The sequence below is a fragment of the Bubalus bubalis genome, chromosome 2, assembly GCF_019923935.1.
Source record: "Bubalus bubalis isolate 160015118507 breed Murrah chromosome 2, NDDB_SH_1, whole genome shotgun sequence".
Classification (NCBI taxonomy): Eukaryota; Metazoa; Chordata; class Mammalia; order Artiodactyla; family Bovidae; genus Bubalus; species Bubalus bubalis.
The window spans coordinates 10280155-10568512 of record NC_059158.1 but is presented as its reverse complement, the minus strand read 5'-3'; positions in this window follow the sequence as shown (position 1 = coordinate 10568512).

The following is a 288358-nucleotide window of genomic DNA, read 5'->3' as shown; positions in this document are numbered from 1 at the left end:
CCTGGTCTGTGATGGGGCGCGAGGAGGGAAATTGGCAAGCCTGGCTAGGCTGTGCCCTCCGGGGGTGGTTTCCTATTGAGGAGATGTATTGACTTTGCTTTGCTTTGTGGCTCACTGGGGCTTCTCTTGGGCTTCCCTGGTGGCTCAGACAGTAAAGTATCTGCCTGCAATGCAGGAGACCCAAGTTCGATCCCTGGGTTGGGAAGATCCCCCGGAGAGGGAAATGGGAACCCACTTCAGTATTCTTGCCTGGGAAATCCCACAGATGGAGGAGCCTGGCTGGTTACAGTCCATGGGGTCACAAAGTCGGATATGACTGAGCAACTTCAGTTTCAATTTCAGGGCTTCCCTGGTGGCTTAGATGGTAAAGAATCTGCCTACAATGCAGGTGACTCAGCTTTGATCCCTGGGTCAGGAAGATACCCTCAAGAAGGAAATGGCAAACTACTCCAGTATTCTTGCCTGGAAAATTCCATGAACAGAGGAGCCTGGTAGGCTAGAGTCCATGGGGTTGCAGAGTCAGGCACAACTGAGCAACTAACACACACCAGCTTCCAGGAGCACTGCCTGAGCTAGCATTTCCCTGAGAGAGCTCCCTCAGCTTTAGCTGGCTGTGTTTCCTAAGAGATTAACCTGGGTTAACCCCTGCTCTTCCCAAAGATTGGGGTGCGCCCCATGCAGATTTCAGTATCAAATGGCTGGATCATTAAAGGACTAATTTGAGGAGGCCAAATTCTATGTTAGGGGTTGTGACTCCCATTCTGCTGGAGGATCTAGCTCAGAGAACTCACTCACCCCTCTATCACTGGTGACCCCTGTAGCTGCTCACATGGGTAGATATCCAGGGTACTTCCAAAAGACATATTGAAGTCTGTTATGGGCTAGGGGTTTGTCTCCCCTGAAAATTCTTATGCTGAAGACTTAATGAAGCTGTTTACTTCAGATTGGGACTTGAATCCAGCCAAAACCCAGGATACCTGGTTCCGATACCTAATGAAGATCAGGTTTCTTGATGTCTCATTGCAGAAAGAATTTGGTGAGAGACAAAATGATAGGTAAGAAGTGGATTTATCCAGGTTCAGAGAGGAGCACACTCCACAGACAGAGTGTGGGCCATGTGGGCTGGATAGTTTTTATAGCCTGGGTAATTTCATACGCCAATGAGTGGGAGGATTATTCCATCTATTTGGGGGAAGGGGTGGAGATTTCCAGGAATTGGGCCACCACCCACTCCTTGGTCTTTTGACAGTGTCTTGGAACAGTCATGGCATCTCTGGGTGTGTCATTTAGCTTGCTGATTGAGGATCAAGGTCTAGTCTTATCTGCCATCTTGATCCCATTTGATTCTAATCGGTTTATGTTGTGTCCTTGGACTATGTCATTCTTTTAGAAGTCGTGCCCTGCCCTCTTCCCTCCTGTTTCACTAACTCTCTCAATGGGGTGGTGTTTGGAGATGAGGTCTTTCTTTGAGAGGTGGTTAGGATTAGGTGAGGCATGAAGGTGGGGCTTTTGTTACCAAACAGAAGTTCCAATGACTGATGCACAACAAGGCCAAATAAACCAAGATGTTGGAGTTTGGAGCAGGGAAAGGCTTATTGCAGGGCCAACCAAGGAGAACAGGTGGCTCGTGCTCAAAACCCTCAAACTCTCCAGTGGCTCTTGGGGAAAAGGTTTTGTAGGTAAAATTTGGAGTGAGGGCTGCAGGGTGTGTGACTCTGTTCTTGTTGGTTGGTAAGTAACAGGGCAGTGCTCCAGGAACCTTGCCCTTAGGCTGAAGTCACCATCCTTCACTTGGGTGGAGACCTCAGTTCCTTATGAAGAACTTATGAAGATATCATTATGTATATTTCTTAGGAGGAACCAGGACCCTGCCCCAAGGCTGCACTATTGTTTCTTGACTGTTCCTCCCTTGCTTCTGCATCTCCTCCCTTCCCTGATTAGCAGGTGTTTGAATCTGCCCTTTGGCACTTTGGGAAGGTCAAGGAGGCTGAGAGAAGCCTATTTCCTTACAAAGTAGAAAGAGGGAACACACAAAGAATGTGTATCTGGGAGGGCCACACAAGGTCCTGCTCCCTTTCAACCTTACTTGGAAACCAGATTATTGCAGATTAATTAGTTAGGATGAAGTCATGCTAAAGTGGGGGTGGGCTTCTGGTCCAATGTAACTGGTATCCCTATAAGAAAAGAAGAGATATGGAGACACACAGAGGGAAGATGACTCGAAGACCCTCAGGGAGAACACCACATGAAGAGAGAGGAAGGGATGGAATGATGCATTTCCAGCAAGGAAATGGCAACTCACTCCAGTATTTTTGCCTGGACAGAGGAGCCTGGCAGGCTACAGTCCATGGGGTGGCAAAGAGTCAGACACGACTGAGCAACTAGATAACAACATCAGTCACAAAACAACAACAGTCACAAAACAACAACAGTCACAGCAACAATCTACCAGCCAAGGGATGCTGAAGATCGCTGGCCACACCACAGAAGCTATGAGAAAGACCCAGAACCCATTCTCCCCTCCAGCATTCAGAGAGACTATGGCCCTGCCCACACGGTAACTTCAGACTTCTCCTCTGCAGAACTTTGAGAGAATGAATTTCTGCTGCTTTGGGACTACCCTGGTGGTCCAGTAGTTAAGACTCCACACTCCCAATGCAGGGGGTCCAGGTTCAACCCCTGGTCAGGGACCTTGAGCCCACATACTGCAACTAGAGATACTGCATGCCAATAAAAAATAGATAAGTAACAGTTTAAAATTTCTGTTTTTAAGCACCTGGTGTAGGGACTTTTTCACAGCAGCCCCAGGAAATTAATACTTTAGGGTCCAGGGGTGTTCAGATGCTCTTTCAAACTGACCACAAACACCTCGGTTGCCTTAGAAAGCCAGCCAAGCCCAGGAGGCCTCCGCTCTCTTTGTGCCTCTATTTTAGGAAGTCTGTACACATGGGCTCCTAGGTTCACTCATTGAGGACAGGCCTTCTGCTGCCAAGTTCTCACACAAAATGTTCCAAGACACAAAAGGGCTTAGAAACCCAGAGGCTGGAGCCAGGAGAAAAAAAGCAAAGCTGTCTTCCTGTTTAGCCAAAGGACAGGCGTCTCTGAATACCAAAAATCACACATCATTATTTATCCTCATGAATCATCAGGTGACACGATATTATCGGACACCCCACCCCATCATAGGTCAGTTCCATTCATTACCAGGGGGAAATGGGCAGGTTTAGTATAGGTTAGTAAAACCCCAATGCATCAGATGAGCTGGCACATTCTGGCACTGAAACTTCTTTGCTGTGCCTGTCAGGCACCCTCTGGTCTCAAGGGGTGGACAGCAGACAGCTGCCAGGGTCCCCCTTCTCCCTCATGCCTCCGCCCCCACAGTTGCAGATCACAGGGCTTTTCAACAGCTGCCTAACCACCAGCGCCCTGTTCCTGCTCCTGGGTGGGGATGGCGCATGGGGTGAGCTGGGCCGCAGACACCTGGCACTATCTCGTGTTAGATCATCTTCCAGAAGATGTGTAAACCTCCAGCAACCTCAAGACCAGAATCTACCTCTAGGACGCTCCTTCAGAATAGCACCCTGAGGTTTTGCCTTCCGGGAATTTCCACCCCCCCCCCCCCCGCCCCCCACCCCCACAATCCTTGCTTCCCTGGGAGGGGCTGATACCATTCGTTCTTGTTTGGTCAATAACTCGTGTCTGACTCTTTGAGACCCCATGGACTGCAGCACGCCAGGCCTCCCTGTCCTTCACCATCTCCCGGAGCTTGCTCAAACTCATGTCCATCAAGTCAGTGTTGTCATCCAACCATCTCATCCTCTGTCACCCTCTTCTTCTACCCTCAAACTTTCCCAGCATCAGGATCTTCTCCAAAGAGTCAGCTCTTCGAAGCAGGTGGCCAAAGCATTGGAGCTTCAGCTTCAGCATCGGTGCTTTCAATGAAAGCACTCAGGGTTGACTTCTGGTTTGATCTCCTTATTGTCCAAGGGAGTCTCAAGAGTCTTTTCCAGCACCACAATTCAAAAGCATCATTTCTTCAGCCTTCTATGGTCCAAGTCTCACATCCATACATGGCTACTGGAAAAAACATAGCTTTGACTAGACGGACTTTTGTCGGCAAAGTAATGTCTCTGCATTTTAATATTCTGTCTAGGTTTGTCCTAGCTTTTCTTCCAGGGAAGAAGTGTCTTTTAATTTCATGGGTACATTCATTGTCCGAAGTGATTTTGGAGCCCAAGAAAATAAAGTCTGTCACTGTTTCCACCATTAACCCAAGAAATAAAGCCTTCTTCACTTGTGTCAGTTAAGCTGCCCGATTGACTCAAAAGCTTTTCTGCCTCCAAATGTTGAAGAGCCAATATAGTTTAGGTGGAGAGGAGATACAGAAACTTGTGTGGGAATGATTAATTTTAAAGTTTGGGCTGCTGAAGGCAGAATGGTCCCAGCTCATGGCTCCTGGTTATTAAAAAAATGTTCTCAGGGCCTGTGGGTGCTAGTATAAATCAGTCCTTATGTTAAAAACAAAAAATAATTATTAATTAGTACAGATAGATTAGAATTTTATTTAGAACAAGAAGCCTGCATTGGTTTTTGCATTTAAAGTGTTGATTAGAGGCACAAGTAGGGTGGGAAGATTTAAGGGTAGGCTAATTAATTGGGCAAAATAATTCGTGAGGCCTGGAGGAGGGCATGGCAACCCACTCCAGTATTCTTGCCTGGAGCAACTGAGCACAGCACAGCAGCACCATGGGTGAGGCCTTGCGTTAGGCACTGAGGGAGATGAATGAGAAATGGCTCTTAGGACAAGGGGAAAATAAGGACTTTTGTGGGTATGTCACCTAAGCTGAAGCTCCAATGCTTTGGCGGCCTGATGTGAAGAGCTGACTTGTTGGAAAAGACCCTGATTCTGGGAAAGAGTGAAGACAAAAGAAGAGGGTGGCAGAGAATGAGATGGTTAGATAACATCATTGACTCAACAGACACGAGTGTGAATAAACTCTGGAAGATAATGGAGGACAGAGGAGTCTGGCATGTCCATAGGGTCGCAAAGAGCAACTTAGCGACTGAACAACAAATGGAGTGATGAACTTGGCTTTAGCTATCAGCCTTGGGACATTCTGGTTTCTCTTTCCATGCATTATTATTTCAATTAATCCCTACAATAACTCTACCACTTGGGTTCTATTTTGTATGGTTTGTAAGGATGAGCTGAGTCAACTTAGTGCGTAAGCCTTCTAGGGAGACTTCCTGTCAGGAGCATGACTAGGAAGCTGAAAATGCCACCCAGAGTTTCAGATGAGTTTTACTGGTGGAAATTAAGGCACCTTAATCTGTCAGTGCAGGGGACACAGGAGACTTGGGTTTGATCCCTGGGTCAGGAATACCCCCTAGAGAAGGAAATGGCAATCCACTTCAGTATTCCTGCTTGGAGAATCCCATGGACAGAGGAGCCTGGTGGGCTACAGTCCATGGGGTCGCAAAGAGTTAGACATGACTGAGCATGCATGCAGTATGGCATGATTTCCATCATAATCCTGTACTGTGATTGGTGACTGGTTGACCTGCAGTTTCCCCAGAGACATATAAGAAACAATGGAAAACAAGGGAAGGACCTCCCTGGTGGTTTCAGTAGTTGGGACTTCATGCATTCACTGTCCAGAGTGTGGGTTCAATCCCTGGTCCAGGAACTAAGATCACATCATCCATGTGGGGTGGCTGGCGGAATAAAAAAAAGAAACAATGGATGAGGCTGTGGAGGTATCCTGAGCGGGAGTGAACTTGTCGGGTCCTTCCTATAGCAGGTATGAGAAGAGAGAGTCGGCACTAGGGTGTGTGGGGCAAGTGGGGAGGTAGGAACCCATCTCATCTGTCAAGGACCAAGGCTGAGACAGGGAGGAAAGCTGACCTGCATTCTGCCATCAGCTTAGCGACCAGGGCTGGCCTTGTGGCTGTAACGTCAGTGAGCTAAGGGCACTTAAGGGCTCAGCTGATGGAGGTGGCCGTGCCCTGGGAACAGCACCTGTATGCCCGAGGCGTCTCTGCAGGGGCAGCGGGATCAGCCTTCCTGCTCTGTGTCCTTGGGTAGTTCGGAACACTGCACGGGCTGCCTCTATGCAGCCCATGGACTGGACTGGACTGACGGAGCTCTTCAGGAGGGTAGGGGAGAGTATTACGAAGTGGGAACCTTGGGAAGGCCCATAACACCCAAGGGGGCCAGGTTGGGCATGCTACCTGGGCTTTAGCTGCTGCTGCTGCTAAGTCACTTCAGTTGTGTCCAACTCTTCGCAACCCCATGGACTGCAGCCTACCAGGCTCCTCTGTCCATGGGATTTTCCAGGCAAGAGTACTGGAGTGGGTTGCCATTGCCTTCTCTGACCTGGGCTTTAGGCTGGTCCTGAAAACGGCATGTGAAGAAGGCCTAGCTCTCCATTCATCAATCACTCATTCTAATGCTAAGGGGTGGGAGCAGGGGCTGCTGAATGCTTACTAAAAAAACAAACCAGTTTCCTGGTTGCATAAAAAGAAACTTTGGCATGCTGTGTAAATACTTCAGTCTTTATAGGAATATGCAGTGTTGATGTAATGACCCAGTTTATATCACCCCAGGTTACAACACCCCAGGATAACCACAAACTTATTTTGAAGTGGGAAGTGGGCACTTGGTATCTTGAGCTACATAACTTGAAGTCACTTAGGAGGCTTTTTGTGAATGTAACAAAATGGATGCCCATGGCCTGGAATTGAATGTTACAATGCAGTGGAAAGGGCAGAAGAATAAGATCTTGGTGCTTAACTAGATTCTGCCACTAATGAGCTGTCTCAAAGGACCGTCCATTTAAGACCCAGCTAGGGGTTTAGTGGAGTGGTAAAAAACCTGCTTGCCAATGCAGGAGACATAAGAGACTCAAGTTTGATCCCTAGGTCAAGAAGATCCCTTGCAGGAGGGAATGGCTACTCACTTCAGTGTTCTTGCCTGGAGAATCCCATGGACAGAAGAGCCTAGTGGGCTACAGCCTATGAGTCACACAGAATTGGACATGACTGAGCATGCATGTGTGTTATGCCTCAGGAAGGGAATTGCTCTTAGAAATTCTCTTAGAGGAACTATTATGTAAACTCTGGGCAAATTCCCTTGTATTTTGTTGGGCCGATCTGGGTCATGTATCTTGAGTTGAGGAGGAGGGTAAAACCCTTGTGACTGGTTTAGATACATCAAGATCCACTTCCAAAGCTAGATGAGTAGTTATCTTTCCTCAAGTCACATTGGCTACATGATGAAGAACAAAATCAAGGCTCCACCAGCAAAGAGGAAGGGGGGACATGGATGTTGGGTGGGCCACCAACAATATCCACTACAATGAGGCTAACTAACTTGCCTGAGATTGATTTTGGGCAAATTAGCCTTGTTCTTAACCACTGTACCATGTTCGCTCCATCTCAAACATTCCACACGTCTAAATCAATTAGAAACATTTCAGCCAGCATAAGAAGAGACTGGAAATAAATGCTGTTCTAATCCCCAGACACATTTAACTTCTTCAGATAGCCATTTTGCTAAGTACAAGTGAATGCTGAAGAGTATTTTGGCATAAGATATTTGATTGTCAGTTTATGAGTGGGATATTTCAGTTTCAAAGTTCCAGATCTCTTTCTGAGTCCAAAACATGCAAGTGTACAGGATTTCCTTCCAAACAAGTCATAAAATGAAATAGTTTATCCATAATAAAAGCTGGGGAAATGAGACATTTATCTTCCCCTGAGCTCTTTATTATTTTTTTTTTTTTTACGACAAACTCTCCGATTTGACCTTAAATTGGGAAAGAGAATCAGAACCTATATATGAGTTTGGTAGTTACCACTTTCAACAACAGCACAAACTGACTATAATAATAAATGGAATATGCTGATCTGCATCTACTGAAAAACCCAGAGCTAAGCCAGCTTCCTTTAGCTCAGTCATGTCACCAAAGATCCTGTTTATTTCTTCATCTCCTATCTGTCTTCTGTGGCTATGCCCATCTCAAAGGGAGCTCGCCTCGGGATCACAGGATGGCTGCCCATAACTCGTGGATGACATGCTTCCCTCTTACCATCCGGGGACAACTGGTACCCCTGCAAGAGCTAGAAAACGTCATTCTCACAAATTCCCAGCTATGTCTCCTTGCAGCTCATTGGCCTGAATCAATTTGTGTGGCCAGGGGAAAGGAATGGGCTGATTCCTTTCCCCCACATCGTCTACCTTACCTCTAGAGTTGATCCCAGTGGCCAACCCAGACCCGGGGCCTCTAGGAAAGGGAAGGAGAAATGGTGCTGGGAATGTCACCCACAAAGGTCAACGGCACTAGCTTCCAGGAAAAAATATTTGCCTCCATTGATCAGCGATTCCTCACGGACTTCCCAGAAACAATGCGCACGATGGCAAAAGGAGGAGGCAGGCAGCGAGCAGAGAGAAAGAGAACAATCATCAAATTGTAGGCACAGTTTGTTGGAATTTAGCAAGAGTTCTCTGGCCAACCTAAAGTGTCCGTGGGTGAAAAGTTAAAAATCGTGTCTTGACAAGGCTTGCTGAGTCATCCACACCCCCAAACCTCCTCTCTCTTTCCCACTGGCCGGGCATTTTCTCTGTAGTCTGCCAGGCTCCTAAGTCCATGGAATTCTCCAGGCCAGAATACTGGAGTGGGTAGCTGTTCCCTTCTCCGGGGGATCTTCCCAACCCAGGGATCAAACCCAGGTCTCCTGCACTGCAGGCAGATTCTTTACCATCTGAGCCACCAGGGAAGCCCTCTGAAGGCCTCAGACTCAGTTTAATGCTTCCTGTGTTTATCTGAAGCTCTAGTCACTGGCTCGTCCCTCCCCACACAGTGAGGGGTGGCTCCTCCCTGAAACACTGTCTTTGGAAGACCCCCCCCGCCCCACTTGAGGAAACTTGGTCCTCAGCAGTGAGAGGCCTGGCCTACAGACAGAGACATGAATCCCTGAGGGTCCACTGCTGCTTTGTTCTTGAGTTCTTCATTCAGCTTCATTCATCCATTCATCCTGTTGCTGTTCAGTCACTAAGTCATGTCCGGCTCTTTGTGACCCCATGGACTGCAGCACGCCAGGGTTCCCTGTCCTTCACCATCTCCCGGACTTTGCTCAGACTCATGTTCATTGTCATGCTATCTAACCATCTTAGCCTCTGTCGCCCTCTTCCTCTTTGGCTTTCAATCTTTCCCACCATCAGTGTCTTTTGCAATGAGTCAGACACTCATCTTACAAGTACTTAATGAGTGCCTAACACCTACCAGTCATTATTCTATGACTGGGTTTACAGAATTAAATAAAACTCTTAATGTCTCTATCACATGAAGTTTTCCATGTGGAGTAGATTGAAATTAAAAAAAAATTATTTGACAAAATTAGAAAATGATAAACATGATGTAGAAAAATAAAGGTAAAGAATGTGCATGGGGGATAGTTACTTTGATCAGGGGATGAGACAGGTTCTCTCTGAGGAAGGACCAACACATAGTAACTAGTGGTGTTCAGGACCTGGGGAATCCTTTAATAATTAATTAGTTAATGGTTCACTCAGCCCAAAATTATGCATGTGCATGCTTAGTCACTTCTCCTCTGTCCATGGGATTCTCCAGGCAAGAATACAGGAGTGGATCATCATGCCCTTCTCCAGGGGATCTTCCTGACCCAGGGACTGAACCCACATCTCTTATGTCTCCTGCATTGGCAGATGGGTTCTTTACCATGAGACCACCTGGGATCTTAACTCTTTCCCCAGAATTAGGACTGTTCAGTTCAACCCAGATTGAATGCAAACTCTGGTCTCCAGCAGAGGGATTAAACAAGCCATTCTACCTTAAAACTGAAAGGGCAAAACTGCAGAGGAGAAGGTATATAAATACTAAGGTGCTTTGAAGTCTTTGTATATTTATAGTTCGCTTTATGACTGGAGAGGTGGTCCTTAAGGTTCATCTGACCGTTTGCCAATGAGCATTTCCCCCAAATGGGACCTTGTGGATTCTCATGCCCTCCCTGTGGGCTAGTTAGTGGAGTCCGTGTGGATCCAGGGAATGAATGCACCAGTTTGACCCAAGCATTCTTTGACCTACATGTTTATGGGGGGATTAAGTGTAGAATGAGTTGTCACTGAAAATATGTGCTTTGTGTATTTAGAAGATAAGTATTTTTTTATTGCTAATTAGTGTTGGACTCATACACATTTGTCATGTTGGGATGTCAGATTCATTTGTCCTTTCAAACCCACTGCCTTAATTAATCTTTCCCCAGCTACTCTGCGTTGCAGCCTGGCCATAACTCAGACTGTTAGGCTCTGTGGGAATGGGGTTTCTACTTAGAAACTGTTGAAATTTAAAGCAAAATCCAGAGTTTGAACCTTGTTGAAAAAACATCCTTTGGTAAATTCGAGAGCTAATCTCTGCACGATGAACCCACATGAGGAGACAGTGGGTGAGTATTGTACTGGTCAACCTTGCCTAAGTCTTGGCCCGGGTGTCATTTTTTCTGTGAAGCATTTCCTGAATCCACCCTCTCCCCCCAAGAACTGGACAATACTCCCTCCTTTGTGCCCAGGTAAGATTTTACACTCAGGTATCAGGGTGCCTCTGATTTTCAAAATTTTATTTTTGGCCATGCCATACAGCTTGTGGGATTTTTAAAATTTCTATTTTATTTATTGATTTTCGGCTGCACTGCGTCTTTATTGCCGTGCACAGGCGTTCTCTAGTTGCAGCAAGCGGAGGCTGCGCTCTGGTTGCGGTGCTTGGGCTTCTCATCACTGCGGCTTCTCTTGTTGCACAGCGTGGGCTCCAGGGTGTGTGGCCTTCAGTAGTCGTGGGATGTGGGCTCAGTTGCATGTGGGATCTTCCTGGACCAGGGACCAAACCTGTGTCCTCTGCATTGGCAGGCATATCTTTAACTACTGGACCACCAGGGAATTCCCTGATTTTATTTTGATTTTAATGCAAATGCTTATTCATCTATCTCCCTCATAATACCTTTCTCCCCCGGCTCAGACTCTTGAAAACAGGACTGGCACCCCATTCATATATGTGCCCTCGGCACTCGCTATCTTGCCTGGCAAGATGCTCTTTGTAAAATGGCACAGAAGACTAATTCTTTAAGCACAAGTTATTCTTTAAACAGATAAATCTCATCTGACTCATATAATTGTTGAGACAAGTAGAATTGGAACCCATTGTTTAGGAAAAACCTAATTGATGGTAAATTTAGTTTTGAGAAAATTCTGTCATTAATTGAGATTTTTTTTTTTCTTTCTGAAGAGTGAGAAAGACTGTCATTGTTCAATTTTAATAGAAGAACATCTTTGGGAACATTGATATTACCAGTACCCCCGATAATACATTTGAGAAGTATTGCCTTAACGAATAAGTATTCCAGTATAAATAATATTCTAATCTTAAAAATAATAATGAAAACAATGATGACATTTGTATATTGTTTCACGATATAGGAGCTATCCTGTCTAGTCCGTTGTTTGACCCTGAAGAGTCAGAGGCAATTATTGTAATTGTTATTGTTTTTAGTTGCTCAGTCATGTCCAACTCATTTGTGACCATATGGATTGTAGCCCGCCAGGCTCCTCTGTTCGTGGGATTTCCCAGGCAAAGACACTGGAGTGGGTTGCCATTTCCTTCTCCAGGGGATCTTCCTGACCCAGGGATTGAACCTACATCTCCTGCCTTGCGGGTGAATTCTTTACCACTGAGCCACTGGGGAAGCCCCATTATAACCATTTAAATGATGCAGCAGGTGGGAATGAGTTAAATTGTTCCAATTCACAAATCTGACAGGTAGAAGCATTGGGACATAGGCCCATGTGCCTATGCTAAATAATCCTTCGTGTGTGTGTGGGTTCATGCGTGCACTTGTATGTGAAGGGTGGCTCTGATGGATGGAAAAGCTGACTGTCAGAGTCTGGAGGGTCTTCTTAAGTGGCTGACCTTCAGAGAATTTCAGTCATTCTAATGAAGCCGTGAGCATATCTGCGGACCCAAGATATTTGGGGTTGTGACGTGAGGCTGGGGCAGGAATTGGAGGTTCCAAGTCTTTCCACATCAAGCAGTGTAATTCAATCTACATTGGTCACAACCACTTGTGTGCAGTCCATGGTGATAAGACAGATCTGGGGAAGGAAGAGGTAGGGGTAGGCTATGTGGGGCTCTTCTCTGCAGCTGACTTGGCTTGTTTTCCTTGCCCGAGGATGGCTATTTTCCCTGCCCCTGACAAAGATTTGTCAGTGACCCCAAGCAGGCCATCCCTCAAGCGAGCTCCAGCTAAGAATAAGTACATCCCCAGGGAACACAGTCATTAAAAACACCTGCAGCAGGATCGTAGCAACCACAGGCCCACAGTCTCACAACCATAATCCTTGGGGCCAAATGAGATTCAGGACACAGAATATTACCTAACACCCCTGGTGGAGATCCGGCAGCACTGTGTAAGCCAGCATCTTATTAACTCTGCAGCCAAAGGCATGGACCGCACTGGGGAACAGACAGGCTATTAATAGGCTCCCATCAGTTCAGGCCAGCCCTGGACACCCAGGGAGTTAGCTAACTCGTGGTTTGAGGAGGACCTTGAATGTCAGAATTGTGGGTACAGAATAACAGACCCTTCTCCTCTTTGTACCATCATCACCCCATTTTCTTTTTCATGTTCATCTCAAAGACAAAACATATTCTTTGGCTTGCTGGGGCTGACAATGGCCAACATTTGTTTTCTTAGAAAGATGCTGTATCATCAACCCTCTGGAGGCATCTCCATACATGAAGGCCAATTTTTCTAAGTCTGAAGAATTGCCCTCAGATGTTAATAATGAAAGCTGCTTTGTATGCAAGTTTGGCCAACGGGCAGGTTCTCCAAGAAGGGTTAGAATTTTGTAGAGTGGGGACTTAGGATTGTCCCTCATGTGGTGATTCCAGCAGGAACCTAGGAGGGAACCTAGGAGCCTCTGGGCAGGAGTGGTCACTCCACATGAGGGACAGAATGGGGACAGGAAGGCTGTAACATGGACTTCATTCGGGGAAGAAGGGATTTGGGCTGGGTTATCAAGGGTCAGGATTCTAAAATGAAGGATTCAGGTTGTATGTCTTAAATGATGTAGAGTCAAGAAAGGTGTGCAGCGGAGGCTGATGGATGAAAATGGGGCTTGATGATGAACAGCTTATTGTGTGTTGAACGTGTCAATCTCTTCCAGCGCCTGCAGCTCGCCTCCTGCAGTTTGCTTCCTGCTCAGTCCTTTGCCTGAAATGCCCTCCCTGGGCTCCTTCCCGCCTGGGCACACTCCCATTCATTTTTTAGGACACGGCTCAGATGTCACCTGCTCTGTGGAAGCCTTGCCCTCACCCTGGGGATGCTAACTCCTCCTTTCACTGTGACCCCACAAGCCTTTCTGGGCACCTGACGCCACTTCTCTTGTTGTCCTGCAGTTGCCCTTGAGTCCTTGTTCTCCCCCCAAGTTGAACCACAGGCTCCCCCAGGGAGGGCACCATGTCTCTTTTTCTTTTTTTGGACTGACATCTGGCTCAGTGCTTGACCCGGAGATTGAGACAGTCGTTAGTTGAATAAATGCTTTTCTATCTTTTATCATTTCTAAATACTCTTCTCTTTTTTCCTGTTTCTCTTTTTTAGATTTGTCACATCGATGTAATTGGAGTGATAAGTCCTAAGTTTGGGGACATAGGAGTTACCACCATCCTTCAGTGAAGAACTGCAGGATTATGTGAAAATAAGACTTATGAAAAGGTGGAGAAGGCTGTTGAATGTGTTAAGGTTGTCCCCCAAAAGATATGTCCATGTCCCAAACCCTGCTACCTTATTTGGCAAAAATCCCTCATGGTGGACTTCCCGGGGGTCCAGTGGGTAAGAATCCGCCTGCCAGTGCAGAGGACATGGGTTCGATCCAGGAAGATCCTCCACGCCTCGGAGCAAGTAAGCCTGTGTGCTGCAACCACTGAGGTCTTGTACCCTGGAGCCTGTGTTCTACAACAAGAGAAGCCTGCACACCACAGTTAGAGGGCAGCCTCTGCTTGCCGCCACTAGAGAAAGCCTGTGTGCAGCTGAAAATAAATAAATTTAATTAAAGGAAAAAAAAAAAAAACACAAACTCGTTGTCTGTGATCTTGTCCAGTACCAGTTCTTATGTTCACTTCCAGGTGGCTTCATTCTGCGTCCCTTCCTACACTGACATCCGAGGCGGGGCTGTCATATCTGGAGCTACTCACAGCTGTACATCACGTGAATGAGAAATGAACTTGAAGACTGATGCTTTCTGTTATCCAGAGCCTACAAGCAACTCACGAGGTTTCAGCGTGCCCCTCTCTCTGGCCCACCGCTACTCCGCTCACTTTTCTTTATACCATATTTTACATGATAATCTCTGGAGTGTTCAACACTATTTTTTTTTTTTTAAGCCTGAAGAAAAACACATTTTATTCTCCTCTTCACTGTTAAGTTATCAAAGCACTGAAGCATTTGATTCAAAGGCAAAACAAAAAGCAAACACAGGAGGCCAAATTATGCCCTCTGTGGAAAGGAGCTGTGTGAGTGTGGATTAAAGAAATGAGTTGAATCACAGGAAGAAAATGACATGGGTTTTTTAGAACAGACAGAAGAGAAAAGTAGGTCAAAATTTTCAACCTCTCAACTGTGTCATCATCCCTTTAAAGCTCTTACTGTCAGTGTTTGGTGAAGTCAGAGCAAAGCCATGGATACTGAAGTCACAATCTGGTAAAATAAGGAGCTTAGCGTTAAAGTTTGGGGAACCTTGGGTCTCCATGAAGATGCTCTAAGGGAGAGTCAATTACTTTTATTTCCACATTTCAAGGCTAAGGGATCACCAGGTAACACCTGCCATTTTGGTTTCCTTTATAATACATGGTGGGCTTCCCAGCAGGCGCCGTGCCTGCCAACACAAGACATAAGAGATGTGGGTTGGATCTCTGGGTCGGGAAGATCCCCTGGAGGAGGGCATGGCATCCCACTCCAGTCTTCTTGCCTGGAGAATCCCATGGACAGAGGAGTCTGGTAGAATACAGTAATGGGGTCACAAAGAGTTGGATACAATTGAGTGAGTAACACTTTCACTATAATATACAGTGGGAGGAAAAATTCAAATTTGATCAGAAGAAACTAGGGTTTAGAAAAGTATTTTAATGAGATTTTCTTTCTCTTTCTGAATCAAAGCTATTAGAACCCAGAACAAAGCCCTTTAAACAATTCTTTTTTTTTCCCTCCCACAAATATGGACAAAATGTCTACCATGTGTATCTTAGTTTCCTATGTGGGCTGTAACAAATCACCCAAAACTTATAAACAACAGAATTTATTAAATAATAGAAATTTATTCTCTTGCCTTTCTGGAGGGCATGTGTGTATGCTAAGTCACTTCAGTCATGGCCAAATGTTTGTGACCACATGGGCTGTAGCCCGCCAGGCTCCTCTGTCCATGGGATTCTCCAGGCAAGAATACTGGAGTGGGTTGCCATGCCCTCCTCCAGGGGAATCTTCCCGTCCCAGGGATCAAACCCACATCTCTTATGTCTCCTACTGGCAGGTGAGTCCTTTACCATTAACACTACCTGGGAGGGCAGAAGTCCAAAATCAAAGAGTTGGTGGGTCCGTGCTCCCTCTGAAACCTCTAGGGGAATGTCCTTGCTCTCCTCTTTGGGAGCTTCTCAGGGCTCCAGGGGTCCCTCGGTTGCAGCTGCCCGAGTCCAGTGTCTGTCTCCGTCTATACATGGCCTTTCCCCCTGCATCTGTGTTGTCTCCTCTCCTGTCTCTTATAAGGACATTTCTTATTGGATTTAGGGCCCACCCAGATAATCCAGGATGATCTCGTCTCACTATCCTTAACTTAAGTACACAGACCCTTTTCCCAAGTAAGCTCACAGTCACAGATCTCAGGATGTGGACATATAACCTACCACCACATATGAGACCCCATGTCTGGTTCTGCAGAGGGAAAGGCAGCTGTGCTTTATTGGGTCTTTTCCATCTCACAGTGAGAGCAAGGAGATATGAGTGTGAGTGCATGCTTCCTGTGAAGACAGATATAAACACGTGCTCATGCAGAAGGGGGATGACATTTCTGGATGGGCTACTCTCAAGAGAATTTATTGGAGGGATGTCACCTGATCAGGACCTTAGGCTGGATTTTTGTTTGTTTTTATTTCATTGTGTATTAGTCACTCAGTCATGTCTGACTCTTTGTGGCCCCATGGACTGTAGCTGCCAGGCTCCTCTGTCCATGGAATTCTCCGGTCAAGACTACTGGAGTGAGTAGCCTTTCTCTTCTCCAGGGGATTTTCCCCACCCAGGGATGGAAGCTGGGTCTCCAGCATTTCAGGCAATTCTTTACTGTCTGAGCCACCAGGGAAGCCCCATTTCATTAGAAATGTATCTTCAATGAAGAAATTTAGATGTTACACATAAGCAAAGAAGTAATATCAAGCTGCATACATTCCTGCTCATAGAGATAAGCTCTATAAAATCATTTCACATTTTTTTTGTTTCTGTAAACATATTTAGAATATATTTTCAAATCAATGAAATCAGAACATAACAGCCCCTTTTGTGACCCAATAATAATGCAAGAACATGCTTCTATGTTAAGACATTTCTGGTCCCCCTTCTAATTTTCAGTCCCAGTGTTCCACTGGATGGCTGTATGTAATAAATTACTTGACCAGTCTCTTATGTTATACATGTAAGTTCTTTTCAAACTTCTGCTGTTTCGAAGCATGCTGCCTTGAATATTCCATCATATTTTTGTGTGCTTGCCCCAAGCATTTTCCACACACAAAGTTACTAGAAGAGGAATTGCTGGCTGCAAAGGTATATTTTATGTGGCTTTATGATAGTTCTTTTCTTTTTGGCCATGCCTCGCAGCTTCTAAGATCTTAGTTTCCTGACCGGAGTTCGAACCTGGACTCTTGGCAGTGAGTGTGCTGAGTCCTAAGCACTGGACCATCAGGGAATTTCCAGACAGTTATTTTCAGAAAAGTAATCTCAACAGCCATAAGAGAGGGGAGCCAATCAAGGGGTTTTTTTGAGAGGCGTGACATCTATAAGGTCTATTTTAGCTTTTAAAATTCTGGGATTCCCAGATACTGAGCGACTGAACTGAACTGAGTGACTGAACTGAACTGAACTGAAGAGAACTGAAGGTGATGCCAGAAGGAAAAACAGACTTTAAAGAGAAGGTCATTGGATTTGGAAAACTCTAAGCCCTGAAGGCCTTGAAGGTCCACATGGACCTTGACATTGCCCTTGACATTGCCCTAGATAATTCTGGGAACAGGACCAGAGATGAGAACTATGACCAAGGTGTGAAAGTTCCTAATTAGAGATTCAGGAAGAATTAAAGAGGAGAGGTGGTAAATGCTTTCTGATGGCTTCTCCTGCCTCAGAAGTTCTGCTCCCTGCCTTGTCTCTGTGTTCTTTTGTGTCTGTTTCTGTTGTGTCCTCCCTCTATCTTGCATCCAATTCTCTAAACTGAAAAAAATCTTTGTACAAGTCAACCACAGGCTAGTAGAGACCTCAGTTGTATACTTGGTATATATGTTGGTAGCTTCATTGGCTGCTGACTAGCCTATCAACAGTTGCCTTTGTATCAGATGCTCACTTGGTCCAATCAGTGGTGGTCACCATGGAACCTGTTAATTTGCATGAAGAAACTCCAGGAAGGGCTGGGATGTGGCAGACACTTGGAAACTTAGTGGGAGAATTCCTGGTGTGTTCTACGAATTCCCCACCCAGGACCGGAGACTAGTTAGGAAGAACTAACATAAACCAGCCAAGTGGTACCATGGACCTGAAATAGGGTGAGGAGGTGGGAATACAGACGAGGGAGGTGATAATAAAGCTAGTGAACATTTATGGAGTGCTTTTGATGTGCCAGGGCCTGTTCTCAGCACTTGACATGTATAGTAAAACCAAGTGATAAATCAATATCCCATAAAAAGCAATTGGCTATTGGTAATTATCTCCTGTTCTCCGTCTGCCCCCAGTTTCCTATGGAAGTTGAATGAAATTTTATTCTTTTGGGGAGGGGAGCCCTTTATGGGCCGCAGTCCTGACGTTAACCTTGATCTTAGTCCCTCCCTTTTCCTGGATCTTCCCTTTCCCCTATTTCTGCTGATTTTGAAATTCAAATTTCCTTTCCTCTTGCCCACTTTTGATGGCCACCACTGTGTCACTTTCTCCTCTCACCCCATCCCACTACCTGAGGCACCATTTCTGTTTAGTTGTATACAGTACATATTTTATTAGCTTTACTTTTGTGCTTTTTGTGACCGCACAGACCCACTAAAAACACTATTTTTTGCTAACTTTGCCACAACAGGAACCTACGTTTTGCATCACTGAATTTTGGAGTCATGCTTGTCACTTGTGTGTAAAGGAGGGTTTATAGTGTATTAATTCATTTGATTCTTACAAAAGCATATAAGGTGGGAACTACCATTTCCTTCCCTACTCAGGGATCGAACCTGCATCTCTTGTCTCCTGCATTGGCAGGAGGGTTCTTTACCACTAGTGCTTCCTGGGAATATAGGCATACCTATATATGCCTATATTATTATTTACTATTATTTGTCTATTTTTTCTTTAAGTCATTTCGCATTTCTTTTTGATAATTTTTTGTTTTGGCTGCGCTGGGTCTTTGATGCTGTGCACCGCCGGGTTTAGGGAGTGGGGGCTCCGTGGTTCCGGCACACGGGCCTAGTGGCACGTTGCTCGTGGAATCTTTCCGAAGCAGGGATCGAACCTCTGTCATTGGCAGGCGAATTCTTAACCCCTGGATTACCATGGAAGTCCTCATTTCACATTTTAAAAGTGAACCTATTTAACAAAAAAGCAGTTCCTAATTGAAAATGGGCTAGACAACTTGGAGGGAATTGTTAATTTTGTTTTGTGTGACAGTGTGTATACTTTTATAGAAGAATATTGTTTTCTGGAATTGCATGCTGAAGTATTTGAAGAGGTGAAGTGCCTCAAAGTCTGTAATTTACTTTTACATTGTTCAGCAAACAAAAAAATATTTTAGATGAAGGAAATCTGGAAAATGTCAACAGCAGTAGAATCCCCATAGTGGGCATATGGATGTTCATTGTAGTATTTTTTCTTTATATTTATCTTTGAAAGATTTCAAAGTAAAATATAGAAATTAAAAATACACTTTTCTCACTTATATAAATAGAAAACTTCTTCAAAAAAGAAACTATTTATTTGCCTGCACCAGGTCTGGGAGGCATGTGGGATCTAGTTCCTTGACCAGGAATCAAACTTGGGCCCCCTGCATCAGGAGTGTGGAGTCTCAGCCACTGGACCACCAAAGAAGTCCCCGAAACTTCTATTGCTTACCATACTCAGAAGACAGCTCTGGAAATAAATATATTGAAAATAAAACAGAGTCTTTCAGTTCTAGCTAAGGTCCATTGCCTGATCAAAGGCTCTGTGCCTATTCTCTTTGCAAGTAAAGGGGATTAGTCAGTATTAGAGAGGTGTTAAAGAAATCAAGTCCCAACCTAAGAATTCTCCCTAAATGATTAAAAGAGATTTGAAAAGGGAATAACTCTTTCATTACATGTTTCAATGTTATTTAATGCCATGTCCTTGTACCTCTTAAATCACTGAAGCTATTCATGGCATAGTTTGGGAAATGCTGTCTAAATCACATCTCCCCACCCCCACTTCCCTTCCGCTAAACTTGCCCTGCCAAGTACTAATCTGAGATCAGTCCAACTATTCAACCTCATAATCTTTGGCAGTTTTGGCTCTAAAAGAAGCACACATATTAATCAGGGTTTGTTGTAGGCGGTGGAAGACATTCTAGAGATTTCCAGCAGGAGTGGATTTAATGCAAGGAGTTGGGTACTCATAAAACCATGTAGATGTGAAGGAGAGGAGATCGGGGCACCACTGGGCACCACCGGACTTTCAGATTTGCAATCACACTAGGGATTTGGTTGGAAGAAATCGCTGCCTTGTCTGCCACGTGCATCAGCGCCTCACACTCAGCTGGTGGCCAGACCGTGGAGACACCCGCATCTGCTGAGCTTGCTTATCCCCTGCGCTGCCCCCACCACACAGCTCCACACAGGGGCATCTCACTGGCAGAGCCTCAGCCACACCCAGAGGCTTGATTACACGGGAGTCTGAGAAATGGGCTGCTATTCTTCAGCCTCGTGCGGTGCGGGAGATGGAAGGAGGTGATAGGGAGGCTGAGTGCAAACGGCACATAACCCTGGGCCTCGACACTCAGATGCACCGTCTCCCACCTCCGGCTGGGTCCACAGTGCTGTTAGGCCATTTCCATCGTGGTTACGCTCCACTCACTGTTCTCTCAAAAGTCCTGCACTAGATTTTGTGTGCTGGGAGAATTTTTTGTTTTGTTTTAAAGCCAGTCTTTTTTTTTTTTTTTTTGCTATGATTTGTCATTCTTAGCATCTAATCCTGCATCCAAATTCAGCCATGAAAACTTGAGGATATTAAATAATAGATACAATCTAGGCCATCATTGCTTTATTCCCCAAAGCTAACGTACAGGATGGATATGTAAAGACAGATTGCTGAAGAAAATTGGCAAATCCATTCAGTAAAATACCCATGGAGGACTCCTAGTTTTCCCAATGGATGGGAAATAACAGATCTTTTTCTTATTGTTATTGAAGTATAGTTGATTTAAAATGTTGTTAATTTATGGCATACCAAATAAATATAGCTGTGTTGGCATGTAGCAAAGTGATTCATTCACACACACACACACACACACACACACATATATTCTTTATAAAAGTCTTTTCCATTATGGTTTATTACAAGATATTGAATACAGTTCCCTGTGCTGTTCAGTAGGACCTTGTTCTTTACTCTATATATGGCAGTTTGTATTTGCTAATCCCAAAGTCCTAATTTAGACAGCATATTAAAAAGCAGACATTACTTTGCCAACAAAGGTCCGTCTAGTCGAGGCTATGGTTTTTCCAGTAGTCGTGTATGGATGTGAGAGTTAGACTATAAAGAAAGCTGAGTGCCAAAGAATTGATGCTTTTAAACTGTGACTCTTGAGAGTCCCTTGGACTGCAAGGAGATCCAACCAGACCATCCTAAAGGAGATCAGTCCTGAGTGTTCATTGGAAGGACTGATGTTGAAGCTGAAACTCCAGTACTCCAATGGCCACCTGATGCAAAGAACTGACTCATTTGAAAAGACTCTGATGCTGGGAAAGATTGAGGGCAGGAGGAGAAGGGGACAACAAAGGATGAGATGGTTGGATGGCATCACCGACTCAATGGACATGAGTTTGAGTAAACTCTGGGAGTTGGTGATGGACAGGGAGGCCTGGTGTGCTACAGTCCATGGGGTGACTAAGAGTCGGACATGACTGAACAACTGAACTGAACTGAAAGTCCTAATTTATCCTTTTCCTACCCACTTCCCCCTTTGGTAACCATAAGTTTATTTTCTATGTCTGTGAGTCTATTTCTACAAGACTTACAGGTACAGACTTTGAACTTATACAAATAAGTTCATTTGTATCATATTTAATATTCCATATAAAGTGATTACATATATTTGTCTTTTTCTGCCTGACTTGCTTCACTTAGTATGATGATCCCTAAGTCCATCTCTGTTGCTGCTAATGGCATTATTTTATTCTTATTTATGGATGAATAATATTCCATTGTGTGTGTGTGTGTGTATGTATATATATACCACATCTTTATCCATTCATCTGTGGATAAACACATAGGTTGCTTCCATATCTTGGCTATTGTAAATAGTGCTGCTGTGAATATTGGCATGCATGTATCTTTTGAATTAGTTTTTTTTTTTTCTGGGGCTGCAGGATCACATAGCAACTCCATTTTTCATTTTGTGAGGAACCTCCGTTCCATTCTCCACAGTGGCTGTGCCAGTTTACATTCCCACCAGAAGTGTAGGAGGGCTCCCTTTCTCCACACCCTCTCCAAGAACAGAATGGTGACTTCTATACAGTCAACTGCACAAGGGCTTAAACTGGGGGCCAGTAGAGGAGCGGCAGAAGTGAAGACCATGGGGCTGAAAAGATGATTGTACAGAAGGTCCTTCCCCAGGGACAGTAGCTGTTTGCCCTACCAAGAGATTTAACACAGTGATTCTTTTCAACTCATCCTTTTAAATAATCTCAACTTGCCCATTCCTTTGCTTTGTTCTTTTTTCCTTTATGCTTTGCCGCGTACTACAAGGGGGTGGATTTCCTGAGGAAGTGAGTTAAGTCCCATCTCCTTCCCTTCCTTCCATTCCTGAATCTTGCCATCTGGCAGTGAAGGGAAGTCAAGTCGACAGTGTTTTAAGGGCCTTATCCACCCCTCATGTGCTCTATTTGAAGTTTTTTTTTTGTTGTTTGACTCATCAGGGGTAGGATATAAAATGTGGGTGAGTTATTACATTTTGTAAGAACACATTCTTTTCCCTTGACCTGTATTAACCCTTGATGATTGTATAGTAATATTACCTAGAATTCTCTCTTTGGTATCTCTTTATATAAGCTAACTAATCCTTGTACTTAAAATTAAGAACAATAAGAAGAAAAATTTCCCAGCAGTTCGATGATTCATCTCTTACTAAAGGTTTTACTCTGCAAATGACAATCTTACACAATCAAGTTCTGCCTGTAGTTCCTCTCATAGCAGTACTGTAGTCCCTCAGTCGTGTCTGACTCTTTGTGACCCCATGGACTGTAGCCTGCCGGGCTCCTCTGTCCATGGCATTCTCCAGTCAAGAATACTGGAGTGGGTAGCCATTCCCTTCTCCAGGGGATCTTCCCCACCTAGGGATCGAACCTGAATCTCCTGCATTGTAGGCAGATTCTTTATTATCTGAGCCACCAGTGAAGCCCCAGTTCCTCTCATGCTGAACTCCCCAAAAAAGAAAACAAAGTAATCGAGGTAAAGAACCTCATCCTTACTTATTATGGTTAATTGACAGAACTAAGGTTAAGGTTAAGAACTTAATAAGTTAAGCTATAGAACCAACAGATTGTACACCCTGGAATCCAGGGGATGAAAATGTTAGCCCAGGGAAGAAAATGTTAGCTTCTGGAACGAGGCTTACAGAATGGATGGAAGTGGCTGTAACTCATCCTCCTCTGCGATTTGGAGATAGCTTACTTATGAAATTAAAGTGCCAGGAAGCAACAACCCTAAAATGTAGCTAATGTCAGATAAGATGTAATCTAGGAAATTGTAATATGCCCATCACGAGGTAATGTCGTAATGGCAGTAGCTTTTGGTGGCTGATAAGAAATATTGAAAAAGGTGCCACCGTGAGGGAATGACAGCGTCTCGTTTCTGCAGCGGTGACCTAGGGTGCCGACACCCTGACTGCTGACTTTGGTGTTCTTTTCCGGCGGGTGTACGCCTGCATCATGGAGAAAGCTCAACCAGGCTATGGCGGTCAGAAACGGTTCCCGAAGACCACCGCACTCCTCTCATGCTGCACATGGACTCCCCCTGCAATTGAATCCTCTTAACCGGATTTCCCAATTAGGTTAATTTTTCTATTGGGAAAGAAGGGGTGCTGGGCACCCAGGAAGACAGAGGAAGGGCTGAGAAGAGTGTGGTCAGAATCGGGGGGCGGGGGCTCTGTCAGCTCTCCCAACTCATTTCTTCTCCTGCAAAATGAAGGTGATATTCTTTTCAGTAATTTTGGGCTTTTGTGAAATGTCCCCAGGTAATTGCATTCAGCAGCTCCTGCCTGCCCCAGCTCTGCACACCTGAGTGTTTTGGGTGCTTGGGCACTGTTGCTTCTCTGTTGAAATGAAAGCGCCTCCTCTGCTTTTGTTCACTCATTCTTTCCCTCTTCCCTCAGGCATTCATGTCACAGATGCTTGTTAAGTGAACCTGATGCAAGTCTGAGTTCCCGTGATGTGAATTGAACCCTCGGGGTCAACTCCTGGCAGGGCAACCTCAACCCTGTCACAGCATGAAGGCCTTTTGTCTCTGTGATGGGCCTAAGAGGGCACGAGGCTTCCTGGGTTGACTTGCTGCTGGAGGACTTTTCTGAGCATCTTGGCTCATCCTGTGTGGGTTCTGAGCCTAGGCTGCCTGCATTTGAATCCTTGACACTTCCCAGCAACCACTTAGGCCTCTCTATAAAGCTGGGATACTGACAGCATCTACCTCACAGGCCTGCATGAGGATGAAGCGAGACCGTGTGTGAAGAGTTTGGAGGCTTGCCTTGAAGGTGCTATGTAAGAGTTAGCTAAATATTATGACATTAGGTTGAACCACATAAAATTTCTGGGTTTTAAAAAATTTTAATTTAAATAATTTTTAATATTCATTTTATATAATTTAAAAGGTTATGCTTCATTTACAGTTAATAAAAATATTACCTATATTCCCTGTGCTGTGTAATATATCCTTGTAGCCTATCTTACACCCAAGAGTTTCCCAGCAAGAATACTGGAGTGGGTTGACATTTCCTCCTCTAGAGTATTTTCCCGAGCCAGGGATCAAACCTGAGTCTCCTGCATCTCCTGCATTGCAGGCAGATGCTTTACCACTAAGTGACCAGGGATGCCATTGTTTCCCATGACCTCTGGTGTAATTGCCTTCTCCCTTGGCCTGGGTCCTGGTAACTTTTAGGTACATGGCCCGGGGAACAAAAGGGCAGTTGGGTTTTACTTCATCCCAACTGATGTGTTGACATTCTCAGAGCATGCAGCGCTCAGAGAACTGACTTCAGGTATCGCGTCTTCTCTCCTTAGGACACAGTGGCTGCTCCTGTTACAGGGCTCTCTTCTTCAACTTGCAGAGAGGCAGGGAGAGCAAGAGAAGGGTCCCCCGCAACCCGCCTCCACCCCCTCAGGCCCTTCTCATGAATTTCCTCCTTGCAACCCCATGTCCACAAGCCAAAGAGCCAAGCATTTGTGAAGCTCCTGGTATGTGCCAGACTCTTTAGGGAGCTGAAAAGAAATGCCTTCTGTTCTCAGCGGGCTCATAGCCTAGCATGAATGAACTTTGGATGCTGAGAAGTTAAGAGAGTCAGTGTAAAACAAGGGGGGGAGAAAAGCAAAGTCAAGCAATCATTATCACCGACAACCTACACAGTAGCAACGTATGTATTAAATTCATTCTTTGTTGGTCATTTTCAACTTTAGTGCTTATGAAATGCATCTATAGATTTTAGCTTCAGAAGGTATTTAGATAAGCAATATTTTTATTTGAAAACACTTGGGAGCATGTTAGGGGTTGAACTGTGTTCCCCTTCATCCTCCACCCACTGTCCACAAAAGTTGTATCCTGAATCTCTAATGCCTGTGCCAAGTCATTTTGCTCATTTGGACAATTTTACACAATCGAGTTCTGCCTGTAATTCCTCTCATAGAAGTAGTAGTGGTGTGTTAGTCCCTCAGTTGTGTCTGACTCTTTGTGACCCCGCAGTTGTGTCTGACTCTTTGTGACCCCGTGGAAGACTACCAGGCTCCTCTGTCCCTGGGATTCTCCAGGCAAGAATACTGGAGTGGGTAGTCATTCCCTTCTCCAGGGGATCTTCCTGACCCAGGGATCGAACCTGAGTCTCTTGCATCTCCTGCATTGGCAGGTGGGTTCTTTACTGCCGAGTCACCTGGGAAGCCCCTCTAATGCCCAGTCTGACTGTATATGAAGGTAGGGCCAGTGGGGAAGTAATTAAAGTCAAACGGGGTCATAAGGATGGGGCACTAATCCAATAAGACTGGTGACCTTTTGGTCACCAGAGGAGGAGAGACCAGAAATTTCTCTTTCTCCGTGGGCATATAGAACAAATACCATGTGAGGAAATAGTGTGAAGGTGGCCGTCTGCAAACCAGAAAGAGCGTCGCACTGAAAACGAATTTGGCTGACACCTTGATTTTGGACTTCGAGGCTCTAGGACTGTGAGAAAATAAAATTCCGTGACTTAAGCCACCCTGTCTGTGGTCCTCTGTTCTGGCAGCTTGAGCAGGCTAGTACAGAGCAGTTTTTAATTTTTCCTTCAGTGTAGATTCAGAAAAAAATACGTCCCCAGCATGTCATTTTCTCCGCCCAAGTCTTTGAGCTTAGCCAAGTATCCGCTAATATCTGAAAAGCCACTCACTCAACCTAAATGTTCACAGAACAGATGCACCTCAAGACCTTTTATTCCTTCGTCAAAAATGCTAACCTTTCCTTCTGGTTCCCCCAGTCTCTAAGACATTTTCACAACAAATGTGTTTGGAAATAAAGATGTGATTCCTGCATCTTATGAGTATTTTCTGTGGTGTGTGATGCATGTTAATATAATGCATGAGCACAGATAGTATTTAACCCCTGCACTGTGGGGTCAGGGCTGGGCACGGGGAGTGCTAGGTGAATAACCCCCCGACAAGTGCTATAGGAACATCTGTACCCCAAGTCGGAGGCACGGTCCCATGGCAGGAATTGAGGGGGCTGACGTCGGCACCCCACCGTCACTCCCACATTGCCTGATTCTGACCAACTTCTCTTCATTTGGTTCTCGTATGTATTGATACATATTTATATAATACTATGTATATTCAATCAGTATTTGTTGAATTGAATTATGTAAATACACGCTCGCCCGTGGTATAAGAAGCTACTGCCAGGGTAGCAGCTCTCCAATCATGCGGTGGGTCTTATTTATACACCTCATAAAGGATGCTAAGCTGAGAGGGATCTGTAGAATCACAGCTTTCATTTATTGCTGGGGGAAAATATTTACAAGCAGGGATGTGGAATTTCATTTGTTTTGACACATCGTGGGAGGTGTTCTCAGGAAGGTGTTTGGAGAACGTGCCGTGTCATCCGCCGTTGATCTTATTTGGGATCCACCAGCACATGCTGGGAAAGCCACGGACTGTCTGGAAGGCCCCCTTTCTGCCTGGCCCCAGACTCTTTGTCCAACCAAACAGAAGAGGCCCGGTTCTGGTCCCTCCTCTCTCATTTTCCATCACCTGCTTTCCTTTATTGCTTCTTCTTGTCCTCATTCTTCTCCTCCATACCCTTTTCTACTTAAAAAAAAAAATTTTTTTTTATTTGACTGTGCTGGATCTTAGTTGGGGCATGTGAATACTTACTTGTAGCCTGTGGGATCGTTTCCCAACCAAGGATCGAACCTGGGCCCCCTGCATTGGACGCTCAAAGTCTTAGCCACTGGATCACCAGGGAAGTACTTCCTTCTCTTCTTAAAGTCTTTCCTTTTAAGGATTTTTTTTTTTTAATGTGGACTATTTTTTTTTTCTTTATTGAATTTGTTACAACATTGTTTTGGTTTTATGTTTTGGTTTTTTGGCCTCAAGGGATGTGGGATCTTGGTTCCCTGACCAGGGATTGAACCTGCACTCCCTGCATTGGAAGGTGAAGTCTTAGCCACTAGACCGTCAGGGAAGCCCCCTTAAAATCTTTATTTTCCTTTTGTAAAACACCACCAACAACAATTGATGAGTTGTTGCTCAAGTTCAAGGGTGAATATATAGTCATGTCAGTGAGAGACAAGATGTACTTAACAATAACTGGTTGGAAAACTGTTTAACCTAATACGTGGGAAAGACAAACAGAATTAAAGCAGGAGCGTACACAGCTCTGCAGGTGTGTGTTTCCCCTGAACTTTGGGGGAAGATTCTGTTTCTTTCTGCCAGCTTCATAGCCCGCATCCAGGTTGATGAGTAGAGGCAGCCTTGACAGATTCATTGTAGAAAGAGCTACTTAAGGGAGAGAAAAAGAGTAGCTCAAGGGACAAAGCCTGGGAGAGGAGGGCAGAGAGGATTTAAATAGGTTTTGCTGTATTGCCTTTTAGTGTTTACCTTTTAAAAAAAAGAAGCCTAACAACAGATTGCTTTTCAATTATTCAAATTGTTTTTCAATTATTTCGGGAGGTCAGATTGGTGTTTGTCCTGCTGAGGATTCTGTTCAGACACTTGGCATGACTGAAGCTGTGACAAGTGGGAAAGTTCTCTCCCCTCTCCTGCCGCCCCCCACCCCCAGGTCAGCTGTTCCCCCCAAGGTCAGCTGTTGTGCCTTATGCTGGGCAACACGAGTGTAAATGGATGTGGCAGGCTGCCTCTCCATCCACAAAGCAGCACGAGGTTGCTTGAAACCTTGGTGACTGGAGGGGGAGGTCATTGATGTTGCAATTGTCTGTTTCTGGTGCAGGGAGCCCAGGGGTCGCTGGTGGACTGATTCCCTTGATATTGGGCCTCTTGGTCCTGCCCAGGTAAAGCAAAGCGTACCTAGGCGTGGGGAGCTGGTGGCGTGCATACGACTCAACAGCTCTGCCGAGGAACGAAGAGGACTGTCTTCTTGGTGGGCCTGGCTGCATCTCTGAGGTTAAGTGTCTGTTTGAAACGAAACAAGACAGACTTCGCTGGTGGTCCAACGGTTAAGAATCCGCCTGCCAATGCCGGGGACATGAGTTCAACTCCTGGCCCCGGAAGATTCCCCATACCGTGGGGAAACTGAGCTTGAGCATCACAGCTACTGAGCCTGTACTGAGCCCGAGCTCTGCAACAAGGGAAGACACAGCAAGCAGAAGCCGAGCACCGCATCTGGAGAGCAGCCCAAGCTTCCTGCAAGTAGAGAAAGCCTACACACAGCAGTGAAGACCCAGAGCAGCCAAACGAAAGAAACAAAACAGAAGAACCGGCCCTCCACCCTTCTCCTGGGGCCTGGAGACAGCATGGTCTTGAAAAGTGGAACAGAGGCAGCCTTTGAAACTTAGTGGTAAGCTCAGATTCTAAGAGTTGGGCACAGGTCCCTTTGGCTACCTCCACGACTTCTGAAGGTCAAGTCACAAATGTGAAGGCCCCGAAGCACTGTGGCGAATGAGGGCAGGTCGTGCCCCATTTTGGGAAGGAGCGGAAGCAGCATGGCAGGGTAACAGGAGTCCTGTGAGAGTGCCTAAATGAGCCACCCTTTGAGTCAGTTGGCAGATTCATTGAACTTCTCCGCATTCCCTGGTGTTCCCAGATGCCTGGAAATAATTGGACCTTGGGTGGCCAGACAAGTTAAGCGGGCGGTAGACGGAAGTGTAGTCTCAACCCAATTGAAAATTATTACTGTGAGAATGATCGCAGAGTCATAATAACCCCATTTAATTAAGGCTTCCTATGTCTCTGTTGCTATGTGTTCTCCAGATTAACTCATTTAATCCTCACAACATGTTGGGAAATCTCCCGCCTGATTTATAGGCGAGGAAACTGAGGGTCAGGGTGGTTACATAACTTGCTCATGATCACACACACCGAAAATGTTGGCACCAGAAATCCAGTTCCATTGGTTTGGTTCTGAAGCCCACATTCTTAGCCATAATGGCAACTGCTGGCTCTGCTGTGACAAGACCGCCAGGAAATTAGTCATCACCAGGGCACAAATCGTATCTCAGCTGCATTTTGCTTTTGATCCTTGCACAGGTCCAGGCACATAGCAGGTGCTTAATAAATGGTTGTTGACTCAGTCCCTTTGTTCGAGGGGGTTGTATTTTTGTTGGAGGGAAAATACTATCATGCCTGAGAGAGAAAACAGTTTGGAACAAAATACCCAATGCCAAAAATCCATGGGAGAGTCATAAGGGAAGAAAACACATAATCATTTAACAGATTGGATTCCATTAGCTCCTTCTCTTCTAGTAAGGAAACCATCAAAAATCAAATTAAGATCAGAAGGTTGCTTGATGAACATAGAACCTAAGCAAGGGAAATTGGATTTCCTAGAGGGTGTATTTTCATCACATGGTGACTGCCCCAAGTGAAAAATTCGCCTTCAGCCAGGAGTGTGTTTGCCCAGCGGACTGGATGTTTGTGTTGGCCAGCTGTATTCTGTCCCGGTCAGTGCTGGAAAAACACCTCGTGTCTCACCCTCTGGTTCTTCCTAGACTCCGTGGTGACTCTGTTTGCACTAGTCATTATGACACCCCTTCCTCGCTTTCCACACTCTTCTCACATTGCAATTTCTCTGTCTACAGTTTATTTTACATGGAGTATAGGTGCCTGCTCTTCAGGAGAGTGGGTGACTTGTCTCCTGGTCACATTTTAGGGCTGCCTTCTCCAGTGAGTGGCTACTTTTTAACCTTAATCAAGGAACTGGTCTGTTCTGGGCTTGTATTGTTCATACTTTTTCCTAAAGCCCATATTTAAGCATTTCTTTCTTTCTTTCTGAAAAGCTCAAGGTGAATTCCATACAGATATCCAGTTATTTAAATAGATGTAATATAATATAGTTTATAATTATGATGTAGTTTGTTATAATATAATAATATAACTCAAATACATGCTTTAAATGAATTTTCTATTTTGAGATCGTTATATTTTCATATGTAGTTGTAAAAATTATACAGAGGAATTTCCTATGCTTTGACCTACTTTCCCCTGCACGGTAACACCTCATACAACCAAGATGTGGACACTGAAAGTCAAGATAGAGTCCATTTCCATCACAAAAATCCCTCAGGTTGCCCTTTTATAGCCACATCTGTTTCCTTCCTGCCCTGAACCCTTCTTTAACCACTAGCAAGCCCTCACCTTTTCTTCATTTCTAGAATGTTTTCATTTCAAGAATGTTATGTAAATGGAATCACATAGTTTGTAACCTTCGGGATTGGCTTTGGTCATTTTGCAGAACTCTCTGGTTATTCATCCAGGTTGTTGACTGTATTAATAGTTTGTTATTTTTATTGCTGAACCATAGCTATCGTATAGATGTACCACAATTTGTTTAGCCATTTGCTCATTGAAGGACACTTGGGTTATTTTCAGGTTTGGGCTATTGCAAATAAGGTTGTTATACACATGTTTTTGGAGTAGGAAGTGGCAAACCACTCCAGTATTCTTGCCTGGAAAATCCCATGGACAAAGAAGCCTGGCCATCGACAGTGCATGGGGTTGAAAAGAGTTGGATAGGAATGAGTAACTGAGCATACACATTTGTGTACAGGTTTTCGTGTGACCGTAAATCTTCATTTCTTTGGGATGAATGAGCAGGAGTGTAATGCTAGGTCATAGGATAAGTCTATGTTTAGTTTTTTAAGATACTGCCACACTGTCTTCTCGAGTGGCTGTACTAGTTTACACTCTCAACATCGTACGAGTGATCGAATTTCTCTGTATCCTGAGCAGAATTTAGTATTGTTACTATCTTTTATTTTAGCCATTTTGATGGGTGGGATATCTCATTGTGGATTTAATCTGTATTTCCCTAATGGCAAAGGGTTGGACATGACTTAGCCACAAAACAAGGCAGACTCGTGCTTTGTGGCTAATTTCTTACACTTTATAGCTAGTCTTTTAATTTATTTAAGAGGGTCTTTCACAGAGCAGAAGTTTTCTAATCTGCCTGCAATGCAGGAGACCCTGGTTTGATTCCTCAGGGGGAAGATCCCTTGGAGAAGGGATAGGCTACCCACTCCAGTATTCTCGGGCTTCCCTGGTGGCTCAGATGATAAAGAATCTGCCTGCAATGTGGGAGACCTAGATTTGATCCCTAGGTGGGGAAGATCCCCTGGAGGAGGGCTTTGGCAACCCACTCCAGTGTTCTTGCCTGGAGAATCCCATGGACAGAGGAGCCTGGTGGGCTACACTCCGTGGGGTCACAAAAAGTAGGACATGACTGAGCGACTAAACACAGCACAGAATCTTTATTATATTGAGCCTTTCAATTCATGAATATGTCTTTCCATTGATTTAGATATTTTTAAGTTTTATTTTAAAATTAGCATTGTTTAATCTTCAGCATACAAGTGCATGTAAAATAGATTTATACCGCTTTTTTGTGACTGTAAGTGGCATTATATTAAAAAATTTTGTTTTCACATGTGCGTTGCTAATTTATAGGAATACAATTGAGTTTTGTATACTTATTTGATAACCTGCAGCCTTGCTGAATTAATTTTTTCCTTTTTCTTTTAAATAGATTCCTTGGGATTTTCCGCACAGAAAATTATTATATATCATCTGCAAATAGGTATAGTTTTATTTCTAACTTTCTGATATGTATGCCTTTTATTTCCTTTTCTTGCCTTTTTGCACAGGCTAGAACTTCCAACACTGCATTAAATAAGAGTGATGAGAGCAGATATCCTTGCCTTGTTTTTGATTATAGGGAGAAAACATTCAGTCTTTTATCAATAAGCAAAATATCAATTGTAGGGGTTTTTTTGTGCGTGTGGTTACATTTAAAAATCAAGTTGAGAAGGTTTCCCTCTGTTCTTGCTTTTCTGTTATTCCTTATCACAAATGGATATTGAATTTTGTCAAATGCATGTTTTTGGATTGAAGGATCTAATCATTTTTAAATTAAATTTATTGACTTTCAAAATGAACAAGCTTTGTATCTCTGACATAATTCTTATATATTGTTGAATTCTACTTGCTAATATTTTGCTAAGGACTTTTTACATCTATATTCATGAGGGATATTTGTCTGTAGTTCTCCTTTTGTTATACTATCTTTGTCTAGTATTGGTATTAGAATTAATACTAGCTTCATAAAATGAACTGGGCAGTGTTCCCTCCTCTTCAATTTTTCTGGAAGAGATTGTGTAGAACTGATGCTAATTCTTCTTTAAACACTTGGTAGGTCTCCAGTGAAGCCATCTGGCCTGCCTCCCCTTCTCTCACTATATTTAAAAATGCACATTTCAAAGTATTAAGAAAAATACATACATACACATACATATATTTAGTGTACTGATAACATGGTTCATTAATTTTAAAGACCAAAAATCAAGCCTCTTGAATGAAACACACTTTGAAGTTCTATTTACAAAATGCAAATTTGCCATTCACAATTTTGGGATGAAATTTAGTGGCCAAAGCTTCATGCCTCCTTTGACACGTTCTCTGTTTGCTCAGCAACGGGGTAGAAACGCAGGAAATATCTGTGTGTGGCAAGTCTAGGACCCAAGTGTGAGCGTTAGCACCATTTCCTCCTGGCCTGACGCTTCTCTGTCTCAAGTCATCCTGCGTCTATTACACTGTCTGTGTGACCTTGGCGGATTATTTACTCCTCCTGGCCTCAGTTTGGTTCCCTCATTCTTAGAAAGGGGATGATAACGGAACAGCTACTTGCCTTAGAGGGTAGTTAGGGTTATGTGCTTGCATGCCCAGTTGCTTCAGTCATGTCTGCCTCTTTGCGACCTGACCATCGCCTGCCAGGCTCCTCCGTCCATGGAATTCTCCTGGCAAGAGTAGTGGAGTGGGTTGTCATTCCCGTTTCCAAGAGATCTTCATGACCCAAGGACTGAACCTGTGTCTCCTTTGTCTCCCGAACTGCAGGCAGATTCTGTACCGCTGAGCCACTGGGGTTAGGAGCAGAGTAAATTCTCCCATCCAGGTTCTAACCAGGCCCCACCCTGCTTAGCTTCAGGAGGTCAGGTACAGTCAGGATCGTAAGGCTGTAGAGTAAATTATCACTGATTCATAGTTGTTATTATTCTGCCAACATAAATGGAATGGTTTCCCTTAACTGATCCCACTTTAAACAGAGAAGAGTCACTCTGTTCCTCTTTTTAGAAGCTCCTCTGTCCATGGAGATGAGGGTTTGATCCCTGAGTCAGGAAGATCCCCTGGAGGAGGAAATGGCAACCTACTCGAGTATTCTTGCCTGGAGAATCCCATGAACAGAGGAGCCAGGCAGGCTACACACAGTCCACAGGGTCACAGAGAGTTGGACACGATTGAAGTGACTTAGCATGCACTGTCCATGGAATTCTCCAGCCAAGAATATTGGAGTGGGTAGCCATTCTTTTCTCCAGGGGATCTTCCCAACCCAGGGATCAAACCTGTGTCTCCTGCATTGCAAGCAGATTCTTTGCTGTCTGAGCCACTGGGGAAGCCCATATGTCCCCTAACTGCAAAATTGTCCCCGGTTTAGAACTGCTTGTGTATATGTGACCTCTCCCTTAAAAATTTTTTTGAAATTAATACATGCTTGTCAGGAAAGTTTGGAAAAGACTTGCAGTAAAGGTGAAAATGTGACTTTCAGCCAAAGTGAAGTGGCAGCGGCTTATGCCCCTGAGACAGTGGTAGAACTCCTCTCTGGAATAGGTGCCTTTTGGTTGGTAAAATACCTTGACCAGACACTTCAAGGGTGAAGTGCATGAGGGTTGGTCACTCAGGCCTGGTAGCTGGAGGCAGGAAGGAGTTTACCGGCCTGGGCAGGAGAACAAGGAGGAGTTCCTTTGGGTTGGGGGTGGGGGAAGCAGAGCGGAGGGAGGGGTGTGAAGGGGGCGGGTGGGTTGAGCTGTGGTGTGACAGGTGGTGGCCGTGCAGATGCGGCGGGGAGAGAAACTCACCAGGGTAGGGTGGCTGGAGGAAATTTAAGTGCTGTGATGAACTGGGCAGCCGGCTCTGTGTTTACACCGCCCTGTCCCCATTCCCCACACCTCCAGTTAAGGCTGTTACACCCAAAGCAGCTGGGGGAAAAAAGGGGGCCAGGAGAAGAGCTGAGGGTGGTGAGATGTCGGTGGGACTAAGGGTGAAGGGGGACAGGAAACAGGAGCTGCAGATCTTAGCAGCTGAGCCCTCTGGAATTCAAGAGACCCGGGGGAGGATCCCAGACTTCCTTCTGGACCTGGGAGAGGGGGCTTGAGTGGGATTTATGTAAATCTCAGAGGATGCAATTATTTAGGATGCTGTCTGTATAGGAAGAAAACCATTTGCTCTGTTTCCTTCCAGTATTTTTTTCTTTGAGTTTTTAAAATGAAGTTAATCTTGTTGTATATAGTATAGGGGAGGAAAAGAATTTTCCCTTTACCCTTCTAGGTTCTTGGCTAGATCCCCCTCTAAGAGAGAGATTAATGGGACAAAAACAAACAAGTATAATCACATGGACCCCCTCCTGAAGACCTGGGAGATACCCAGGAAAACTGAGTAACTGCCGGAAATGGCCCAAGTCACCACCCCAAATACCATCTCCAGCTAAAGACAAAAGAAGACGTTGGGTGGTGTGGGGAGACTGGTTCTGGGAGGTTCCCGGGGAAAATCAGAGTAAACAAGGGAAAGTTTGTTATGCAGATTTAGGTTGTAGTCTTCCCATTGATAAGAGTTTCTATAGACTTAGTCTCCTCCTCTTCCTGGTTCAGAGGGGAGGCTCCCTCACAAATGGAGATTTTCCTTATAAATGTAAGTTATATCTCTTAGGTGCCAAAGAGGCATGTTTGGAGTGGGGCATTCGGCCCTCCTTCTAGGATCATTTTTCTTGATGATCAGCCCCCATCAGCCCCCAGAGGAGGTGGAAATCCACCAAGGCCTCCACCTACTGCCACAGACAGTTGGACATGACTTAGCGATTGAACAACAATGCCAGGCAGAGAGCGAGTTTTTGGAAATTCAGCTGCCCCGTGCCTCTCAGGCTGTCCTGCTCCTGGAAGGTGGGGCTGTCCTGAATTATTCAAGCTATAGAGGAGGAAAAATAAATTTCCTTCTTCTCCTCTAGGTTCTGTGGTTGAGACCCCCTTTAATAAAAGAAAGGTTAACAGAGACCTCCCTGGAAGTCCAGTGAGTGGTTAGGACTCAGGACTTCCATGGCAGGGGGCCTGGATCAGATCCCTGGTTGGGAACTAAGATCCTGAAAGCCAGGTGGGACAGCCAAAAAAAAAAGAGAAAAACGAACAGAGGTTTAGAAGCAAGTATTACATTCGGAGAGACCCAGGAAAACTGCATAAAACTCCCCCAGATGGTACCACCTTAAGTACCATCTTCACCTAAAGACTAAAGATGTTGGTGGTCAGGGGACCAGCTAGGGGAGTTGAACCCAGTAAACAGGAGTAGGTTGTTATGCCGAATTAAGTTGGGGCCTTCCCCACTGATAAAAGTTTCTTGTGAATTACAGCCACTTTTCTCTTTCTGGTAGAAAGAGGGAGACACAGACAAAAAGAGGATTCCTTTGTAAATGGAAGTATCTCCCACAAAAGGGTGAAGTCTACTCTGCTTTCAGAGATGCTTAAAGAAGTGGCAGTCAGTTGGCAAGACACCAGGTGAGTATGGTGGATGAGGAAAAACTTTGTAGCCCAGTTCCTTCAGCTTTTGAAGCGTTGGTTGTGAGACACGCAGTCGGGCGTTGTCGTGGGGAAGAATTGGGCCCTTTCTGTTGACCAATGCTGAGCGCAGGTGTTGCAGTTTTTGGTGCATTTCATCTATCTGCTGAGCATACTTCTCAGATGTAATGGTTTCGCTGGGGTTCGCTATAGTGGGTCAGACTGGCAGCAGACCACAAAAAAGTGACCATGACTTTTTTTGGGGTGCAAATTTGGCTTTGGGAAGTGCTTTGGAGCTTCTTCTCAGTCCAGTCACTGAGATGGTTGTTGTGGGTTGTTGTATAAAATCCACTTTTAATTGCATGTCAAAATCCGATCAGAGATTCTCAGATTCAGAGATTCTCCTGTGTCTGTAGTTTCTCAAGAATAGTCAGCTCAAAATGTTTATGCCAAGAGGCATATTTTGGGGTGGCATACTCTACTCCCCTTCAAAGTCAGGACGAATCTTCCTCAACCTTCCCTACCACCCACTAACTCACATAGGTCAACACATGTGTCATACCCATTGTGAAAGTGTTAGTCGCTCAGTCATGTCTGACTCTTTGCAACGCTAGGGACTGTAGCCGTCTGGGCTCCTCTGTCCATGGAATTCTCCAGCCAAGAATATAGGAGTGGGTAGCCATTCTCTTTTCCAGGGCATCTTCCTGACCCAGGGATCAAACCTGAGTCTCCTGTGTTGCAGGCGAATTCTTTACTATCTGAGTCACCAGGGAAGCCATACTCATTAGCCAGTGGAAAAGACAGTCCTTTTAAGAAAAAAATGCAAAGCTAGTAAGGCTGAAGGTAGTGGAGACCCCAGGTATAACCCAGGGAGGAAGGCAGGCATGTGCCATCTAGGTCAGGATTCATTACCTTAATCCCCTCTCACTCTCTCCTCGTGGACACAGCTCTTGCCGTTGCTGACTGTTTTTGTACTTCAGAGGTATGCATGAGGGTTTTGATTTGCTAAGGAAGCCTGAAGACTGCTATGGACTGAATTTTGTCCTCCGTGACCCACAACCCAGATTCATAAGTTGAAGCCTGTAGGGAAAATATTTTTCTCTACCCTCAAGTTCTGAAAACTGGAGGCTTGTGAATTAAACTAACAAAAGACAGATTAACAGGGGAAAAAGATTATTCTTATGCACAGGGGAGTTAACAAAAGAGGTAGCTGGCTGGTTAAATGGTAAAAGCTAGAGGCTTATATACCTAACTTAGTAGGCAAAAGGGGTGGGGGAGAAAAGGCTTTTATGGCAGAATGAATAGTTTCTTTAGGAAAGACAAATGGGTTTTTAGGAGAACAAAGAACAGATAAGAAAGTTTGTGATCATGTTTGTCTATACAGGTCTGAGTGATAGTTCTGTCTCCTTCAGGGCAGTTAAACTCCCAGGGAGGAGGGATTTAGGGGTAGGTTTTATTTCTCTTCTGGGAGTCGATTCACCCTGGAGAGGGAATTATAGCAGTCTTATTTCCCAGAACTTGCTGCTTTTAGTCTGATAAGGGAAGGCTTCTTTCTGCATCTGTTGATTCCCAGTTACTTTCAGCTCAAAATAATCCTTATACCAAAGTGGTATATTTTGGAGTGCCATATTCTGAACCCTTTTAGGCTCTAACCCCAATGGGGCTGTATTTAGAGATAGGGTCTTTAAAGAGAAAATTAAAGTTAAATGAGGTCATATGGGTGGGGCCCTAATCCAATAGTATTATTGTCCTTCTAAAAAGGAGGCAGGGATATCAGAGACCTCCCCCTACCACATGCACTCAGTGGAGAGGTCCCGTGAACTGCAGCAAGATGGTGGCCACCTGCAATCCAAAGACAGAGTTCTCATCAGATACCAGTCCTGCCAACACCTCTGAAACTGTGAAAAAATAGACTCTGTTGTTTAAACCACCAGGTCTGTGGTGTTTTGTTATGGCAGCCCAAACAGACCAGGACCAAGACTAAAATATTGTCTTTAAGAGCCAGAGAGATAGGATTTCCCTGGTGGTACAATGTATAGGAATCCGCTTGCCAGTGCAGGGGACACGGGTTCAATCCCTTGTCTGGGAAGATCCCACATGCCTTGGAGCACCTAAGCCTGTGCACCAGAACTACTGAGCTGGAGCTTTAGGGCCTGTGAGCCACAACAACTGAGCCTGAGAACCTAGAGCCTGTGCTCTGCAACGAGAGAAGCCATCTCAGTGAGAAGCCTGTGCACCCCACCAAAGAGGAACCTGCTCTCACGGTAACTAAAGAAAGCCTGAGTAGCAACCAAAAATAAAAAAAGCCAAGGGCTTCCCAGGTGGCTCAGTGGTAAAGAATCCACCTGCCGATGCAGGAGTTGAGAGTTAAATCCCTGGGTCCAGGGGATCCCCTGGAGGAGGAAATGACAACCCACTCCAGTATTCTTGCCTGGAAAATCCCATGGACAAAGGAGCCTGGCAGGCTACAGTCCATGGGGTCGAGAAAGAGTTGGATGGGACTGAGCGACTAAAACAGCATATAAGAGCCAAGGAGATAAAGTTAAAAAAATGGTAGAATTGTAGATGGAAACCGAGCAGGAGCCTCCCAGGTACAAATCATTTCTGTCTTCCCTCCCCTCCTCTTGTTTGTAGGAATCAGTTTTAGGCCTCCTAGACCTGCCTAGATCTTCCCTGAACTCCAGAGGGTAGATTCAAACAGTTGCTCATCAAAGAAGGAAGGGAATGCATAAACAAAAGAGGAGCAATCAAGAAACTATAGTGAAGTGGTTAAGACAGGGTCTTGGCTCCTCCTCAAGGGATATACATAACAGCATCTTAGGGTTCTTCTGCAGGAAGTAATGGAGAAGGCAATGGCACCCCACTCCAGTACTCTTGCCTGGCAAATCCCATGGACGGAGGAGCCTGGTAGGCTGCAGTCCATGGGGTCGTTAAGAGTTGGACACGACTGAGCGACTTCACTTTCACTTTTCACTTTCATGCATTGGAGAAGGAAATGGCAACCCACTCCAGTGTTCTTGCCTGGAGAATCCCAGGGACGGGGGAGCCTGATGGGCTGCCGTCTATGGGGTCGCGCAGAGTCGGACATGACTGAAGTGACTTAGCAGCAGCAGCAGCAGGAAGTAAAGCCCCACTCAGGTGGAGGGTGGTGATTTCAGGCTGATCACTAGACCCTTACTCTCACAGCCAGGGGCTTCCCTAGTGGCTCAGACAGTAAAGAATCTGCCTGTAGTGCGGGAAACCTGGGTTCGGATGCTGGGTTGGGAAAATCCCCTGGAGAAGGGAATGGCAACCCACTCCAGTATTCTTGCCTGGAGAATCCCAGGGACGGAGGAGCCTGGCGGGCTGCAGTCCATGGGGTCGCAAAGAGTCGGACACGACTGAGCCGCTATCAGTCACTCACTCACCAAACCCTTGGAGCTCCACGCTGTTACCTCACCACCAACCAATGAGAAGAAAGTCACACAGTTTGCAGCCCTCACACCGAAAACCATTGGGAGTTTCAGGGGGTTTTGAACACGAGCCAATCGCTCTCCTTGCTTGGCCCTGCAAATAAGCCTTCCTCTGCTCCATACCACAACATTCTGGCTGTTGGCTTCACACTGCCCTAAACACAGGAACTTGCATTTGGTAACAGAACCTGGACCACAAAATAAGATGATGGGGAAAGGACGTGCTTTGTGGACGTCTAGGGCGTCTCTGTGGACGTCTGGTGAGGTATCTCGATATTTATTGGGAGTTGAAATAACTTCCAACAAATCATATATGTGTTTCTAAAAAGTAGGAGCTGCATTCTTTGATGTCCTACCCTCTGTTGGACTTTCTGCCAGACACCATGTCAACCTGGTTCAAGGTAACCAGCTGATGAGTCCAAACCTTGGACTCCAGCCTCGGAGCCTCCTGTTCATTCTTTTCACCGAGCTCTGATGGAGAAGTGAGCTGCCAGAGGACCCTAATCAGATGCATGCTCTCATCTGGAAGTGATTAAAGTCCTAAGGACAGATAGAAGCCATGTTGATAGCATTAATTGGTTCCTTATTTCTGAGTTGGGCCTGCTTCATTGTTTAAGATTCCACTCTAATTTGTTGGGATTTTCTCTTCGGCATTGTAAAAAGCAAACTTATTTTGCTGGATGAGAACAGACCCTTTTAAACCGGGCTTTGAAGTTTGCAGCTTTGTAACGTGTCAGCCTTCTGAAAGCTTCTGCTCTCTTGCCAGCTCGAACCGACCCACAGCCACAATTAGCATATCAAAGAGTCGGGGGGTGTCCTGAAGGGGGCTGCGGAGGTGGGGGGCTCCTGGGCCTTCGTTTGGGATGTAAGGAGATATAGGGCCTCGCTAACACGTGCCCTGCTGCCAGGGTGGTTACTCATTTCACCTTTAATTCCATTTCCTCTCCTCTTCTGGCTGTGCGCTTTTGACAATTACACACACACACAATCCTCCCTGAAGGACAAAAAGGAATCAGAAATGAAAAAAAAGAAAGAAAGAAAAGGAAAGGGAGGCATTTTAAGGGAGATAAACCCTATTCTCATCCCTTTCTAAAATCCAACGACTCCCACAGATAAATATGTTAAGTATTCAATAGTTATTTTAGTGCCTACGTTTTGGCTAATTGCTGGGTTTAAAAAATAAAAACCCTTCAGGAAGGAGGGGGAAGCACTTCAGACTACATTTTACCATTGCTCTGAGGTGCTAATCCAAAGTCACTGCAGCCTTTGCTGGTCAAGCTGAGCCGAGGATGGTCTGGCTACTCTTACCTAAGAAGGGATGCTAGAACTGCCTAGGAAATCGTCCCCAGGAGAGGACAGCCTCTGCAGTCTGAACAGAGAGGTTCCAAGCAGACATGCAGGTGTGGGTGATCTTGCAGACAGATGATGAGAGAGGAGAGAAAACTGATGGAAACTAAAGACTCCCAAGACAAGGGGTCATGGGAATAAAAGGCTATACAGAAATGACACAAGCTGATCAAAGCAAGATCCCTCTAGTGAGCAAAGTTTATCCTCTAATGAACTGATTTTGAAAGAAAATGATTTGGATTCTTTTCATATCAAAAATATACACAAATGAGTGAAATGGGTGAAAAATGTCATAAGGTAGAAACTTCCAGTTATAAGATAAATAAACCCCAGGGATGTAAGGTAGAGAGTGATGACTATAATGAATAAATCTGTAGTGTATATTTATAAGTTGCTAAGAGAAGAAATCTTAAAAATTCCCATTACAAGAAAAAAATTTTTGTAAGCATGTGTAGTGATGGATGTTAACATATTGTGGGGATCATTTTGTCATATATACACACATATCATGTTGTGTATCTGAAACATACGATACTAGATGTCCCTTGTATCTCTGTAAGAAAAGAAAAAAGAAACAGAGAGGGGGGGAAATGGATATACAAGGTAAATTTGTTTTTCTCAGAAACGGAATTACATGACTTAAAAAAAAAACCTAAGGAAGAGTATGAAGTGAAGTGAAGTCGCTCAGTCGTGTTCGACTCTTTGCGACCCCATGGACTGTAGCCTACCAGGTTCCTCCATCCATGGGATTTTCCAGGCAAGAATACTGGAGTGGGTTGCCATTTCCTTCCCCAGGAGATCTTCCTGACCCAGGGATTGAACCCGGGTCTCCTGCATTGTAGGCAGATGCTTTACCATCTGAGCCACCAGAGTATAGCAATATATTAATTGCTTCCCAAAGTTTCAACTTTGTTCCTTGAGTTTAAAAAAAAAACAATCATCAAGAAAATTTATCAAAATATTAATAATAGATATGCTTGGAGATTATAGATTTTTATACTTTTTCCACAGTAGGCTTGTATTAATTTTACACTAAAATGTAGCATATTAATAAATGTCATGACTACATTTGGAATTCAGGAATGACTGTCTTTCCATTGCAATGTCTTTCCATTTCATGCAGCCATGAAATTAAAAGACACTTGCTCATTGGAATAAAAGCTATGCTCAACCTAGACAGCATATTAAAAAGCAGAGACATTACTTTGCCGACAAAGGTCCTTTTAGTCAAAGCTATGGTTTTTCCAGTAGTCATGTGTGGATGTGAGAGCTGTACTATAAAGAAGGCTGAGTGCCGAAGAATTGATGCTTTTGAACTGTGGTGTTGGAGAAAACTCTTGAGAGTCCCCTGGGCTTTAAGAGATCCAACCAGTCAATCCTCAAGGAAATCAATTAGAAGGACTGATGCTGAAGCTGAAGTTCCAATACTTTGGCCATCTGATGGGAAGAACTGACTCATTTGATAAGACCCTGATGCTGGGAAATATTGAAGGCAGCAGGAGAAGGGGATGACAGAGGATGAGATGGTTGGATGGCATCACCAACTCGATGGACATGAGTTTGAGTAAGCTCCAGGAGTTGGTGATGGACAGGGTGATGGACTGCGTGCTGCAGTCCGTGGGGTGGCAAAGAGTCGGACACGACTGAGAAACTGAACTGAACGGACCGTCTTTCCATTAGTATACATGTTATAGACACAGCGGAATTTAAACTAGAAAACAGTTTTGGGGGGGCTTCCCTGGTGGCTCAGTGGTAAAGAATCTGCCTTCCAATGCAGGAGACACAGGTTCAGTCCCTGATCCTAGAGGAGGGCAACTAAGCCCGTGCACCACAACTATTGAGCTCATAGTCACAAGTAACTGAAGCCCGTGCTCCTAGAGACTGTGCTTCACAGCAAAAGATGCCACCACAATGAGAAGCCTTGCATGGAAGTTAGAGAGTAGCCCCCACCCTCTGCAATTAGAGACAGCCCTCGTAGCAACGAAGACCCAGCATGGCCAAAATAAATAAACAAATAAATAAAAAGTCTGGGTGGCATTTATTTCTCCCTCTCAATTTGAAAGGGAGGTTACTTAGAAGCAGGAAGGTTACATCCAAGGTCATGTAGCCAAGGTATCAGAGTCTAGAGCAAAGCTGTCCAGTCCCATAGCCACCAGACATGTGTTGGTGATGAGCACTTGATATCTGGTTAAACTGGGAGGTGTTGTAAGTGTAAAACAGAGATTGGATTTTATTTACTTATTTTTGGCTGTGCTGGGTCTTCCCTGCTGCACACAGGCTTCCTCTGGTTGTGGTGAGCAGGGGCTACTCTTCGTTCTGGTTCACGGGCTTCTCACTGTGGGGGCTTCTCTTGTTACGGAGCGCGAGCGCTAGGCACTTGGGCTTCAGTCGTTGCTGCTCACCCGCTCTAGTGTGCGGACTCAGTCATGGCATGGGCTTAGTTGCTCTGTGGCATGTGGAACCTCCTTGGACCGGGGACCAAACCCATGTCTCCTGCACTGGGAGGTGCATTCTTATCTACTCTGCCACCAGGGAAGTCCCAGCTGTTGGATTTGAGAGAATCTTTTTCCAGGTGTGAAAAAATGTAAAAGATCTCAATAATTATATTGATGACATGTGGAAATAATGAATTTTAGATATATTGGGCTAAAGTTAACTTAGTCTGCTTCTTCCTGTTCCTTTTAGTGTGGCTGTTAGAGAATTTAAAATGACATATATGGCTCCCTTAATGTTCCTGCTAGACAACACTTCATGGAATACAAGTCTTGATTCTCAATAAAGTTCTCTGTAAAGAGAGAACTCTGGATTGAGAATCAAGTATTATTATTGATTTGATAGTTCTGTGTTTAATTGGAGACATATAGTTTGTGTCTTCCATAGCTAACTGAGGATTGGCTATTGCATAATCACACACAGATATTTATGTCTGCAGTGTTTCCTTGGAGTTCCTTTTTTGCTGTCACACATCATTACCACTATGGGTCACGCTGTCCTTCTTGCCTCCTCCTCAAAAAGACCCACAAAGGAACGACACAAAAATTCCAGTTCTAAAATCAAACTTCAAGAATTGAGGGAAGTTAGTTGTAAATAAGGCTTTACAACTCTCCACGCAGTTTGCAAACATGCCCTAAATCTTTTGACAATCCTGTTGTCTTGCTTAACATTTCCTCTCCTCACTGCCAGTCCCCTACCTCACTGGCTGTTTATGCAAGAAGCGAATTAAAGCATGCTACCCCACAATATAGGGCCTCCCTTGTAGCTCAGTCGGTAAAGAAGCTGTCTGCAATGCAGGAGGCCTGGGTTTGATTTCTGGGTCAGGAAGATCCCCTGGAGAAGGAAATGGCAACCCACTCCAGTATTCTTGCTTGGGAAATCCCATGGACAGAGGAGCCTGGCAGGCTACAGTCCATGGGGTCACAAGAGCCACCAGCCCACAATATGCCACTTTGACATCAGGACTGTTTTGAGCTGAAGGCAATAAACAACTCTCTGCCCTCTCGCTTTCTGTCCAAAAGTGGGACATAAATTTCCTTTTGAAAAAGGTAACATAAATTTCATTTATAAAGATGTTTCCTTTTTCCATACATGGAGGAGGATAAGAACACTTGATCGAGATGACTCTCATCAACGGAGAAAGCACTAAACTGAGTCTACACAACAAACCTTCCTTGACAAGCCTTATCTTTAATTATTTTCCTCTATATATTTATCTTCCTACAATTTACAACCCCTAGAAATCCCTGCCACCCACTTTCCTTCGTCTAGCTATTTTCCCACAATTTATTGCCCTATGTTAAAGTGGTATATAAGCCACTAAGTCTATTTCTTGGGGGTTTTCACTTCTTTCCTGTCAGACCTCTCATACACATACAAAATAAACATTTTCTCCTGTTAATCTGTCTTCCGTCAGTTTAATTTTCAGGCCCTAGTAGTGGAACCTAAGAGGGTGGAGGAAAGTTTTTCTCCCCTGCACACGGTGCTAGGCATATGAAAGCTTTTTTTTTTTTTAATCAGTTTACAGTGTGATTGATTAAGTGTAACAAAATGTATTGGATTTTTTGGGAAAATAAATTCAGATGTTCCTCTAAACATATATATTTAACCCTTTAACCCTATCCTATAAATTATACTTCTGATAGTAGGTATTTTAACAATTGAGTTAGATATAACTGAAGGCAGGCAGGGATTTATAGACACAGCTTCAGAAAACAGATTGCTGTGCCAAACTGGCACCAGGAAGAAATATCCCACATCACGCCCAGAGATTCAAGAAGTTAGGAACTGTGATACTCTCTTGGCAAACATTATGTGCTGTATCTTCCTGGTGGTGGGGCAAGGGGACAAATGAAGATGACCTTGACTATTAGAGGGCTATACTCTAGTTAGGAAACAAGATCAAATCCCAGGCCATGTTGAGAGAGCAGTTCGACCCACTACTGAATGATGTGGGGATAGGCTTTAGGTACAAAAGCTGTTGGGGAAAGAGGAATGCAGAGTCAAGATCAGATGAAGTTGAAGGATTATAAGGAGGATCTTGGACTTGAGCTGGACTCTAAAAAGACAAGTTATTTGCATGAATGGAAAAGAGAAGCAGGGAAGGAATTCCAGGCAGTATCTGCAGAGGCACAGGAGTGGGAATTGACAGATTTTATGAGCCCCCCCAAAGAAGCTGAGAGAAAATTAGCGCTGTGAAAGCAAACAACTTGTCTTTCTTGTTTAATCCCATACTCCAGTGCCTAGAGCAGTGCTCGGTACGTTGGAGGTGTCTACTGTTAGCTGCATGAATGAAGAAATACTACTGCTACTTTTTAAAAACTATAAGCAGAACACAGAAGGAATTTGCCCTTCAATGCTGCTATGAATGTGAGTACAAATATCTCATTGAAATCCTGCTTTTGTTATATGTTCAGAAGTGGAATGGCTGGATTAGGTAGGCATTTTTATCCCCGATTTATGAATGAGGAAACTGAGGCCCAGAGAACTCCTGTAACTTACCCAAAGTCGCATAGGCAGGAGGCTGCCCAGCCTTTGTCCATTTCCACCCTGTTCTGAGGATCTGCCTTATCTGCATCATTCCCAGCTTTAACTTGGAAAATTGGGGATTAATTTCTGCACACTTAGGGCAGCAGCTGATCTTGTAGCTTACAGAACTGGAAATGCGGAAGACTTAGAGTCCTATTTCATCCCAGACTCAAGTTACGCAAGTCCCAGCTGGCTGAATTCTTTTCTGGACACCAGATTCCAACATCGTTCTGCCTTTATTGCAGTTTTGTGTTAATTAAATGCTAATAGAAGCCTAGGGTGGATTATTTTAGAATTAACTGGCGGAGGAACCTATTTCTAGTTCCTTAACCTTGGGCATGTCAATATTCAAAAACAATTTTAACCTGGGTTGTTTAACCATGAAGTTGTAATTCATGCCAACCATCACATCGCCAAATAGTTGTAAATCAATATTAATATTTTACATGGAATTTTCCTGAGTCTGGTTTCATAGTGGTCCTGAGTCTATGACGTGTGAAGAGAAAAGAAATGCTTTCTTTGTTTACTTTGTAACCTTGTTGTCGCCTGTTCTTCACCAGCTGACAGTGGAATTTGTGTGATATGGACTGGGGAGGGGACAGGCACTGCGCATGTGGACAGGAAGAGAGGCAGGAAGAGGAAGCCGAGGAAGAAGGGCAGGGAAGTAGAGGAGATCTGTAGGAGCATCATATGGCTAAATGGGATTTTAGGGACCATCTGAGCCCTTCATTTCTTCAGGAAGGTCAAGAGGCAGGGAAGCTGGAGTCCAGGCCTACCACACAGTGTGTGAGTGCTGGCATGCTGCTGAAATGTCAAGGTCCCTACGCTTGCATTCCAGACCTCTCTGAACTTCCACATACCTTTTGCACAGGCTCAAAAGTTAGCGACTGAACAACAACAGCAAAAGTTATTCTGGTGCCTGTGCAGGGAAAGAAAAGTGCACTCCAACTGGGTTGGGTTTACGAGGAAAGTTTGTAAGGTAATTGCAGGGTGGGAGGGAGGGGTGTAGGGGACCCAAAGAGAGAGTGCAGTATACCAGGTAGATAACCCATAGAGGGTCACTGTGACCCCTTGTGTGGAAGGAGCAAGGTTAGGAAGAGGTTATCGAAACCTGGCGGGAGAAGGCTCTAGGGAGAGGACCGTCTCATAGGAACTATGACCTTTGGTTGAGGGGCTCAGCCAGCTCGCTGTGGCCTGCTAGGATGACTGGCGTGTTCTGAATTGTGCTTCTTCCAAATTCATATGTTCAAGCCCAATCCCCCAATGTGACTATATTTGGGATAGGGTCTATAAGGAGCTAATTAAGGTTAAATGAAGTCACCAGAAAGGGCCCTGATCTGATGGAACTGATGTCCTTATAAGAAGATACAGCAGAGAGCTGGGTTTTTCTCTTTCTGCCAAGTGAGAACACAGCAAGGAAGGTGTCCTTCTTCAAGCCAGGAAGAGAGATGTCACCAGGAACTGAATTGGCTGGCACCTTGATCTTGGACTTCTAGCCTCTAGAACTATGAGAAATACATGTCTATTGGTTAAGCCGCTGGGCCTGGTGTTTTGTTATGGCAGCCTGAGCTGACTGAGACCCCGGGCTTCCTCCCTTCATCATCTGCTGGTGCTCCCCACTGGCCAAACCAACCAGAAGTCAGAGTTTGATGTTGTCCTTACAGGCCAGCCTTCTGGGTAGAAAAGGGTGGGTCCAGAGGGATAAAACACATACAAAAATCCATCTGTTTTGGATGCTTGGGGTCTGTTTAATGTCCTAGGGTCTCCTCCTTACAGCCACTGTGACTGTGCCCTCACTAATACACTTGATGCGGCTCAAACAGTCCTGTACTCCAAGGTGAAGTAGACCATCTCCCTTTAAATTCCAAGTTAGATTCTCCAAGGTCAGTTTTGTTCTGGCTCAGATTTTCAACTTAGATGTGAGACTTCCCTGGTGGCCAACTGGCTAAGACTCTGTGCTCCCAATGCCGGGGACCCGGGTTCAATCTCTGGTCAGGGAACTAGATCCCACATGCTGAACTAAGAGTTTGCATGCTCCAGTTGAAGACTGAAGACTCCCCGTGCAGCAACTAAGACCCAGCATAGCCAAATAACGACCCCCCCCCCCCGCAACCGCAAAATACTTAGACGCTAGTTTTATATCAACTCAAGAACATTCTTGCTACCAGGGAAACTTATTCACTAGAAAGAGCATTGACCTCAGGGGTTTGGCCCGTGGTTCTAACATTAGCTTGTCAGGTTATTAGTTCTAACATTAGCTCTGACACTTTCAGAATGCCTCCATGGCTGTTCGCTTCCTTAGTTATAGAATGGAGATTACGCTGATCGTTTATCTCCCAGGGTATTATGAGTAATACTTCATAAAAATAGTTGTAAAGCATCTGGCAAATGCAGGCCTTCTTCCTCTAATGCTGAGCTAATACAGTAGCTTTCTTGGCACCCTGAATCTCTAATGATTTGTAGATGGGCCTTTTTACTGAAGGGGCCTTGACTTTGGCATAATCTGCCTGAGCTGATGAGCGCTCTGTATCTTGATCTTGAGAACTCAGTGTAGGTTTATCCCTTCCCTTCCCTGTGTGCTGAACATCCTCTTGATGAAGAAACCATCCAACCGGGTGGGGGAGCGGGGAGCAAAGGCCCTCGACACTTCTATTCTTTTTCCAGAGAGGTGCTTATATTCATGCTCTGGTGGTCACTGGAGCCTAGAAATGTCAACAAGGAGATTTGCTTCTGAAACTTTTCTTGTGTGACCAACATTATGTTTGCAAAAAAAACACCAGCAAGCTGGAATCATACACTGGCATTAAAAAAAAAAGAGCCTCATGACAGTTCCTGTGTTAAGTCCATGTCACACACATATATTCATACTAGCTCATTGTGATGCCCGGCATCCCGCCTGGGAGACCATTACTTAAGCACACGACTCTTGACCCTTTTATTTCAGCACTTTCAGAAGTTTGCCAGAAAGTGCTTGCCTGTGCCAGGCAGTCCTTAACATTTCCCTCTGGGCAGCCTCAGCTCTTCCGTTCAGTCTCTTTTGACCATTAATCCTTCTTTTAGCCTAAGCAACTTGATAAGGGAGAGATCTGGAACACTTTCAAGACCAGACCTCTTTTCCTAAGGAGCATAAATCTGTTAAGAGTGTAGTAACAGTATGAGAACACAGTTCAAGCACATTTTTTTAAAGTTAAGTTAAAAAATGGGTGTCAGGACGATGAGAGAATCAGCCTTGTCACCTGAGTCGTTTTGCATGCAGAAAATTGGCTGGTATCAAAACCCACTTACTATGCTGGCATTCAAATGGAATGTTTGAATAAAATTACAAGGCAGTTATCTCTTAATGTGGTCACCACTGCTTACCAGCTTTCGACGTCCTTTGAGATGCTGGTGGAAAGAAGACAAAGAAGAAAAGGAGAAAGGAAGGGAAGTAATGATGTGAGATAGGAGACGGGAGGGAGAGGAAGGGGCTGGAATCCACACCTGCTCCATGCTATGCGTATTATATCATTTAACTCTCAAGAATATGAGGTCACTGAATTCTCACGACAGCCCTGTGTGGTAGGTTTTATCCCAAGTGTACAGAGGAGCAAGTGGCTATGTGGAGAAGCTAAGTAATGAAGTTGTTGCAGTTCAGTCGCTATGTCATGTCTGACTCTTTGTGACCCCATGGACTGCAGCATGCCAGGCTTCCCTACCCTTCACTGTCTCCCAGAGTTTGCTTAAACTCATATCCATTGTATCAGTGATGCCATCCAACTATCTCACCCTTTGTTGCCCCCTTCTCCTCCTGCCTTCAATCTTTTCCAGCATCAGGATCTTTTCCAATGAGCTGTTTCTTCACATCAGGTGGCCAAGGAATTGGAGCTTCAGCATCAGTCTTCCAATGAATATTCAAGGTTCATTTCCTTTAGGATTGACTGGTTCGATCTCTTTGCTGTCCACGGGACTCCCGAGTTTTCTCCAGCACCACAGTTCGAAAGCATCAATTCTTTGATGCTCAGCCTTCTTTATGGTCTAGCTCTCATATCCATACATGACTACCGGAGTAACAAAGTAACATTCAGTTAAAAAATGTGCTTGGAGAGAAAAATCTGAATCTGTATTGACTTGACTCCAGAGTCCACTCTTGCCACGAGACCATACTATTTTTGCCGGTGAGTGGAAAACGTGCCAGGGGAAGGAAAAGAATCCAGAGAGTAAGCCTGTTATCTGAGCCAGTTTAAACAGATGCAGACAGAAGAACATCACTTGGAATACAGTCAATTTAGACAGAGAAGAGAGTGAGAAGGTACCTTGCAACATCCCTGGAGTAAACCAGATGTAAGAATAAAGTAGCACAGCAAGAATGTTTGAGTTGGAGAAAGGAGTCAAGCGTGTAGAATATGTGACGTCAACTTGGAAAATGCAGGAGAGCCTTAGTGGAACACTTAGATCCACAAAGTAACAAGATTCATGCTTACTAAAAAAACAAACCTAACACTTTAATGGGATGAGGCTGTTGGGAGAGGGTGAGCCTATTTTACATTTGGGAAGATTGTGAATCATCAGGGCCAAAGGACAGAATTCTAAGTTGGCCCACCAGTATTCTGGCCCTTGGTGTATATACACCATCTCCTAGTTATTCGATCAAACACAAATCAAGGTGCTCCAGAAGAGGGATTTTGCGGGTCCAATCAGTTGACCTTAAGATAGGTTTTCAGGCTTACCAGTACAGGTTTTCTCTGGTTGGTTGTGAATGAGGAAGTCAGAGAGACTTGCTCTGGCTGGCTTGGAAGAAACAAACAAGCATGAGTAAAATGCCTATGAGGGCTGATGGGAACTACACGAAAAAAAAGAATTGTGGCCAGTACCTGACAATGGTCCCTGACTGCCAGCTGGGATGAAAATAGGGACTTCAGTTCTATATCCCCATGGGGATGATTTCTGCCTAAACCTGTAAGCTTGGAAGAAGATTGAACCCCAGATGAGAAGTTAGTCCTGGTTGACATCTTGATTTTAGCCCAATGAGACCCTGAGCAGAGAATCTGGTTACTCTGTACCCAGACTTCTGAATTACAGAAACTCTAACAAGTGGTTGTTGTTTTAAGCCACTCAGTTGTGGTGACTTGTTACATAGCAACAGAAAATAATACATGTATATTTCATTTCTCTGGTTTTCTCTACAATCTGTCTTCAGGTGTGGCGAGCATTTTTATTTCCTTTTGTTATTCAGGTAATTTATGCACAAATACATTGAATAACTAGCTCCAGTTTATTTAACTTATTAATCAGAGCTGAGAGTAGATTGGTTCTTTTGATGCTTATAGCAATATACTTTTGGCCCTGCCATAACCTGCATACCCTAAGTTGCTCATGCATGCTCTCCTGACCAGGACAATGCATTCCATCATGTTTGGTTCAATGGAGGAAGTGTGACTAAGGGGGAGAAGGTTGCGGGGAAAGAAGTCAGGAGAAGGGTATATGACAGGGGGCTGCCCATCATTAGAGATGGTCCGTTTTTGCCTTGTATCCGTTTCCCTTCCTTCTGTGGCATATTCATCTATAGCTGTCTTTATGGCTGCCCTGAACAATGACTATGTTTTCAGCTTCCTTTTAGCCAAGCGTGGTCACATGACCAAGTTCTGGCCCATAGTGTCTGGAGACGGGATGTGGGCAGCCCGGGGTAGCACTGTTAAAGAAGAATGTCACATCCTCCCCTTTGTCCTTTCACCTTCCCTCCAGCTGGACTTGAGATGTGAATGGACCAAATGGTCTGAACACAGCATCCTAAAGTTGGCGGCGCCATGAATCAGAGGAACCGATGCCATCGAGCTGGTAGCTGCCAGACAGCTTTGATTGCTCTCAAGCCTGGACTGTTCTGTGAGAAAGAACAAACTCCTACCTGCCTAAGCCACTCTCATTTCAGATTTGTTACATCAGCCATACCTAAGTCCTGGCTAATGCATATGCTTACTGGAGCATCTGGGAACAGTCTGTGCATTGTGCAATCGTGACGATGTGTGTGAGAGCTGTGCACATGGAGCTTGACCTGTTATTGTTCGTGATTTGGAGGAAACTTGCAGCTTTGCTCTTTTTCAGTTTCTCTGACTTACCCTCTGCGCTTCCTTTTTAAGAACCCAGCTCAGTGTTGTTCATTTGGTTCCCTCAGTGTCCTCTGGTATGTGGTCTTCGGACCCTTCGTGTGTGTCTCCACAATGGAACAGCTCCCTGGTTAGAGGTTTTTCCCCCATCGTGGCCCTTACCACCCGAGATTGAAGTGGCCCCATTCCTGGGGCCCCTCCCCGCAGGGCTCTGAACCCCCTCAGGGCAGAGCTGTCTCCCGCTGTACCAGAGAGCCTGTTCCATATTAAGCCCACAAAGCATATTTGTGAAGTGCTCATACATGTGAATGAAGGAAGGAATGGAGGAATGCATGAAAACATTGTAAAGTGGGGTGTTTATAATGATGGCCTCCTGTTATGGCTGAAAACTCACTTCTCTATGTGTTTGATGTTGGCCCATGTGGGACTTTGCAATATGGATGTCTGATGTAATAATGAGGTTTTATTTGGGAGGGACACCCTGCACAGTTAAACGCCCTTTATTCTTTATACAATCAGAGCTTTCAAATCAAGTCCTAGTCACATAACTTTCCATCCTACTTTTCTGTCGTTCTTCTTGTCCTTTGCCTTCTACCCTCAGGAAATCCCCTGTATCTGTAGCCCTTTATTTTCAAGAAGTAATCATGTAGTAAATCCCATCCCACTGAGTCAAATTTAGGTCATCTTTTATTTGGTCAAAATACAGTCTTACTGGCAAGTGGTATCACTATTATTCAGGAACACACATATTGTTTTACTTACAGCTATGTAGTATTTTATGTTCTCATATAAATGTTATGCCTGGATTATAGCTGAGGCAAACTGGACTCCATTTATTTGAAAAAATAATGGGAAATCAGGTTCATTCTATTCACCTTCCTGACAGTTTTCTATTTCTCAAAGGGGCCCTTCTTTGGACTGCAGGGGGGCTACTTTGCAGTCTCTCCACGGACTCTCAGAGACAGCTTACTTACTGGTCTGCAAGAGGCCCTCAGCTAGGGGAGGGGGAGAGGCCAAAAAATCTGCCACATGGAGCAAGAGCGGGAAAGTTGCTCAGCTCAGCTGGTTGGAAGAAGCATTAGTCGCTCAGTCGTGTCTGACTCTGCAACCCTATGGACTAGGCCGCCAGGCTTCTCTGTCCATGGGATTCTCCAGGCAAGAATACTGGAGTGGGTTGCCATTCCCTTCTCCAGGAGATCTTCCTGACCCAGGGATCGAACCTGGGTCTCCTGCATTTCAGACAGATTCTTTACCCTCTGAGGTAAAGAAGAGGAAGAGTGGACAACACTGTCCAGTTCGCTTGGGCTAGAGAAGGTAGATGATTAGAAAAGGGAGGTTGTTAGAAAAATGATGACCCTTCCTTTGGGCCAAGTGTTCAGAAAAGATGGAAGAATGCGATTCCGGTAGTGGACTTGTGTATCATCGTTACCACGGTCCCGTGGTCAAAGAAAGACCCCTTTGTTTAGGGTTTTGTGTGTCTGTATCGGCGTGTTATTACTTTGCCTACGCTCCCGTCACTAGCAAATGGTGAAGCCGGAATAGAAGTCTGGCTAAACATGTGCTTGCCTATTCCATGGCTATATTTATGCTTGTTACCTTGTACTTATCCATGTATATACATATGTATGTATACACATCGCTATTTTTGTGGCGATGCCTGCAGGAACATAGTTCTGGAACTTCTTTCGCAGAATTACACCAACAGGAATGGCATTCTGGAACCTTGTTTTTAGCAGAACTCAGTTGTCTGTATAATGAAACACATGCTACATACAGATGCAGTTGAATGTTCAAATCTGAAAATATGCTCATTTATTCGCACTTCCCTTCTCCTTCTGAAGAAGCAGGAGCCACGATTTTGTTAGATGTCGTTCTTGAAGGAGTGTGCCTTCTCCAGAGTCTGAAATAAGACCCGTTCCCCCCACAGGCAAGCCTGCAAGGGAGCTGCCAGCAGAGGAGGAGGAGCTTTGTCATTGGACAGCCACTCCCCTTTACTCCCTCCCCAGCTCCTGGCAACCATCTTTCTGCTTCTGTTTCTACCAGTATGAGGCTATTTTGGACACACATGAATGAAATCCTGTAGTTATTGTCCTTTTGTGGCTGGCACATTTCACTTAGCATCGTGCCCTCAAGATTCATCCACGTTGTAGCTTGTGACAGGAGTTCCATTTTTTTTTTTTTAAAGGCTGAATAATATTCCATTACGTGCATATAAGAGGAGGGCATGGCAACCCATTCCAGTATTCTTCCAGTGGTGACATGTATTCACTTCACCTGGACTAAAGTTCCCCCTTACTCCAGTATTCTTTCCTGGGGAATCCCAAGGACAGAGGGAGAATCCCACGGACAGAGGATGCCTCCTCCCAACCCACTGCCCTAGTGGGCTATAGTCCATGGGGTCACAAAGAGACAGACATGACGGAGCGACTAAACACACACACAGCACATATGCATGTAACACGTTTTCTTTATCCTCTCATTTTTCTGTAGACATTAGGGCTGCTTCTACCTTCTGGCTATCGTGAATAATGTGCAATGAATATAGGTGTACAAATATCTTTTCGAGAACCTTCTTGCAATTTTCCTGGACATATCCAGAAGTGGGGTTGCTGGATCATACGGTAATCCTGTTTTCAGATTTTCCAAGAATCTACACTGTTTTCCACAGTGGCTGCATTTTATGCATTTTACATTTCCACCAACGGTGCACAAGAATTCCAATTTCTCTGTATCTTTGATAATACTTATTATTATAATTTCTATTTTTGAAAGTGCCCTAACCAAAGGATAGGAGATAATATCTCATTGTGATTTTGATTTATAATTCTCTAATGATTAGTAATGTTGACCATCTTTTATATTCTTGCTATTCATTAGTATATCATCTTTGGAGAAAAGTCAGCTCAAGTCCTTTGCCCGTCTTTATATGGAGTTGATTTTGTTGTTGTTGTTATTGAGTTGTAAGAATTTTTATATATTCTGGTTATTAATCTGATATCAGATAAATGATCTGCAGTTATTTTTTCCCATTCCGTAGGTTACCTTTCCCCTTGCGGATTGTTTCCTACGCTGTGCAGAAATTTTAAAGTCTGATGTAGTCCTGTTTATTTTTGCTTTTGTTGCTTGTGCTTCTTGTGTCATATCCAAGAAATCATTGCCAAATCCAAAGTCATAAAGCTCGCCCCCTTGTTCTCTTACAAAACTTTTATAGTTTTAGTTTAGCATGTAAGTCTTTAATTCATTTTGAGTTAATTAAGCCCAAGTTCATTATCTTGCATGTGACTGTCAGGTTTTCCCAGCACCATTTGTTGAAGAAACTCTGCCTGTTATCACAAGGCTGTTTTCTCCCTGTGTGTTCCTTTCCACTTCTTATAAGGACACCAGTCATATTGGATTAAAGGCTCACCCTGCTCCAGTATGACCTCATCTTAACCTAACTAATTATATCTGCAGTGACCCGGTTTCCAAATAAGGTCACATTCTGAGGTTCTGGGGACTGGGACTTCAACATATGTGTTTTGGGAGCACACAGTTCAACCCATAATAGTTTGTGTCAGGGACTGAGCTAGAATTTCAGCATCTCATTACTCTTTACAGCAACCTTATGGGATTAATGATTATTAAATTCAAGGGACTTCTCTGCCATTCCAGCGGTTAAGACTCCACTCTCCCAAAGAAGGAGCCATGGGTTTGATCCCTGGTTGAGCATCTAAGATTCTGCATGCCACACAGGGTGACCAGAAAAAAAAGTTACCATCTTCATTAGGTGGATGAGAATGCTGAGCTTTAGAGGGGCTCAGCAACTTGCTCAGGTTTTCGAACTGGGGAGATGTCCTGCAACCACTTGACTTTGAAAGTAACTTTGAGTTTGACAAACAGAGGGGAACTTTACTTCTGGTGGCTCAGACGGTTAGGAGTCTGCCTTGCAATTCAGGAGACCCAAGTTCAATCCCTGGGTTGGGAAGATCCCCTGGAGAAGGCCATGGTAACCCATTCCAGTATTCTTGCCTAGAGAATTCCATGGACAGAGGAGCCTAGCAGGCTGCAGTCCATGGGATCACAAAGAGTTGGATAGGACTGAGTGACTAACACTTTCACTTTTACTTAAAAAAAAAAAAAAAAAATTCTTGGCATCTCTTGCATTTTAGTGTTTTAGTGATGGTTTTTGATTTAGAGATTTTTCAGAGGGTTAGTTCACCTCGGTCAGAAAGAAAGTTTCCCGTGGTTTGGAACAGGCCTGTCTGGTGAGATATTTTTCCAATTCCTTGCAGATATGAGTACAGTGTTGACCATTCAAGAGGATTTGAGTTTGGACCCAGCAGAACAGAAAGGTCGGGAATCTAGGACTTAGAGAAAAGCCAGGGAAGATTCAGGGGCATATAAGTTGTGATTTTCCTTTTGTACGGATGATGCATAGTAACATATACACAGAAATATATAAGACCTGAGATGAACACATGGCTATAGTCCTTTATGGAGGAGGGAGAAAGTGGCCAGGGAATCTGTCTGCTTCCAGCCCTGTCCTTTCCCAGTCCTTTCTGTCTCTAGCCTTCTAAAGACTGATCACATTGGGGAAATTGAGGCAATTCAGTGTTTCCCTCCACTTCTGTCTTAAAGTTGTTTTCAGAGGAAAAAAAAAAAAATATATATATATATATATAAGCCAATGAAGCCTGAGACTGCCTGTCTGACTCTGTTCAGAAGCATCTAGATCTTAGCAGAAGGCAAAGAGAACAGAACTGAGCTGGATCAGCTCTTCTCACCTCCTTTCTTAGAGTAACACATACCATTTTTTTTTCAATTCAAGTTTGTATGGGGGCTTCTCTGGTGGCTCAGTGGTAAAGAATCCTCCTGCCAATGCAGGAGACAAGATCCCTGGTCCCAGAAGATCCCACGTGCTGCAGGGCAACTAAGCCCGTGCACCACAACTTCTGGTCCTGTGCGCTAGAGGCGGGAGCCACAACTGCGGAAGCCTGCGTGCCCGAGAGCCTGTGCTTCTCAACAAGAGAAACAACTGCAACGAGAAGTCTGTGTGCTGCAACTAGAGAGTAGCCCCCAGTTTGCTGCAACTAGGGGCTCCCCTGGTGGCTCAGCTGGTAAAAAAATCTACCTGCAATGCAGGAGACCCCAGTTCAATTCCTGGGTCCGGAAGATCTGCTGGAGAAGGGATAGGCTATCCACTCCAGTATTCTTGGCTTCCCTGGTGGCTCAGTTGGTAAAGAATCTGCCCGAAATGTGGGAGAGCTGAGTTCGATCCCTGGGTTGGGAAGATCCCCTGGAGAAGGGAAAGGCTACCCACTCCATTACTCTGGCCTGGAGAATTCCATGGACTATATAGTCCATGGGGTTGCAAAGAGTCGGACACGACTGAACAACTTCCACTTCACTTGCTGCAACTAGAGAAAAGCCTGAGCAGCAAAGAAGATTCAGCATAGCCAAAGGGGTGGGGGGTGGGAATTATATGGAAATCAACAAAGTCAAGAAGATTGAATGGGAGGCCTCCTGGCTGGAGCAGGGTCAGGAGCCTGGAGCTGTTTGGTTTGCTCCTCCTTGGGGCAGCCTGTGAGGAGCCCCTAAGGGATCCTAAGGGCCCTGGGGAGCCCAGTGACAAACCATTGGCTCAGGTCACATTTGAAATTCCATGAGTGAAGAAAGATCTCTAAGACATATTAAGAGCAAAAAATGAGACAGAAGAGCATGGGTGGTTAAGGTCCCCAGTTCTTGCCGTGTTTCTGCTGCTTCACCTGTATGTAAACATCCAGAGAAAGAATTAGAGGAATCCACATACCTGAGAGAACAGGCACTTTTGCAGAGGAATTTGAGAGAAGAAATCAGGAGGGTTTTCAATTTAAACTGTTTGAAATTTTTTTTTTTTTTTGCAGTGTTCATGCATTTAAATGTTATTGAATAAATTGCAGTAAATAAATAAGCATAAAATAAGTAGAAAATAAAGTAAAATAAATGGTAAAGAAGATGCTAGAGAAGACTCTTGAGAGTCCCTTGGACTGCAAGGAGATCACATCAATCAATCCTAAAGGAATCAACCCTGAATATTCATTGGAAGGACTGATGCTGAAGCTGAAGCTCCAATACTTTGTCCACCTGATGTGAACAGCTGACTCACTGGAAAAGACCCTGATGCTGGGAAAGATTGAAGGCAGAAGGAAAAGAGGGTATCAGAGGATGAGATGGTTGGATGGTATCACCAACTCAATGGACATGAGTCTGAGTAAGCTCTGGGAGATGGTGAAGGACAGGGAAGTGTAGATGCTGCTGTCCATGGGGTGACAAAAAATTGGACTCAGCTGAGTGACTGAACAACAACAAAGAAGGAATTTTTTAAAAACCCCTCTGAAAGCCTGTACCATGTCTATAATGGGAAAATTTCAGTTATCAGCTCAGAGCATGTTGGGAGAGTATATTTGTTTGGATCAAATAAGAAGTTATTTCTTAAATATGTACATCCACATAGTGTACCGTTAGTAGCTTTGAGATGATCCATATAGTTCTTATTTATTTATGTGTATCGACATTGTGTGATTCTTTCAAGGATGAGCTGATATAAGGTTGAAGGTACCTTTAACAAAAACTCCCTTTCTCCCTCCTTCCTCTTCCCTTAATCAGTAAGAAGCCACATTTGACCACAGGGAGACCCTGGCCCAGTGTAGTGAAAGGCATTCACCTGTCTTCCTCAGTCACCTAGCCGGACAGGTCCAAGAATGGGGACCTGACGCTCAAGCCCAGAGGGAAACTGAGTGGACTATTTTTTAAAAGAAGAGTCTCTAGCCTGCCCTAGCTCTCACCACCTGCTGCCTAACACAAGGTTTCTGTTTCAAAGGAGGCATGGAGGTGTGCAGGGCAAATACCCTCACTTTCTGTGGGTTCCCAGCCTCTTCGTGTATTTGCAGTTAGAACCTGCCTTGGTCCAGGTTTGTTGCGATTCCAATAAGATCTTGGCTCTGCTAAGTTAGGACCAAGGTCTGGTCCCTTTCTCTATGGCATCTTATTAAACTACAGCCAAAGTGGAAAAGGGAACTTATATCTGCAAACTGGCAGCGATGTGGTGCGGAGCCTGCCCTGAGGAGCCAGAAAAAGCATTCGCTCACTCATTCACACTGTCGTTCACAGAGTTCGTGCTCTGCAGCAGCTGCAGTACAGTTACTAAGGAAGAAATGATGACTGGGACGCGGTCCACAAGCTTAGCCTGAAGGAGCCCACACTCGAAACACGCCGGTATTTCTGAGGAATCACAGACTACGAATTTAGAGTCAAAAAGAAATCTACAGATCCCACTTGTCCACTTCTTAGAAAGCTGGTCTTATTAGAGAGTAGACAGGCATAGATCTAGATCTGTTAAAAATGAATACATTAGTATGCATAGCTTGAGAAATTATAAATCAGCCTTAAAAAAATTCTTGTTTCTTTCTCCTAAATTCTAGTGGGAATGCATTTATTTTTCTCTTATTAAACAAATTAGTTGACAGGAGAACATTTATTTGAGTGTGTAGAAAACTGCAAAAAGTCAACAAACAACACCCCCCCTCCCAAAAAAAAACCTCCAGCAGGAATGTCCTCTCATTTCAACAGCACTGGTCCAGCTGAAAGCCCATTCTTGGGAGCACTGGAGAAACTGGATATTACGTAGTCATGTTGTATTTGTGCTAGCATTCCTGATGTGGTTGCTGCGCTCTAGCCTTGCGGCAGGAGGGCCTTGTTCTTGGAAGTGCTGAAGCTTTTATGAGTGAAGTGTCCTGACATCAGCAAGAAACTCTTAAATGACTCCGCTGAAAATAAATTTAAAGTAAATAGGAATAATTAAAATAATGTGGTGTGAAGAGTCAACTCATTAGAAAAAACCCTGATGCTGGGAAAGATTGAAGGCAGGAGGAGAAGGGGACGACAGAGGATGAAATTGTTGGATGGCATCACCGACTCAATGGACAGGAGTCTGACCAAAGCGAAGCCTGGGGTGCTGCAGTCCATGGGGTCTCAAAGAGTCAGACATGACCGAGTAACTGAACAACAACAAAATAATGTGTGTGTTATATATATATATAGAGAGAGAGAGAGAGAGAGAAAGGGTGTGTGTGTGTATATATATAAATATATATATATATAGAGAGAGAAGGAAGTAAATATGCAAACTGGTAACAATTGGTGAATCTGAATGAGGAACACGTGGGTGTTTGTTATACTTTTTGGAACTGTAGATTCAAAAGTTTTTACATTCAGACTCAAGAGTGAGTAGAATAAAACCTGAGGTCTCTGGAACTTTCTCCAAGTTTCTGTCACCACATAGACCTTTCACTGTGTGTCACCTCTAGAAAAAACTGGGGGCTTTCATAGATTCTGGATCCAGCACCTTTTCTTCATTCTGATGTGCTCTGCTGATCCTGTTCATTAAAACAGTTGATGCCTAGGTCACAGTGGGAACTCTGGGGGTACCAGTTGGTTGTGGTTTATTGTGAATCATTACACTTGTCATAACTAAGCACCATGGATTCTAGGATCACTTTGTAAAAAATTTAAAAAAGAAGGCAACTACCAAAGAAAAGAGTCTATCAATCATAAAATGCCATCAACTCTCAAGATGCATGGTAATATCAGAGATGCAAACATTTGAAAAAAATTCACTTTTTAATTTGCTGTGGCTTCGTGTATCACCCGAATTACAGGGAGAAGCAGGCCACAAAGCCTGGGTAAAGAGAAGCAGATCACTGAGCATCGCTGGAGCAGCCCTCAGGGAGCCCGGACACCCGGGGCAGGGCCTGCGAATACCGGTAAAACCTAAGCTCACAGAACGTGCTCCTAAGAAGGGCTACTGCTCATCAAGCTTTATTAGACCACTCCTGTTCCTGCTAGCGTACTAAAAGTCAGTCACTTTGCATACATGGCCTCATTTTATCTTCACAACAAACTTGTGGGGAATTTATTATTAGCCCTTCTTTGCAGACAGAGAAACCCCAGGGCTAGAGAGATGGAACGCCCTGTGCCCAGAGTCACACAGGAAGCAGGAGGTGGAGCTGTGCCTCACAAACAGGCAGACAGCTGATGAGAAAATCCACAGTCTCACCACCATTCTGCACTTGCTCTGCTCCAAATGCTGAAATGAAAAGCACCAAAGAAAAGGGCTGTCATAATGTAAAATTTAAAAAATAAGAACATGCATAGAATAAAGTCTGGAAATCTGGGTCATCTTGAAGCCTTCCCAGATCCTCCTCCATTAAAAATCCACCCTCTTCCTACCCCCACACTCCCAACTCTGATTCCTTTGCTTAAGTTTTCTCTATAGCACTTGCCACCATCCACACTGGTGTATATTTCTTTGTTTAGTGTCTGTAGCTCCCACTAGAGTATAATCCCCAGAAGGGCTCTGTCTTTCTTTTGATCTTTGCTGGGCTTTTAGCACCTACATCGATGTCTAACACATAGCAGAGAATCCATTGTTATTTGCTATATGAAAAAGTGAACGGGTTCTAGTCCTGCCTTTGTCATGCAGTAGATGGTCAGTCTGATTTCAAAGCTCTTGGCCTTACCCCTTCCTCTAAACTGCCTGAGACCCTCTTGTTTGTAGCAGCCCTTCTCCGCCTGAGTCTCTCTTATAGCTCTTTGCAGTGAAAGACTGCGGATCTTTGCCATGTCAGTTCTTCTCTCTGTTCTTATCGTGTCAAAATTAAAGCTAGTGTTCCCTTGTTGTTTGCTCTAGCATTTCCCTTCCCTGCTCTCCTTTTTGGAAGTGTTGTCCAGATGGATAACTCCCATGGGTTCCTTGGCTAAAGGGTGGACAAAGCAAAGGAGGAGAGGGGAGGCTCCAAGCTGACCACCGGGGAGGACGTCCCCAGGCTGTGTCTTCAATGGGCCCTTGATGCCAAGCAGGACTCTGCCTAAGTCTTCTGCCATGTCCCTGATCCCTTCCCAGGTTTTCTCCCAAGTTACTTATCTTTCATTCTCCAAATATGCCTGCCTCCTACTTCCCAGAGCAAGTAAGGGTCCCCCAAACCTAGCCACCCAATGGAATCTCTGCTCCCCGCGTACACCGCCCTGCCCCTCACTGTCCTGCCCCGCAGAGCAGGAGCCCCAAGCCCTTCCCGAGCAGGGTCTCTGCTGCTTTTCTGCCCCTTCCCCAAGGCTGTGGTCTGGCAGCTGTCCCCTCTTGTCCGTAGCGCCTATGTGTGTCTTTCTAGCATGTTCTTCCTATCAGAATTTAAACTTTAGCTTAGGTTTCTCCTATTTGAAAGGAAAAAATAAAAAGGAAAAAGCCTCAGTATCACCTTCCAGTAGCCTGCTGGGCTCCTCTGCCCATGAAATTTTCTAGGCAAGCGTACTGCAGTGGGTTGCCATGCCCTCCTCAAGGGGGTCTTCCCCACCCAGGCATCAAACCTGCGCCTCTTGCTTCTCCTGCATTAGCACTTGGGTTCTTTACCACTAGCACGACTTGGGAAGCATCACTTTCACATGCATATGTATTTGAAAGTGAAAGTCCCTTAGTCGTGTCCGACTCTGTGACCCTGTGGACTATACAGTCTATGGAATTCTTCCGGCCAGAGTACTGGAGTGGGTAGCCTTTCCCCTCTCCAGGGGATCTTCCCAACCCAGGGATTGAACCCAGGTCTCTCGCATTGCAGGCGGATTCTTTACCATCTGAGCCTCAAGGGAAGCCCACATATGTATACACACACACACATATACATTATATATATACACATTTTATGTGTGTGTACACACACACACACACGCATATATATACACATTATTTATATAATACACACACACACACATATATAGATATATATATTATTTCCACCAGTACACATATATTATCACATTATCACACAGGGTCTGAATATTCCGTTTTCTAAAGGGACTGCTCTCTGGGCTAGTAATAAATGGAGGCCCTTAAATTTCTTCCTTATGTCATGTTTCTTGACCTTGAATTTCTGAGACAGGGCTTTGAGGTTTATCGCCTTTGGGGAGGGAAGGGTTGGCCATTGGCCCTTCGCTTCTTTAGCAAGACAGTCGGTTTGTCAGAGAAGACCAACCTCACTGGTTTCCTGAGGCCTGCTCCCAGCCCAGTCTCATGCTGCTGACACAGGGAGCTCTCTAAAGAGCCAATGTGCTCACCTTGCTTAAAACTCTTCCGTGAATATCGTTGTCCTCAGGAGAAATCCTGAGTGTCCCGATGTCATTTCTAAGGCGCGTCTTGACTGGCTCCTCCCCTGCCTTACACTCTCAGCGCCGACTGCATCAACTGTCCCTTCCTGTGGGGGTGGGGAGAGGATTCCACCTCCTCTGCCACTTTACTGTCAAGCTTGGCCACACGACTCGATTTGGCCAATGAAATGTGAGCAGCAATGGCCCTTCCAGGCAGAAGTTTAATGGCCAGTGTACGGCTCGCTTTCCCTCCCCCAGGAGACCAGTAATGTTCCACGTAGAGGTTATTTCTACCATCTACCAGCTCCTGGAGTGAATGAGAAATAAGCTGCCACCCGCTAGTTCTCAGTGGACGAGTCACGTTAGGGAAAACTGGACCCTTGTTCTAAGCCCCCGAGATTTGGGGGTCACTGCGAGGTCACTTGTCCTCTGTTCTGGCTGATGTACCTTTGCAGCCTTATTTCTCACCATTGTCTCATTCCAGCATATACTCTAATCCAGGAGCTTGCAAGCGGTTTTTTAATCCACCCACAGTAAGCAATATATTTTACATCATAACTTGTTACTCACCTCATAGATATACATAGATACTCAGATAAATTAAACAGAAGCTCTACAAAAAGATCCTCTTTGTATGCAATTCACTCTGATACATGCTGTTCTAGTCCATTTAAGTAAAAATGCTGGTCAGGACCCCCTAAGTTGATTCTGTGACTGATTTATGAGTCATGGCTGTGTTTGGAAGACATGGCTCCACCTGCTTGGAAACCTTACTTGCCTTCACAGGCTCTTCAGGGCACCGTTAGGAAGACACCTCTTCCAGGAAAACTTCTACTACGTGGTCCAATAGTACCGAGTAGCTTACTATTTTGTACTTGGCTCTCTCTCTTTTTCAAAAATGCAGCTATACTTAATTTAGGGCTTCCCTGGTGGCTCAGATAGTAAAGAATCTGCCTGTAATGCAGAACCCCCAGGTTCAATCCCTGGGTTGGGAAGATCCCCTGGAGAAGGGAATGTCAACCCACTGCAGTATTCTTGCCTGGGAAAACCCATGGACAGAGGAGCCCAGTGGGTTATAGTCCATGGGGTCGCAAAGAGTCAGACATGGCTCAGGGACTAACACTAATTATGCTTTATTTATTTTGAGATGTACTGGGTCTTTGCAGCTGTGTGCAGACTTTCTCTAGTTGCCACACTTGGGTTTCTCATTGGGGTGGCTTTTCTTGTTTCCCATGGAGCACAGGCTCTAGGGCTTGACGGCTCAGTGGTTGCGGCCACAGGTCCATCTGCCCCGAGGCATATAGAATCTTCCCAGACCAAGGCTCGAACCTGAGTCCCTCACACTCTCAACCACTAGACCAGCAGGACAGCTCTGTACTCGGGTCCTTTTTTTTTTTTCCCTGTTTCTTTCTTTCTTTTTTTTTAAATTTAGTGCAAAACACATAATACAAAATTTATGATCTTAACCATTCTCAAATGTGCCATTCAGTGGTAAGCATATTCACATTATTGTGAAATAGAGCTCCTGAACTCTTTCTTCTTGCAAATCTGAAATTCTAGAGCCACTGAACAAAAGGTCCCCTTTCCTTCCTCCCCACAGCCCCTGACAACCACCATTCACTTCCTGTTTCTATGAATTTGACTACCTCAGATGCTCATACAAAATCTTTTCCTGACTTGCTTATTTCATTCAGCATAGTGTCCTGAAGGTTCATCCATGTTGTAGCACTTAACAGAATTCCCTTCTTTTTAAAGGCTGAGTAATATTTCCTTGTAAATAATATTGTTTGGTTATTGGTTCATTGATGAACGTTTGGGCTGCTTCTATCTCTTCGTTATCTTGAGTAGTGCTGTGATGAAAGTGAATACGTGTGCAAGGATCTTTGAGATCCTGCTTTCAATTCTTTGGGATATACATCCAGAAGTGGGATTGCTAAATCATAGGATAATTCTTTAATTTTTTGAGGAACCTCCATACTGTTTTCCATAGCAGTTATACCATTTTATATTTCCACCAACAGTGCACAACATTCTGATTTTTCTACATCCTTCCCAGCGCTTGTTATTTCTAGATTCTTTTTTGATAGTAGCATCCTATTCAGTGTGAAGGGTTTAACTCTTATGTGTGTTCTTCAAGTGCCCTATAAAGTCCCTGAGGACAGGAATAATTCTTACCATTGGTGGCAAATCCAGTATTAATATGGTGTTTGCTACACAGTGTGTGCATAGTAATTACATGTAGTGTGAAGGAAGGTGTTTGGGCTGATGCTAAAATATGTCTGCATGCTAAAAGATGTCTGCAAATTCTTTGTCATTGTTCCCTTCAAGTCATGGGGCCTGATTTCCCTCCTTTTCAGGGTGGGTCAGGCTTACAGCTCTCTCCTGGCAGATGGATGTGGTGGAAGTTTTGCAATGTGATTTCTGAGGCTGGGCCATAAAGCGGTCCGGCTTCTGTGTGGCTCTCTTTCTTGGGTCACTCACTCTGGGAGAAGCCAGTGGCCATGTGAGGACGTGCAACAGGCTGATGAAGCAGCCATGTGTAGAGGAGCTGAGACCCCTGTGAACAGCCCAGGTGAGGCCTCTGAGATGTGGGTCCTTAATCCTCCAGCTCCATTCAGGCCTTCAGATGACTGAAAAGTGAGAGTGTTAGTTGCTCAATTATGACCCCATGGACTGTAGCCCACCAGGCTCCTCTGTCCATGGAATTCTCCAGGCAGGAATACTGGAGTGGGCAGCCATTTCCTTCTCCAGGGGATCTTCTTGACCCAGGAATCAAACCCGCGTCTCATGCACTGCAAGCAGCTTTTTACCATGTATGCCACCAGCCCCACGAACTATCTTGAACCAGAACTGCCCAGCTCTCCAGTTTCTGACCCAGAGTGAGGCTGAGAGAAAACAAATATCTAGTGTTGTTTCAAGCTGCTCAGTTTTGGGGTGATTTGTTACACAGCGATGGATAACTAATACACTCTCAGATAGTCAACTTGATGCTTGTAGAAATGAAGTAAGGTGCTCTGGGTTACACGGCTAGTAAGTAGAAGAACTGAGTCTGAAACACACAGCTCTAAACTCCCAGACTGCATGACCTTAGACAGTGAAACACAGGGCTCGGGGGGACTGTGTTCTGGCCCCTTACTGTAAGGGTCCCTCTGGATCGGTACCATGCCACAGTCCCACAGCATCGATACTCTGGGATTCACATCTTGGGCTGGGTCTTGGGCCCCCTCTTCATTATTAACCTCCAAAGAGTACTTTGGCAAAAAGAGCAATTGGTCATTTTATCTAATTAAAAAAAAAACACAACAAAACTTCCTTGTTTTTGGCCTGATCTTGACCCTTATTTTGCTTTCTTGCTTCTCTGGAGTTTTCTTTACCCTAGTCAATCATCTGATAACAAAGCTCTCTTGCTCCTGGCTAGAACATGCCAATGGTTCTGTTAGAACAATTACGCTTCATTTCAGGGTGAGCTGATTTCATGACGACTTTCTGCAGCTGAGACGCATCACTCGCGTGGAATCAGAGCGCTTGGGCTACTCAGCTGAGGCCTGGAAGCCTCCCCAGTGAGCATTTCCTTTGTCTCCAGGCCCTGTGTTGGCTCTCCTTGCCCTCTCTGTCTCACTGAGGTTGGGTCACAGCGTTTATACCCCTTCTCCCTCCCTTCAAATTGCTTTCCTTCTTGCTCCTGGGCTTCTCTGCCAGGTTCCTATTTTAGGCTACATTGTGCTCCTGGGAAGTCAGCCTCTTCTCCTCCAAAGATGGATTTACTTATCCATCTAATGGGTATAAGGATACTTATCCAGCAAAGCTGTTCTGAAGGCTAAATGATAGGGCATAGTAACAGCCCCAGTATGGTGTCAGTATTCATAAATGAGAGCACTTAAAAAAAAAAATCTTTATTGAATTTGTTACAATATTACCTTTTTTTTTATGTTTCGGTTTTTCGGCTGCAAGACATGTGGAATCTTAACTCCCCCATCAGGAGTCAAACCTGCAGCCCCTGGAAGGTGAAATCTTAGCCACTGGACTGCCAGGGAAGTCCCTGAGTGAGGACCTTAATCAGGACAGCGTTGTTTCCCCATTCACTAGGAACTCTGTTGACAAGGGGATAGTTCTCTTAGCCCGTTATAGAGACCCTGCTCTATTTGTCATTTGGTCTCTGAATCTGCTGCTTCTTCCTTTTTGTCTCTGGCACTGTAGCAGCTGTTCATTTTCCATCTGCCATTTGGGATTCGCCTTCCTCTTCGGCTCCTTTCCGCAGCCACTCAGCACCAAACTACCCCCTCCCACCTTTCGGCTCTGTCTGTCCTCCTGTCTAGGTTTTCACTGCCCTCCCCAAGGGCACAGACCCCGCTGCCATCTGTCCTCACCTGGCCCAGCTGTTTTCAGGCCACCTAATCCTTTTACATTATTCCCTTCCCAGGTAGCCAACAAATGGCCATATTTTCCAAGGAACACTCACAGATGCCTCCTCCGTCGCTTAAAAATACTTGACATTGATGATTTAAAATGACTCTGGCTCCTTCAGGCCTCCTCCAAATCCTTCAACCCTAGTTCCCGTGGAGGGAAAGGGTCTCTCACCAGGTCACCAAGAAGAACTCTCCCCTGAAGGCTCACTGACTGCAGTCCTGTGTAATGACAGAATTCTCTAAGTTCTAATCTATCCAGGCTCTGCATTCGAGTGGTCAGAGGTGTCTGAAGTCCTCAGGGGCAGTCTGAAGGACCCATCTGACCCCTTCTGAAGTTTATCAGTTGTTGCTAATTACCTGGGAACATGGTATTTTTTTATCCAATTGATAGGAGGAGCTCATTGGAGGTTAGACGACCTGCTAACATTTCAGACTGACTTCAGGAATATATGCGGCTTCCCTGGTAGCTTAGTCAGTAAAGAATCCGCCTGCAATGCAAGAGACTGCCTGTGATGCAAAAGACCTGGGTTTGATCCCTAGGTTGGGAAGATCCCCTGCAGGAGGGCATGGCAACCCACTCCAGGATTACCTGGAGAATCCCATGGAGAGAGGAGCCTGGGTGGGCCACAGCACGTAGGGCCACAAGAGTCAGACATGACTTTTTCCTTTTTCAATACATTCTCCACAGGGTTAGAAGTTAAGGATGACATCATAGAGCACAAAATATATATCTATTCCCCCAACTCCCCTTCCCTAAATTCTAATCCAGAGACTTTCAAGCAAACCAGGAAGTTCCATAAGGAGCGGTGGAAATAAAAGAAACTGATGCCCTCTTTTGTTTTGTCAGGCGTTTGCTCCAAGTACTGCAGTAACCCAACGATCATAGGCTGCACCGGTGTTTTGAGGGGACCAGAGTGGATTAGAGGGGATAGGATGGGAAGCAGGGCACAAGATTGTCATTGTCACAGAAAGGCAGGCCACAGGCAGACCTCCTTCATCTCCTGCCTCTGCACTTAATGCGTTGCGTGATATTAGGCAAGTTATTTAATTGGACTAAGCGTTCGAGTCTGCCTCTGAAAGGGTAATGTTGACGCTTCCTTCACTGGGCTGTTTACGTGGAATGACGTCACACACAGCAGCACCTGGAACCGCGTGGGTGACCATGTGGGATGAGGGACCCCGGTGAGAGTGAGGGTAGGTAAGCGCTGCGAGGCAGGCGGAGTTCTCCTCTTGAGTTGCCTGGGCTTTTCTGGTCGTGGATGAACTGTGTCTGATCACTCTCGAACTGGGATTAACAGTGAATTTCAGGCAAGGTTATACGGTTCTGCAGGGCAAAGCTGAACAAAGCCCACTTTACTGCCTACTTTATAGCCTGTGACTTTTAATGGCTCCTGCAGTTGACAGTGCTTCTCCCTGAAGCCAAAGTGAACTTGTTATCCTGCAGTTTATTTTGCATTTAAATAGCACTTTGGTTTCCAAGGTGCTTAACAATCATTAATTCATTCCTTCTCCCGCTAGGTTCTGCTGTGTTCTGTCTTTATTTACTTATTTTTGCAGAGTGGGGAGCTGGCTAAAACCCGGAGATTTGCCCAAGGTCACACAGACCTGGTGGGGGAACTGCAATCCTGTTCTTTTTCACATCCTGGTACTGTGTTATGTTTGCAGTAGCCTGTTACTTCTCACTGCTCAGGGGACTCACTGCTCAGGCAAGATCAAAAGATGTTGGGGAGGGCTTCCCTGGTGGCTCAGTGGTGAAGACTCCGCCCGCCAGAGCAGGAGATGTGAGTTCGATTCCCGATTTGAGAAGATTCCACATGCTGTGGAGCAATGAAGCCCACGTGCCACAGTTATTTAGCTTGTGCTCTAGAGTCGGGGAACTGCAACTACTGAGCCCATGCTCCACGAGAAGCCACCGCACTAAATCAACACACCGCAACCACAGAGTAGCCCCTGGTTAACCCAACTAGAGAAAAGCCTGTGCAGCAACAAAGACCCAGCACAGCCAACAACAAACAAATAAATAAACAATGTTTGGGAAAGGATTCCCAAAGTAAGTGTCTACTAGAATGGCTCTTCCTCACTTGGGGAAATTTTAGGAGAAATTTTCATATACCAACCCTGAAACCTTAGGATTTTGAGCGTCCATATTGATCCTAAGGAAAGTTATCCCAGGTAGTTAAGGTCCTTTGTTTGAGATCACTAGGAGTTGGTTTGGCCATGGCTCAGATGTTGACCAGTTATTTGGGCAAAATAACTAGATCAGATTTCCCCTTTCTTTCATAGAATTGATTCATTTTATAAGAAAATCTCTATGTCTCTCTGAAGTCAGAAATGATCCACCCATTACTCCCCAAATGCCGGTCCATTCCAGCACCCACCCCTCCTCCTCCCTTCCTCCAGGTCTGCAGCCCTGCCAGCTCCCATTTCTTGGAAACTTGTACAAGTCTGCACGTGGACTTCCCACCCTTTTTCTCTGCCCTCTCTCACCTACCCGGTGTCAAGGTATTGGTTTTTTCTACTTAAAAAAATTTTTAATGTTCATATCTAAATCAAATTATTTGCTGGTAATGGTTCAGAGGCTAACCTGTAGATTTATCCACACGCCATTAATAGAGACCTTTAAATCTCTCTCTGTAGCTTCTGCTATTCAGTTCTGTCGAGTTGTGAAGTTTTTCCTTTGTTACCCTTTGCTCTTCTTACTCATTTTCCTTTTTCTCTCACCCTAAAAAGCTTAGTTTAGACTTGCTACTTTCCTTTGAATAGTGAGTCTTCAGTCAGTACCATATCTTAGTTTCTATTGCTGTCTGTTGCTGGGGGTGTGCGTGCGTGTGTGCCAAGTCATTTCAGTCGTGTCTGACTCTGTGCGACTCCATGGACTGTAGCCTGCCAGGCTCCTCTGTCCATGGGATTCTCCAGGCAAGAATGCTGGAGTGAGTTACCGTGCCCTCCTCCAGGGGATCTTCCTGACCCAGGGATCAAACCCACATCTCCAACGTCTACTTGCGTTGGCAGGTGAATTCTTTACCATTAGCGCCACCTGGGAGGGGGCCAGAAAGAATTTAAGTCAGTCCTTGTCCTCCAGGCAAACCTAAGAGCCTATAGACTTAACACCTGAATGAAGGACTCTAGCCCCTCCTTGCCTTAACCTCTCCCCTGTCACTGCCATATTCCCATGGTACCTTGCAGTATCTATTTTTCCATTGATGTTTCCATTTTCTGGAGATTATCCAGCTTTGGTTAGGGGAGTTGATCAATATCTTTCACCAAGAATGTCTGGGTCTTTTGGATTGTTTTGGTCTTATTTATTTTTCCCTCTGAAGAGTGGTTTCTTTTAAGCTACTCAAGAGGAAAGTCCAAGGACAAAGGTGACATTCAGAGAATCACAGGTGACTGGTTGGTAGCAAGATGGGTAGGAGAGATAAATGCAATTCTTGCTTTTTGCAAGAGCACAGGGACATAGTCCTGTCGTGCCTGAACAGGGATTAAATGCGAGGTTACTACCTCTAGAATACCCAGGATTGCTGTGAGATTTTAAAAGAATTTGGCCTTCAAACTTGAACATTCCCTGAGCTCTGTTTAAAAATAACTTCCAAGCGGACAAAATGAACATCAAGAAAGCAGTGGGGGGAAACAGTCAAATGAATGACTCATTATAATGATAAACATTTATCAAGAAGTTACTATGAACCCAGCACTGGGAACACGGAGATGAATAAAACAGAACTTCTGCCCTCAAGTTCTCAAGTAAGTGGATTATAGAACCTGATGAAAATTATGATAGAAATATGAATAAAGCACAGAGTAACTTGATCCAGAGACGGTGGACTATGTAATTAAAGTTCCTGGGGGGATAATAATTCTGAACTAAGTCTCAAAGAATAAATAGGAGGTCACCAGTTGGGCAAAGCAGGACATTGTTAGTACGGAGTTTCAAGTGGTCATTAGAGGACTCTAAGACTGGACTGCCCCTTGGGAGACAGTAGAGCTGCACTAAGAATTTTGGATTTGATTCCTTTAGGTGGAGGAGAATTAAGGAAAGGTTTTTAAGGGATTTGATCAAAACTGCCTTGCTTTAGTTTAGAAAGCAGCTCTATATAAAAAAATATAACTTTTCACAGTTTTTTTTCCAGTAACTCCTCATTCTGCTTTGTATGATGATGGTTCCATTGTTATTAGTATATTTGAGTTTTTCTGTGCACACACACACACGTATGGTTGTTGCTGTTTAGTCTCTAAGTCATGTCTGACTCTTTTGTGATCCCATGGGCTGTAGCATGCCAGGCTTCTCTCTCCCTTGGGATTTCTCAGGCCAGAATACTGGAATGGGTTGTCACTTCCTTTTCCAGGAAATCTTCCCAACCTGGGGATCAAACCAGGGTGTCCTACACTGGCAGGCAGATTCTTTATCGCAGAGCCATCAGGAAAGTAAACACCCAAAATACCTTTATTATTGATTGAAGGCAGGAGGAGAAGGAATGACAGAGGATGAGAAGGTTGGACGGCATCACCGATTCAATGGACATGAGTTTGAGTAAACTTGAGGAGAGAGTGTGGAGAAGGCAATGGCACCCCACTCCAGTACTCCTGGGATTTTCCAGGCCTGGAAAATCCCATGGACGGAAAAGCCTGGTAGGCTGCAGTCCATGGGGTTACTGAGGGTCGGACTCGACTGAGTGACTTCACTTTCACTTTTTACTTTCATGCATTGGAGAAGGAAATGGCAACCCACTCCAGTGTTCTTGCTTGGAGAATCCCAGGGACAGGGGAGCATGGTGGGCTGCCGTCTATGGGGTCACACAGAGTCGGACACGACTGAAGTGACTTAGCAGCAGCAGCATAATCTGAAGAATTAAACATGACTTTGAGCATGTTACAAAGGCAAAAAATCAGAGGAATAAAGTCACCTGGCCATCAACTGAGGAATACATAGAGACTAAAGTTATGAAGCAAATTCTTAACCTGGGGTTACTTAATGCTGGGTTAAATAGCATCCCTCCAAAATCCGTGTCTGCTCAAACCTCAGAATGTGACAGTATTTGGAAATAGGATCTTTCCAGATGTAATTTGTTCAGTTAAAATGAGGTCGTACTCTATGTTAATAGTAATAATGACTGGAAAATAATGTGTTGACCAGGATGTGGAGAAATTAAAACCATCGTGTATTGCTGGTAGGAAAGTAAAATGGTGCAGCTGCTGTGAAAAAATGGTGCAGTGGCTCCTCAGAAAGTTAAACATAGAATCACCATTTGTCCCAGCAATTTCACTCTTATACCCTAAAGAACTGAAAAAAAGAAACAGAAACTTGTACTCCAGTGTTCATAATAGAATCATTCACAACAGCTGAAAGGTAGAAACAACCCCAGTATACATCAACAGATGGAGGCACAACATGTCCTTATCCAAGGAACATGAGACCGTGGAACACTATTCTACAATAAAAAAGAATGTGTTTCTGATACACGTGGCAATATGGACGAATCTTGAAAGCATTACGCTCAGTGACATAAGCTAGACACAAGGGGATGAGTATTGCATGATTCCTGTTACAGGAGGGACCTAGAATAGGCAAAGGCGTTGAGACCGAAAGCGGAATAGAGCTTGCCAGGGGCTAGGAGGAGAGGGACATGAATTATTGCTTCATGAATACAGTTTCTGTTTGGGGTGATGCGAGGGTAGTGATGGTCAATGTAATTAACGCTGTTGAATTGTACACCTAAAAATGACTAAAATGGCAAGTTTTGTTATACATATATTTTACCACAATTAAAAAAAATAAAGTTACATTGCATGAGGGTGGGCCTTAAGTCCAGTCAGCGGTGTCAGAGAGACACATGGAGAGAACGCCAAGTGAAGGCAGAGACCGAGACTGGGGCGGCATGTCTACCTGCCAAGGGACACAACATCCCAGCTGTCCCTAGAAGCCAGGAGAGAGGCACAGGGCCAATCCTCCTCAGGCTTCCACAGGGGATCAACTATGCCAACGTCTTTTTAAAAAAAAAAAAAAAAACACGACATTTTATATTAACAATGTTGGGATAGTTTCAGGTGGACAGCAAAGGTACTCAGCCATGCATCTACAGGCATCCATTCTTCGCCAGACTCCGCATCCCATCCAGGCTGCCACATAACTGAGTGGAGCTCCCTGTGCTGTGCAGCAGGCCCTTGTTGGTTGTCCATTTTACATATACCAGTGTTTCCCTGTCCATCCCAAACTCCCCGCTATCCCTGGCCCTCGTCCTTCCCCTCTGTGTCAACATCTTGATTTCAGATTTCTTGCTTCCAGCACTGTGAGAGAATAAACCTTTGTTTTTAAAGCTGCCTAGTTTGTAATAACTGCCTAGTTTGTTATGGCAGCCACTGGAAATGAGTACAATGACCTAGGTTTAAATTCTGGCTCTGCCACATCTTATTTATGTGAACTTGGGTAACTAACAGCTGATCTGAGCCCGTTTCCTAATTGTAAGATGGAGATTACGATGTACCTTATTGAGTCCTTAGGAAGATCAAAATGAGATGCAAACATAAACTCTTAACATAGTGCCTGGTATGTAATAATCACTCAATAAATGTGAGTTATTAATGCCAGTTAGGATAATAATTAGCAACACAGAAAAATGAGAATTAACTCCCAGGAGAGGCTGGCTTGGCAAGCCCCAATGCCAACAGGATTGTTGGAAAATCAGGAGGATTTACTCCAAAGAAACTTAACTTGGCCATTCTCATTACAGAAAAACATGGGGGGAAATGGGTGTTATCTGGGCTGGCGTCATTGAAACGGATCTGGAAGTTGAATGATTTGTGTCTCAGGCTCTGAGAGGCTTAGGGAAATTGACAAGTGTGTTGTCTTCCTTCTAACAGCCCCTCTCCTCCTTGGTACGCCTCACTTTGCACCCACGCACATCGTCGCATTCAGAAGAGAGTTGTGTTCTAACATTACACATGTGCTCTCTCTGCTGAGCGGCACCTGATGCCTCGATGGCACAGGTGTGAGCTGGCCGTCCAGGTGCTCCATGCAAATTGGACCCTGCTGCCAAGTCCAGCAAAGCCAGGGTTGCTTGCTGTCAAACTAAAAAGGGAGGGATGTTTGATTTCCTTTGGTGATAAATGAGAAAAAAAATCAGTTTTTCAAAGAGCAGTCTAACACCCTTGATGTGTGTACTATAAAACAGCTAAACGCATAGGCGAATGGGAGGCTTTGGGAAGAGATGGGCGGGCAGGATGAGAATAGCTGTTGTCTGTGGCCTCCCGGTAGATTGTCTGTGACCTCCACCAGCACGTGGTCTCTGCCAGCACCTTCACTGTTAACCTTCATCAGCGTTAACACACCCACCTCTTACAGGCGCTGTGCTGGGCTGGTTCAGTGTACACGCTTCCTGTCACTTGTGACAACTGATAGAGTTGAATCCACAGGTCTGGCCAGGTCAAGTTTATATTCTTAGCTCTTGTTGTTTATGTTCTTGTTGTTATTTAGTCGTGAAGTCGTGTCCAACTCTTTTGCGACCGCGTGGACTGTAGCCTGCCAGGCTCCTCTGTCCATAGGATTTCCCAGGCACTAACACTGGAGTGGGTTGCCATTTCCTTCTGCAGAGAAGTTTCCTGACCCAGGGACTGAACCCATGTCTCGTGCATCTCCTATATTGGTGGGTAGACTCTTATCACTGAACCACCTGGGAAGACCATTCAACCCACTACAAAGTGTAAAAACCATTCCTAGCTCTTGACTGTACAAAAGTGGTTGGTAGAATTTGCTGACCTCTGATCTAGCTCGCTGTGTTTTTTTTTTTTTTTATTTTTTTTTTATTTTTATGTTTTTAGCCACACCTCAGGGCATATGAGATCTTAATTCCCCGATCAGGGATTGAACCTGTGCCCTCTGCATTGGAAGGTGGAATCAACCGCTGAATTGCCAGGAAAGTCCCTAGCTTACTGTTTTGAACATAGAAAATGATCTAAATCCTTGATGAAGGCGTGAAGATATCTCAAACAGCGTCAGTGACATAGTGGGGCCTTAACAAAGACATCTAAAACCTTAGACAGACTCCATCTGTACAAAATTACCTGAGCATTATACACAACTCCATAACCCTTTGCAACATTATCTGATCTGTTCCTGATGTCCATTCTATGAGATGGGTATTCCTATTCCCACTCGTAAGTTGAAATTTAACAAGTTTACATGATTTCTGTAAGATCGGTGGATGAGAGAGGACCTGAGCTGCAAGTGTGTTTGGGGAGGATGAAGCTGTCATCAAGCAGGTTCGGCGAGTCTTGACGGTGGGGAGGGGAAAGAGAGGGGTTGAGTCTTGACGGTGGGGAGGGGAAAGAGAGGGGTTGAGTCTTGACGGTGGGGAGGGGAAAGAGAGGGGTTGAGTCTTGATGGTGGGGAGGGGGAAGAGAGGGGTCGGGACTGGAGACTTCACCTTATAACTCATCAAGTTAAGAAAAACTCTGGGTGGTTATTGGACATGCAACAGATCACAAGACAGGGAAGGCACTGGCTGAGCTGGGGGAGGCTGTTGAAGGCTCAGGTGCATTGTGGGAGAAAGTCAGGGCTTGGAGCAGGGTGACTGGACAGATTGATCCTGTCTGGGAGTGAAAGAGGGAGGTTCAGTCACCCTCACCACCTGGGTAATGGCTTGAGGGGTTTCAATTTGAGTTATATGGTACAGAGAAGATTTTAATGACTGAAGGGGATTAGAATATGTCACCCCTTTCAAATACATCACCAGGAGCTGGAGGCAACTGAGAAACAACAGAGACAGGAAAAGCTGTTTGCCCTCCCCCATCATCCTAAAAGCAAGACATAAATTTCCTGTGAGAAAGGTGCCCTCCTTGTACCAGAAGGAGGAGAGCAACCGAGCACTGGAGAAGGCATGTCAAGGCTGAGGTGAAACTACATAAACAGACCTTACTAAAATAACCCTTATCTTCCATTAGTTCCCCCCATATTTTTCCTAGTCACCTTCCCACAATTTATCACCACCAGAAGCTGAAACCCCCTTTCCTATTTTTAGTCTGTTCTCCACAATTTATCATCCTTCATTAAAATGGGGTTTGTCACTTCTTTCTGTGAAGCTCCTGTGTGCATAAAAATATCAACATCAATAATAATGGCATGCCTTTTCTCATGTTTATCTGTCAGTTGTCAATTTAATTCACAGGCCCCAGACACTGAACTTAAGAAGGTAGAGGAAAAGTTTTTCCCCACCTTTACCTGACTTTTTCTTAATTTAAAAGGTCCAAATTAATCGCCTTGAACCCTTTTATCATCATCAGTCTATGGAGAACTCCATGTGTGAAATTTTTCTTAAAGAAGGACTGGATATTTGATGAACTCTTGTGACTAAAATGGAGCCTACTGACTCCATAGTGTTGGCTGGCAGGTAGAGACTGTAATTTTCAAAGGCTTTATCAATGGGAATCAAGTGGACAATAACCTAGGCTGGCTCTTGTACATTTTAGTATCTTCATTGTTTTTGAACATTCCAGTACTGACATAGATCTTGCTTTTCCAAAGCTTGGGCTGATAACAGCAACCAAGGGCACCGTGCCACAAGTTTGAGACTTTGCTGGGGGCTGGGGGTGGTTTCCTCAATCAGTTCTGAAGGCCAACTTGCTGGGCCTCCAACCCTGTTGGGAGAGGACTGTCTCTTGCTCATGGGAGCATCCCCAGGCCTTTGTCTGGTGCTTAGTAGACAGCAGGCTTGTGTTGCTTGTATTTGTATTGTTGCAACCAGGCAAGTGTGAATTTGACTCTCTTCTGCCCAGCAGTCCGCTCACACCTGTTGGTCTTTCTCCTGTGGAAGCAAAGACCCTCTGCTCCTCTGTTTCTCTCCGAGGTCCTCGGCGAAGATCCCACTCAGGCTCCCTTACAATTATTTCCTGCCCTTTCACTGACTCAGTGGGTAAAGAATCCGCCTGCAGTGCAGGAGACAAAGGAGACACAGGTTCAGTACCTGGGTCAGGAAGATCCCCGGAGAAGGAAATTGCAACCCACTCCTGGTTCTTGCTTGAAAAATTCCATGGACTAAAGAGCCTGGCGAGCTACAGTTCCAAAGGGTCGCAAAGAGCTGGACAGGACTAAGCGCGCGCGCGCGCGCGCACACACACACACACACACACACACACACACACACACACACACCTCTAAGTGAAACTTCCTCTCTCTGGGTGGGCCTGAGTTCAGCCTAGCAATCTGATTAAAATAAGTCACACTGAAAAGCTGCTGGGGGCATGTTTGCATTTTAAAAGGGAGTTTGATGGTCTCAAATACTCTTCGTGGTAGGCTGTGGGTAAGGGGGGTTGTGAGTTTGAGGGACTTCCTGGAGCATTTGTTCCAATCCAGGCTCCTGGGATTATAGAGAAATCTTCCAGCTGTACTCAAAGCACTGGCAGTGGCAGGAGCTCCTGAGAGTTTATTAACAATATAGAATCTCCATCCCACCTCAGGCCACAGGAGCAGAACCAGCTAAATCAGAACCTGAATTTCCATTGCAGTTTGAGAGGCAGTCTGCCTCCTCCCCAGGGGTATTGGAGGCCGGACTCCCACAGGTGAAAACAATAAATGTCTTGATTTCTCCTTGTGAGATCTCTGTGACACTTACCATAGAGTGAGATACTTTTCCTATCAATAGTTTTCCATTTTTATTATGCACTAGACTCCTCTGAGGGCACCAATTAAAAATGCAGAGGTAGGCTTTCCTGGAGGCTCAGTGGTAAAGAATCTGCCTACCAAGCCAGAGACTCGAGTTCGATCCCTGGGTCGGGAAGATCCTCTGGAGAAGGAAATGGCAACGCACTCCAGTATTCTTGCCTGGGAAATCCCATGCACAGAGGAGCCTGGTGGGCTTACAGTCCCTGGGGTTGCAAAGAATCAGACATGACTTAGCAACTGAACAACAACAAGAAAACTGAGAATCAGATTCAGTGGATTTGAGGGGTGGTTCAGGAATCTGCATTTTTTACAAGTTGCTCAGGTGGTTTCAAAAGAGGTGATCCTAGCTTCACATTTTGAGAACCCTAGTCCTTATTGCGTTCTAGCCTGGACCCATGTTTTATGGGAAGGGCTGCAGAGTATTCAGGATCAGATCCTGCTTGTTCTAAACAGGAAATGCTAGGGGACTTTCTTGGTGGTCCAGTGGTTAAGACTCAGTGCTCCCAATGCGGGGCCCAGGTTCAATTCCTGGTCAGGGAGCTGGACCCCACATGGCACAACTAAGAGCTGACATGCTGCGACTAAGACCCGAAACCACCATATAAATTTTTTTTTTTTTTAAAAAGAGAGGAAATTCTGGGCTCAAGGTAGAAATTGACTTGAAAATCTCAAACTTGAAAGCATAAAGTCCCTGTTACTTATAGACTGGATCTTCTGCCTATTTGTCTGTTGATGGCTCGTTTAAGGCAAGTAATTGGAAGTTATGTTTACCACCTGGGCACCTGTTTCACTCTTTGCAAGAGAAATAGGATTTTTTACTTCCTTCACCACCTTAGCTTCCTCCCTCCATTGCTTTCCTTCCTGCCCTCGGGACCTACCTGCGGGCGTCTCACAGTTTCTGGAGCCTGGGGAACAGCCACAGAGCGCAGCAGCTGAAAGATTTGCCCATGGTTGATACAGAAAGTGGTGGGATTGCATCACTTCCTTGGTCTCTTCAGGGTTATTACAGAAAGTGAAGTCATTGGCTGTAGGGAATTAATTGAATATGATAAGGCCAGAGCAGTTAAGAAAATACCTGTCCTGAGACTTTGTGGAAAAGAACACTATGCATTGCCTTTCCAGTTGGCTGTTCTTTCTCTAGAGTTTTCGGTCTGTGGGCTGCTGAGACAGCATATGGAAATGTGGACACGCACTAGACTATACCCGCATCCATAGGCACGCAGGGTACAGAGAGGTCAAAAGATTCCTACAACCTGTCAGCTCAGTGAATTTCACCAAAGAATCAACGTGTCAGGATTGTTCCCACCGCAGGTCTCATAGTGATAGTGTTAGTTGCTTAGTCGTGTCCAACTCTTTTCGACCCCATGGACTGTAGCCCTCCAGGCTCCTCCGTCCATGGGATTCTCCAGGCAAGGACGCTGGGATGGGTTGCCATTCCCTTCTCCAGGGGATCTTCCTGACCAGGGATCGAACCTGGGTCTCCTACAGTGCAGACTACATTCCAGAAGGTGTGTTTTATTAGGAACAGGGTGATGGCAACCATGTGGGATGTGGTGATTCTTTTACCTGATGAGAGGATCTCAGAGGATAAAGACCTGGGGAAGGACCTGTGCATTTGTAGCTCAGACTAATTAAGCAAATTCCCAGCCTTCTGTCAGGGCCCTGCGCTGGGCTCAAATGCGCTCATTCTGTGTTTCCTGACGTCCCCCTAGGATGTCTTTTTCCCAATGAGACAGGCAGTTACTCTCTTGTGAAGATGCCTGAAACATTCCCATTTTGAGATGGTCTCATACAGCAGAGGTTCTGTCTCCCTATCTCATTTGGTTGGACCCCTCTGCCTGGATTTTTCCTGTGAGCCCCAAATGGTTGCTTGGCCTCCCTCTCGATGGATTCATTGTTCGATTTAAGCCCATTGTGGCAGAAAATCTGATGTCATTTGCAGCTGCTACACTGAGATTCTAAGAAGCAGTCATTAACCCTTGCGGAGATCCATATGAAGGCACCGGGGCCTCTCCCATCCTCTGTGCGGCTAACAGTGGTGTGAGTCAGGTTTCCGTATCGTATTTGACGTTTGTTGGGCAAAGGAGTTTTTTGGTCTTTCATACATTCAATAAATGCACATTTGCCATTGTTGTTAACTCGTTAAGTCGTGTCCAACTCTTTTGGAACCCCACAGACTCCTGTGGCCTGTCAGACTCCTCTGTCCACAGGATGCTCTAGGCAAGAATACTGGAGTGGGTTGCCATTTCTTCCTCCAGGAGGTCTTCCCGACCTAGAGATCGAACTCAAGTCTCTTGCGTCTCCTGCATTGGCAGGTAGAATCTTTACCACTGAGCCACCTGGGAAGCCTCTCAAAAATACAAATTGATTAGATCCTTTCCAGGTGAAGGGCATTAGGCTATACAGCCTCAAATATGCCACTTTGGCATAAGGATTATTTTGAGCTGCCTGCAACTAAGAATCAGGAGAGGCAGGAAGAGTTCTCTTCCCTCTCCCTTTCTGCCTAAAAGCAGCATAAATTTTCCTTTGTGAAGGTGTCCCCTTCTCTCATGCTAGGAAGAGGAGAGCGACTTATCACTGGAGATGGAGAGCTGGTGCTGAGATGAAGTCTGTATACACAGACCTTACTAAAATAATCCTTATCTCTGACTGGTTCCCCGTTATACTTCCTAGTCACCTTCCCACAGTGTATCATCCCTTGAAGCCCAAACCCCTTTTCCTTTGTTAAAATGGTGTGTAAGCCCCCAAGCCTCCTCACTGCTTTGAGTTTCATTTCTATTTTCTGAACTTCGTGCACATAAAATATTAATAAAATTTGTATTCCTTCCCTCCTGTGAACCTGGCTTTTGTAAGTTAATTTGCAGGCCTCCAGGTTATGAACTTCAGATGGTAGAGAAAAAGTTTTTCCTTCCTGACACAGGCAGGTACATAAGCCTGCTTATCTCCTTTCTTTCTTTAATCTCTAGGTGCCTTAAGGATCCCACAGCCTTTAGGAAAACTTTTTTTTCTTGATTCGTAAGCACTGGAGGAGTGCTCCTTCCAGGAGGGTGTTGGGAACTTGCAATGTTGCTGCTCAAGCTTCTGAGAGCTTTTTTGCTTGGAAGACTTGTTCTCAGATTCTCAGATTCTCATTGTCATGACAGCCCTCAGAGGGTGGGAGAGGGAGGATTTGGGGGTGAATATTGATGCCAGGACGCGGTCCCTGTGGAAACAGGAGTCTCATGCTGTTGGACTAGTACCTGATGAGTCCTTAGGATCCATCTCAGATGTCAGGAGCAGGGCCCCGAATATTGATCTTCCACATTTAAGTTTTTGGATATCTTCGAGGGGTATTTATTTTGTATATGAAAGATAATTCCATAGTTTATTTCAGTTTTATGGATTAACATTTTATTTGCTAATGTTGCAAATTCAGAAATCTAGATCCTTTTTAAGTTTTTAAGAGGATTTTAGTTATCCTTTAACAGTCATTTTAAAATGGCCTTTGAATTATGTTTTTCTATGTCATAAGCTCAATTAATTGAATCTCATTTATGTATTTTAAACTGCATGTTTAAGTTTAGCATCACATTTCTTTATTAAGTACTTAAATTATCTGAAAAAACTTTTCAAACACTTAAGTAATTTTTGTTAGTCTAATAAATGTATATAGTGGAACTTGAATACCCTTAAATGTTCCAATATTATATAAACAGTAAGATTTCAACTTAAAACCACAAACCCGTTAGTTATTCAACTACACATCCTTAAACATGGTCACAAAGCTGCACTGCCACCCTAATTGGCCATGTTATCTTAAGCTTACAAAATTTTAAAAGATTGCTAAGCTGTTTTATGGGCTTCCCTGGTGGCTCAGACAGTAAAGAATCCTCCTGCAATGCAGGACCAGGGTTTGATCCCTGAGTCGGGAAGATACCCTGGAGAAGGGAATAGCTACCCACGCCAGTATTCTTGCCTGGAGAATTCCATGGAAAGAGGAGCCTGGCGGGCTACAGTCTACAGGATCACCAAGAGTCGGACAAGACTTAGAGACTAACAGGCTTTCAAGATGTTTTATGTGAACGTTTGTGTCCCCCAAAATCTACAAGGTGAAGCCCAACACGAATATGATAGTATTAGGTGGTGGGGCTTGGGGAGGTGATTGGGTCATGAGGCTGAAGCCCTGACCACTGGAATCAGTGTCCTTATAAAAGAGACCCACAGAGCTTGATAGCGCCTTCTACCTGTGGAGACCAGCTGTAAGACGGCTGCATGTGAACCTTAAGAAGCAGGTTCTCACCAGACACCGACTCTGCCGGCGCCTTGATCTGGGACATCCCAGCTCTCAGAACTGAGGAATAAATTTCTGTTGCTGATATGCCACTCTCTCTGTGGTAATCTTTTATAGTAAGCTGAATACAGTAAGACAAACACCAAAAATGCCTGGAACTTAATCCCTAACAGAAAAACATTAACAGTTTCTATACTAAATTCTAAATCTTTCTGAGAAGACTTAAAAGGTGCTAACCTGTTAAAGAAACAATTATGCATTTCAAGCCATTTTGGGGAAACATTCTCAGACCCTTGATTCATGGAATTCAGCTGGAACACCGACTACTTTCTTGTTTGTGATCCTGATGGAACACATGGAGGCCAATTTACAGTCCGTGGACCCCACCATGGTGTTCAGTAAATCAGATTTTGTATATCTTTAGCTCTTAGAATAACAGAAATGTCTTGTCCATCCAATTTCAAAGGACCTTTGAACTGAAAATAAACCTGGGTTCTTTTTTACAAAATGTTTCTCGTAGGAACATGCAATTCTTTCAAGTATTAAAATAATGTGACTTCTTTCTGCATATCTCTTGGCCTTGCCTCATTATTTGATAATTGCCTGATATTTGGACACAGCTTCCATTCTGCTGACATTTTAATTCTATGATTCAAAATGGAATATTTTCAGGCATATAAGAGCATGCTCCGATCTAGTACCTGGCACCTAGTACATGCTCAGCCAATCGTAATTATTATTTATTTGAGATTTACAGCCAGGATCTCCAAACTATTAAGAGGACTCAACGGTTGCACTAAGTCTTCAGCAAACACTGAAAACTAGACGAGATATAAAAAAAGAAGAGATAGCTCCTAAATGGTAGGTGTAAGAGTTGGGCATGAGGAAGGGAATGAATAAGAGGGAGAAAATAGGCAGAAAATAACCTACAACCATATAGCGATATTTATATTTAGTGAAATATTTTCAGCTTCAGCTTACACAAAAAAACCAGTGAAGCATCCAGTTGATACACGAATGTGTCACTGCAGGGAGATGGTGATTCACAGAGATTTTCTTCATAAAGAAATAGAGCCTAGCCTATTCAAAAGCACTTCCATTTAATGCAACACTGCATCGAACAGGGCTCTTTTCAAGGGGCTACTATTAAAGGCAAGATTATTATCTTCAGCATTTAGATGGCGTGCTGACTGGGGCCATAACACCAGGGCACTTAGACGCTCCCATTATCAATGTACAGTATGGTCTTTGGAAGTTTAAAAATAGCTTTCCCAACCTTTTATGGCTTCTCTTGCATGGACTGTGGCTGTGTGCTCTGGAGAAGGCTGGGCACCCTGCTGGGGAGGCTGCTGAGTTGGATCCTTGCTAGCATGTTGACCTTAAGGGGTTCACCCCCTGGATGGGTGACCCGCTCGTAACAATGTCCTTTGAGACCACAGGTAAAGCTAGAGTTTAGAGGAAAGCAATGTTTCAGGGACACAATTCTTGTTCTAACCATGACATTTGGGACATTTATTCTCTCTAGGTTAGATACCTGGTGAGGGACATTTTCTGAGTCAGAATTCTCTCTATTTTCAAAAAGAATTCTCTCTTATTTTCTCAGGTTTAATGAATATATCACGAACCCTTACTACGTTCAAGATTTTACTCTAGGTGTTGGGAAGATAAAGAGGAACAAGACTTTCTCTGCCCTCAGGTGGGCTGGGGATGGGAGAAATCCTTTCAACGGGATTTCTCAATTCCTCCTCTCTGACGGAGGTCTCAAACACAATGCTTCTGGGGACCAGGCCCATCTTGTGAATGAGTGGACAGGCCTGTGGGGGACCATGACACACGGAGATCAAGTTTTCTGTGTTTCCTGGGGGCAGCGACTCAGTTCCAGAGGCTGCTGAGCAGGAAGAACAGCCGTAGGGAGAATCTAGTTTCAGACTTATAGTTCTCTTTGGTCATGCCCTGGCCTCTGATAAAGTCTCAAATGTTATGGCTCATTATTAACTGACATTGGAGGGGATTAAGAGAAGGGTTTCTAACCAGGTTTGGGGGGAAGATAAGGCAACAGTAGCTGCTTGGAGAGTCAGTTTTGGGGCAGCAAGGGTACAGAGGTTGCCTGGGGCACTGATAGAGCCAGACGGTGGTTGGGCGGCAAGTGAAAACTAGGACAGACTTGTGGCACAAATGGGCAGTCCCTGGGGATTTCCAGAGAGATCTGGGGAAGGGAACTTGAGGAAAGCTTTGCTTTCCTGCAGGGAAGCACAGTGAGGCTCCTGCTGGGATGGTTTGGGTAGAAGAAGGAAGTATAGTCATTCTTCCATATCTTTGGCATATTCAGTTCTGTTCAGTTCAGTCGCTCAGTCGTGTCTGACTCTTTGCAACCCCATGTACTGCAGCATGCCAGGCCTCCCTGTCCATCACCAACTCCCGGAGTTCACCCAAACTCATGTCCATCAAGTTGGTGATGCCATCCAACCATCTCATCCTCTGTCGTCCCCTTCTCCTCCTGCCCCCAATCCCTCCCAGCATCAGGGTCTTTTCCAATGAGTCAACTCTTCGGATAAGGTGGCCAAAGTATTGGAGTTTCAGCTTTAGCATCAGACCTTCCAATGAACACCAGGACTGGTCTCCTTTAGAATGGACTGGTTGGATCTCCTTGCAGTCCAAGGGACTCTCAGGAGTCTTCTCCAACACCACAGTTCAAAAGCATCAATTCTTCAGCGCTCAGCTTTCTTCACAGTCCAACTCTCACATCCATACATGACCACTGGAAAAACCATAGCCTTGACTAGACGGACCTTTGTTGACAAAGTAATGTCTCTGCTTTTGAATATGCTATCTAGGTTGGTCATAACTTTCCGTCCAAGGAGTAAGTGTCTTTTAATTTCATGGCTGCAATCACCATCTGCTATGATTCTGGAGCCCCCAAAATAAAGTCTGACACTGTTTCCACTGTTTCCCCATCTATTTCCCATGAAGTGATGGGACCAGATGCCATGATCTTCGTTTTCTGAATGTTGAGCTTTAAGCCAACTTTTCCACTCTCCTCTTTCACTTTCATCAAGAGGCTTTTTAGTTCCTCTTCACTTTCTGCCATAAGGGTGGTGTCATCTGCATATCTGAGGTTATTGATATTTCTGCTGGCAATCTTGATTCCAGCTTGTGCTTCTTCCAGCCCAGCGTTTCTCATGATGTACTCTGCATAGAAGTTAAATAAGCAGGGTGACAATATACAGCCTTGACGAACTCCTTTTCCTATTTGGAACCAGTCTGTTCCATGTCCAGTTCTAACTGTTGCTTCCTGACCTGCATATAGGTTTCTCAAGAGGCAGATCAGGCGGTCTGATATTCCCATCTCTTTCAGAATTGTCCACAGTTTCTTGTGATCCACACAGTCAAAGGCTTTGGCATAGTCAATAAAGCAGAAATAGATGTTTTTCTGGAACTCTCTTGCTTTTTCGATGATCCAGCAGATGTTGGCAATTTGATCTCTGGTTCCTCTGCCTTTTCTAAAACCAGCTTGAACATCTGGAAGTTCACGGTTCAGGTATTGCTGAAGCCTGGCTTGGAGAATTTAGAGCATTACTTTACTAGTGTGTGAGATGAGTGCGATTGTGCGGTAGTCTGAGCATTCTTTGGCATTGCCTTTCTTTGGGATTGGAATGAAAACTGACCTTTTCCAGTCCTGTGGCCACTGCTGAGTTTTCCAAATTTGCTGGCATATTGAGTGCAGCATTTTCACAGCATCATCTTCCAGGATTTGAAAGAGCTCAACTGGAATTCCATCACCTCCACTAGCTTTGTTCATAGTGATGCTTTCTAAGGCCCACTTGACTTCACATTCCAGGATGTCTGGCTCTGGGTGAGTGATCACACCATCATGATTATCTTGGTCGTGAAGATCTTTTTTGTACTGATCTTTGGCATATTGGTGGATATCAAAAGCCCTGGATACTCAAGTCTCCTTATGAAATGGGGTAGTATTTGCATGTAATCTATGGACATCATTAAATCATCTTCAAGTCATCTCTAGGTTACTTATAGTACCCAATACAGCATCAATGTGTTGTAAAGAGATGCTGGTGCATGGCAAATTCGTTTTGCTTTTTGGAACTTTCTGAAATTTTTTTCTCTGTAAATAGTTTTGATCTGCGGTTGGTTGAATCCACAGATGTGGAACATGCAGATACCGAGGACTGACTTTGTGGTCACAGCTGTTTAGGTTTGAGTCATGGGTTCCATGTCTCTCCTGTGGTCACCACTTGGTCACTCAAATGGTCATACCATTCTCTTTGGCACTCTTCCCAACTGTTCTTCCCCTCTGTGAGATCTCTTTGTGGCTTGGGCACCCTAGTCATTCACCAGATACAGCTCCCAACAGTGGGAGTGTCAGTCACTCGGCTGGCTCTGAAACTTACCCACTGGCTGTGTGTGGACCCACATTCTGTGAGGTCTCTCATGAGAAAGAGCAGGGAGGGAGCCCGAGGGTATAGGCAAGTCTATAAAGAAACAGAGAAGTTAAAAAAGGAGAGGTTATAAAGTGGTTTCAGTGTTTCATGCATTTCTTTGTTGGTATTAAAATGTCTTTGTTATTGTTCAGTTGCTAAGTCATGTCTGACTCTTCGACCCCATGGAATGCAGTACACCAGGCTTCCCTGTCCTTCGCTATCTCCTGGAGTTTGCTCAGACTCATGTCCATTGAGTCAGTGATGCTATCTAATCCTCTCATCCTCTGCCCTCTTCTCCTTTTTAGGAAAGGTTAAATTCATTTCCACATCTTCATTTTTGGTCTGAGCGTGGGCACTCTCACCTTCAAAAGAGAGGGTTAAATCACATCAGATATTTTCAGTCTGTCCTCCTCTAGACGTGGGGTTATGAGGAGTTCCCTGGGGGCCTCAAAGGAGGAAGATGAGCAAGTTTTTAACCAAAGGAACTTCACTCTCCTGACTTTTATGAAAGGTTTCATTTTAACCAAGGGCTCTCCAGCTAAGAAAGTCTTACAAACCAGGCACCAGAGGCCTCTGGGCTCATAGCTAGACCACACGGCTTCTAGTGTACCATGAACGCACATGTCAGTTCAGCTCAGTTCAGTTCAGTTGCTCAGTCTGACTCTTTGCCACCCCACGGACTACAGCACGTCAGACTTCCCTGTCCATTACCAACTCCCAGAGCTTGCTCAAACTCAGGTTGGTGATGCCATCCAACCATCTCATCCTCTGTCGTCCCCTTCTCCTTCTGCCTTCAGTCTTTCCCGGCATCAGGGTCTTTTCCAAGGAGTCAGTTCTTCACATCAGGTGGGCCAAAGTATTGGAGTTTCAGCTTCAGCATCAGTCCTTCCAATGAATATTCAGGACTGATTTCCTTTAGGATGGACTGGTTGGATCTCCTTGCAGTCCAAGCGACTCTCAAGAGTCTTCTCCAACACCACAGTTTAAAAGCATCAATTCTTCGGTGCTCAGCTTTCTTTATAGTCCAACTCTCACATCCATACATGACTACTGGTAAAAGCATAGCTTTGACTAGACAGACCTTTGTTGGCAAGCTAATGTCTCTGCTTTTTAATATGCTATCTAGTAGGTCATAGCTTTTCTTTCAAGGAGCAAGCGTCTTTTAATTTCATGGCTGCAGTCACCATCTGCAGTAATTTTGGAGCCCCCCAAAATAAAGTCTCTCACTATTTCCGTTGTTTCTCCAACTATTTGCCATGAAGTGATGGGACCAGATACCATGATCTTAGTTTTCTGAATGTTGCGTTTTAAGCCAAATTTTTCACTCTCCTCTTTCACTTTCATCAAGAGGCTCTTCAGTTCTTTGCTTTCATAAGGGTGGTGTCATCTGTGTTTGTGTATGTTTTATAAATATATCACATATTTATATATGTGATATATTTATATGTGTTCACATTGCCGGGGTCCAGCCCCGGTGGATATAGGGAATTCGAAGCGGGGATGGCGTCCGCGAAGATCAGGAAACAATTGCTTAATTAAATGTTAATTAAGGATATAAAGAGTGGTTAAATAAGGATAGCTCAGTGAGGAAATTCAGTGGAGAAAAGAGGCTGAATAACTCAGCCAGAAGGTGAGAGAAAGAAGGACATGGGGAGACCAAGTTTCGGTGAACAAGGCCCGCACTTTATTTTCCAAAGTAGTTTTTATACCTTAAGTTATGCATAGAGGATAATGGGGGAAGGGGTAGAGTCATGCCGTAAGCCAGGCTTTCTTCCTGCAAACTTATCATATGCAAAAGTTTAGGTGATTTGCATCATCTTCTAGCCCAGAGGCCTGTTAACATTTTAAGACCCTTTCTTCAGAAAACTTATTTTTCTCTAAAGGTGATTAGTCAGGCGCCACCCTCCAAAAGCATTAAAGTTGCATTCCTACAGGGCAAAGGTGTGGTGGGCTATAACAAGAAAAAGAATTAACTCAAGGGTCCAAGGTTACAAACATTAAAGCTACTACTTACACCAATTATATTAATCAATACACTGCCAGGGACACAGCAGGTAAGGGATATGGAAACTTAGCAGCAAACATTGGCCCAACAAGTGAAAAACCCTTCACCAATACAATTTCTAATCAATCTTTTAACTGCTCAAAGGAATCTGTATTTAGACAGTTTAGAACATCTCATACCTCTCACAGTTGGGAGGCTCTGAACAATCACATGTGGCCGGAAAAACCTATTCAGGCAGGCTAGAGGACTTTCAAAGGAGTTTGTAGGTTGAAACACTATCACACCCAGGAACTTTATTAACTGGAGCTGTAAGTTAACTCTTTTTTCAGAGAGAGGTAGTGGGGGACAGCCCCCCGTAAAGTCAGAGGTGTAGGTGAGAGCACAAAGCAGAAAGTAGGCAGACTCTGGTTTTGTGGGTAGATGCTCGAGAATTTCCAGGGGGACTCCTGAGGCTCACCTTTGCGTATGCTGAGCCTCCTTCCTCGTGACCTTTGCCACGGGCGGAGTTCCTCATGCTGGCTCCTGGCACACATAATTATATATGTGAATGCATGTGTATGTTTTATAAATGCTATAATTACCAAATGAATAACAAAATTATTTTGTGTTATGGTCTATGAATTGATTTGTAAAGTGATATTTAACAAACATCAACAAACATTCAAAGATATAGCCCACAAGGTGGCTTCTCTTTTTTAGTATTACTTTTCTTCTTCTTTTCCGTGCTGTGGGTACTCACAACCACTCCAGGTTCAGTGATTCCCCAGGAGAATTCATAGGACAATGCATATAATGTAATCGTATTCAGGGATGTGATTTAATACCGTGACAGGACAGAAAGCAAACTCAGCAAAAGGAAAATGCACGGCGTGAAGTCTGGGGGACACAAGGCAAAAGCTTCTAAGAGTCCCATCCCACTGAAGTCATATAGGACATGCTTAATTCCTCCAGTCAAAAGCTATGACAACAAATGTGAGATGGTGTCCATCAGGAAAACTTGTTAGAGACCCAGTGTCCAGAGTTTTCACTGGCCCGTCATGTAGGCACCATTGACTGATACATGCCCAAATTCCAGACCCCCAGAAGGAAAGCATAAGCCACATTATCTGTATAACTGATGTAGGTATAATGAGACACCCTTCTCAGGGAATGGCAAGACTCTCCAGAAATCCGAGTTCCTAGATGCCAGCCAGGAGCCAACCCTGTAAGTGGGGTTTTTCTAAAGACAGCAGTAGCTTGCTTTGTTAACTGTTTTCTGTACATTCTCTCCCTTTTCTTTCTTATCTCCTCCTTCCTGATCTTCTGCCTCTTTTAAATGGTATATTGGGAGCTGCAAAGGATGGAAGGCACCCAGGGTTCTCTCCATCCCCGGGTGGCCCTGTTACTGGGTGCACACAGCCCTACTCCTCCTGCAGAGGGATGGCTGTGAACAAGAATGCAGCAGGAAGACTGTGTCAGAGGGTGATGCTGGGGTCCAGGGGGCAGGCAGTGGGCACACACCATGGGGGTGGTGAGGGAGTAGAGAGCGGACAATTTTGAGAGCCACCAGCAAAGAAGGATGGATGGATATATCTTACAGGATGGTTTTTGGCTGACTTTCCCCCAAATTCAGCATGCTTCTGGGCTGTCTTCTTTGGCCTTAGTGATCAGTGTTCACAAAAGGTCAGTTCTTCCCTCTTTCCCACATAATAGCACATACAAATAAATATTACTTTTCCATTATATTTTATTATCTATGTCACAGTTTAATCTCTTCATATAGATACTTTAATCTTGGTTATGAATTTGTGTGTACTTAGGAATTAGGAATTAGTGTCTTATTGGATGCAGAAGAGCTTGTTTCATTTATGAGAAAAAATTTAATTTTAATACAACCTTTATATTCAAAAGCTGACATAAAAGGACAGTAGAGAAAAGGTACTGCTTTCTTTCTATTCTTCATGCATTTTTTTGATCAGTTGAATTTTCCTGACTAGAAATTACAGATATATATATATATATATATATATATGTAATCATATACTTTGGAGGAGGGCATGGCAACCCACTCCAGTATTCTTGCCTGGAGAATCCCCATGGACGGAGGAGCCTGGCAGATTACAGTCCATAGGGTTGTAAGAGTCAGACATGACTGGTGACTTAGCACGCACATGTAATTATACATATATTTTGGAGCTCAAACTGGAGCCCACTCAAGGCACATAATGCAGAGAAGCCTCAGTCATAGAGTGGATGAGCTCCTTACTTTAAATTGGGTAACCATACTGAGGCCTTAGGTTCAGTTGGGGTGGGGCGGGGGGTGCTGATAAGATGTTGGAGAAGCCCAAGTGTGTGCCTATTAGTGGCCTTACTGGTTAGATAACAGTCTTCAACATGAGGCTCCTCAGACAGGGGGCAGCTAGGTGGAGAGCTGGCGACACCTGGTTTCTATTGCTACATCTCGTCTTGGTGGCTGCCTGCAGGAGGTGCTTTCCACAAAAGGCACAGCAAGGAGGAGGAAAGGGGAAATGAGAGGGGGAAACAGCATTCAATGTCTAAATCAACGGACCCAGTTTGACGAATTATTCAGAAATTAGGAGCCTAAAAATGAAAATTTCTTTTACATTTACCTCATCTTGATCCTTTAAGCTAATTGGTCAGTACAATCACTCCTACTTATTTGGGGGGGCTTTTATTTGCATTCAGTAATATTACTTTGAGAATTTGAGAAACTGATCAATATTCCTTTAGATTAGGGTTCTTAACCTTTTTTTAAAAAAATGTCATGGACCCTTTGTTAGGTGATTGAGATGTTTGCTCCACTTCTCAGAATAATAGCTTTAAGTGCATAGAATAAAAATACCAAATTACAAAGGAAACCAATTATATTAAAATACATTTATAGAAATATTTTTAAAAGCCAAATTTGCCACACAGTAATATATATGCTCTGCTATTAGTGCATCAAACAAGACCTAGTGGCAGATTAATAACCACCGTGGTTCCAAAATAGTAATGTGTAAGCAATATTTTGCAGTGCCTGAAAAAACTGTGTGTGATATGCGATTCTTATTGGTGAAAAGTCATAGTTACTGCTCATACTACTGTGGGTTATTGCTTACATTCAGAATAGAAGAAACAGCTAAATTGCAGTTAGAAGCAAGAGAAAATAATGAAAAATACACCCCCACCCCACCATTTTTAAATCCCTTGAATTCTGTCTATGGGCTCCTTGAGGGTTCAAGGACGGCAGGTTAAGATCCCTTGCTTTAGAAAATTGTAGATTTTAGGGACTCTGGTGGTCCAGTGGCTAAGATGCCAAGCTCCCAATGTAGGGGCCCCGGGGTTTGATCCCTGGTCAGGGAACTAGATTCCACATGCCACAATTAGGACCCAGTGCAGCCAAATAAATTAAATAAATAAATAAACATTTTTAAAAAAGTAGATGTAAAATCCATGTTTTGATTAAAACATCTGCTTCTTCTCCTGGTATTTCTCTCATTGAGATTCTAAGCAGAAGGTCTTAAATATACATTGTTCAGTTCAGTTCAGTTCAGTCCAGTCACTCAGTCGTGTCCGACTTTTTGTGAAACGGCAAAATTTCATTTTCTTTTTTTAATGGCTGAACGGTAGTTCATTGTATATATGCCACAGCTTCTTTATCCCTTGAGCCTTTGATGGACACTTAGGCTGTTTCCATACTTTGGCATTTGTAAGTCATTCTGCTCTGAATATTGGGATGCATGTATCTTTTCAAATTAATGTTTTTGGTTTTTTAGGATATATACCCAGGAGTGGAATTGCTAAGTCATATGGTAGTCCTGTTTTTGTTTTTTTTTTTGAGAAGGCTTCATACTGTTTTCCACAGTGGCTGTACCAATTTACATTCCCACCAACAGTGTACATGGATTCCCCTTTCTCCACATCCTTCTCAGGATGTGTAGAGTTTTTATTTTTTGGATTCTGTGATTTAATGTTTATTGGTAGTTTTGGACAATTATTTGCCATTATCTCTTCCACTATTGTTTCTACCTCATTATCCTCCTTTTCAGAACTCTAATCACACTGACCTTAACCATCTCACACTGGCAGTTAAATCTTTATAGAGGACATATGTCACATGTACTGGAGAAGGCGATGGCACCCCACTCCAGTACTCTTGCCTGGAAAATCCCATGGACAGAGGAGCCTGGTAGGCTCCGGAGTCGCTAAAAATTGGACACGACTGAGTGACTTCACTTTCATTTTTCACTTTCATGCATTGGAGAAGGAAATGGCAACCCATTCTAGTGTTCTTGACTGGAGAATTCCCGGGACGGGGGAGCCTGGTGGGCTGCTGTCTATGGGGTCCCGCAGAGTCAGACACGACTGGAGCGACTTGGCAGCAGCAGGCAGCCACATATACTTTGGCATTTCCAACATCTTATCAATCCTCCCCATTCCAATCCTCACCCCATCCAAACCTAAGTTGTTGTTACAAGTGCTAAGTTGTGTCTGACTCTTCTGCAACCCTATGGACTGGAACCCGGCAGGCTTCTTTGTGCATGGGATTTCCCAGGCAAGAATATGGGAGTGGGTTGCCATTCCCTTCTTCAGTGGATCTTCCAAACCCAGGCATCTAAACCAACTCTCCTGCTTGGCAGGCGGATTCTGGCTCAGTGGTAAAGAATCCACCACAGGTTTGATTTGTGATTCGGGAAGACCCCCCTGGAGAAGGAAATGGCAACCTACTCCAGTATTCTTGCCTGGAGAAGCCCATGGACAGAGGAGCCTGGCAGGCTACAGTCCATGAGGGTCACAAAGAGTCAGACATGACTGAGCCACTAAACAACATCTCATATACTCTGAGTTTCCATCCATTCTATGCCCTAAACTTGAGACTAGATGTTTTCTACTGACATATTCCTGCTCACTAGTCCTCTCTACAGTTATGTACAATCTGCTGTTACACTTATCTGTTAAGTTCCCAGTTTCTGTTGTAGGAAACTTCTTTTTTACAGTTCTTGGACACAATTCTTTTTAAAAATTATTAACGTATAGTTGATTTACAATTGTCTTTTCTTGACTAGATTACCACAGCTCGTTAAAAGTTTGTGTCCGGTCCTCACATAGATTATCAGGCTCCCCCATGCGCAAGCAGCAAGCCAAACTGCTGAGGCACCAAGGTTTGCAGCAAAGAAAGGGTTTATTCACAGGATAGCCAAGCAAGGAGATAAGAGAAGTCTCAGATACGCCTCTAGCAAGGAAAGGGGTTCCTAGTATTTTGGGGTAAAGAATAAAGAAACAGCTGGGTCTGAGGTAGGGCAACCGCTAGAAGCACGAGGAGAGACGATTGTGCGACCCGCGTTCTCCCCTGGCGCAATAAGCTACCGGCTGCCCCACCTTCCAATATAGAGGTGGTTAGTCGGATCAGAGGGTGGGGTCTTAGGCCCCTGACGTCAGAAGGTCACCTGGCAGACACTCGCGCATGCCCAGTTGGAGGGGCAGTGTTACTGCTCAGTTTCAACCAGCTCAGCTGGAACACGACCAGCAGATTCCAGACTCTAGGAAAACATCTCAGGCAAACATCTCACTAGTTTAGGCCATGTGCTACTCGGGAAATGTGCAAGCCTTAAAATGACCTTGATTAGTAAAGGCAGGTGAAATGGATATGAGTAATAATTTACCCACAGTTTCACTTGGTCATCTTTGATTGCCAAGTATTATGGATAAAATATTGTAGAGATTCTGATTGATATTCCCTTCTTCCAAAGAAGATTCACGCATACTTCTCCGAGGCAGCTAGAAGTGAGTCACGTTATTCCCATCAGTCAGCATCCAAAACGATCTCAGGCAGGGTGGGTTCTTTGCAAGGTGCCTCCTCCCTCTGGGACCTCACAGATCCCGCTGACAGCCTGGGGTTTTGTCGCCGTCTCTGTCTTGGTGGATCCTAAATGCGAATTTTTGTCTTCCAGCACCCTGGAGACTTGAAAGTGCCACTGAGCTTTCCAGCTGCTTTCGCTGGGTCTCTGAGCTTCTTGCCTTCATAGTTTAAGAATTATCAAACAACTGGAGGGCAAGACCCGGGAAAAGCCCAGGGCTCACTGCTCTGTGCCTCTCTTCTCTCTGGCAGTTTGGCTCCAACTCCGCTTTGTGTTTCCCTAGTCCTGAGGGATTGCCAAAAGCTGTGCCTTGATTCTCAGCCTCTAGCTCATAACTGCTTCGAAACCAGCAAGTGAGCGGTTGGTTCACTTCTACAGGCTTGTCGTCTCTCTGGATCCTGGCACTTCTGGAGAATTCGGCAACCTTCCAGGGTCTGCAGACAGATCATTATTTTTTGGATTTTTTAATCATTCACAGTCAGAGCTGAGAAATTTGCAATTTAGAAACCGCTTTCTCAGAAGTTCCCATTTTTTAATCTTCTTGAAAACCCCATGTGGGAGAAAGGCCACAGGTCACTATTCCTGTTCCACCGGGTGTTGACAAGCTGAGGAGGGTCTGGAGACTCTGAGGGAAGAACCTAAAGGCAGGGCTGACACCAGAGCCCACATTTCTCAGTTCCTAGTCTAATATATGCTTTCATGCCGTCCTGTCTTCGTGTGTTTTGCTAGGGCTGCCATAAGAAAATACTGCAAACTGGGAGGGAGGGAGCTTAAACAACAGATATGTGTTCCCCCTACAGTTTTGGAGGCTAGAAGTCCAAAATCATAATCTTGGCAGGGTTGGTTTCTTCTGAAGCCTCTCTCCTTGACTTGTAGATGCTGCTTATTTACTGGGTCCTCACATGTTCTTGGGGAGAAGGCAATGGCACCCCACTCCAGTACTCTTGCCTGGAAAATCCCATGGACGGAGGAGCCTGGTAGGCTGCAGTCCATGGGGTCGCTGAGGGTCGGACTCGACTGAGCGACTTCACTTTCACTTTTCACTTTCATGCATTGGAGGAGGAAATGGCAACCCACTCCGGTGTTCTTGCCTGGAGAATCCCAGGGACGGCAGGGCCTGGTGGGCTGCCATCTATGGGGTCGCACAGAGTCGGACACGACTGAAGCAACTTAGCAGCAGCAGCAGCAGCAGCACATGTTCTTGTGTGTGTCTGGGTCCCAATTCTCTCTTCTTGTGATGGTTGTTGTTTAGTCTCTGAGTCGTATCGGATGATTTTGTGACCCCCATGGCCTGTGGCCCACCAGGCTCCTCTGTCCATGGGATTTTCCAGGCAAGAATACTGGAGTCAGTTGCCATTTCTTCCTCCAGGGAATCCTCCCAACCCAAGGATCAAACCTGCATCTCCTGCATTGCAGGTGGATTCTTTACTGCTGAGCCACCACGGAATCCCCATGTCAGATTGGGGCCCACCTAATGGCCCCATTTTAACTTAATTTCTTCTATATAGGATCTATCTCCAAATAGAGACCCATTCTGAGGTGCTGGTGGTTAGGACTTCAGCACATGTAATTTTTTGGGTGGGGTGCAGGTGGGGGACGCATTTCAGCCCCTCAGTTCAGTTCAGTTGCTCAGTCATGTCCGACTCTTTGTGACCCCATGAATCGCAGCATACCAGGCCTCCCTGTCCATCCCCAACTCCTGGAGTTCACTCAGACTCATGTCCATCGAGTCAGTGATGCCATCTAGCCATCTCATCCTCTGTCATCCCCTTTTCCTCCTGCCCCCAATCCCTCCCAGCATCAGAGTCTTTTCCACTGAGTCAACTCTTCCCATGAGGTGGCCTAAGTACTGGAGTCTCAGCTTTAGCATCATTCCTTCCAAAGAAATCCCAGGGCTGATCTCCTTCAAAATGGACTGGTTGGATCTCCTTGCAGTCCAAGGGGCTCTCAAGAGTCTTCTCCAACACCACAGTTCAAAAGCATCAATTCTTCGGCGCTCAGCTTTCTTCACAGTCCAACTCTCACATCCATACATGACCACTGGAAAAACCATAGCCTTGACTAGATGGACCTTTGTTGGCAAAGTAATGTCTCTGCTTTTCAATATGCTATCTAGGTTGGTCATAACTTTCCTTCCAAGGAGTAAGCATCTTTTAATTTCATGGCTGCAGTCACCATCTGCAGTGATTTTGGAGCCCCCAAAAATAAAGTCTGACACTGTTTCCACTGTTTCCCCATCTATTTCCCATGAAGTGATGGGACCAGATGCCATGATCTTCGTTTTCTGAATGTTGAGCTTTAAGCCAACTTTTTCACTCTCCTCTTTCACTTTCATCAAGAGGCTCTTTAGTTCCTCTTCACTTTCTGCCATAAGGGTGGTGTCATCTGCATATCTGAGGTTATTGATATTTCTCCCGGCAATCTTGATTCCAGCTTGTGCTTCTTCCAGCCCAGCGTTTCTCATGATGTACTCTGCATAGAAGTTAAATAAGCAGGGTGACAATATACAGCCTTGACATACTCCTTTTCCTATTTGGAACCAGTCTGTTCCATGTCCAGTTCTAACTGTTGCTTCCTGACCTGCATATAGGTTTCTCAAGAGGCAGGTCAGGCGGTCTGGTATTCCCATCTCTTTCAGAATTGTCCACAGTTTCTTGTGATCCACACAGTCAAAGGCTTTGGCATAGTCAATAAAGCAGAAATAGATGTTTTTCTGGAACTCTCTTGCTTTTTCGATGATCCAGCGGATGTTGGCAATTTGATCTCTGGTTCCTCTGCCTTTTCTAAAACCAGCTTGAACATCAGCCTCTAGCACTGTATAAAAGACTGATGAATGTAATGCCCAGTTCTCTTTAAGTTTCTATAAATGACGTATGCTGGGGCCTTCTTTGTCTTAGCACAGAGTTCTCAAACTATGGCATCAGCTCCCCAGCTGGTTATAAAAGCAGATTCTTGCTCCTAGTAAACCCTCCAGGTCAAGAGTCCCCAGCCTCTGGGATCTAATGCCTCACGATCAGAGGTGGAACTGATATAGTAATAATAGAAACAAAGTGCACAATAAGTGTAATGCGCTTGAATCATCCCCAAGCCAACCCCAGTCAGTGGGAAAACTGTTCTGGTGAAACTGGTCCCTGGTGCCGAAAAGGTTGGGGACCGTTGCTTGCTCCTGGCAATTTGGATGCAGGCTCTGGTTTGAGACCCAGGATCTTAGCAGTTGCGGAAAGAATGGCTGTGATGCAGAGGTGGTTCAGCTACAAATTCTGGTCATGTTATCCCCAAGTCCTGAAAGGATGACTCTCCTGAGATGTCAGGTTATGATTGATGGCCTGATCTGTCAGATAGCATCGTTTAAATCAATGCTCGTCTGCCTTGCGGTATCATTCAGCATTCAAATATCACCTGCTCATTTGACGATTTATAAAGGAGGCAATTTTCAGGAGAAAGCGTTTTTATTTGAGGAATGAGAGCCTTTACTCGTCTGGGACTTGGTTTTATTATCTCTAAACTGAGAAATCTCACAATCTGTGCATCTACGCAAATGACTGAGGGCAAGTAGTACCCCAGTGGAGGCGAGTGATCTGCTTTTCTGGGATTCCCTGAGTGGTCAGACTAAACATCTCAAGCCGCAGCAGGCAGAGCGCTTCATATTATAGTGTCCAGAGATTTTCCAGCTGAGGTCCTGTAAATGAGGCTGGCCAAAGACAGATTAACAAGAGAAAAACAAACCGAGGTTTATTAACGTGCAGTGCGCATGTACACATGGGCGCATCCGGTGATGAATAACTCGAAGGGGAGGTTAGAACTTGGCTAAAACAGAGAAAAAGTGGTTTTGAGCTTCTAGGTGGGAGAGACAAGTTATGAGAAAGTGCCCAGGAGAAGTACAGTAAGCAAGGTTGCTTAGTGAGCTTTGTGGTGCCTCTGCAGTTGGTTTTCTCCATCATAAGACTTGTTCAGAGTCCTCTTTCTGGTATGGGAGAGAAGGGCGTCTTTACAAAAGGAAATTTCCTTTATAAATGTAAATTTCCTTTACCAAAGGAAGACTGTGCCCAGTTTTTAATGCTTTTCCCGAATCTGTTAGTTCTCAGGGGTCTTTAGCTGAAAATAACCCATATGCCAAAGAAATATTTGGGCATGTTTTGGGGTGGCATATTCTGGGACCTCTCTGCGTCCAGTCATTACTGCGTTCCCCCAGTCCTGGGTGAGGGCATGCAATGAGTGCTTGAGAAATGTGAGAGGATTTAGGTCAGAATCACCATATTGCCTCCCAAACCCCAACTTTCTCAAACCCAGGAAGCAGCCTCACCTTCGGGGTGCCCTCACTAAAACTCTGGGCTCAGTGGTGCTACGTCACCAGCAGTCGTCCTGCTGGGTTTCATATTTGCAGTGAGCAGCACCTTTTCTGTCTCATACGTTAGGTCTCTTGATCTCGTCATCAAAACTTCACGAAGTAGGCAAGGAATGTTTTGTTAGACTTGTTCTACTGCCTTGCAGAATCCTGGTGCTTAGTCATTCAGTTGTGTCTGACTCGTGATCCTTTGGACTTTAGCCCACCAGGCTCCTCCGTCCATGTGATTTTTCAGGCAAGAATACTGGAGTGGGAATCTTCCCGGCTCAGGGAACCAATCTGCATTTCCTGTTTGTCTCCTTCATTGCAGGTGGATTCTTTACCCACTCGGCCATCGGAGAAGCCTGCAGAATCCTCAGGAAAGTCAAAAATTTGCCCCAGTTCACAAGCTGGCCAGTGAAGGAATTAGGAAGCAAGCCCAGTTGGCTGGTGCCAAGCTTACTCCCTGCTATCCCCAGTTTTCGTTTTGGGACTGGGAATAAAGAGAAATAATACACACAAGAACCAGACTCCTGAAAAATGAGGCAGTCCCTTGGAGTTTCTGCTTTGAGTGATCATGGAGCCCTGAGCTGCTTCTCTTTCCTGATATAATGGGGTTTATTTATTTAGTTTGTTTTTTTGTTTTTTAATTTATTTTTATTGAAGGATAATTGCTTTACAGAATTTTGTTGTTTTCTGTCAAACCTGTAAATAAGTTCTTCAGTACCATTTTTCTAGATTCCATATATGTGCGTTAGAATATGATATTTATCTTTCTCTTTCTGACTCACTTCACTCTGTATAATAGGTTCTAGGTTCATCCACCTCATCAGAACTGACTCAAATGTGTTCCTTTTTATGGCTGAGTATTATTCCATTGTGTATAATGTACACAACTTTATCCATTCATCTGTGGATGGACATCTAGTTTGCTTCCATGTTCTTGCTGTTGTAAATAGTGCTGCAATGAACAATGGGATATATGTGTCTTTTTCAATTTTGGTTTCCTCAGGTTATATGCCTAGGAGTGGGATTGCTGGGTCATATGCTGGTTTTATTCCTAGTTTTTTAAGGAATCTGCATGCCGTCTTCCATAGTGGCTGTATCAATTTACATTCCCACCAACAGTGCAAGAGCGTTCACTTTTTTCCACACCTTCTCCAGCATTTATTGTTTGTAGACCTTTTATTTTTTTCTTTTTAGTTCTACCAGTTTATTGCTATCAACCCATCTCCCTTCACCCTCATGCATGCGTGCTCACTCATGTAACTCCATGGACTGCAGCCTGCCAGTCTCCTCTGTCCATGGACTTTTCCAGGCAAGAATACTGGAGTGGGTTGCCATTTCCTTCTCCATGTTTGTAGACTTATTGATGATGGCCATTCTGTCTGGTGTAAAGTGATATCTCACTGTGGTTTTGATTTGCATTTCTCTAATAATGATCAATGTTGAGCATCTTTTCTGTGTTTGTTAGTCATCTGTATGTCTTCTTTGGAGAAATATCTGTTTAGGTCTTTTTCCCATTTTTTGTTTGGGTTCTTTGTTTTTCTGGTATTGAGTTGTATGAGCTGCTTGTATATTTTGGAAATTAATCCTTTGTCAGTTGTTTCATTTGCTATAATTTTCTCCCATTCTGAGGGCTGTCTTTTCACCTTGCTTATAGTTTCCTTTGCTGTGCAAAAGCTTTTAGGTTTAATCAGGTCCCACTTGTTTACTTTTATTTTTATTTCTGTTACTCTAGGAGGTGGGTCATAGAGAATCTTGCTTTGATTTATGTCATCGAGTGTTCTGCCTATATTTTCCTCTAAGAGTAGTTTTATAGTTTCTGGTCTTACATTTAGGTCTTTAATCCATTTTGAGTTTATCTTTGTGTATGATGTTAGGAACTATTTTAATTTCATTCTTTTCCATGTAGCTGTCCAGTTTTCCCCGCACCATCTATTGAAGAGGCTGTCTTTGCCCCATTGTATATTCTTGCCTGCTTTGTCGAAAATAAGGTACCCATAGGTGCATGGGTTTATTTCTGGGCTTTCTATCTTGTTCCATTGGTCTATATTTCTGTTTTTGTGCCAGTACCTTACTGCCTCAATGACTGTAGCTTTGTAGTATAATATGAAGTCAGGACGGTTGATTCCTCCAGCTCTGTTCTTCTTTCTCAAGACTGCTTTGGCTATTCGGGGTCTTTTCTGTTTCCATATGAATTGTGAAATTCTTTTGTTCTAGTTCTGTGAAAAATGCCATCGGTAATTTGATAGGGATCTCATTGAATTTGTAGATTGTATTTGGTGGTATAGTCATTTTCACAATATTGATTTTTCCTACCCAGGAACATGGAATCTCTCTCCATCTGTTTATGTCATCTTTGATTTCTTTCATTAGTGTCTAATAATTTTCTGTGTACAGTTCTTTTGTTTCTTTAGGTAAGTTTATTCCTAGTATTTAATTCTTTTTATTGCAGTGATGAATGGGATTGATTCCTTAATTTCTCTTTCTGATTTTTCATGTTAGTATATAGAAATGCAAGTGATATCTGTGTATTGATTTTGTATCCTGCAACTTTGCTAAATTCACTGATTAGTTCTAGTAATTTTCTGATACTATCTTTAGGGTTTTCTATATGCAGTATCATGTCATCTGCAAACAGTGAGAGCTTTACTTCTTTTCCGATCTAGATTCCTTTTATTTCTTTTTCTTCTCTGAATGCTGTAGCTAGGAGTTCCAGAACTATGTTGAATAATAGTGGTGAGAGTAGACACCCTTGTCTTGTTCCTGATCTTAGGGGGAATGCTTTCAGTTTCTCACCGTTGAGAATAATGTTTGCTGTAGGCTTATCATATATGGCCTTTACTGTGTTGAGGTAGGTTCCTTCTATGCCCATTTTTTTGAAGAGTTTTAATCACAAATGGGTGCTGAATTTTGTCAGAGGCTTTTTCTGCATCTATTGAGATGATCATATGGTTTTTATCCTTCAATTTGTTAATATGGTGTATCACATTGATTTGCATATATTGAAGAATCCTTGCATTCCTGGAATAAACCCAACTTGATCATGGTGTATGAGCTTTTTGACGTGTTGCTGAATTCTGTTTGGTAAAATTTTGTTGAGGATTTTTGCATCTGTGTTCATCAGTGATACTGGCCTGTAGGTTTCTTTTTTTGTGTTGCCTTTTTCTGATTTTGGTATCAGGGTGACGGTGGCCTCATAGAATGAGCTTGAAAGTGTTCCCTCCTCTGCAATTTTTTGAAAGAGTTTTAGCAGGAAGGTTTATTTTTAAACAGGTTGAGTTGATTAAAGTGTCAGGTTGGGATGAAGTGGGTGAGAAGGCAGAATGAGACCCGTTTGGCTCCTATATTAATTTCTTCCTTGTAGCTGTGCAAAATCTAACTGGTCATGTTTCTGGGGAAATTTAGAAGGCTACTGGTTATTGTTATCAAGGGGAGTAGGGGCTTGGTCTGTGTGGAAGGAAATCAATAGGGGGCTGGGAAATGCTGCAGGCAAAGCTGACTCCGAACGGGAGATTCATCTAAGAAAGTCTTCAGCATTGTTACGTGGCTGCTTACAGGACAGTAATGTATTTGCATACTGTAATGATGTATCGCCTATGCATTACTGCTAATTATTTTAAAATGACCATAACTACTATTAACATGTGACAGTGCCTCATTAGAATGTGTAATTGTGTCTGTCAGTAATGATATTATTATGTGTCTTTTAACAGAATGTGGGACATTAATTCTCGTCCCTTAGACTCTTCAGTACCAATTCTCCAGGTAGAGTTCGAAGCCCCAAGCAGTCAATTCATCTGTTCTCTTATGTCTGAGTGGGGCTGTATTTAAACTGTTTTAGGAAGATGATTATCTTATTAAAGATATATACGGACACACACACACCCTCATAACTCCGAAAAGTCTATGGCCTTTCTTTGGCAATTTGCTATAGTATTTTACAACTGACTCCCAAGAAGGTTTCTGCCCAGGTCACACCTGAATTTTTTGATGGGCATGAATCTGTTCCCTTTCTTTCTCCCAGAGCACAGCTATTCTCAAACTGGAGAGTCGCCCTGTGGCACCTGGTTCTAGCTTCCTTTGGGCTGGTACCTCCCACAGGAGGGCCTTTAGAAACGCGTGGTGGGTGACTGTGATTTGTTGTTGTTATGATGTCTGGGCACTGTGGGCACTTCTTGGGCTGTGGCCGATGCTGCCAACACTGTGCGGTCCTGACGCAGTCGATGACTGCCCCACAGGCCAGGAACACTTCCCTTGCCGCTCTGTCTCTGGGCTGTGGGACCTCTGAGTCTTTTCAGTTCCCCAGAGCCATTGGGTTTCTTACCCAGAAGTGCTCTCAGCTTTGTGGGTACCCTTAGGAGACCAGGGTGGGGGTTCCCACTTTTGCAGAAATTGTTCCCGATTTTTGCCAGGCACACTCAGGGCTGTAATCTCAGGTTTATTTCCCAGTCCTTGAAATTACAAAGGATCACTTTCATAAACCCAAGCCAACTTCCTGTCCTCTGGTCCTATTGTCTTGTTAAGGGGTTTATAACTAGTGACAAGGTGGCATCACACAGGTTATATAAATATGAACGTGGTCAGGTAAAGAAAAACGAAGGCGCTTGCTCAGTGTAATCTCTTTCCTACTGTCGTGTCTGCTTCTTTATTATTATTATTATTAATTAAGTTTTGGCTGTGCTGGGTCTTTGTTGCTGTGCAGGCCTTTCTCTAGTTGCAGAGAGTGGGGGCTCCTCTCTAGGTACTTGGGCTTCTCATTGAGGAAGCTTCTCTTGTTGTGGAGCCCTGGGCTCTACAGCGTGGGTTCAGTAGTCGTCGTGCTCGGGCTTAGTTGCCCCTTAGCATGTGGGATCTTCCCAGACCAGGGATCAAACCTGTGTCTCCTGCATTGGCTGGTGGATTCTTAACCACTGGACCCCCAGGGAAGTCCTTCTGTCTGCTTCTGAGGATGTCTTCACTACCACTTGACTGGAAAAGGCTACAGCTGATTGGATCCAGGAAGCACCCCTGTCTGGGGCCTCCCCCTGTGACTCATATGGCCTGATTCAAACAAGTGAACTAAGCCATCGTCATCTCCTGGAAATTTGTACTGAGGTGTTCCCATTGGCTATGGGGCCTAGGACTGAATTCTAGAGACACAGGCCAGGCATTGGCTCTCTGGATTAGGATTCAGATGAACGAGCAGAAGAAACTTATTGCAAGAGACCAGAGCATAAATGCAGAGAGAGAGAAGAAGAAAGACACAGAGACCAGCTGGGGGACTGGAAGTGTGACTCTGTTCTCCAGTTCCAGTTTGCGCCCCTCTGAGGTCTGCTTGGACCTTAGTTGAATCATATGAGGGGCTGTGAGTCACTAGTGAATTCTCACCACACTCTTTCCTCCTTTCTTTGAAGAATCTCAGTTTGCAGCCTCAAACAGGTCAATTGGAGACATTGCTCCAAAAAGAGAAGGGGCTTTTTATTTAATTCTGAGGTCTTGCTTCTGAAAAGTGTTGCCTGTGTTCCCAAGGACGTTTTTTGGGGCTTTTTTTGTGTGTGTGGAAGAGGGCAGCCTGAGAGGATATAATCAGAGGAAGATTATTTTTAGTGTGTTCTAAGTTTCTAGTTTTATGTTTGCCTGGGGTTACCTCTGAGCATTCATATCTCCCACAATTTAAGACTTCCATTTGCTTCCCTGAAGCAACATCTCCTGTCATCAGTATTTTCTTTCCTTTAAAACAAACAAACAAAGAACCTCCACCCCCACCCCCACCCCCAAACACCAGTGTTACTCTCGAGGCTGGGGGAGCTATTTCTAAAAAGGATCTTGGTTCCTTGTCTCCTTGATGCCATCATAATATAAATGCAGAACAGACACCTATTTGGAGAAGAAAGGAAAAAAAATATGTTTGCGATGTGTTTCAACCCAGATGCACTTCAGATGCTGTTGTTGTTATTATTTTTCTCCATTGATGGTCTTGCCAGCCATCATGGTAGGAAGTTAGAACACCTGGTTTGCATTATCCTGACTTGCCTTTAAGGCTAGTGTGCAGGCAGTTGGGCAGGGGGTTGTGCGCATGCTCAGGAAAGCACTATCTGATCCTTCCTGGGGATTTTGTGATTTATGTTTCCCCTTTTTTCTTTCCTGTTGTAGTTCCTTGAAGTCGGCTTCTCTCTTCACAGCTGCTGTTGCTGCTGGCCCGGGCTGGTGTGGTCCTCCCGCGCCAAAGGGACTCACAAAGCCTGAGGCTTAGATCTTCCTAGGTATCCAGTGTCTGCTGTCTTCTCTTGGCCTTTCCTCCCTCCCCTGTGCCATTTCATTTACTCTCTTAAAAGTAATTAGTAATTTAGACGGGACAGGATGTGCATGTGTGCAGGTGGGGAGATTCCGGCTCTGATCTCTGTCCCTGCCTTCTGTGCTTTGATGTTCTTGTCTACGTGCAGAACTAGAGAAGCAGACTCCTGGACTCTGCAGTGACTTCTGGGGACCGATCAACCACTTTGGGGAATGAGTACATTCCTTTCGCTGCTGGTGATGCCAGTGGGGAGGGGCTTGAATGCTAAATTGAAATGATCGATTTAGTATCATTAGAAAACTGCTGTAGGTGACTTGCTCTGAAGGAGATGGAAAAGTTTAATGAGGACAAGAGTGGAGGGGAGGGATGTAAACGTTTTGAATGGGGTGTTATGGAGGCCAGTTCCTGTCTTCTACCATCCCTGTGGGTCAGCCTGCCAAGGTCACAGTTGAGGAGTGTGAGTGAGTGTGGTATCTGTTGACAAGCCTTTAGAGGCCTGGAGTCTTTTGGGGGATGATGAAGAAGACTGTGCCAAGGATGGGAAGGCCATTGGGTTTTTCTGCCAGTTCCCCAGCTGGATGAGCTTGGAAACTGTGTTTCATGACTTCACTTGTTGGTGATCATCCTCTGAGAGGCTGATGCAATCTAACCTCACTCCCACCGGGGTGGCGTAATGCCAGAGACAGCTGAGCTGCCACCTTACGATGGGGCTGTATTTATGACAATGACCCAGCGTCTCCCCGCCCCAGCCTGTCTCCTGGGGCAACAGATGTCTTCTCTTCCCCTCTGTTCTAGATTAAATGGCTCTCCATGCAGTCTCTGCATGCAGAGTTTAGAACCTCTTCAGGTTTCCTCAAAAGAGCGGCAAAGACTTGAGTGAATTCTCTATACGGGAGATGGAGGAGGAAACTTAAACCATACGCTCAACAGCAAACCACTAAAATTCCCATTAAATATTCTGTTCTTGCCAAAGTCCCTTGAATCCACCCACTACTCAAGCTCTTCGGCAGGTCTCCCCACCTCTCACCCAGGTATTTCTGTAATTTTCAAAGTCTTCACATTTTTTTCCCCTCTATTTTTTGGCAGCACCTCACGGCATGTGGGATCTTAGTTCCCTGATCAGGGATCGAACCTGTTCCCCGCCACAGTGGAAGTATGGTATCCTAACCACTGACCTGCCAGGGAAGTCCCTAATTCTTCAGATTTTTATCAAACAGAGCAATTCATTTATAGTCAAACTCATAGTCAAGTTTATGCACCCAAACCCATCGGCATGCTCACAAAATAAAGGACTTTAAGGTATTAAGATCCAACTTCTTCAGAAGGCAGATCAATGCTATTATTACTGCTTGGGACCGCATTCCTCAACCCATGTGCTTAATCAATGGATTTCTTCCTGATAAATATAGGACTGTCCCCAAGAGGAAGCCTTATTATAAATTTAGGACTGTCCCTAAGAGGAAGCCTTATTCCAGCTGCTAAAGAAGGAAGATTTCCTCCATCTCATTACACCAGAAACTGGAAAGCAAAACCTGTCATTAGAACATTGCTCAACCAGCATTCAGGGAATCAGAGTGAAGTCAGTGGACGGCTCCGGGGGAGATTTCAGTCTTAAGTGGAGGGCAGGCCTGGCACTTTCTCTGCTATGCGGGAGTGTGTCATTCTAATGATGGTGTGACTCTGGCCAGATTCACGGATGGGTAAACCCTAACCATCTCTTCCTTCCCAGCTCTCCTTCTGGGTTCCACTCAGACTTTGCCCTCTCTTGGATCAGTCACCACAACACTCTGTTACTTCAATACTTTCCTGATAGAGTCCTTTTCTGAATTTTATTGATTTCATCATGTGTGGTAGTTGTTTGCCTTTAACATTTTCTTTTGAACTTTTTATTTTATATTGGAGTATAGCCTATTAGCAACGTTATGATAGTTTCAGGTAGACAGCAAAGGGACTTAGCCATGTATATACATGTATCATTCTCCCCCAAACCCTGTTCCCATCCAGGCTGCCATATGGAGCAGAGTTCCATGTGCTACACAGTGGGTCCTTGTTAGTTGCCCATTTTAAATATAGCAGTGTGTACATGACCATCCCTAACTCCCTAACTATCCCTTCTGCCCAGCAAGTCTGGTTGCTTCTTGATGCCAAAGAGAGAGGCACCTTCATCTCAGATTAGGGTTTGCTATATCTCTCAAAGGATGAACTCCTTCAGAAAACATTCTTGGTGATCGCCGACCTGCTCATAGACTCACTATAGCTGTTAGAACGAGGAGGAACCTTTATACTATCCATCTTCCTTTGATGGAAGATGAAACTGAAGCTCAGAAGAATAAAACGACATGTCTAGGTTCACACAGTCGAGGTTGTAGCCAGGACTACGTTTTAATCTTCTGAAGTCTAGTCTCCGCGTTTCAGCTGTATCTCACTGTCTACCATCAGTCATTTGTAGTGGTCTTTTTTCTAGAGTTTCTGCAAATTATACCAGAAGCTCCTTGAAAACAGGAACTGTATCTTCTCTAGGCTGTGGTTAGTTTCCCAGGGGCCACCCAGCATATGTAGTTCATGTATTTCAACAGACATTTTTAGAGCACTCATTATATTTGAGTGTTATATTTTACATATATATGTGAGTATAGTGATATATATATTTAAATATATATTTATATACATATACACACACACATATATATTAATGCTGTGGATATAGAAGATGAAAAAGACATAATTTTTTTCTCATCCTTGATAGCTGCTGTAATAGAAATACTGAGAAAAGTATGTATAAATGGAAGGGAAAGAGAGAGAAATTCATCCAGGGGCTCTGGAAGCTTTGTGGACAAGATAGGATTGGGGCTGGGCCTTAAATAAGAATTTTCCTGGTAGGTGAGGGAGAGGCTTGTTAGCTGCAGCTTGAAGAGCACAAGGATATGATGAAGAATGGCTCACGGGCCACTGCAGCTGAAATGTGGATGCTGCAGGTGGGCGGCTGAAGGTTGAAAAGGAAGGTAGAGACCTTTGATCACTCTGATGCATTTCTCTATCATCCAAGAGAGAAGCTGGCTGTGAACAGGCACTCTGCAAACAGGCGTGTCTGTGACTGTGCCGTGGGTCTGCTGACTGCAAAGACGGTGGCATCCAGAGGCAGTATATTGTTAAAGATTTGGTGTAAGTCCTAGCTTTGCCACATACAAGCTGTATGAACTGGGAAGGTTTTTAACTTCTCTAGACCTTAAATGTTTTTTTTTTTTTTTTTTAAATTGGAGTATAGTTGCTTATGCTGCTGTCAGTTTCTGCTATATAACAAAATGGACCAGCTATCTGTATACATATATTCCTTCTTTTCAGAATTTCCTTCCCATTTAGGTCACCACAGAGCACTGAGTAGAGTTCCCTGTGCTAGACAGTAGGTTCTCATTAATTGTCTGTTTTATACATAGTAGGGGAGAGGCCAATGGCACCCCTCTCCAGTACTCTTGCCTAAAAAATCCCACGGACGGAGGAGCCTGGTAGGCTGCAGTCCATGGGGTCACGAAGAAGAAAGAGACTTCACTTTCACGCACTGGAGAAGGAAATGGCAACCCACTCCAGTATTGTTAGTGTGGGCAGCACCAGGCAGCCCAAAGGAGGATGCCCTGCAGATCCATCACCCAGCTTTCATCAGCCTCTCCATTCAGCTTTGTGCTCTGCTGGTCTTGTCTGCACTCTTTACTCTTTTGAATTGACAGGAACTCAATTTCTTTGTGAAAAATGGCCCTGGAGCTCCTTCAAGAGATGGCTGGTTCTAGGGCTGGAACAGAAAATATACAAGGTGAACCAGGAGCATCTTGTAGTGCCTGTTAAGTAAGGAAATGCTAGACAAAGCAAAACAAAACTCATAGGAAAACCCCAAGACCCACACAGTAATGGGAATGAGTTTAAGGAACAAGGGAGCCAATTGGGAAAGAGCTCCCAGTGGCCAAAGCTGGAACAATTTGCGCCACAAAATGCATAAAGTAGTGTTGGATTCTAACCTAAAGTATAACAGAAATATCTGAGTCCATACGGATGTGAATAAATGATTGAATCCGTAAATGGGGGGCAGGGGACAAATCTGTGCAGAAAAATTCCCAGTAATTCCTGTAAGTTCTGTGCCTTCAAGGAAGAGTATCTTAACTCCTCACTCTGTAAGTGCGCGTGGGATGTGGTTTCCTCCTTCCAAAGAGTATCCTTTGTCTGGAAAAGGGGAAGAAAAGAGTAACCTGACAATAGAGAAACTGACAACCACCACCTCAGACAGGTGATCAAGGTCAACATCAACAATGCTAAGTGATGCTGATTGTATGTATGTCCTATGACCTGATGAGATGAGAATGGCACTTCACCTCTGTGATCGTCTTCCACAAAACGCATTAACTTTAGTCATCTTGAGAAAAAATTGCCAACAGATTTCAACAAAAGGACGTCTTACAAAATACTTGACTGTCACTCTTCAAAACTATCAAGGTCATCACAGACAAGGCAAATGTGGGAAGCTGTCACAGCGAAGAGAAACCTAAGGAAACATGACAACGAAATGTGATGCAGTTTCTTGGATGGAATCCTGGCACAGAAAAAGGACACTTGGTAAAAACTGAGGAAATTTGAGTCAACTATGGACTTTAGTTAGCATTAAGGTATCAGTCTTGGGTCACCAACTGCAGCAAGGGTACCATACGAGTGCAAGATGTTAATACTAGGGGGAACTGTGTGAGTGTGCTACGTGCTAAGTCGCTTCCGTTGCGTCCGACTCTTTACGACGCTACTGACTTCAGCCTGCCAGGTTTTTTTGTCCGTGGGATTCTCCAAGCGAGAATACTGGAGTGGGTTGTCATGCCCTCCTCCAAGGGATCCTCCCAACCCAGGGATCGAACCCAAGTCTCTTGCATTTCCTGCATTGGCAGGCGGGTTCTTTACCATTAGCACCACCTGGGGAGCCCAGCTGTGTGAGCGTGGGGGACAAATGGAATTCTTTGTATCATTTGCTCAGTTTTTCTATAAATCAAAATAAAGTCTATTAGTTAAAAGAAAAGCCTCTGGAAATAATGCAATTGCTAGAGCTATCAACAAGGTGAAGAGCTCTAAGGAATATGGTTCTTAAGCAGACAGTAGAAGTTTCATGGGAGAAATTATATCTGGGTCATGAAGGTCTGGGAATATATATCCCTTTTGAATGTCAAACATTTTCTGTTTTCAGTAACAGTTCAGTAACTTTGACTTCAGTGGGTTGATATGTACAGTATCTTACCAATTTTCATCATAAATGGTGATTTTTTCTGCATATATCCTTTCTCTGATTTGTCATGTCAGGAAAAACATTTCCTCTACTCGTTTATGTTCAGTACTTGAAGGTCAGCAAATTAAATTGAGAAAAGACAGATTTTTATTCACATAAGAAGGCCTTTACAGAAAAATGTGACTCAAAATGGCAGTTATAATTTGGGACTTCAGTTCAATTCAGTTCAGTTCAGTCGCTCAGTCGTGTCCGACTCTTTGCGACCCCATGAATCGCAGCACACCAGGCCTCCCTGTCCATCCCCAACTCCTGGAGTTCACTCAGACTCATGTCCATCGAGTCAGTGATGCCATCCAGCCATCTCATCCTCTGTCGTGCCCTTTTCCTCCTACCCCCAATCCCTCCCAGCATCAGAGTCTTTTCCAATGAGTCAACTCTTTGCATGAGGTGGCCAAAGTACTGGAGTTTCAGCTTTAGCATCATTCCTTCCAAAGAAATCCCAGGACTGATCTCCTTCAGAATGGACTGGTTGGATCTCCTTGCAGTCCAAGGGACTCTCGTACATACCATCTTAATAGGGCTTCCCCGATAGCTCAGTTGGTAAAGAAGCCACCTGCAGTGCAGGAGACCCCGGTTCAATCCCTGGGTTGGGAAGATCTCATGGAGATGGGAAAGTCTACCCACTCCAGTATTCTGGCCTGGAAATTCCATGGACTGTATAGTCCATGGGGTTGCAAAGAGCTGGACACGACTGAGTGACTCTCACTTTACCATCTTAATAGGAGAAGGGGAGGGAGAGAGAAAGGCTTTTGTGAGAAAACAAGTGAATTTTAGGAAAGAGAAATGGGCCCTTACGAGAACAGATTGGAGATACGATACTTTCGTGATGATGTCTTTTTAGGTAATTTCTTTTCCCAGCGCTGGGCTTCTTGTCTCCAGTGATAGGAGTCAATTTTCACTGGTTTTGAAATTCTCAGCAAGAGCTTTTAAGACAGTTGAATTCTTTTGGGAGTGTCTACTTTTTAGGGAGATAAGGGGTATTAGGAGTGGGTGGGGTGGGACGGCACAAACTCCAAACCCTCTTCTCAGTGCTAGATTCTGGATTCCTTCGGTTGAACACGGGCTTTCTAAAGGTCACCAACACATCCTGTGTTTCCCGTGATGAGGGAAACACCTTTTAGAGTTTTGGCAGTGTCTCCAGAGGGAATGGCAAGGTTGAAATGGAGACAGGATTGGACATTTAGTTTTAGGCAAGTCTATGGTAAAGCGTCTGCCTACAATGCGGGAGACCTGGGTTCAATCCCTAGGTTGGGAAGATCTCCTGGAGAAGGAAATGTCAACCCACTCCAGTATTCTTGCCTGGAAAATCCCATGGATGGAGGAGCCTGATAGGCTACAGTCCATGGGGTTGCAAAGAGTCGGATCCGACTAAACGACTTCACTTTCTTTCACTTTGAGAGCAGAGGCTTGGCTAGGTTTGGGTAAGGATTATCATCCTACAGACCAGGACTGCTGGAAACAGCAAAGAGAGGGTTTTGAGGTGAGAGGTGCAAAACTTTAGGGCTCATACTGTCTGTTTTCCAGTGAAGAGTTAATGAGTTTTTCAGGAAGTCCTGACCAGAGTCTGCAGGAATAACGACACTATGCTGAAGGAGACGGTGGAAGGCAAGTCAATGAAGTGCGTTTGGTTGGGGTTAGTGGGTGTGTGTCCTCAACGTCCAAAGCCCGTGTGCATCGGGAAATGGTCCTGGGTCTCAAAAATTCACCGCAAGATAAAACAAATATGATTGAGTGGTAAAAACCCACCTGCCAATGCAGGAGACATAAGAAATGCAGGTTCGATCCCTGGTTCGGGAAGATCCCCTGGAGGAGGGCATGGCAACCCATTTCAGTATTGTTGCCTGGAGAATTCCACGGACCAGGGAACCTGGTGGGCTACAGTCCACGGGGTTGCAAAGAGTCAGACATAGTTTAAGTGACTTAGCATGTGCGCGCGCGCACACACACACACACACAAACGGGATTTGTGCTCACCATACATTTGCTTTCTTTTTAACTTAATTATCTATCATGTCTGCTCTTCCAAGCCCTGTATTCAGATCTATGTCATTCCTTTTTTTTTGTCATGTTTTTTAAAAAATTTTATTTTTAATTGGAGGATAATTGCTTTACAATATTGTGGTGGTTTCTGCCATACATCAACATGAATCAGTCACAGGTATGCAAATGTCCCCTCGCTCTTAAACTACCCTCTCACCTCCCTCCCCATTCCACCCTTCTAGGGTTGTCACAGAGCACCAGCTTTTGGTTCCCTGCATTCCGTTATTTCTTTTAATGGCAGAATTATTGCAAGACTTTGAGGCCCAACTGGCCCTGTGGCCTGTGACTGTCTTCTGATCACTTGCTTGGGGCAATAGGACAGATTCTTCCGTCGTAATCTCCACTTGTTGTTCATTCAGTCATTAAGTCATGTCCTACTCTTTGCAACCCGATGAACTGCAGCATGCCACTGGTGCCATCCACCCATCTTGTCCTCTGTCATCCCCTTCTCCTCCTGCCTTCAATCTTTCCCACCATCAGGGTCTTTTCCAATGAGTCAGCTCTTCACATCAGGTGGCCAAAGTATTGGAGCTTCAGCTACAGCATCAGTCCTTCCAATGAATATTGAGTGTTGATTTCCTTGCTGTCCAAGAGACTCCCAATTTCTTCTCTAGCACCACAGTACAAAAGCATCAATTCTTAGGCACTCAGCCTTCTTTATGGTCCAACTCTTACATCCATACATGACTACTGGAAAAACCATAGCTTAGACTATATGGATCTTTGTCAGCAAAGTGATGTCTCTGTGTTTTAATATGCTGTCTAGGTTTGTCATAGCTTTTATTCAAAGGACCAATTGTCTTTTAATTTCATAGCTGCAGTCACTATCTGCAGTGATTTTGGAGCCCAAGAAAATAAAATCTGTCTCTGTTCCCACTTTTCCTCCCATCTATTTGCCAAGAAATGGTGGGACTGCATGCCCTGATCTTAGCTTTTTGAATGTTGAGTTTTAAGCCAACTTTATCATTCTCCTTTTTCACCCTAATGAAGAGGTTCTTTAGTTCCTCTTCACTTTCTGCCATTAGAGTGCCATTAGATATCATCTGCATATCTGAGGTTGTTATTTCTCCCAGTAATCTTGATTCCAGCTTGTGAATCATCCAGCCCAGCATTTTGCATGATTTACTCTGCATATAAGTTAAATAAGCAGGGTGACAGTATACAGCCTTGATGTACTCCTTTCCCAGTGTTGAACCAGTCTGTTTTTCCATGTCCAGTTCTACCTGTTGCTTCTTGACTTGCATATAGGTTTCTCAGGAGACAGGTAAGGTCGTCTGGTATTCCCATCTCTTTAAGAATTTTCCACAGTTTGTTGTAATCTACACAGTCAAAGGCTTTAGCATAGTCAATGAAGCAGAAGTAGACGTTTTTCTGGTATTTCCTTGCTTTTTCTATGATCCAATGGATGTTGGCTATTTAATCTGTATGTCCTCTGCTTTTTCTAAATCCAGTTTGTACATCTGGAAGTTCTCAGTTCATGTACTATTGAAGCCTCACTTGAAGAATTTTGAGAATTACTTTACTAGCATGTGATATAAATGCAGTTGTACAGAAGTTTGAACATTCTTTGGCATTGCTTATCTTTGGGACTGGAATGAAAACTGACCTTTTCCAGTCCTGTGGCCACTGCTGAGTTTTCCAAATTTGTTGACATAATAAGTGCAGTACTTTCACAGCATCATCTTTTAGGGTTTGAAACAGCACAGCCGGAATTCCATCACCTCCACTAGCTTTGTTTGTAGGAATGCTTCCTAAGGCCCACTCTATTTTTAAGCAAAACAAATAATCCTCCCAGATGATAATGATGACTTTCCCATAGGAAGAAATTTCAGTTTATCCAGATCTTACAGATCTTAGATAGATCAAGGCTTGAGGGAGAGCTGCCCCCTCATTTTGGCGACAGGCCTTGGAAGCTGACTGGGACCCTTGTGCAGCCTTGGGAGCACAGGATGAGAAAGCTACAGGACATGGGTGCTGGAGGTCTCTTGGCCAGTACGACGCAGGCAACTCTCTAATTTAAAAGTAAATTGCTTGTCTGAAGAGTTGGTTGAGGAGTATAGCTTTGAAGACATATTCCCTCCGAAGGAGTGACTAAGTCAGCTATCTGCTGTACAAGGCAGTTTCTGAGCAATATTTTAAATTTAATTTTGTTTAATATATGTTCCCTTTTCCAGGGGAATCTTCTGAACCCAGGGATCGAACCCAGATTTCCTGCATTGCAGGCAGGTTCCTTACCATCTGAGCCATAAGGTCCCTTATTAATATCTGTAAGATATTATGATATACTTTGTATATAATCTACATACATTGCTCTCTGGTCACCCTGATATTTGCTTTAACCAGCCTGGGTGTCATTTTTTTCTCTCTATCCTGCCGAGGGGGCCTGGGATCTGCTGCCAGAATTTTCCAGAAAGTTCAGGACAGACTTACTATTCAGCCTCGGTCTCCATTGCCTTTCCTAAATTGCCTGGGAACACCAAGCCCTCCCCCAGCCCCAACACTCCTCTCCCTGTCTCTTAGCTCTTGGCAATCTTTCTCCCGCCCCTGTTTTTTTTTTTTTTTTTTTTTTTTTAAAGAGGGACGCAATATCTGCCTCCTAAGCAGGCTTTGCATGGCCTGTAGGAGCAGCTGACAAAGGGAACAAGTAATTTCTTAGCCTTTCAGCTCCACACTGCCTCTGGTTTTGTGAGTGGCTGGTGCACCTGTTGTGATAAGCAATGCTCGCTTCACAAGCAATTTGAAAAGAGGGCAAGCTCAGCACCCCACTCCCGCCCCCTTTCTTTTAAGTGGATGTTAATAATTTTCAGAAGGAGTGGGTGGGGGGTGCAAAAAGAGACAAGTTCTCGGGATTTATTCTTCGCCTGACACTCACTGTGAGGATGGGGAGCTGGTCGAGGCGGGGGCCGTCCTCGCGGCTTCATTAGGGATTGAGCTGCGCCGGGAGGACGAGTCTGGGGACGTTGGCTTCATTTGGGACTAGAAGCTTTCCTGTTCCTTGTTCTCTGTGGGCTGTTTTCGTTTATTTGTTCTGTGGTTCTCTAAGCTTCTTTGTTTGACCCTGGCTGGTGAGGAGCCTGGAGGACTGGTGAAAAGAAGTTTCTCCCAGCAAAACACGTTTTTGCCTAAGGAAAATAAAGGACTCCCGCTTTTCCTAGGCCAGGGGGGAGGGCACGCATGTGGCCCCTTCCATTTTTCTTTTCTTTTCTAAAGCCTATTAAACTCATGTTGGCAAAAAGTATTGGCCCGAAAGACTGGAGAGCAGAAGTTCTCCGTTTACAGCCCCGGACACGCGGCCCATTGGGCTGGCTGGTCGTGTGTGCCTCAAGAGGGTAGGCTCTTCCGATGTGCTGTCCGTCGAGTTCAAGTGGAGCCATTTTCTTCCTTCCCTGCCTGTGTTTAGCTGAGGTTGTATGTCTTGGAGGCCCCGTGAGCCTGCAGTTTCTCTCCGGTGCTGTGACCTGCAGGGCTCTCCCGCATGCAACATCCGGGGAAGTGTTTGTGAGAAGGCTGAAGGTGGCCAGTGTCTAGCCTTTCCTGTACCAACTGCCCTGTGTGGCTATTGCTTGTGTTGAGGAGGAAGAACCTTTTCCTCAACCCTGTCGTATTTGGGGTCGGGGATCTGCAAATTAAACTGACAAAAAAGACAGATTAGCAAGAGGGGAAATAAAACATTTAATTTTATAATATATATAATGATGTGTTAGTTGCTCAGTTGTGTCCAACTCTTTGCGACCCCATGGACTGTAGCCTTCCAGGCTCCTCTGTCCATGGAATTCTCCAGGCAAGAATACTGGAGTGGGTTACCATTCCCTTCTCTGGGGATCTTCCTGACCCAGGGATCAAACCCCAGTCTTCTGCATTGCAGGCAGATTCTTTACCATCTGAGCCACAAGGGCGCTTATGAGAACTCACAAAGAAATGAGACTCAAGGAGAAGGTTAGAACGGTCAATGCCGTCTGAATAGAGGATGGGGAGGGACAGAGGAGGACTTCAGGAGGATTTCTCAGAAGGGAGAGGGGAGAAAGGTCACTGAGGGAAAGCAAACGGCTTTCTGGAAAGGTAAACCAGCCCTCAGCAGAGTAGGTGGGGAGGTATTGTAGTTGGTGACAATGTCTGTCTAGGTGTGATACAGAATTCTCTGGAGGACAGAGGATTAGGTTTGCTCTGGGGAGGGGATTTATGACAACTGAATTCTTTGGGAGGCTCTGCTTTTAGGTAGATAAGGGATTTCAGGAACTCAAATGCCTTCAGCTCAAAGTAATTTTTTTTTTTTATGCTACAGTGGCTTATTCTAGACCCCTCACCTTACCAAGACCTCTCTGTAGTTTGGAAAGTCTTTGAGGATTCAGGCAGCACCAAACATAGCCCCTGGCTCCCATTAGGCCTGCCAGAAAGATCTGATAAATGAAAACTGAGTGTGTTACTCGGAGTAACAGCATTTAAACAGATACAAAGGGTCCTAAGCAATTCGTGTCTTGGTCACACAGCGCTTCAGCTGAGAGCTGCAGAGGGTGCTGGAGGGGTTTGGAGGCAGGTGAGGTGCAGTTTGGATGGAGAGGGTGACTCGCTGTGCAGGTCCTGAGTTATGGGTTGAGATGGGACGGCGGGTCAGGTTTGTCCCTGTTTGAGATGTTAGCAGCTTATCTGAGGCACACCTCACTTCGTGATTCTAAATGTGTTCCCTCTAACCTCGTGTTACCTCTGGGAGGCTGTAATTTGAGTCTTACCTCTGAGCTGCTATTGCCTCTGCCACTGGCCATGCCCAGAAGGTAAGATTTTGCCCTCATTCTGCCAACTCTTCCTCAAGGGTTTGTTCTGCTTAACTAACTGCCTGCCAGTGTCAACTTCTTGAGAATGCCTGCTTTCAGGTATTTTGAAAAATGAGATTTTCATGGGGGATTCTCCTTTCCTGCCTCAACTGATATATAATCAACTTTTTGTATTAATACTACCAAAGAGTTTGCAGCTACAGGGGGAGTTCCAGGGTTGAGAGTTGACTTTGTACTTATTTTAAAGAATTAATGTCATACCTAAATAAGACTTCCCTGGTGGTTCAGACAGTAAAGAATTCTGCCTGCATGCAGGAGACCAGCGTTTGATCCCTGGGTTTGGAAGATCCCCTGAAGAAGAAAATGGCAACCCACTCCAATATTCTTGCCTGGAGAATCCCATGGACAGAGGAGGCTGGTGAGCTCCAGTCCATGAGGTTGCAAAAGTCGGACATGACCGAGTGAGTGACTAAGCAACTAACACTCAAATAGTCCTTACATTTCATAAGAAAACAGACTTGATAGTGGTTATTGTGGGTAATGATGCATCTTCTTTTTCTGAGTGGTGGGGTTGGATTGAATTCTGCCTGCATGCAGGAGACCAGCGTTTGATCCCTGGGTTTGGAAGATCCTTTCCTCTGAGGACAGTTCTAGATCATTCTCCCTGATAGCACCGGGGGGACAAGGTGTTTCCTGGAGAGTAGGAGATGGCTGTAGGTGGTGCCCATGCTTGCTACTAGATAATGTATTGAATTGCATAGTGAGAAAACATTGTCTTTTCAAATCTGTTTAATACCCAGGGCTTCCCCCATGGTTCAGTGGTAAAGAATCTGCCTGCCAATGCAGGAGACACAGGAGATGTGGGTTCAATCCTTGGGTCAGGCAGATCCTCTGGAGCAGGACATGGCAAGCCACTCCAGTATTCTTGCCTAGAAAATCCCATGGACTAAGGAGCCTGGCGAGCTACAGTCCATGGGGTCGCCAAAGAGTCGGATACAACTGAAGTGACTTAGCATGATGAAGTACAAGAGTTTCAGTTTGGTCCTGAAAGGTATGGAAGACTTTCTACCTCCAATTCCCCTCCTTCTCAGTTTTATTCCTCTTTCTCATGATCACTGTCAGACAAAGAGCGGGTAAGCCTCAGGCTCCCAGCCTTCTGTATTTTTAGCCAGAATTCATAACATTGCATTCATTCTGTTTATTTTCATGATTCTCTTCTGTTCATGGCAAATGATATTAGTTTTCAATTCACTGTTGGTGTCAAAATTTTATTTAACATGAAAGTACTTGAAGATAAAATGCAATCTGGTTTTTAAGAAAGATACTACACAGCAGGCCATGCTTGGATGTGACATAAATTCTGGAAGTGGTGTGCGAGGGACCGTAGGTGGGAAACAGTTTCTCTTCTTTCCTGGTGGTCTCTGATCCCCTCCTGTTCATGAGCAGTTATTTTCTACTGTTCTCACTTTCTCCGCCACTGCCAGTCTCTGCTGCCAAGAGGTTTTCCTTCTTCAGAGGATGAATCCTGACTTCATGAGAAAGTCGCTCTTGCTTCCTTTTGCAGCCTGTCTCTGTTCTACCCGGAGGTTGCTGTGGAATGCCGGACGGGCACTGGGAATGTTGGTGGGGGCAGAGGCCCTTTCTCCTGTTTCTGAACATTTTTAGCATTTATTTGCCCCTCCCTCGGGCACTGGTCACCTGTGTGTCTTATCCTCTCTCCTGGGGAGCCCGGCCATGCAGATTCAGGCTTGTCCTACTCCTCTCTGCCTCTTGGACAGAGCCTGGGCCATGGTTAGCACCCAGGAGGTCCCCTCACAGTAGAGGCAAGCTGGTTGGTGTTCAGCCACTGACAGATTCACTTGGGATATTGGCAGCCTCTGGAATTATGGACAAGAAAGTCCCCGATGCTGGGAAAGATTGAGGGCAGAAGGAGAAGTGGGCCTCAGAGGATGAGGTGGCTGGATGGCATCACCGATGCAATGGACATGAGCTTGGGCAAACTTTGGGAGATGGTGAGGGGCAGGGAGGCCTGGCATGCTGGTCCATGGGGTCACGAAGAATTGAACATGACTGGGCGAGTCAACAATAGCAACAACAAGGGGTTGGACAATCCTAAAGGAAATCAACCCTGAATATTCACTGGGAGGACTGATGCTGCAGCTGAAGCTCCAATCCTTCAGCTACCTGATGCGAAGGGCTGACTCATTAGAAAAGACCCAGATGCTGGGAAAGATTGAAGGCAGGAGGAGAAGGGGATGACAGAGGATGAGATGGTTGGATGGCATCACAGACTCAGCGAACATGAGTTTGAGCAAGTTCCAGGAGATGGTGAAGGACAGGGAAGCCTGGTGTGTTGCAGTTCATGGGGTCATAAAGAGTCGGACACAACTTAGTGACCGAACAATAACAACAAGGGTTTAGACAGCCTGTGTCCCACGATCTCATTGCCAGCTTGAAAGCCAAGTGAAGTATGAGACTGGACACTTGATAGCAAGTTCCCGTGGGTGGGTGAAGTGGTTCCCTCTGTCCTCAGGCACGTGGACCAGCACCTCACATCACAGGCTCACTCTGAAGTGACACAGTTGTCCTGATTTGGGGTCAACTGACAGTATTCCCAGTGAACAGATGAGCACAGGCCAAAGCAGAGTTGAAGACTCACTGTGCTCCTTCTAAAATATTGAAGTTAGGCCATACAGGGCTTTTATGGCTTATTCATACTGGGTGGTAGTATCTGAGCAGTTTTTCTTTCAGCCAATATTTTTGTTGTTTAGTTACTAAGTTGTGTCCGACTCTTTGCGACCCCATGGACTGTAGCCCAGCAGGCTCCTCTGTCCATGGGATTCTCCAGGCCAGAATACTGGAGCTGGTTGCCTATTCCCTTCTCCAGGGGATCTTCCTTCATCTCCTGCATTGGCAGGCGTGTTCTTTACCACTAACGCCACCTGGGGAACCCTTCGGCCAGTATATTGCATGGTAAATGTTTCACCAAAAGAAAGACAAAAGTTATTCTTTGGTGCTAATCCCCAACCCTCTGGTGTACATTTTCATTAGATTTTTTGATGCACACTTGTAGCAGCTTTGGTGGATTGCTGATCATTCTGCTGCTCACCTGTGATGAATGTGCATATGCAAATATCACACTGTTGACTCTGAAGTGTTTTAGAGTAAATCACCAGGCAGGCAGTGTAATGTTTTTGGAATTGAAGAATGTCGGCAGAGGCAGATGTCTGAGTGTTAGGTGCTGCTCCACGTCCCTGACCCCCACAGGGAGACCCTCCGAGCAGCACCTTCCTGCTGGCTTGGTGTCCTCACAGGATTGCTGTGCTCACATGTGCCGGCCTATCACACGTGGGCTCTTCTCATTAACTTCCGGGGTTGTCTCCTTATCTGTAAAATGGGGCTAATAAACTCACTTAGATTGTGGGTTTTCGTCTCCTCTTGAGGAGCCCGTGAAAGCACGTGTGTTAAATTGCCGTGTAAGCTGTAAAAAAGCTATACACATGCCAGCTGCTTTTGTTGTTATTACCATGGAAGCCCAGACAGAAGCAGAGGCTGTTGGGAACTGGCTCTTCCCCGGGATGGATGACTGAATCTCGGGGACCTGCTACAATCACGGAGAGTATTTAGTCCTGTGTTTCCCTCAGCGGCATTGAGCAAGGACTGAGAAAGCAGTCAGAAACAGAATGTTTTCTGGTTCACGTGAAGATGTCTGTTCTGCTCTGAGTATTCCGTGTAGTTCCAAGGTTTCATAGCCAGAATTAGGAAGCACAGAGAAAAGATTATTTATTCACGCTGGCGTCGAGGATATGGTGGTTGGTTTGTCAAAAGGAAGGTTATAACTTCGTAATCTGTCTTAGTCTGAAATTTGCACTGATCCTGTTTGGCTTCCCCGGTTCCAATGGGCTGACCTCTTTCTTTGACAAATATTTCTGCCCATGACGCTGGGCTTAAGAAACCCTGCATTTGCCTGTCATGCATGAACTAGGGACTCTCCTAATGAATGAATTTCTCATAGGAAGCAGAAAAGGGAGTGGAGGGAAGAGAAATGGAACACGTTATATTTCTTTGCCGCAAATGCTTATTTTCTCCCTCCTCACCTTTTGACATGATCCTAATGGTCCCCTTACAATACATTCTGCCATCTCTCTTAGACCCATCTGCCAGCACCCTGTGTCATCTGGTGAATGGCAGGCAGGTTTTAAGTTCCGAAAAGCAGAGAACAGGCAAAGTACTGGAACAGGATCATATGTCTCCCATTTTTATTTTCAAAAATATCCCCCCACCCCCACCATTTTATGGTTAAGTGTTGAGTTGCAGCTGGACCCTGAGGCTGGGACAGCAGAAACAGAGCCTTGCTTTTGAGTGTCACGTGATGCTGGGTTGGGTTTTCCAAAAAGATGAAGGAATCTCTTTTATCAGGAATCTTCTGGAGCCAAATATTCCAACTGTGTTATTTTTGGAAGTTCCGATTTAGCCTTGTGTTGATGACTCTCCACATTCCTTCTGCTTCGTTGAGGGGGTGATTTTTGTGGTTGTACCTCAGGTTCAAGTTCATAAATAAATGTGACTGTGCTCCGGCCTCGTATTTGCAAGCAGAAAGATCTACAGAGAGCGGGGTTCTTGCACATGAAGAGCAAGTACAGCTCACGAACAGGGAAAAGGAGCTGTATTCCCTCAGCCCCTTTGGGTTGCAGTGCTTTGCCTACTGTGGGCAGCAGCAGCTGGGGCAGTGAGCGATACTGTGGCAGGGAGTCACCAAGAGTGACACACAGTCTCTTCCAGGAAACAACGTGAGCCCGCCACAGCTGGCCCCGGAGTTTTCTCTTCTGCTTGGCAGGGTTGGGCTGTGGTTTCAGCAGCCCGGGCTGCAGCAGCCTGTGGTACATTCTGCATGCTTCTGGGTGAAGCTGGTGGGAGGAAAGGGTCAATGACCCGTCCTTTGCAGAGAAACTTTGAGGGCTTGGGAATCGAGTCCAGTTTGTCACTTGCAGGTTTGGTCTGCAGATTGGGTATCATCAGAAAATGCTCATCCTTTCAGGCTACCAAGCAGAAGTGGAGGAAGGACTTTCTGAGAGGTGGCTGGTCCTGGGGACCAGAGGCTGCAGATCTGACCACCTGGGATTCAGGGTGCTGGCCTCTGCACTTTATGGCATATAGAGCTGTACTTTCAATGTACTTGCTTAACTGCACAGCTAAGGATCTGGATCTCCAGTGATACTGTGCGTGTGCATGCTCAGTCGCTCAGTCGTGTCTGACTCTTTGCAAACCCATGAATTGTAGCCCGCCAGGCTCCTCTGTTCATGGGATTTCCCAGGCAAGAATACTGGAGTGGGTTGCCATGCCCTTCACTGGGGGATCTTCCTGACCCAGGGATCAGACCCACATCTCCTGCATTGGTAGATGGATTCTTTGCCACTGAGCTACCTGGGAAACCCCCAGTGACATTTGGTGGCATAGTTTCTCAACCTTGGTAAGTGCTGTTGACGACTGGGCAGGATCATTCTTTTTCGGGTGGGGGTGGGGGGCTTCTTTATGTTTGAGAGGCTGCATAGCAGCTTCCCAGGCCTCTACCTCTCAGATGCCAGTAACGCTCCCCCACCACTGTCATTACAACCAAAACTGTCTCCATGCCTTGCCAGACATCCCCTGGCTAGGCAACATCACCCCATCGAGAAGCACTGCCTTTTGTAGGGAACAATAAACACTGCCCCTCCCCCACCCACCTTCAAATTTGTGTGTACTGTTCAGAGAGAGAGCAGGTGGGAAGTCAGACGATACATGTTTAATATTTGAATACCAGTCTGCTTTATTAGATTGAAGCTCACGGAATTGTCATTCTCTTTGGATATCAATATGGTTGAATAATGTCAGTTTCAGATGGTTCAACCTCATATTAGCCCCTGAAATCAGATTTGTGTGAAGCTCGGTCACCAGGGGCCCCAGGACAGGGTCATGGATCCATATTGTTTATTAAACACCCTGAAGTGTCCCCTGCAAGGAGCTGCATTATTGGTGGTGGGTGAAACACCACAGAGGAAGCTCACTAAGGCTCACTAGGCCCTGGACCGTTTCCTTGGCTGGTTGGTATCACAGAAGACTGCCCATCCGGTTCAGTTGAAGTTATCATTCCCTGGGCACCTCCTCTTACCCCTGGCACTGGCCTCTGCAAAGGGCGTTGGCTCCTTTGCCTTTTTTTCCTCGTACAATAGCCATCATGGCACCAACAGGATACGTTCCTCAAAAGAGGAGAAAGAAGAGGACACTTTATCTTTTTTTTTTTTCTTGCCTGTTCCCTCGTCCCTGCATCTCTATCATGTCTCCATAAACCCTTTTGCAGGTTGATGTTCTGTTCTCCCATTTTCATACAAAATTGTTTGCAAGTTGATCAGAAGTCTTGTTTAGGGCAGGAGAAGGGGATAAGGCAGTGGGAGCCTGGAAAGCTGCGATAACTGAGGTACAGGCCTCAGCTATCTTACAAGGAATATGATGATTCAAATAAATAGAGCAAATGCCAAGATGGAAATCCTGGGGATACACAGGATGAGGGGGACCTCAGGCAAACTCACTTCTGCAGCTTCATACATGAAGCAGGGGAGGCCCAGAGCACATGGTTCTGACTTACTCACATCACCCAGTTAGTTCTAACACCGGGCACTTAAGTCTTCTGTGATCTCAGCCCATTCGGCCATGCTAAATTAGCCCAGCATGATACAGCGTGACTAAGTGTTGCCGGGTTCCCTGATCCCTGGGCCAAGAGTTTTGGCTCCCATGTGGAGGAAAGGGCTAACTAGTATTTCTGCTTTTACTGTGCTTCCATAGCTCCTCGCTGGGTGCAGTGCATGCAGGAAGCCCTGATACATGCTTGTTCAAGGCCTACCTGGGCTGGTGACTCAGCGTTGGCCTGACTGCTCTAGCCAGGAACTCCTCAGGAGGCTGGGTTCATCAGCCAACCCATCAAGGTGGACCCGCTGCAGCTTTTCCTAGGAGGGCCATTGCTGGCTTAGACTCAGCACATCTCTGCATCCATCTGTGCAGCTTTTAAGCGGGAGGGAGGAAGAAAAATAAAGAAGAAAGATATGCGGAGGGCGGTTCCTCCTGACTCCTGTGAGTAGTTCCCTAGTACCCACTTGGGATCTGGCCCCTTCTCAGGACACTGAAACTCGGGAGAAGAGCATTTATGTACTTATGTCTACCCAGCTGCAGATTTAACCAGAAAGCTAAGGAGCCTGCCGGGCTGCAGTCCATGGGTCGCAGCGTCAGATACGACTTAGCGACTGAACAGGATTTACGCTTTGGAGCCCATCACTTGCATAAGCCTCTTTCAAGGCCCTTCACCTAATATGTATTTATAATTTTTTATACAGTTTGCATTTTAAAAATTGTACCAGCTTCAGGAGCTTCCCTGGTGGTCCAGTGGCTAAGACTCTAAGCTCCCAATGCAGGGGGCCCAGGTTTGATCCCTGATCAGGGAACTAGATCACATATGCTGCAATGAAGATTGGAGGTCAGGGTGCTGCAACTAAGACCCAGTGCAGTCAAATACATAAATATTAAAAAAAATAAAAATTGTACCAGCTTCAGGTCTTGCAAAAACATGGACCCGCCTCCATTCACCTCTGCAGCAGGAAACCACAGCCCTTAGTAGAACAGTATCTCTTAGGTTTCAATTAAACTTGGCCGGGAAAAAGGCACAAAGCTCAGGGGCACCTCAAGCTTTGTGGCTGGATTAAGAGGGAGCAGGAAATATGCACCCATAGGAGAAGTTCTACCTGGAACTTTCCTGCTGTCCACCACACTTGAACAAACATCATCAGTATCAGAGAGGGCAATGAGAGTCCACTGAAACTGGGTGTCCTTTTTTCTTGCTTTCATTCTTCTTTTTTCTTTTTTGGTATGTGTGTGTGTTATGTTTATTTTATTTATTTTTTGTTGAGGTATAGTTGATGGACAATATTATATAAGTTTCAGGTATACAATATAGTGATTCACAATTTTTAAAGATTATATTCCATTTATAGTTATTACAAAATATTGGCTATATTCCCTTTGTTATATAATACATCCCCATTTATTTTATGCATGATAGTTTATACGTCTTAATCCCTTACCCCTATCTTCCTCTCACCCCTCCCCTCTTCCCAATAGCAATCACTGGTTTGTTCTCTATATTTGTGAGTCTGTTTCTTTTTTCATTCACTAGCTTGTTGTATTTTTTGTATTCCACATGTAAGTGACATCATATAGTATTTGTCCTTCTGTCTGACTTATGTCACTTAGCATAATGCCCTCTTTGTCCCTCTGTGTTGTCGCGAATGGAAAATTTTCTTTCTATTTGATAGCTGAGTAATATTCCACTTGATAGAACTATGTATATCTCTGTCTGACTAACCTATCTGTATCTTTATCTATATCTATATCACATCTTCTTTATCCTTTCATCTGTTGGTGGACACTTGGGTTGCTTCTATCTCTTGGCAATGGTCAATAAGGCTGCTTTGAAGATTGGGGTGCAAGTATCTTTTCAAATTAGTGTTCTTGCTTTCTTTTTTCCTTCTTTAAAGGGTGACATCTGGGAAGGAGAGGGAGAAACCAGTGAGTGGCATGGCTGGGGGGATGTGGAGAAGGCCCAGGAAGAGTCTCCAGGCCATGGAGATACATAACAGGATAGTTCCCCAATAGAGGGACAAGTGAAGGAGCCACGAGGAAGAGCCAGAGAGTAGCTGGGACGGGGATGTTGTTACATGTGTCACAGGTGGAGATTTGGTGTTCCCCATCTGGTGCAGCTCATGGGGCTGCAGGCTCCTGTGTCTTCTCGGGGAATGAGAGCCCAGCTAGGATGTCTCAGGAGCAATTCTGAGCCCTTCCCCCTCCCCTCCTAGCTCTCCCCCTTCCCTCGTTTGCGTGTGTGTGTAATTAGAGCGCCCGGCTGCTGGCCACTTACAAGGGGAGGAAGTCCCTCCTCCCAGTGCCTTTGTGGTCATGTTAAGTGGATACTCTATTCTTCTGCGCTTCCTGCCTTGAAAGTCCTGACCAGGGTCACTTGCAGGGCTGTTAAACAGCTGCTGTGCCTCACCCGGGCAGCAAAAAAGGCCATTCCAGGCCCATCCATCAGCTTGGCCAGACAAGTGTTTTGGGACCTGCCTGGATGAAAGATGGGAAGTGAGCGGAGGCGTGGCCTGTGCTCGTCCAACCTGCAGACCTAATTTGTCCGAGGCCCCCAGGCCCGGGTGCTGGAGCCACAGAACCTGAGTGAGGAGGCTCGGACACCATGCTGTCCCTTAGGTCTGGTGGCCAGAGCTACTGTTTTCTTCTTCATGCAGTCATGAAATATTAATTGATTGCCTGCTTGGGACGGGACCAGAGACTGCATCACCAACCTTGTTGTCTTTGTTTCAGTGGCCAAGATTTGTGTTGATAGATGTCAGAAAGAACACTTCTTCTGGAGAAAAGGGACTTTTTTGGCTTACTTTACCTTTGGGATAGCAAGCATGCAGCTTCAGGCTTTGACTTTTTCAATTTTGTTGTTCAGTTGCTCAGTTGTATCCAACTCTTCGTGACCCCATGGACTGCAACACGCTAGGCTTCTATCCTTCACTGTCTCCTGGAGTTTGTTCAAACTTAGGTTCATTGAACTGATGATGCTATCCAACCATCTCATCCTCTGTTGCTCTCTTCTCCTGCCCTCAATCTTTCCCAGCATCAGGATCTTTTCCAATGAATCAGCTCTTTGCATCAGGTGGCCAAAGTATTGGAGCTTCAGCATCAGTCCTTCCAATGAATATTCAGGTTTTATTTCCTTTAGGATTGACTGATTTGATCTCCTTCTCTCCAAGGGACTCTCAAGAGTCCTCTCCACAGTTCTAAAGCATTTTCAATAGATGATGCCATCTATTCTTAGTTTTAAAAATCTTGGATTTCAGTTAGTCACTCTCTTCTTGAGAAACAAACGTTGAAAATTCAACGCTTTTGTCTCCTAGGGCTTTTAGCCATTGCTTCCTTCATGGGTGCTAGGAAACCTTGGGTATTTGGGACTGACCACCTCAGCTGTGGCATCTCTAGTGTCTGCTGTATTTCTGGTCTCTGCTGTTATGAAGAGGAGGAGAGGAGATGAGTTATGGGTAAAATAATGTTCTCCTCCCTTAAATCTCTGCTCTGAGAACTAGTTCAGTGGGAATCTGTGAGCTCTGGCCCTAGAACAACCTGTGAAGTTAATCCTTGAAGAGGGTACAAGGAACAGAGGGGTGGCATTGGCAGGGCAGAAACTGGGGGTGGTGAATGAATAATGTCTTCTACGTACATTTTGCAAATGTCTGTAGAGGCTATTGTGCTAGTATACATATTTATAGAGTTACATAACCTGTAATAGCCTTTTGTCATTGAATTTTCTCCATCAAAGGAAATTAAAATGCAATTACTAACACGTGGTAGTCCAAGACGTTATTTGGCCTAAAAGGCGTTCTTATGGTTGACAAGTTCACTCATCTTTAGGAAATAAAATATGAACATGCATTCTGTTTAAAAAAAAGTTTTTTTTTTTTTAATTAAAAAAAAAAATTCTGGGAGGTAAAACAGAAACCATGGAAGCTGGCTGTGCTATAAGAACTGCCTAATCTGTCTTTCACGTTCAGATCATTTGCCTTTCAACAGTGTACACAAGCTCTGAGCTCTGCACAGATCCTGTATTATCAGCACAACAGCCTTCAGAAGATCCCTGTGAGCGAGGCAGGACTCCGAAGGAAGAAAGACAGCAAGGGAAAGTTAATCTCCCAACAGCTACTGGAGTGGAGAAAGCCCCACGGATCCCTCAGCACATCTCAGCTGTTTGCCTTCTGGCCCAGTTGCCCTGGTCTGGCTGTTGGTTAAATATTTTCCTTGCTTTCCCTTTGGCATGATGGATTGTGGACATCTAAACACGGGCCCTTTCCCACCTGGGCCGGCCCTGCCATTTTCCTGGGGACATAAGGGGCTTGTTTGAAGGGCCTGACCTGGCATGGATGCCGGGCAAACAGAAGCAGGGGCAAAAGCTTGTCTATGTGCAGAGCGCTTGGGTTAAGTAGGTCTTTCATTGAAGTAGTCAACACCTTTTGTTGCTGCCAGACCTTTCAGGATGGATCCAGTGTTAGCCGTACTTTGAGGTGGGCTGGACAGGGGTGAATACTCTCAGAGCAACTTCCAAAAGGGACATGCGGAACACTGCTTCCTTTGGTTCCTTCCTTCAGGAAGTCTGCTAAGAAAAACAGAAGCTTGTTAGTCTCAATTTTGGCGATAAGTAGAATATATAGCCAGAGACAGTAAAAACCCTTTAGGAAGTTCCCACTTAACACATTTGCGTCTATGATTGTTCACATTTTTACATCCTGCCCTCAATTTTCTATTTCCTTTCTATGAAATTTTCATGAGTTGGTTCCTTTTGAAAAAAGAAATCTTAAATCACACATAATTATATTTACTCAGACTCCACTTACTGTACAAACTCTCTGGAATGGAGAGTGGACTTCTCTGCTTGGAAATCCCAAATTCAATCTGATGTTCTGAATGGGGTATGTCAGAAACAGAAGTCCACTCTCTGAGTCCAGGGTGTGGTTTCCTGGTTGTGAGGCTGTGCTTGTGTGCTGTTTGGGGGATGATTGGACTAAAAAGAGCACATCTAGTTACTGTTGCAGGAGATAAAGCTGAGATATGGTAACCCAAACTATAAGGGAGAATTCTTAGCCTATTTGTTCTCCTTAAACTCTCTTCCTAACACTGCTAATACACTACCAACAGACTAAATTCAAATGAAATACAACAAACTCCAAGTACTTTTTCCTCCAAAACACCTATCTTGATTCCATGCCTCTCCCTGTCTATTATTCACTTTATGGGAGCTTTGTTTTTCAGAATAAAGGTTGGAAGGGGTACAAGGAAGAATTTTGCATAAGTAAATTCTCAAGCCCCTTTTTAAAAATTGAGATATAATTGACATACAATATGTTTCAGGTGTGCAATGTTTTAATATTTGAATATACTATGAAATGATCATGAAAAGGTCTAGTTTATATCTGGCAAGCCCTCCAACTCTTGAACTTCCATTCAAACTCAAAAGATTTAAAGTGCTTTTGTTATTATATCTACTTTGCCATTGAATTTGCAATGAGAACCAATGAAGTCCTTGTATTGGATCTGGTAGCATCTCCTGTGTGGAAGCTTGGAAAGATATACATGGAGTCATCCTTAAGAAACTTACCCTCTAGTGATCCAGGCAAGATTTATGAATGAGTCAACTGGAAAGCAGTAGTTGGTGGACCTAATCTCTAGTGCTCTGCGTGTGAAAAGAACTCGATTGCTGTCAGATGAATAAAGTGCTAAACTGTGGAGTTCAGATGATAGTACGGTTGGACCTCAGGGAATGGGGAGATGTGGGTTGCCAACAGTTGGTGTACTCTTTGTGCAGGAGGTGGGAGCATGAGCCTGATCCTGAAGGAAAGAGGAAAGACGTTACATGGATTAGAAGGAGATACATTAAGTAGTTGGCGTAACTGGAAGTTAGACCCACAGCCTTGGTTGGACCAAAGGACCAGGAAGTGAAGAGACTAGGTTAGCTGTGGAAAATTGGAGATCAGTTCATAATGAGACTTGAATTAAGCCAAGCTGACAAAGCTGTGAGACCTCCCACTTTGTTCTTTTTTTTCAAGATTTTTTTTTGACTATTTGGAGTTCCTTGAGATTCTGTATATGTTTTAGGGTGAAGTTTTCTTTTTGTGCAAAAACATGTCGTTGGGATTTGATAGGGATTGCATTGAATCTATAGATTTCCTTTGAGTAGTATTGACACCTTAACAACATGAAGTCTTCGAATTCATGAACGCAGGATGTCTTCCTTTTCGTGTCTTCTTTAATTTCTTTCAGCGACGTTTTGTGATTTTCACTATACAAGTCATTCACCTCCTTGGTTGATTATTTTCCTAGGTATTTTATTCTTTTTGACGCTGTTGTAAATTGAATTGTTTTCATTTCTTTTTAAGAAATATTTCTTTGGCTGCATCAGGTCTTGGCTGTGGTGCTTGGACTTAGTTGCCCTGCGGCATGTGGGATCTTAGTTCCCCGCTGGGGACTGAACCTGCGTCCCCTGCATCGGAAGATGGATTCTTAACCGCTGGAACCACCAAGAAAGTCCCCAGAATTGTTTTCTTAATCAGAGCAGAGTTTTTGCCATCCACAATGTTTCCTATGCCTCCACTCACTTTTCCCAAAGGCCGGCTGATACCAATTAGGGTAAGAGTGCAGGCCACCCAGAGGGTCACCTTCGCCCTAAGAAGTGGCTACAATTCTGAATCCACAGAAGGAGGAAGTCAAGGCTGATTTAGTATAGGCTGAGGAGTTTCAAGGTCTGAGCCTTACAGACATATAATCTAATATGCTTTCTTCAGAGCTCAAGTACGAATAACTCTCTTCCAAATGCTACTTCCAGCAAAGGGAAGAGAGATGCAGCAACTATTGGGAGGCCAATCAATTTTTAAAGTTTGACTCCAGCAAAAATTGCATGAGGTAAACAGTATGTCCTTAGCTGTGCCACCTTTTCCCACTAACTTGGCTTTGATCTTTCTCTTCTTTTATCCTGTTTCTGTTACCCATTTATCTCCCTGTCTCACTCTCTCTATCTTTTTTTTTTTTTCTCCCTCAAAGTTCCCTTTCCTCAGCCTCCTTAACATAATGTACCTGGCCCTGCCGAGATTCCCTCAGATCTTTCCTGGGCATCGGCAAGCTCTTCCTGAAAAGTTAACTCTTGCAAAACAAGAACAGTTGATGTCCAACAGGGGCTTTCCTGGTGGCTCAAATGGTGAAGAATCTGCCTGCAATGCGGGAGACCTGGGTTCGATCCCTGGATCAGGAAGGTCCCCTGGAGAAGGGCATGGCAACCCACTCCAGTATCCTTGCCTGGAGAATCCCATGGACAGAGGAGCCTGGCAGGCTACATTCTCTGGGGTCACAAAGAGTCAGACACGACTGAGCCGCTAACACTTTCACTTTCACCTTAATCTGAGCAAGGTGACATGCGTGCTTGCTTGCTAAGTCGCTTCAGTCCAGCTGTTTGTGACCCAGTGGACTGTAGCCTGCCAGGCAAGGTGACAAGAACTGGTCTAATCCTTGGTAACTACAGGAGCTCAAGACCTGAGGGAGGGGGAGGATGGGGGGAGAGGGACATTTGGGTCTGTGTCTGGACCTGGACCTGATCTAACAGAGGACAGAGGAGCCCAGGTCAGACGGCTCTGAGGCAAGCTGACATGCCGGCCTTTGTAGCTGAGCAGCTGCTCTCCTCGAAGTGCCTGAGATTGACCTCGGCCCTGCCTGTGAGCGGGCTGCCTGTTGTGGGGCCGGGAGCTGGAATTGCTCTTGGTCTCTCCATGACCCATTTCTGACCTTAGTACTCACTTCAAGCTTGAGGGTGGGAGGGCCTTAACCTTGAACTATGTGCTTGCGAGACCCTCAGGGTGCTCCAGCAGGAGTCTGTTAGCTGAACTCAGAAATGGGGAAGATGTGAAAACAAGTCACTGCCGACTGGAAACAGGAGGGTCCCCGACCTGCTTCAAGCAGCCAGTTCCCACAGGGTGGGCTGGTGGAGAGCCTGGGGCCCGGCAGGCAGCCCCTCAGGCCGCAGCAGTGGACCTCTGTCGGGGTCACCGGTGTAACCGCTGTGGGTGATAACAGCCCCCGCCTATCCCCGGTCTGGCCTCTCCCTCTTTCTCTGTAGACCCCTGGAGGCACAATTCCTCGCCTTCACAGTGGGAGGCCAGCCTTGGCAGCGAGCAGGACTCAGGATTCTGCTTTGTGTCCGGCCGTCTGTGACGTGAATTCGATACGAAGTCCGCAAGCATTTCACTGCAAAAGGCACATTTTATCTCCCTTTCCAGAACCTCCGAGAGAGCCAAGCTTGGTGGCTGGCCAAGTAGGCTCTCCTCCTTATGTCTGATGTAGTGTAAGTGCTGGGGGTTGCCATGCACCTATTGAACCCCACATCCAGAGCTCTGGATGCCAAAGGAAGGTGAGTGTGTGTGTGTGTGTGTGTGTGTGTGTGTGTGTGTGTGTTGGGGGCGGGGAAGCCAGAGGAGGAGGAGGTGCCAACAGTCCCTCGGGCAATGGGTGCTGGGCTGAGCTTGCAAACAGAGGTAGGTAAGCCAGAAGGAAACAAAACACAGAAATCAAAAACAAAGGCAAACACTTCTTCCCTCCTTCCTTTTTCTAATGCACCAAGTCTGTGTTGCTGGAGGCTGAAGATTGATTACTGTTTTGGGGCCTCTGATTATAAACCCATATGTGTAGAGAGTCAGCTCGAAGATTAGGACCTTCTTTGTTGAACCAATGGAATCTCAGGTTATTAAACCTCCTCCCTTAACTTTGCCACCTGTTTGTCTCCTTCCCGGGCTCTAAGACCCTGAGACCCCTGCTCCTTTTATCTCTGTTGCTTGTTAATTCCTGTTTCATCAGGTGGGAGACTTGTTCTGGAAATAAATGAAAGTTTTGAAGGCAGGGTTCCTCAGCTTCCTCTCTTTGGGTAGAGCAGGGCGTCCTGAAGATTTCCATAATCACTCTTTCCTCTTGCCTTCCTGCACTTTATCCCCAGCACGCATCTGACGTCTCTAATGTGTAGCGTTGAGCTGTAAGGGATCTTTGGCAGTGTGTGTATTTTGTTTCCAACCAGATCGTCAGATTGGATGAAATGAGCTCTACGGCTACTAGAATCCTCTGATTCCGCATATTTGAAGCACTCTGGCAGAATCTTGGTGACTTCATCTTAATGCGCACCCAAGCCCCTAATGGCATAGTCAGCATTCACTACATATTTACAAGGACCACCCTCCGGGGGCTTTCAGAGGGACTGCCTTAGAAGTGTGTTCTGGTCAAGCATGGGGGTGGGCGGTGACATTCCTCTCCAGATGAAAGTTGAGAGACAGACACTGCAGAAACCAAGGCCTCCCCCACACGGCCTGGTAATAGGAGAGCCCAACTGCTACTTCTTAACAACTGTGAAGCCATGATAATAGGCCCTAATAAATTTTCCTTGCAGTTTCAAGAGGATGTGGTATCTTTCACTTCCTGTCCCAAACTTCCCTGCATTGTTGCGCCATGGACAGCTGCTTCACATCAAGGCGTGGCCACGTTCCAGCCTGGGAATGGGGGGGAGTCTGGAGTGCCACCCTGCTGCAGGGGCAGCTATGGTAGGTGGGGTAGACACTGGGTCTCCAACTCTCAAGCCGTCTGGATGCTAATGTCTAAAGCAGGACGTTAGAATGTTTGGTTGGGAAGAGATCAGAACCATCGTTCAAGTTTCACAGATGAAACACAGATGCTCCATGGGGAGAAAAGACTTCCTCACTGTTTGTTAACCAACTGTCATATATCACGCACGCATTCTTGTCGTGTTGCTTCTTTCGTAAATAGAGGACAGGGATGAACAGGTGAAGGTCTGTGAAGGAGAAGGGGAGGAAAGATCAAAAGTCAGCATGCTCCCGGGGTGCTGTGTATGCACTGCTTTATCACACTTGCTGCATGGTGGGGAACTCAATCATTGACAATTTGAACAGACTTCCCCGTGAAATGATGGGCTGTTAATGAAGTGGCTGAGGGACTTGACGATGGTCCTTGAAATGTTAGTGCTCACCTTCCCCTGAATGCACTTTCCCCCTTCCTTCCTTTTTTTTTTTTTTTTTTTTAGCAGTGCCCAAAAGAGGTGCCTAGTTTGCGTCATGTCTATGTAAGGAGAGAACTGACATACATCCGTGAATCGGTTCTGTTGATGGATTTTCTAAGCTTTTGAGTTTTGAAGTGATTTTAGATTTTAGAAAAGTTGTAGGAATGGTAGGTAGAATTCCTGTATACCATCTATTTAGATTTCCTGAATACTGAAATTTCACCCCATTTGCTTCATGGCTCTTTCACAGTGGTTTCCCGGGGCCAGTTGGTTCTGTCTTAAAAGACTCTGTTGATAAAATTTCTGGACCTTTGTGAGCTAATTGTTTAATATGGGTGTATGTGTGTGCTATGTGCTAAGTCACTTCAGTCATGTCTGACTCTGGGCAACCCTATGGACCATAGCCTGCCAGATTCCTCTGTCCTTGGGATTCTCCAGGCATGAATACTGGAGTGGGTTGCCATGCCCTCCTCCAGGGGGTCTTCCCCCCAAGGATGGAACCCACGTCTCCTGAGTGTCTTGCATTGGCAGGCAGGTTCTTTACAATTACCACCACCTGGGAAGCCCCGGTTGTTTAACACGGTCATTGTTAAACATTAAATTATTTCAGCTTACAATTCAATATTAAAAGTGAAAGTGAAAAGGCAGATGTTTCAGTGACCAAGGCCTCCTGCAAATTCCAAACAAATAAATACACTATAAGTCAATGCTCAAATGATCAATGCTCCTGATTATTTTACTACACTCTATACTTTGGAGGTGATTTTCTTCTATTTATGGTGGAAATATGATATCATGGAGTTACTGTTCATCTCTTCCCACTTCCATATCTAGTGAGCGCTCACAGAGACAAATCAGGGCTTGAGTTACTTTTTTTTGTTTCTTTATCTATTTTTTTTTTTTTGGCCACATGGCACATGAAATCTTAGTTCCCTGACCAGGCATCAAACTTGAGTCCCCTGAATTAAAAGCCAGAGTCGTAATTACTAGATCACCAAGGGAGTCCCTTGTTTATCTGTATTTAATAAAGAAATGAGACCCTGATGATAATGCAAATTAGCGTGTGTTGTGTCTACAGATGATTGTGAGCAGCAGCCTCAAGTTGTCTATGGGTGTAAAAGATTGGCAAAAAGCATCAAAAGCATTTTGTGAGAATCAATTGGCTATATAGAATCTACAACAAAGTATAGTGCATATTTAATTTTTTTTTGGTAAATTGTACTCTACACTTTTTTATCAGTAAAACTTATACTAAACTTTTGTGTATACATATATATGCATATATGTTGGAAGCCTGGTTAGTAAATACCAACATACTACTGCATACACATGTTTTTGTTATTTTCTGAGAATAAGGTGCAAATATATTGCCCCATTATCACTTAATACTTCAGAATGAATTTCCTAAAAAATAAGGACATGGCCATATACAACTGCAGTAAGTCATTAAAACTAGAAACTTAACATGAATAATACTGCTATGTAACCTACTGATCTTATTCAAGATTTACTAATTGTCCCAGTAATGTTCTTTTTTGCTCAGGAAGTAATCCAGAATCATCCATTGCATTAAGTTCTCATGTCATTTTATATCCTTTAATCTGGAATAGTTTTCCATTAAAAAAAAAAACTTTTTTTTTTTTCTGCTACTCTGACATCTTCAAAGAGCACAGGCCAATTATTTCATAGAATGTTCTTAATTTTTATTTGGTGTTTTCTCATGCTTCCATTTGGATTTTGCATATCTGGTGGGAAAACCACAGGAGTGAGATTATGTCCTTTTTAGTATTTTACATTGGCACTATATTAGAGAAGGAAATGGCAACCCACTCCAGTATGCTTGCCTGGAAAATTCCGTGGACAGAAGAGCCTGGTGAGGCTACAGTCCACAGGGTCACAAAAAGTTGGACATGACTGAGTGACTAACTTGACAGTATATGATGATATATAAATAAATGAGCATGGCTGTGTTCCAATAAAATTTTATTTACCAAAACAAAGGGATGAATGTGGTCCATGGACCTTCATTTCCACACTTGACCTAGGCTTCAGTGTATAGCATTTGATAGGGTGGATTGAAACTGAACGACTTCTGTGAGATGTAAGATTTAAGGATACAGAGTAAAAGCTCATTAACTATAACTATCTGGGGACTACATCCAGGCCACTTCATTTAGGTTAGAATTGTAGAATATATAGAGAGAATTTCTACAAGTGTATCAGGTTCAAGTTTCCTAAGTTATTTTTAGTATCTGGGAGTCAGTATTTCCAAGGATGCCCTTTCATATGAAAAAGGCCACCAGAGGACCATGTCCTTTCTTCTTAGCTATCCCCATACTTGGGTGTGCATCACACTCATTGGTGAAGTTTCCCTGTGTGTGTTCCTGGGCTCTTCTGCTTTAGCAGAATCTCGGGGATGGGTTGAGTTCTAGTTTTAAAGCATTTTCCAGGTGTTCCAGATGAAGGACTAGCACAAAGTGAAGAATTGAGATTCTTAGGGACTTATCTTAATGAAAAGATGAGAATAATCTCTAATTACTGCACTGATTTTATGTAAACAGATCCTTGTAAAGGGTTTGCAATATTTTAAAAGTTAATAAGTAGTTAAATTACTCTTTCCTAAGCCTGCTCTCTAAACTTGATTGCCACTGCTGAGCTTCTTATCAAACTATTTTTTCATGCATAGTGAAAAACAAACTTCAGAACAGCCTCTGCTGGAGTTTCAGAAAAAAAAAAAATTAGCAATTATTGGACTCTAAAGAGTCTAAAAACTGTAGTGGAAATTCAAGCCCATTACCGTTTATTCATGAGGACAAGTGACTCAATCAAAACAGTATCTTTGATGGATTAAATGTGTTTAAACAAATAGTTAACTGTAATACTGGAGGATTAGTATTTTTGGAGGGCTCTAGTTTTGATAGAGCTTTAGCTGATATTCTTTTGATAATCCCTGTTTTTCCCTGGCAGTTGCTGCCTCTGTTTGCTCTGGCAATAGTTTTTAATATGCTGCATTTTGACATTATTCCTGCAATACAGAATATGAAATTCTGTTTGCTATGCAAAAGCATATCAGGTAAGCTTGGGAAATGACAAAATAGTTGTTTGCAAATTGCTTTAGACCTTATATAGAGATTCTGAAGATATCAATCTAATTGTGATTTGTTGACGTGAGACTCTAAGCTATGTTTATGTTAAAAATTATATCAGTTATTAAGAAAAATTACCTAAAACTTTCAATGTCATCCTGGGACATTGTCCAATAAACTCATCCAAGTGTTATTTAATTCAGTAGAGAATGTACTTTCACTTGAATTATTATTTACTCTTGCTTAGGGCTCAAGACACTGTGAAGTTACATGTTAACCTAGAGACTTTTGTTCATTAGAGTACAAAAGGCTTCTGAACAGCAGAGAAAATAACCCTGATACTTACAGTTTTATCGTCCTGTAGGTCATTAACCGGCAACTCACTCCAGTGTTCTTGCCTGGAGAATCCCAGGGACGGGGGAGCCTGGTGGGCTGCCGTCTATGGGGTCTCACAGAGTCGGGCACGACTGAAGTGACTTAGCAGCAGCAGCAGCAGCAGCAGGTCATTAATCAGTTTGGCCTCTAACTCAGAAAAGTAATTTTGGCAGACTTTATGAAACTGACCATATAAACCTCTGTCCCTTGAATTCTCTGAATTAGTTCTCCTATCCTAATGATCCCTCATTGGTGGATTACATAAGTTTTTGATACATGTTTTACATATGTCAACGTTTGATGTCTTTCACTTTTTTGAAAATTATCTTTTTTTTTCTTTAATGACCCTAAGTTTGCCATGTTGTTTTTGTATATCTATGACTTTTGGTCCTAAGTACTGCTGTTTTCTAATTGCAGACAATCATGTGAATTAAATATTCTGTCTTTAACCTGTGAAGATCGTCAAAGTGACGATCTGGAAGACATTTAGTTTAGCTAGAAAATAATTGTTGGGATTTCCCTGGTGGTCCAGTGGTTAACAATCTGCCTTGCAAAGCAGGCGACACGGGGTTTGGTCTCTGCTTGGGGATCTAAGATTCCACCTGCCTAGGAGCAGCTAAGCCCTCAGGCCACAGCTAGAGACTCTGTGCACTGCAATGAAAGATCCTACATGATGCAATGAAGATCTCATGTGCTGCAGCTAAGACTCAACGCAGCCAAATAAATATAAATGCTTTTTTTTTTTTTTAAGAAAATAGTTGTGTTCATAGTACATGTGCCAAGTATAGGGGACACAGGCAAGTGACTCATGCCGCAGCCTTCCTCTGGAGCCCCCACAGTTTGATGGGAGGGACAGATAAGCAAGGCCATGTGCTGAGTCCTAGGACAGAGATTTGTTCCAGGTGGACAGTCCAGGCCTGTGGAACCCAGCCTGGCTTGAAGTTCTTTCTTCACTGGAACAGAGAGCACAGAATTACTCACAAGCTTTACTTCGTTCCTCTTGAGGCCAGTAGACACGAACAGGGCAGCAGCAGAATAAAGCACGTGAGTGAGGGCTCTGAAGCCAGACACACTTGGCACGTAACCCTGGCTCCTCTGTTTACTAGTGGGTGACCTTGCCATTTGGTTCAACTGTCTAAGCCTCAGTTTTCTCATCTATCAAGTGAGGATAATAGCACTGATATATAGGATTACTGTGAAAATGAAGTAAGGCTTGTAGTAAAGGGTTGACTCAGCAGGTTTGGAGTGTTCAAACCTTGTTCCAAAGTAGCTGGCCCTTGACCGGCTCCTGGGAGATGACCCCTAAACACTTGGAATATCCTATCAATTGAGAGTGTCTGTTTATTTGGGGCCTTGGGCCACGCCAGATAGTTCAGGCTAACAGTGTGATTTATGATGGAGGCCTTGGGTCACACTGTTCCAGTCTGAATGCTGGCGGGGATGAAGACAGAGAAGTTAGGTTGAGGCATGCTGGCTCTTCGTGCCTGCGTGATCGACCACCAGTAAAACCCTGGACACCAAGGCTTGGTGACGTCCCTGGTTGATGACACTCTGTACAAGTCATACATTGTTGTTGGGATGATTAAGCATTATCTGTGCAGCTTCAGTGGGGGAGGACAATTGAGGCTTAAGCCTGCTCCGTCCTGCACTCTGCCCTACATGCATTTACTGTTGCTGATTTTAATTTGTATCTGTTTTCTAGAATAAATGGTAACTGTGAGCAAAACAGCTTTTCCAAATTGTATGAGTCCTTCTGGCAAATCAGTGAATCTTAGGCGATTCAGTGATTTGTGGGGACCCCCAAAGCAGGGATAAGGAATATTCAGTGCTTTGCTCGGGGCTTTGGTTCCATCTTTACCCTACTTCTGATTCTTGGCTTGTCCATCCTTTCCAGCCCTGTTATGACCCTTGAATCCACTGACTGCAGTTACTTTGTCTGCTTGATCTAAAGAGTGTTCTCTGGGGACTTTGTTCTGGCGAAGAAAATATCTAACCTCAGATGGTTGACTGATAACAGAATTCCTAAGGGTTCCTGTTTCTTTAGACCTAATTATCTGTGGCCTGTACTGATATTTAACTTCTTTTATTTATTTTTGGCTGTGCTAGGTCTTCGCTGCTGCGCTGGCTTTTCTCAAGTTGCAGCAAGGGGGCTACTCTCTAGTTGCAATGCTTGGGCTTTTCATTGCAGTGGCTTCTCTTGTGGTGGAGCCCATGCTCTAAGGCGCAGGCTCAATAGTTACGGCACACAGGCTTAGTTGCTCCCTGGTATGTGGGATCTTCCTGGACCAGGGATCGAACCTGTATCCCTGGTATTGGCAAGGGGATTCTTTACCACTGAGCCACCAGGGTAGCTCCGATGTTTAACTTCTGATGTGGGTCTCTATCTTACTTCCCCTACTAGATTAATTCATGTGAAGTCAATAGTGCTTCTTATTTGCTTGCTGTGTGTACCTAGTGCCTGGTGCCCGAGGTGACAGCATGGCCTAATGGGAAGGCTGGGTTTTAAAATTTTACATTTTTATTTAAAATTATTTTGACCAAGCCCCACACCAGGTATTGAACTGGAGCCCTCTGCACTGGAAGCATGGAGTCTTAACCACTGGACCACCGGGGACGTCCTGGGAAGGCTGGGTTTTAGAGTCAGAAAAAGTTGGGCTTGAATGCAGCTCAGCTCTTTGCCTGCCATGTTGGCTGGGGTAAATTGCTCAGCCTCTCTGAGCTTAATACATTTGCACAATAGGATCACATTACCTATCCCAGAGAGTTTCTGGAAATTTGATGGTGTCCTCACTGGCTCAGACCTAAGACACAGCAATGCCAGCATGTAGAGTTAAGTGGCCCACTCAGGAAGGTTGTTTGTGTACTTTGTGTAGATAAATGTCTCTAACTGGCATGGAATGTCAGGGGACACTTAGATAGAGGTTCAGCTCTAACCTCAGATTGCATGGGCCCCTGAAGTTTCTTTTTTTTTAAAAAGTTATATATATATATATATAATTATTTTTATATATAATCCATCCAACCATCTCGACAGAGGGCGAGATGGTTGGATGGCATTACAGACTCAATGGACATGAGTTTGAGCAAGCTCCAAGAGATGGTGAAGGACAGGGAAGCCTGGCGTGCTGCAGTCCATGGGGTTGCAAAGAGTCAGACATGACTGAGTGACTGAATAACAAAATTACTTTTGGTTGTGCTGGGTCTTCGTTGCTACTCGTGGGCCTTCTCTGGTTGTGGTGATCAGGTGCTACTCTTTGCTGTGCTGCACGGGCTTCTCATTGTGGTGGCTTCTCTTGTTGCCGAGCATGGGCTCTGGGCACGTGGGCTTCAGTAGCTGTAGCATGTGAGTTGCAGCTCATGAGCTCGGGGTCAGTACTTGTTGCACACAGGCTTAGTTGCTCCATGACATATGGAATCTTCCCAGACCAGGAATTGAACCCATGTCCCCTGCATTGGCAGGTGGATTCTTATCCACTGTGCCACCAGGGAAGTCCCAGCCAGACACCAGAACAACTCATTCCCTTTTCTTCTTTTTAAGACTTTTTATTGGAGTATATCAAAGGTACAGGAAATATACATGCCATGTGTCTAGTTCAATGAATATTTATAGACTTACCCAACCTGTGACCAGGATCAAGAATCAAAATGTAACCAGCACCCAGAAGTACCACTTGTGTCCCCTGTCATCCCTCCTCAGGGATGCCACTATCCTGACTTTTAAAATCTTTGTTTCATTTTGCCTGATTTTTATCGTCCCCCACCTCCTTTATTCTAATTGCTTTATTGAGTTAAAAATTTTGTATACTGATGAAATATATGTGAGAAAAGAGAGAGATGTAGTTTTTTTTTTTAATGAAATTTAAGCCAAATGCTTTGGTAAAGGCTAAACAAAGGCAGTTGCAAAAAAAAAAAAAAAAAAAAATTGCTGTTAAAGTTAGTGTGGGTGAAAATAAAAAAGTGAAAGTGAAAGTCGTTCTGTCATGTCCGACTCCATGGAATTCTCCAGGCCAGAATAATGGAGTAGGTAGCCATTCCCTTCTCCAAGGGATCTTCCCAACCCAGGGTTTGAACCCAGGTCTCCCACATTGCAGGTGGAATCTTTACCAGCTGAAGCATCAGGGGATGAGACAAGAATAAAAGACTGGGAAAAAGAATAAAAATCTCAGGGGATACCATGGTGAGATTGCTTTGCAAGTGCCTTAAACTTGTTTGGCTTTCAAGAAATCAAATCTGGAAATCATAGTTAATGCATTATGCTTACAATTGAAGCAAACAAAACAAAACAAAACAAAACAAAACAACTTAGAACACCAGTGAATGGATCTACATTTTAAAAAAATAAAATAAGGCCTTAGTTTAGTTCAGTTCAGTCGCTCAGTCATGTCCGACTCTTTGAGACCCCATGAACTGCAGCATGCCCGGCTTCCCTGTCCATCACCAACTCCCAGAGCTTGCTCAAATTCATGTCCATCGAGTTGGTGATGCCATTCAACTATCTCATCCTCTGTCGTCCCCTTCTCCTTCTGCCTTCAATCTTTCCCCGCATCAGGATCTTTTCCAATGGGTCAGTTCTTAGCATCAGGTGGCCAAAGTATTGGAGTTTCAGCTTCAGCATCAGTCTGTCCAATGAATATTCAGGACAGATTTCCTTTAGGATTGACTGGTTTGATCTCCTTGCAGTCCAAGGGACTCTCAAGAGTCTTCTTCACCACCAGAGTTCAAAAGCCTCAATTCTTCAGTGCTCAGCTTTCTTTATAGTCTGACTCTCACATCCATACATGACTACTGGAAAAACCATAGTTTTGACTAGATGGACCTTTGTTGGCAAAGTAATGTCTCTACTTTTTAATATGCTGTCTATGTCGGTCATAACTTTTTTTCCAAAGAGCAAGTGTGTTTTAATTTCATGGCTACAGTCACCATCTGCAGTGATTTTGGAGCCCCAAAAAACAAAGTCTGTCAATGCTTGCATTGTTTCTCCATCTATTTGCCATGGAGTAATGGGACCAGATGCCATGATCTTAGTTTTTTGAATGTTGCATTTTAAGTCATCTTTTTCACTCTCCTCTTTCATCCTCATCAAGAGGCTCTTCAGTTCTTCACTTTCTGCCATAAGGGTGGTGTCATCTGCATATCTGAGATTATTGATATTTCTCCCAGCAATCTTAATTTCAACTTGTGCTTCATCCAGCCTGGCATTTTGCATGATGTACTCTGCATATAAGTTAAATAAGCAGGGTGGCAATATACAGCCTTGATTTACTTCTTTCCCAATTAGGAATGAGTCTGTTGTTCCATGTCCAGTTTTAACTGTAGCTTTTTGACCTGCATACAGACTTCTCAGGAGGCAAGTAAGGTGGTCTGGTATTTCCATCTCTTGAAGAATTTTCCACAGTTTGTTGTGATCTACACAATCAAAGCCTTTGGCATAATCAATAAAGCAGAAGTAGATGTTTTTCTGGAACTCTCTTACTTTTTCTATGACCCAGCGTATATTGGCATTTTGATCTCTGGTTCCTCTGCTTTTTCTAAATCCAGCTTGAACATCTGGAAGTTCACAGTTCATGTACTGTTGAAGCTTGGCTTGGAGAATTTTGAGTGTTACTTTGACAGCATTGGAGATGAGTGCAATCGTGTGGTAGTTTGAACTTTATTTGACATTGGCCTTCTTTGGGATTGGAATGAAAACGGATCTTTTCCAGTCCTGTGGCCACTGCTGAGTTTTCCAAATTTGCTGGCACACTGAGTGCAGCACTTTCACAGCATCATCTTTTAGAATTTGAAAAAGCTCAACTGGAATTCCATCACCTCCACTAGTTTTGTTTGTAGTGATGCTTCCTAAAGCCCACTTGACTTCACATTCCTAAATCCCACTTGACTGGCACCATGCGGCTGTGGCTGCTTCCCCTTGTGGTGGTCCCTGGCTTGCTGCAGCTGGCATTCTCCACCAAAAAAGGATACCCCATGTCCAAGGACAAAGGAAAAGCCCCAGTAAGATGGTAGGAGGGGCAAAATCATGTTTAGAATGAAACCCCATACCCACCAGAGATGCTCGGAGGGCTCAAACAAAACCTTGTACACTCCAAGACCCAGAGACCCCACAGAGACTGAGCCAGACCTGTGTTTGAGTCTCCTGTGGAGGGATGAGACAGCAGTGGCCTGCCGCAGGGGCAGGGGTCTGGGTGCAGCTACCTCGTAACACAGCCTGTGACATAAGCCCTCTTGGAGGAGGTCGCCATTAACCCCACCATAGAGCTGCGGAGCAGATGACCCACAAACTGCAGAACAATTATACCAAAGGAATTCTCACACTGTTAAGAAAGTTCTGGTGCCCACAACAGATTTCCTAACCTGGGGATCTGACAAAGGGACTGAGAACTCCCAGAGAATTTGACTTTGGAGGCCAGTGGAATTTGATTACAGAACTTACACAGGACTGGGGAAACAGACTCTTGGAAGGCACAAACAAAATCTTGTGCACACCAGGACCCAGGAGAAAGGAGCAGTGACCCCACAAGAAACTGACCCAGACTTGCCTGTAAATGACCAGGAGTCTCCTGCAGAGGCGTGGGTCAGAGATAGCCCACCTCAGGGTCAGGGCACTGAGTGCGGCAATGCGTGCACGGGACCTTTTGAAGGAGGTCGCCATTATCTTCCTTACCTCCATCATAGTTTGGTCTCAGGTCAAACAACAGGGAGGGAACACAGCCCCGCCCATCACCAGAAAGTTGGATTAAAGATTTACTGAGCTTGGCCCCACCTATCAGAATAATATAAGGCCTTAGCCCAACATTAAAATATTGGAGTATGTATGTACATTTTAAAATTTTAATATAAATTTTAATTTTAAATTTTAATATAAAATGTTAATGTGTATATTTTTAATGATTCTCCATTTCAATGGACTCTCTAGCTTTGAGATATTATGTAAATTTAAGGTGTACAAGTGGCTTCCCAGGTGTAAAGAATCCTCCTGCCAATGCAGGAGATGCAGGAGATGGGTGTTCAACCCCTGGGTGGGGAAGATCCCTGGAGAAGGAATTGGCAACCCACTCCAATATTCTTTTTTTAAAAAATTTAGACAGCCAAACTTTATTTCTCATGATTCTGGAGCTTGGGAGTTCAAGATCAAGGTCCCACTCCAGTATTCTTGCTTGGACAACCTCATGGATAGAGGAGCCTGACCATCTTCATCTTTCATGGAGGCCACAGTGGCCTACAACAACCAGAAAGGCTTCAGGCATGGAATGCAGCCAAAGGAACTCTAGAAAGTTCCATCCAACCCCTTCATTTAGCACACAGAAGGCCTAGAGAGTTCTGTGACTTGTCCCTGGTAGTCTCTGAGTGACTGCTTCAGTGGTCAGAACCAGGAGACCTGGTCAAAGGCAAGAAGATGCACCTGTCACCCAAAGATGCTCAGTTGAGGGTGGGGGAATCTGCTGGTCTACAAAGTCGATTTGTTGAAGGTTAGGTGGTGGATGGCCTCAGTATCATTTGGAGACAGTGTCTGGAATGTTCCAAGACTCTCCACTCATCTCTTAGTTGAGTTTTTCCTCTCAGAAGACTTTCTTCCCAAAGCTGGAACTACGCATCTCAGCGTTACTACCAGAAAGGGGACATCTCTCTTGGTTCTGATTGGTCTGATTGGGGGTTACACTTCCTCTTGTAGCTGGGGGAGGAGTGCTGGGGTATGTTTGAATTGTCAGCCTCCTTTAGAAATATGTGGTTTTCTGGGGAGGAAAAGTTCCCCCAGAGAAAGAGAAGAAGCATTTTCTGAAGAAGCAAGGGGTCCAGGCAGTAAAAATGCTAGGTATCCATGGTTTCAGGTAAGATGCTTTGGGTTGCAAGTAATAAATCCTAACAGTTAGGGCAATTTGTTGGTTCACATGACTTAAAAAGATAGATCCTAGCTTCAGGAACATTTTGATTAGATTCAAGCTCCTTTTCTCTGTTATTTCATTTTGTTGGCTATTTCCTGCGGTGAGTGTTGGTTGCATCCTCTGGCTAGCTTCCAGGACAAAAGATATTCATGTTACCTACTGAAATCCTGAGAGTCATTCTGACTGGACTGGGTTAGGTCATCAGCAGTCTAGCCCTGACTTATTTCGTTGATGGAACACACTAGCTGGTTTTTCCTAGGTCCTTGGTCCATCTCTGGAGCTATGTTAGAATTGTCTTCCCTAGCAGGGAGAAGTGTAGATGGTAGGGTAGGGGAAGCAAGGAACAGGGGCCCAGTTTATTACTAAAAAAACAAAGATAGGTTAAAGAAATTACCCCAGATCACACATCTAGTAAGTGTTAGTTATAAGATTTGAGCTGAAGTCCATGTAATCCCCCGAGACCATATGTATTTGATTGGGATTCTCATAGGATGCTGTTTCTGTTGTCTGTTGCCTCATTACACACTGCCTCAACCAGTAGCTTAAAATAGTGACAAGGTAGGATTTCTCATTCTATTCTGCCGTCTGAGCTGAGCTCATTTGGGTGTTGATTTTGTTCCAGGAAGCGTGATCATCCAGGTCTGGTGCCTCCTCTGGGGTGGCTGGAAGAGCTGGGTGCTATTAGGCATTTCTATCTCCATCAGGGCCTCAACAGTAGGCTAAACAGACTCCTTCATATGGTGGCCCAGGCCTCCAAGAATATGCATTCCTTCCCCAAAGCATAAGCCTCTGCTTACATCATCCTTGCCAGTTTTCACAGCACAAAACGAGTCACCTGGCCCAACCCAGCATCATTATGGGAGGAACCTACACAACGCTGTGAATATCCAAAGGCTTAGGTTATTGGAGGCCACCCAGTGTAAGGACCACAGTGGGGTACTTCTGTCTGTTCTACCGAGGCAGAAACTATTCTGTCCCAAGATAAGGGGCAGAAGCCTCTTTTTTAAACGTCTCTATTCTTTGAAGGAAATTACCATCGCAATCAATCCAATCAAAAACACAGCCTCCCCTTGGAGGCCCGGTCAGTGGGTTGTCCGAGGACCATTGCAAGGTGCAGCTGTGCCGCGGTTCTGCAGCAGGGTCTGCTGGCAACTCCGAAGCTAATGGCATTTGCAGTTTCCATCGCATCCTGGCTTTCACAGTGTAAATTTTCCCAGATGTGCACTTTGGAGTATGGAGTTTTATTTTTATTTGGTTTTATTTTTTAAACATGGGCTGAACTTTGAGTTGTTGGACTTTGTTTTCTTTTTTTCTTCCCCCGCCCCCTTAGGTTTTGTTTTGAGAGCCTCATATGTCTAAAGCCACGGGAGGATGCCATAGTGTTCATCATCTTTTCCAGACACCCAAAGCATATGTTTTACTTTTGGCATTCCGCTGGGACAAAAAGCAGAGACAGGGAGGCCATTTCTCACCCACCCAGTGGCCTCCTATAAGGTTCTTGTGTGTTGTTCAGCTAATAAATGTCTAATCTCTGCTTTCCCAAGGACCTGAATTTGTCTGCTTTGTACTGGTTGTGGGCATTCCATTTCTTCTGTTGGTGAGTGAAGCAGCTTGAAAATTGGTATATTTTTCCTATAAGGGCTTCCCTGTGGCTCAGACAGTAAAGAATCTGTCTGCAATGTGGGAGGCCTGGGTTCAGTCCCTGGGTCCAGAAGATCCCCTGGAGAAGGGAATGGCAACCCACTCCAGTATTTTTGCCTGGAGAATCCCATGGACAGAGGAGCCTGGCTTTAAAATTGACATGCTTTTCCTATAAAGCTTATCTTCCTGATTCTATTTCTTTCCTTCTCCCCTTCTAATGTAAAACCAGTTTGAATATATTCAGGTTGCTAAATTGCAGGGTTAGGATTTGTCAAGTCCTATATTCTTATCAAGTCCATTTTTTGAGGGTGAGAATGTTTATTTTCTGTTTTCCTTCAAGGGACATGGCACAACAGTTTTCTTAATTCAACTCCACTTCTTTCCACATATGGATGCTGTTTAAAGCTTAGTATTTTATTATCTCCTCTCATTTCAAATATCTGAATTTTGCTCTTTTATCTCCTAGCTTGGCATTTTTTTGGAGGAACTTTTTCTATTGATGTGCCCACCCCACTTTAGCTGTTTCTCTAACTCTGGTTTCATGGCTCATAAAGAAGAAACAATTTGAGAGTGTCACATTCCTGGGGACTCTCAGTGGTAAAATGTTTTGAAGTCAGATGATGGCTCCGTCCAGTGAATTTCCAGACCATTTGCAAATAGTGAGTCGAATTTCCATCCTAGTCTGGAAAATCAAAATTGGGTATCAGTTTCCCTTTTTGAGATGCTGAAGCTTAAAGAATGCCGTTAGAATCCCTACAGCTTTTGGAATCTCTGGCTGTACAGATGGATTACCTGAGCAATCGGTAAAGCCTGAGCCTATATACTGCTGCCAGCCTCAGTCGGTTGCTGGTGTCTGGCTCAGTGCAACTGAGAACCATCAGAAGGGAGAAGATCACATGCTGTGAGATTACTTAGGGTTTTCGTGCCACTTCTCTTAAACTTAAGGGTGTTCTGGCCACATGGAAGGTCAGATATGGGTTCTCCCAGGGCTGAAAGAAATCTGAGATATCATCTATTGTCATTTATTAAATGATCCTTTCCAACTAAATAAGGCTGTTTCCTGGCTTAGGACAATTTTCATGGATGATTTCTGACTTTCGTTGCCTTTTTGAAATGTAAGCCAAATCCTATGTATTAGAGTTGATTAAGCCTCCATCTTGGTCTTTCCCTGTTAGGGCTTGTGGGAGGGCCTGGGCAGGCCCATTTTCATGGAGAATTTTATACCAGCCCCTCAGTGATCTGTGTGCCCCTCTTACAGTGTAGAGTTGTTGTCTTCCCAGCCCATATAGATTTAGGTGGAATCATCAGATTGACCATCCAGATTCTGGCCAATGGACTATGGGCAGAAGTGATGAAACCACTTCCAGATCTGGCCCCCAGCCTCTCCTGAGTGGTCCCGTATGTGCATTCCCTCCTGGGGTGCATGCTGATGTCAGCTCCCAGGGCCAAGGGGATGGGAGCCATGTGTGCAAGAGCCTCTGCCAACTGGGTCCACAGTGGCTGTGTGAACCGAGGTCTGACTGCTCTGTTCCCTGCCACATGCCCCGCCCCCACCACTAGTCTACCACTTGGCTTATGTAAGAAAAATTCAGCAATGCTTTTTGTTAAGCCTCTGAGGATTTGTAACACATTGGTTATGACAGAGTGTGTTAGCTGAACTCATACTCAGGGAATTTCTTATTTTTCGTGGGCTGCTGGCCACCACTTCCACGTTGGGCACACCCATGATGAAAAGTCAGGAGACCTCTCCCTGGTCTCAGGTCTTCATTTCTTCTCAAGCTTGCCAAAGCTTGTGGATAGAAATGCTTAATTATCCTTGCGTTTCACTTCTGCTTCCCTGGAACTGAGGGCTGGTTCTTAGCAACCCAGGCCTAAGATGAAACTGATCTGTGATGATGATTGCTATTCTCTGTGTTATTGACAAACATTAATTAAGCCCCTGTTATCTGTCTAGAGAAATACTCAGACAGTAAAGAATCTGCCTACAGTCCACTGAGTCACAAAGAATTGGACACGACTGAGCGACCAACATACATAACATACATTTGTCTAGCTCTGGGCTGGGACTGAGAAAAATAGTAAAGAATATAGTTTTTCTTCTCAAATTGTATCAGTTAAGTAGAGAAGCAAGATATTCATATAGAAATCAACCAGAAGATAACATGCTGCCATATGTAAACAGAGTCTATAGGAATTCGGCAAAGGGAAAGATTTGTGTGGACTGTACTTGGTTGGAGAAGCAACCCGCAGAGCTAAGGATTCTACTTGGTCTAGAAGAGAGTCTGGGCACCAGGGTATAATGAGTGAGAATGGGCCCAACGTGAAGTCACATGTGCCCTGCTGAACACAAAGAGAACCCCTTCTCTTCTCTGTGGAGGAAGAGAATAGTGTTTGGCTGAGCAAAGCTGAGGATCTGAGGTGACTGGAGAAGGCTGGAGGGGTGGGGAAAATGGTGTTTACATTTGGTTCTTCCTGGGTTCCTCCTGGTAGAGGATCACAAGATAGAGTTGGAAGAGCCTTGGGTTGGTTTCCCTTGTTCTAGGCCTTGAGGGGACATAACTGCTCTAGGGGACCTGGTCCATAGGCCGCACTCCTGTCATCCAGCGTGTGCTGAAGTCAATTCAAATGGGTTTGAGAGGGTCGATGGACACCTTTTCACAAATTTTCTTGCCAGTTGCTAAGCGCATGTATTATGATTATGAATTAAACTGTGTAAGTCTTATACAAATTTACAATTTAACAAATTATATGAAAACAAAGTGAAAGCTCAAAGGCATCAACTGCCTAGTATTGGCTGTGTTTTTCTATTATCTCTGCTCTAGAGGTTCTTACAACTATTATAACTGTTCGGTGATCTCAAGGGTTGAATTAACTCCCTACATTCATATGTGAAGTGCTAATCTACCAGGCTCAGAATGTGACCTTATATGGAAACAGGGTTTTTGCAGACGTAACTAGTGAAGATGAGGTCATTAGGGTGGTCCATTCATCCGATATGCCTGATGTCCTTATAAAAAATGGAAGTTTGGACACAGACGTACATATGGAGAGAACACTATGTGAACATGCAGAGAAAGATCAGGGCGAGGCTGCAGAAGCCAAGGAATGCCAGAGATGGCCAGGCAATCCCCGGAAGGTGGGAGGCAGGTCTGGAACTGGTTACCCATCACAGCCCTGGAAAAGAACCACTCTGCTGACACCTTGATCTGAGGCTTCCAAGTCCCCACAACTCTGTGGTTGAAGGTACCCCAACTCTGGTGTCCTGGGAGGCAGCCCCAATAAGCGAATCCAGGTGGAAACACTATATTGTGTAATGGTGTGTTGCTGTTCATCGCTCCCCAACTCCCCCCCGCCCCGCCCCCGGCACCCTGGCCGACTCTTGCAGCTCCTCCTTCTTTGAGATCCTGAAATCCACCAGAGTATGCTGATTTGTAAACAAACACCACAAATTACGGTTTGATTCATCGTTTCCGTGTTTGTTTAGACAGAGGGTTGGCAAAAAGCAGCCTGTGGGCCAAACCCCGGCCCCCTCCTGTTTTTGTAAAAGTTTTTCTGGAACAGGGCTGTGCTCATTCGTTGACCTGTTTTCCGTGGCTGCTGTCACACTGGAGGGGCAAGCACGGCTCACAAAGCTGGCAAAATTTATCATCTGTCCCTTTAGAGGAGCCGTCTGTTGACCTTTGGCCTGCACTTGAGAAAGAAATGCGGGCAATGTTAAAAACACAGATAAAACTTAAAAGCGTGCCCATGGGTAGCTGTTACATTGTTATAGCACCAAAAATGAGAAAATATACTTGCAGTATTTGAAAACTATGATCTGAATCCACAGAGTGGTTGCTCTTGTTTGTCAGGGACAAATGAGTGAAGATCTGACATAGATCTTGGTAGTTTCATTGTCCTCTTGTTCATATAAATAAAAATGTGTCATATGTGTCAGAAATATCCTTGTTTGTCAGTTGCCACCGTAGGGTTGGCAATAGACATGAGCGTTTGTGGAAAATCAGTGGAAGCATCTGTGAGAATCAGTCGACGATAGGGCATTTATTTATGTGTATTTATAATAAACCAATGCATGTATGAAGTAAAAGTTGCTCAGTCGTGTCCAACTCTTTGCAACCCCATGGATTGCAGTCCATGGAATTTTCCAGGCCAGAATACTGGAGTGGGGTAGCCTTTCCCTTCTCCAGGGGATCTTCTCAACCCAGGAATCAAACCCAGGTTTCCCACATTGCAGGCGGATTCTTTACCAGCTGAGCCACAAGCGAAACCCAAGAATATGGAGTGGGTAGCCTATCCCTTCTCCAGTGGATCTTCGCAACCCAGGGATTGAACTGGGGTCTTCTGCATTGCTGGCGGATTCTTTGCCAACTTATATGTATGCACAATGCATGTATACACAAGCACATACCTGTGTCCCCTGGAGAGCCTGTGGTTGAACAGCTTCCAGCTCACCATGCCCCCCATCTCTGTGCAGTACTCACAGTTGAGCAGAGGCCACCCAGCTCGTGGGTCTGTTACCATATGACTTTGGCCTTGGCTAGGTTTCACTCCTGTGTAGGTTTGGCTTGTCGAGGAGAGCACTGCTGGTGGGAACAATTGTGGTAGAAAAGCTCAGGGGCACCAAGGAGTTCGGCTTGGCTAAAATCTGCTCTGGGAGAGGGACCAGCAAGTGCCAAGAGTTCTGGGGTGAAGTGGGCCTGCTGACGGAGGGCCTCAGAAGCATCTCCAAGTTCGGACGCACCTCCAGCAGCAGAAGAAGTCCCTCTGCAAGGGAATGACGGTGAAAGAGCTAACTCCACAAGACAGGTCAGGGGACGATGTGAGGGATGACAGAAGACTAGCCAGAGACTACTGCAGTCTTTGCCTTAGAAAAAGCCTTGGAGCATGATGGCTCGGCTCGAGGCCTGTGTTCTGGCATTTGGAAAGAAGACTTGCAGAATGTTAAGAAACGGGATCCTTGTTTGATTGTGGAAGTCTCAGTGGACCCCCAGAGCTTGCAAAACAGAAAAATAGAAAAGCAGTCTGAAAAGCTTTGCCAAATGACTGGCACATGCCTTTCTCCCATCCCTCTGTTGCTTTCTTGATATTTAGTAGAAAGGAAGAAGTAGTTTTTCAGTAACATTTTCTTCACCACAGACATGCATGGAGGATCTCATTTTAAAACAGATACTGTGCCTTTGCAGGAAATTGGGAAGACTGGGGGGGTCCATGGAGACTATCTGAGGGGGTTCCTATCACATCTGGGATTCACCCCTCTCAGAGCCCTGTACCCTCTTGCCCGGCACTCCCTGACCTGTGAGGGCAGATGCAGAGGTTGTCCCCACAGTGTAGCAGAGACCCAGTAGCTGCCTGTGCCTTTGGGAACCTGTCACCACCCCCTCACCCTGACCCGGCAGTGGCTTCAACCAGCATCTTCTCAGAGCCCCCTTCCCCGTCTGGAGCATGTTTCCCCTGCCTCTTCCTTCTGAGCCCCAGTTGACAGAAGGCAGGAAGGATTTAAGGAGATACGGTTTAATGCTCTGGCATGAAGCCCCCAGACCAGTTTGCTTCCAGCCTGCTGAGTGGGGTTCAGTCCTGGCTGGGCTTGTGCCTCTCTCCTGAAGCAAGATGGAATCAGTCTCTCCCCCATGGCCCTGCCCAGTGCTCTAGACCCCTAAGAACTAGGCTTTGGGTTTGTTCTCACCAGTCTCCCTGCGCCTGCAGAAATGGATTCCTGTCCTGGTCACTAGCCCCCGGCCTCCGTCACCTGCTGACAGATGGTCAGACAGTGGCCTAGCTGCATGTCTTCCCACATCTCCCAGTGTGTCCTGTTGCTAGATTGCCCCTCTCTCCCCTCTGAGTGGGGCTTCAAGTAGGCAGTGGGCCTTCCAGGTGGCTCATTGGTAAAAGAACCTGCCTGCCAATGCAGGAGACCCAAGAGATGAGAGTTCAGTCCCTGGGTGGGGAAGATCCCCTGGAGAAGGAAATGGCAACCTACTCCAGTATCCTTGCCTGGAAAATTCCAAGAACAAAAGAGCCTGGCAGGCTACAGTCCATGGGGTCGCAGAGAGTGGGACATGACTGAGCATGCTGGCAATGACAAAAACAATGCAGTGGAAAAGACAGTAACTGAAATCCACCAGACTGAGGCTCAGACAATTTGTCACAAAGTAGCTGTGTGGTCTTGGGCAAATTATTTAACCTCTCTGAGCCACAGTTTCTTAATCTGTACAAAGGAGATAAGACAGCAATTTGTTCTTAGGAATAATACAGAGAATGTAGGTGGAGAGTCTGTCATTTAATGGACATAAACTTGGGCAAACTCTGAGAGTTGATAAGGGACAGGAAAGAATGGTGTGCTGCAACCCGTGGGGCTGCAAATAGTTGGACTTGACTGAGCGACTGAACGACAACAACAATTTCAGATCCACCCATCCAGAGGTCATTCAAACGCAGATTCTGACTCAGTCTCTCTGGGGCTGGGGCTGAGCCTCTGTCTGAGTTTCTGAGCTTCTCCCAGCTGGTGCTGACACGGCTGGGTCCCAGACCACCCTTTGAATTGCCGGACATGACCTTGACTCTCTTCTGAGTATTGGCAGCCTCTAACACCTGCCATATCCCAGAAGGAGGCCCTCTCTTCAGGCCAGAGACCCCTGGTCTGCCCTCCCACCTCTCCGTCCTGCCCTGACAGGTCTGTTTCCACCTTTCATAACCCAGGGGACCAGCAACAGGGAGGAACTCTTTGCAGAGGAAGAAAAGAAACGTGGCTGTTTGGTGGTGAATTTAAAAGAGGGGAATTGGGGCTTCCCTGGTGGCTCAGTGCAAGGGAAGGGCCTCCTAGATTCTCAGGTAAAGAATCTGCCTGCAGGAGACAAGGGTTTGATGCCTGGTCCAGGAAGATCCCACATGCCGCAGAGCAACTAAGCCCGTGCCCCACAACTACTGAGCCTGTGCTCTAGAGCCCGGGAACCACAACTACTGAAGCACCCCACTCCCTGCTCCCCCAGAGCCTGTGATCCCCAGCAAGAAAAAATGAAGAAAGTGAAAGTGTCAGTTGCTCAGTCGTGTCTGACTCTTTGCAACCCCATGGACTGTAGCCTACCAGACTCCTCTGTCCATGGGAATTCTCCAGGCAAGAATACCAGAGTGAGTTGCCATGCCCTACTCCAGGGGATCTTCCCGACCTAGGGATCAAACCCAGGTCTCCAGCATTGCAGGCAGATTCTTGACTGTCTGAGCCCGGGCAAGAGAAGTCACTGCAGTGAGAAGCTCTCACACCACATCTAGAGAGTAGTCCCCGCTCACTGCAACTAGAGAAAGCCCTCTCGCAGCAATGAAGACCCAGGACAGCCAAAAACAACTGATTAAATTAAATTATAAAAATAAAAAATGAAATGGGGACAATGAAGGGGACAGACATGAAGACAGGTATTTTGCAGAAGTACATGTGTAAGGGCCGCTACATCTATTTAGAATGTCTTATAACAGTTTTTTTTAAATTTATGATGAATGAGCCCTAGAGAGCTGGGTGGTGGGGAAAAAAAAATTGCAGGGAGGTCAAGGCTCTGTCCCTGAGCTGACATAAAGTAAGGAAATTCGCAGGAAGGAAGGCAAAAAACAATGAGGATGCGTGTGCGGATTTGTGATCTAATTGGTTTTTATTCCGAGAAATGCCCCTTTTCTTCTCCTTTATTTTTTCCCCCTTGCTGAGCACTTTTGTGTGAGACATTTGGACACGTGCGCCTCCTTGATCCAGACCAAAATCCCCCTCCTTCCCCAAGGCCCAGCTCACATCGCACATCCTCCACGTAGGCTGGAGTTAGCCCACTGATTCCTGGGTCCCCGGGGTTTCTCCCCACCGTCCAGCCAGGGTGTGAGGCCCTGTCCCGGCGGAGGACTGGCAGTGGCTGCCTGGCTCACCCACCAGCTCACACCTGGGACTCCAGTGCTGCCAGGCTTTTCTGTGGCAGTGACTCGGCTACCAAAACCCACACACCTCCACAGCTGACCTGGTCACCCTAGGTGGGTTCTGTCTCCTTGAAGGAAGCCTCATGAATGAAGAGCCTCTGTGATTTCCTCTCCATTCAGCCTCCCTGAGGCTCTGGCTTAGAGGTGGCGGGACAGAGGATGGGGGATTATGCGTCTCCCATCTCCCCACACTTCCCTGGTGGCTCAGACGGTAAAGAATCTACCTTCAGTGTAGGAGATCTGGATTCAACTCCTGGGTCTGGAAGATCCCCTGGAGGAGGGCATGGCAACCCATTCTAGTATTCTTGCCTGGAGAATCCCATGGATGGAGGAGCCTGGCAGGCTAGAGTCCATTGGGTCACAAAGAGCCAGACATGACTGAGCAACTAACATTTTCCCCTGTATCTCCCCACTCCAGGGTCACACCTTGCCAGGACAGTAACAGAACTTTTTTTTTTTTAATTGAAGGACAATTGCTTTACAGAGTTTTGTTGTTTTCTGTCAAACCTCCACATGAATCAGCCATAGGTATACATATATCCCCTTTGGAACCTCCCTCCCATCTGCCTCCCCATCCCACTCCTCATCGTATACTAATGCATATATACGGAATCTAGAAAAATGGTACTGAAGAATTTATTTGCAGGGCAGCAGCGGTTACAGAGCTTTTTGACTGATTTTCAGTTCATCTTCTCCTTTTCTGGTTGCTGGCAGTGGTCCAAGGGGAGCTGCACTGGGAGAGTTTATTTCTAGTTCTCTGTGTGAGCCTCTTTTGCCCTGAGAGAGCCTTCATCCAAGGATGGATGGTTGGCATCCATAAGGACAGTTTGTTCTTCTCCTGAGGTGTCTCAGTGGCTCTTACCGGCCGGGCGGCTCTCCTGCCCTCAGCCTAGCTCTGCCTGTTGGAAACTCCCTCGGTTACGGCAGCTTCCTCCCGCTCCACATCCTGAAGCGCGTCAGTCTCGTCTCCTGAACGCCTGTTAGCACGACTCCCCTCTGCTTTCTCGCCTCCTGCTACATGTTGTTGTTGTTCAGTCGCTCAGTCATGTTTGACTCTTTGTAACCCCAGGGACTGCAGCACGCCAGGCCTCCCTGTCCATCACCATCTCTCAGAGTTCGCCTAAATTCAGGTCCATTGAATCGGTAATGTCATCCAACCATCTCATCCTCTGATACCCTCTTTTCCTTCTGCCTTCAATCTTTCCCAGCATCAGGGTCTTTTCCAATGAGTCGGCTCTCACGTCAGGTGGCCAAAGTATTGGAGCTTCCGCTTCAGCATCAGTTCTTCTAATGAGTAGTCAGGGTTGATTCCTTTAGGGTTGACTGGTTTGATCTCCTTGCTGTCCAAGGGACTCTCAAGAGTCTTTTCCAGCACCGCAGTTTGAAAGCATCAATTCTTTGATGTTCTGCCTTCTTTATAGTCCGACATTCGTACATGACTACTGGAAAGACCATAGCCTCGACTATAGGGAGCTTTGTCAGCAAAGTGATGTCTTTGCTTTTTAATGCATTCATATAGATGCATGATTTTGAAGACTAGGACGGATTGTCCACGGGGGCAAGAGCCATGGCTGATCTATCTTTATGTCATTTTCATCAATGGTGTTTGAAAATACAGACTCAGTAGGTGACTGGAAAATTGGTAGTGGTAAAGAATCCACCTGCCAATGCAGGAGAAGCAGGAGACACGTGTTCGATCCTTGGGTAGGGAAGATGCCCTGGAGGAGGAAATGGCAACCCACTCCAGTATGCTTTCCTGGAGAATCCCATGGACAGAGGAGCCTGGAAGGCTACAGTCCATGGGGTCAGAAAGAGCCAGACACAACTGAGCAACTAAGCACACACGCGTCTATTAAGCCCATTTCACTTCTGTTTGGAACTGATACTCTTGTGCTTCTGTGTCCTGTCTCAGCTAGTATGGGCTCTTGAGTCTTTTTCCGCAGTTGTGATGAGCAGATATACCCCACTTGCTCTACCACATAGATCCTAAGAAGAACATCACTAGGCCGTTTTAAAGTCGAAAGCCAAACAGTATCATATTTGGAAGCATAAGATTTTTTTGGCAAATGCCGAGACTAGAAAAGTAAGCTGAAATGCCAAACGCTTGTGTTAAAATCCTTTAAACATTATAATGAATACTTTTTATTTTTCTGACTTTGGAAACAATCCTCTGCAGAGCTAAGCACCTCCTCTGATCCTGGCAGCGGACTCAGGCTCCTGTGGCCTTTGAATGTGGTGAGTCTGGGAGCTGCTCTGGTCCTGGTCGTTGGCAGCAGGGGGAGAGGGGGCCGGGGGCTGGAAGTATGGGCCTCTTTCAGGGCAGTGAGAAAAAGCATCGACGATTGGCAGAAAAGCAAAGGAGATTGGGGAGGGAGGACAGTATGGACCAGAAACGCAGCATCTCTTTAGCTCACTGCTTCCTCCTCCATCTCTGCACCCCTCCACCCCACCCCTAAGGCCAGCGTCCCACACAGCATCATCACCAGGGGTAGGTCGGAATTTGCTTTAACTGCTAAGACCCCAGCTCTGGTGTGACCGTAAATCATGAGGCTGAGGGTGCAGCCCTGGAACGTAGTGAGATTACCCTGTGATGTGACCCTGCCAGGCAGACCGACTGGGGAGCCATCTCTGCAACCTCTGCCGGGGACACTGATGTTGTCCTGAGATCTGTCAGCTGCAAAGGGTTCATATCGCATCATGGTTTCCATGTTGTCTTGGTGATGCCCGGAGTCCCTAACTCAGGACAGCTGACTGACCTTCTGGGGAAAAGAGTGGCTTTTCCCAGCCCCCAGTGCCTCCCCGTCCTGGCCAACTTTGCTTCTCCGGGTGGGGTTTAGGCGGCAGATTGGCCTGGTGGCTGTTTGCTCCCAAGTGGCCTTTCTGTCACAGTGCTTCCTTCCTTGGTCTTCCCCCAGTGCCTCTCAGGCTCTCATTTTTCTTTTTTTAAATAGATAGTAATAGTGAACTTAAAAAAAAAATAGTTTGGCTGTGCTGGATCGTCATTGCTCACACGGACTTTCTCTGGTTGCGGCGAGTTAGGGCTACTCCGTAGTTGCAGTGTACAGGCTTCTGGTTGCCGTGGTTTCTCTTGCTGTGGAGCACGGACTCAGTTGCTCCACAGCATGTGGGATCTTCCCGGACCAGGGATTGAACCCATGTCCCCTGCTTTTCAAGGTGGATTCCCATCCACTGGACTACTAGGGAAGCTCCCTGACCCTCACTGTAAATGAGTCTCTAGTCCTCTGCCTGCGGTCCAAGTGTCTCTGGGTAGAACTACCTCTTGGATCAGCTGAACCAGTTGCCACGTCTCCCAGTGTGGGTTTTCGCTAGATTTTCCTTTTTTGGGGTGGATATATCCTGATCTTCCCTGTAGCTCACATGGTAACGCATCTGCCTGCAATGCAGGAGACCTGTGTTCGATCCTTGGGTCAGGAAGGTCCTCTGGAGAAGGGAAAGGCAATTCACTCCAGTGTTCTTGCCTGGAGAATCCCATGGATAGAGGAGCCTGGCCGGCTACAGTTAGTGGGGTCACAAAGAGTCGGACACAACTGAGCAACTAGCACTGCTACTGGGGTGGATATATGTGTAAGCATGGTGGTTGTTTAAATTTTTGGACTCCAGAATAGTTAATTAACATGCTGTCTACACTCCTCCCCAAAAGGAAAATAATTTTCTTCTTTTAAGTTTGCTCCCTCTTCTTGGCCAAGCAGCCCATTTAACCAAGTTTAAATGCATCTGTTTTGTGAGGAATAGAGACATAGAGGCAATTTGCTGGTAGTAACTGAAGAGATCAGCTCCTTTCATGGGCTCCCCCAGTGTCATCCTGGACTCTTCGGTTCCCACTGCCGGCATGTGGATTATCTCTCATCTGGAGTTTTGTAGTCATGCTGGTTTCAGATCAGGGGACTGGGTTCCACGGTTATATGAAGAGTACCTTCTTGGCATTTCGGCTGGTTTATAGCCTAATAGATCAAGTGCCTGCTATGCTCAGCACTCTGTACCGAGAACAGAAAGATGAATGACATCTGTGGTTGAGAGACTCGCAGGGAGGGAGGAAGTTATATAAACTGGGCTTGTCCTGTAAGGTGATAGGGGCAGGCGGGCCTGTGTCTATTTGTAACGTGAATGTTTCCAGGCTTTGCTGGTCTGTGGGCACAGATGAGGTCAAATTCACTGTCAGAACTCGAATTTCCCTGGCCTCTGCCTGCTCTCCCAGAGCACTGACCCTCAGCCAGTTGTGTCCGTGAATCCCTGGCGTCTCTCTCAGGCTCTGTGGCTCGGCCCCTGGGGCGGTCTCTGTTCCCACCCTGCTTTTGGACCTGGCCTTTTCTGCCACCAGCATTCTGCTGAAGGGTCTGCCTGCCAACCCTCCCCAGGCTCCAGAGAATGGGCGCCACCTTCCCCGCCACTTGGTGTCCAAGGCTCGGAAGCAGAGAGCATCACTCTCTATTTTGGGGTTCCATTTTGTTACCTGGGCAGGAAGCAGCATGACTGTGCTTCTGTGTCTCACACGGTCCTTTGGCTTCTGCCCACTGCATCTCTTCCTGCAGAACTTGGGTATAAATCTATGGGGCCTGGTTCATGGCCAAAGCCTCTGATAAAGACAAGGAGTACCTCCTTGCTGACATCATCACCATTGCATAACTGCAGAAATTAACTCCCCTGTCTGTAAGAATCACCTCCTTAAACAGACTGGCCACTGGGCCTCAGTTCCCAGACATGGCCAGGCCAAATTCCTCTTGAGTATGTCCTGTCCTCCTCTTTATTTGGGTCCCTTGTGACTTCCCAGAGGTCAATGAAACTCTGAAACAGCTGTCAGAGATTCCTACCTGGATTCACTGCCTCCAGTCTCTACCCTCCCCATCCTGAACCCAGAGTTACTTCAATAAATGGCCCTGCTTGGATGGGGTCCTGACAGAATCAGCTTTCTTCTACAAGAATCCTCTTGCCAGTGAGAGCAAGGTCCCAGGGTATCATTAAAATCACATTGCTGGTTATGGGTCTATTAAATATTTTTACAAATACAGTTTTTATTTTACCCATTTTCAAACAGAATTTGAAAAGTTCCATTCATCTTTCTAGTTAGTCCCAGCCCATCCGTATCGAGGGGAATGGCCATTTAGAATCAACATCTTTATTTATTCCACCTGGACATCTATGAAACTGGCAAGGATTAGAACGCTTATGGAGAAGTTGAGCCTTACCAAATTTCAAAAAGAAAGACTGGAATTAGGCCAACCATAACTTTATTCACTGTGGGGAGGCCTCTATCTGAAATGGATTTTCTAGAGAATGCTACCCTGCTCTGAAGTATCATGTATACATATTGATGAAAACCACTGGATGAACAGAGTGGTGGAAACAGAACGTCAGGGTATTATTTAGGCACCATATGAATCAGATCACAATATGAGAAATCGGGACACTGAGACTTCCTCAAAGAGCTGGCTCTTAACATTGACCAGAGCAAAAAACTACAATCAGAACATTTGAAAAATGTTTTGCTAAGACCAGAAAAGAGCCATAAGGACTTACACATTATGCTTATGCATTAAATTATCACTTAGGAAGATTCTATCACAATGCCTACAGTTTAGATTTTTCTTGCTGTGTTCATTTTGAAGGGAAGAATGAACTTCAGGAAGCTCTTTTTTAGTATGCGTTCCACAAGATATGGCTTTCCAGGTGGCGCTAGTGGTAAAGAATCCACCAGGCAATGCAGGAGACACAAAGACACAGGTTTGATCCCTGGGTTAGGAAGATCCGCTGGAATAGGAAATGGCACCCTACTCCAGTATTCCTGCCTGGAGAATCTCACGGACAGAGGAGCCTGGTGGGCTACGGTCCATAGGGTCACAGAGTCAGACACAGCTGAAGGGGCTTAGCACACACACATGACCTGAACTCCATCACTGAGGAGATTACTCAAAGAAGTAAGTCAGGATCTGGGTAAGGGAGGCAGGCACCCCCATCTTTATCATCAGACAAAGAAAATGTCATCATTTTATCCCTACAGTATTTGTTGTAAGGTCAAGGCTGATTGTAGAAAGAGACCCAGGCAGGGAAATCTCCACCAAGGGAAAACACATTGCCCTCGTGTCTGAAGGATGGGCAGGTGTTAGACAGCAAGCAGTTCTCGGTGGAAACGAGTGAAGTGGGGTAGACATGACATGGTGGAGTCCAGGCCCTGTGTCTTGGAGAAGGGATGTGTTCGGAATAGGAGATGTTTCTAGGAGGGTAGGGCTTTATTACTAGGGCTGTGAGAACCAGGGAATGAAGCTTAGATTTAACCCTGCAGGAAGATGGATGCCATGGAAACAGTAATGAGATAGACTTGGAGAGGAAACCCCAGGTTCGGGGGTGTCATAATTTGAGGGTTAGGTGAATATGGTCTTGGTGGGAAGGACTAGACAAAGGACAATTTACAGAGAAAAAGTGCTGAGTCTTGGAGACAGACGGTTATGGGAAGGGAAGGGAAGTGATGGTAAGCATGATAGCGGTGTCGGGGCCCCTGGAGCCCTGGGTACCAAAAATGTGAGGAGGACCTGGGCCAGAGGGACGCTTATGAGTTTTGCTTTGGCTGTTTGAGTTTAAGAAAATGATGAGAAACCTAAGTGGAACTTAACAGCAGGCTGTCTCCTGAAGTCCTGGAGACATGTCTGCTTGCAGGTGATGACTGAACCTGTGAGCTTGGGAAAATGTCCTGTTAGAGAGAGTGAGGAAAAAAGAGCAGGAGTCCAAGTCAGGGACAGAGCCTGGACATAGAAGAGGAGCCTACGAAGGAAACCAATGTTTCCAGCAGACACTCATCCTGCGTGATGGCTTGCTGCCTGCTGCCGGGTAGAAGGGTCGGGTGGTGGGGGTGAGGGGCTTAGGGAGGAGAGAGAAACACGGTATCCTACCTACAGCACAGTGGCAACCCCAGCTTGCCTTGGAGACAGGTAATGCAGGACCGGAAGCCAAAGAGACGAAGGTGATTCGCTGCATTATTTGACTCACCCATTTGGGTGTCTAGTTCAAGGCCTGATTATACATGGGGCTCTCAGTCAGGCTCATTGTCCATATTATCAATTGCCTAAGCCAGTGATTAGAGGAGGACTCTGTATTTAGGGTTGCCAGATCTAGCAAATAAAAAATATAGGATGGCCAGTTATGTTTGAATTTCAGATAAACAATGGGGAAAGTGCTAAAAAAAAAAGTGCTGTAAAGACCAATTTTTAGCAGCTGAACAGCTCAGTTAGTTCAGGGTCATGGGGATGCATTTAGAAGAACTGGATATTACCTCATCGTGGAAGGCTCCGTACAGGATGCTGACCTTTAGAAAACCCCAAGTCCAGCATAACATAATGATTTTATTTATAGAGCGACAAGGATCTCAGACAAAAGTGATGCGTAGGGAAAAATGCAAAGAAGGAAGGGGCAAGCCATAGAAAGCGGAGACTGAACTGAAAAGGAAACCCCCGGCCAAATCTGAGACACATGAAGCTTTTGTCAGTTCCTGTGATTAGCAGGAAGTCGAGATGACTCACAGCGTCCAGTCACCCTTGCTCCATGCTCCCATTTATCCCTTTCCAGGGTTCTACAGCTCTGATTTATGTACAGAATCACACAATTGGTCAAAGAATGGCTGTGGCCTGTTTTTCATATTAACAGTTTTCAAAAGCATAAAATGGTTTAACATCTCAATATCTAAAGTGGACGGGGTCACCCCAGAGTGGTCTGGCCTCGGAGTCTGGTGCCATGTGGTGGAAGGGCACCCAGGGTGACCTTGACCTTTGAAAGGCTTCTTCATGTCTCCCTGGGAAAACCTGGATGGGATGGGAGGTGGCAAGTCTTGACCTCCAAGTCTTGCCATGCATCACTTATTGAAAGAAAATGTCCTCAGCTGAGGGCTTCCCAGGTGGCGCTAGTGGTAAAGAACCTGCCTGCCAGTGCAAGAGACATAAGAGACGTGGGTTTGATCCCTGGGTCAGGAAGATACCCTGGAGGAGGGCATGACATTCCACTCCAGTATACTTGCCTGGAAAATACCATGGACAGAAGTGCCTGGCAGGTTACAGTCCATGGGGTCGCAAAGAGTTGGACACGACTGAAGCAACTTAACACGTACATCCACAGCTGAATATTCAAGAGCAGTTTAAGTTTCTTTAGTTTTCCCATCTAGCAGCCTTGTTATATCTTAAGGCAGGGTGGAGAAAGAGACAGAGAGAGAGAGAGATCTCCCAACAAAATAGGGATAAGACTAGCAAGGGAAGTTCTACTTTGCTTTCTTCTTTTTTCTCTCCTAACTGCCACTTACTGGGGTTATTCCTTTCTTAGATGGGCCTCCGCTTCACTCTTACCACTAACTATTATGATTTAAAAATTAAAGTGATATATCCTGGTTCTTCCATTTCCTTTTAATAGGATGATCTATGATAATCAATAAAGGAAGTGCAGGGAAGATAACGAATGTATGGTCCTGTTTGAGAGTATTGAATTAAGTGATATGTGTGCAAGGTTGAAAGATGAGATCATTTAGAAATGAGTTCTTTTTTAAAAAAAGTCTTCAGTCATTATCACTTGCATTTAGAAAACCAATTTTAAAAAAATCAATCTGAACTTGATTTTTTTCCCCCTTAAATCTTTATCACTCCTTAGGTGACAGGATGCTCTGGAGATAAAACTTGGAATTGACTTTTAAAAGGAAAACAAAAGGAAAGTATAATCTGTTGGTTAAATTTATCGGAAAAAAACCCATGAAAAATCCTGTTATTCACCTGGCCTGGCATGTAGGTTTATATGTTTTCTCTTTTCTTTGCACCTGAAATTTGTCTAATGGTTAGAAATGTTTAATGATGACAAGTTCTGGTGAAATAACACAGGTGAATACAGAGAGAATTTTGCCTGTGTTTAAGGGGCTTTCCTGGGAGATGATGTATTTTGTGGTCCAACACTTCATTACTTAGGCTGCAGATCTGATTTCTTTTGAAAACAAGTCCTAAGTCTGGAACTTTCCATGTTTAGAGTCCATAGCACTTTCAAGAAAGCCTAGAAGATGTAGCTGAGTGAAAACAATACTCATTATGAATGGTTACTGCTGTTCTTTCTCACCAGGAAGGCTGGGGACGTCAAGGATCAAATGACCTTTTTATGCAGTGGTGATGTTTCTCTGTGTGTCAGCCTTTTCATGAGAAGGACTGTGACTGTACATGCTTTTGTGGAAAACATTGGCAGCGTCATAATTGGCATCCAGTCATCTCAGAAGTCTTTATGTAACTTCCCGCAGTCATGCCAGAGGGCGTGGGGATGGACCTGCAGCTAACTTTGGATAGGGCAAGGGGTTTAGGTTCATATCTCTGAGTATGGTCCCTGTGTCTCCTTTCCCCATCGTTTACTGCATCCTCCCAAAGAAAGTGCCTTCTGTGTCACATTAGAACTAACTCTCAGATATGCACACGGAATGATGCAGAGATGTCACCGCGAATCTCAGCGATGGATGCTTCAGAGACGAGCACGTGAGTACTTCCTTCAGGTATCCATCTGTCCCCAAAGTGTTCCGGGCCTTGCAGTACCAGAAGTCCTTTGTTTTTCTAATTTAAGTGTGCTAAGTGACATATTAAAAAGCAGAGATATTACTTTGCCAACAAAGGTCCGTCTAGTCAAGGCTATGGTTTTTCCAGTGGTCATGTATGGATGTGAGAGTTGGACTGTGAAGAAAGCTGAGCACCGAAGAATTGATGCTTTTGAACTGTGGTGTTGGAGAAGACTCTTGAGAGTCCCTTGGACTGCAAGGAGATCCAACCAGTCCATTGTAAAGGAGACCAGTCCTGGGTGTTCATTGGAAGGACTGATGCTGAGGCTGAAATTCTAATACTTTAGCCACCTCATGAGAAGAGCTGACTCATTGGAAAAGACCCTGATGCTGGGAGGGGTTGGGGGCGGGAGGAGAAAGGAATGACAGAGGATGAGATGGCTGGATGGCATCACTGACTCGATGGACGTGAGTCTGAGTGAACTCCAGGAGTTGGTGATGGACAGGGAGGCCTGGCGTGCTGTGATTCATGAGGTCGCAAAGAGTCGGACACGACTGAGCGACTGAACTGAACTGAACTGAAGTGGTGGCAAAAAGGAAGAGCTTCTCCCCTTATTCATTTTCCTAGGTGGACTTAACTGTGAGGCTCCCCAGGGTTTTACATCAGCGCTTGGTTCAATCCTAAAAGAAGTTGCGTCAGGCGTGGCAATTCTGCCTTCTTTGTTCCTATTCTCTCTGGAGAATTAAGTATTAATAAGGGGCTCCCTGGAGGAAGTTTGGGCAACCCATACTAGAAAACAAATTGAAATGTAAAACCTTGGAACGGTGTAGGTGCGATACCATAGTCACTGGAGGTATGCCAACAATTTCAGAAGAAAATCAAGAAAAATGTGTGCCTGACATCCCCATTTTTCCTTCACTCATGAACTCTTTGCTTTAAAATAGCAACCCAAACCACAGTTTCATTAGTGAGTAGATTATGATCTTTTCAGGGGACACAAAGAAATTAAGAGGATGCGGAAAGGAAAGAACGGTTGTTACTCTGACCATTGCCTCTGGGTGTAGGCAGCTGCCTTTCACCCACCACTGTCACCTCTGAGCTGGGAATTAAGAGAAGGTGACCTTCCATGGGCACCTCAACAGACACAGGGCTGTTTTGGCTGTTTGGCTAGTTGGGATGGTAACATTTGTCTGGTTCACCTAATTGGGCTAAAAGCCTGTGAGAGACAAAAATGAAACTTAAAAGTTTAGCAACATCTGGGACTTGCCTGGCAGTCCAGCAGTGCAGACTCTGAGCTTTCATTGCAGAGGGCATGTGTTGGAACTAAGATCCCACAAGCCGTGAGTCCAGATAAATAAATAAATCTGGGTAATAAAGTCTATCCTCTACATTAATGTAAATAAGTAAGTAAAATAAAAGTTTAGGAACACCTAAGGGTATCAAATTTTGTCTTTGCCTTCATATTCTTCTCCCAAACACGTGCCATCTCTATAGAATCTCATCTGAAATTTTTCAGCTTGCAGGGGAAAAAAAAAAAAAACCCTCCAAGATCTACCGTATTTTATTGCTTTGTACCTGGTCTTGTTCCAAAATTGTTGTTAGATGCACATTTGAGTAACTGTGCAACTGACTGCTGTGTTACTTACTCTAAATCTTTTTTTTACTGCAATTTCACTGATGACCTTGGCCTAGCCAAAGATGAGTGAAAATGAATCCAAGTTCTTACTACTAAGCAAAGAGCCTCCAAGCAAGGACTGTGGACTGGAGTGTTATCTTCATAACCATAGAAGTCCATTACAAGCTGATGTCAAATGAGGCAGTTGTGTGCTAACTAGAGATCACTAATGCTGTCCAAAGGAGTTAGACTTCCTTGCTGTGTTATTTATTGATGAATATTGGGGAAATAGACATGACAAGAGAAAAAAATGAATGTGAAGCCAATCACACGGCTGGTGTGAGTGAGTGAGTGAAAGTCGATCATAGAGTCTGACTCTTTGTGACCCCATGGACTGTAGCCTACCAGGCTCCTTTGTTCGTAGATTTTTTCCAGGCAAGAATACTGGAGTGGGTTGCCATTTCCTTCTCTACTCATGACCAGTGCATTTGGCCAGTTGGAGCCAGCCCACCTCCAGCTACCCCAGAACTCGAGAATGATATAAGGAATGGGCAATTCCACAAGTGCACCCACTCATGGGGGCTCTGCTGGGTGGTTCTTTGGGGATGACCCTAACTGCAGATCACACCAAAATGTTCTAGTTCTGATGGCCCATTTTCTAGGTGGTATCCACAAAGATGGCTGCGATCCATGACTACAAAGGCTATGTGAATAGCAGGGAAGTTTAAGGCTGGGTGGTGCGCTTTTTAAAAAATACTGACTCAACCTCCCTTTTCCATACTTATTTCATTTTCCTTTCATATCCAATCTCTCTCACAAACATTGCTTTGGTTTGCAGGAGAGGACTACTTTGAAATTTTCCTGCTCTGCCTTATATTTCTGTTTAGTCATTTCTGCCTAAAAGATTTTTTGGGTATTTTTTTCTTTGAAGAATACAGAGTGAAGAAGCAATAACTGGTCAAGAAGAAATATCATGGAAACATAAAGATCCCCAATAGTTTTTTCTTTTTTAAAACTACTTTTAAGAAACAAATTATTTTTATTTATTTGTTTTTTTGGCTGTGCTGGATCTTCATCGCTGTGCACGGGCTTTCTCTAGCTGCAGTGAGGGGGGCTATTCTCTGGTTGTGGCACTTGGGCTTCTCTTGTTGCGGAGCACAAGCTCTAGGCCCGAGGGCTTCAGCAGCTATGGCACAGGGGCTTAGTCGCTCTGAAGTGTGTAGGATCTTCCCGGACCAGGGATTGAACCAGTGTCCCCTGCATTGGCAGGCAGACTCTTAACTACAGGGGAAGTCCTGTGTGCTCTAAGAATTTCCCCACAGAGCTACAGTATCATAAATCGACAGAGGGCACCTAAGTGTCCTTAGTGGTTTCCGTCATTGGCCAAACTTGGTGGTCATCGTATTTCTTTCTCCAGAATGCTTGACTCATTTGCCAGTCTCATTCCTGGTGACGTGTGTGCTGGAAAAAGCGGTCAAGTGTTAGTCCCAGCTGGGGTGGTGGGCCAGGTCCCCTCAGGTGGCGGTTATTGACAGTACAAGGGACACCACTGAACTAACATGAACAAGGTCCATGGAAGCATCCCAGGAAGGGGCCAGCTGACAGATGGTAAAATAGACTCAGGGCCCCACTTTCCACAGGGGTCTCCAAATAGCCCAAAGCGCCGTGCCCAGGGCGTTGCACACGTCACCTTGTGTTAACCTTCATGTCTGTTTGCCTGGCGGTAACTTTTGACTGTGACTTTTCTTTCCCCCTGGCTTTTGCAGGAAGCAGTTCAGTTTTTAGAAAAAAACAGGAAAATCACCATACACTGGGCTTCAACTAGCCTTTTGCTTTTTCTCGATTCTCTCTGTTCTTGCCCACAAGTCACACGTCTCGGGTCTGAATCCAGGGTGGTGAATGTATTTTGCAGAAGTTTCTGTGTATCTAGGGTACAGCCCTTCTTTCATCCTTCTTCACCTTTCCTTTCATCATTATTCGCTTTCTCTTCGGCCTGCTTCACATCCATGAGAGTGTCTCAGCTGACAAGGTTGGACTCCTGAAGTAAGAAGTTGCATTTCTCCCTTCTCCTCTTAGATGTGTGGAAGTCTGGACAAAGTAGATCACAGTATGTCCCCTACATATGAATGAGTTCTGTTTCGAGAGGGCGTTCATTAAGTCCAATTTGTTCAAAAGTCCAGTAAAGTTAGCTTGGGCACCCAGCTGACACAATCGGCTCTACAGTACTGTACGGGAATAGGTTTATAATACTTTCCATGCAAATAATACGTAACAAACACAAAAGATAAATAAAACCGTGTAATCCTGCCTTGAAAAGTACAGTAGCACAGTACAGTAGCTGGCATACAGGGACATGTTTACATCTTTGAAATTTTGCAACTGAAAGGTTCATAGGTAGGGAACTTACTGTATTGAGGAAGTGAAGAGTGAGAGTCTCCCACATCTTTCTTCCCGGAGAGGTATCTTTAGAGGAGGCAGGTCTGTTGTGTTTTAATTGGTATCTTTATACGTGTGTAAGAAAACATATTTTGCTGACTATTTTTCACCATATGAACAGGTGGTCTTGCTGTGCAGGCACTTCCTCAAATCTTTAGTTGTTGATTACACTTGAAAATGTCTTCGTTTTCAAGCGTAATAGAGGCAGACAGAGTGGCAGTACTTGTAAGATGGGATGGCAAGAGAAAACCGAGACGTTCTGGGAGGAAAAAATGGTTTGTGTGCTGAGCGCTTGGGGGAAGGGAGAAGAGAGTGAAGGCTCAGAAGTGGTTCTGAGCCAGATCTGGAAGGGCTTCAAGCCAGCAAAGAGCATGGGCTTTTTCCTGAAGGATCAAGGAGAACCCCCAGTAGATTTTCAGCAGGGACTCGGTTCACATTTAAGGAGAGTTGTGGCAGCGGTGTGAAGGGTGGCCATAAGGGGCACAAATGGCAGGCAGAGTCCAGTCAGGAGGCTACTGAAGAAATTTACAGGAGAAGTTCTGAGGGTCTGAACCAAGATATTAGGAGATGAATTTGAAATATGCCAAGAAAGTAGAATGGGTAGCAGGGATTTCTGTCTTGCCCTACGAACAGCCACTCAACCCTTCTCTTTATGGCTAATGAAACAAGAACCAAATGAAGTGCCTTAATTCTCCTCATTCTTTCCATTTGCCTGGAACTTGGGGATAACCATCTTGTAACCCTAATGTGCTCGTAAAGATGGGAACCTTGTGAAAAGCATGGCAGAGAAGAAAGACAGGAGTCCAGAGTCCTGAGGACATGGTGGATCCAATGGACCAGCCTTGGATGGCCAGAATCTCATGTTGTATGAGAAAGATGAATCTTTCTTTGTTGAAATCACTGTGATTTCCATCTATTTCCATCCAGCAGCCAAAAGCACTTCCTAACTGCGACAAATATTGACAAACTGGGTGTAGGGGGTGTGCAGAAGGATTGGAGGATGAACTTGAATTTGTTCCTGGCTGATGGGGTCAATGATATTGCTAGTTGCAAAGATAAAAAATGGAAGGGGAATTTAGGACCCAGTGTGCCTTTCTTTGTGCATGTTGAGTTTGAGGAATCTCTACAATGGCCACTGTTTAAGTCCAGTAAATAATGGGATGTGGATTTTGGCTAGAGACAAATAGGTGAGAGTCATCACTTTACAGGTAACTGTTGACATCATGGGAGTGCTTTAGGTCACCCAGAGAGAGCATAAGAAAAAAGGGCCAAGGACAGGGCCTAAGGAGCCCAGCTCTTGAGATTAAAGTGCCCATGAGCTAGACAGTGAAGAAGCATCCAGAAAATTAGGGGGGCACCTGAAGAGAGTGGTACCACTTGAACCCCACAATCAAGAATCTTCAGAGGACAGAGCGGTTACTAAAGACACAGAAAGTCCTTCGAAAAATAGAAGAGAGGGAATTCCTGGTGATCCAGTGGTTAGGACTCTCAGCTTTCACTGCCTAGGGTCCAAGTTCAATCTCTGATTGGGGAACTAAGATCCTGCAAGCCGTGTGGTGATAGAAAAGAAAGAAAGAAAATAGGAGAGGGTTCAGAAAGGAAAGTGGCCAGAAGATTCCTTCCTTCTCCAAAAAGCCTTCTCAGAATGATCTTTCTACAGAAAGCGGTCCCAGGGGCCATGTTTATCATGACACCACAGAATCTGTGATTCTTTTGAAGTCTTGCAATACCTTGTTTGTTTCATTAAAACAAACAAACAAAAAAATCAAAACAGCATTCCTTCTTTCACCAATTGATATGTCTCCCCAGATGTGTCAAATGATGTATTTTATTTAAGGTCAAAGTGAATCCCAAATATTCATTTTGAGTTATTTTTTTCTAAAAAGTTTTGGGGGATCCCCTGTAGCACCCTGAAGTGAAATACAGCTGAGATTGGATCCTGCGCTCTGTTAATATATCACCAGGATGTCTCTAAGAAGTGCTCTGCTATAAGAGGAGAAAAGTGTTTAAAGGTTAGGACTTCCCTGGTGGTACAGTGGATAGGAGTCCACCTGCCAATGCAGGGGACACGGGTTCAGTCCCTGGTCCCAGAAGATCCCACCTGCCATGGATCAGCTAAAGCCTGTGCGGCACAACTACTGAGCCTGTGCACCTCAAGCCCGTCCTCTGCAACAAGAGAAGCCACCTCAATCAGAAGTCCGAGCACAAAGAGCAGATCCCACTCACTGCAACTAGAGAAAGCCTGCACGCAGCAATGAAGACCCGGTGCAACAAAAATTAAAAAGCTGAAAAAAGAAAGACAAGGCAGAGTGCAAGAATGCTTTGGTTTGCCCTGCACGTGTGGCCATGGCACCAGCAGAACATATCTATTCTCCACTGGTGGCATCCAGACTCTCGTGGGCTCCATGGTCTTTAGTGGATGTTGAGCTGCGCTATCATGGGCTGGAGCTGTCTTTCATCTCTGAAGTCAATTAGTGTCATGTACAGGGTTGTTTTTTGGAACTTTTAATTAATTTTCTTGAACTTAGAAGTGAGGAGTATGTCTTCTGGGGAATGTCCTCAGATTGCATCAGCCAGGAGCTCTGAGGACTGGCTCTCTCCATAGTCCAGGTCTCTCAAGATTGCTTAGAGAACTTGTGCAAGCGTTCTGTTCAGAATGATCAAAATAATTGTTTTTACCTTTAAAGGGCAGTTGTGAGGTGAACTCATTGCCTTTAGCTTTTCTAATAGTGCCATCCCTAAGGAACAAGTAATAGTGTTCATCTGGAATATTTTAACTGGATAGAGATCTTACTTGATTCCCCCAAGAAGGACCCCAGACACCACTTCAGAAAGGAGTGCCTTGTTACTTAAGAGCTGTGGCTCTTCCTTGGCTCGTTAGTGAGCTCTGGGAGAGTCAGCAGCAACTGAGTGTTAAAGACCACTCTGAACATTTACTGGGAACTTCTTGGGTGTAAAGTTTCTCTTCAAAATGCCACATGATGATACAATAGCCATATGATACCTGCCCTCAAATTGCCTAAACATTCAGGGAAGGCACTGTAGTTTGAACTCATCAATTTTAGGCTAAATAGCTATAAGCATATACATATATGGGCTTCCCTGGGGGCTCAGATGGTAAAGAATCTGCCTGAAATGCAGGAGATCTGGGTGGAGTCTGGGTTGATCCTGGGTTGGAAAGATCTCCTGGAGAAGGGAATGGCTACCCACTTGAGTACTGCCTGTAGAATCTGAGGCACAGAGGAGCCTGGCAGGCTACAGTAGATGGGGTCCCTAAGAGCCAGACATGATTAAGGGACTAACATTTATATGCATATGTAAACACATAATCCATCACTCATAAAGGGATGCCTTAAAACTTTGCTTATCTGGTGGCCACTTCTTCAGCCAGCTCAGCTCTCCTGAGCTTCTCTGAGTAGAAACACGGATACTGGAAAGGTTACAGTTCTACAGTTCATGCATGTTATTTGTTCCAAATTCATTTCTCCTTATCTTGGATATATTCTAGATAGCATTTCCAGAACATGCAGGAATTGAGTTGTGGAGATGGGCTGCCCCAAGCCATGGCTATAGACCACCAACAAGGAGAAGTAATTTTCTAGAAGCTGATGTTAAAGCTGTAGTTCTCAAGCTTGTCTGACACACATCAGCATCACCTGGGCATCTTCAGTAATTTCCAAACCCAGGCCACACCTACAATGGATAAATGACATTCTTCAGAGGTGGGTACACAGGCATTGATAGTTTTGGAAACTTCTTAGGTGATTCCAGTGTGCAGACAAGGCTAGGAGTCACTGCCTTGATGGTTAAGGAAGAGCAATGCAAGTTTAATTGTGTACCATTCTGGGGCTGTTTCATGTAGGAGCAATTATCCTTCACAATTCTGTAAGCAGTCCGTGTCTTCCTCGGGGTGCATGAAGGTGAGACAGTGTCCTGAACAGGAAGCACGGATATGCTTTTGCTTCCTCGTCGGTGCTAGTCCTGGGAAATGTCACTGTATTGCAGATATAACCCACATGAAAGGTGGCTTTTATGTCTTGCAAAATTTGTCTTCAAAGATGGTCTGGAAGTAGAAAAAATGGGAACCTGTGGGTCTTCAAGGCATATATTGTCGTCACCACTAGAGTGATGGCCTTCAGAGATGGTCCCTCTCAGCTAGTACAGCCTTGTCTCCAGAAGGCTCTCGTCACTTTCCACCAATGACTCTGGAGGACAGTGGACACCGCCACTAGTCAAAGGGCACCCCACGTGGATGCTCCCCATCTTCTTTGGACATCTTTTCCCACCTTCCGTAACTTCTCCCTTTTATTTCTCTCTGTCTCAGTGTCTAAGACTTCCTGGTGTCAAACCCTGCTCTCTGGGACTTGGAACTCTCCTCTATGGAAGTGAGGACTATGTCTCATGTTTCATTCTTGGGTCCTAGATATTTCACGGCTTTGGGCATTTGTTAAGTGTCTACCACTTCTCCACTTTTTAAAGCTTCTGCGGTCATAGCAGAGGGTGGAGTGAGCTCTGTCCTTTACACAGAGGTGGGAGGGTGCAGAGAAGTTGGGAAACCGTGAGGGCTGAGATTTCTCACCTGGGGGCCGGACTGTGTGGGAAGGATGAAGAAGGCTAAAAGGAGAGGAAGGGGTCTCAGTTTACTCTGCCGCAAGGCACTGCTCAAGAAAGGATCTTACTGTCTACACCGTAATGTGAACTTGCAAGACAGCAAGCTATGAGCTTTTTAAAGTCTTTTTCGAATTTGTTACAATATTGTTTCTGTTTTATGTTTTGGTTTTTTTGGCTGAGAGTCATGTGAGATCTTAGCTTCCCAACCAGGGATTGAACCTTCACCCCTTGCATTGAAAGGCAAAGTCTTAACTACTTGAGGGCCAGAGAAGTCCCTAAGCTGTGAACTTTTATGTTCCATGTACTGCATTGTTATTAAGGCAAAACTCCCGAAAAATGGGTTGGACAGTAGCCTAGAAAGAGATATACAAAAATGTTAGCAGCAGTTGCTTTTTGGAGGTTTGACCATGGGTGATTGGAAAAATCTTTTTCAACTTTCACAAGGAACACATTGTTTTTCTAATGAAAAAAGAAACACTATTCTTTTAAAACAGGATGCCCAATGTGATGCACCAGAAACAACAGAAATACTTCAGATTTTATTCATTCCTTTCTGTGTAAAAAGGCAGGCAAGAGGATCATCAGCTTCAGCAAGATCTACCAAACAAGGCAGTGGGGGTAGTTAGGATATAAATTTTCCCCCACCTAAGCAAGGCCCAGGTTTGTTTCTTAGCTTGTGAAATGATTACTTTTTCTTTGTTTACTTTTCTTTATTTAAAAATCTCTGTCATAGAACACAGGGCTTGGCACATAAAAGGTGGGAGCTCAATAAATATTGGTTCAGTTGAATGAAAGGATAAAATATTGACACTGAGAGGCAGAGCTTTGGTTGTCCAGAAAAGTCTGTTTATTTCTCCTAAATAATTATGACAAATGAAATGATTTCTATAACAACAACAACAAAATTAACAGGCCAAGTTTCTAGCCAAAGGATATATATTGAGGTCACACTCAGAATAGGAAGGGAAGCTTCACAGACTGGGTAGGATTGAACATGGTTTTGAAGAAATCAGCGAAAATTTTATAGAAAGAACAGGGATATTCCAGGCAGGTGGATGAGCTTGTGCCCAGATCTGATGGCTGGAGAAAGGTGAGCATAGAGGGGCCAGGTTGTTGACTGGAGCAGATGGTGTGGGCAGGAAGGAGGCTGGCAGGGATCACTGTGAGATCGAACGGGCTTAGCTGGTGAGAAATCGTAAACAAGGATATTCGATTTCCTTCTGACATTTGTAAACACAGAGCCGCTGCAGGCTTTTGTCGGAAGGGGTTCCTGCATACACACCCTGGTCTTTGGTCCTTCGTTCTAGGGCAGAGGAGGAGATGCTTCCTGCAGAGAGGGCTGCAGGAGGAGGAAGCTGGTCCTCGCTGCTGAACCGTCACCCTCATCCTTCTCTTTCTCTTCCCGTTTTCCAGGCAGCCTGAGAATAGTAAATGTTATAGGACAAGCATGGATGAGAAAACTGCCCCTTCTAAAGATTCAGTGTGGCCTTGAGCCTCTAGGAGGAGGAGGAATGTGACCCCCTCCACGACTCAGTAAAAGGGTCTCCCTTTTCCACATCTCCCGACCCCCTCACTCCCCACTGACATGTCCTTCGTTGGCCTCTTCTCTGTTTCAGATGCCCGTTGCCTGTTTGGACCTCCTATACCATCCCTTTTCTCTCGTATGGCTCACTGTTTTCTCTGCTGACTGCTCTTATTAAGTATTCTCACAGCTTCCCCTATAGCCCTTGTACCGATAGACCTGGCAGACTTGCCTTCTCTCCTGAGCTCAGGCTTCTATTTCCAGGGCACTTGCTGGACTCATTCTAGGTGTCTTTCAGGCAACTCTAGCAACATGTATCCCAAACTAAACTCATTTCCTTCTCCCTCCAGACCTGTTCCTCTTTGGCTTCCAGTCTCAGTTATGGTGTCACCATTCAATAGGACACCTATTTATCCTGGACTCCTTCCCACCCACCTCCCGTGTCTGGTCAATTACCATGTCTTGATCATTCTACCTGTGAAATGTCTGCTGGATCTCTTTAAACTGTCTCTATCACCCACGTGCTAATTTTGTTCCTTAACCTCTGTCAAGAGTTTGTTAACTCCTAACTGGCCCTCTTGCCCTCAGTCTCTTGTGCTCTCTTGCTCTCTCCTCCCAATCTATCCTCATCTTCGGCCAGAGTGATCTTTCTGAAACAAACTGGATCATGTCCATTTTGCTCAAAAAGCACTAAAGCCTTCCCATGGCCTAAGAATTGAGCATGAGCTCCTGAGTGTGTCTGGCAAAAAGATCTCAGTCTGACCCAGGGTACCTTCTCAGCCTCTTCATACGTGCTCTACGTCTGTCTTCCCACCTTGCCCAGATCTCCATCCACACAGAAATATTTTCCAGGCCCCAAACACAGCCTGATTCCATTCTCTGCTTTTTTCTACTGCCTTTTTGCCCCTGATACATCCTTCCTTTGTGCTGACCCACAGACACTTGATGCAGAATACCACTCCATACAAGACTCTATACTCATCCTTCCTGGCACAGCTCAAGGCACCTTCTCTGCGAAACCTTGTCTGGTCCTTTCACCAGCGTTTGTATATGGAGGATTTATTTATGTGGTTCTCTCTCTTGTACAATATCAGTTCTATAGAAAGTAGGATCTGAGTTGCATTCACCTTCATAGTCCCAGATTCTAGTGCAGATCCTGATGCATGGTGAATTCTCAACGTGTGTTGAATGAAGTAATGAATGCCTTAATCTCACCTTCAAAAACCTTTTCCCCCAGAAAGACTCCATTTTCTTTATAATTCATCTCTGAAGTTTAAATAGTTGGTGGAGAATTCTTATCCCCCTCTCCTTGCATTTGCATGGGTGTGAGAAGTTTCTTATCTCAGGAGGAGAGAGAAGGGGAGGGACACTTCTGTGTCTACAGGTAACATGTGTGGCTGCTCTGGTTGGGTGGCCCACATAGCCCAGCCTTCTATAGGCTGTCCTCAGAAACCCACTCTCTTCCAGGCCTTGGAATAAGTGGCCATTACTGCACGAGAGCCTGCCCTTGTCTTGGCCTGCCTGTGACTGGATGTATGGGTTTAATTATTATTATTATTTTTGGTTCAGGGAAGATATTAGAAAACCCATCTGTTTCAGAGTCTAAGCTTTAGACTCCAATCGGCTTTATCAGACATAAAGCAGATATTTTCATCTCCATCTGCCAGACTACAGGGACTGTCTCTTGATTGGTCCCAGCTTGAAGCTGGGTGGGATGGGGAGGGAAGAGAATTGGGGCAGGAATATAATTTATTTGCTCCTCCAAAACCCCAATAATCATTCTACTCTTCTATGTTTAAGATGTCAGGAGTTACTCAGATCCCAGCCATTTGGAAGGATCTTAAGCCACATATGATTTTGGAGAAAGATTCTGGTTTGTAGGGCAAAGGGATGACTAGAATAGAGCCTTCTATCAATATGCAGTAAATACCTTATACTGTTATATTTAAATGAACGAATGGAGTGGTTTGTGGGCAGAAAGTTATAGTTTAAACTCAAGTAACCTGAGACAAGAGAAGAAATGGATTTTCCATTTTCATCTATCAGATGGGCAAAGACCAGAAAGTTTAATAATCCACTGTGTTGGAGAGGGCAAGGGACTATAAGCAGCCTCACACATTGCTAGTAGGCATGTACTTCGTTAAAAATGATCTGTGTAGGGCAATTGGGGAATATCTGTTAAAAATACATATGCACATGTGTTTTGATCCAATGATTCTGTTTCTGGGAATTTGTACTATGGCTGTACTATCATACAAAATGGCATTATGTCCAGGGGTATTCATTATCACGTCATTTACAATAGTACACATTTAGAAACATTCTAATGGCCAACAGTGAGACTTGTTAAACAAATGATGGTGCATCCTAACAGATTATTATCCGGAGAAGGCAATGGCACCCCACTCCAGTACTCTTGCCTGGAAAATCTCATGGACGAAGGAGCGTGGTAGGCTGCAGTCCACGGGGTCGCTAAGAGTCGGACACGACTGAGCGACTTCACTTTCAATTTTCACTTTCATGCATTGGAGAAGGAAATGGCAACCCACCTGTAAAGAAAAATGAGGACACTCTTTCTAGGCCAATATGGAATTATCTCCAAGATATATTGATAAACAGAAACAAAGAACCCAACACTGCATATGTTGTGGTATCATTTTAAAAAGAGAGAGAGAAATGTATTTGCTTGTAATGCTTTCATCTGAAAATACACAGTAGAACCTGACAGTATTGTTTGCCTCTGGAAAGGGGAACTGGATGACCGGGGGAACAAGGTTAGAAGGGAGACTTTGTGTTATCTCATTTGTACCTTTTGAATTTTAAACAATCTGAATATATAATTAAATCAAAGGCACATGCACACACATGACCACATACTGACTTTTGTTTTTAACTGAAAGGAAACATGTACTGGGAAGAAACCTGGAGTTAGTTTTCTTTGACAACAATCTCAGGAGAACAATTGAGGAAGCATGAATTAATGAATGCTAAAAGGGATAACGGATTAGTTAGTGTAGCACAGCGGTCAGTGTGCAGACTGTGAGGTCAAACTACGTAGGTTCAAATTCAAGCTCTAGTGTGACTGTGTGTGAATTAGCTCTTTACACTTCGGTTTTCTTTTTACATAAGGCATGAAGATAGTATCCGACTCAGAGCTGCTTGAGGATAAAATGAAAACTGTGTGTATAACTTGCGTAAAGATGGCTTCTCAAGTGGCCTTGTCTTTGCATAGAATCACATTATAAAAACAAGTTAGCAGAGAAGCTTAATCAAAAGCAATTCAAGTGTTTACTGCAGTTTCTCAAGAAAATTCCAAGAGGGTAGTATACGCCTAAGAAATAGCTAAACTTAAAAAAAAAATCTCTGCCTTCAACTTGTCCACTTCTCACTTTCAACAGAGAGTAGCTGTACTTGAAAATCTCTCTTTATTCCACTCTCAACTGCCAACGAAAATTTCTCCTGTTTTCCCTGCCATGTTTTCTGAGAGCTAGTCTTTTTTTTTTTTTTTTTTTTGCCAGAGTTTCTCTTCATTTCAAATATAAATCTCCTTGCCTTTCAGGCTTCCAGTATTTCCCCCAGTCTGTGGATTAAAGCCCACAAGCTGAGGATATGGGGAAGTGCCAAGTGAACCAAATGAGAATTTTACTAGTGGAAGTGGGAGTGGACAGACGTTGGAAGGGATGGAAAAAGACATTTAAAAATATTCTTAGAATAATAATGTTTTAGCCCCTGTTACACATGTGTGGAATTTATAACATTGCCTGGCATATTATAAGCACTCAATAAATTCCAGCTATTAATATTGTTCATAATAACCACTTTCTCACAATCTGATAGTTTCCCACAAAGAGCATTTACTGAGAATCCATCATGTGTCAGGGCTGTTCTAGCGTTTTACTTACTTCACCTCCTGTAAGCTTCGCGGCAGCACCGGACCAGGAAACTGATAGAGATTCAGTAACTTGCTTGGCGTGACAAAGAAAGCCAAGCAGTTTGACTCTAGTTCCCACGTTGCCCACCATCTCGTATTGCCTCTAAGTCAGATTTTGTGTCTTAATGTCATGGTCAAGGATCCGGTCAATCGGATCCTTCTATACTGTTAGTCTTTTTTTTAATATTGTTTAACACTTTATTTATAATGTAACTTCTACAACCTTATACATTCATTGCCCCCTATTGAGTTTCTTTTTTTTGCTATTTTGTTATATACTGTACATCTAAATATTATAAATCCCATAACATTGTTATTTTGTATTTAATTTCATTCTTTAAGTATTTGGCTAGCCTTAAAAATATTATATTTATTTTTTTATATTTATTGAAATGTTTACCACTTCCAGAACTCTGCATCACTTCAAGTAGATCCAAGTTTTCACTCGTTTGTCATCTCATTTCAATTTTAAGAACTTCCTTTAAGATTTTCTTTGGTGAGTTCTGATGACCAAAAATTCTCTCAGGTTTTTTTTTTTTTCCCCCTAAACGTGTTCTTATTATACCTTTTCTATTTTATTGAAAAATATTCTTAATATATTTTAATTTTATAGTTGTTTTATAATGTATATGTTGCAGATGTACAATATAGTGATTCACGATTTTTAAACGTGATAATCCATTTATTGTTACTGTTGTTCATTCGCTAAGTCACGTCTGACTCTTTGTGACCCCATAGACTGCAGCACACCAGGCTTTCCTGTCCTCCACCATCTCTTGGAGCTCGCTCAAACTCATGTCCACTGAGTCAGTGATGCCATCCAACCATCTCATTCTCAGTTGCCCCCTTCTCCTCCTGCCCTCAATCTTTCCCATCATCCGGGTCTTTTCCAGTGAGTGGGTTCTTCCCATCAGTGGCCAAAGTATTGGAGCTTCAAGTTTCAGCATCAGTCCTTCCAAAAAATATTCAGGGATGATTTCCTTTAGGATTGACTGGCTTGATCTCCTTGCTGTCCAAGGAGATCAAGCCAGTCAGTCCATGTATAGTTACAAATAATGGCCATATTCCCTGTGTTTGTACTGGAAGTTTTCCGAGGCTTTTCTTCTGCCAGTTTCCATGGCCCTCAGTGGTCCCAAAAGAGATGAGAATAAACAGGAAGGATAGCGGTCACCTTCATGCTCCTGGGAAGACAACTGCTGTAACCGTTGTTGCTTTGGCTCTTTGGATGCCAAAGTTTTCTGGCTATGGACCAGAGAAAGCCCCAGCTGGTGAATTCTTAACAAACAAATCCTATGGATCTTTGCATTACCTCCCTAGTTGCCTCTCTGCTAAAGAAAATAATGCCTGTGCTCGCCAGATCAATAGATGCCCTGAACACATCAGCTTAGTCTGGGGTTTAGACTAGAATATTTGAGGAGGGCACGGCAACCCACTCCAGTATTCTTGCCTGGAGAATCCCATGGACACACGCGCCTGGTGGGCTACAGCTCATGGGGGTCACAGAGTCGGACATGACTGAAGTGACTTAGCATGCACGCATGCACTAGAATATTTGTTTCAGAGCTGCTAATGCCACAGAAACCATACTCCCAACATTATCAATGTATTTTCCTTTCCGGCTATTGGCATGTTCTTGGGGGGTGAATCTGTCAATTCAGGGGAAGGTGGGGGCAGACCACCCAGAATAAAGAGGCTCTGCTCCACTTTGGGTTTCGTGTTAGAACTGTTATGTGAAAAGTCAGAGTCTTAAATCCATGCTTTGCTGAGTGAGAGAGGAGTGTTTTCCAAATTCTAAAAAGCTTCCATCTGTATGTCAAGAGTGAACCTTGGAGGTCTGAGATAGAGAGTGATTATTTTGAACCATGATGTTGAGAAGAGAGATTGTGACCTAAGGAAAGTTCCCATTCAGCTGGAAATGGAAAGTCCTTGCAGTTTGGCAGTAGGGGGGTTGGTGGGAGGGGAAGGGGGGAGGGCGAGCTGAGGAGAGAGGGAGCCAGAAAGGGAGTAATATTAGGGGTGTTCTTGTTTCTTCCTTTGAGTTCTTGCCTCTTGGTGAAGGGGTCTATGTCAGGTAAGGAGGGGCAGATAGTAAACACATCTCAGAGAAGCTGAGGGGAGTCGGTGAAGAGGGTCTGGACTCCCACTCCACGTTCAGAGCTCGAAAGAGCCCCTTGGGTGGTGCCATCGGGCAGAGAAGAAAAGGGCGGTGGGGAGTTACTCCAGGGGGCCTAGACCCCGGACCCGGGCTGCGGTCACGGGGCCTTTTGGCAGGAGGTGTGGACGATGGCGGAAGGACTGGCTCGGTGAGCTGGCTGAGTGCTGCACCATGGGCAGGAGAGGGCTGGGGAAACGACCGACGGAGCTGAGCTCCTGACGGGAGCTGGGGCTGGACCTCGGTGCGGGGAGAGCTGAGCCGGGCCTGGTCGGCAGAGGGGCAAGGCCGAGGGCCCTGGGGGCAGTCGCCAGGTGGTACCCCAGCTGGGAGAACAGACTTCGAGTCCCACTGGCCTGGGCACTTTAGCAGCAGCAGCAGCGATGACGGTGGCCCAACCAGGGGAGAGCGGGGCCCCAGGCCCCCTCTTCCATCGCCCCATGGACGGGACCCCAGGCTTCCCCCCGGGCCTGGGAAAGGGGGCGGGTGAGTCCATGAGGAAGGGGAGATACCGGAGAGCTGCACAGTTACTGGAAGAGACTGGTTTGCTCCAGGGAGACTGCTCTGAGCCACAAGAAACTGAGTTCTTCCCTCACTCCTCCAGCTCCCGCATACTGTTGGAATAGGAATTTGTGAGCAAGATACAGAAAAATGTAGAGTGTGTGTGTGTGTGTGTGTGCTCAGTCATGTCCGACTCTTTGCGATGCCATGGACTGTAGCTCGCCAGGCTCCTCAGACCATGGAATTCTCCAGGCAAGAATACTGGAGTGGGTTGCCATTTCCTACTCCAGGGGATCTTCCTGACCCAGGGATGGAACCCACATCTCCTGTGTCTTCTACATTGGCAGGCGGATTCTTTACCACTGAGCCATCTGGGAAGCTCAGTTCAGTTCAGTTCCTCAGTCATCTCCGACTCTTTGCGACCCCATGGACTGCAGCACACCAGGCTTCCCTGTCCATCATCAAATCCTGGAGTTTACTCAAACTCATGTCCATCGCGTGAGTGATGCCATCCAACCATCTCATCCTCTGTTGTCCCCTTCTCCTCTCACCCTCAGTCTTTCCCAACATCAGGGCCTTTTCAAATGAGTCAGTTCTTCACATCAGGTGGCCACAGTATTGGACTTTCAGTTTCAACATCTGTTTGAAACATTTGTTTCTCCATCTATTTGCCATGAAGTGATGGGACCGGATGCCATGATCTTCGTTTTCTGAATGTTGAGCTTTAAGCCAACTTTTTCACTCTCCTCTTTCACTTTCATCAAGAGGCTCTTTAGTTCCTCTTCACTTTCTGCCATAAAGGTGGTGTCATCTGCATATCTGAGGTTATTGATATTTCTCCTGGCAATCTTGATTCCAGCTTGTGCTTTATCCAGCCCAGCATTTCACCTGATGTACTCTGCATATAAGTTAAATAAGCAGGGTGACAGTATACAGCCTCGACGTACTCCTTTCCCAATTTGGAACCAGGCTGTTGTTCCATGTCCAGTTCTAGTTGTTGTTTCTTGACCTGCATACAGATTTCTCAGGAGGCAGGTCAGGTGGTTTGGTATTCCCATCTCTTTCTGAATTTTCACAGTTTGTTGTGATCCACACAGTCAAAAGGTTTGACATAGTCAACAAAGCAGAAGTAGATGTTTTTCTGGAACTCTCTTGCGTACACACATGTAAATGCTGGCCTTGGTGATATTGGGGGGAAAACGAGTGTTATGTGCTGCATTGTGTCTGCCCCTAAATTTATATGTTGAGGTCTTACCTCTCCGGTTCCTCAGGGTATGAGTTTTCTTGGAAACGGGGTCTTTAAAGAGGTGATTAAGATAAAATGAAGTCATGTGCATAGATCCTTATCCAGTACAACTGGAGCCCTTATAAGAAGAGATGAGGTCAGAGATGACACACCCCAGGGATGACACAGGAAGAAGACAGTTGTCTGCAAGCCAAGGAGAAAGGATTCAGGAGGAACCAACTCCGCCGACATCGTCGCTTTGGACTTCCAGCCTCCAGAGCTGGAAATAAAATAATAAGACAATAATTTCTGTTGTGTAAACCACCCAGTCAGTGATGTTTCATCATGGCATGCTAGCAAACAGAGTGAAGAAACCTCGTCTGGATTATTAAATATTAGGAGGAAGTCGACAGTTGCAGAGGCCCAGGAGTGAGTTCTTGGTGTGATGTAGATCAGAAACAAAGGGAGCAACGTGGTAGGAGAGAGAGGCTTGGCGTGCTGAATAACGGTCCACATAGGGCTCTGAGGTAGCTCGAATACATCTACTTGATTAGCGTCGTGAACTTGGACTTTCTTCTCCATGAGTTCCCCAAACCAGCACAGGGCCAGGAAGCAATATAAATCTGTCCTCCTTTCACAACTTTCCCTGCTTCTTTGGAGAGGAATAATTCAAGCTAGGCTAAAGCAGAGAGGTGTTGATATTATAAGCAGTGCTATCTGTGTCCCTATCGAGGGAGGCTGTGATGAGTGGTGCTGGTGTTTGGTTGGGCAGGGTGGATCAGAGGATGGTGGAGGAAGACCAGTAACAGCCCCCTGCCCACACCCCAGTGAAAAAGGGAATGTTGAAAGACTTCCGTGGCTCAGATCATTTCCTCCAGCCCCCAGTCCAAAATATCTTTATAAACAGTCTTGTTTTTTATCTCTTCTGAAGATGCCAGGTGCTCTGGTCTCCTGGAGCTGTGGCAGACACCACTAGACTGAAAACGCAACGTGATTTATGCTATCCATCAGTCCCAGAGCCAAGCGTGGTGATTGTTTCTCGTATTTACGACTAGGAAGTCAAAAGGAGTTGGTAATCATCTTTAATGTAGGATTGTGATTCTTGTGTCAAAAACACACAGTTTTATGCAACCTGAGCCCAAAGTGAACGTGTCAGTAAAATTGCTGTGCCCATGTATCACCCAGCAAGGCTCCACCTGAGCTCTATGTCTCTGGGTCTGCAGAGATGGTGTGTGACGAAGCTCAGAGAATGTTCCTGTCACCTGAACACTTTTGCCCTTCAACTTGGGAAGCACCTGGATAAAGCAAGTACTGCAGTTGTGCAGTGAATGTGGCATTGGATCAGTTACCTGTCAAGGGGTCATTCTTTGTTCCAGAAGAAGTGACATCCCAAAGCACTGCTAATGAAAACTTCTCCTGCTTTCTGATCATCCCTCTCTTCTGTTTTCTTCCCAGTTCCTGTCATATCAGCATTAGTTAAAACTGTGTTACAACAGTGTGCTGCCACTAATTGACTTTTCCTCACATTGAAGGAGACCTTTGGCTAGTGGGGCAGATTCAAGATGAAAAAGGCTCCAGCACGAGCAAGCGTCCCATCTGCCCCTGATGCTCTGGGACTTCCTTCAGCCACATTTTCCTTTCAGTCTTCATTGGAAAATGAGCTGACAGGCTTGTAAAATGACATCTCTTCTCTTTGAATAGATAGAACATGTGGGTTTTTTTTTCCTTTAATAATGGAATCTCAGTTTGGTTCCTGAGGGTCATGCTCTACTCTGCCCTTATTTCTGATCTGTGTGTCTCTCTGGTTGGGTTTAGTCTGTCAGTTGATGGACAGTGGCCGGCAGGAGCCCAAAGACACTGCATTAGATGCTTGTGAGGAAGGGACCAGATTGACACTCACAACTGACTTTTCCCCCTAAGGGATAAGGTCAGATGGGCAGTCTTTATCAATTGGTGCTGAGCTATGCTGGCGCTAGGCTTGGTTGAAATGCGGGTACAAAGAGAGGAGCCAGAAGGAGAGGGTCACTGTTTTCTAAGAACCCTGGAAATTGTTACTTGAAATAGGGTGTTAAGTAATTTTGGGTTGGTTTGTCTGATAGATTATGTGAACAACGAAGATACAGAGAGAGGAAACACTCTTGGAACCCATGTTAGCCGTGAAGGTGTATGGATAATTAACAATGAACCTGGTAACTGCGTAATAAAATCCATGCATTTGAATTCACTCATGAGAATGGATATTCTAACCTATTTTTTCACCCTAGGTCTGAACTATTTTGTAAGGTTTATGTTTTCTTAGGGAATAAGACAAGTGATCTTATTAATCTGGAATCAAGATTGCCAGGAGAAATATCAATAACCTCAGATATGTAGATGACACCACCCTTTTGGCAGAAAGTGAAGAGGAACTAAAGAACCTCTTGATGAAAGTGAAAGAGGAGAGTGAAAAAGTTGGTTTAAAGCTCAACATTTCAGAAAACGAAGATCATGGCATCTGGTCCCATCACTTCATGGGAAATAGATGGGGAAACAGTGGAAACAGTGTCAGACTTTATTTTGGGGGGCTCCAAAATCACTGCAGATGGTGACTGTAGTCATGAAATTAAAAGACACTTACTCCTTGGAAGGAAAGTTATGACCAACCTAGACAGCATATTAAAAAGCAGAGACATTACTTTGCCAACAAAGGCCCGTCTAGTCAAGGCTATGGTTTTTCCAGTGGTCATGTATGGATGTGAGAGTTGGACTGTGAAGAAAGCTGAGCGCCGAAGAATTGATGCTTTTGAACTGTGGTACTGGAGAAGACTCTTGCAAGTCCCCTGGACTGCAAGGAAATCCAACCAGTCCATTGTAAAGGAGACCAGTCCTGGGTGTTCATTGGAAGGACTGATGCTGAGGCTGAAACTCCAATACTTTGGCCACCTCATGAGAAGAGTTGACTCATTGGAAAAGACCCTGATGCTGGGAGGGATTGGGGGCAGGAGGAGAAGGGGACGACAGAGGATGAGATGGCTGGATGGCATCACTGACTCGATGGACATGAGTCTGAGTGAACTCCGGGAGTTGGTGATGGACAGGGAGCCCTGGCGTGCTGCAATTCATGGGGTTGCAAAGAGTTGGACACGACTGAGCGACTGAACTGAACTGAACTGAAGGCAAGTGAATTAGGCATATCTTTTGATTAAATGGCAGAGAGAGAGTATTTAATCTCTTATGTACACAATTGAATTTCCAGTTCTCAGGAAGCATCATAATGTTTTGTGTCTTATGAACATATTTTCTCCTCCAATGCAAATGCCTTTAAATGAACATTTATACTTTTTGTTTTGCTCACTTCTCATAGAAGAGGAGCAAGTCATATTATTTCCATTTTGCAGATGGAGCCAAGACTTTGAAGGAATTTGCTAGATGAGGGAAAAGAAAAATTTGTTTTCTAAAGACAAGAAAATACAGGACAGCCTGAGTAATACCGAAGCATAAAACTTTTTTCTCCTTGTAGTTAGTGTGTTCTTTATAGAAAATCTGAAAAATGCAAACATGTTTAAAGAAGAAAATCAGAACCATCTATAATTTCACAACCCAAGTCCCTGTTTTATTATAAGAATTTTATTTATTTATACATACAAATATGAAAGTATCATAAATATTTCTCTAAAATTAGATTGTGTTAAATATGCAGTTTTGTATTCCATTTTTCTTACTATTATATCCTTAGTGTAATAATAGAAACTTTCAGTACTGCCTCATAGCTGGCTCACTTCTCCTGGGCACATAGTAGGATTACATTTTTTTTTTCCCACCTACTTTGCAGGAAGATGGGATGTCAGCAAACATGAGGGTGTGGCTTCTGAACTGAACATATATGGCCCGTGTAGGACCAAGTAGGGTCTCCTTCCTTGCAGAGAGGGTTGGTGGACCGTGCTGAGAACAAATCCTGCTCCCACCCCTACCTGCCTATTCCCATTTGGATGTGAAGTGTGAGCAAGAAGAACATTTCCCCTTGTGTTTAGCTACTGAGAATTTGAAGTTGTTACTGCAGCGTAATCTGGCCTATTCCAATTAACGCAATACTTTCTGATGTCAGGAACACGCTTAAGAACTTGTTTTCTAATGATGACAGTAATTTTTCATTAAAAGCGTATTCTAGGCTGTATGCAGTCCTCTCCTTATTGTTAGGCACTTATTTATTTCACACTTTTTTCTTTTTTCTCCTTTTTAAATGGCACAGCTGTGAAAGCTCTCAAGTGCTTATCTGATATGTTCTCACGGGAAGTTTTTTTTATAAATGGAGTTGGGTCAGAAAATATGAATACTTTCAAAACTCTGGATACCAATGGACAAACTTCTCTCCCGAGACGTTTTTCAAGTTTACATCTCCTCTGGCAGCACATGGGAGTGCTCCTTTCAATGTCCTCTTGCCGAAGTCACATCTTAAACAATGAAATAATTTTTTTCCGCTATTTTAAAGGCAAAATAATTGCTATTTGTTCGAGTAATGAGTTTGAACCTCTTTTAAATGCCCTTTGACCTCTTTGTATGTCCTGTGAGTGATACAAAGCATGGCCTGACCTACTAGAGATCTTTTGTCTTTTTCTTATTGACTTGTAACTTGCACTCCAACTTCTGAATTCTTAGGATTCTTGTTGATTTAAATAGTTTGGTTTTTTACCCCATTTCAGGAAGAAAAATGAGACAGATCTGCACAGGACAGATGTTTCTGGATGAGAGTTAAAGATCCTTCAGAACGAGGGGAAGGCAGACAGCTCTGTGGTGTCCACTTTGCTCAGCAATTCTTTGGAAAGCCATCCTTCTTGGGACAGAGACAGAGGGAGGAGGTCCCCCGGGCTCCCAGTGACTCCCTGACACTGAGGAGAGGGGCTCCTGCAGCAGCGGGCATGGGATCCCATGCACGGACCTCACCCTGGCTTGCCACGAACCCCAGCACATGAGGAAGATGGAGGCTTCAGCAGGCAAGGCTCAGACGCCTCAGGGGACCAATGTGTGATGCCAGGCACCCTCCTAGGGCAGGGTCTGTCAGTGAAGAGCTGTTGTCTAGCAGAGCAGGTGAGACGTGGACAGGAGGGTCAGTCCTGTGCTGTGGGATAGAAAAGTACAGCTAATTGCAATGGATGCTCGGAGGAGCAGGTGATGGCTTCCACCTGTGGTCAGGGATGAGCGGTGATAAGGGCCTCTGGCTCAGCTAATCAGGTCTGTCAAAATCCACTATTCTGAGACCTGCAGATACTAAGTACCAGCCACTATTAGAAAGGATTTCCTGTTTATCTGAAATTCCAATTTAACTGGGCATCCTGTGTGCACTGCCTCTGGCCACCATGTGGGAGACAGATGGGGGTAAGGACTCTGGGTGGCCCCTTGCTTTGGCCTCTAGCCCCACAGGAAGGGCATGGCTGGAGGAGAGTGGGAAGTGGGTGCCTAGAGTTTGGGGTCCAGAACAGGGACCCCAGTTGCCAGGTCTAAGGACTGTAATCCTTAGAGGTATTAGGAGGATTGAGCAGGGTGACTTTAATGACACTTAAAATGACTTGATGAAGGTTGGCTGTTATTATTGTGAATCTCTCCTGGGTGTGGGAAACAGTACATTTACCTTCAAATGTGGAAAACAATCAATTGGCCCAGAAAAAAGATTTTTTAAAGTGTGTTTTTTCTTGAGTAGGCATTTGGATACACAAATATTAGAATTCTTTCCTCTCTTGTTAACTTGATCTTATTATTTTTTTCCTGTTTTTGGTCACATAATGTATGGTCTATTAGCTTACTTGGAAATCTGGGCCTCGGATTTCCTATTTCATTGTCTGCATTCGTGTCGCACAATGGAGGAAGGAGCAGATTTCTGCAGCATCCTACATTCAAACTCTGCATCCCCTGAGGGGCCTCTGTCTGCCAGCTTTTGTTTTATGGAACTCCACACACTTACTCTTTCTTGAATTGTTTCTTGGCTGTCTATAGAGTTGGCATTATTCACTCCAGAAGGGCAGGAACCTTGCTTTGTTCCAAGCATTCAGCTCTGAGGCTGGCAAGTTGCTGGTATTTGTCATTCAACAAATACTTGATTGATTAAGTGGATCACCAAAGGACCTGGGTGTTCTCCTTGGGTTTCTGCTTCTGTGATCAGTGCAGGTTCTATATTTGGCATCTGTATAATAGAGATCTGAAGTTTTACTTGTGCCAAGCCTCTCCCAACATCGTGTATTCACCTAATTAACAAACCATTATTGAGCATATCTCAGGTACCAGCCATTGGGTGAAACCCTGGTATAATGAAGATAGTCCCTGCCTTCAAGAAACTTGTTATCAAAAGGGAAAATAGAAGTCCAGATGATTCAGTTGTAATGAAATCATGCAATGATGGATGAATGGGTAAAGTAAGAGGGAACCAGAAGGATGGATTGGCTGAAAACACGTGGGTGTCCCAGACATGCTAATAATTTGACATTCTTCACACTGACATTTCTTTAATGTATGTTCAACCAGTAATCAGTATGGATGTGGAGAGGAGGAGTCTCTAGAAATAAAAACCATTTACTTTTTTGTTCTTGTTCAAAATATGGGATTTAAGACAGACTCTGAATGTGCCAGAAGAGTTAACCTTTTTAGTACTACAGTTTTTGAAACCAGGCAGCTTTGGGGAAGGCATATTAAAGTGTTGAAGCTTTCTATGATGATATGATCCACCTATTCCCAGTAAATGCTGTCATACCTTGCCTTATTTTGTTTCAGAGTCTTTGCAAGTTCCACCTATTACTTCTGGCAAGTGTCTCAGAAATGGCCTGTGTTTGTGTAGGGTGATGTCTCAAGTCCAGGGCAAGCACTCTGAGGAGAGGCAGGCCAGAGCGGAGCCAGAGGGATTCCACTTTGGATCCCTGGGGCTTCAACAGTCATGACTGACGTATATTTCACCTGTTCTGTAAAGGGTTGCCTATGGAAACCCGAGTTAACTGGCATTATTCATCTGATTTCCTCCAGTGATGTTTTAACCGACCACGTTTGTGAGTGTCTTGGGCAGGTGCCCAGCTGCTCTGCTGTTTAATGTGACCTTGGGAGAAAAAAGAAACCCTGAAGCCATTCTTCCCTGGGGAGGGAAGCTCCAAGAGGAGGAAGGACTGGAGCCAACACTCAGAGGCTAAATTAAATTTTTCCTGGAGCAGGAGGAGGCATGGAAGGGGAGAAAACTGCATTCTGGCTAAGGGAGTCGCATGTGAAGACATGTGTGAGGACGGGAAAGACTGCGGTGTACAGCTGACTCCCGGGTCGGCCAGGGTTTGCAGGTCATCAGGTGGCCGGAGGGTCAGAGGATGTGATGAGGCCAGACAGGGAGCCTGAGCCGGAGCACAGCAGGCCGAGGTAGTCGCCTCACCCTTCAGTTTTGTCTATGGAAAGTGAGTTAACAATTGTATTTTTTTTTTTTACACACACACAAAACTCCCCCCAACCTTTTATTATAAGGTGTGTTTTTTTTTTTTTTTTTTTTAGGAAAAAGAAATGTGACTGCCCCTACCACCTATTTTCATAGTCTCTTGCTATATTTGCTTCAGCATTTTGCAAATATTGCCCACAGACCAGGAGGGGCCACTTTCAGGGCATGCTGGCAGTCAAAAACAATTTTCATAATGATACTAAAATGTTATTTGTCTTTTCCTTTTTTTTCTTCCCCCTGTGTTGATTTTGCACTGATCAGGCAAAAATGACAGCAGGTAAAACTCCGGTGCCTTGGCATGAACTAAGGCAGAGACGCCCACTATACCTGCAATCAGGGTATTCTCCACTGCCACACACTTGTAGTATTAAAAAAATGCCAGCTTCAGCTAAGATCATCCTAGATGAAGCATTACAAAATGCTAGTTTTGTTAAATCCCAATTCTTTTTATTATTCAGAGTGGCGAAATGAGAAGCGTGCGGAAAGCACACTTGTCCATGATGAAGCATCATGACCGTCTGGAGGAAAGGCGGTTGTATGATTGTTTAAGTTGCCATCTGAACTAGCAGTCTTGTTCATGGAACACCAATTTTTACTTGCAAGAATGACCATAACAGTGTGCTAGGGTTGCCAAAACAAAGTACTGTAGCCTTGGCAGCTTAAAAATGACAGAAATGCATTCTTTTTATTTACTTCGTTTTGGCTGTGTTGGGTCTTTGTTGCTGCGTGTGGGCTTTCTCTAGTTGCGGCGAGAGGGGGTTACTCTCCATTGCAGTGCACAGTCTTCATTGCGGTGGCTTCTCTTGTTGTGGAGCACGGGCTCTGGGCATGTGGGCTCAGGAGTTGCAGCTCCCGGGCTCTAGAGCAGAGCTTGGGCTCAGTAGTTGTGGGCATGGGCTTAGTGGCTGCAGGGCATGTGGGATCTTCCCGGACCAGGGATCAAACTTGTGTCCCCTGCATTGGCAGTCTGATTCTTATCCACTCTGCCAGTGGGGAAGCCCCAGAAATGTATTCTTTCACAGTTCTGGAGGCCAGAAGTCCAAAGATATGTTGGCAGGGTCATGTACTTTCTGGAAGCTTTGGAGGAGAATCTGTTCCCTATTTCTTCTAGCTTCTGGTGACATGCCTTGATCAATGTCTTGAAATTTCTTGGCTGGTGGCAGGATCATTCCAAACCCTGCCACCATCTTCACTCTGCGTTCTCCTCTTTGTGCCTTCTTCTCTCTCGTCTCTCCCTCTCTCTCCCCAGATAACCCAGGATGAGCCCCTCTTCCCAAGGACCCTTAACTTATTCACATCTTTTGCTTGTAGAAGGTAATGATCACAGGTTCCAGAGACTGGCAAGTGAATGTAACTTTGGTGCATAGAGGGCGATTTTCCTGCCTACGGCAATGCATAGGCAGTTGCTCAGTCGTATCTGATTCTGTGACCCTCCTGGACTGTAGCCTGCCAGGCTCCTCTGTCCAAGGGATTCTCCAGGCAGGAATACTGGAGTGGGTTGCCATTTCCTCCTCCAGGGGATCTTCCCGATCCCGGGATCTAACCTACGTCCCCTGTGTCTCCTGCATCGGCAGATGGGTTCTTTACCACTGAGCTACCTGGGAAGCCCTAGAGCAATGACTATGGTTTTCAGACTTGGATATTTGCTGGACATTTTCTTACAAATGAACAGCGTGGATGTATGGTGTCAAGGAAAGCAAAGGACAGTTTTGTTACCAATTAGAACAGCTGAGCTTTCAAGTAAAAAGTAGAATTCTGGAAACCTTGTATTCACCATCATGAGTTTGACAGCTTCTAAATACTTGAGGCTTTTCTGATGAGATCAGTGATGATGTGACTGCATGGGATTTTTAAAATCTTATATTCTTTAATAAAATGTGTCAATATTTGGAAGTTCTGCATAACTCCCAGAACCAATATTTTCCAAATGGTCAATGTTTGATACTATTAATTATAAGTAGATAAAAGATCCATTCAAACTGCAAGATAAACAAATATATTTTAATATAAAAGAGTAAAAAGAACTTTACTGGTAAGGTTTCAGACTCTACACTGTAAGTTAACTTTTAAGAAACTGTGACTTTTCCATTTTTGATTAGTACGAAAAAAGAATGTCTACAACTATCTGAAAAGGCTACTAAAATTCCCCTCCCTTAATCTCTGTGAGGCTGGATTTTCTTCACATACTTCACCCAAAACAACATATCATAAAAAAATTGAACGGGAAAGCAAATATGAGAAACTAGTTGTCTTCTTTCCAGTAAAGCCTGACATTGAAGAGATTTACAAACATTTAAAGCATCAACACCATTCTCACTTTTTTTTTTCACTTGGGAAAATAGTTATTTTTCATAAAATATATTTTTAATGATAATATGTAATGGCTTTTTAGAAACTATTGCATTCTCAGTTTAATTTATGTAACGGTAAATTGATAATCCAGCAGTAAAAACTCTTTGAGGTCCTTCGTATTTTTTAAATGTGTAAAAGTGTCCTGAAACCAGCAAGTCTGAGAGCTGCCATTCTGGGAGTTTGGACAGAGCAGTGGGAGGTTAAGGATATGGGGCTTGATGGGCTTTTGGGATGGGGTGGGAATTCCAAACATGTCAAATGGTGGGAACAAAGAATGAGGGATGGAAAGAGCAGAGTACATTTGCGGAAGGTCAAGGCAGTCTAGGGCGGCAGGAGCAGAGAATTAAAGTTGTGATGCAGTGGGAAATCCAAGTTTCAGGACTGTGGGATTCACCCTGATGCGTGGGAAAGCGCACTGATGATTCTGGGAGTGGGAGTGTCCCACCTGGTGGTGAAGCTCAAGATGGGGGAGGGGAGGCAGACTGTCCTGAAGCTTTTGTGTGATTCAGGCCTGAGACGATGAGGAACACACCCAAGTCATGGGGGAGACCCGTGAGAATACAGAGGACTGAACACATGGGATATGTTACAGAAAAAAAAAAAAATCAAACGTACATGATATATAATGATTATGGGGATGAATAAAAGCAATGAGACAAAATCATAGTTATGTCCTACATCAAACCAATAATAACCAGAGGCTCTCTTTTCAATTCTCAGACTAGAAAAAAGTTTCCATTTATTCCTCATTCTTCCATCTTCTTTAATTCTACAGATTGATTTTCAAAAATGAACACCAATTTGCACAATTCTCAAATAGGATGAGAATCTTACTCTTTGAAATAGCCAGCAAAATATTAATAAGCAACATGTAGACCAGAATTCAAAACTTGTGCTCTTGTTCAGATGGATAGAAAAGACTGATGTGTTTACTGAGGGAAAGACTTTCTTAATAAAGAATGCACACCAAGGGAAGAATTCAGAATAGTGGAGGTCATGGGCTTGGGTGAGGGTCACGGTGACGTGTCTGAGGGGTCATGACTGAGTACCACTCAGTCAGTTCAATCAGTTCAGTCGCTCAGTCGTGTCCGACTCTTTGCGACCCCATGAATCGCAGCACACAGGCCTCCCTGTCCATCACCAGCTCCCAGAGTTCACTCAAACTCATGTCCATCGAGTTGGTGATGCCATCCAGCCATCTCATCCTCTGTCGTCCCCTTCTCCTCCTGCCCCCAATCCCTCCCAGCATCAGAGTCTTTTCCAATGAGTCAACTCTTCTCATGAGGTGGCCAAAGTATTGGAGTTTCAGCCTCAGCATCAGTCCTTCCAATGAACACCCAGGACTGGTCTCCTTTACAATGGACTGGTTGGATCTCCTTGTAGTCCAAGGGACTCGCAAGAGTCTTCTCCAGCACCACAGTTCAAAAACATCAACTCTTTGGCACTCAGCCTTCTTCACAGTCCAACTCTCACATCCATACATGACCACTGGAAAAACCATAGCCTTGACTAGACGGGCCTTTGTTGGCAAAGTAATGTCTCTGCTTTTCAATATGCTGTCTAGGTTGGTCATAACTTTCCTTCCAAGGAGTAAGCGTCTTTTAATTTCATGGCTGCAGTCACCATCTGCAGTGATTTTGGAGCCCAGAAAAATAAAGTCTGACACCGTTTTCACTGTTTCCCCATCTATTTGCCATGAAGTGATGGGACCAGATGCCATGATCTTCGTTTTCTGAATGTTGAGCTTTAAGCCAACTTTTTCACTCTCCACTTTGACTTTCATCAAGAGGCTTTTTAGTTCCTCTTCACTTTCTGCCATAAGGGTGGTGTCATCTGCATATCTGAGGTTATTGATATTTCTTCTGGCAATCTTGATTCCAGCTTGTGCTTCTTCCAGCCCAGCGTTTCTCATGATGTACTCTGCATATAAGTCAAATAAGTAGGGTGACAATATACAGCCTTGACATACTCCTTTTCCTATTTGGAACCAGTCTGTTGCTCCATGTCCAGTTCTAACTGTTGCTTCCTGACCTGCATATATGTTTCTCAAGAGCCAGGTCAGGTGGTCTGGTATTCCCATCTCTTTCAGAATTTCCTACAATTTATTGTGATCCACACAGTCAAAGGCTTTGGGATAGTCAACAAAGCAGAAGTAGATGTTTTTCTGGAACTCTCTTGCTTTTTTGATGATCCAGTGGATGCTGGCAATTTGATCTCTGGTTCCTCTACCTATTCTAAAACCAGCTTAAACATCTGAAAGTTCATGGTTCACATATTGCTGAAGCCTGGCTTGGAGAATTTTGAACATTACTTTACTAGCATGTGAGATGAGTGCAATTGTGTGGTAGTTTGAGCATTCTTTTAGGTGCGCACTATTCCATGTTCTCCAATTCTCCACCAGTGATTTGTGCCAAAGACTTCTTGGTGACCAATCACCTAATTATATTTCTTCTTGAAGACTGGACATTTCTTGAAACTCTTCTCTCTCGGTTTCTGTGTCATTACTTTTCCTTGGTTCCCTTGCAACCTTTCAGAATTTTTTTGATCTTCCTCTAGGGTTTCTCTTCTCTTTACCCTTTAATCTTTTGATGTTTCTTGGAATTCTACTCTTGGTTTTCCTTCTTTCTTGCTCTATATTCTCTTCTTAAGTGATTTCACCCACTTTCCTTTTAATTACTATAACATAAAGTCCATGTAGGTTGGAATTTATCTCTATCACAGCTTTATTTTGCTGAAAGAGTAGCTGGCATATCATGGGTGCTCCATAAATAGTTCATCAGTGAATGAATCTATTGCCAGTCATAGGCAAAATGTAAATGTAACTTTAATAAAACCTGGCTGGGAATTCCTTGGGAGTCTCATGGTTAGGACTCTGGTTTCACTGCTGAGGATGCAGGTTCAGTCCCTGTTCGGGGACCTAATATCCCACAAACTGCATGTCAAAGCCAAAAAAAATAAAAATAAAAAGGCTTCCCTGGTGGCTCAGTGATAAGGAATCCTCCTGCCAATGGAGGCGACATGGGTTCGATCCCTGGTCTGAGCGGATCCCAGATGCCACGGAGCAGCTGAGCCTGTGGGCCGCAGCTCCCGAGCCTGTGGTCTAGCGTCCGTGAGCCAGAGCTACGGGAGCCAGCGCGCCCTAGAGCCCCTGCTCATTGTTAAACAGAATGAACATTCACAAGAAATGTACATTTGACTCTAGAAAAAAGTATTTGTACGTGCAGATTGGTGGAACCATTCTGGGAGGCAATTTGGCAACTTTTAGTTAAACTAGGAATTTCTATGTATTGTGGTAAATCTGGACGTCCTTCACTGGGGAATGTTAAATAAAATGTGCAGATGCACAAAGAGGATGCTCCGAAATAGTTGGAAGCAAATATGTAAACAGAAGCATACATCAACCTTGAAACTGTTGTGTTGTGGAATGAGGTACGAAACACAATGATATTTGTTAGACAATGTCACTTGTGAAAATGAAAAATACATGTATAGAGCTGGAGAAAATATTCTGTCTTGATCTGGGTGCTGGTTATGCAGGTGTGTACGTGTGTGTCACTTCCACAAGCTGTATAATTAAGGTCATTTCACTCTACTGTATGCAGTTATACCTCAATTTAAAAAATGCACACAAAAGGAGATACATTATGTGAGAAGACTTATCAAGATGAAGGTCACATCAGATACATTAGAACACTGCTTTTGGTGGGGAGGATGGGGATAAAGGGAATGAATGAATGAATTAGTTAAAAGATCAAGTGAAAACAGGGCTTTTCATGAGCCAGTGATGACAGTGTGCTATGAACTGGGAAGTTTGAGGTCCTTCCATATATTTCATCTGTTTATCTATCAGTCTATCTATCTATGGAATTATTATGGCATCAATTGACATGGATGGTTCTCAGAACATTATCCACTGACCTGCTCTCTTCCTGGACTCCAATTCTACATGTCCAGTGGCCTTCAAGTTACCCCTACCTGTATGCTTTAAGTTTTATATCTTGAACATGTAAGAAAACCTTTTATCATCCTTCAGAGATGGTCTTTTCCAACATGTTGAATTCCTAAAAGAACCGAGGTACCTCTCCAAATGCTCCAGACTGGAGCAGGGTTTTTTTTCAAGCGACATCAGCATCACCTGGGCACTTTTTGAAAATGTGGAATCTCAGGCCCCACCTTTGACTTCCTGCATCACAGCTTATTCGTTTTAATAAGATTCCGGGTGATCTGTTTGTCCATTAAGGCTTGAGAAGCACTACTCAATTTCTTGTTTATTTTGTTGACCTTGCCCAGGCTATCAGTAGAAATAAGTAGCCACTCCTCCTGGGTATTACCTAACTGGGGTTAAAAATATCCTCCATTCAGGCTTTGTGCACTAGCATCTGTTAGATGAAGAGTGAGGCATCCAGAGTTCTAGCTGCTTCTTCACTGTGTGACCTTGAAGGGGCCACTCCTCATTATGCATCTCAATAGCACTCCATATTAACAAAACACTTCACCATCAATTTATTAGTGATTCTCTCTCAAACTCCCTGGCACCATCTTTCTAAGCAATACATGGTGGTGAATTTTCTTTGAAACCAGTAAGTGGCTGATAAATTGTAAACAAACGGGTTGAAAAGGTAACATAGCAGAAAAGTATTTCAATTTTCCTTCATCCATCGTCCCTGCCTCACTTAGGGAGAAACCAAGTGCTCACAGGCTTGATTGTGTATTGCAAATACCATTATAAACAGAGGGAAGGAGTGAGGAATTTCACATTATAGGATATAAACCGTTAGTTCAATAACTGGATCCGTCCGATGAGGTGGTCTGTCTATGCAATGACACCAGCTGAAGTCCAACATCAACATTGTAAGTCGATGCCTTGCATTCCGTGTGTGTAGGGATATGGAGTCACTGCAGTCCTACAGATGTTAAGTATATTCTGCATTAGCTGATGGGCTGCCTCCATTTGAGTTGGACATAAAATAAAGCGATGAATCTGTGGTCCAATTTTTCTCCTGTATAAATTGATTCTCTATATATTTAACCTAAAAATGCAATATATATATAAATATACAAACAGATAATGTATATATATTATATCTATTTGACTGCGTCGGGTCTTAGCTGTAGCTCACAGGCTTAGTTGCTCCAAGGCACATGGGGGTCTTAATTCCCCCGGCAGGAACTGAACCTCTGTCCCCTGCATTGGCAGGTGGATTCTTAACTGGACCACCAGGGAAGTCCCTAAATTGCTTCTTGTAACAAGTTCCTCCTTGCCCAGAGTAAAGGCAAAGGGCAAGTATAAAATGCCCCCTCCACCTGCATGCATTTGTCTCCACTGAATCCCCACCTTTCTCTGTCCTGCCTCTCCTCAGTTCCTGCCATACATCTGTGGCTTAACATTTTAGACTTGGTTCTAGAGCCTTCCTTTTTCAGAGACATAGGCTTCAGTTCCCTATTGCTTCCTCTCGGCAGTCTTGTGCCAGCCTCACCCACGCCCATCCACAAGCCAGACTCCCCTCCTCTTCCGGCCCCAGAAGAACAGCCCAGGTAGGGCAGGCCTGTCCTGACTCCAGCTCGCTGCCAGCAAGGGCGGGATGCTCCCTGCTCACAACAGATCAGCCCCACGCTTCTCAGGTTCAACCAAGATAAGCATCAGAATATGCAGATCTATGATTTCGTGGCCAACCCATCCGTTTCTGGGACACTGATGCTCTCAAAATCAGTTTGTTTGCCTCCCAGAATAAAACGCTTTCCGCAAAGACAACATAAACCAGCCGTAAGTGCTGGCTCATTGAGAAAGCTACATGTTTACCATGAAAAAAAAAAAAAGAAGAATGGGCTGAGATGCAAGCACAAAAACAAGCTGCAATAGTGAAATAAAACTGGGGTAAGTGTGGATGAAAAAGAAAAGAAAGGGGGTCAGAAAGAGACCGTCTTCTGGTGGGCAGCATCAAAGAACCTGCTGACCCTGTCAGAATTTCACTAGCACCATGCCAGCACTCAGTGGGGGAAGGCAATTATTTGAAGAAAAACTATTTGAGGGTAACATTGTCATTATCCTTTTAATGGTGCTGCTCCAACAATCCCGCGAAAGTAGGCTTTAAAACATAAGGGATGCTCTTTCGCCAATACAATTAAGGTATTTGGGAGAGGCAGATGCTATTAGTTTAGCTTGTGGAGGCTTCTTCTAAAAAAGGACGTTTTTGCAAGTGTTGTACAGTTCAGTAACCAAGTCCAATGCAGCTGTGTATGGCCAAAAGAGTGTAGCAGTCTACCAGGAAGAGAGAGAGACACACACACACACACACGCACAGGAGTGCAAAATAGAGCTTCCTCTAAGAGTCAAACAAATCTGTTTTACATCAGTAGAGAATAAGTGGAAAATTACTGTGCTTTCCAAATAACAAGAGAAAAGATAACTTTTGGGAAGCTAACAAGAGTTTCTCTGCATGTCATAAATCAGTTCCCCTGAAAGTGGGTTACCTCATACTTTTCTTTCTCTGCGCAGGGCAGCTACATTTGCCTGACATTAGATGATTCTGAAAGGCTTAAAGCTGAGCTAATTAAAGGAAGTTGAAGAGGGAGTTAGAGAAGAAGGAGTAGAAAATTGAAAAGGTGAAAAGGTTTGGCCCATATCCATTTATCACTTGAAATCCGAAATGCTCCCATGGAACACTCTTGCTGGAAGTATGTGAGGTTCTGAAGGCAAGTGTTCTTTCGGCAGCTCTCCTCTCTGTCCGCTACTGACAGGCCAGGAAAATCAAAAGTTGTCTCCCCCTAGCAATGTGAAATACTCCCATGGGCAGATGAGAGCAAAGCTAAGAGGTGATAGGAATTAAAAAATCACATTGCCTGGAAATCTTATACCAACAAATCAATTCCAACCTGGGGGCACCGGTGGAAATTGGCTTTGTTGTACCCAGCTCGAGATGTCCACGTGAAAGAAATCCATGTGATCAGGGCTGTCCCTTTGAGATGATTCCTAGACTGGAATTTTCACACAACTGTGCTGGAAAACAAAACCTTTCTTCTTACTGCAAAACACCATGTGAAGGGCCTGGGTGGTTCTCTACTGAGTGCATGACCTTCCGTGACCCACTGTCTTCTGGTCTCAGAGCCTTCAACCACAGATAAGGGGCTGGAGTAAATAATCCTGGCGTGTTCAAGCTTTTACCTTTTAGTAGACTACAGCGCATGGTCTGCTTGTTCACGCAAGTCTCTGACTCACCCAGATGGTAATGCGTCTGCACAAAAAAAGTTGTCAACACAAGGTCACATATTTTAAGCGTCAACTAAATACTTTTGTTGTTATTGTTTAGTCGCTCAGTCGTGTCCAACTCTTCTGCGACTCCGGGGACTGTAGCCCGCCAGGCTCCTCTGTCTATGGGATTTTTCCAGGCAGGAATACTAGAGTGGGTTGCCATTTCTTTCTCTAGGGTATCTTCCTGACCCAGGAATGGAACCCATGTCTCCTGCATTGGCAGGCGAATTCTTTACCACTGAGTCACCAGGGAAGCCTCCAGCTAAATACTAGTGGCATTCATAGTTACGTGTGGTCCAGGGTGCACTGTGTAAGGTCGACCTTCCTGTGACCTCCATCCTGTCCTGTAAATGTGTGTGCCTTAGCTTTCCTTCCTCTCGTGGCCAAATATCCAGAACAGTGAGTCTTCATGTACTTTGATTCCATTCTCCACCCGTTTGGCTTTCATTTCCCATTTCATGAAAACTCTTTTCTACAAGATCACTATGAACCGCTAATCCAATAGACTCTGCAATGCCCTCATCTTTCTCGACTTTTCAGCTTCTATGCCGTTGGCAAGTTCATCTCCTTGAAACTGTCTCCTTCCCTTATTTTCAAGACCTCATTCTCCCTGGTTCTCCTCGTTCCTCTCCAGCCACTTCTCTGCTTCTTTTATGGGCATCCCTCCCCTGCCTGCCCTTTCAATCCGCATGTTACTTTAAGGTCTGTTCTTGGCCCTGGCTGCATAGTCTTCTTGTCACACCCCACAGACACTACTGCCTCTCCAATCTGTCTCTCTGAGACCTCTAACCTGTCCACCAGCAAATTTATCTGGGCGTCTCTTAGTATTTTGGCAAAGGAAATGGCAACCTACTCCAGTATTCTTGCCTGGAAAATCCCATGGACAGAGGAGCCTGGCGGGCTACAGTTCCTGGGGTGGCAAAGAGTTGAAAAAACTGAGTGACTGAGCGCACACAGGTATTTAAAAATTACTGCCTGGGCTTTCCCTGGCAGTCCAGTGGTCAGGGGGCCTGGGTTCCATCCTTGGTCGGGGAACTAAGATTCCACAAGTCAAAAGACATGGCAACAAACCAAAACAAAACAAATTACATCTGAAATTCAACCTACAACTTTCCCCGCCTCAGGTATATTTCAGACACCTAAAGCCAGTTCCTAACTATGGCTCAAGGTAGAAACTGGGGAGGAAATTCCTTCCATTTCTGTATCATCCCCCTACCCCCGCCACGTCTAACCTGTTGTCAAAAGCTGCCAATTCTGCTGTCTCCTCTCTGCTCCTTCCATCCCTGCCCTGGTTCAAGCCCTTCCCTCATCATCTCTCTGGAAATTTGGCAATGGCTCCCCTGACTGTCCCCAGCCTCTGAGTGTTTTTCTTGGGTGTTTTTCTCACCCCCAAATTTGATCATGTTGAACATTTTTTGTGGTATTGAACTCTAGCCTGATGTTCTACATGCTGATGTGTTTAGGGATAAGTCTGAAACTTGCATTGAAATCCATAAAAAAAAATAAGATGAATTGATAGAAGGATCAAGAGACTGATAGATGGATAGACATGTGATCAACTAGAGTACTTGCCCTTTTTTTTTTTTGGCCTGCATTGTTAATAATCGTTAAGCAAATGCATGTCATCTTATATGATATTTAAGCTTCTGGAGTGTTGGACCATTGTAATGCTTATCTCTATCTCTTATTGTTCCTACTACACGTATAGGTCAAAAACTTCTCTGCCAGTATTTTGGCAGGAAGAAAGGGAGGATATCATTTCTATTTGGCCTTTTGTCTAAGCTCCAAATAATGACACAGAATACTAGCAAATGAATTGGGATATAGAAACTGAACATATCAATAGCTTTATTTATACATATTTTTAAAAATCATTAATGGAAATATGCTTTTTGAGGCATTGAGTTCATCTATAGACCAGAAAGTAGGTATCCCCTCTCTCTTATTTTTATATATGAGGTTAAAACAGGACTAACCTTGAAACAATTTTCATTTGGGCAGAGAGTAAAATGACAGATTATTTTGTCAGTAGTGAGCTGTTAACATTGAGTTCAGTAGATATTTAAAAGGAATTCACTAGAGTCTCTCTATGAGACACTACGTGAGTTTCATAGAATCAACCCAGAGATCATTTCATAAAAAGCCCTTTTTGCAACCTTAATAAGTAAACACCTTTGGATGATGTGCAAGATACCCTCTTAGAGAAAATCCTGCCCTTTCAGGAACAGTAATATAGTGAAGATTGAGTAAAGTTAAGAATTTCTCTTGCAAATAACACAATTCTAGGGATATTTATAATGTCCAAAAATAAGAAAAGATTTATTCCACATTGTATGCTTTGGTTGTAATCTGGAACTCTTGTCACAAAGAATCAGAACCAAGCATATCCTAGTTCCAAACATAATTTGGCATTATTTTATTATATGCGGTTCCAATTTCTTGGACTGAAATAAGCCCATCTTGTTTCCCATAAATCCATTCAGAGTTATCTTTCCAAAGGAGTTTGGCATTAGGGAGAAGGTTGTGGAACACATGAGGCTGGGGGTATGTAAAGGGGGGATCGGTCATTAGTACTGACTTCATGACAGTGGATATAGAGGAGTTGCAAGTCATTTTCATTACAACTCGATTTGCAGGTTTTTTTTTAACTTTGTGAAAACTACTTGTTCAGGTGTCTAAAAGGTATAAATCTAAAAGCAAGACCTAAAATAACTACCCCCCCTCATTTTTTGATGTCAGCATAAAATATGAATGGTAGGAACATTTGGGAAAACTCCTATTAAGCAGAGTCTTCTTATGAGGAATAGACAAAGATGCAGTTTTACCAAATGTCAAAATTACATGGTCAGATTTGATATGCAATGCCACAAAATAAATCTATTGCATAGATTTCCATGGTAGCGGTTCTCTGTGGGAAGGAGTATATATTTGGTTAGGGAAATAGTTTGCAATCCAAGTATTATTGCTTTGGGGGCAAGGAAGATGTCATTCAGAATAATATAGCAGCAAAGCATGCTGATAAATTTTTAGATACTTACCTCACTGTTAATAGAAACTTATGTGTGTTAGAGTATCAACCGTAGTTAGCATTCTGTTAGAAACTTCAGCTTTAGACTCATGGAACTGGAAGGAAATGTAAGAATTGAGCAGGACCAAAGCAAAACCATAGATTCATGGATCTTCTGTAAAATTAGCATTACCCATAGTGTCTGAGTTTTAATTACCGGAGATGAAGCAACAACAGTGAAAACTACTTTTCCACTCTGGTTAAAACCTCTGATCTTTTAGTCTTAGGCATCCTTTACCAGACTATCAAAGCTAGGGTAACCCAAATCCTGCCACCAACCTCTGGTTAGCACTTCTATTTGCTTTCCATAACTTTGTGCCAAGATCATGGACTCTGAACTCAACAGAGCCGGTTTTAAACCCTAGCTCTCCCACTTACTACTTGGATCCTTTTAGACAAGCTACTTGATCTTTCCAAACCTCAGTTTTTTCATCTGTAGAAGGGGGATACTTGCTCTTACCTTTTACATGTTTTATATTTCTTATTTATTTATTTGGCTGCTCCGGATCTTAGTTGTGGCGTGTGGCCTCAGTTGTGGCATGTGGGATCTAGTTACCTGATCAGGGATTGAACCCGGGCCCCCTGCATTGGAAGCTCAGAGTCTTAGCCACTAAACCACAAGGAAGTCCCACTTTTTACATGCTATTATTGAAAAGTTTCATGACACATTGTTCAGCAGGTTCTCAATGAATAGGAGTTGTTGTTATGATGATAGTTATTTGCTTTTCCTCTTAGGGTGATGGTGGCCATTTTTGGCAAATGGCCTGGGATGAGTATGAATTTGGGGGACTGAGTTTTGTCATGAAGACCAGATGTTTTGACATTCCATCTTTCACTGCTCCTAGAGCCCCTATGGGGCGGCCCCATTTCTTTCTGCTTTCCTCACCAGCAACCCTTGTGAGGTTGCATGTCCAGAACCAGGAGAAAAAGTTGTAGCTACAACTACACAGGGGTGAGGAGCTTTTATAGAAGCTTCGTTTAGAGAGGACACCAGGGCTTCTATTTAAAACAGTAACACACTCCTCTGTGGGGCGGTGAACAGCAGCCACCGCCAACCCCCTGAATGACCCCCTTTCCTACTGCCTCCACGCCCACTGGTTAGTCTCATATGTCACCTTGGTTAGGCTGTCCTTAGTTTCAGTTACCCAATCAAAAACTCCTCTGGGTGTTGCTGTGCGGCGTTCTGTAGGCTCACATCTACTCTCAGTTGACTTTAGGGAAAGGAGATTTCCCTTGATAATGTGAGCGGGCTCATCTAATCAGCTGACAGCCGTAAGAGTGAAAACAGGCTTTCCGGAGAAGAAATTCTGCCTCAAGGCTGCAGCCTCAAATCCCACCTGGCCTGCTGGCCTGTCCTACAGATTTCAGACACGTCAGCTGCTTCTCTCTGTCTCCATCTCATCATCTCTCTCTTCCTTTCTGTCTGTCTCTCTGTGTCTTTGTCTATCTGTCTGTCTCTCTCCATATGCACACAGGCATACCTTGGAGATATTGTGGGTTTTGTTCCAGACCACTGCACCGGAGCAAGTATTGCAATAAATCAAGTTACACAGATTTTTTGGTTTCCCCATGCATACAAAAGTTACATTCACATTGCACTGTAGTCTGTTAACTGTCAATAGCATTATATCTAAAAATGTACATACCTTAATTAAAAAATACTTTATTGCCAACTGTCATCTGACTATGTAAGGCTGCCTTCAGTTTGGTTAAAAAAAAATACACTATCTGCGAACTGCAGTAAAGTAAAGCATAATAAAATGTGGTATGCCTGAATATGCTTGTATATGCCTGTATATACCGATATATATGTATATCCTGTTAGTTCTGTTTTTCTGGAGAACCTTGCGTAACACACCACCTGCTATGCCTTCCTAAAAATCCTCTCTCCTCCATCCAGAAGTGAAAGAGTTAAAGCCTGCCCAACAGCAAAGCAGCCAGGGACCTTTTCTGTTCTGATTGGTCAGTGTCCGGCTGCACTGGTTGTTACACATTTTAAAAGTGCTCTTGGCTAGACTCAGAGCACCTTGCCCAGCGAGGCTCATGGAGCTCACAGCCTCTAGAAAGGTTCTCTTCTCTTTCCCTTAAGCTTTTTTGGTGTCTGTCTATCATCCCAGTTCTGGTGTTCTTTTCCTTTCTGTGTCAAGGGGGTTTCAATTTCTTGCAAAAAAAATTGCACTGCTGATAAACATTAGTTCTGGAAAGGTTTTCTTTCAAACCCGAGGGAAGGAACGAGATAATTTCCCCTGGTTCAGGAAAGTCAGAGTAGAATAAAAGCTTCTTGAAATATGAGCTTGATAAAAATAATATTGTCAGTATGAAATAAAAATGAGGACTTGGAGACAGTTTCATTCAAACTCACTTGATCATATATAATAAAGCCAAGAGAAATTGGGTATTGAGTGGGGGAGGGATTTTTAACATGCTGAATTGAATCAAGCTGAGCTCTTAGCTTGTAAATTTAGCTTTCCCTGGCAGAATGTTGGAAGGGTCACTTGGGCAAGCCCTGTTTTGTTGATCTCAGGGGTCCGGGTAGACAAAGGAAACTGTTGAGTTCTCCAGTTGGAAATACTTCTCTGAGTTCAGCTTAACTTTGCTCACTCCCATCTCCCCAAACAAAACATTTCTTATCTGTTTTAGTAGAGTTGGTCCCTGAAACATAGGACATTTACACAGATAAAATCTGTAGTAGCCAGAGTGGCCTACTTAACTAGTTTAGAGAATAAAATAAGGTAAAATAAGGTCACATTTCTTGTAATGGTCTATCCACAGTCGCTGTGAAAGCTCTATTACATTCAGAAGCAAGAAGTTCAGTGACTCTTGCAGGGTTCCTCTTATAGACTAGTTTATCCCCAGTGACTGCCAGCTCGTTCCACAGATTCTCCTGGTGGGATCTTGTCACTTAAACCTGACACACGAATCAACCCTTGTTGGTTCTTCTGCTCTGCTCTGTTGGTCTCTCTCTCTATCATAAAGTTTTTCATACCTGAGGAGGGGTCTTGGGGCCCTTTTAGTGGGCCTTCTGCCCTGGGGAGCAGAGATGGTCCTCCCCCTGGCAAGGACCCCATCACCTTGACCAAACTTTAGTCAGGCTCGTTTGAACACTTTTCTGGACTAAGCCGTGTCCTTGGCCTGCTGATCCCAGTTTAGTGAGAATCCTCCTACCCTTAATATCTAATCAAGTTCCTCTTAGTGATTTTCGAACCACTGACTCCCTCACTCTGCCCACTGGCTATAAATCCCCAGCTGTTTTTACTGTATTCAGAGTTGAGCTGACTTCTACACTGAAATCTCTTTCCTCTACTGCAGTAGCTCAAATAAAATCTGTCTTGCCATTTTAAATGGATGTTGGGTGAAGTTTCTCTTTATACCTTTATACCTTCCCCAAGTCCAAAACCTCTCATTTTCTCTTTATGGCCCAACATGGTTGATAATAAATGAATGACAACATTCATTTGCTTAAGAAGAAAATGCTGCTTTCAGCCACAAGATGAGTCTGGCTTCCAAGGTCAAGAAACCAACTTAGTGAGGACATTTGCATCCCCAGCAACTCAGTCAAGTTGTTCTTCAGAACTCAATGGGAGGGGCTGTGTGATCCACCTTACTGTCCCCTGCGGTGTCTAGTCCAGCGCCTGGCACACACTGTCTTCACTCCCCTCCCCCATCCTTTATACTGCAGGACCCAGTTCAGGCTCTCATCAGCCTTTTTCCATCCTATTGCAATGGCACCCAGGCTTATTGCTCTCAGTCTACCCTCTGCAGAGACATCTCTCTGAGCTGAAGGACTCAAGACTCCCGTCCTGATACTCCATAATGACTCCCCATTTCTTTTTTTTGGCTGTGCCGAGTCTTTGTTGCTTTAGGGGCTTTCTCTAGTTGTGGTGAGCAGGGGTTTCTCTTCCTTGTGTTGTGTGGGCTTCTCATTGCAGTGGCTTCTCGTTGCAGAGCACAGGCCCCAGAGAGCTTGGGTTTCAGTAATTGCGGCAAGCAGGCTCAGTAGCTGTTACAGCTTTGTTGCTCCAAGGCATGTGGGATCTTCCCTGATTAGGAATCAAACCCGTGTTTCCTGCATTGGCAGGCGGATCCTTAACCACTGAAATGCCAGGGAAGTCCAGACTCCCCACTGCTTAAGAGTTACGCCTCTTAAGTGACTTGTATGGCTCCTCTCCAACCAGCTCCTTCTAGCTTTACACTCAGAATAACAGTCCTGAACTGCTTGTCTCCCCCTCCATCCTCATAGTGCCTTGAATACCTACTATGAGCCTACCCTTTATTAAAAAGCAAGAAAGTTTACAAAAGAATAAGAGACCTTCTTTCCTTGTCCTGGAGGTTGAAAATGTGTGTATTTTTGTGTGGATGGAATGACAGTTGAATAAAGAGGAAGATGGCCTTTTGACCACTGGGTCTATGCTTGAAATCCCCAAAGCAGCCCAAGGCGGGTCTTCCTAGGAGAAGTAAGATTGGCCAGTATGCAGCTTGGAATTTAGCTCCTTGCATTTATAGCTTATTACTCTGAATTCTGATGTCACTTCAGAAGAGCTCATTTCGATTGTGGCTATTACCTGAACACGCTGCAAACTATCTTCTTTAGAGAGGAAAAAGATGAGCTAGTCAGTGTTTTTCTTCCAACTATTTCAGGTTTCTTCATAAGATGGATTTGATAAGAAATCACCTAGTGAAGAGTTAGTTAGAATTTTAGACATTTTGGTGCTAGGGGCAAAGCATTTGGGGCTAGATGAGGCTGTGAATGTTTACATGATTTCTGATTCCTGACAGTCTTAGGAGTCTCTATTTCCTGATGTTACAAAACTTTGATCCTATAAGAAGAGATAGGCATTTTGTCTTTTTATTTCAATTTCTTCTCTTTACTCACTCCTCAGCCAAGTGCCTACAGACTCAGGCTCCTGGTTCAGCTAGAATATTTCTGGGGGTCTTGCCCATTACCTCTTTCCTTACCTCTTGCCCATTACCTCCTCTTTCCTTCCAAGCTTGCAGCTTTAGGATATGTGCATTTCATTCCCCCCCGAGTCCTCCTCCTTCTGTGGTTCGTCCCCATCCCTGGTTGCTGTTGTTCAGGCACTAAGTCGTGTCCAACTCCGTGACTGCATGGACTGCAGCATGCCAGGCTTCCCTGACCTTCACTATCTCAGTTACCATAGCTAGGAACCCCCTCTGTCTTTTCGTTCCTTTACCTATGGACAATTTTATCAAGCTTTCATTATGCTGTGTGGTGGAGATAAAGACAAATGAGAGGACGTTCTCATTCCTGAATCAAACAATGGCGAAAAAAAAAAAATCCAGAAAATGAGATAATAGAAATTTGAACAGAAGACACAAAGGAAAAGAAGCATTTCCCTCCAGCTGGGCTTTAGGAGAGCCCTCTCAGAGGAGGCAACTTTTAGCCTGTTTTATGATTTAGGATCATCCTAATGGAGCCATCAAGAGGCCAGTCCACCCTCACCCCCATCCTAAGCCAGATTTTGGCAGTATGCATGGGGTTGGGGTTTTCTTTCTTGCACATGATCTGAGGGCAGAGCAGGGGATTCAGGTTCAAGTTGCAAGCATGGCGATCCTCTGGGCCTCCTGGCTTCTGCTTCCTCCAGGACCTCTCCTGGACTGACCCTGGCCCGTGCTCTTTGGATGGGACCCTTCTCCTCTCCTTGACTCTTGGCAGCCATGTCCCTTTGTGCTTCTTGGCATGGAGACCCCATGTCTGTCTCTTTGGCCTGAAGGGATTGGTCAGGAAAAGTTTCCAAGGAGCCTTTCCATTCTGCCCTGACCATGACCTATAAAATGCAACCAATGCCTCGTTAATTTTAAATGAAGCTCCCCATGTAACCACTCATCTCTGACGGCCACAATTAACCTCTCCTCCACACTCCTTTCCTTTTATTTTGGCTGGCTGGTTCCTTGCCCATTTGCCTTTTCTTAACTTGAACCCTGGGAGGTTGCAGACCGTTCAGTAAAACTCCAGGAGGTACTCTCAAGTTTATGGCCCATTCTCATTCTGCAGCCCTTCAGACCGCCCTTCCCACCACCTTCATTCTGCTCCTATTCCTTCCAGACCATCTAAGAAGTCTTTTTTTTAAAGTCTTTAAACATGTCGGGTCATCAGACTTCTCCAGGTGGTTACTTTGACCTTGCAATTTCCTCCCATACCTTCCTCCTCTGACTCTCAGCCTGGTGTCTTCCGCTCTGTGATGTGTGTGGGTCGTGGGTGATGGAATGGGATTCATTAATGATGCATTCCCACAGCAGGAAGGAGGAAATTCAAGAGTTGGTCTTTTCTTCACAGCTAACAAACAGCTGTGTTGTTTGGGGCTGGGACCCCTGGGTTGCTTTGTCCTGTACTACTCCCGGGTCCAGCTTCCCAGGACTATGTTTATTGAAGTGGGGAGGTCCGAACATGCCACAAAGAGTGGGACATTTCCCTGTGGCCTAGAGAACTGAAGGCTGGGGTTTTTCAAATCAACTTTGTCTACAGTGCATTCATTTGTACTTTGCTCTTGCAAGGGTCCAAGGCTGTCTCCTGTTTGTCCATCAGCCTGGGACTATGGCCCCTCAAGGGAAGGCCTCATTGCTCTGATATTATTTTCTTCACCTCCACACCCTTCTCAGCTTAGCCTGCACGCCAGGCTTGGAGAGAGAGGAACTGCTGCTGACAACTTGCAGATGTGGTGTGTACCTTGGATGATGGGAGGACCAACCCAGGACCTGATGAGATTGCGGTGGTGATAGTGTGTGTGTGTGTGTGTGTGTGTGTGTGTGTTACTTATATGCTCAGGTGGGAAGAGACATAGCAATTAGGGTAAATGCAATAGGGTGTCTTGAGAAAAGCAATCCTCTGAGTGCGGAAACCCCAGCTTCTTGCTGTGGAACCTGAGCTGCGTCCCAGTTCCCTGGGAGGCTTAGTGATGCTGCAATGATGATGAAACCTGGTCCTTAACCCCCTGCCTGCTGGAAAGGACTCATGGAAGACAGACTCTCCACTCCTTAGGCACTGGATTCTGACTGGGAATGGTGGGGGGGAGGGGGGAGGAGGTGGTCGGAGCATTCTGGGGTCAATGTGTGCAAAGTGCATGGGGGCTCCCTGAACTTCTCTTTTTCTGACTTTCCAAGCAATTTTTTGGATCTCTTTCCAAATTGTTTTGGTGGACTGGATGATCAGGGTTGCCGGATTTAGCAAATAAAAATGTAGGATGCCTAGGGATATTTGAATTTCAGATAAAGAGCAAATACATTTTTCGCATAAATACTTATGGATATTGGCTTCCCCGGTGGCTCAGCAGTAAAGAATCTGCCTGCCAATGCAGGAGACACAGGTTTGATCCCTGGGTTGGGAAGATTCCCTGGAAAAGGAAATGGCAACCCCCTCCAGTATTCTTGCCTGGGAAATCCCATGGACAGAGGAGCCTGGCAGGCTAGTCCTTGGGGTTGCAAAAGTGTCCGGTACAACTTAGCGACCAAACAACAACAACAACAGCAACAAATATACACTTATACTAAAAAAATATTCCTTGTTTACTTGTAATTCAAGGGTACACAGGTATCCTGAACTTTGATGACTCCCTGCATAGTCAGGACCCACGGCTGGTGTGCCAGTGGGCTTTCAGCTATCACCCCCTCTCATTATATCATCTAGCCTTCTTGACTGGGGACAATCTACTTCTTTTTCTTAGGTATTTTATTTTCTTCTCATTCTTAGCTTCAGCACAGTCAGTATAGCCAATGGATCCTCAGCCCTATTGACCCCACATGTCAGAGTTTGGGGGGATCAACTCAGGCCATGCAGTATAGGAGTGACCCCTATGCATTGAGTCCCAACTCAATGGCGGCCTCGTGCCAGGCACTTTGGATAAAGGGCCTCCTGTCAGGTCCACAGCAAGTCCTGGATATAGTTATTCCAACCCTATTTATCCTTTTTTTTTTGGGGGGGCACACTGTGAGTCATGTGGGATCTTAATTCCCTGACCAGGGATTGAATCTGCATCCCCTGCATTGGAAGGTGGAATCTTAACCCCTGGACCACCTGGGATATCCTCCAACCCCATTTAACAGATCAGACACAGAGTTTAAGTTACTTGCTTAAAGACAGACGGCATTTGAACCCTATGTTTCATTTTTTTTCTGGATTCCACACCTCTTCACCCTGTGGTTATACACATTCATGTCTGCTAAAGAAACTCTGTAAAGAAAACCATTATCTACACTTGTGCATGCATGCTAAGCAGCTTCAGTCATGTCCTACCCTTTGTGATGTTATGGACTATGGCCCACCAGGCTCCTCTGTCCATGGGATTTCCCAGGCAAGAATACTGGAGTGGGTTGCCATTTCCTTTTCCAGGGGATCCTCTTGACCCAAGGATCGAACCCACGTCTCTTATGTCTCCTGCGTTGACAGGCAGATTTTTTTTTTTTTAACCGCTCGTGCCACCTGGGAATCCCATCTACACTCATTTCTCTCTTAATATCCAGCCATGTCCCAGGACATGGCTAACTCCCAAAAGATTAATCCTGTTTGGAGACCATGTCTGTCTTAGGAGGAAAAAGAGTCCTGTGCCCCAGCATCGGGGGTATCTGTTTTGGTTGGAAGAACTCAGGCAAACCTGTTAGAAGTGCTCCAGGTTTGGGGAGAAGGTTCGGTGGGTTCCTGCTCCAGTGCCCTCTGAGAATCTTTACTGGGGTAGAGGCTGTAGGGAGGAAGTGTAGAGTTCCTTTCAAGGCAGCTCCTCTGAAAGTCTGCTCACCAGGCAGGTTTCTCTCTCTTCCAGACACCTTTTCTATCTTTCTATCCTTTTATTTCCCAGATCCTTCCGCAATCTCTTTGAACTAACCTCTCTCCGGGTAACGTCAGGAAAGTGTCCTCTTAGGCGCTGGCTTATCTTACAGTGTTGTTTTAGCTGTAATGCTCGACAGCTCCCTCAGATAGAAGAACTTAATACTATTTTACATCATCTGTCTCCAGCAAGGTTAGGTCACGTCGTTCTGTGACTCAAAACTGTATTAGCATTTTCCTCTTTTGTGCCAGGGGTGTCTTCCTGTAAGCTGTAAATGCCGGGCTCAAGATCTCAATGGATATGAAACTACTTAAGAGAAAAAAAGAAAGTGTTCAGTCTTTGTCCTTATCATGGTGAAAGTTTGTTTTCCTAATGGGGAATTTTCCAAGAGCTCTCAGAGCTGTGACTTTATGGAATCAATGTGGTGGAAAAGGGCACACTTCTGGTGCCGAATATCCTTTTTACTCTCTTCTGCTCCTCTGAGCTTTGCTTCTGAATACACAAAACCGGTATTTGTGGCTGCCAGGAGGCCTTCTACTGTGAGAGAGAATGCATTGTAAATCACTCTTTCACAGCCAGTTAACAGGCAGTGTCTTTCTCACCAATAATTATGGTTTTGCTTTGAGTTGAGAAGGTTGTTTTTGGGGCAATAAATTGTGATGTCAGTTATCCTTCACTCTCTTTGCATGTGATTCCTCGGTCGGAAATTGGTGTTCTTAACAGTTGAACCTCTGGGGTCTCCAAGGCTTTGCAGCTGAAAATCTTGGAGTCCTCTGCTTTGGAAAGAAGAGGGAGAGAGAGAGAGAGAAAGTCTTTTTGTCTTTGATCTGAGCTTTGAAAGCAGGGCAAGGGGACTTGGTTCCTTTTATTAAAACTATCTCATGTTAGAGAATTTTAACAAGGCTTTAAATTAATATGAAAGTGGTTTTTTTTGTTTTTGTTTTTAATTTAAAAACAGTGTGTCAAGGCCATGACCACCTGATAACTTCCAGTGATGTGTTCTTCTGTGTCAGGGCTTTTGTAGAGACAAATTTCTTCTAAGAAGCACCCACACAAATACATTTGGATCATCACTGGATCACAATGTAAATGTTGATGAGCCAGAAAATTCCCAGTGAAGTAAGAGAATCAAACCTCTCCGACTCATGGAAATTGTTAGTAGAAACCTTCCTTTCCAACCTCACATTTTAATTTACCGAGTGGCAGGTGATGATAAAATTATTTGAACACGTAAAAACATACGGTTTTGTAAGTCTCCTCTAGGACTGTTTTACGATGTTGTCATTCTGATCTCTGTAAGTCATCAGCTGTGAGGAAATGTTTTGTTGCCTCCTAAAGAGAGAAGAACCATTCACCTACAGAGTTTAGGCAATCCTGGGGAATAGGTCATGCCTGCTGTGGCTGGGGCCAAGAGCTTGTCTATGGCTATGAGTCTTTTTCACATAAAGGGCACCGTGCTCCTTCAACAAACTGCTGAACAGATATGGCATTTGGCTATTTCTATTTTATGTGTGGATAGGGTAGATTAGAGTTGGGACAGTTTGACCCATGAAATTTCTGACTTACAAAGCTCAGGGTTTTTTTTTTTTTAATTTTTAATAATTTTTAAATTTTTTGGCCATACTGCTCAGCATGTGGGGTCTTAGTTCCCTGACCAGGAATCAAACCTGCACTCTCTTCATTTGAAGGGCAAAGCCTTAACAACTGTACCATCAGGGAAGTCCCAGCTCAGAGGTTTTATCAGGCAGTAGGTCAGCATACTCAGCAGACGCTGAAGCTGAAGCACCAATACTTTGGTTACCTGATGCAAAGAACTGACTCATTGGAAAAGATCCTGATGCTGGGAAAGATTGAAGGCAGGAGGAGAAGGCAGGAGGATGAGACAGTTGGATGGCATCACTGACTTGATTGACATGAGTTTGAGCAAGGTTTGGGAGTTGTGATGGACAGGGAAGACTGATATGCTGCAGTCCATGGGGTTGCAAAAAGTCAGACACAACTGAGCGACTGAACTGAACTGAGGCCAGTGTGGTGAAGAAGATGAGCTCTTGAAGTCAAACTCTGCATTGAATTCTGACTCCAGGTGTACAAGCTGTATCATCTTGGGCAAGTTATTCTACCTTTGGTTTCCTCGTTTGTGAAACAGGCATAATCATGCTAACAGTAATAAGTCTATCTCTGCTTTCCAGATACTTCTGGAAACTTTCTGTTTCTTACCATGTCCTCAGCTGCCCCCTTGGTCCAAGTCACCATCTGTTATTATTATTACCTTAGTTTCCTAACTAGTCCCTCCTTACCCCACCATATGGTCGACAGAGTCATTTTTTAAAGAGATGAGTTCAAAACTCTTCCTGTCTTCTCAGCTCAGGAAGCCTACGTCCTTGTCATAGATTAGAAGGTCCTACTTGATTTGGCTTCCCAGGTGGCTCAGTGGTAAAGAATCCACCTGCCAATGCAGGAGACACAAGAGATCCAGGTTCAATCCCTGGGTCGGGAAGATCCCCTGGAGTAAGAAACGCCAACCTGCTCCAGAAGGTCTCTCATCATTCACTAAGTAGTGTAGCCTAAGCTTCTTTACTTGATGGCTGGTTTCCAAGAAAGCAAATAGAAGCAGCAGTGACTCTTAAGGTCTGCTGCTGCTGCTGCTGCATTGCTTCAGTTGTGTCCGACTCTGTGCGACCCCATAGATGGCAGCCCACCAGGCTCCCCCATCCCTGGGATTCTCCAGGCAAGAACACTGGAGTGGGTTGCCATTTCCCTCTCCAATACATGAAAGTGAAAAGTGAAAGTGAAGTCGCTCAGTCTGTCCAACTCTTAGCGACCCCATGGACTACAGCCCACCAGGCTCCTCTGTTCATAGGGTTTTCCTTTGTTGCATTTTATTGGTCAAAGCAAGTCACAAGGGGAGGGGAATATTGTCTGCCTCTTGCTGTGAAGAGTAGGGTGCACATGTGTGGATGGAGTTGAGAGGGTGGTTTGCTGCCATCTTTGTAGTTGATCCACTGTCCCTTTAAACTTACACCAAATGATGCCTCTTGTTTTGGATCCCCATCAATCTTTACTACCTATGGGGGAGCTGGACTTCACAGCCTTAATGCTGCAAGGCCAACAGCCTCAGCATCCAGACCTATACAGAAGATAGTTATACTTGTTTAGGGGGGAGGCACCGTTTTTCTCTCTGCTTAAAAGAGGAAATTGTTAATTATTGATTAAAAGTCAGTGGCTTGGGAGTTGTTTGCCCTGTGGTTGAGATTTAGTTTTTAGATTTCACAAGCATTTATCAAGCTCCATCCGACATATCAGACACTGGTCAGACACTTTAATGTATTTATATCATTAAATCCTCACAGCAACCCCAGTGGGGATTTTGAATGATTCAAATGGAAATAATTCGCCCCACTTTTTTGAATACAGAATGTCATTTATTCAGGACCATGTGGCTCAAAAAGGGCAGAGATGAGAGGTAACTTCTCGTACAGCACATTGCATGAATATTCCGTGACACACTCTGCCTCTCTTGTGTTTGGGTAAAGAAAGTCACAAAAGAACAAGGATGGGGAAAGACAATAAGAAATACTATTGTGGTCTATTTTGTTGACATGAGCCATGGATCCATTTAGTATACAAAAAAGGGGGGGGATGGTATGTACACGGATTTTGGAAGCAAAGCTGTGTACATGTATATTGGGCAGAATTTTGTTTTGGAAATTCTGGATTGAGTTATAAGTTTTGATTCTCAAGTTGGTCTATCAGTTAGGAGCATAACAGAAAACCTCAAATAAAAATAACTTAAATAGGTATCTGTGCTCTCTCATGAAATGAACTCTGGAGGCAGGTATTGCAAGATTAGTGTGTCTGTTCTGTAAAAATCAAGGACCAGTTTGCCCATCCTCACACATGCTTCCACTTATGGGCCAGCAGGTTTGTAGGGCCCAAGTTATTCATCTACATTTGATTATCAGGAAGAAAGAGAAAGAAAGGAGCACTCCTTCCCTTTGGCTACTTCTCAGAAGATGCACATGACATTCCTGCTTAGATCCTATTGGGCAGACATGGTCATGGCCATATCTAGCTGAAAGACAGACTGGGCAACGGCCAGCTAAAAATTGGGGGTTCACCTGTTAAGGGAACGGACATTGGGGGATCATTAGCTGTTTCTGATATGGCAGATGTGGTCTGCAGAGTGATACTTCAATCAATATGTGAAATAATAAAAAGTTAGATTAAGATGAATAAAAAAGATACTGTTTTCTTAAGTGCTTGTTTTCTCTAATAGTAAACTACACCAGTCCTGTCTTTTTTTTTTTTTTTTTTTTTTAATTCCTTTATTTTTGGCTGGGCTGGGTCTTCGTTGTTGCTTGGGCTTTTCTCTAGTTGCAGAGGTCGGGGGCTACTCTTCACTGCGTTGCCTGAGCTTCTCATTGCGATAACCTAGAACCTGTGGCAGAGCACAGGCTCTAGGGCCCGTGGGCTTTAGCAGTTGCAGCACATGGACTCAGTCGTTGCAGTCCTGGGCTCTAGAGCACAGGCTCAATAGTTATGGCGCAGAGGCTAAGTTGCTCCGAGGCAGGTGGGATCTTCCTGGACCAGGAATCAAGCCTGTGTCCCCTACATTGGCAGGTGGATTCTTATCTACTACGCCACCAGGGAAGTTCCCAGGGTTGCCTTTTAAACATAGTGTTTGATGTAATGTTACTAGATATTTACAATTAGATGCTTTAACAAAGAGCTCTATTTTGTAAAATAGGAAAAGTCTGCTTAGCACTATTTCAGATAAACCACGTTGATGGCAAAGCCATCCACTTAAGCCACATAATCAAGTGTGACACACTGCACTAGCTAATGATCGCTTACCCTAATCTCAGTAAGTAGGGGAAACAAAGAGGTCTATTTAGCACTGAATTTGTCAACCCAAACATATGAAATGAAAACTGTAATGTATAATGATAGACTTTATGATCACTAATGTCTTCACAGTAAGCAATATTTGAAGAAAAACTATATCCTTCATTTTGCTTGTTGCTCTGATAATCAAGACAAAAGATGCATAAATTAAGGATATTTATTAAATGCATTAAGTATATTTATTAAATAAGCTGTTTACTGCCATTTTTGGTTTGGCTTTGGCTTCTGTGTGTCTGCCTTAGATTTGAGGGGATTTATAAGAATAAAGATACTTTTCTAGTTTTCTGTGCATTAATAATAGTGATACAAGTGAGACAAGATGAGAGTTTAGCTAGACTTTGAAATAGGAATAAAATTTTGATAGAAGAGATGTGGTCCACATAGGAGACCAACAGCCTGGTTGGAGATAAATGGGCTGTGTAGGGTCACATGGAAGACCTCAAAGGCTAGGATAATAAATTGGTATTTTGTCCTATTAGCAGTGAGGATCAATGGGTTACTTCAGAGAAGCTGAATGATGAGAAAAGTACAAGGTTGAGGAATAATATGAGGCTTGGGGATGGATGATCCTCCTGTTCCCACCTTGGAAGAGGACTGTAAAGGAGTCAGAAGGGAAACCCCCAGAGGGTTAAACCCAGGAGGGCAGAGTGTCATAGAAATCAAAATGGGGGACACCTGAGAAGTAGCGTGGAGGTGGTTGTTACCAAATTGTGAATGTTTCAGAGAATTAAAGGTGAATGAGAAATGAGAAAAGGTTGTTGTTAGATGTGGTCTAGGATTACTGCTGACATTTAAGAGCTCATGGTTTCAGGGGTGCCTTGTGGTGTGGACCAGACTGCCTAGAGTAAGGAAAAAATGAGTGCTAAAGAAATGTAAGGAAGGAGAGATTACTTGAGCTGAACTTTGGCTGAGGAGGGCGGTGAAGCAGTTCAAAGGGAACTCCCCATTCTCATACCCTGGGAGGGGAAGAATGATACCTTTCAGGGCAAAAAGGCAGCAGCTATAGAAAAGGCCAGAATAAAGGTATGGAGAAAGAATGGTCAAGGATGTGAAGTCCGTTGGGTGTTAGAGGGCTAAAGCATAAGAGGAGGGGTTGCTGTCTTAGAGTGGAGGAAATCTGTACTTCTTGGGCCGGAGAGACACAAGACACGAGGGACACAAGACAAGATTGGTATGCTCGGTAGAGAGAAAAACAGGCTGGAGCAGGAGGCAAGGGTAAAAGGTGTAGAAGGAGCTTTGGAGCCCTCGGGGGATGTAGGGGGTGGGGGGGGAAGTGGGAAGGAATCAAGGATTGTAAGGCAGCAGAGAGGTGTTTTTTCTGTTGGGTGTAAATTTTGCATTGGGAGCAGAGCTGCGCGTGACTATTTCTTCCTCAGGGCCCTCTTGACTTCTGTTGGAGCCGAGCAGATAAGCCCTGGTGATGGGCTTCCAGTCGTGACTGGAAGCTGGACTTGGCAGTAACCTGGAAGCCAAAAGGTCTCTTGGAGATGTGGAGGTTCCCACCCCATCTCTTCTTTAGAAAGAATCTCATGATGCCTTTTTAGCCATCTTTTAGTAGATGTTTCCAGGCGACCATTTTATTTCCCAACAACAGATGGTGAAAGCAAGGTTTCCTTTGGTCACTGGACTCTTTTGTGTTTTATGATACATGTTAAGAACTAAAGAAGTTCTGAAGTACTAAATGTGGAGGTGGGGGCGGGGGGGATAAATTGCTTGCTCTAATTGAAATAAAGTCCCTATGATCTGTGTGTTTGAGGGGTAACTGGTCGAGGTGTAACTGGTTTCAGGCAAAAACAATGCTCACAGATACAGGAGCCGCCATTTAAAAGCAGCACGGTTCTTAGCACTTCCGGTCCTGACCGGAAGGAGCAAGGCACCAACAGCGTGGGGGCCAGGGCTCCAGGTCTAGGCCTCTTGTGCACTGTGAGGAGGAACCTCTACACAGAGCCTGCTGGGAGAAAACGCTAGAGGGCGGGCCCTTCAGATGAGTGCAGATACTCGCTATCACCCCTGGCCCTTCCTGCTGTCTCTCAGCTGTTCTCTTGACAGGAGAGAATCCGAATGTTTGTGGGCCCTTACTAGGTAGTTACTGGACAGCCACCCAGGGCAAACCTCCGGGGCGAGGCGGGCAGATAGGTTAGAGTTCATAGGCTAAGTCAGAATTCAAGGTCAGGTCAGAGTTCACGGGCTGGTAAGTGAGAGTTCAAGGGCAAGTCAGAGTTCACAGAATTCGGGGGCTGGTCAGAAATCAAGGTCAGGTCAGAGTTCATGGGCAGGTCAAAATTCTCAGGCCTGGTAAGTTAGAGTTCAAGGGCAGGTCAGTCAGAGTTCACAGCTTGCCTGGGAAGGTTCCTCCTGCCTCCCCACTGGGTAGCAGTCTGGCCCATCTCCCTTTCCTTGCACTGAGCCATCCTCCTCTGGGCAGAAGCTTCACTTGGTTTGGGTTTTTGCAGGGAACTCTGGTCATAAACAGAGCGGAGAGTGCTGGAGGGGTGCTCCTCCTAACCTCCCCAGGATGCTGAGGGGCTTTTTGGAGCAAAGCACAGATGCCCTTCTCTGAAGACTTGCTCCCTGAGATCTGGAGTTACCCCAAAGCCGAGTGTTGATGGCATCTCAGACTCCTTAGAAGCCTGTAGTTCTCTGGTTTCTATATTGTGTTCAATTCATATTGTCTCTGGAAATCCAGAGTTAGTTTATTCCATGCAGCTAGAAGGTGGGATGTTGGAAACCTAAGTGATTAGGTTTGGAAAATACGATCTTTCCCCCTTAAACCCTGTGTTAGGTCCTCTGAGACCTCCGGGTTGATCCCACAAAGGATGACTTTGAACGCTCTTGGAAAAGAGCTCTTTTTGTGCTATTTCCCTGGAAGCGGCAGGTTGAGATGAAGCGTGCCGTGACAGATAAGACGCAAGGTTAGGGGTGAGTATTACCTAAGGCTTGGCCTCCATCTGCTGGGTGACCTTGAGTAAATCCTTCTCCCACTCACCCTGGGGTTGGAATGTGGGCTGCTAATACAGTCTGGCTGCCGGCTGGTGGGGCTCACTGAGGTATGGGGGAGGCTGATGGAGGTCACTTCTGGAAAGGGCTCTGGGCTCCTTGGGCAGGAAAGCATAATAAATGATGTCCAGTGGTGAATACAGAGTGGTGCAATTGTTCTTTTAGTCTTATGCCTCACAGCACCTGAGCTCCAGGCACAGTACCGAGCTGCACACCAGACGGCCCCCTCCCCACGCCCACAGAGGCTGTATAGTCGCTCCCAGGATCACACAGGCTCTGGGTTTTGTGTCAGTGGACATTTAATTTGATTTATCTTGGTCTGGCATAGGCCAGATGAAGTCAACTAGCCAACAAATCTGCGATTGTTTTTGAGGAGCAGGGGCTCAATGGCAGCTCTCTAACCACTTAATTACCCTCAGTTGCAGGAAAAGCGAAGCTGGGTTTGAATAGGGTATTTGCATATCTGCACAGCTTTCCTTCTGTTCACTCTCTCCCCACACTCTGTGACGGCTCCCACTGCACAGCTCATTGGATTTCAGGAGCCTCCTCCCAACCCTGCACCCCCCCCACCCCCCCCCCCCCCCCCCCGCCCCATGCTTTGGCTCTAAAAGGATGGTTATTAAGAAACCCAAACTTTGTCTATTTTTGTTTTAGTTCTGTTCTGTGTTTAGTAATTGTTGGGTCTGTGCTGCTATTTTCTTGAATTTTGTTTCTGTATCTCATATACACATTCTTTTTTTTTTTTTTTTAAAGCATCTGATGCCTCAGATATCAACTGCTGTTAATAGTATTCAGTGTTGACTCAGAAAAAGATGAGGTTAAATAACTTTTATTGCACTGAGGCCCGCTCACATCCGTGCAAGTAAAGGTCTATCTGGAGCAGGTATCTGGGAGACTCTATCTTCCCCATAGAGGAGGAGAATTCTTTTTATGGTCCTTTCTATAATCAGCTGTCTGTGAAGAGTGGAAATCATGGGCTAACTCCACAGTCAGTCCATTATCTGTTTTATTCCAAACAATGATAGTTAGTTATTTTTTCAGAAGAAAAGAATCCCCTGGCATTGACTTGCCTCTTTTCCCCTGCAATTCTGCCTCTAAGGCTGTGCAGATCTTCACGATCTGCCTACACTAGTAAAAACAGTGCTAATAACTCCGTGTCCTGATTTACTGCCCTTTGTTCATGTTTCGGGGACTATGCCAACAGTGATTTAGCCTCGTTCCTAACATTACTTTTTGGGTCACGAGGAGAGGGCATGTCCTATTTCTGTATCCCCTGGACATTTCTTCTCCTTCATGCTACTCCAGGTCTTTTCATTCTTTTGGCCACAGAAACATCTGGGAAGAGGAGCCTGTAACCATAGCCTCCCTCTTCTCTTCTTTCATTTGTTTGTCACTTAATTTTCACTCTGGCTTTTACCCCCTCACTTGCCAGAAACTGCTAAGGCAAAGGTCACCTGGGACCTCCTTGCCAATTCATTGACTTGGTTGCAGTCCCTCAGTTTTGGTTGGGAGAATACTAACCATTAGCTGAAATTTAGCATTTCTTTCAACGATGAGTATAGGCAATAAACCACAGAAGTATTAATACTGACCCTAGGTATTTCAGTCTCACATTACAGTTGTGGTAGATATCATGAAGTACTGTTTTTTTTCACTGAGAAGTTGCAATGGTTGTTGGGCCTACTGCTGGATCTTGTTACTTAATGCATTAATAAAGAAGCATATCAGATCAGATCAGATCAGATCAGTCGCTCAGTCGTGTCTGACTCTTTGCGACCCCATGAATCGCAGCACGCCAGGCCTCCCTGTCCATCACCAACTCCCGGAGTTCACTGAGATTCACGTCCATTGAGTCAGCGATGCCATCCAGCCATCTCATCCTCTGTCGTCCCCTTCTCCTCCTGCCCCCAATCCCTCCCAGCATCAGAGTCCTTTCCAATGAGTCAACTCTTCCATGAGGTGGCCAAAGTACTGGAGTTTCAGCTTTAGCATCATTCCTTCCAAAGAAATCCCAGGGCTGATCTCCTTCAGAATGGACCGGTTGGATCTCCTTGCAGTCCAAGGGACTCTCAAGAGTCTTCTCCAACACCACAGTTCAAAAGCATCAATTCTTCGGCGCTCAGCCTTCTTCACAGTCCAACTCTCACATCCATTCATGACCACAGGAAAAACCATAGCCTTGACTAGACGAACCTTTGTTGGCAAGAAGCATATATATAGTCATAATATTTCAATAACTGTATTCCAATATAAGTAATTTATCATATGCATTGTATTTTATATATCCAACAGTATTATTTTGAGAAGGGGCCCATAGGTTTCAGCATACTGCCAAGGAGGTCCATGGGACATAGAAAAGGCAAAGAACCTAGTTTTAATCCTTAGTTACATGATTTCACTGGAGTGTTTCTCGTACAATAAGAAGAGCCAGGGACTGCCCTGGTGGCCCAGTGGGTGAGACTCTGCACTCCGAATGCAGAGGACCCAGTTCTATCCCTGGTTGGGAAACTGATCTCACATGCCACAGTGAAGAAGCCCGGATCTTCAGAAGATCCTGCAACTAAGACACAGTGCAGCCAAAATAAGTAAATATTAAAAAAAAAAAAAAAAAAGAAGAGCCTCCTACTGAAAATTCTCTTCTCCTTTACTTCCATGATATCAGTCTTTCCACCCATCTTATTACTTTTTCCTCGACTCTTAGGTCTTCTTTAGTTTACATCTTACATTTGAGATTTCTCTAGGGTCCTATCTTCCTTTCCTTTCACCCTCCCTCCTTTCTTCCTTCTACAAATATTTATTGAGTGCTTACCCTTAAGCAGGGGCTTCCCAGGTAACTCAGTGGTAAAAAACCAACCTGCCAATGCAGGAGATGTAGGAGACACGGGTTTGATCCCTGGGTTGGGAAGATCCCCTGGAGAAGGAAATGGCAACCCACTCTGGTATGCCTGCCTGGAAAATCCCATGGACAGAGGAGCCTGGTGGGCTACAGTCCAGAGGTTCGCAGAGAGTCGGACAGGATGGAGTGACTGAGCACACAGGTACCCTTAGTAGCTGACAGTCCTGTGTGTGTGTATGTGTGTGTGTGGGCATGCAAGCATTACTGCACAGCAGTCTGATGTGTGCTACAGGACACTCAGGGACGCTTGAGAAACGGCTAACCCAGCCTTGGGAGTGGAGAAAGACGTCTTATTGGGGGCAGCGTTTAGCGTGAAGAATGGATCGGAGGGGGGTGTCTAGGGTTGGGCAATAGGAGGCTGAGAAACGCTAACCTTGCCTTTACTTGAATGCCTCACATGCATCCATCTTGTGGGCGCACTTCCCTCCTTTAGGAGCTGCTCCTCCATGATAGCCGTTATTCCTGGAGAAGCATGTGCGCTCCACCTTTTCTTAGAGCTCTCCTCTCCTTAGAGCTCCTTGACTCCCTTGCCCCATTCTTGGAGGACCTTCAGAGTTATTTTTTAATGTATTTTTCCTTCCTCTTCTTTGAGTTATGTGAGGACAAGAACTGGGGCTTGCTCACGTTTATATCTCTAGCACTTAACATTGCTGGGCCTCTAGTAGATTTCTAAATTGAGCCAAATTAAGGAATAGAAGTTTAGAGAATTTGCCCACATTATGTAGCAAAAATAGCCTATGAAATCCTTCAGAACGACTCATAGAATCATGAAATTTCAGAGTGAGAAGGTCATCCAGCTGTCCTTTAGCTTTTTAAATGTAAGCACTTTTTTTTCAGAGGAAGAAACTGGAGTATGCTTCCTCTGACTCTCTCTGCCACCACCAGCCCATAAGTGGGTGTTGCCAAAATTCAGAAGTGCTGTAACAGAACTTGAGTTTTTTTTTTAAGTTTTGGTAAAATGGATTTAATGGTCTTCCTTTGTTTTCAATGTAAAAGAGAGGTTTTCCTCCAGGATGACACAGTAGCAAGTCCCTAAATAAAGTGGGCTAATCTCAACCAAGGGAAATTGTAAATTGAAAGCCAGAATATCCAAAACCTGACCCTGTGGTAAAAGGTATTTGTGTGTGGCCCACTCTCCTGGGTGAGGGTGGAATGCAACAGCAGCTTTAATTGTAGAAATTTCCCCATGAAACTGGAGAAAGCCCTTGGCTGCCTCAGTAGTTGGCAGAGATGACCCCTCACATAGCTTGCACCTTGGATTTCAGGTTCCTGATGGAGGTTCTAGAGACCAACAGGGCACAGGCTATATTTTTTGTTTGTTTGTTTGTTTGTTTTTTCCTACAGGCACTTGCTCTGTAGCCCAGTTTCCTCCCCTGATCAAAATGGAAAAAATGTTAATGGTTTAGGTTCATTGCTCTTTATGCAGGCAGCAGCCAGATACAGGGAAACCCAGTTAGTTGGAAAGAACATCATAAAGATTTCAGGTCACTTTTTAAACTTACTGAGTCTGCAGGTCAAGTGGAGAAAGAGCTGCTTATTGGCAGGGAGGATCTTGTAATGGGCTGTTATTCCCTGGTAGGGAGAATGTTGATCAGTATCAGATCCAGGCTTCTCTCCATTCCTTCCGAAAGCAGGAATAAATTGAAGTTAACCCCTGAAGAGACAAAATAAGAACTTCTCCTAAAGTCTCTAAAAATAAAACAGATACTCCTGATGATGAATTAAGGAACCCCAGTTTACATTTGACAAATATTTCAATAAGGTTTTTGTATAAACCTTAGGCAGTATCTTGCCTTAGTGAGATACTGGCAGGGAAAATTCATCCAGTTCTTATTGGGACCCATTGGTATTGGGAGTTTTGTCAAGTAAGTTGCTGAACTTTGTGGATCAGAAAAATTGAAAGAGACCTCAAAATTTTGAGCTAGAGAAAAAAAAGGGATAAAATAAATTGTGCTTTAAGAAAATCTTGGAGTCAGATTGGGCACCTGCAATGGACTGAATGTTTATGTTCTATCTTCCCCTCTCTACCCAAATTTATATGTTGAAACCCTAATCCCTAGTGGGATGGTATTTGGAGGTAGGCCTTTGGGAGGTAATTAGGTCATGAGGGTGGAGACCTAATAAATGGGATTAGTGCCCCTGTAAGAAAAGACTGTAGAGAGTTCTCTCACTCCACCGCATGAAGACGATATGAGAAGTGGGCCATCTGCAACCTGGAAGAGAGCTCTCGGCACCCGTGCTAGCACTCTGATTTCGAACTTCCAGCCTCTTAAACTGTGAGAATTACATTTTTGTTGTTCACAAGTCACCCTGGCTATGGGACTTTGTTATAGCAGTGGACTAAGGCAGTACTGCATTCCTTTCTTATAATAGCTGTTGAAAACCCAGCTTTGCAAAGATATGACTTCACTGAAAGGAGTGTGGCTCTATCTAATGATGATGCTGCAAGCCAGTTGTTGTGTGTAAACTATTGGATAAATGTTGAGTTAGTATTCATTTGCATTGCTATAGGTAGACAAATGTTGAGTATGGTGTGGTTCTTCAAATTTAAAATATTCTGTAGTATCCCTTGAGTTTGTTAGGGCACCTTGGGTTATCTCCCTGCCCATTTTTGAATTTAGCACTGGAATGGGTATGGCAGACTAAAGATATAGTAGAAATTAGAGAAGAGAAAGTCAGTGTAGGCCAAAGTAGTCAGTGAGGGCGAAATCTTCAACACCTGTCCACATCTGCCAGCTTCATGAAACAGAAGCTCTTGAAGGCAGTGACCTGTGGAACCAAAAAGTATTAGGGCTTTAAGAAGTGAAGGGAAGGTCTGAAGCTGTGTGTAGCTGCTAGCCGTGTATGCCCATTTAAATTAATTGAAATGAAGTAAGACTAACAATCCAATTCTCCTGTCACCCTAGCCACATTGCAAGTCTTCCATAGCCACAGTGCAGATAGAAAATGTCTCTGTCATCACAGGAAGTTCTGCTGGGCAGCACTGATTTGATCTAAAGAAGGGTCAGCACATTGTACCCCAATGGCCAAATCCAGTCTCTGCCTGTTTTTGTACAGCCCGTGAACTAAGAATGGTTTTTACATTTCAAATGGTTGGAAAAAAATTGTGGACGTTAATTTCTTTCATGTTATAACAAGTACCTACAAATATCCTTGGTTTTGCCTCTTGACTCATTAAGGCTAAAATATTTACAATCTGGATCTTTCTAGAAATATCTGCCAACCTCTGGCCTAAAACACCTTCTAGCTCCAGTTGAGGAAACTGAAGCCTGGAGACAGAACGTGACTTGGGGCAGATCAGACAGCCTAGAAGGACAGTCTGAATTGTGGCTTTGGTTTAACCTGCTTCTTTACTGTGTCTGGGCCTCTTTCCTTCCTAGGGCCTCTGTTGCTCTTCATCCAGAAGATAAAACAATAGTTTTCTTTAACTGCATTGTGGACTAGAGACGGAGTGATGGACTCCTTGAAGAGACCTGGGTCATATTCAGTTATGAGCCCATCACGGGGAGCATTGGGAAAATCACATGCTGGAGCCACATGTTCACCAAGGAGTTCAAACATAGACATTGGACTCTCTCCAGATGAGGTTACAGACACAGAAAGATCCAGATGAAGTAAAGGATAATTGACATATAACTCTAAAAACTTGCATTTCTCCTCCAGACCATACTACCTGTGATGATCTGTGAATTGATATTAAAAAATTATCTTATGGTTAATGCCAGTTGCATTGCATTATATCCATGTTGTGAGTTAAAAGGCTTTAATTTGTCAAACATAACCGTTTAAAATAGACTACATTAAAAAAATAACCCTGTTGATCATTTCTTCATTATTATTTTTGTTTTAAAGAATATTTTAATACTAAAATCCCCTCCCCCAAGTGAAAGTGGCTTGAATGACCCTGAAGATGAACTTAAGTGGTGATAATGTTTAAACATCTAGCCAAGATTCCCTGTAGAATAGCTGGGTTACTGGAAAGGGTCACAGTACAACCTACAGTTGGTCCTCGTTATTCACAGATCTGTATCTGTGAATTCACCTACTGGCTAAAATTTATAACTGCCAATCAGTAATTACAGTACTTTCACAGTCATTTGTGGACATGTTCAGAGTGGTGAAAAATGAGTTGCCCAATGCACAGATTTCTAGCTGAGGTCATGCTCTGCCTTCTGGTTTTGGCTCTCATGTTGTGAACAAGTGTCCTTCTCGTGGTCTGTTTAGTGCCACATTTCCCACAGTTTGGTGCTTTTTTGTTGGTGATTTCACTATTTAAAATGGCCCCCTCGTGTAGTGTTGATGTGATGTCTAGTGCTCTGAGTGCAAGAAGGCTGTGATTGTGACTTACATATGTCTGTTGGAGAACCTCATTCAGGGATGAGCAATAGGGCTGTTGGTTAAGAGTTCAGAGTTAACAAATCAGAAATATATATTAAGGGCTTCCCTTGTAGCTCAGCTGGTAAAGAATCCACCTGCAATGTGGGAGCCCTGGGTTTGATCTCTGGGTTGGGAAGATACCCTGGAGAAGGGAATGGCTACCTACTCTAGTATTCTGGCCTGGAGACTTCCATGGACTATTCCATGGGGTCACAAAGAGTTGGACACTACTGAGTGACTTTTCACTCAATATATATTTAATGAGGTGTCTTTGAGCAGAAACTCACATAAAACAAAGTTCTATATTGATTGGTTGAAGACTGGTTGATGTTGGGACCAGAGCCTCTCTGGAGCCTAACTTTGCATTTCTGCTGGGAGCAGTGGTTCAGTAACTTTTATAGAATATTATTACCACCAATAATGAAGATCAAGTAATATTTGTAACACACAGGATCTTGTAAACCCTTCACTGTCCACTTTCTGGGCATCTGACCTGGTTTGGCATTAGGATCCAGTAATACTTGTGTATAGACTGCTGTCTTCACCGGATGGCTAGAACTCACTTCTCAAAATAACAAGGAACCCTGGCCATGATAATTGGGAATTCTTATCTCACAACAAATTTGCTGTACCATTTCATGGAACTTGCTTATTCTCCCCAAGCCCCAGCCAGGTGCTAAAATGACTCTAATAGGATGGACTTAATTTATAGGCAGATCTGGTGAAAGATCAAAGTGAACGTGAAGTCCCTTTGGTGATGCTACAACCATATAGGTTTGGCTCTTTTCTTGGGTTTTATTCTCCACCCGGCAATTCTGGTGTGCTCCAGATAAGAGTGGATTCATTGAATCTGGGGCAGATTAATTGATGTGAAGGTTTAGTAAGAATTGCTTGGTTCTTGGGAAAGCCAGGGTTATAAGAAAATTATAAAATCTGAAGGGAAGGAGATCATATGGCAGTCCGTCTATTGATTGTTCAGGATTTCTTTAGAGTTCAACAGGTAGATGTCTGGTTGGATCATCACTGTTTGTTTTAGATTGATTGAGCAACCGAGCAGAGACTAAGTCTTTGATGATGTGTGCTAAGGAGGTTTCTTTTTTTAAAAATCGTTTTATCTTTTCTTCTTTAAAGGGAGAAAGGGTTCCTTAAGGTTACTGAGAGCGCTGAGTTTTCTTTCTGAGCTGTTTGGAACACAGAGGAGACATGGAGCTTGAACATTTCTCCCTATTTGGAAGTCTCGCTGGAGTCTGCTTTGTCATAACTAGCTTATCAGTGTCATAACCACTTTGTAATTGCTCACTGCTCTCTGTAGCACCTTCTGCATTAGTATCAGGTTTTCCTCAAACGTGGAAATGTTCTTATCAGGGTGTATATGTGTGTGTCTGTGTTTGTATGCGGCTGTAGAAGAAAATCCCACGCCATCCCAGATTAGTAGAGGTCCAGCTCTCTAGGACAGATCTCCTGCCTGCCTGAGCTTTAGAACTCCAGGACCCACTCTGGATCACTCCATCGCACTGTCTGTCATGACAAAAGCAACATTCACCCTGTGAAATTCATCATTTCCTTGCCCCAGCCTGGAGTCCTTTGTGTTCTATCATCTTAGTAGAACGACCATCTCCCCAGTTACCTGAACCAGAACAATGGAAGCTATTTTAAACTTTTGTTCTCTCATCCTTCACATCGAGCAGTCTCTTCAATTTTGTCTGAAGATAACCTGCCCCCCCAAATATCCCCATTACTCATGCATCCTCTCTAACCCCCTGCCAGTGCCTTTGTCCCAACCCCTCACGTCCTCCTACTTGTGCATCTCCAAACTCTTTGAACTTGTTTTTCCCAGATCCTAGCAGGCCTGGGTTTGATCCCTGGTGGGAGAATTAGATCCCACATGCTGTAACTTGGAGTCCACATGCTGCAGTTAAAGATCCTGCATGCCCGCAACTAAGACTTGGCTGGAGTCTTGGAGAATGGAGGAAGACTTGGCACAGCCAGGTAAATACACATTTTTTTTTTCTTTTTTTAAACAGCCTTTCTGTGCTTGGGTTGTTTATAGTCCAGTCATACAGCATTTTTTTTTCCCCCTCAAATTTGACTAGATTCCCTGGTGGCTCAGATGTTAAAGAGTCTGCCTGCAGTATAGGAGACCTGAGTTCAATCCCTGGGTTGGGAAGATCCCCTGGAGAAGGAAATGGCAACCCACTCCAGTATTCTTGCCTGGAAAATCCCATGGATGGAGGAGACTGGCGGGCTACAGTCCACAGGGTCACAGGGTCAGACATGACTGAGCGACTTCACTTTCACTTTCTATAAGTCTGTGAGCTCCTTGGATGGTGGGACCAGCCCTTTTATCTCAGCATCTCTGGTACCTGCCTGGCACTGGGCACATAACATGCTCCATCAGTCTTTTTTTGAATGAGGGTGTATGGCAGGGATCCCCAGTGTCTGGACTCAAGGATCAGAATGTCAAGGTATTAAAATGGTTCAAGGTACTGATTGTCATGGGGTGAAGGGTTTCCAGCAAGAGGTGTTAGATAACAGTGTTTATTTATAACAGAATAACCCAGAGAAACAGTTCATTTGTCTTCTCTGTACCTCCTAAATCAGCTTTTTCCCCCTTCTTATAGTTCTTTTTTGAATGGAATAATGTCACCCACTCATTGGCTTTATATAGCTCCTATTGAATAGAACCCAACAGAAATTGTGCCTATTAATGAAAAACACAGAACGTGGGCGGTTTTTGAACTGCTGATTAAAACCCGTACCAATCAGGTTACTTTAGCAGTCTTAAACCATTTTGCTTTCCCTAAACCTAGAGCTTTGCTTGCCAGAGAAAATGACTTAAAGAAAGACAGTAGCCAAGAGTGACATTGTCTTGTCCCCAGCACTGTGTCCTGACTCTCCAGTGAAATCATACGGTCGGGTATCTTCCCAGTGCTTTGGAAGCTGTGAGGGTCAAAGTCGTGAGGGGCTGGAGAGGACACAAGTGGCCTCCCAGGCCACTGCCTGCTGCCCTCCAGGGATGGCTCCGGCCTCAGGTCTGTAGATAGCACAGCTGGTGGGGAAGGGCCTGAAAACACTTTCCTCCTTGGGCTGGTCAAGAAGAAAAATATCAGTTTCTAGGAGCTCCTGGGCAGCTCTGGCCTCTGAGGTTCAGCTCCTCCATTGCTGAGCACCACAGCTGCCTGTGGTGAACTGAATTAATTCCAGGAGGGCAGAAGGCAGAAGAATCGTGAGGCTCAGGAAGTGCTCCCTGGTCTGCCTCCTTTCAGGCACTGGAATTCTCTGCCGTGCCCATCGGTGCTGGTCCTGGCAGAAGAGGTATCTCCCCAGGCGTGGTGCCAAGGAGCTCACACAGGACTCCCTGTTCAGCCCCAAACTGCATCCTGTGCTGGTGCTGGGGAGGGGGTCGCCCAGCAGGTCTGCCCTCGAAGTTGGAGTTCGAGGTCACGCGGGCTCCCTCGAGGTGGGCGTGGTGAGGGGCATATGGCCGCTCCCACAAGTGGCCCCATTGTATCCTGAGCTGGGAGGCTGCAGAGAGCGGCTCTGTGACGGCTGCTGAGACCGTCACACCCAGGCGTGTCTACAGGGTTTGATTCCACTGAACCAGGGGGGGCAGCCATGTGGTGAGCATGTGCTTGGGGCCACATTTGGGTCCAAGGGCTGGCAATGTGCTTTGAGTTTGGGCTTCCTTTCTTTTTCAGAAGGTGGTTGATTCATGCAAAATGCTTAACCATGCCTGCAATGCACGGAGCAGGGATCAGATCCCCCTTTGATGTGCAGGGTCTTTTTGGAGGTTCCAAAAAAATAGTTCAAAGGTTTACTTTGGACACCACACCTCCAGCACATGTCAAAGTCAAGGCCTGGCTCCCCAGGCAGCGGGCTGGAGCAAACATCTTGTGCTGGCTTCTTCCTCCCTCTGTTTGTCTTGCGCTGAGCACAGATTTCCAGACTTCACACTGTCCTGGTGGCGAAAAGGGGAGCTGGAGCAAAGGCAAATAAACTGCTCTAAGGTTTTTGAGAGTCTGGAGAGGCAGGGGTGCACCGGGGTCTCCCAGCTCTGCTGGAACTGGGTGTGAAAGTGAGGCTGGGGTTCGTATGCAGCGACAGGCGCTCTCACTGCCCTGGAGCCCGGGGCTCTCTGAGGGAACTGTGTACCCAGGCAGAAAAAGAGCCATCTGGCTGCCCCACAGGGGTCAGAGCGTGGTTCGCCTGGGTTTGTTTTAGCTTGCTTGCTGTGGTCCTGTCTTACGTCATCTCTTCTCCTCCATGGGTGTGGGATTTAAGGACAGACTCCGGGAGGATGAGGTGCGCGATGCTGGGTGGGGGCAGGACCCGAGGCACATGAAAGCGAAGGACGGGTGTGTCCACCTGGAGACGTCTGGTGGGGAAACCGTGCATCGCACTGCGGTGTGCTGAGAGTTGCCTTGTGTCCCCAGGGCCTGGGGATGGGGAAGGTGTCCCCGGCTTTATTCACAAAGCTGGACACTGGTGGGGTGAATGGGGGAGGATTTCCGCCCCAACTCTTGAGAGAAAGCAAAATAGAACCACACTTATGGTGGATGTGGCCATGACCTTGAACTCAGGGCTTGGGGGAAGGATTTTCTTCTTTCTCTTCCTTTCTAGTTATCGGGAACTCTTGAGTCCCTTGATGGAGTCACTATTCTGTTTTGTGGGCTGTTTACCCATCAGCCAAAGGTGGGTGTTTTCACTATGATCTCCTGCTGTGTACGCCTGTCTCAATCCTTCACTCTGTTTGAAAACAGGGTTTAAAATGCACAAATCAAATGACATCACAGGATCAGGGTATGCCTGGAGACCAGAATCTGGAGCATCACTGGAGAAGGGTGAGACCGGTAGGGGGTCCCAGGGCCTTAGGCTTGTGCCCTTGGAGTTAGTGTTTCTTTCTCTCCTCATACAATACAAATCAAGGCTCACAGCCCCACCCCCTTGCCTAAGCTGGTACCTCTGAAGTACCACACACAGTCAGTGTCCAGAGTGATTTACCACGCCATATGGAAATCTCCTGGGATCAGGTCTACAGCAGCTTGGCAAATTGCAGGAATATAGAATCTTGTGTTATTTTTAATGCAATTAATGGAGGCTTTTATCTCTCTCTCTAAGTTCCCTTTATAGGGTTTCCTTTTGCTTCTTTTCAACCTTGATAGTTGGGGAAATTCCACAAGGCCCCCTCCCTCATTTGTGGTTGAAAATAACAGTTTCTGTTGGGGTCAGACTGCTCTGATCTCCTGCTCATAGAAAACTTCAGTGAATTATTCTTTTTCTTCTTTGGGTTCATGTCCTTGGAGATCCCCTCTGGTTTCAGAGCATTCCTACACATTTCTCTGTCACTTCATGCTGTGTCTTCGCCATTTTCCTCATGTTTTCTGAAGTCTTTCCGTTTCAGAGGATATTGCTTTCCTCCCACAAATCAGTTTTTCAGTTTTTACGTATCATCTCCTGGCAGCCCTTCCTTCCATGTCACTCTAGGTTCTTGCTTTCATTTTAGGACAAATGTTAGCATTTTTTGAATGTCCATTTCTGCTTGAGCTAAACCTAATAATTAGATCTTCTGGGTCAGACTGTGTGTTAGGCTTTTTCATTTATCAATAACTTTAATAGAAACTCTGCATTGCCGTCCCATTTCATACATGACATACACTTGATAAGCTAGACTTGTATTAAGGTTCAAGCAGCTCTTCTAACACAAAATAAATTCTCTGTGTTTCAAATGGTTTCCCTCAAAGCTAGATGGACATGCTCTCAAATTCACCTAACATTGAGAAACTTGTCTGGTTCCCCTACATAACTAGCTTGTAGATGTAATTAATCATAAGTCATAGATGAAACTTCATTTCACATGTGTATTTTAATGTTGGTCAATACTGTGAACAGATGTTAATCTTGCCTTTAGTGAACAATGAAAGTATTTGACTAATTTGAAAAAACAGTTCTAGACTCACTTATCGATAGCATATAATGAAAGTCAATCTATGCTGCTGCTGCTGCTGCTAAGTCGCTTCAGTCGTGTCTGATTCTGTGCGACCCCATAGACGGCAGCCCACTAGGCTCCTCTGTCCCTGGGATTCTCCAGGCAAGAATACTGGAGTGGGTTGCCACTTCCCTCTCCAATGCATGAAAGTGAGAAGTGAAAGTGAAGTCGGTTAGTCGTGCCTGACTCTTAGCGACCCCATGAACTGCAGCCTACCAGGCTCCTCTGTCCATGAGATTTTCCAGGCAGGAGTACTGGAGTGGGGTGCCATTGCCTTCTCCGAAAGTCAATCTATATTCCTCCTCATTTGATTAGTCTGTCTCCTGATTTTGCCCAATTATTTTTTTCTTTTCTAGTTTTGGTGCCCAAGCACTGAGGACAATTTGCACAGCCACTTTTTTCCAGCTGCTGGAAAGCTGTCATTCAGCGAGTGGCAACTCATTGGCCAATACAGCAGTGTGAGGTTTGCTCTTTGGGTGGCAGGCAGAGAGGTGCTGAGCAATGATTATTTTCAGCGTTAACAGTGCATGGCCTAAAGACAAAACATGTTGTCACCTGGGCCCACTTCCTTGTGCCTTTGGACCGGGAGGAGAAGGCGTATTGGAGCAGTTGGGAAACCTTGAGTTGTAAAGGGGTGAGGATATGGAGAGGTACACTGGGGATTGTTTTAAAATTGGAAAATTTGAGGTGGAGGAAAATTAAGTGATCTGTAAAAGGGAAAATGGATTCGGACACCACACTCTTACTTCAAATGGGGAGGCCTCTTAGGCCGAGTAGAACAGAGCGGTACTAGTGTGGGTGGAAGAAGCGTGGCTCTATGCTCACCATTGGTGCCACTTGTGTGGGGGTTAACAATGTACAGTGATCCTCTGTAGTGTTTTTGTGTCTGTCTGGTCTTGGTGGCTAGGTGATGAACTTCTTAAGGGCCAGATAATGTCATATCTCTGGTGCCAAGCAGAACACTTTGAATGGAGCACATACTCAGAGAATATTAACTGATTAGCAAGTTGATTAGCATAAAATTGAAAGCTCACTTGAACAAGAGACCCTAATAAGTCACAATTTAGGCATATGCCCTGCTAGGTACTGTAAAATGAAGGTTCTGAGCCCTTGTAATTAATAATGTCAGAGCACAGGGTAACATACTAAAACAGAAAGATCCCAAAATGTAGTGACATAAATGGGATCAAAATTTCGTTTTCTCTTCTGTAACAGTCCAGAGGTCAGTGGGCTGGGGCTGGAGGCAAGGCAGCAGCTATAGCTGCAGTCAGCAGGAGGGAGGGAAAGAGCCCGGAGAGCGTCCAGGAAATGGCATCTATCCTTCTGCTCATGTCCCTTTGGCTACAGCATGATCACATGGCCATATTGAGCTGCAAGGGAGGCTGGGAAATGTAGTTTCCAGCTGAGGGGCTCTGCCTAGGTACAACTTAGGAACTACATTATTAAAAGGGAGAGAGGGCTTCCCTGGTGGTCCAGTGGTTAGGAATCTGCTTTGCAATGCAAGCAAAGATACTGGTTCGATCCCTAGTCCAGAAAGATCCCACATGCTGAGGGGCAACTGAGCTTGTGTCCCACAACTAATGAGCCTGCGAGCTGCTACTGAGCCCACATGCCACAACTACTGAAGCCCATGCACCCTAGAGCCTGTGCTCTGCAACAAGAGAAACCACTGCAGCGAGAAGCCTTCACAGCACAAGTGGAGTAGGCCTTGCTCACTGCAGCTAGAAAAAGCCCACATAGCAATGAAGACCCAGCACAGCCAAAGGTAAATAAACTAAAAAATGTTGTTTTGTTGTTGGTTAGTCGTGAAGTCATGTCCAACTCTTTGCGACCCCATGGACTGTAGCCCACCAGAGTCTTCTGTCAGTGGGATTTCCAGGCAGGAATACTGGAGTGGGTTACCATGTCCTTCAGAATAAAACAGAGAGAGTGAATATCGATGGACAAGTAGCCTCTGACATAGTACCTAAGCTAAATTTTCCCTAAGAGGCTTCCTTTCCCTTCCATTTTCCAAGGAGGTTAGAGAAATAGAAGCAGCAGTTGCCAAATCCTATTTGCCAACCACTTGTAATCCTACAGACGTTGACACTATAGAGCTCTTCCCAGAATCTGATGTCTCCTCCTCTGGAGGCATATTAGAGACAGAGATGGAGTGAGATGACGAAACCCCCTATGGGGTGCAGACACAAACTGTTGGGAAAGTCAAGAGATTTTTGCCCCAGAGAACAAAAGTAATTTTGGTTGGTCATTGGGAAAATATTACAAATGGGTATGGCATTGTGCAGAGTGTTAAAGCTTAGGGAGAACGGGTGAATACATCATGTTTAGGACTTCATCCTCTTGTTTTTTCTGATGCTATTTTACCCATTTAAAATTACTATGTGTACAATTTCAGAAATATAGAATTACTCTTTATTCAACTTATGATTTCCTGATATGTATTGTAATTGACCTGGCACTGCTGAGATTTACATGGTAAAACAAAAGGAGCTTTAGATTTTGCTTCAGAAGACTTGAGTATGAGTCTTACTTTTCAGCTCTTTTGGCCACGGTGTTAATTTATGGAAGGGAGATAATAGTGGCCAATTTAGAGAGGTGGTGGGATGAAATATGCTGGGCGTGAGAGCTCTAGATTCACTCTCAAGAATGGTATAGATGCTAGATTGCATTATGGCTATTACTGTTACAAATTGTCAGTTTACTTTTAAATAGCTTTGAGTGGCCTGATACGAATCCAGGCATTCTTCAGCTCAACTACTAATTGTATAAAACTAAAAAATTATTGTAATGGTTGAATTGAGGCTTGAAAAATCTCTGCCTAGTCTCCTTTTGAGATAATGCAAGTTTTCTAAGGTGTTTGAAATCATTCTTTAGATATTTCTGTGGTTCAATTTCTTTCTTAAGATATAAGACTTAAATAATTGATTGGTAATAAAATAAATTTTATAACTGGAATGAAAAAAAAAATCTCTTCCCAGTAATGGTGAAAGTGCCAGGGAAGATTCCTGGCTAATAAACAGTACCTGTGTGTGACTTTTTCCTTCTCCTTCCACAAGAAGCTACCTTGAAGTCTAGTATCTGAATGACAGTGTTTCAAATAAGATTATCATGTTATCTAGGTTTACTTACTTGAAGGAGGTGCCCAGAGCACCATTATGTTATCTACGGAATGATTCTAAGATGAAAGGAAATCCATGATCTGTGCAAAAGGCTGTTCCTTTGAACTGTTCTGGGCTATCACCCAGAGCTGGTAATGCAGAGTGAAAAGTCTGAAAGCCAGAAGTATGTGTCTGGACACATGTGATCTGGACAAATGGCCCATCTCTTCTCTGTGGTAGGTTCTTTATTTTTTGAATGGGAAGCCTACTGCTGGACTCCTGCCTCACAAGGGAGCTCTGTGGGTGTGCTACAAGGCATTTGAGGGTAGAAATTGTTTCAAACTACTTGGTCTTGGTTTAGTACACTCTGTTGACTGAAACAGACGTACTCAAACACTGGAATGTATAAGGGAGTTCCTTTGCAGCCCACACCTTCTAGGAAATAATATGAACTGAAAATCAGTGATCCATATCCTGCTAGGTAGAAGGCCATGCCCTGGGAGCCAGATGAGGACTCTTTATTAAACTACTGTTTCTTACCTTACAGAATACCAATTTTTTTTTTCCAGAGTGCTGACCCATTAAGTAAAATAAAACAAAATCAGCTCTATTGTCTTTAAATGAGTCTGTTCTGATGACAACAGACAATGATAGAGAGTGATTGCTATGAGCTACAGATGTTCTAGTTATTGTAGACACAGGACTATGGTTTTCATGGAACTGCTCAATGAAGGCGTCATTTTCTTTGTAGAGTCTGTCAGTCCTACTTCTATTGAATGCTACAGATTACAGTTTAAACAGTTGGGACCCTGAATACTCCATTGGTAGATTGCCAGAGAAGACGTGCTGCGTTCTGAATTGCAACATGGGGGAGAAAGCAGAGGATAGATACTAGAGGTAGGACTGAGGATGAGATCCATTCTCGCTTGCGGCACCATCCCCTCTGGTAGAAAGTGGAGGCTGTATGACTGGAGTCAGCTTAGCATCAGGCTAGTCACAGGTCAGGTATTTGGTTTCTGATCTGCTTGTTGAAATAAACCATTTGCTCTTAGTTCCAAGAAAACCACCCACTAAACTGGGAACCAACCGCAGGTGAAACCAACCGAAAGTTGCACAGGGGCTAGTGGGACTGACCTATTTTTGCCTCTTTACTTCCTGCCTTGCTTCTTTGGCTTCTGCTCTGTCTCTCACTCCGGAACAAGGACAAATAATATCCTCTGGCTTTGAGGTCACCCCACATCATGAGAAACGCTGGGCTGGAAAAAGCACAAGCTGGAATCAAGATTGCAGGGAGAAATATCAATAACCTTAGATATGCAGATGATACCACCCTTATGGCAGAAAGTGAAGAGGAACTAAAAAGCCTCTTGATGAAAGTGAAAGAGGAGAGTGAAGAAGTTGGCTTAAAGCTCAACATTCAGAAAACGAAGATCATGGCATCTGGTCCCATCACTTCATGGCAAATAGATGGGGGAAACAGTGGAAACAGTGGCAGACTTTATTTTGGGGGGCTTCAAAATCACTGCAGATGGTGCCTGTAGGCATGAAATTAAAAGACGCTTACTCCTTGGAAGAAAGTTATGACCAACCTAGATAGCATATTCAAAAGCAGAGACATTACTTTGCCAACTAAGGTCCATCTAGTCAAGGCTATGGTTTTTCCAGTGGTCATGTATGGATGTGAGAGCTGGACTGTGAAGAAAGCTGAGTGCCGAAGAATTGATGCTTTTGAACTGTGGTGCTGGAGAAGACTCTTGAGAGTCTCTTGGACTGCAAGGAGATCCAACCAGTCCATTCTGAAGGAGATCAGTCCTGGGTGTTCTTTGGAAGGACTGATGCTAAAGCTGAAACTCCAATACTTTGGCCACCTCATGCAAAAAGTTGACTCATTGGAAAAGACTCTGATGCTGGGAGGGATTGGGGGCAGGAGGAGAAGGAGATGACAGAGGATGAGATGGCTGGATGGCATCACCAACTCGATGGACATGAGTTTGGGTAAACTCCGGGAGTTGGTGATGGACAGGGAGGCCTGGCGTGCTGCGATTGATGGGGTCGCAAAGAGTCAGATATGACTGAGCGACTGAACTGACTGAACTGACCCATGGTTTGACACAGTCATATCTAGTACTTGAAAATGCAAAGCACTTGTGAAAAAACATGGCAGAGGGGCACCGGTACCATCAACCCAAGGCCCACAAAGCATGGTTCCTAGTGCCTGTTTGCCAATAACTGTTCATCTCTGCCACCTCCACCCAGAGGCTGCTTGTAGAATGTCAGCTCTGAAGGGAACTTAGGGACTTAGGGCCATTTTCTAGGTCACCTCCTTCACTTTTAAAGATGAGAAGCGAGAGGCCCAAGAGTTAAAGTGACTTGCTAAGGTCATGGCTGGTCAGTGGCTGAGCCGGTAGAGGAACTCGTGTCTTCCATGGAGTAGAGTCCCAGAGTACAGTGTGCGTTGTTCCCCAGAGTCATGTTACAACTCCTAGTCTACTACACTTTGAAGGCTATGCCTCTGGGGTTGTGGACTCTGTCCCCTTTGTTTTGTGGGGTGGGGGGTAGGGGGTGGAGAGGAATCATCACCTAATGTCATGAAGCCTGTTTCTTCAAACCCTCAAAATAAGAATCCCTCACAAATGTATGAGGTTGGCTCATGTTCATATGAACTGAAGGATGGAAAAATGCTGTTTGTAATTTGAAAGCAATCTGCTGACATAAGATGTGATTATATAACTATCTGCCGTATAACATTACCCATCCACTCAACACCCCCCCCCCCTTTTTTTTTTCTCTTTTTTGGCCTGGAGCACCTTAATCCCTTGGTTGGCCTTAATTAATTTCAGGTGTATGATTAATATGTTAATGAAACCCCATTCAACTTATATGCAGAGTACATCATGAGAAATGCTGGGCTGGAAGAAGCACAAGCTAGAATCAAGATTGCTGGGAGAAATATCAATAACCTCAGATATGCAGATGACACCACCTTTATGGCAAAAAGTGAAGAACTAAAGAGCCTCTTGATGAAAGTGAAAGAGGAGAGTGAAAAAGTTGGCTTAAAGCTCAACATTCAGAAAACTAAGATCATGGCATCTGGTCCCATCACTTCATGGCAAATAGATGGGGGAAACAATGGAAACAGTGAGAGACTTTATTTTGGGGGACTCCAAAATCACTGCAGATGGTGATTGCAGCCATGAAATTAAAAGATGTTTACTCCTTGAAAGGAAAGTTATAACCAACTAGACAGCATATTAAAAAGCAAAGACATTACCTTGTCAACAAAGGTCCATCTAGTCAAGGCTATGGTTTTTCCAGTGGTCATGTATGGATGTGAGAGTGGGACTATAAAGAAAGCTGAGTGCCGAAGAATTGATGCTTTTGAACTGTCGTGCTGGAGAAGACTCTTGAGAGTCCCTTGGACTTCGAGGAGATCCAACCAGTCTATTCTAAAGGAGATCAGTCCTGGGTGTTCATTGGAAGGACTGATGTTGAAACTGAAACTCCAGTACTTTGGCCACCTGATGCGAAGAGCTGACTCATTTGAAAAGACCCTGATGTTGGGAAAGATTGAGGGCAGGAGGAGAAGGGGATGACAGAGGATGAGATGGTTGGATGGCATCACCGACTCAATGGACATGGGTTTGGGTAAACTTTGGGAGTTGGTGATGGACAGGGAGGCCTGGTGTGCTGCGGTTCATGGGGTCGCAAAGAATTGGACATGACTGAGCGACTGAACTGAACTGATTCAGCCTTCAGCACTTAATTGTTCTACAATTTCTCTGACTCTAGTTGTCCTCTATCCTCTCAAGCTCTGCAGACCTTTTGTGGAGAGGGTGTATCTTTGAGACATTTTGAAAATTCCCTTCCAGCAAAAGATTAACCAAAGGATTGATCATTACTGTTATAAAGCATTTCCAGAGAACTATTAATAGAGAGCTCTGCTACACAGACCTGTATAGAGAATGGATCCAATTATAAAAATTCAGACAAATGTGGAACTTCCTAGCATTCCAACTGTTGTTTGAAATCAGAAGAAGCGTAATTTTAGCCTCATATCATGGGGAATCTTAGGAACGAATGAGGGTGGGCAGTGGTACCTTGACCTGGGTAGGGGACGTGTTCACAGTGGCCTTAGATAAGGGCAAGGACCAAGTGTGATATTTAGCAAACAAAATATTTTCTTGTTTTATGTCCCTGGATGTGTTCCAGTGTCTCCTAGTTTACAGTCTATGGGAACTTAAATAGAATTTGTATCCTACTGTTGTGTGAAAATTGTATTAATCTTAATTATGTTGAATTGGTTCACAGTGCTTTTCAGGTCTGCTGTATCCTTCTCCCTCTCTGTATACTCATTCTATTAATTTTTGAGAGTTTGGTATTGAAACACCAACTAAAAATCAGTTCGGGTAATTGGGCTTCCAATGCCTAGTCCAGTCTCTTCCTTTCCTTCACGTCTCTTCTTCCTGTCAACTCCATGGCTGAGTGGAGTGGTACGCTGTGTCTACAGCAATCTGCCAGGGCATCTACAGGCAAAAGCAAATAAGGACATAAATAAAAGTTCTTCTTTCAAGACGTTCTTTGAGAATGTAGCCCCAAATGTCTGCTGTTGTCTTCTTTGTTTTGCTGGGTGGATTTTCTGTCTCTGCATGTCTGGCTTGATGGATAATCCTTCCAGCGTGGAAGAATAGTTCAGACTGGAAACAACAGGATCATAAGCATTAGAAAAGCTTGAAGAATTTATTTTTCATACCTGCTGCAATGTGTTAATGACCAAAGGTTACACAGGACACCTAGTACGTGAATCTCCTGATACGGAAAGTTAGCAAAAATGCTTCGTGCCATTTTCCATTGCTATTCCAAGACCACATCTGTTTGGAACTGAACCGTAGCATGTGTGCTGGGGAACCTGTATGAAATTAACTTTTATAGCTGCCTTTACAAGCAGGATCTTTTATTGTCTACAACTTGGCTGGGATTCAGGAAGTTCCCAAAATGATTTATTGTCATGTGTGCCTGTTCTATGGCGGCTGATGAAACTGATATATTATTGAACATATGCAGTCATTCTGGCCTGAGACAACAGATCATCTAAGCCTTTTATCCAAAAAGATCGAAGAATGCACATTGTGGAAGAGAAAAAAAAGTTGAGTATTTTAAGTGAAATAATTACTTGCAGGAGCAAAACATTTGTTACTAATCTTATAGTTCTGTTTGTCAACATTGTGAAAACATTATAATCTAGAATATTGTAATGAACTAAATATTAAAGAATATTTCCCCAATAAATGTTGGATCACATTCTTACAATATCTGGGATTGTTAGTTGTTTATTCGACCATGATATTAAGAACAAAAGATCATGAATTTAAACCTCTTTCATGTTACTTAATGAAAAAAAACATTCAAACCCTCTCTTCTAGTTTAACAGAGGGGCCTGTTTGTCCAACCAGTGATCTTTCATATGGTTGCAAGAGGAATTTGGTGGAATGGTGGATGATAACAACAGAATCTCTCTTTTCTAGTTGAAAACCTCAAGAGCATGTTTTTCTGTTGATGAATCAGAACTTATATACGTGAAAGACAGCACCATTAGCTAATCAACAACAAGAACAACATCGCACTTGATTACATTCGAATACAGGAAAGAAAAAGATTGAATGTAATTCTAGGATCTGCATTTATAGCATATAAAATATTTAATCCTGTGGCAAAATCTGGAGTTCCTGGATTCAGTATGTACTCTCTCAGCCAGATAGCTAACTGACACATTCATATTTCAATTGGAAATGGATAGTCAAAGATCTGGGAGTTTCAGATGGATTTGGAAATGAAGCCACAAGACTGTGGATCATATAAGGTGGTGTTAACCAGTGAGAAGATCTAGATGCCGTTTTCTAGTCACAGTGTCAGGTGGAAACATTTGATTTACCGTGTCAGTGGAAAACAAACAAATCCCTAGGTATTATATAAACACTGTCTACAGAGTCATTTATAAGACAAAGGTGGGGGTAGTTCCTCCAGATGGAATGAGAGACAGCTGTTTCTTTTCCTCTTGACAATGTGGATGCCCACTTTTTTGGAATGGAATTTGGATGCTGGTTTTGGGACTTTGTCTGGTCAACCAACATTAATCCTCTTTCTTCCCAGAGCATTTATTTTTCCTTTTAAATGGAAGTGATTCATGTAGTTACCACCTTACTCATCATCATAAAAAATATAGCTATCAACAGATGTCATTAACCTTCTACAAATAGAAAAATAGACACTGAATTTAAGGGATCTAGCAGCATTGATTACAAAACTAATCCCTAAAATTCTGACATGCTGTTTCTGTGTACGAGCTGACCATGGAACCAGAGTGGGTGCTAGTTGAGGTTAAGTGCCTTGATTATATTCAGTTTGCTTTCCCTCACTTTAATCTGTTAGGCTTGATAGTTTGACAGAGTTACACATTAAAAAATTTATTTCCAAGACAGGTTAGCTTCACATAGGGAAATGATCTTTCAGAGTTGTGGACAGTTGCTAAGCGTCAGAACAACAGGATCCTGTACCGAAATGGGCCATACGCCGCCTACTCCCGAGGCTGGGTGCAAACGGCACAGTGCTCATCTTATTCTTGGGCACATCGTCTTGCTTCTGAAGGAGGACAGCACGTTTTCAAGGGACTTGGAAACAGTCGAATGTGGGTAATGTTAATTTGGTGTAAAACTTCGAGTGGCATATTACTAATGCCAAAGAACAAAGCAGTTGAGGATCTGGTAACTAATTACTAACAGCACTGTCACTATTTTATGTAAGTGTGAACAGGAATCATATGTTTCTGATAGTTCATCCTTGTTGATGTACTCAGTGTTGCTGGTAAAAGTGTGATAATGAGCAGCTAGTTGATTGCTGAGAATTGCAATAGACTCCTGATAGCAGTATTTTGAATCCATGCCCAAAGGCCCCGGGGGCAGTGGACATTCTTTAAATAAGCGGAACAATTTAGTAGTTGCTGTGATTTAAAGGCACTATGACAGACTTGAATTAGGAGACCTTGCCATAATCATCTGCAGCTAATGACACTGATTTGGTGTTGCAGGAAGCTGCGGAGACTACCAGATGAAGTTGTCTAGACTCCACAATGTGGCTCTGCTTTCCCTGGGAGCTCTAGGTCCTGCAGTAGAAAGAGAAGGAATAGATATTGTAAGTGTGGGCAACTGCATTAATTCAGGGGTTCCAAGAAGAGCCAGGTATGTTAATACTTATTCAAGATCTGGAGGCAGCTGTGGATACTTGGTTTGCTTGCTTATTTGTTTAAAAGGCTTTTATTAGAGAATCTTGAGATGATTTATCTAATACTCATGTTGAGACAAAAAGGACCCACTCTCCAAACTGAATGATTATGGATTGAAAGACACTCAGATCAGGGGCTAGGGTTAACATATAAGGGATGCTGACGATATAAAGGCAGAGTAATTGGAAGGAAAGAACTTAGACTCACAGAATCTTAAAGTGTGGAGCTAGAAGGGATCTAAAGGTTTTATCTCCTCTTTTAGTGAATGATGAAACTGAAGCCCAATGACAGTAAGATCTAGCAGTGGGAGAGTAAGATTTAGAATCAGCCTCCTAGCTCCCAGGTCAGTATTCTCTCTAGTACATCGTTTCCTAAAGAAAATCTAACTCTTCATCCTCTAAGCCCACTCTTATCTTGGAAGCATCCAACTATAATTTAATCATTGGGTAGATATCTCTCTGGGACTTCTCATGTGGCTCAGTGGTAAAGAATCCACATGCCAACGAAGGAGACGGGGGTTTATCCCTCGGTCAAGAAGATCCCCTGGAGAAGGAAAGGGCAACCCACTCCAGTATCTTGCCTGGGAAATCCCATGGACAGTGGAGCCTGGCGGGCTACATCCACGGGCTTGCAAAAGAGTCGGACGTGACTTAGTGACTAAAACCACAACACAGGTCTCCCTCTGGATGACTGGTCTTGTGCCAGGCACATGTCACTCCTCACTGTAAATTAGTAAACTTACACTCGGGTAGGAATCTGTTTCATGCGCCTCTGGGAAGCTTGACGCGTGTCGCTTCCTAGGGACACTGGACTGGGGATCAGGAAATCTCGGCTCCTGTGTTGTTTCTCTCAAGTCAGTTAACCTCTCAGGTCCTTTCTCTTATTTGTAAAGTTAGGAGAATGATTGAGGGATCTCTAAAGCCGCCTCAGCTTCAAATGGCGAAGACTCTATTTAAACCTTGTCTCTATTGAACAAGAGACAATGAGGGCTATTTCCTGGACAGGATGATGGCTGTCTTTTTATATGCAAATATGCATTGTGAGTTCCAAAAGGGAGGGTGGATGTGAACTGTTGGTGGAAGAGTGTGGGCCCAGGTGGCTTGACAACACCAGCAAGCAAGGTTGGGAAAGACCGAAGACTTTTAATATGAAAGGAATGACCAATGAAGCTGGAAAATAGGATTGAGGGATTGCTGATTGTAGAAACCAGCTCTTTGAGCTTCTCTAAGTGTTGTTTTCCAATAATGTCATAGGAACAACATTATTCTATGATCCACCCAAGTTTTAAAAATATTGGGGCAGCAAAATTAACTTGGTTTCTTTATGGAGACCTCTCAGTGCTTTTAACATGGCACAGTTCAGTTTAGTTCAGTTCAGTCGCTCAGTCATGTCCGACTCATTGTGACCCCTTGGACTGCAGCATGCCAGGCATCCATCACCAACTCCCGGAGTTCACCCAAACCCATGTCCATTGAGTCGGTGATGCCATCCAACCTTATCTCATCCTCTGTCGTCCCCTTCTCCTCCTGCCCTCAGTCTTTCCCAGCATCAGGGTCTTTTCAGACGAGTCAGTTCTTTACTTCAGGTGGCCAAAATATTAGAGTTTCAGTTTCAACATCAGTCCTTCCAATGAATATTCAAGACTGATCTCCTTTAGGATGGACTGGTTGGATCTCCTTGCAGTCCAAGGGACTCTCAAGAGTCTTCTCCAGCACCGCAGTTCAAAAGCATCAGTTCTTCAGCACTCAGCTTTCTTTATAGTCTAACTCTCACATCCATACATGACCACAGGAAAAACCATAGCCTTGACTAGACGGACCTTTGTTGGCAAAGTAATGTCTCTGCTTTTTAATATGTTGTCTAGGTTGGTTATAACTTTTCTTCCAAGGAGTAAGCATCTTTTAATTTCATGGCTACAGTCACCATCTGCAGTGATTTTGGAGTCCCCCAAAATAAAGTCTCTCACTGTTTCCACTCTTTCCCCATCTATTTGCCATGAAGTGATGGGACCGGATGCCATGATCTTAGTTTTCTGAATGTTGAGCTTTAAGCCAATTTTTTCACTTTCCTCTTTCACTTTCATCAAGAGGCTCTTACACTCTTCTTCTCTTTCTGCCATAAGGGTGGCGTCATCTGCATATCTGAGGCTATTGATATTTCTCCCAGCAATCTTGATTCCAGCTTGTGCTTCATCCAGCCCAGCATTTCTCATAATGTACTCTGCATATAAGTTAAATAAGCAGGGTGACAATATATACCCTTGATATACTCCTTTCCCTATTTGGAACCAGTCTGTTGTTCCATGTCCAGTTCTAATTGTTGTTTCCTGACCTGCATACAGGTTTCTCATGAGGTAGGTCAGGTGGTCTGGTATTGCCATCTCTTTCAGAATTTTCCACAGTTTGTGGTGATCCACACAGTCAAAGGCTTTGGCATAGTCAATAAAGCAGAAAGAGATGTTTTTCCGGAACTCTCTTGCTTTTTCAATGATCCAGCAGATGTTGGCAATTTGGTCTCTGGTTCCTCTGCCTTTTCTAAAACCAGCTTGAACATCTGGAAGTTCATGGTTCACGTACTGTTGAAGCCTGGCTTGGAGAATTTTGAGCATTACTAGTGTGTGAGATGAGTGCAATTGTGTGGTAGTTTGAGCATTCTTTGGCATTGCCTTTCTTTGGGATTGGAATGAAAACTGATGTTTTCCAGTCCTGTGGCCACTGCTGAGTTTTCCAGATTTGCTGGCATATTGAGTGCAGCACTTTCACAGCATCATCTTTCAGGATTCAAAATAGCTCAACTGGAATTCCATCACCTCCATTAGCTTTGTTCGTAGTGATGCTTTCTAAGGCCCACTTGACTTCACATTCCAGGATGTCTGCCTCTAGGTGAGTGATCATACCATCGTGATTATCTGGTTCGTGAAGATCTTTTTTGTACAGTTCTTCTGTGTATTCTTGCCACCTTGTCTTAATATCTTCTGCTTCTGTTAGGTCCATACCATTTCTGTCCTTTATTGACACAATGCTTCGCGAATGTCCGAGGTACAGAATTTCCCAGATTCATGTTGCCACAGACCACACACAGGAAATGCTGTCCTAGAACACACCTGGAGAGAAGGGAGAAGACAGTTCAGGGTGTGCTTTAGACCCTCTTGAGGGGTGTGGGGGAGAGTTGGAAGGTGAGAACCCAGCACACAAGCAGTAGCACAGCTGGCTGAGAGCAGGGGTGAGACTGCAAGTGCAGCCGGAAGGTGGTGGGGATCTGCCAGAGAAATCAGGACCTTGAAGGGAAGGCTCCGGGTAAAGTGCATGCCTTCTAAAAGGAGGGAGTGCGTGCAGAAGAACTCCCAGGCAATCTGATGCTTTCAGTTAGACCAAACCAGTTGTAATACTTGGGCTTCCCTGGTGGCTCAGACAGTAAAGAATCTGCTTGCAATGCAGGAGACTGAGGAGACTCGGGTTCAGTTCCTGGGTGGCGAAGAGAAGGTAATGACTCCCCTCTGGAGAAGGGAATGACTCCCCACTCCAGTATTCTTGCCTGGAGGATTCCATGGACTGGAATTCTGGCGGGCTACAGTCCATGGGGTCACTAAGAGTTGGACACCACTGAGCGACTAACACTTTCACTTCACTTTCAGTTGTGATACTTAGATAGCTTCTAGTTATATCCAGGCTTATGAATGGTATACACAACAGAATACCCTCATTCTGAAGCAAAGATTAATTTAGAAAAAAATTTTTTTAATTTATTTTATTTACTCATTTATTTATTTTTGGCTGTACTGGGTCTTTGTTGCTGTACATGGGCTTTCTCTAGTTTTGGAGAGTGGGAGCTGCTCTCTGTCTGCAGTGCTCAGGCTTCTCATTGCGATGGCTTCTCTTGTTGCACAGCATGGGCTCTCTGGAGGGCTTCAGCAGTTGCAGCGCATGGACCCGGTAGTTACAGCACATGGGCTTAGTTGCCCTGAAGCATGTGGGGCCTTCCGGGACCAGGGATTGAACCTGTGTCCCTTGCATTGGAAGGCAGATTATTAACCACTGGAGCACCAGGGAAGCCAGAAGATTATTTTTCATACGATTTTTGGGGGGCAAAGATTAATTTTGCAGTGAATAGTAAGCAGGTTAGATCCCAGAACAGGTCTTGGATAAAGAATGTAGAATCTCACTGCTGTAAAGATCTGGAGTTTTTTCACTGGAGGTCCGTGGACAGGTGTCAGAGGATCAGTGGATGCATGTGCGCAGTTTTGTGGGGATGTGTACACCTCTATTTTGGGAACAGTGTGAATGGAGTGGGTACTTAGTAGTATCGACTCTTTGCAATCCCATGGACACAGTGGGATTCTCCCAGCAAAAATACTGGAGTGGGTTGCCATTTCCTCCTCCAGGGGATCTTCCTGACCCAGGGTTCCAACCTGAGTCTCCTACGTCCCCTGCGTTGCAGGCGGATTCTTTACCACTGAGCCACCTAGAAAGCCTCAGTGGGAATGGCTTTCATCAAATCCTCAAATCAGTCTCTAATCTCAAAAGCAGTCAGCAGTGCCTCCCTGAGGCCCATTTTACAGGAGAGGAAACTGAGGCTTAGAGAGGTGAAATAGTTTACTGGATATCAGCATATTGTTTTTATCTTTGGTTCTGACAGTGAGGTTCCCTGAGAGCTGGTAAGCTGTAAGTGGAAGGGAAAATCCACTGGGGGCACCTTAACCACTAGCGTAGGGGTTGCCGTGGCCCCTCGACCAAAGTAGGCTTTGAAATACATGGTACATTTCCCATTTTACAGGCAGAACACAGACAATACAAATTGTTAAGAGTGACCTACAACTTGAACATTTGCATAGAAACCCTGAGTCTTGACTCCCATAAGAAATTACTCATAATTAGTTTGTTACATCTAAAAAGCACCCCCCAAACAAAAATGAATTGTGGTTTTAAACATGCGATAATCATGAAAGGTTTTCTCTGTGTTCAGTATCACACTGTGTTTTTGCCTTGAATATCACAAAGATTTTGAAATCAAAAGGGTTTTAATTTTACCTTTTAGAAACATGGTATAATTTATCTGCATGATTGCATTTTAATTAGCACTCCCATTGCCTATTTAAACATGCAAAGATATAAAAACGAGCCAACCAAATAGGAAGACATATAGCCAAGGTGTTTGCTACAGTCTGTTATGAGCATTGCCTTGGGATAAACCCCGTACCAGACTCAAGTTTAATAGTGTGAACTGGTTCAAAATAAACCCATTTGTATGCATCGTATTTTACATAAGGGTTAAGCTGCCTTAGCGATTGTTAATAATTATGGATCCTTGCATAGCTCTGAGAATCACCAAACATTCTTTAGGAGTAAATCAGCCAGTCCCACAATTTCAAAACAAATGTGTAAAGGATTTTATAGAGGGCATTTTTTACACAAGTCTTGGGTGGTCAGGTGATGACCCTTGAAAACCTAAAACCACATCAGAGTTCTGTCTGTGTGCACGCTGTTGTGGGCCGGAAGGGCAGGGTGAAGGATGCAAACCACAGGAATGGGCTTAATTTTGGAGGGAGGTTTTAATTCTCTTTATAAAACAATACGGGACTTCCCTGGTGGCTCAGCAGTAAAGAATCTGTCTGCAAATGCAGGAGATGCCGTTTTTATCCCTGGGTTGGAAAGTTTTCCTGGAGGAGGAAATGGCAACCTACTCCAATGTTCTTGCCTGGGAAATCCCATGGAGAGAGGACCCTGGCGGGCCGCAGTACCTGGGGTTGCAAAAGAGTCGGATACAACATAGAGACAAGAACGACACCAGCATAGCACAATATGAGGCTGGTTCATTGTGGTGTCTGCTGCTGTCTGGGAGCCTCAGTTTTCCAAATTCTGAACTAGGCTGTTAAAATCAGAAATAAAGGTGAAGTAAAGAGAGTTTCACTTTCTGGAGCGAACCTTGGAATCCCTAGTTTCCAACATGTAGGACATTTTTGTGTTGAGCAAATTGGTCCTGATTCCTCCACCCTTTTCAGCAGTGGCCATAGGTGGCCAGGTGTACTGTAGCTCAGGCTACTGGTCATATCCCCATAATTATCCACCAGCAATCAGCTTTCAAAATTAGATTGACAATTGGTTTTGCTCAATAAAATGAAATATTTGTTGTTGCATGGCTTGCTCAGCGTCTAGCTAGTCAGCTAAAACTATAATCCGTTTGGAATAAAATACTTAAATCCTCCTCTTAAGTCACACTGTGACTAGAAACCTCTGAAGAAAAATTTGGTATCTATACAGCTTTGAAAGAAAACCAAAAGCAAACTTAGAACTTGTTGCTTTAAAGTGACACCAGTTCTTCAGCAGCACTGGAATCATTCTCTTGTGACATTTCATTGAATAGAACTGGTCATGGGACAGAACTATTGTTTTTGGTGGAATTCAAAATTGTGCTTCTTGCAGAACATGTTTCCATCTTGGTAATAATAATTTTATGAGTTCCACTGGAAATAATCTGGTAATGATATTTCAGTTAAGACTTTTAGATATCCTGAGCATTCTGGGCTGCTGCTGCTGCTAAGTCATTTCAGTCGTGTCCGACTCTGTGCGACCCCATAGACGGCAGCCCACCAGGCTCCCCCGTCCCTGGGATTCTCCAGGCAAGAACACTGGAGTGGGTTGCCATTTCCCTCTCCAATGCATGAAAGTGAAAAGTGAAAGTGAAGTTGCTCAGTCGTGTCCGACCCTCAGCGACCCCATGGACTGCAAGCCTTCCAGGCTCCTCGATCCATGGGATTTTCCAGGCAAGAGTACTGGAGTGGGGTGCCATTGCATTCTGGGCTAGAGGTGTAATAAACAAAAAGACTTGACCTCTGAACTCCTAATGCCTAAACAATGCACCTCCAGCTCAATGACTGACATCGCTGATGGCGAGGGCCCCCGGTGATGACTTACTTTCCTGTCCCATCAAATTCCTCATAAGACGAAGAGGGGTCCGTGGACAACAAAACCAGGGTGACAAACCAGAATCTTTATCCGTCTGGACTCTTCGCCGCGAGGCTGACAAATGAGAGTGAAAGCACAGACTTCCTGCCCTTTCTCTCTAAGCCCATTAAGCCTTCACTGGTCAACAGGCCTGCAGTAGCTCTTTTTGTATAGTTCTGCCACCCCCGCCCCCACGCCCCCCCAACACACACCGTTTGTTGAGCTCGGCAAGTCCTTCAACTGCTCTGGCTATCATTCTCCCCGAAAGTGCCTGCACAATGGCAGGGGCACAATAGGGAGGGAGGCTGGCGCTGATTGCTTTGTGCCTTGAAGGGCTTCAGGGACATGCGGGGCCGTCCTCCTTAGGCACTGGAGGCCGACGGGTGGAGCAGACCCTTCTGAGCTCATCTGCAGGAACGCATTTTCATCTTGTCCCAGTGTCAGCCGGGCAGAGTCCTCCCCAGTTTCCTCAGTCTGACGGAGTGCTTGGGGACAGAGTGCCAAGTATGGCCTGCAGTCTGACCTGTGGGGACCTCTAGGACTTTGTCGATCCTCAGTCTCTGCCTCCTCTTTCTTTCTTGCTGGTGAACCCCCAGGGCCCCCAAACTTGGTGTTCTTCTTGGATGAAGGGTGAAGAAAGGAGTTTGTAAGACCCAGACAAAATGTCTCATACATACCTATGAGCCACTAATCGAGATCTCCTTCATTTGAAAATCTTTGTAGTTCTTTTTGTTGTTGTTCAGTCGCTCAGTCATATCTGACTCTTTGCAACGCTGTGGACTGCAGCACACCAGGCTCCCCCGTCCTTCACTATCTTCTGAAGTTTGCTCAAACTCATGTCCATTGAGTTGATGATACCATCCAACCATCCCATCTTCTGTTGCCCCCTTCTCCTCCTGCCCTCAGTCTTTCCCAGCACCAGGGTCTTTCCCAGTGAGTTTCCTTTGCATTAGATGGCCAAAGTATTGGAGCTTCAGCATCAGTCCTTCCAATGAATATTCAAGGTTGATTTCCTTTCGGATTGACTGGTTTGATCTTTCCTTGATAGTTCTTTGCTTCCCATTTACTGTATTCTCTTAAAATCTGGGCTGGGTCGACAAGAATTTGTATGATCTCACTTAAGATGCTTGCTGTGAGATAATAGAAAATGTATATATATTAGTCTCTGTGCCCAGTTCCTGGTACAGAGTTTCTAAAACACTCTTGTCGTTTCCTGAGCGATAAGAGAACTGGGAGCATCTTTTGTTTTCATATTTGGTCTTTGACTCTGGTTCCTGGCACAGAGTTCCTAAGTCTCTTGGAGTTTCCTGGGTGTTCACAGTATTTTTTTGTTCTAATGGGAGGACTCTTGGTGGGCTGCTGCGTAGGGATTAGTCACCAGAAAGACAAGGCCTTGATTAGAAGCTGCAAATTTTCAGCCCCATGCCCTCATTCTCCAGAGAGGGGAGAGGAGCTGCAAATGGAGCTAATGATTGATTATGCCTATATGAGGAAGCCTCCATAAAATTCCTCAGAGTGCGAGGTTCAGAGAACTTCCAGCTTGGTGAACATGTGAAGGTATTGTGTGTGTGTGTGTGTGATGCTCAGGGAAAAGGATGGAAACTTGGTGCCCGTTCCCGAATATTTTGCTCTATGCATCTCTTTCATCTGGATGTTCATTCTTGTCCTTTATCATCCTTTCATCATAAACTGGTAAAGTAGGCTCTTGAATTCTGGGAGCTGCACTAGTCAATTAATCAAATCTGAAGAGGGGATTATGGGAACCTCTGATTTATAGCTAGTGGGTCAGAAGCACAAGTGACATTGCGATTGGCACTTGAAGGGGGGTAGGGAGAGCCAGTTGTGTGGGACTGAGCCCTTCACCTGTGGCATCTGACAGTGTGAGAGTGTCAGAATTGAGTGAAGTTGCAGGACACCCAGCTGGTGTTGCAGAGTTGCTTGGTGTGGGAAAAAAACCACACATCTGGTGTCAGTGTCGTGAGCGTGGTAGTTGTGTGAGAGTAAAGGAGAAGCACAGGAGGAGAAGTATAGGTTTGCTTTCCCCCTACATTCTCTGAGTTTCAGTTTCTCCATCAGTAAAATTAGAATAGTTCAGTGGTTCTCAAATGCGGTCACCAGACCAGCAGCATCAGCTTGTCTGGGAACATGTTAGAAATGCAAATTCTCAAACCCCAACTGAGACTGAACCAGTCCCCTGGGTGGGCCCCAGGCGTCTGCATGGTTTCAATGAGGCCTGCAAGAGACGCTGGTGCACGTTCAACCCCTGGATGGTGTTCCTCGCACAGGCATATGTGTGCTTCTTCAGTTCAGCTCATCAAGCCAGTACAAACCCAAAGCCCTACAGACACATGATAACATTTCCAGAGTGAGACTTGTCAAGTGTATCAGCTGCCAGCATCCTTGCTGATATATAAATGAAGACTTATAATCATGCGATGAAAGGAAAACTCTAGAAAGGTGAACTAGCTTGGCGGGTTGAAAGCCATTCTGTTCAGAATTCTCTCTCTTGCTTCAGTGGAATTGAGATGGTTTCACAGGACGGTGATAAGCATTCATCTCCTGGTGGACGGCTCTGGGCAAAATCAACTCGGGTGTGCACATTTGCTTGCTCTGAAAAAGAGAACTGAAAGTTTTTTTTTTCCTTAGCCAAGCATCAGTTCTTTGTCTGATAAAGAGGCCTTGAGAACACTAATAAATGCTGTGCAGCTTCGTCTGTTTAAACAACTGCGATGTTATGTCTTAAGGCTGGGAAGACAGGCCCTTCTGAAGTGAAGTTCTGACTCCAGGCACCCGAGCATATGTGATTTCTGCTGTCTCTTATGCGCCCCCTCCCTCCCTCCTCCTTGCTTGTGTAACTCTGACTTATCTTCTGGAACTCGGTGCAGTCTCTTCCGGGGCATCTTCCTGAACGTCCACAACTGTCTTAGGAGCCCCTCTTCACTGACCCCAGGCCTGATCTTTATGGTAGCCGGCAGCACAGCATCATCACTGCTACTGACCCATCCATTTCCCCAGCTCAACAATGCTGCAGGAGGACAGGGACTGTCTCACTCCTTATTCATTTCATTCCCGGGATCTAGCATGGTGCCCGGCATGTCGAGAGCATCAGTCATCTTTATTTATGGAGACTGGCTCCATGTCTCCTGGCCACCCTCCATTAGATTGTCTGTGTCTTTTATTCCCCCATTTGTTTATACATCTATCAGTCAACTATCCATTGTCCAAAGAGCAGACGTGGCCCAAAGATAAGACATGGGGCTGGTTGCCGTCGGGGATTAGGAAGGGAGCCCAGTGCACATTGTCTTCAAGGGCCTGAGACCCTTGTGGCATTCCTGCCCCCTTTTTGTTTGTTTCTGCAGCTCAGGTGCAGAGGCTCAGTCACAGCACACTGTAGTCTCTTCTAGAAGGCCCATCTCATGATTGATGGGATGTTTTTGTTTTTTTCCATTCCCCACCCCCATTTTTGTCCTCTCCATAGGCCATCAGTTTTATGTGTTTATATGTCTTTACTTTATTTGCGTGTATCCTTCTAAAACATGTATTTCCGTTTTGTGAACATGTGTTCTACGTTTACATAAATGGCACATAAGAAACCTCACTGTGCTTCTTATGTTTTCTGTTTGGCACGTTAACAGGCAGCCTCCTTGCTCTGGGCATCATCCCTATTTTACTCATCTGTTCCCCCAGTGACTGCTTCCCACTCCCCACTACCACCAACACCCTGGTGAAAAACACATGCTCTTTTTGACTAAGAGGAGAATCCCCGAGGATCTGGGGCACAGATGCCCTAGGACTCAGGGGCAGGTTTGCTGGGTCACAGTGGATATATATATGTCCTTGCATTGTCTGAGTACTGCCAGATTCTCTCCAGAATGACTACCTGGATTTGCAGGTTGGCTGGAGTTAGTGATATATATATTCTAGATCATAGTCCCTTGTTGGTTTTAACATTGCAAATATATTCTTTCAAAAAGTTATTTGTTACCTTTGTCCATGGCATCCTTTGCTTTAAAAAAAATCACTTTTTTTCTTCTCCAAAACATATTACAAAGACTAGTTTTGAATAGCCCTAAATGGGGTCGCAAAGAGTCAGACACGACTGAGCGACTGAACTGAACTGAACTGAAATGATCCTTTAATTATGAACAAAAGTGGGTAGCTTTTCACCCTAACACAAACGTTGCTATGTTTTCAGACGTAGCCATGGATAGCATCACCCAGATGTGGACCTTAGCATGCCTGAACGAGGTACTCAGTTGAGGTTTAATGCAGAGAGTCCCAAAGTATTAACCATAAAATTACCTAAATGTTAGCTCCACATATTTTGCCTTGGCTGGCAGGTAGCTCATTAGAGTTAGTAATGATTCTGGGGAGTGGTGGTGGTGTATATTTAATAAAAATCAGAATTCCTTTGTATGTTAAGAGCCTTTATGATATACCTCCAATAGTTTCAATCTCATCTACTCCTTCTAACCTCTTCCCACTTGTATTTGATGGTAAGTCACATCAAATTCATGCTGCAGGTCTCCTAAGCGTGCAACCTGTGTGCACAGGCCGGTGTCCTGATGGACTTCTACCTGTACTCAAGCTATATCTCATCCATGAAACTCCGTACTCACCCTATCCGGTCCCAGGTGCTTTTATTGTATTAAGAGTGCACCTTAATTATTGCTTGTATCGCGATATCTCGTACTTGTGTCTGCCTGCTCTGGCTTCTTAAGGAAAGAACAGGCCACGTTCATTATGTATCAGCAATAGAATCTCAGACATATGGTGGAGGACTCAATAATTCTCTCCAAGATGAGAGGTCTGCTTTCTCGCCCGTTATAGATTACCATCTAATAGCTCAGATCCTCATGCTTTTAAAAGATCAAGCAACTAATCTGAAGAGTAAATCCATACTACTGTGTTACTGGTTTAGTGTGTAAAACCTTCCACACGCTATTTACACCTTATGAGACGATTCCTGGAAACAGAGGACTCGTAATAAACAGGAATAATGATGGTGATGGAATTTGCTGGTAGCAACATGGTGGTTAGAAAGGGTGGGGGATATTTGGGGTCAGCCAGTCCTTTCAGTGACACTCAGATGACTGCATTTCTATAAATTTCAGTATTTAGGGATATGTCTGGTATGTTCACCAAAAAGTTGGCTTTTCTTCTACACTTTATATTTGTAGGTTTCTCAGTAAAAGCGTATTAAGTATATTGCACATAGAACTTCTGAGTAGTTATGCTGATATGGGTTAAATTTCATCATGTCAGTGATACACTGATACTTTCACTCAGAGGAAGATGTATTTGATGATTCGTTTTGTTGCCATAAGTTCAGTGTTAAGGTGGAAATATGGTTAAAGAGGATACAAAGGAATGTTTCTCCCAGGATGATGCCCTTCTTGAGATCCTCAGTGGGATTTCTTTTCCTGACCTCTCTTCCTTGCCATCAACTTTAGTGAATGGATGCTCACTCCAGATTCAGAAATCACCTGGACAGGCTGGCCCCAGAGGCAAGATGCTATGGGCCATTGGGCATTCAGGCAGCAGTTTTCCTCCGTCTTGCTTTTCCATTTCTTTGTGTGTGCTTGCTTTATTTTTCTTCTTCTTTCAGTAGGATGATTTCTCTATCGCTTCAGTCCACATGGTGGAGAACACAGACACACGCTGGTGTCCACCACGTAATTCCTATCCTGGAGTCCTGGGATCTGTAATGCGAGATTCTCACTGTTCTGGGATGGGCCTGGTTCTTTCTGTTGTCCCAGTCAGCTTGACTTGGGCTAAAGGACCATATTGAACAGACATGGCGATTGGAATCTCCCTGTGACCACGGCAGGAGATTGGAGGGCAGTTCCAGAAAGGAGACTGGCACATACGTTCTAATAGGTGTCTTTGATCACAGCCGTCTTTATATGAGGAGAGTTTTCCTAGGCGCAGTTGGTAAAGAATCCACCTGCCAGTGCAGAAGATGCAAGAGATGTGGGTTCCATCCCTGGGTCAGGAAGATTTCCTGGAGAAGAGAATGGTTACCCACTCCAGTATTCCTGCCTGGAAAATTCCCTGAACAGAGGAGCCTGCTGGGCTACAGTCCATGAGGTCTCAGTCGGACACGACTGAGCGCACACTATACTACTTCCTAGGCTCAAACCTAAGGCCCACTTTTAAGAAACAGACAATTCTTTTTCATCCCAACAGCAAGAAAGAAAATAAAGAAAAGAAAGAAAAAAAAAAGGACAGTACACGTTATCTGTTATGAATTCTGGTACTGTTATATCACACACACACACACACATGTCTGTCGCACATGGTATGTACATATGTGTGCCCATATACAGAAATTCATATCGTCAGACATACTATAATGCAAACATATGCTCTTCTGAGGATCCAGCATATGAGCTTTTCAACACCGCCCCCCCCCCAAAAAAAAACACAAAAGTGTCCCAAGGAAAGCAAATAATTTCAGGTTGCAGGACAGAGCGGAGATCTGTCATGAAAAGAGTGTGCAAAAGTGTAGCATTCTGCCCTCCAAGCAGCGCCTTGTGGGGAAAAGGTGCTAAAGTGGCTTGATTGGGATTTTAATAAAAAGTGTTTTCCCCTTCTCCACCCTCCGCCCACCCCACCTTATTTGGTTATTTTCTCCAGCAGTTCTGTTGGAGCCCTGTGCCGGGACACAGTGGAGAGAATGTTAACAATTCAACTCTCTCAATTAATTGCCAGCGCTTTCTCCATCCAGCCCAGCAGGGCCTCTTCCTCACAGGCTGCTGAAGACATGACAGTGCGCCTCTCATGCGAAGGTGGAATGGTTTGTTCGTCAGGGGGCTTTCAGTCCTCCAGGCCACGATAGCCTTCCGTGGGCACCAGTAGTAGATGCTGGAGCCTGTCTCCCCTTCACACTCGGATGTGAGTAAATCCTTACGTGACAGGAGACCATGTTAACAGGACTCCCCTCTTCAAAGAGAAAAGGTGAAACCCCGGGGATTCAGGAAACATACAGTGCACTGAGTTAACTACACAGACAAGCACTCCCTCTGTCTCCAGTTTTTCCCTGCCCGTGAATGAAACGGCTCGCCCAAGAAACTGGGTTTGAGTGGAAGGGCTGCCACCACACCCCGGACGCGCAAGGAAGCTTTAGCAATTGACTGGGCCTGTTAGTCGGACATGTTTTGAGAACTCCTGAGGCTGGACCTCTGTGTGGGGAAAGACTGAAGTTGCTCAGTCCATGTCTGACCCCATGGACTATAGCCCACCAGGCTCATCCATCCATGGAATTTTCAAGGCAAGAGTACTGGAGTGGGTTGCCATTTCTTTCTCCAGGGGATCTTCCCGACCCAGGGATTGGACCCAGGTCTCCCGCCTTGCAGGTAGAGGCTTTACCGTCTGAGCCACCAGGGAATGTGTGGGGTGAGCCCAGAAGCAGTCTAACAGATATGCATCCTCCACGTGGAGCTCACTGTGGAGTTGTAGACGTAAGTGTGGAGGTGACCCCAGGTGATGCGATTCGTAAAGAATCCACGTGCCAGTGCAAGAGACACAAGAGACATGGTTTCAATCCCTGAATCTGGAAGATCTCCTGGAGGAGAAGATGGCAACCCACTCCTGTATTCTTGCCTGGAAAATTTCATGGATCGAGGAGCCTGGAGGGCTACAGTCCATGGGTCGCAGAGTTGGACACGACTGAGCAGCAGAGGTGGAGTGTGAGCAGATTTAAGGGAAGCTGAGAGGCTGAGGATATTTAAGCACCAAAACGCTGTGTTCAGCCACAGTTCAGTGTAAGAGAGGAAAGAAGGAGGAGAGAATTGGGTTCCTTGAGATTCCTGGCTTTGCCTAATTGGATATGATGGGTGTGTTTGCCCAAGGGCAGCACTGAATGATTTAGGACAGGAAGTGGTGAATTCTGCTGAGAAAACAGAGGCATATAAAGGGCCCTGAAGGGGTTGGCTTTTAAAATCCTGTTGAATTTCACTGTAAACTTTACAATTTGAAGTTGTGTCTCTTATTCAGTGGTTCTCAAACCAGGGGTGGTTTTGAAGGCTGTTAAGAGCCTGATTCAAAGAAGGGTAAAAAGGGAGAATGGTCTGATTGAAGGCAGAAGAGCACTGAACAGCTATAGGAATGAATGAAGCTAACGTCTTCAGCAAGGGGCATGTTCTTCAGGTTTAGAGTGATCGGGCTTACATGGTTGGATGGCATCATCGACTCAATGGACGTAAGTTTGAGCAAACTCCGGAAGACAGTGAAGGACAGGGAAGCCTGGTATGTTGCAGCCCATGGGGCTCGCAAAGAGTTGGACACGACTGCGTGACTGAACAACAACAAACTGGGAATTTGGTAAAACTGTAAATGATCGCGTTCCCTTGCAACTGAGCTTCATTAATGTTTTGTATTCTCACCGTTGTCTCCTTGAAGCCTGTAGAAATTTATCTTTAGGATGTAGTCTTTTCTAGGTTGATCTTGGAGTGGGGCAGGGAGAAAGGGAGTTTTGGATCCCGTTGTGTCCATAGCATTGCTAGGGTCAGGAGAGAGATTCTGGGAGGTTAACCTCTCCCTGCTCCTTAACACTCACCCCACCTAGCAGAGGGCTCCTGAGCGTCAAAAGAAAACAAACCAGAAAACTTACTTAGAGCTGGGGCTGTCCATTGAGGATGATGGAAAGAGCCATTTATAGCTGCTGTGACGACTGTTGCAGAACCTGTGGGCCCAGGAAAGAGGAAGAGGCCCCCCGCCATTATTTTGCAAGGGGCAAGGTCAAAGTCACATTACTGTGAGAATGCCCTTCTTCACTTCACATAACACTGTGATGTCTCCAGTGTTGTCTAGGTGGTGTTCTTTTTGCGATTACTAAGGAAACCAGCTGGGGCTTAGCCAGAGTGCTTCTTGGTGGTGATTAAGATATTAAACCGGAACCGGGCACCCACTCTTTTCCCCTTTCCCAAAACTGGAGCTATCCCTGGCCACACTCATGCCCTCCTCATGCCCTCACACTCCGCTTGTATCAGCTGAAGTTGAGCATCTGCAAGAAGCAAGAGTACAAGGGCACTTTGTTGGAGTCCTTGGCTGGTTGAAAGGGCTGGACTTTTTAGAAGGAGCGAATGTTCCTCTTGGGAGACTTGAGGAAGAGGACTATGGAAAAGAAGGGGAACTGAAGAGAAAGTGAGAAATGTGTGAGGTGGAGCTTCAAGATGGGATGCTCCCTTGCTTCAGGATGACCTCCTCCCCTTCTCAGCAAGAAGGAATAACTCAGACAAGGAAGTTCCCTTTTCAGTTCCTGCTATGGCTATCCTGGTCTTTTCACAGTTAACTCATCCAGAAAATTTGTTAAAAAAGTAAGATGCCATTCCAATAGTAACAAAAACAACATAATATTTAGGAATTGATTTAACCAAGATTATATCAGACCTCCATGGGGAAAAACTTTAATACTCTAATAAAAGACAGAGAAAATTGTATCAATAAATATCATGTTCTTGGATGAACAATTTAATATTATAAAGGTTGTAATTCTCCCAAATTAATTTATAATCTCAATGCACTTTCAATCAGCAGTCTAGCTGGAATTTTTGGGAGGGATCTTAATAAATTTATAAAATAAGAAAGATGCACAAATAGCTAAGGGAAAAATAAAAAAGAAATACAAAAGTAAAAATGAGTACTTATATATTCAGATACTGAAACATGCAACAAAGCCATAGTAAGACAAATAGTATTTACAAGAGCACATATAGACCTAATGGAACAGAAGACTCGAAGGTGGACACAGACTCAGTGGAAGAAGATATCTGCAACGTTTCAAAATGACAAAGGATGTATAGTGTAAGCAATGTAGGTCTGCAAATCAACTCCAACAGAAAAACAAACAAAAGTTATGAACAGGCATTTTAGGAAGGAGAAAAGCCTAAAAGGAAATAAACATAGAGAAACACTCACATATATCAATAAGCAGAGAAATGCAAATAAGAACAATGAGATTTTTGCTTTCATGAACTTGGACTGGAAAACATTAGGAAAACAATCGCTGATGTCAGCTGATGATGGAGAATGAGAGTTGGGTTATCTAGGATTTCTCATGCACCTCTGATTGAGTGTAGATTGACTGGTAGCCATTTTAATGAGTAATCTGGCACTGCTTAAGTAAATTAAACATTTACATAAACTGTAACCCAGATATTCTGTGACTAGATATATACCTCCAAGTCTGTATATCTCTATATAGATAGATAGATATAGTCAATATATCTAGCACCCAGGGGTGCTAGTGGTAAAGAACCTGCCTGTCAGTACAGGAGATGTAAGAGATGTGGGTTCGATCCCAGGGTTGGAAGATGCCCTGGAGGAGGAAATGGCAACGCACTCCAGTATTCTTGCCTGGAGAGTCCCATGGACAGAGGAGGCTGGCGGGCAACAGTCCATAGGGTTGCAAAGAGTCAGACACGACTAAAGCAACTTAGCAGGTATACATGCAGATATATATCCCAGAGACATTTCCCCACTGCTCTGGACAGGGAAACTGAGAGTTAGAGACTGTCTGTCTATCCCCAGGAGAATTATCAGGTAAAGCATGGTAGACCTACATCATCTAAAAATATCATGCCATGATTAGAAGCAAATCTTTACCAGATGAGCTACCAGGGAAGCCCCAATATAAACACAGATTCTCTTAAAAAACATATTGTTGGTTGAAAAAAGTAAGAAACAGATAAAAGGCTCAGTACAAATCATTTCTGTAAGTTACAAATACACGTACACCAAAGAGCAATAAACCCTGTGCTAGAGAGCACATGGGCGAAAAGATGGATGTTAAACACATTGGAATAATCGCCTGTGGGGAGGAGTTAATGGGGATAATGGTGACAAAGACAATAGACAAACAAAAAACAGAAAGACAGGAGAAGGGCCCCCTATGGACCAAAGATGAAACTGTGCCCGGAACGATCAAGCATGATGATATCCATCAGCATTCCACATCTAAGGTTAGGAAAGGTTTCCCTGACCCACCAGTCAGGAATTCTTTTGCAAGCATCCGTCAGAGTTGGGTGATGACGACCCTGGGGACAGATGACCACCATTACAGTGTTCTTCAGAGGCAAAGAGAAAAGGGTCTGGAGACCACTCAGGTTATCTTGGGGACAGAGACAAGACCACTCTTGCATACTAAAAAAATCAGAATATAAAGGAAAGAACAGGGAAATTGGGGGCAGGGAGGCCCACAGAGAAGAAAGAATTGAGAGCACCGAAGAACCATAGGCTCATGAAGGCTGGACACAGGGCTGTAGAAACAGGACAAGCAGAGCACAGTTCCTGCCCTGGAGTTCCTGCCCTCCTTTTACTTTTCTGTCACACAAGACGTGAGCAGTTCCCAGTAGATCTGACCTGATGAAACCATCCTGACTGGATGCTCTTGAGTCCTGTCCAGACAGCAGGACATAGCCTGTGGGGCCCATGTCCCAAGACAGAACCATCTAGAAGATGCAGCAAATGTTCCCCTGTCTGTGGAATTAGGTCTTCTCCTTCACACCCTCCTGTGAACATTTCAGAAACTTCTGAGGGCCTAGTGCACTTAGAGTTATATTTAATCTTCCCTTAGGCTCTCCATCTGTCTACACAGTAAGTCTTCTCTTTTCTTTCCCTGGAGGTCTGGGGCCTACACACACCTCACTTTCTTCAGCTCTTCCCTCTTCTCTAAAATGCTCTTCTCTCAACATTTTTCTCCAGACCACACCTCCTCCTCCTCATACCTCCATGTTCTACTGCAGCATGTGGGGGCCATGGCAACTGAGGTTTCCTTGTAACAGCATCCTTCATGATGCTTTTGACCTTGGGAAAGCTTGAGAAAACCAAGGCTTAATACCTGGTGTAGCCTAGAGATACAACTCCAGGCAGTGTGGAAATGGGCCCTGTTTAGGGACAGGTAGGGGGAAGTAGTGTGGAGACTACATCTGCAGTTTGGACCCTGTCCTTCTGCTCTCCACCCCGCCAGCTCTCACTGAACTGACTGTTGAAATGTAACTGCATTGTCAAGTGCAAGAGTTCTGTGTTGCCTGGATGTACCCTGACTTTGTGTATTTTCCGTGGCTCCATGTTCCAAAAACATCTCACTTCAATAACAAAGAAGCTTGTTGTGGCTGGGAGGTTTCAAAAGTAGATCACTGATGGAGACAAGCCCAACCAAATGCCCTCTTGTCTTTGCTGATGTGAATGAGGATGACCTCTTCACCCTCTTCAAGAGGGTATTTATAAGAACCAGACTCGGCACACATGTTAGAAAGATAACTCGAGAGGAGGCCAAGCACATAGAGCCTATGTACCTCTGTCTGGAATGATGTTCAGGGCAACCCGCCTATGGCTGTTCTGTTTCTCTAGCTGGTTTTTGGAAGAGAGGGTGTTCTTTGCCTCATGTACACATACACACACACACACACACAGTTTTTGAAAGAGAGTGTTCTTTGCCTTGCGTATACACACACATACACACACGTATACAAATACACACACACACACACACACACACTTACTTTCTGTTTCTGTATTTCCCTACCAGAAGCCAGAAGCTCAATCCCATGATCTTTAGCGGGAAGGAAGTAGAGGTCGGTTGGGCGTGATCGAGGCATGGATTATTTTCAGCAGAGGAGGAAGGTGACCTCCCGCGGCAGCTGAATGACCGTAGCGGGAGGGACGTGTTTAGCTCAGGCTGCTGCTGCAGTCCCACATATGGGGACTTAAGTAGCAGATGTTTCTCTCTCATGGTTCTGGAGGCTGAAAGTCCAGAATCACGATGTTGGCAGATCTGGGTTCTGGTGACTTTGTAGACAGCCACATTCTAACTGTGTCCTCACATGGCCTTTTCTTGGTGGTTAAGGGGTGAGGGCAGAGAGGAAGGGAGACAGAATCTGTCTTCCTTTTCTTATAAAACCACGAATCCCACCCTCATTATCTCCTAAATGCCCCACCTCCAAATACCATCTCTCTGGGGTTTAGGGTTTCAACGAATGAGCCTCAGGGTGCACACACATTCAGCTCACATTGCCCTGGTAGAACGGGGAGTTCTCTGTGCCCAGCTTTCTCCTGCTGGGTCAGCTCCAGCCTCCAGAAATCTGGGGCCTTGTGAAGTCCCCTTTCTGGTGAGGCCAGCACACTGGGGAGGAGGATTGGAGCTGATCGGAGATGAAGGCTGAAGTACTTTATAAGCAGAGTATCTCTACTTATCTCTATCTTATCTCTAAAACAACCTAGTGGCCTTTAACTTGGAACCGGACAGCAGGAATTGGAGCTTTCCAGTTGACCAACTCCCCCCTACCCCCCAACAAACAAAAACATCCCTGCACTTAAGCATTTTAAAAATGAAACTTTTAAAAATTATATTAACTTAAAAGTTAGATTTTATATCTTCTTATGATATAATGTGATATGGGCTTAAAACTTTCAAGTTTCAGACTGTAACATTCTAATTTCATCAAGGTTTTGACACCATCTGGGAAACTTCCCTGTCCATTTAAGCAATCCCTCTGTCTCTTTTGTTTCTTCCCCTTCTCTGTTGGCTGGGGGTACAACACCGTCATTGCAAGGACCTGGTGTTCCTTTCACAAGGTCCATTTTGTTGCAGGAGATTTCAGTTTCAGTTTCTCTTTAGAACTTATTTGGAAACAAAAAGCTGGACTGTGCTGTAGCGGCCGTTGCTTGGCTTACCTTGGGGCTTTGGCGAGGAGGAGGGGGGCGAGGGGTGTCTTCTGCTGGGGGTGAGCCAGGGAGCGTGGGATGTGGTGATGGAGGTGGTATGGCTCTTTTGGTGACTTGAGCCCCGTGGCGGAGGCACATCTGTAGCTTGATTACCTCTCCACTTGGGAAGCTCACCCTGCCGACGCTGGCTAATGTGAGGAGAGGGAGGCCAGGAGCAGGCCCAAGTCATATTTTAACAGCTGCTGAAAAAAATCTCTTTGCTTTTCTCTTCCTTTTGTTTGGATTCATATAAAAGTTTCAAGTCGTTTGTGACTGAGTGCCCACCCTAACCTCTTTCCACATCCCAGTAGCTTGACCTTGAAGACCAAACCTCACCATTTCAGAAGATCCCATAGCCACGTGACAGAGGCCATCCACTCTCCTTCCACTTGGGGCCATTCTGTGCATCAGGCCCAAACCTCACTGGCTTTCAGCAGAGACCGGGACACTTGCAGTTTTTGAAAACACATTCAGTTCACACCCTTTTCTTTGAGAGGGGATGTCCTTTTAGTCCCCTTCGAAAGTTGTTCACCCCCTTTCTATTTATAGCAGATTATTATGTAGAATCTGCTGGGGAGTGCTCCCCCAGCCCTGTCCACGCTGAAAGAGGTTATACAAATAAGCCGTTTTCTCTTCACATATTCAAACTTTACAGGAGAAAAGTGCTAAATCGTTTTCCAGAATGTTGTAAGACCCGATTTGACCGCAAATTGTACTATGAGAAGAAACAGATGGGAAAGTAAAAGATGTCCTTTTTCAAAGGAATCCTCTCTTTTCTCCAGAGGCTTCTACAGTAGACTGTCCCCTCGTTCCCAGGAATGAGGGGTGTCCAGGAAAGCCCCGCCCAGCTTGTTGGTGTAAGCAGTCCAGCGGAGGGCCGGGGTGCTGCCCATGCGCTGGGCTGTAATTGGTTTTGAATACACCTCTGCACAGTGGCAGTGAGCCAAGCACCCCCTTCCTGGGTGACTTTCCATTTCAGAGGGCTTATTCCTTACTTAAAGTAGTTTTCCTCTCTGTGTCCCCGAGACGTCTTGTGAAGAGACAAAATACCCTCAGGTGTTTAGGACTGGGCCCTGGCCACAGTCAACCTGCCCATTATGAAAAGAAGACGTCAAGCTCAGGTTTGCTGGTTTTTATAGCAGGATGGAACTCACTTAACAATTTACTTGTGTTGCCTGGAGCCAGTTCGGATATGAAACAGATTAGAATTGCTTCAGACTTTCAGTGTTGCAGTGGTGGATTCAAAGTTTTAAAAAAACAAAAACAAAAAACAGAGCAAAGTACAGTTTGAAGGCACAGGAAACCTATGCAGGCATGAGTGTGTGTGTTTGTGTGTGTGGGTCTCCTGTTACGGTGGCACTGCAGGGAGTGAAGCGGTAACTTTCGGGTTTTGTTTCCATCCTGACGCTTTCTTTTCCCCCTGAGTATTTCTAATTCAGAAGCCAAGCTTAACGTCTCCGTGTGACAAGGGGGAATCCAACGTGGGAGAGAGATTTGCTTTTAGTCTTGGTGGCTGAAGCTGTTGTGCTGGTTCGGACGTGGCACCATGAGTGGGCACAGGAGAGTTTTAGTGTGACAGTGGTGTGTGTGTGTGTGTGTGTGTGTGTGTTAGAAAGAAGGGAAAACAACAGAATTCAGATTCTCCGGAGTAGAAGTTTTGTCCTTTGTTGTAGATTTTGTGTTATGAAGAGTTGCACGCAGCTATAAATATGAACGTGATTGGCAAAGTCTGCAGATTAAATAAAATCTGTGAAGGGTGTAAAATACTTTATACACATCGCACATTGGCAGTGTATTCATAGGATGCACTTTCTAGAATTTGTTCTCTTTCTCTCCCTCTCTTTGAAGCTTACTCATTCTACTTTTATGTGTATTCTTCTACTCAGCCTGTCATATTTCAGAAATCTTATTTTGAGCAGCCTAACTGGAGATGTGTAAGCAAGGTAACTCTCATGATCATATCTATTTAGATCAAAGGGCGAGGCTATTTTATTCTCAAATGTTGGCAAAGGGATTATTTAACAAGAAATCCTTGTCAGTTTCAACGTGACACGTGGGATGACATCACACTTGGGAAAAAGAAAGATGTAAGTCAGTATTCTCTCACAAGCTTCAAAGTTGGAAATGCTTTCACATAAGATGCTTTTTATTTCTTATCTGTTGCTCCCTGATGGGAAGTGACACCTGAAAATTTTCTCCTGTTAATTTTTTATTGCATTTGCAACAAGGCTGCTCACTGGAAAACCTTAGGTGCAAGGTTGCCTCCTCTAAGCAGTGGAAGCTCTACTTCCCAAGTGGTACCACCTGAGTCCTCCCTTTTCAGCAAGGTTTGGAAAGAGATTTGTTTTGCCACAGAATTTGCCAAGTTCAAACAATATTTGAATCCTGCCTGCTGTTTATACTTTTTTGATTCAGGAGTGGCTGGAAATATTGGAAATCAGCATTCCCTTTGGATTCTGCAAAACCCAACCTGTCATAGGAATTCTTGAGAGCTGGTCATAGAAGACAACCTGCCTGAGGAGAAAGGGTCAAACCACAAGTGCCATGGGGTGAACTATGGAGAAATGAGCGTAGCCGTTCTCGAGCAGGCCCCAGGATGGATTTTACCATCTAAGAGACTCTAAATCTGGGCTTCCCTGGGGGCCCAGTGGTAAAGAATCCTCCTGCCAATGCAGGAGATGCGGGTTCCATCCCTCATCCGGGGAGATCCCACGTGCTGCAGAGCAACTAAGCCCGTGTACCACAACTACCGAGCCTGTGCCCTAGAGCCTGGGAGCTGCAACTGCTGACGCCCGTGTGCCCTAGAGCCCGCGCTCCACGACAAGAGGAACCACCGCAGTGAGAAGCCTACGCACCACAGCTAGAGAGAAGCGCCCCCCGCAAACCCGCCACAACTAGAGAAAAGCCCAGGCAGCAACGAAGACCCAGCACAGCCATAAATAAATAAAAATTTTAAAGAAGACTGTAAATCTTACTCAGTCTTTACCGTCTTCCTCCCTGGGCCTGGAAGAAAGTTTGTGACTGAAGGAGGCATACTTGTGAGGAAATATTTCCAGTGTTTTCCATGTCATTGCTTCTCAAACTTGAAAGTCCCCGTGAATCACTTGAGCATCTCCTTAAAATGTAGATTCTGAGCCCTTCGGTTCGGGGTGGGGCTGCAGATGCTGCAGTTTTGCCAGCTTCAGGGGGTGCCCATGAAGCCAGAGCCGGAGGCCTACGTGACTGGACCTCCTTCCTAATGGGCGGTGGAGGGGGAGGTCGGGGTGGACATGGAGCCACCGTGGTACAGAAGTCCCAGGAATTCGTTCCGATGGCTCCCAGCCCTGCCAGCAGCTGCCCTTGTGCAGGGCTTCTTCAGAAGGATGTTTAAAAGGAATGGAACAACACTGTGCTCTTTCAGGAGCCAGCGTGTGGGAGACAGAATAGAAACAGGTTACAGCAGAGAATAGGATCAGGCAGATACAGAGAAAGATAGAGATGCATAGGGGCGGAAGGAGAGTCCTGTAATTTCTGTCACTCTCTATCTTCTTCATCCTTTTCTCTGTTTCAATTTATTTTTTTTCCCCCATCTTGTTTCCCTCATTGCTTTTCTGTCTGTTCTAAGATAACAGAATCATTTCATTCAAGTTCCAAGGTACACAGAGGCTGGCGAGAACAGTGGACTGGCTGGGAGCCAGGACGGCAACATGTGGGCCCAGCTCTGCCGCCGGAGGCAGCGGGGCCACTAACTTGGGGTTTCTGGGCCTCAGTTTACTTTTCCGTAACATGAGTAAGTTTGGTTAGATCAGGGCTTCCCAACCCCCAGGATCTAATGCCCCAGGATCTGAGGTGGAGCTGAAGTATTAGTAACAGAAATGAAGATCAGGGCTTCCCAGCCTCCGGGATCTAATGCCCCACGGTCTGAGGTGGAGCTGATGTATTAGTAACAGGAATGAAGTGCACGATAAACGTAATGCACTTGAATCAACCTCAAACCATTCCTTCCCACCCTGGTCCGTGGAACAATTGTCTTCCACAAGATCGGCCCCTGGTGCCAAAAGGGTTGGGGACCCCTGGAGATGATCTCTAGACCCCTCCCAGCTCTGCAGCCCTATGAGTTACAATCCAAGTTAATATGTTTATCTGTTACTTGGGGCAAATGTGTTCAACTCTCGATGTAAATGAGTCACCTGTGTGTCGCCAGGGTTACCGGTGTGTGTGATTCCCATTTTCAGCAGGCATGTAAATGTGTGCTCGGGGAAACTCTTGTGTGAGAATTGCACCCCCCCCACCCCGCACACCCCCCTCCACCGCCCCCAGCATCACCGGAGCATGCGTATGTGACGCTGCTTCCACCAGCCACCCTCTGAATTTCTCAGAATTAATATGTGTTCTTCTCTAGGGCTTTAACAGCCTTTGTCATTCTGGCAAATTTTAGAAGATTATCATTATTATTATTCATATCATTGGAGGGGCAGATTTTTATCTTACATCCCTCGCCGACCCCCCCCACCACCTGCCACTGCCCCAAGAGTTAAAAAAAAAACAACTCACTTGAAAGGCTTTAAAGCTTGACACAGTGGAAGCTGTTTTGTAAATAAGGCCAGTGTTATTTCTTGGGGAAGGAGGAGGGAAGAAGAGAAGGGAGTCTGTCGGTAAAGGAGATGGAGCTGGTGGACGTGGTGGACAGAAGGACAGTCGACCCATTATCTTGTTTTTGTTTTGCCTTGAAGTTGTTTGATTTATAAGCATAATAACCAGCAAGTAATCAGATACTGAAAACCAAGCAGAAGAGAAAACAAAGAGAAGCCATTCAGCCCTGCAGAGGATACGGCCTGTCCTCAGCTCAGCGCGGGGGTCGGGCGGTGGTTGTGCTGGATGCACCAGGGTGTAAAAACAAGAGTCGGTCACCTCCAGGAATAGCATTCATTGGCTTCTGCTCAGTTGGGAGAGAAGTTGGAGTTATTCTGAACCATTTAATAATGATGCAGAGAACAGGGTACCCCTAAGCTGGGTAAGTTGCTTGTTATCTTTTGACAGCATGATTATCAATTATTTCTTAGGAAAGGGTAGCCAACAGTTAGGGTCTTCATGGACCCGGTATTGTCAGATTCACAGGTTGGCACTGACCCACTCCCTTAGCCAGTGAGGGCCCCTTGGCCGGACCGCTTGTTGTAAAGAACACGTGAGAGATGGAGCAGCTTAAACTGGAAAGGCCTGAAGCTCGTTGCCTTCTGATGGCCTCACCGCTGCCTGATGAAGAAGACAGTCCTCTACTAACTTTGCAGAGCATTCCTGTGAGAATGGACATCAGAATCATCACTTGCCTTTGCTGGACTCTAACCTTGACCTTTGTACCTCAGATTGCACCCACAAATGAGTGGCTGGCCAAAGTAAACATGCCGATTGGGAAATCAGTTTCCCAGAATCGGTGCTTCAGAGAATTTTCCGTACATTTGTGGAGGTGGGAGATACAAGTGAGGGGAGAAAACTTGTTTGGGAGGGTGGGCGCCATTGTTTGGGTGTAGTTTTGTGGTGATTTTCTCTTATTTATTTTTCCAGGAGATAAGAGGGTTTTCTGTGAGCTCCTCTAAGTAAGCTGGCCTTGCTGATAATGACTCTAATGGTCTCCAAATCCTTATCCAGATGGGGTCTATGTTTATTCATCTGATAACATGGTTTTTAATGGGAAGGCTTGGAGATCTGTTGGTTAAAGGCACTCTCCTGATTTATTTTCTTGTCCATCTGCCTTTCCTACCATGCATTTAATGCAGTGTTGAGTCGCTGTTTCTTTACTTTAAATGTGGAAGGAGAAAGCAAGTCAGTTTGAGCAAAGGAACGACTCAGTCCGTCTCTGCCACCATCTCTCTACTCAGAGCCCTGTCTTGGCGGCTGTTTGCAGCGCCTTCTTGCCTGGTCTGCCTGTTTCCACTTTTGCCCTGTTCCCAGGAAACCTCAGTGCATCCGGAGAGACTGAATTGCAGATCAGACCATGTCATCCTCTGTTATAAATTGTTTTAATGGCTTCTCATTGCAATTAAATTTTTAAAAAATATTATAAATACCTATGAATCCATTGCCCACAGAAAATTGGAACATCAACAAGAATGTTCATCTACTTTTGCATTGAGCTCCATCCGATAATGCTGCCAACTCACTCTTCTGAGCCTTGTATTTAATTATTCCCCTGCTTTATTTAACTATGGTTTTATTACCTAAACGTATTCCTTAAAAGTGCCCTGTTAAATTTTAGTTACCTTGAATGTTATGAAAAGTTTATCATTCTATGTGTTATTTTCTGGGACTTGCTTTTTCCATTTAATAATATGTTGCTAAGATTCACCTACAGTGTGGCACATAGGTGTAGTAGATTTAACACCTTTGTAATATAATATTTCATCTTATGAATATGCCATAATTTATCTGATTTATAGGAGACGGGTCTTTTGGTTGCTTCTAGAGTTTTGTTAGCAGGAACAGTGCTGCTAAGAATATTCTTGTATAATTTCCCATTGTTCTTTGGGTAAAGAACACTGTTCTTAGGGTAAAATGTTCTTTAGGTAGGCAATCCTAAAGGAAATCAGTTCTGAATATTCAGTGGAAGGACTGATGCTGAAGCTGAAACTCCAGTACTTTGGCCATCTGATGCGAAGAACTGACTCCTTGGAGAAGACCATGATGCTGGGAAAGATTGAAGGCAGGAGGAGAAGGGGATGACAGAGGATGAGATGGTTGGATGGCATCACCGACTTGACGGACATGAGTTTGAGCAAGCTCTCGGAGTTGGTGATGGACAGGGAAGCCTGGCGTGCTACAGTCCATGGGGTTGCAAAGAGTCAGACACGACTGAGCAATTGAACTGAACCGAACTGAACTAAAACTTAGGGTAAAGACAGAATCCTTCAGAGGGCCTCAAAATGTCTGTATCACCTGGCCATTCCCATCTCTGCATCCTCTCCCTTCGTCACCCCCTTGGATTTCTGTATTCACCCCAGGCAGAGGTACAGTAAAGGGCTGAGGAGAGTTATAAGGGTGGTGTGTTCAGGAAATGGAAGTAGGGCATTTTTCTCTTTCCCGTCTCATTGTTACCATCAACATTTCCTCCAAATCCCAAATCAATCATTAATCTAAACTTAGCCGTGTCTTACTTGCTGTCTCAGAACAGGAGGCCAGTTCACCTATTTTCTGTAAAAGCTCCATTTACCTCCTGTCTAGAACATCTTCAGGCTATTGCATCAACACCTGCCCTCTACTGGACTCAGCTCTGACAGCACAGACTGTCAGCTATTATTCCCAGGTGTACCCCTTGGACCTAGCTCATAGCCCAGCACATAGTAGCAGTTCAATATGTATTTTCAAATGAAAAAGAAAAAAACCAAACAAACAGTAATTCACACAGAGTTAGGAGAGTGGTTGAAAACACAGGGTGACCACATAGTAGGATTCAGTGGATTTCTTCCTCAGACCTCTGGAGGAGTTGGCAAACCTTTTCTATAAAAGGCCAGAGAGTCAGCATTCATAGGCTGTGTGGCTTCTAACAAAGCTACTCAGCTTTGCTGTCGTATCATAGAAGTAGCCCTGGAGGTCCAGTGGCTAAGAATATGCTCCCAACGCAGGGGTTGATCTCAGCTTGTGGAACAAGATCTTACATGCTGCAACTAAGACCTGGCATAGCCAAATAGATAATTCATTTTTTTTAAAACAGCCATAGTTAATAAGAAAGCAAAAGAGCATGACTGTGTTTCAGTAAAACTTTACCTATGGACTTTGAAACTTGAATTTCATAGAATGTTAATTTTCATGTGACACGCAATGTGATTCATGTGTTACATTTGTCTTATGATTTTGGCAACCATTAAAAATAGGAGAACCCTTCTTAGCTCGGGCTGTACAGAAGCAGGCAGGGGCCAGAACTGCCCTGTAGGCCATGGTTGGCTGACCCTGCTTTAGAGTATTTCTGTCCCCTTGCCTCTCCAGTGACATTGAATCAAGGTTAGCCAGTTGATCACTCTTTGTAAATAGGCAGCCGCTGGCAGTGGAGAGTGAGAAAAGGCCCAGAGTTAGTGCCTTAGTTACATAATTAAACGATATCTTATTTACTTTTAAACTTTTCATGAAAAGTTGCCAAATCGCTCTCCTAGCCCTCAGCCCTTCCATTGACACCTTCCTCCTTTGATACTGAAATTTAAATTCAGGGACTTAAAAGTGGATCTTGTGACAGGTGAGGTTGCCATCCTAAAACAGCTGTATCGTCACCCAAAACTGCATAGTAAAGAAACTACAGGCCCTCTCACCTGGCTGTGCTGTCCAGGCTGACCCTTTGGCCCGAGTGAGGCGCTGATTGCTGACGTTTGCTGACACTGTCACCATGATCCGTCCAAGTCATTATCTGGTCTCTGCACCGAGGCCGATGGTCCCTGGGTTCTGGGTGGACTTGTCCTCACTGAACAGAGGCTCACAGATGGTCAGGGGTCCGTGTGCTGCTGCCATTCCCGCAGAAGCCACGCCTGGCTAAATGCTGGGATCAGCACCCCTCTCTCAAGCCAGTATCATCTCTGGCCTGGATTTCTGTGCTAACCAGTGTCCCTGCTTCTCCTCCTATTCCACATAAGTCACTCTCCATGTATAAACTCAAGTGATCTTTTGAAAGCAGAAATCAGATCATATCACTCACTTGCTTAAAAATCCTCCAAGGGGTTACATTTAGAATAAAATCCAAATTCACTACCTTGTGTTACGGGTTGAACCGTGTCCTTCCCCAAAGGTGCCCCAGCCAGGCTGACATACCATAGTTCATCTGCCTTTGTATGGATACAGGGGTGGGTTCACCAATATTACCGTGAAACTATGAAAACAAAGCAGAACGAAACAAAGGTTTCTGTCTTGCAGCATTTGTTAACATAAAGCCATGTTGACACACTTTTTAATCTGTCAGCAGACAAACCTTGGAAGGTAGCCCACACTGTCCGTGAGTTAACTTGCTTTTGTTCACTGAAGTGGAACTATTAGTTCATTGGAAGGGATGTGTATCAGCACAGCTTTGAAAAGACAGTGGCGGTGTGCGGCCTTGGCAAGTACCATTGTGGACCTGGGGGTGGAGTGGAGGGACGGGGAGATGGGGTGCCATTGCTTGCTCATGGCCTGATTGCTGAAGGTGGCAGATGTAGGTCCTTGGCTTGTAGAAATTACTGTGTACAGTTGGGAGAATTCAAATTACCTTTGAATTTTGCCCTTTGCCCTCAGAAACCTGTCCAAGTCATTTTCTCGTCTCTACATGGGGGTTGATGGTCTTCAGACTCCAGTTGACCTCTTGGGGTGGACTGTCCCCAGAGAGCTTTCCCTCAGCAAGCAGAGGTTCTCCAGATAGAAGTGTCTATTGTCTGGTCAAATCATTGAGAGGCCACGCCTGGCTCAACGCTGTAGAGGCCTGACCACCTGCAGGAATTGAGACACCTCTTCTGAGACAGCATCAGCTCTGGCCAGGATTTCTGTGCTAACTTGTATCCCTCTTCCCCTGCTGTCCAGGATAAGCCTCTCTCTGCTTATAAACCTGTGTGATCTTTTGAAAGCAGAACTCAGATCTCATCACTCACATGTTTAAAACCCTCCAAGGGGTTGCATTTAGAATAAAATCCAGAGTCTTCACCATGTATCATGTGTCAAACCATGCCCTCCCCAGAAGACATTGAAGTCCTGAGTTTCTGTGAATGTGAACTTATTGAAAATAGTCTTTGCAGATGATCAAATTAAAATGGGATAACTAAAAGAGTCCTGATCCAATAAGACCGGTGTCCTTATAAAAGGGGTAATTCAGGTACAGAAACGGACATACGTAGAGGGACGGTTACATGAAGATGTAAGGCAAAACCAGCAGCGAGCTCAGGAAGGCCTGTGGCCACAGAAGCAGGAGAGAGAGGCCTGGAAGAGATTCCCCATCATGGTCTCAGGAGGAACCAACTATGAGACCCTTGAGCTTGGATTTCCAGCCTCCAGAGCTGTGAGCCAGTGTGTGTCTCTTCTCTAAGTCACCTGGTTTGCAGCGTGTTACAGCAGTCTCCAGAAACGAATACGCCTGCTTACAAAGCCTGTGTGGTCTGCACTCCCCTTCCTGTAGGGCCCCCCTTTGAATTATGCTCATTGCTAAGTCACTGGGCTTCTTGACTGGACAACATTGCAGCTGCCCAAATGGCAATGGGAAAAGTGGGTGGAGTGGTGGTGGTTAGAGTCAGGGGCTTTATTGACATTTAATGGGAGGGGAGGCCAGGGATATTAGAAATTTCCAAATGCATGGAAAAGCCCCCCACAATATAGCCACTGATGGCCACATCACCAGAATTCCTGCACCATGCTGGCCTTGAGTCCATTCTGTGAAACTGCCCCCATTCCCCCTAGCTCGCCTGGGGCCTCTGCCTAGAATGTTCCCCACTGATCTTTATGTGGGTTAAATCAGAACTCAAATGTGATCTTCTCAGAGAGGCGTTCTAGTAAAGAATCCACTTGTTCACTCACTGTCACATCAGTCTTTAAAAAACACCCCTGCACAAATAGCATTACTTCTATTTGATTTTTAAAAACCTGTTAGTTTATCTGTTTGTCTCTTCCCATTAGAATATGAGTTTGATGGGAGCAGGACTGTGTGGTAAGCCTGGGATCTACAGCAGAGCCTGTATCAGGGCTTCCCTGATAGCTCAGTTGGTAAAGAATCCGCCTGCAATGCAGGAGACCCCAGTTCGAATCCTGGGTCAGGAAGATCCACTAAAGAGGGATAGGCTACCCACTCCAGTATGGCTTCCCTGGTGGCTCAGCCGGTAAAGAACCGGCCTGCAAGGAGGGAGACCTGGGTTCGATCCCTGGGTTGGGAAAATCCTCTGGTGAAGGGAAAGGCTACCCACTCCAGTATTCTGGCCTGGAGAATTCCACGGACTATATAGTCTATGGAGTCGCAAAGAGTCGGATGTGACTGAGCGACTTTCACTTTGACAGCAGAGCCTGACACAGAATAGGTTGGATAAATGAATCCTAACCCCAGCACTGAAAACTGTGAAATGCTTGGGGTCAGGGAGAGAAGAAAGGCAGGGAGACAGGGCAGGGAGAAGGCAGAGCCGATGAAATGTGGTGGGAGAGGTGACAAGGCACTTGTAGGGCTGTGACTTTAACAGCAGCTGGACTTTCCTGACTGTTCTCAGCCCACAAAACAGGAGAGGACAGGATTCCTGAAGTGCTTTTGGGGGAGCCGCCTTTCTTCATACAGTGAGGGGTAGGGTGTGGAATTCATTAAACCCAGATCAGCAGAGACTCGAAAAGAGAACTAGCTTTCCCATGGTTTAAGGAGAGCTTGTGCTTGATGGATGACAGGTTGACTTATACTGAATTATTGGGTAATGGTGAGCCGAGAAGGGAAAACGTAGCTGTAAAGTTGATATTAAGAAGGACAAGCCCATCTTCCACAAAATGCCCTTTGTGTCTCCATGAAAACCAGCTATTGGGCTGCGTGGGACGTGGACTTCCCCTTTCCCTGCTTTTTAGGGGAATATCTTTTCCTTAAAAAGATACAGAACAAACATTATGCAAGCTTCTACGTGGACCCTGAAACGGAGTCATTTCAAAGGACACACAAGTATTAAAAACAGAATTTGTTGTTGTTCAGTCGGTCAGTCATGTCTGATTCTTTGCGACCCCATGGACTGCAGCCTGCCAGGCTTCCCTTTCCTTCACCATCTCCCAGAGCTTGCTCAAACTCATGTCTATTGAGTCGGTGATGCCATCCAACCATTTTGTCTTCTGTTGTCCCCTTCTCCTCCTGCCTTCAGTCTTTCCCAGCATCAGAGTCTTTTCTAATGAGTCAGCTCTTCACATCAAAGAAGTGACCAAAGTATTGGAGCTTCAGCTTCAGCATCAATCCTTGCAATGAATATTCAAAAAAGCAGAGTTAGGTTTTTCAAAACAATTGCAGCCTTTATTTTTTCCTTAGACATCCTCTGTTTTACTTAGCTTGCTTTGTATGAAGTTTCATTTCCCTTCTTGGTGCAAACTTGGAACTTTGGAGGCAAGAGGCACTGTTCTCCACTGGCTGAGAGAAGGCCTTCGTTGTGATTCTACCTCCGCTGCTAATTTGCTGGATGACCTTTCGTGTTTTACTTAACCTCGTAAGGGCTTCAATTATTCTACAGAAAATTCAACGGAATACATTACACCACAGGGGACTGACCGTAGTGAAAGAATGAAACAACATATGGGAAAGCACATCGAGGAACTTTCTGTCTGCCTTTCTTTACCTTCGTTTTGTTATTTAGCTCTTTGCCCGAGGCCCCTCCCTCCAGGCAGGCCCGCACCTTTCTTGTCCTTTTCCCTCCTACAGGTTTCCCAAACCTTAGTCATTCACGTACCAAACTTGCAATTTGTATTGTATTTGAATACCAATCGCACTATTATTTGGTTAATATTTTCTTGATTGACTCACTTTTTAAATTTAAATTGGTTTACTTGAAAAGAAAAAAATGTGCATTGCTATATATGACAATGAGGTCATAAGTCAGTCAAGCATATTTTCTCCAATATACATTTTATTACTACACGATCATTAAAATTAAAAAAATAAAAACATGGTGTCTGGACTTAAGCGCCGTTCCTCCACGACACAGTCCCTAGCACCCCAGACCAAGTCGGCCCCCTGCCGAATTGCCTGGTTTCCTCTTTTGTAACACTCACAATAATCATACCCCATTTGTCATTATCCCCTCATATCTACCTCTTCCACAAGAATAGAATCTCTATAAGGCCAGGAGCATTGCTTATATATTCAGGGGATAGCTTTGTACTTAGAACATAAAAGGTATTCAAAAAATTTTTGTGGGATTAGATAAAAAATTCATCTGTGTACTGACCTCAGACTATCTCGAGACCACCAGTGGAAAATTTCAGTGTATGACACCCTCTCTTTCTTTTCCTTCCATCCCAGGGCTTTCCAACATGGGGACATTTGGAATCCTGTGAGCAGTCAGGTCACAATTGACTCGTAGGAAGCTGTGGGTTACATAGATAGGAGTCTAGGCACTTCGTTGTCTATTGATCCAAATTTTAAGAATTGATATGTACAGGGAGTAAAGAGCTGACAGCTATGGAGTTTTCAAAGCTATGAATTCTTGGCATGTATAATTAATGGCAACTCATTCTTCTATCCCAGCAGACTTCTTCCCACATAAGATATATTGATTTATTCCCCCCGGGAGTGTTGTGTTGTTGAGGATGCCTGGGCAATACTTAAATCTCCGTGGAGTCCCCAGAGGAGGCCCTGAACCTTATTTGTACCTGTGTTTGTTTGACCTCTTACCTCTGCTTCTAAGTTTCCACTAGTTTCTGAGCATCTGAGAAAGCGACCGTGCAGACCTGGTAGATGTCTTGGCAGGTGTCTGGTCCTGCCTGGGTACTGAGTCCTTGACAGTGGTTTTCTAGAAAAATGATGTGCTCCTTATCTATTTGCTAATTCCTTCCACATATCACAAGACTTTTCTGTAAATTCCCATCAGTCTTGACAAAGTTATCTTGTAGACTTATGTAGTGATTTTGATGGCTGCACAGAGCTGTTTGTCTTGTTCAGAACTAAATTAATAACACCGTGATGGCACCTACTTTAGCACCAAACTTCTTAAACTATCCTAATATACTAATCAGCATGTCAGTGAATTTTTTTTTTTTTCTGGATAAAGACAAGCCTGGTGAAATGGATTAGACATTCACATGGCATTGCATAATTCAGCATGCCAGTACGGTGCATATGATTTGCATTAATAGCCTGCACTGGAAGCTGCTGCTCATAGGTTTCTCTCATTAGGTCAAATATGGAAGATTCCAGACTGTCAATCAATTACAGTTATTTCCTTTTCCATATTTATTCCATCACCATCATTGACAGCTACCATTAAGTGATATTAATACAATACAATATCATCTTGCATTTCTACTGAGCATCTCAGGGTGCCTAACACTTCCTCTCCAGCCAAGAAATCACATTACCGAAGAAAAAGTGTCCTCATCCTCTAGGCAGAAAATAGGCTGCCCACTCTTTGGGAAGCTGTGGGAGTTGCCCAGAATCTCTGGAGATGCTCTTGACTTCTGGTCACAGGTGTTCACTTTTCTGTTGTCTAAAAATACCTGAGACTGTGACTCTAGGGAGTGGGGTGTGTTAGTGGATGGTGATGACTTTACAGGGAGCCCACTGGACCACACCAGTCACCTTGACTCCACATTGATTTAGGACATGTTTACAAGGCAGAGACAGCAGGAAATCTTATGGAAGATATCACTTAGATTGTAGTGGTTCTACAGAACTGCCCTACTGTAGAAGGGCAGTGGCTGCTGAATGTCACTTTTCTGCGCTCATCTTTGCCTCCACGCCTCCCTGCCCAACCCATATTGCACCATCACATAAAATACCATTGGTCACCTCAATTCACTAGAGCGGGACAAAGCGCCCCTTTCCAGACAGATTATTCCTATATGCCAAGTTACCAGACAACTCCAGTATATCCTCTCTTTTCCTGGAGTCAGGCATTACGAGTCTTGCTACACAAGTCATCCTGTTGTCCAGCTCTCACCGACTGTATACAGACTGCTCCCTTGCTCAGTTTTGGGTGACACACCAGTAGGGTTTCTAGACCAAATATAGGATGCCCAGTTCAGTTTGAATTTCAGATGCGCAATGAACTGTTTGGTATAAATATGCTCCAAATATTGCATGGAACATATAAAAATGTCTATTGTGTATCTGAAATCCAAATCAAGCTGGGCATTCTGTATTTTTATTTGCCAAGTCTGGCACCTGTACCCGTCAAGTGAGTCAAAAGCCTAAGAACCAAGCCAGTCAAGTTGAGATCCTAGGAGAAATCAAATCAAGACATTGTGCCTACAAGTATTTGCAAGGCAACATGCTCACAGCTGTGGGGGATGCAAAACAACATCAGACCTGGTGAAAAAAAACAGGACAGGAAGGGAACAGCCGCAAGCCAGTGAGAGACTCTGTTGCTAGAGCGAAAAGCTTGGCTCCAGAACTACAGAAAAGCAGAAGAGTATTAGAAAACTGCTTCTTGTGGTTTTCTTTATCGATAGCCTTTTATGATGGCTTCTTGCAGTCAGGACTCCTCCTGCACACTGGGAAGAAGTCTGGAGAGACTGGAAAAGGGAGCTTTCTGACAGGCATGGAGGCTTGTGGGCGTAGCACTTGCCTTGATCTTTTATTGTTGGGGTAAACCAGCATCATCTTGACTGATGGTTGGGGGAGAGCCTGGGAGAATCAATAGGTATTTGTGGGGTTGGATGACTGACAAATTTTTGAGCAGAGAGTGCATGATGAAAGATACTTTACAAAGAGATATTGGAGGTGTTGTGTGGGAGAACAAGGAGAATAAAGCACCTTCAATACCTGGGACATAACCAATTCTGTGCTCTGATGGAGTCGCCCCTGCCTCAGTATTCATACTGGGTAACTCCTGACCCTGCCATCCCTCCCACTCAGCAGCCAAGCATCCCCTAACTCAGGGCATCTCCAGAGCTGATGATTGTATTAATATCAAGTGGTTGTGGCTCTGATTCTTCTGAGAATGGGAAGAATAATTATATCCTGGAAGAGGGAAATACAGAGAAATCAAGATGCAGAATTGTGTCAGAGAGAAGACAACATTAAAAAAAGAGTGACATAGAGAAATCGTAGACGAGCTGGGAGAGCAGAGCATCATAGACTGCTTTTCTTGTCAATTAATATTTGTGTGGTTGATGATAAGGGACTTCGTGCCTTGCATTTCTGTTTCAGATTGTAATCAGATGATAACCCATAGGCAGAAGAAGCAACAGAACAACAGAAGTATGTGCAATCTTTTTAAAGACACCTAGATTTGTTTCTGAGGAGGCTGACAGGGCTTTTGAGATGCTGGTAAAGGGAAAGGATAATAGAGCCGACAAGGATCTTTGTCATACCTGAAGCTGCTTAATGGTTTAGAAAGAATGAATGAGAACCTTGGGCGACCACACCTTTCCCATAGAGCCTGACTGGAAACCGAGTACCTCAAGAATTAAAACGTTTAGGAAAGGAAGAAAGTACTCAACAACAATCCCTTCTTTTTCTTTCCCCCTGCTTTGTTTCCTCTGGCCCTTCATATCTTAAATAATGTGCTGTGCTTAGTCACTCAGTCATGTCCGACTCTTTGCAACCCCATGTACTGTAACCCTCCAGGCTCCTCTGTCCATGGGGGTTCTCCAGGCAAGAATGCTGGTATGGGTTGCCATTCCCTTCTCCAGGGAATCTTCCCAACCCAGGGATCGAACCCAGGTCTCCCTTATTGCAGGCAGATTCTTTACCATCTGAGCCACCAGGGAACGCCCATCTTAAATAATAGTTAATAAATAAGTAACGGCTACAGACTTTGTTTTTGCCCTTGTGCCAACCTTGAAGCAGACTTCTATTCTTCACGTTCCCCTCAATGAAAACCTACTCCTCAAGGCTGAGAATACAGATTTTACTGAAGATTTTATAAGGAAGACGATGAGGGGGCTTTACATCTCACAGTGCTCAGACTTCATGCCCCAAACTGCCATTAGGTATCTCCCCCCAAGTCTATTCTCCGCTGTTGGCCTTTGCATCTTTTAAACCTCCTACCAAACAGCTTCTCAAATTCACCAGTTGAGAGAATTCTTCCCGTCCATTCACCCTTGACTCTGCAGAAACATTTAGCCATTCCTCACTTCTCTGAGTCCTTGGCACCAGCCACCCACAGGCCCTGGGCACCTAGCCTTAGATCAGGTTTATCAAAGCATTCCTCCTAAAAATGCATGTCTCTGCTTCTTGCAAGGAATTCACGTAAAACTGCCAAGAAGAATGGGATTTTCTTTGTATTGCCACAGGAACATAATTTATTGGGGAATAATATCTGGCAACATTTACCATGGTGCTTTAGGTTCTTAATTTTTATACTATTTGCTGACCTCTTATCTGGGGCCAGAGGTTGAGCTTGGAGGCAGTGGAGAGATATGGATTCCTGTCCAACCGCATTTTCAGGATGACATCAATTCTTTGCCCACTGTTGAGTGAGTGAGTCCAAAGAATTCTGAGTTGACATTTACCCAGAAGCTGGGAGAGAAACCAGTATTTTGCTTTTTAGCTTCTCCATCCATGGAGAGTGGCCAGCCATCTTTCTTCCTTTTCTCTCCTTAGGGGCTGGCCTCCTTGGAATTTCCCACCGTCTTTTGCAGCAATCAGAAACTTCACTTTTCCCCATGTGCTACAAACTTCTTTATGACCACAATGAATCCCAAAGATCTAAGAATTACTATATCAATTTCTTGATTTTAATGGTGTCTTGCTTATGCTCTTGGGGACACTGAAGTTTAGTAATGCTCATCCATAGTCCCGGGAGATTCCAAGATGTTTGCCCAAGAGATGGCTTGTAAACTCTTTCCTCCGGTACAGAATCACCCTCCTGCAGTTTTGTGTTACTTTTACATGAACTGTACTCATTAAGGTCATGTTTTCTGAAATGAAAATCAGGCCTGATGTATACTTGATATGAACTAGGCTGCCAAAGAAAGAGATTTGTTAAGTAAATCTGGAAAAATCGAGGTGTGTTGTTGTTGGCTTTAAAACCCATATAGGAAACACCTTTGTGGAGGTCATTGTATTTTGTTGTTCATCACTTGTCTTCCTGTTTTCTGTTATTTTCCCAGGATTGGGTGTGTGCTTTTCTCCTTCTGTTTCACCTACATGTTACCTCTTCATTATTTGATCAGTAATTCTGCTCGAGCCTCTTCTTTCTCAATTTACTGATTTCCATGGCGCATCTTCCTTCCCAGTATTTCTTTCTAGATCAGATATCGTCCTCAGTCATCCTTTTTTCTCTCATTTGAGATATGTCATATTCTAAGGAATATCAGCCGCTACATCCCCACCTGCAACCCCCTCCTCCTTGCTCCCCACTGGACCCCCCTGTAGCTCCTGCTGCCGCAGTTACCCCATGTCTTCCTGCTAACTGTGCTTCGTTTCTATCCTTGTCATTCAAGGGTAACAGTTTAACGATCTTTTCCTTCTCTGCCCACTGAGTTCATTTACAATTTACGACCCTAACAGTTTCTGGTTGTCAGCTTGCCTGCCTGTAACTTCTAACGTTTACTCTTACTGTCCTCTCCTTCAAGTCTTCCCTGTCACCTTTCGTCTCTGAAGTTGTCAGTATTCACCCCCAGTTGTTTCTTTTCCTTTTTCTCTCCTACTTCTTTCCTTGTTCCTTTTGACGCTCTCTTTACTTTCTTATGCTGAATAATTATAGATGTGTAAAAGTTGCGATGATAGCAAAGAAAGTACAGAGTGTTCCTGTATCCGTTTTACCCAGTGTCGCCTAAGGTGGCCTCTTAGGTAATTATATCAACACTGGGAAACTGACGTTGGTGCAGTGTGTGCAGAGTTCTGTGCCTTTCTGTCACTCCCGTGTAGATTCCTGTAATCATCAAGAAACAGAATGATTTCATCACCATGGAGATCTCCCTCATTTTACCTGTTATAACCATACTCACCATCTTTAATCTATGATAACCAGTAAGATTTTTCCAATTCTGTAATTTTGAAAATACTATACAAAGGGCATAATACAGTATGCAACCTATTGAGACTGGCTTTTTTTTTAATTCACTCAGTATAATGCCCTTGAAGTCCATCCAAGTTGTTGTGTGTATCGGTAGTCAATTTCTATTTATTGCCGAGGCAATGGCACCCACTCCAGTACTCTTGCCTGGAGAATCCCAGGGACGGGGGAGCCTGGTGGGCTGCCGTCTATGGGGTCGCACAGAGTCGGACACTGAAGTGACTTAGCAGCAGCAGTATTCCGAACATTTACGTATTGAAGGACATTTTGGTTGCTTACAGGTTTTTGGCATGCAAAGAATCTTCGCTCTCTTTTCCTTTTTTTACTTGACACTGCTACTTTCTAGCACATGTTTCCAGGTAAAGAAAATGTTTTGGAAGAGGAATCAGGCATTGGTTGTTTTACCTAACCAAGGCTTAGGTTCATCCCAGAGGGATTGACAAGGTAGATAAGCCTCTCTTTTCAGAAACAGTCTTGTTTTTTTGGCATCTGAATTTAAACCTCTTCTTCCAATTCTTGTTTGTCAGTAAACGCCCTGCCTGGGGTGAATGCACTAGATTTCACCTCCATGGAGATGTTCCAATATAAATTTTGGTCACACACAAAAATCAGGTTTAGTTATTTTAAGTGAGGCTGTTAATTTAAAATGACTACATCATTACAAGAGCTTTAGTGCCTGTTCAGAAGTGCCTTCAAGTTATTTCTGGCAAAATGCATTGAAACTAGTGGCCTTTACAACTCAGTACTCAAGGGAAACAAGACAAGCTGAGTTTCAGCTGTTTAACTTGAAGGCGGGGTCAGCCGGTGGCATTTGCTAAAGAAAAAAATTCACAAGCTCATTTTCCAAATGAGTTTAAGGTTCAGTATTTTGTTAGCAGTGCACGTGTTTGAGAGGGAACTCCTGAGTGTGGGTGGGCTAGTTTTGTCTTGGTTTTAGTAAATTAGTGTATTTGCCTAACATTTTTGACATGTGGTAATGAAAGCTGACACAGGGTTTCCCTTCAGTGAGTAACCTGGCTTCTTTTTGTGTTTAAAACTTCACATATTTGCATTGAGTCCAAGTTGATATGATTATATGGCAAAGAAATAAACATGTAAATATTAAAATATTGCTGGATACTTAAGCCTTTCAGGAAGAAAGGAATTGAACATATATGACAGAGACATTTGGACTAGCTCATCAAGATTTCTTAAAGTTTGCAGGAAATTTAGAAATTTGATACTTAAAACAGTTATCAGAATCTTTTCCATTTTAGAAGTTTCTGGGTCTTGGCTTTGTCTGGGCCTTTGGCTTAGTTAGCACTTTTGTGAAAGAAAGATCCTACCTGCTATCCTCCCAACCTTCCTTCCTTAACACCTGGGAGATGACAAGGCCTTACGTTTACTTAACTTGGATCTGGAAAACTGAAAGCACTTTATATATGTGATCCAACGAATCCCTACTCTCCCTGCAGGGAGGCAGAAGAAGATGAGGTACAGTGAGTCTTGGTGTGACAAGCACTGAGTCACCAGAGTGTCATTGGCAAGATGGGGAAGCCCTTTCCACCCAGGCTGGTGTCCCCAGACCAGCGTTTTCAGCACTTGTTTCCACAGTACCCCAAGGACTCTTCAAGTGTTGTAAGAGAGTACTGTAAGGTTCCCATGTCAAATTCAAGTGAATTTTAACCAAAAAACCAAAAGGACAAAAACCTTCCCATTTTGTGAAGGTTTCTTAGGATGCATTACCATAGTATGGGCTATTCTCGAGCAGTGTAGCTCAGGGAAGTTTGAGACGTCCTTCTAAATGAGGATTTATTCAACTTCTGATGGGCCAAAATCCCAGAACTAAGACATTCAGGGTGAAGGGAGGGGAAATTCAGAGGACTCTTTTTCAAAAGAGAACTGGCTAGAGTCTCAACCTTCTCCTTTAGTGATACTGTGAACATTACAGTCATCAGAATTCTTTATTAATCAGTCTTTCTGCACATCTGCAATGCGAGGACTGATACTGGCAACAATGACTCAGGTGTGAGCATCTTGAACTCGCTGTGAATGATCAGAAACCAAGTTTTCTGAGCTTCTAATGGTGGTGTTCATGCTACCCCACTGTATCTGAGTGCCTTAAAGAGCAAGAATCTCTGTGACTAGCCGTGCTGGCAGTTGAATAAGGAAGGTGGCTTGTTCGCTGCTATTTCTGGGTCACAGAGTTCCATCCATGGTCACAGAGTTCCATCAAAGTGGTGAGGCTTCTGAGCACTCAACTATCAGGAGGCCTGCTGGGACCCGGCTCCTGGCAGACAAAGCATATCAGAAATAGTGGTGGGGATCTGGGTGGGAGAGTGCTCAAGGCTGAGCAGAAGCCAACAGGACAGGAGCGGACACTTGCCCAGAGCCCCACGTGTGCTAAGTTCCATGCTAGGGGCTTTAAGCCATGTCATCTTGTTGTCACCAAGAAATGACAACTCCTGGGAGCCTCACCAGAAGGGTCTAGGTAATCAGGAGACATCTGGATGGGTTAGGGTGCTTGCATTGGCAGTTAATAGAAAAGGTGAAAGTGGCTGAAGTGGTAAAGACATCTAGAAACTCCAGAAAGGCTGAGCCAGTGGTTCGGTGCTACGTGTAAGAACTCATGCTATGTCCATCTCTGTGTGTGCAGTGTTGACTTGATCCTCAGGCTGGCTCTCCTTACGTGCACAGAAGGATTGCCAAGAGCATTAGTGGTAGTGCTCCCTTATCGTGACCAGAGTGTGAGTCAAAGGGAGCTTGTCGCTAGTACTTCCCGCAGAAAAGCAACGAACCTCCTTTCCCAGGAAGCTTTTATCTCTCCCATCTTGTTAGCCAGAATTGAGTCACATGGCCAGTCTTCAGCTCTAACAAGAGGAATGGAAATATGCTTAGAGGTTTAGACTAACGAGGATGGGGACAAGTTGGATTCAAATGGAAAACTTGCTTTTGGTAAGAAGAAGCAAGTCTTGAGCTATATAGAAGGGAAGCTAGATTCTGTGTTTGGTTTATAAATGAATGGCATTTCGAGATATGTACGTGTGCATTCATACTTGCTCAGTCTGACTTTTGCGACCCCCTGAACTGTTGTCTGCCAGGCTCCTCTGTCCATGGGATTCTCCAGGCAAGAATACTGGAGTGGATTGCCACTCCCTTCTCCAGGGGATCTTTCTAACCCAGGGTTCGAACCCTCATCTCCTAAGTCTCCTGCATTGCCAGGTGGATTCTTCACCATTGAGCCACTTTAGAAAGAGATACATCCAAAAAAAAAAAAAAAAAGACATTTTTTACTTTTATAGGGGAAAACAGTTATCTGAAATGTTCTCTTAAACTTCACTCTTAAGCTCAGACATATATGATAGCTTACATTGTTGTATTGTTGTGTTGGTTTCTGCTGTATGATGAAGTGAATCAGCTCTACATATGTCTCCTTCTTGAACCTCCCTCCAACCCCTGCCCGCTTCCCTGGAGATCTCCAAACACTGGCTGCATCCCTCGACTGATACTCACAACTCCTATCAGATGGCCTTCTCTACACGACTCTCTCCTCCAAGTTTGTGTTTTTACCCTCACCCTTCAGGCCTAAGGATGGCAACAGGGCCCCACGTGGTTTCCCTACACCCCACCCACACCTTTGAACGTAATCCCTTTGTAAATAATTCTTAAATTACTGAATTCAGTGTGCCAGATGTTTCTTGCCTAGACCATGACTGATATAACCATGCTCATCACTGGCTCTGTCCTGCCCAGAAAACAAGTCTTCAGCCTTGCCATTTCCCAACACACTCTTGCACTCTTACCCTGGCCGTGTCGTGTCCTTTTGCTTCTTGGGGGTTTTGTGAGTAATGCTTCCTTTTCTGACTTATCTGCCTGGACATTGTCTTTTACATCTTTCAAGACTTAGTTCGAATACCACCTGTTGACTTTTGCTGACTTTCCCAGGGGAAGGTTCCTTGCCCGCTCCTCTGCACCCCACATCCTGCTACACACAAGAAAGTGCTTCTCATGGCCAGAGGTACTGTTTTCCAGCTCCTCTCTGAACCCCTTGACTGCCTGAACTGTATTCTGCTTTTCTTGGTTTGCCAAGTGTCTTCTGTTATCCCTGGTGGGCTTAATAAATTTTTTGAATGAATACATTTTCTTTATGGACTGTATTATTTCTTACACTGTTCATATAAATGAGATTACTGCAATAAAATATAGTTAGCCCTCTGTATTTGCAGATGTGGAACCTTGGATATGGAGAGCTGACTGGACACCCCATTTCATATAATGGACTTGAACATCCTCAGAGTTTGGTATCCACAGGGAGTCCAGGAACCGACTGTACCAACTTCATCAAGGCAAGTGTGTGCATTGTTTTCTATTCTGATGAGTAGTATTTGGTTTTACACCTCATGACAATTCTGAGAGACGGGTGGATGGGAGGCAGATTCCTCAGTCACTTGGGTTGTCAGTGGCAGAACTTGGCCAAGACTCTAGACCTCTTGAGACAAGTTTGGTGCTTTTTCAGTTAGAGCACTCTGCCTCCTGAGATGCCAGATTAAAAAACCACAAAGCCAGGGGCAGACTGGATGAGTGCGCGCTACCCTAAGGGCCACTTCAGATGGAAGGCAACTCAAGTGCCATAGAGATAACTCCAAGTGATTATAAACACATATTAGAAAGGCTGTTTAGAGACAGCTTGTTGTCAGAAGGGTTCTAATGAACAGAACTGGTCACATTACCGGAACCCAGCCTCCATTGCCCAAGAATTACGTCTGATGTAAGCTCCAGGGACCATCAGCAAAACATCACAGTGGGATTACAGTTAGGATATGAACATCACAAAGATGTATTCTGTAGCCCTGGGGAAGGGGTGGATGGTTTCTGTAATTCAAACCATTCCCCATAAGAAAGTAATTTATAGGCAGCAGCACACAAATAAAGACAAATTTGAGAGCATTTGAGAAATTTCTGTTATGTCAATAGAAGGCTTAAATGTTCTTCCTTCTGTCTGCCTTTGGAGAAGGAGCATCATGTTAAAAGCACTGCTAATAATGTAGCTCACTTGTAAGGAACATTCACAGAGATGCAGAGAATTTCAGCAGGAAAAGGAACCTTAAAGGTCATCCAGTGGGGGGCTTTGGACCTTGAGATTTTTTTCCAACAGGAAGGAAAACATGAACTCTGAGTACTCCAATTGGTTGAGGGTCAGGACAGATTAAATTTTAGATCCCATGGGATCTCTGCAACCTCAAGAGTGTCAGAGCATGAATGTGATCCCTGTGGGTTCCTGTCATAACCTCATAATCATGATGAACCTTCCATTAACTGAAACACCCGTAAGTGGCTTAGATCTTTCTCCTTATCTTTCACTGCAGACAAACAAGTGAGTTAACAGAACATAAAGGAAATAAACAATATAAATTTCTATGCGTCCATCTTTATCTTTTAAACCTGCTATATTGGTGCTCTTAATCTTAAAATGTTCATATCTTTTAACCCAATGATTTCCTTTTTGGGGAAAATTTATCTTAGGGATATAATAAGAGTTATAGATAAAGATCTGGAAAGAAACCAAACTAACGATAAGGAAAGCATTAGTTAAATCCAATTAATAGAATTCTGTGTCATTATTTAGATCACATGTTTGGAAAAAAATTTAATGATGTGAAGGTGTTTATGGTATAAATCACAAGAGCAAGATATAGAACTGTAGCTATGGTATAATTTGTCTGATGTTTTGAAAACCTTTTTCTCTTTGCCTAGATATATATAGCTATAAATAGTAAAAAAATACCAGAAGGAAAACCATCAAAATACTAATTATGGTTATTTCTGGGTGGTGGGATTGTGGGTGTATTTTATTTTATCCTTTGTAGTTAGCTCTTTTTCCAAACTTTGTGAGTATAAATCTGAAAACAACTTTGTAAGCCGTATTGAAAACCCTTTGCTGGCTTCTCCCTATTTTCAAGGCAAAATCCAGACTCTTCAGCATGGCCAGTGGGGCTCCTTATGACCTGGCTACCCACCCTCCTGGCTCACATCTCCCCACTCCTCTCTGTGTCTGTGTCTTGGAGAGCCTTGAGAAGGAGCCCTCCGGTGGTCCCTTCCCTTGCTCCCGAGGTTCAAGCCTCTCCTCTGGTCCCTGCTGCCTCTTGTTTGTGTCTCTCTGCACCCATCCCATCGCACTGTAACAGAACATGGCTCTCGTCCTGTCTACCTG